General features: G+C 41.4%; 1 protein-coding gene across 1 annotated transcript; it reads left to right on the top strand.

The window, feature by feature from the left end:
• The first annotated feature begins 80,210 nt into the window (after positions 1–80,210).
• LOC136872045 (uncharacterized) lies at positions 80,211–281,099 on the top strand. Its single transcript, XM_067145872.2, has 5 exons — positions 80,211–81,577; positions 172,528–172,644; positions 232,619–232,729; positions 250,529–251,018; positions 280,912–281,099. The coding sequence occupies exons 1-5, from the start codon at positions 80,405–80,407 to the stop codon at positions 281,058–281,060; spliced, it is 2,040 nt and encodes a 679-aa protein (XP_067001973.2). The 5' UTR covers positions 80,211–80,404; the 3' UTR covers positions 281,061–281,099.
• The last annotated feature ends 7,259 nt before the right edge of the window (positions 281,100–288,358 follow it).

Genomic DNA, 288,358 nt, shown 5'->3' with positions numbered 1-288,358 from the left:
CAGCCCGCCTTCGCAGACATGTAAATGGCTTTATAACAAAGAAAATGTCTTTACAACCTTGATGCTTATGTTACACTTGTGGGGAGTCTATTTACAGGCCTATCACGTAACGCTATAAGGTGCCATCCTCGGGGGTCCAGGGTTCCATTACCGGTACTGCCAAAAAGTTAAGATTGATAGGAGGACCGGGAGAGACTATAAAAGGTAAAAACAACTTGCCTTCATAGTGAGAGGGGGTGGGGGCGCTGAAAAGAGCTGAACTATCTCCAAGACGAGAGGACTGGAGTTTACTTAGGCCTATTATCAGTACAGTGGAAGTCCGATTAAACGCGGTCCGATTCACCGCGGATTCGGATTGACCGCAGTACAAAGTATGTCTCTGAAAAAGTCATCAATAAAATTCTTTTCTTTAATGTAGTAAAGAACTGCATAGAGGGATTCTGCATTACCAATCATAACTTGCCAACTTCGCGCTAAACAGAACTTCAAGAGATAACTGGATGGAGTTTTAGAAACTGCGTGTCTATCTATTCACAGAAATAACGGGATGTGAACAATTCTTTTTTTAAATTTGCTTCACGTTGCACCGTTACAGATAGGCCTTACGGCGACGATGGATTAGGGAAGGCCAAGAAGTGGTAAGGAAGCGGCCGTGGCCTTAATTATGGTACTCCCCCAGCACATGACTCGTGTAAAAATGAGAAACCACGGAAAACCATCATCAGGGCTGCTTACAGTGGGGTTCGAACCCACTATCTCCCGAATGCAAGATCACAGCTGATCGCCCCTAACCGCTCGGCCAACTCGTCCGGTGACCAAGAAACAAATTGAAAATTACGATGACCTTTCAACATCCCCCTTAACAATCGAAACTTGTTTGTGTGTACGCGCGCTTTCAAAACAAGTGATGGTGTTAGTTTCTCCATACATACACACATCATCATTATAGACCGTTATGCCTTTCAGCGTCCAGTCTTCAAGGCTCTGTGAATTTACTAAATGTCGCCACAATCCTCTATTTGCAACTAGTGCTGTGGCCTCATTTAGGTCTATACCTCTTATCTTTAACTCGTTAGAAATTGAGTCTAACCATCCTCGTCTTGGTCTACCTTTACTTCTCTTACCCACTATAACAGAGTCCATTATTCTCCAAGGTAACCTATCCTCCTCCATTCGCCTCACATGACCCCACAACCGAAGCCGGTTTATGCGTACAGCTTCATCCAGCGAGTTCATTCCTAGCTTTGCATTTATATCCTCATTCCGAGTAGCCTCCTGCCATTGTTGCCACCTGTTTGTACCAGCAATCATTCTCGCTACTTTCATGTACCGGTATGTTACTTCTAACTTATGAATAAAACATCCTGAGTCCACCCAGCTTTCGCTCCCGTAAAACAAAGTTGGTCTGAAAAAAAAGAACGATGTAAACATAGTTTCGTCCGGGAGCTGACTTCCTTCTAACAGAATACTGTTGATCGCAACTGCGAGCTGACTGCATTAGTTTTTCTGCACTTTGATTCAATATCACTTACAATATTACCACCCAGGGAGAACACACATCTTAAATACTTGAAATTACACTAACTGAGCAAATGTCATGGGATAGTCCCCTAATAGCGCGTGGGGCCTCCTCTGGCCCTGCGAACTGCAGCGAGACACCGTAGAAGTGAGTCGACAAGTCCCTGGTAGTCCTCTGGACGCAGCTGACACCAAATCGTTTGCAGAGCGGCCGCCAATGCTGGTCTGTTCGTGGGTGCAGGATCCATTGCACGGAGCCTGCGTTCCATGACATCCCGGATATGTTCGATAGGGTTCATATCGGGGCTCCTGGCTGGCCATGGCAGTCGTTGGACCTCCGCTGCATGTTCCTTGAACCATTCCCGGGCGACATGGGAGCGATGTGGCGGCGCGTTATCATCTTGAAACACCGCAGAACCGTCTGGGCGCTGGAAGGACAAAAATGGGTGGAGATGGTCTCCGAGCAGCTCAACATACCGCGTACCACTCAAAGTCTCTTCCAGAACAACTAGGGGGCCCATTCCATATCAGGAAAATGCACCCCGGACCATTACAGAGACACCAGCGCCCTGGACCACATCTTCGAGGCAGGCGGGATCCATCGCTTCATGTGGTCTGCGCCATACACGGTGCCTCCCATCGGCATGGTGCAGTTGAAATCGTGATTCGTCCGACCATATCATGTTACGCCATTTTTTTCAGTGTCCATCCCTGGTGACTGGCGACAAGCGCGTCGTTGTGTCCAATGACGTTGGGTTAACAGTGGCACCCGTGTGCGGCGCCGGCTCCCATACCCCATAGAACCCATGCTCCTACGGATTGTCCATTGGGAGACGTGTCTAGCAGGCCTGTGTTGAATTGAGCCGTGATTTGTTACACGGTTGCCTGTCTGTCACTATTGACAATCCGTCTCAGATGTCGCCGGTCACGGTCATCGAGGGTGGCTGGACGGCCAGTCCTTCGTTTGTTGTGAACGGTGACACCCGCATTCAACCATTCACGATACACCCTGGACACGGTTGATCGTGTGAAGCCGAATTCCCGCACCACTTCCGAAATCGCACTTCCCATCCGTCGGGCACCGACCACCATACCCCGTTCGAATGGCGTCAGCTCACGACGACGTTCCATGTTACAGCTGACACATGCACAGCCACTGCTCACATGGTCTCCTATACAACTGCCGCTGGCACAGAGGGCGTGTAGTGCACAAACAACACACCAGCGCATCAGTGCTCCGCTATCCCATGACATTTGCTCAGTCAGTGTATCTACCTGTTCTAGCTTTGTATCACCAATCTGACATGCAATTCTGTTGAATTTCTTACCTACTGACACCAATTTAGTCTTCGAAAGGCTAATTTCCATACCATACTCATTGTACCTATTTTCAAGTTGCAAGATATTAGACTGCAGGCTTTCGGCACAATCTGCCATTAAGACCAAGTCATCAGCATAGTTCAGACTGCTTACTACATTTCCACCTAACTGAATCCCTCCCTGCCACTTTATACCTTTCAGCTGATGATCCATGTAAACTACGAACAACAAAGGTGAAAGATTACAGCCTTGTCTAACCCCTGTAAGTACCCTGAACCAAGAACGCATTCTACCATCAATTATCACTGAAGCCCAATTGTCAACATAAATGCCTTTGATTGATTTTAATAATCTACATTTAATTTCATAGTCCCCCAGTATGGCGAACATCTTTTCCCTCGGTACCCTGTCATATGCTTTCTCTAGATCTACGAAACATATACACAACTGTCTATTCCTCACGTAGCATTTTTCAATTACCTGGCGCATACTGAAAATCTGATCCTCACAGCCCCTCTGTGTAATATTAGAGCGATGTATATATGTCAGGAGCCTGTAGGTAGCACCACTTCCCTTTGGTGTGATGCACTTCTCTCTGGCGCTACCAGATGGCCTTCGGATGTCCCTTGGCAGCTCGGTGTGTGAGGGAGAGAGAGAGTGAGTGGAGGTAGCCATGGACATAATGGACGGAGATATTATGTTTTACTCGAGTGTTAGTGGCAGCGTAGCCCTGCATTGTGCAGCTTAGTCCTGCACCAGTGAATTAACTACCTATATGCCTACAGCATGTATTGATTGTTCACATGACAATGTTTAATATAGTTACTGAAGTTTACCGTTGTTTATATTATCCCTTCTTGCATCCTGTGAGAGAACCAGCCTCATGGCAATACAGTCCACTTCACAATACTAAAATAATTATTTCAAGTTTATTCATGGCCATCACGGGCCGGATGCATAGAAGGTGTACTTTAAAATTAACGGATTGTGCATACTGTGAACTAAATGTAGTTTCGAGAGTGTTGTGACTGTGATACAATATACGCTTGTGCATATCGGCCAGTCGTTCGAACGTGTGTTGGAAGCAGCCATCTTGCGGCGTGACGTCACATTCATTGCGCTAACACTGGATCCAGCACCATTGCGAGTTCATCAGCAGAATCAACAATTGGTAAGCTCAGTTCATATACTTCCTTTCATTTGTCAAATCCTTGCACACAATGGATCCCGATATTAGAAAGTCATTAATAAAGAAGCGTGGAATCGCGAAATCGAAGGTAACCAACATAAAGAAATATACCGATTCTTTAACTGGTCATATTGATAAATTCAGTGTTAAGGTTATACTTGATGCTTTACAACAAGCGTGGCAGGACTATACTGTCGTGGAAGATCAACTAGAAATAGAAGATGACGACTCCCAACATCATGAGAGGGATAGGGAACAATTCTCAGAGGTGTATTATGATCTGCAGGCTCATATGACGGGATTAATCGAAGATCAAGAGGGCAGTAATTTTCCACCAAGTTTACATTCTGTGGGCTCAGGCAGGGCTAATGTAAAACTGCCGCCTATAAAGGTGCCTGTGTTTAATAACAATATTATTGACTTCAGACATTTTTATGACACATTCAATTCCTTGGTGATCAATAATGACACTATAGATAAGATTCATAAATATTATTATTTATTGTCAGCAGTATCACGTGAAGCACATAAATTAATTGAGAACTTGCCGGTCACTGCTGACAATTTCGATATTGCCTGGAATCTGATCTGTGAGAGATATGACAATCCACGCTTAGTAGCCAGTACACATATAAAGGCATTGTTATCTCCGCCAGCAACAAATAAGGATTGCCCACATTCCCTGCGCATTTTATTAAGTCATTGTAAGGGTCATTTAAATGCCATTGAAGCACTAAAATTGTCAACTCCACTACATGAAGTAATTATTTCACAGCTGTATTTAGATAAGGTTGATGCCAATACTAGGAAGGACTGGGAACTCATGTTATCAGCAAAACAATCTCCATCACTCGACGAATTTCTACAATTCTTAGAGAAAAGGTGTCATGCCTTAGAATTAATTAAATCTAACATGCCTAGCATTATCCAACAAGAGAAAACAAAACCTAAATTAAACAGAGATACTAAACACAGCTACGTTTCAACTAACAATGCATGTGTAGCCTGTAAGCTCTCTCATCCTACCTATAAATGTGGAAGATTTAGGGACATTAGTGTTCAGGAAAGGTTAGACATTGTTAAGGAACAACAACTGTGTTTCAATAGCTTGGCTAGTGGGCACAATGCTGTTAATTGTCCATCAGGTAATGTGTGCCGTCAGTGTGGCAAGGCACATCACACACTTGTCCATCAGCACCATACACAGTCTGCCATGCCAGTAAGTGCCGAGAATAGTACGGAGTCGGATTCGTCACAAGACTCACACGAAGGATTCGGTTCCTATTGTTCCTTTAAACCTAAGGCTTCTGCTCATGTATTGTTTGCTACAGCCGTTGTCATGGTCCGTAATCAATTCTTCTAGACTCTGCATCACAAACTAATTTCATCACAGAATCCTTAGTTCAGAAGCTCCGGTTGAAGAAGTCTCGCATATCTTTTCCAATCCAAGGGATTAATGAGATAATGTCCGAGTCGAAACACTCAGTATCTCTGCATTTACAGTCTACTGCAAGCAATTACAAGGCAACAGTCACTTGCGCTGTACTACCACGTATTACGGGAGACATGCCATCTGTGAAGCTTTGCTATGATGATTGAAATCTCCCAGATGACATCCAACTCGCGGATCCTAACTTCCATCAGCCAAGATTTACTTCTAGGTGCTGAAATCTTTTTCGAAATTTTGCGTCGTGGGAAGATGACCAAACCAGGGAACTATCCAGTGTTGCAAGAAACAGAGCTTGGATGGATACTGTCCGGAACAATAAATGCATCGAGCACACCGTCTTCAACTGTACAGCCGCAACGCTCATTCTTCATCCGTGGAGAAACCTCATTGGATGACCAGCTTCAACGGTTCTGGGAACTAGAAGACCTCCCAAACAAACCTCGAACGATTGAAGAAATGAGATGTGAAGAACACTTCACTCACAACACAACGAGAGATTCTACAGGTCGCTACATTGTCCACCTTCCTCGTCGCTCAGAAGTGGGTCCGGTGGGAGACTCATACTCACACGCAAAACAGAGGTTGCTACAGTTAGAACGTCGTTTGCATAGACAACCAGATGTTCGGCGTGCCTACAATGAATTCATGTCGGAATATGAGCAACTAGGTCACATGACAGAAGTTCCAGACAATGACAGTTCCGAAAGAGAAGTGTTCTAATTGCCGCACCACCCCGTCTTCAAGGATACAAGTAGCACCACGAAAACCCGAGTAGTGTTCGACGGTTCTGCGCGATCTAGCAACGGACTTTCACTGAACGACACATTAATGGTGGGCCCCAACATACAACAGGATCTTTACTCCATTATTTTGTGTTTCCGGATGCAGCCTGTAGCATTTTCTGCTGACATTTGCAAAATGTACAGACATATTTACGTGCACCAGCTAGACTCTCCACTCCAGCGCATCCTCTGGAGATCACACCCAGATCAAAATATTAAAATCTATGAATTGACAACGGTAACGTACGGTACAAGTTGTGCACCATTTCTTGCAACACGTGTTCTACAACAACTAGCCGATGACGAAATGAAACAATATCCATTAGCATCTCAAATCCTGAAGAGGGACTTCTATGTCGATGACTTAATCACCGCGACTGGAACGGTTGAAGAAGCTGTACCACTACAAGATGATTTAATCGCCTTGCTCGAAAGGGGAGGGTTTGACCTTCGAAAGTTTTCAGCCAACCGTAGCGAGCTTCTGGAATGAATTCCACCCACCTGTAAGGAAACTCAAGATTTGATTTCACTCGATACACATGATAGTGTCAACACCCTCGGCTTACTTTGGAACCCGTCAACAGACCATTTCCTGATAAGAAGCATTTCAAGAACGATGGATAACAAGATCCCTTCAAGACACTTTATTACTAAGCGTGAGGTCGCGTCCATAGTTGCTTCTAAGTTTGATCCGTTGGGACTTATAAGCCCAGTTGTTATTACATATAAGGTGTTCTTGCAAGACTTATGGAGCTCTGGTTTGGGCTGGGATGATCCTTTCTCAGACGAATTGCAGGATAAGTGGCTCAGCCTAGTCAACCTTCTACAACACTTGAACTACATTAGAATTGAGCGGCTTGTGGTTCCTCACCTCGCTTCCAATATACAACTTCATGGATTTTGTGACGCTAGTGAAAGAGCATGTGGAGCTTGCCTCTACATTCGTGCCATGGATGTTCACGGCACAATCACAAGCAAACTATTATGCGCCAAATCAAGAGTGGCTCCAGTGAAACGGATCACTCTGCCCAGACTGGAACTCTGTGGAGCAACATTACTCGCAAGATTAATTGACAGGGTGGTTCCTGTTGTTGGACTCGACATCCATAGCATTCATTTTCTCACCGCTCACCACCCTCTAGGCACCCCGGTACCACCTAGGGGTGATGAGGTGAAAAACCTTATCCACCAGGGAGAGAGAAAAAGAGAGAGAGAAAAAAAAGGACGGAGAGAGAGAGAGAGAGAGAGAGAGAGAGAGAGAGAGGGAGAGAGATAGAGACCCTGGTGAGAAGGTTGTTAGCGTGTCCGCCCCAAAATGGGAGTAATAGCGAACACGAGGAAGAAGATGGGCACAAGAAGAAAAACACCGAAGTTCAAGCACAATTTAAAAACAAGAAATCATAGTAATAACTTACCGGGAGCAGCGAGGAAGACAACTAAAGGCCGTGGAAATTAATGCACAAGAAAATCAATGGCAGTGCTCCACCGAACGTGGCGAATGAAAACCAGCATTTACATGAAGTAAAAAAAAATTTAATGGAAGGGCAAATAGTAAGTAACAAACCAAGTTATTAAGATGATAAAGCCTAAGTTTATTTTTAAAACATAATGGCAAAATGTAAATAAAATCAACATAAGGTTGAAAAATGGAAAAGGAAATTAACAATAAGAAAAATAAATTAGAATATACCCAGGTGGGGTTTTAAAGAAAATTAATTCATTACTAAATAACAATTAATGAAAAATAAATACTCTTTAACAGATAATAAATGGGGAGCTTTATGAAAACAACAAAGAAGGAAAGGGGTGACCTCCGTACCAAATAAAATGTAATCAGAAAACAACGGAAAACCAATAGACTCTCTTACATAAGTACAACTTGAAATAAAATGTGATCGATCACGGATAGTTATTTAATAAAAACTAAGTTAACAATTATTCAATAAACTGGATCTTCAACGCGGTCGTTTCTAATAATTACCAGATTTGAAAACGTTCAGTTTACACCAAGGACAGTTTCCAAGGCAAACAGAATTTTACGTAAAAATACCTCCTCACGCGGGGCAAGGAAATGGTAACACAACATTTAAGGAGGAGAAAATAAATAAATTAATTTAAACAGTAAACGATACACTCAACCCCGAAATATATATAATTCAAGATCCACACAGGCTCAACACGCCAGACAACTCTTAACCCGACAACAATCCACACACGAACCGTCGCCAAGGTAACCACAAGAAACAAGCAAGGCCTCCTAAAACCCGGAGGAAAAACAGGCCAGAGAAAATAATTAAATTCACCCAAACCCCAGAAGGGGGGGGGGAGAAGAAAACCTACCAAACGAATTAGAAAACAAAACACAGGAAAGCAAACAGAAAGCCGAAAGAGGTAAGGTTCGGTACCTTGGAGACTGTACCTTGGTTTACAAAGAAAGTTACAATTTAAAATGCCAAAGTAGATCAGTAAAATTTTAAATTAATAATTCCAATTTAGTTCATGGTGAACCTTCCACATTACTGTGATTAGTTGCCGAAACAGTTTTCCAGATTTTCGATACCACACACGCAAATAGGAATAAATTTAACGGCGAAGTCCAAATATTTATTATTATTATTATTATTATTATTATTATTTTTCCAGAAATCTTCGAAAATATCAAAATCCTCTTCAGGACGACGTTTAAAGTGTGTCAAACACTGGTACGTACCTTAGGTGATGAAGAAATGAGAAGAATTTTTAACCTGACATTGTTGACGAAGAAATACAGTCAAGCCACCGGGATCCAGACCTCGTTGTGAAGTATCCAGACGAAAAATAAATCCAAAAAACGCTCAGAAGAAAAGGCAGGAGGTCTTCAACTAGTTTACCTGGGGAAAACCCCGTTAACATACAATTTACGGTGGTTTCTTGGTACTCCAACACTCCATGACGCCGGACACAAATACACACCAGCACAACATGGCTGCCTCAAGCGAACTGAGTGTCGCGTCGGCCAGCTGGAAGCAGGCCAGTTTTGCCTGGTAGTCGACCGGCGGGCGCATGCGCAGTAATGCGCAACCAATCACAAGACCAGACAATGGCCCGCTGACTACAGTAACTTTAAAAAAAGGTATACTGGCGTAAGCCGTTTGACACAAATTATTCTAGGCCGCAGGGCCAGTTCAAAATGGTTATAATGGGGAGGCTCACATTATTTAATATTGTCTCAGCCCTCCCGCCCCGAATCGACGACAAAATCACATGCATATGCCATCAATGATGTGGTGGTCACACATATACTAAATTTGGGCGAAGTTGTCCAACAGAAAACGACCACCAAGATTAACTAATTTTAGTTAGGAGTTCACATGACCAGGTTAATAGTCCAAGACACAGTTCCATATCACATAGTTTTTAGAAATAATTGGCGGGTGCGATCAACATCAGTGTCCAGAAATGTTAACCGAGCACTCGGAAAATCACCAGAGTAATGTTTGTCATCAAATAGAGAGCACAATGACCAGAGTTCACCAAAGTTTCAGGTTCACCTAATACACAAGTTTTCTATGCATCACACAATGATATAGTTTATGACACATGACGCAGTTCACCTTGAGGTTTGGCAACTCTCACACTAATCACAGATATACTGACCAAAATTAATCCAAAGCCACATGTTTATAAGTCCACGCATTCAGGTTATTTTCTCAAGCACGGTGGTAAATTAATTTTTAATGCATGAATACCTTTACAAGTCTCCTATGATATTAAGGGAATGCATGATCTCGAGTTGCAAAAGGGTGACAACAGGGGAAAGAAACGCACAACGGGACCAGGGGAGGACCAAAGGGAGCGCAATTGGTGAATGTAATCTCCAAAATAAGTGAACCGCAAATTTTAGATCAATACAGTTTTGTTACGCTTGATTGAGTCAGGGCCACGGTACACCACTCAAAACACAGCAGTAGGTAGTCAACGAGGTAAGCACCAGTTAGTACACGGAGTATCCATAATACCAGAATGGAACGAGCAACCACACCCATCACCATAGCCAAACAAGACCTCAAACTTCAACACTCGATTCGGTTAGCAATCAAATACCCAGGATAAAAATTACCGCAAAACAACAACCCAACAACAAGAGCATCAACCATAACATGAGGTGCCATAACCGCAGTGCCAAATAGCAATATTCCACAGAAGTTCAGATCAGAAGCTCTGAGTGAAACAACACCTAGCCCACAAGTACCATCACAACAGTACAACGGCTTAACACCACTAACTAAACATAAATAAATATGACATAGGTCAAGAAGGTTTTTCATCTAGACAAAGATCATTATACAGGCGTACACCAAAGAAAGCAAGTTAAGTCCAAGCTATTGAATTTAGTAGATACAGGGCTACGACACAGTGAAGAATCGACCACTAACAGATTCCAAGATCCACTGACAAGAGCATTAGGGCAAAAAAAAATTTCAAATACGGGTTCAACTTCCCACATCAAAATACACCACCTAGTTGAATAAAAGAGAGGACAAGAAACCAAAACGCAATAGATAAATCCAGCTTCAAGAAGTAAGAGTTAGGATATAAAATATGGAAAATCCAAGGCTTAAAAGGGTAAACATGTTTAGAGCAAGGGAAGGATTGACTGGACCAGTTGGAGACTTCTTAAGGTATCCAGATGGAGGGTTCGCGAATAGTCTGTCATCGACAACAAATCAGCCAAGCAACACCAAGCAACCGCACACATCATTAGTCACAAATAAGCAACCTGGAACTAACGGAACAGAAATAGGGATAGAAGAATCACAGGAGGGAACACAATCTGGAATCAGTAACCAACCTACTACACAGAACCTTAAATACAATTAATTTCACAATGGCCACCCAATCAAATTAAAAGGCAAAATACAACCTCAGATCGGAAAACCAAAATGGAAAATATCGAGCAATGACGCACACAACGTACACCACCGGATACCCAATAGGGTCTCGGCATTACCCGGTCTACAAATACGTGACTTTCCCATCACACTGTCCCAATACGGCCACAGGTACTTTCTCCTATCCACCAGGAGAGCAAGCAAATAAAACATAAGTGGCGGAATACGAGGCGAGTCCATGGAAAATGCTCACAGTAGCATGAAGAAGGCAGTACTCTACAAGAAGACCCCATAATCTACTCGCAGGAAGATTCCAGTACCGACCAAGGGAACACTACTCCGTCCCATACCAGAGTAGCAAACCCAGAGCACGGTAAGATGACAAACACCAATGTCAACAGACACTAGAGATCCACTGTGAACAATGAATCACCATAGAGTGGTAGGTAAAATTAAAATGAGCTTTACAGCAGAAGAAATTACAGACACGACATCAGATCAATAGGAAATGCATGGAGACAGGAAAAGAAAAACCCGAGCAAACCAAACAGACACATTACTAAAAATCCACAAGCTAATTCTGAGAGTAGCAGATTCATGTAGAAGAAATGGCCATATCCACAGAACACGGAGGTAAATTAAAGACAGACACGAACACTGCCCATACCAAGGTGCCAACATCCCCAAATCATACAATACAAAAGAATAACCCAACCATGACAAACCACACCGGACATGTGTCAGCTCCACAAAGGGATTAAAGGAACACAAACATCCTCAACAACATGCCGTGAAGTTCTCATGCCACCCCAAAATAAATCCCCAAAAATAATCCACGGTACCGTTACAACACAACCACCTTACATATGTCCAAAGCCATCCCAATGAAGGTTCAAAAGGGCATATACCACCCCTCAGGCAGAGGATCATCAACAACACAACACAAGACCCGACAAGTAGATATGGTAGGAATACTTGAACCCACAACTCAAAGGAATTAGATAAGTACCAAAAGGTTAACAAAATTTTGACAACACATATTCTAGGCCTATAATTACCACGGTAGTGCACGATACCAAAATGGAGAGAATAATCAGGCATAAGAAACACAAAATTACCAAATAACGTTTACAGCAGGATGAAATCCAAAGCAGTAGTTCAGAAGAGGTCAGTCAGATTAATTAATACACAGCAAGACAAGTTACGAGTAGCAAAACTTGAAGTGGCCCAGACACCAGATAAATGTGCTTGAACTAGTTGATAGGTTACACGAGGAAGATGGTTCACGACACACCAGAAATAGCTAAACGCAGTAAGAAGGTATTAAATTTAGAAGACAAATAAACGGTTAGCATGTACACCACCGAGGTACCATACAGGAAAAATGCTAGAAATGATAGTAACACCATTAAGTCTCGGAGCCCAAAGCAAGGCCAGAACAGGTAACACAACAAGGTGATCCCAGGACACACTATGTCACTCTCCAAAATCAACCGAGCAACCTTCACATAACATAATGATCAGAAAAGCTCTCCACGATTAAACCAGATTAATTCCCACCGAAATCGCAACCACAGTATGCAGGTAGGCAACAAAAATACAAGGTTGACAGCCAGTACAGATAATACAGGACATGTACCAAGCGGTAGTACACCAGTAGCCCTGAGTCAACCAAGTCATACTCCATTACAAGTTGTTCAATTATTACAACTTCCACCAACCCAGAATAATTAATTACATTGCAATCACTCACCAAATCCGCCGGGAAAAAGGAAGAAAAAAAGATTTACAGGTCACCACGAAACAGCAAGGCAGAAGCAGAATTCACAGCACAGGTACCCATAGGTTTTCAAAATCATAATCAGCAAGTAGGTAAGTCCATACAGCTCAGCATAAACACAGTTGAAAGCAACAAGGAACTCCAATACACAGGTACATGAAACAAATAACATAGGGAATTACACGAGATCCTTGCATTTCCTTTTACAATAGTTATTGACAACAACACTTTTGTTTCTTAAGTCTTTGATTTTCATTCACCAACATTCACTACAGCACTGCACCAAGCAAGGATAGAAAGGGAGGAAAATTAGGCTGCACAAGGCAGAACAACGGAGATTAGGCAGCAGAGCAACAACAGTGGAACAACAAACAACCACGCTCTGCTACCACTCTCACCGCTCACCACCCTCTAGGCACCCCGGTACCACCTAGGGGTGATGAGGTGAAAAACCTTATCCACCAGGGAGAGAGAAAAAGAGAGAGAGAAAAAAAAGGACGGAGAGAGAGAGAGAGAGAGAGAGAGAGAGAGAGAGAGAGAGAGAGGGAGAGAGATAGAGACCCTGGTGAGAAGGTTGTTAGCGTGTCCGCCCCAAAATGGGAGTAATAGCGAACACGAGGAAGAAGATGGGCACAAGAAGAAAAACACCGAAGTTCAAGCACAATTTAAAAACAAGAAATCATAGTAATAACTTACCGGGAGCAGCGAGGAAGACAACTAAAGGCCGTGGAAATTAATGCACAAGAAAATCAATGGCAGTGCTCCACCGAACGTGGCGAATGAAAACCAGCATTTACATGAAGTAAAAAAAAATTTAATGGAAGGGCAAATAGTAAGTAACAAACCAAGTTATTAAGATGATAAAGCCTAAGTTTATTTTTAAAACATAATGGCAAAATGTAAATAAAATCAACATAAGGTTGAAAAATGGAAAAGGAAATTAACAATAAGAAAAATAAATTAGAATATACCCAGGTGGGGTTTTAAAGAAAATTAATTCATTACTAAATAACAATTAATGAAAAATAAATACTCTTTAACAGATAATAAATGGGGAGCTTTATGAAAACAACAAAGAAGGAAAGGGGTGACCTCCGTACCAAATAAAATGTAATCAGAAAACAACGGAAAACCAATAGACTCTCTTACATAAGTACAACTTGAAATAAAATGTGATCGATCACGGATAGTTATTTAATAAAAAAACTAAGTTAACAATTATTCAATAAACTGGATCTTCAACGCGGTCGTTTCTAATAATTACCAGATTTGAAAACGTTCAGTTTACACCAAGGACAGTTTCCAAGGCAAACAGAATTTTACGTAAAAATACCTCCTCACGCGGGGCAAGGAAATGGTAACACAACATTTAAGGAGGAGAAAATAAATAAATTAATTTAAACAGTAAACGATACACTCAACCCCGAAATATATATAATTCAAGATCCACACAGGCTCAACACGCCAGACAACTCTTAACCCGACAACAATCCACACACGAACCGTCGCCAAGGTAACCACAAGAAACAAGCAAGGCCTCCTAAAACCCGGAGGAAAAACAGGCCAGAGAAAATAATTAAATTCACCCAAACCCCAGAAGGGGGGGGGGAGAAGAAAACCTACCAAACGAATTAGAAAACAAAACACAGGAAAGCAAACAGAAAGCCGAAAGAGGTAAGGTTCGGTACCTTGGAGACTGTACCTTGGTTTACAAAGAAAGTTACAATTTAAAATGCCAAAGTAGATCAGTAAAATTTTAAATTAATAATTCCAATTTAGTTCATGGTGAACCTTCCACATTACTGTGATTAGTTGCCGAAACAGTTTTCCAGATTTTCGATACCACACACGCAAATAGGAATAAATTTAACGGCGAAGTCCAAATATTTATTATTATTATTATTATTATTATTATTATTTTTCCAGAAATCTTCGAAAATATCAAAATCCTCTTCAGGACGACGTTTAAAGTGTGTCAAACACTGGTACGTACCTTAGGTGATGAAGAAATGAGAAGAATTTTTAACCTGACATTGTTGACGAAGAAATACAGTCAAGCCACCGGGATCCAGACCTCGTTGTGAAGTATCCAGACGAAAAATAAATCCAAAAAACGCTCAGAAGAAAAGGCAGGAGGTCTTCAACTAGTTTACCTGGGGAAAACCCCGTTAACATACAATTTACGGTGGTTTCTTGGTACTCCAACACTCCATGACGCCGGACACAAATACACACCAGCACAACATGGCTGCCTCAAGCGAACTGAGTGTCGCGTCGGCCAGCTGGAAGCAGGCCAGTTTTGCCTGGTAGTCGACCGGCGGGCGCATGCGCAGTAATGCGCAACCAATCACAAGACCAGACAATGGCCCGCTGACTACAGTAACTTTAAAAAAAGGTATACTGGCGTAAGCCGTTTGACACAAATTATTCTAGGCCGCAGGGCCAGTTCAAAATGGTTATAATGGGGAGGCTCACATTATTTAATATTGTCTCAATTTATACACTGATTCTATGATTGTGCTCGCCTGGATAATGGGCACACCCACCCGCTGGAATACCTTTGTAGCTAACAGAGTGTCTCAGGTTCAGCAGCAGACCAACATGGAATCCTGGAGACATGTATCCACGCACGACAATCCAGCAGATCTAATCTCTAGGGGCACAGATCCCGCAGCACTTCAGTCAACGCCATTGTGGTGGAAGGGCCCGAAGTGGCTCGAAGAACAGAATGAATTCTGGTTAAATTCAACTCCCAGAGACCTTCCTCAAGAGTTGCCCGAAGTACGACCAGTCACCTCACTGCTAACTACTACAGGAGCCTCCGAAGATGTAATCGAAAGATATTCCTCTTACAGTAAACTAGTCCGAATAGTTGCTTATTGCAAACGCTTCGTCCTAAACTGCCGCAACCCTCAACACAAACACATCACACCACTCTCTTCAACGGAGCTTGAAAAGGCAAGCCTGACCTGTATTAGACTGATTCAGCAGGTCAACTACCCACGTGAGATCGCAGCCTTAAGCAAGGGGCAGCCTATTTCCCATAAGAACAAGATTTTATGTCTAAGCCCTTTTCTGGATGAAATACAAATTCTGAGAGTTGGAGGAAGACTTGTCAACTCAGACCTAGACTACGATAGGAAGCATCAAATAATCCTCCCTCCTAATCACCATTTCACTCGTCTACTCATTCAATATGAGCACCACAGACTTCTCCACGCTGAGATTCAGCTACTGCTCACATCCTTACGATCTAGGTACTGGATTCCTAGAGCAAGACAAACCATTCGATCAGTCATCCACAAATGTATGCAGTGCTTTAGGCTTAAGGCAAAGAATGCAAGCCAACTCATGGGCCAACTACCAAAGGCTCGCATCCAGATGTCTCGTCCATTCCTGTCCTCAGGTGTTGACTTTGCAGGGCCAGTTGATGTTAAAATAGGATCCAGGAAGGGTAAATCGATCTACAAATGCTATGTTGCGATATTCGTTTGCTTCAGCACGAGAGCTGTACATATCGAACCTGTCACAGGTTTGACATCTCAGGCATTCATCGCAGCCCTCAGAAGATTCGTTTCCCGTCGTGGACATATTCAAGATCTCTACAGTGATAATTCAACAACATTCGTTGGGGCTAATAAGGAACTGCAGCAAATGCTGAAGGACGAACAATTCAACAAGGAAATGAGCAATCATGCTGCAGCATCAAAATTCAAATGGCACTTCATTCCGGCACGTTCACCACACTTTGGCGGAATATGGGAGTCCGCAGTGAAAGCGATGAAGTTCCACTTCCGTCGGGTTGTGGGTCAAACAGTTTTAACCTACGAAGAGTTGGTTACCTTACGCAAATTGAAGCTTGCCTCAATTCTAGACCATTGTGTGCATTATCCGATGACCCTAGCGATCCTTCTATCCTCACACCTGGTCACTTTCTCATTGGAGCTCCACTCATGCCCATTCCTGACCCTGATATGACTGAGTCTCATCCAAACAGACTGTCACGCTGGCAACACCTTCAGCAGATGCAGCAGCACTGGTGGCGTCTATCTTCACACTCTGCAACAGAGGAAGAAATGGTCCACGTCGCATCCGAATCTTCAAGCAGGCACTCTTGTTCTGCTGAAGGAAGATCATCTGCCACCTTTGCAGTGGAAGCTGGGCATTATTGAGCAGGTGTTTCCAGGAAGGGACAATTTAATAAGAGTTGCCGACGTCAGATGCAATTCCAATATCTTAAGGCGTGCTATCACGAAGCTGGTGCCTCTGCCTCCTCTGTGCATATTGTCATATAATTATGTTTTGAACAGGTTCAACGGGGCGGAGGATGTGTAATATTAGAGTGATGTACATATGTCAGGAGCCTGTAGGTAGCACCACTTCCCTTTGGTGTGATGCACTTCTCTCAGGCGCTACCAGATGGCCTTCGGATGTCCCTTGGCAGCTCGGTATGTGAGGGAGAGGGAGAGTGAGTGGAGGTAGCCCTGGACATAATGGACGGAGATATTATGTTTTACTCGAGTGTTAGTGGCAGCGTAGCCCTGCATTGTGCAGCTTAGTCCTGCACCAGTGTATTAACTACCTATAGGCCTACAGCATGTATTGATTGTTCACATGACAATGTTTAATATAGTTACTGAAGTTTACCGTTGTTTATATTATCCCTTTTTGCATCCTGTGAGAGAACCAGCCTCATGGCAATACAGTCCACTTCACAATACTAAAATAATTATTTCAAGTTTATTCACCCTCTGTGGTCTGAAACCACACTGGTTTTCATCCAACTTACTCTCAACTACTAATCTCACCCTCCCTTCCAAGATGCCAGTGAATACTTTGCCTGGTATATTAATCAATGAGATACCTCGATAGTTGTTGCAATCCTTCCTGTTACCTTGCTTATAGATGGGTGCAATTACCACTTTTGTCCAAGCCATTTCATCTCTGCCTTCCCACTATACTTCACCATTTCAGGTCTAATTTCATCTATCCCTACTGACTGACGATACTGGAGTTTATTTACCATCCTTTCCACATCCTCAAGCGTAACTTCACCAATATCATTTTCCTCCTCCCCATGAGCTCCGTTGATCGTGACACCACAATGAAGATTTCCTTTTACATTGAGAAGATTTTCAAAGTATTCCCTCCACTTGTCCTATGATTGCCTGGGATCTATTATGAGTTCACCTGAATTACCCAAAACACTGTTCATTTCTTTCTTCCCTCCTTTCCTAAGATTTTTTTTTTGCTGTCCAGAAATGTTTCTCTGCTGCGTGACCTAGCCTTTCCAGGTAATTACCAAAATATTCACACGACTTATTTTTGGATTCAACAACTATTTGTTTCGCTCTGTTTCTTTCATCTACGCACAATTCCCTGTCTGCATCAGCCCTTGTTTGAAGCCATTTTTGATAAGCTTTCTTTTTACTTTTACTACTGCTCTCAATTCACCATACCACCAAGATGTTTGCTTTCTCCCATCTTTACACACAGTTGTTGCTAGGCATTCCCTTGCTGTTGCTGCTACAGCATCCCTGTATATCACCATTCTCTTTCTATGTCCTGAACCTGCTTACTGTTCACTGTTCGGAACTTCTCACTAATTATATCCATGTACTTCTGTCTAATTTCCTCGTCCTGGAAATTTTCTACCCTTATTTGTTTACAGATAGATTTCACTTTCTCTATCCTAGGCTTAGAGATACTTAGTTCACTAAAGATCAGATAGTGGTCTGTATCATCGAAAAATCCCCGGAAAACTCGTACATTCCTAACAGACTTCCTGAATTCGAAGTCGGTTAAGATATACTCTACTATGGATCTGGTACCCCTAGCCTCCCATGTGTAGCGCTGAATAGCCTTATGCTTAAAGAATGTATTCGTAACTGCTAAACCCATACTAGCACAGAAGTCCAGTAGACGCTTCTCATTCCTATTAGCTTCCATATCTTCCCCACATTTACCAATCACCCTTTCGTATCCTTCAGTTCCGTTTCCAACTCTCACATTGAAATCACCCATTAGCACTATCCTATCCTTGCTGTTGACCCTGTCCACGATGTCACTCAATGCTTCATAAAACTTGTCAATTTCATCCTCATCTGCACCCTCACATGGTGAATACACTGAGACAATTCTCGTCCTAATTTTTCCAACTGCCAACTCTAGCCACAACATTCGCTCGTTTACGTGTCTAACAGAAACTATGTTGCGTACAATAGCATTCCTGATGAACAGCCCTACCCCAGACTCTGCCCTTCCCTTTTTAACACCCTCAAGGACACTTTATAATCTCTTCCTCGTTATCTCCCCTTTTCCGAATATCAGTTACTCGTAGCACATCCAGATGGATCCTCTTTGCTTACTCAGCCAGTTCTACTTTCTTTTATCCATAAACCCTATTAATATTGATAGCTCCCCATCGAATTCCATTTTGTTCGCCAAGTTGTTTCCAAGGAGTCCCTCGCCTGTCAAATGGGAGTGGAACTCCGTTACTCCCATAGGTCCGAGGCTTGCTTAAAATGTTCTGAGCTCGGTAAATTCATGAATCAGGATGCTACCCTACTTACACATTGTCCAAGTGAGGCTCTCCTCTCTAACGGGTTAGGGACCACCGGTGGATCGCCTGAGCACAAGGAAGGTCATGACTCAGAATATGTCCGAGAGAGATGCCCACTCCCATTCCGTAGCAAGTGGTATCCTGACACTCAGGACCACTTACTAGGCAACTCAGCCGTTGCCCATGGATTACGAACTAGGAAGTGACTACAGTAACCCACACCATGAACCAGTTTTTTTTAATTTTATTTTTTACAATTTGCTTAACGTCGCACCGACACAAATAGGTCTTATAGCGACTGTGGGATAGGAAAGGACAGGAATGGAAAGCACTTGCCTGGTGTGAAAATTGGAGACCACGGAAAACCATCGTCAGGGCTGCTGATAGTGGGGTTCTAACCCATTATCTCCCGGATGCTATCTCGCAGCTGCGCACCCCTAACCGCACGTCCAACTCGCCCGGTGCTTTTAGCTTTTGTCAATCTCCTAGTTTAAGTCTTGACCTCGGTGTAGATTCTGTGCTGTCACAAAACAAGAGATAAACGTAGTCTGTGAACGATAAATTGAACATAATCGACCGTGTGAAGAATGTGTGTATTTTAGATAGAGCGCCTGTCATAAAACTGTGTTCTCTTGTAGCCTACTATTTTGTCCCAATCTTCTGCCGCTCTGTAGGTCATTTCTCAATTACTGCAGTTAGCTACAACGCGGGGTAAAGCAAGAAGAGGGCGTGTAAGTCTCTGGTAAGATCACAGTAGAGTACTGTTCCAGTGTATGGGACTACTTGATGCGAGAACTGAGTGATTTCCGACAAAGAAGTAGCGTTACTAAAATGTTGCAAACTTTGAGTTGGGAAGACTTGGAAGTAAGGAAACGAGATGCTCGACTATGTGGTATGTATCGAGCTGTTAGTGGTGAGTAGAAGAATACGTTTTAGTGGAGCTTTTAAAAGTAGGAAAGGTCATAATATGAAGATAAAGTTGGAATTGAAGAAGACAGATTGGGGCAAATATTCATTTATAGGACGAGGAGGAAGGGATTGGAATAAATTATGAAGGAAAATGTTCGATAAATTTCCAAGTTCGTTGATAATATTTAAGAAAATGCTACGTACACATTTATAAATAAATGTAAATGTGAGGCAAACAATGAAGCCTCCGTGGCTCAGGCGGCAGCGCGCCGGCCTCTCACCGCTGGGTTCCGTGGTTCAAATCCCGGTCACTCCATGTAAGATTTGTGCTGGACAAAGCGGAGGCGGGACAGGCTTTCTCCGGGCACTCCGGTTTTCCCTGCCATCTTTCATCCAGCAACCCTCTCCAATCTCATTACATTTCATTAATCAATGCCCCAGAGTAGTGGAACAGGCCTCGCCAACCGGCACAATTCCCATCCTCACCGCTAGATGGGGCTTCATTCGTTCCATTCCTGATCCGGTCAAATGACTGGAAACAGGCTGTGGATTTTCATTTCACGAGGTAAAGAATTGATAGGGAGTCTGACACCTGGACGACAACCTTAAATGCAGATCACTGATTGATTGATTGATTGATTGATTGATTGATTGATTGATTGATTGATTGATTGATTTCACCCGACTACCGCGTTGAATCGAGCTCGTACTCTACTTATTATTGTTAGCTATTTGCTGGCGAGACCTAGTGTTTACAGTGCACTACGTCTTCTGCTGTAGACTACAATAAATTTCTTACTTTCATTGACCTGTCTCAGTCTCATCCTCAACTTTGACAGTATGAAAGTGACTGAGCTATGAGCGATGTTGGTAATGCCATTCCTTGTGAACTCAGTTATGAATGGTGTGAAAGGTCGCTCATATAATCGTGCTTGGCAGACTGACAGTTAATAGCAACTTCTGGCTCGGTAAAGAAAGCAGCGGGAAACTACTTCACTCCTCATTTCCATAGAATACCCCTTCAGTAACACACAGGCCATCTATGACAACTGATGGTGGAGCTGTTGATGATCCTTCGGGCTGAGGACTGAACATCACACATTATTATTATTATTATTATTATTATTATTATTATTATTATTATTATTATTATTATTATTATTATTATTATTATTATTATTATTATTATTATTGTACCGGGCGGTACACCTCCACGCCGTTAATTCAAAATTTGCGCCTGTTGAAACTCCTCTACTGGAGGAAGCTTGAACTTGAACAACCACATTAATTCTAAGATTTCTCAGAAGATGTCATTACTATAAATTTTGAAGAGTTCTGAACTGTGTCCTTTTCGATTTATTTTTGTTTTCTCTGTAGTAAGAAGTGTGAACATTCTCTTCTAGATGGCACTACTTAAGAACTACTATTGTGCACCCTAGTGCGAAGTGAAGGAACCTTTTTTTGAAGAAATTTAGTGTTTAGAAGTTTGTTTTTTATTAAATTTATTTCAGCTATTGTTTAAGTTGGCAATGTTAATCCTTTCTTTCCGCCAGTTTTGAAATTGACCAATCGCAAATTTCTGTAATTAATTTTCCACCAATCGTGGTTTTCTTCTCCAGTTTTGACATGTAATCTTTTGGCCGTCCAATAAAAGATTGTGGGCGGGTGTTATCATTCATGAAAGGTCTCGAATGTTCCGCGAGGGTATATAAACTGCTGATTTTCTGGTCTCCTCGCCACTTCAGTAACATCTATCATTGTGTAAATTATGTAGCTGGGGGCGGGAAGCGCCTCTTTCTTCGGGCAGCGGTTCATCAATAAGGTAATGACCTTTTAATAACTTATTTTCTTGCTAGCTGAGCAGTTTAACTCTCGGGGCTGGTTCGATACCTTTTACAATGTAACTTTCCTCTAAAATGTAAAAGACACTGGGTATAGATTCTATCTCTTTAAACTACATATTGGGATAGAGAGTGCTTAATCCTCTCGAGCTCCCACTCCTATTGCTTTGAGATGAACTTATTTTCACAACCGTTTCTTCCCTTCCTAATGTAATTTAAATCATTTTCTTATATATGTCACCTCTTTAGTATGGGATTAGCCCTTGCATAAGCGGCCTTGTGCCAAATAGGTTTTAAAGAAATGTATTAGGAGTGCAGTTTCGCCTCCTCTTAAGTTGGTATTTTGGAGGCCATGTAATTAACCTGCTTCTTTACAGAATAGGCCTCAGTAGGTTGGGTATTTTTACCCCTGTTTTCATGTGCTTGGAGGTCAGCTTGAAAGTCGAGTTTGGTGTGGCCTTTGATAGGCTTGAACTTTAAGAGCGGGTTGCTCTTTCTTAAAGTGTTGGTTTCTGTGTGCCTCGAGGAGGCTTTACTGAGTAATAGGGAGCAAGTGCTCCTGGGCATGATTGGGGTTTTCTGCCCCTTTGTCAAACCTGGTATTTGGCTAAAGTTGGGCTAATTGCTCAAGAATTGTGTGTCTGGGTCTCGGAGCCCAAATTCTGCAACAACTGTAATTGTACATTCTCGATTTGTTGCTAGGCTACTGAGTACCTGTTATATTTGTTATTTCTTGATCTTGAAAAGAAAATATAACCTTGATAAATTTTAAATTAACTTTAATTTCGTATATTGAGACCTATTCATCCCAGCACCTTCTTTCACCTCTGCTGATCCACCAAACCACGGTAACAATTATTATTATTATTATGTCCACCTCTGTGATGTAGTGGTTGGCGTGATTAGCTGCCACCCCCGGAGGCCCGGGTTCGATTCCCGACTCTGCCACGAAATTTGAAGAGTGGTATGAGGGCTTGAACGCGGTCCACTCAATCTCGAGAAGTCAACTGAGTAGAGAGGGTTCGATTCTCAACTCAGCCGTCCTCGAAGTGGTTTTCCGTGGTCTCCCACTTCCCCTCCAGTCAAATGTTGGGATAGTACCTTAACTTAAGGCCACGGCCGCTTCCTTCCCACATCCTTGTCTATCCCTTCCAAACTTCCCATCCCCCACAAGGACCCTGTTCAGCATAGCAGGTGAGACCGCCTGGGGAGGTACTGGTCCTCCTCCCCAGTTTTATCCACAACCCAAAGTCTCATGCTCCAGGACACTGCCCTTGAGGCGGTAGAGGTGGAATCCCCCGCTGAGTCCGAGGGAAATACCAACCCTGGAGGGTAAACAGATTAAACAATAAAGATTATTATTATTATTATTATTATTATTATTATTATTATTATTATTATTATTATTATTATTATTATTATTTCCGATTTCGCGTCGGTTGTAGGTTCGGATCCCACTGGTGTCCGGTTGGCCATTTTTGTTCTGTACTTAACATCTCTTCACCACGTACTGAATGTACGTAACCCGACTTAATATGTTGAAAGTCGGTTTCGATTATTATTATTATTATTATTATTATTATTATTATTATTATTATTATTATTATTATTATTATTATTATTATTATTTCATTCGTTAAGGTCATCTGTTGACCACGTCTACACAATCCACCATATCTCCTATGTCTCAAACTTATTCCCTTTTCTTTGCATTACTTCCAAACGTTCTTAAGTCTTTGACTTCTGCTTTGTTGCTCTTCAACCGAGATGTTGTCCTGCTCCATGGCTAAATGGTTAGCATTCTGGCTTTTGGTCACAGGGCTCCTGGGTTCGATTCCAGAGAGGTTCGGGGATTGGTTAATTCCGGTGGCACAGGGGCTGGGTGTATGTGTCGTCTTCATCATAATTTCATCCTCATCACGGACGCGCAGGTCGCCTACGTGCATCATTTCAAAAGACCTGCACCTGGCAAGCCGAACTTGTCCTCGGACACTCCCGGCACTAAAAGCCATACGCCATTTCATTTTTTTTTCAACCGAGTTGTTGCGTGGCTTGACGAGTTTCTCCGGTGCATCCCTCATTCCCGCGATTTTCTTCCTAAAGATTGTTCTTTCCTGTATATCTCTCTCCTGGATCTCCTCCTTAAGCCATAAAGGTTGTGCCTTTCCTTTTTCATATAGGCTAAGTATCCTTCGGGTTCATCCTATTAATGTGCCCATTATTATTATTATTATTATTATTATTATTATTATTATTATTATTATTATTATTATTATTATTATTATTATTATTACCTGTACATAATGTTGGTTGGAATATCTTGACAGAGATATTTACACAAAATATTGTACACATTATCACAGTTTTACGGCTAATTTTTTAATATTCGTATAGGCCTACCCTCAGCTACGATTTACAAATCGTCTAAGTTGTAACAATAATGACATTGGTTTAACGTCCCATTAACTACATTTACGGTTTCGGACACGCAGAGGTGCCGGAATTTTGTCCCGCGGGAGTTTTTTTACTGGCCGGTAAATCTACCGACACGGGGCAGTCGTATTTGAGCACCTTCAAATACCACTGCAATGAGTCAGAATCGAACCTGCCAACTTGGGCTCAGAAAGCCAGCTCCTTAACCGTCTGAATCACTCAGCCCATACTTCTCCATCGTGCCATCTACCTGACATACCTATCACTTTCCACATTCCGATGGTGCAGTTGCCTAACAATGAAAGAGGATTTTTACTGAGCTGGTCCTGTGGTTAAGTTAGTTTTGTCCACCAGAGATCTTGAACATCCCAGTATCAATATGGAGAGCTACGACTTTTTACCATCATTCAAATCATTGTAAATACCTAGGTCTTAATGTAAGGAAAGATCTTCATTGGGGTAATCACAAACATATGATTGTAAATAAAAGGTACAGATCTCTGCACATGGTTATGAGGGTATATAGGGGTTGTAGTAAGGTGTAAAGGAGAGGGCATGTAAGAGTCTTGTAAGACCCCAACTAGAGTATGGTTCCAGTGTATGGGACCCTCAGCAAGATTGCTTCATTCAAGAACTGGAAAAATCCAAAGAAAAGAAAGCTCGATTTGTTCTGGGCGATTTCCGACAAAAGAGCAGCGTTACAAAAATATTGCAAAGTTTGGGCTGGGAAGACTTCGGAGAAAGGAGACGAGCTGCTCGACTAAGTGGTATGTTCCGAGATGTCAGTGGAGAGATGGCGTCGGAGGACATCAGTAGGCGAATAAGTTTGAGTGGTGTTTTTAAAAGTAGGAAAGATCACAGTATAAAGGTAAAGTTGGAATTCAAGAGGACAAATTAGGGCAAATATTCGTTTATAGGAAGGGGAGTTAGGGATTGGAATAACTTACCAAGGAAGATGTTCAATAAATTTCCAATTTCTTTGCAATCGTTTAAGAAAAGTCTAGGAAGACAACAGATAGGGAATCTGCCACCTGGACGAATGCCCTAAATGCTGATTAGTAGTGATTTGATTTGATATCGACTACTTCAGTCGGAAATGTACCCGCTAACTTGGGAGCATGAGCCCGACATACTACCCCTGATCCACGGAGCCGGCTAAATTTATGGAATTAACTGATTTGTAATATATGAATAACTATTGATTGTTATTATCGTATAATCGCTTGTCAAATTGCTACCTAATAAAGTCCTTCCTATGCCTGCCCTCAGCTGATGCGAGGGTTATGATAGTATCATTAAGTATCACGCAGCAGACATTTCTAACTCACTTTACCGTGTCTGGGTATCATTTCCTTGTCGTAATTTGACACAATAATTTGAGGTTTAATATGTCAACTGCGATGTCATGGAATTCATAGCCTATGTCCAAGGCGGGCATAATTCGGCGCAATGAGCAGCACTCCAGCTCAGAGAGGTAAAGGAGCAGAGTTCGCGCTCTGACGGAAGCTACAGCCTAGCAGCTGCTTGCACGGCTCTCAGTTACAACTAGTGAAGGGGAGTGTTCATAAACACATTTAAACTTTTAACAGTTTTATTGCACCTAATTTCTCGTTCTGTTCATTGCATTAGATTATGGTGAGGAAACGAAATCAGTTCTTTTCTATACAAATGCCTTGTACTAAGTAAATACGTTTAATTATATTCATTCCGTTAGGTAATGGATAGTCCGCCTCTGGTGTAGTGGTTAGTGTGATTATCTGCCACCCTCCGGAGGCTCGGGTTCGATTGCCGGCTCTGTGAAACGTGGTACGAGGACTGGAACGGGATCCATTCAGCCACGGGAGGTCAACTGAGTAGAGGGGTGTTCGAATCCCACCTCAGTTATCCTCAAAGTGGTTTTTCCGTGTTTTTCCCCACTTCTTCTGCAGGCAAATGCCGGGATGGTACCTACCTGAATATCATGGCCGATTCCTTCCCTCTTCCTTGTCTCTCCCTTCCGATCTTCCCATCCTCCCCAAAGGCCCCTGTTCAACATAGCAGGTGAGGCTGCCTGGGTGAGGTACTGGTTCTTCTCCTCAGTTATATCCCCGAACCAAAGTCTCACGCTCCACGACACTGCCCTTGAGGCGGTAGAGGTGGGATCCCTCGCGGAGTCCGAGGGAAAAACCAACCATGGAGGGCAAACGGATTAAGAAAGATAGAGAAAGGTTATGCGTAAGACACAAAATTAATTATTTGGACATGTGATAACTAAATACTCTTTGGACTACTACAGATACTCATAGAAATATGCAGGCCAACATAAAAACTTGTTTAGGAATACAACATAAACAATGAACGGCAAACGAATTGTTCAGTTGTATTGTGTAAACATAATATACTCAGCCACGTACATTGCTGTGGCTTTGCTTACGCCTTGACTCCGCATATCGCCATCTAGTGTTTACAGCACGAACTATTAGAAGTCACCTGCTCTCGGCTCTTCCCGCACTCATGCCGTTAGCTCTCTCATTGCCTATGGCTAGAGTCCTGTACTGATGCGGATATCCGTGAAGTTAGTGTCTTGGCAGATGCAAACTGTATGATGGTGCGGATAATTTTGCTGATAATTTCTAAATAATGAAGTTTATTGATTTTCAGTCAGGTATATTTTTGCTTGTGGTTAAGTGAAACTTGACAGTGGTGTGGGTGAATGGTGATATATAAAGGGCCTCGAGACCATAAAGCCGTTAATATGACCTAAGCGTAACTGGCTCCTGTCCGCAATTAATGGAAGGAAGGAACAAAGGTCAATACGTCGTTAGGTGTCGCAAGAGGAAATCCCTCATAAAACTGCCACTTTAAGGGATCTGGTGCCAGGTGTCATGCATATTGCATTATGTTAACAGATCTATACGTTTCAATACCTTGGGTGCAATATACTGTACTTAAATATTTACAATATCCGCGGATAATTATTCGCGGATGAGAATGTGGGTGCGGATGCGGATAATCTATATATAAAATTGGATGTTGGTATGTTTGAAGCTAATAGGCTCAAAAACTACTGGACCGATTTCACGGAAATTTTCACAGTTTGTTCTTATTACATCTAAGAGGGATTATGAAGTGGTTTGAACGAACTCTGATTGGTGGTTCGGCACTAAGGGGTAAGAAATGAAATAGGGGAAGATAAGCAAACCGCAAGGCAAGTCCGTTCAGCGGGTTGCCTACCCAAACAGTATGCGAAGATTAGTTCGAACTATTCCTTAAAACTTATTTCTGCTTTTATCAAATAGTGTGGGGGCAGGACACCCTTCCTAGCCCAAGGGGAGAGGATGAAATGTAAAAGTAATCGAAGACGACCGATGTTAGTGTCGTATATGCTGAGGTAAGTAAATGTACACAGGCAGGACAACGTCTGTCGGGTTTTGCTAGTATTTTATATATCCGCGCAAGGCTCTACCTATATGGCTTATGAGATCCCGCTTTGATTAGATATCGCCGGCTCCTTCAGCTGATCGTGCACACGCTCCACAGTATTATGGAGTAGTTTCAGCCTTTAGAGATCCAAAGTTCGAACTCTGATACTGACAGAGTGCCCTGTTCAGATTTTCCAACCTTTCTCCATATTCACTCCAGGAAATACACTAAACAGTTTTCAAGATTTGGACACCGATAATAGAAGGACACATAATTACAGATTCCATAAGGGACCAAGCCATCAGATAATTATTTGAGATATTTTAATATAATTATGGCTACAATTCGTGACTAACATTTAGTGATCGTCCAAAGAATAGGGGATGCCTACAAAACTTATGTGCACTTCATAGGGACTCAAGAATGGCGCATCTAACCCTGCTATCCAATTATGAATACCTAAAAAACTAAAACTAAACCCCACGGCACTACAGGCCCGAAGGGCCATGGCCTACCAAGCGACCGCTGCTCAGTTCGAAAGCCTGCAGATTACGAGGTGCTGTGTGGTCAGCAAGACGAATCCTCTCGGCCATTATTCTTGGCTTCCTAGACAGGGGCCGCCATTTGACCGCCAGATAGCTCCTCAATTGTAATCACGTAGGCTGAGTGGACCTCGAACCAGCCCTCGGATCCAGGTAAGAATGCCTGACCTGGCCGGGGCCTCCGAGTAAGAGACAGGCACGCTACCCCTATTCCGCGGGGTCGGAATTTTAAATACCTAATCCGAGATAAATACAAGCATGAGTCAAAAATGTTATAAATTTTCCTTGGAGAAGATCAAATAACCATAAAAATGTCTTTCAATAAAATGTGTGACGTGATGTAACCTGTAACAGTATATTTCGTTACTCAAATTTTCGGATGAGCCTCAGCTATGACATATTGACGTCAAAATTGAAAGTGCACAGATAAAATAATAATATTCCTGGTAGCTCACTTTGAGCCACTGTATCAGGAAACCACAAGGTTGATTTCTTTGCTAGTGGTTTAACGTCGCACAAGCACTTAGAATGTTTTCGGCACCGAGCAAGTTGGCCGTGAGGTTAGGGGCGCGCAGCTGTAAGCTCGCAATCGGAAGATAGTGGGTTCGAACCCCATTGTCGACTGGCCTGAAGTTGGTTTTCCGTGGTTTCCCATTTTCACACCAGACAAATGTTGGGGTTGTTCCTTAAGTAAGACCACGGCCGCTTCTTTACCACTCCTAGCCCTTCCGTCCCATCGTCGCCCTATGTCGGTGCGACGAAAAGCAAATTGTAAAACGAAAGAAATGTTTTGGGCGACGCAAGAATGGGAAAGGGCTAGGAGTGGGAAGGAAGCGGCCGTGGCCTTAATTAAGGTATAGCCCCAGCATTTGCCTGGTGTGAAAATAGGAAACCACGGAAAACCATTTTCAGGGCTGCCGACAGTGGGGTTCGAACCCACTATCTCCCGCATGCAAGCTCACAGCTGCGCGCCCCTAACCGCACGGCCAACTCGCTCGGTAGTATGAAAACTGGAAGCCGCGGGAATCCTTCAGGGCTGCCGAAGGTAGGGTTCGAACCCACCACTCCCGAATTCAAGCTCACAGCGCAGGTAACTCGCTCGGTTGATTAGTGTTAACAGAGGATGGCTGCCCAGTAGTACTTCCTTTTAAAACAATAATCACCACCACTGCCAACATTCTCTGAGCTCCACCGCTTGTCTGGCACGTCAGAACATTCGAAAGTAGCACTAATTGTATTTCCTCGTTACATCCTGTGGCATTGTCTTCTTTGTTGACAACTGATCTTAGTTCCTCGACATTCGCTGGTCTGTTACGAAAGTAGATTCATGTTCAGTTGGTGAAACAAACTAATTACTGTTGACATGGAAGTACCGTGACTGAACCAGAAAGCGAAAGTCCGCGGTAGGTTACGTAGTGTGCTCATCAGATTATAAAACGCTCCTTTCTTTCTCCCTCCTCAGACTAGTATAGATTATTATTATTATTATTATTATTATTATTATTATTATTATTATTATTATTATTATTATTATTATTATTATTATTATTATTCACAATTTTATAATTGGGTTTATGAGCTTCTTCGGTACAATATACATGGAAGAAGTACTATTATTAGTACATACTTACATATGCTTCATACATATCGGTATATACTTACATTGTTGACAAATAAATTTGACAGATATTTATGAGATATTTACTATACATAAATGGTCAAAATTATTAGTGGACTATTTTCATTAGTCCTCTGTATATGGTGGATGGTTCATGCCAATAAACTTCCATACTATGTGGCAAGTGGCCGGGATTGCTGCTTTTTGTAATTCTCTGTAAGTGAAAGGGTGGAGATTAAGAGCTTCAATGCTCCTGTGTAGTGTCTTTGCTATAATACCATTACATCCAATCACTACTGGAATGATGATAACGTTGTTGAGTTTCGACATGGTTTTTATCTCTATGGCCAGATCTGTGTATTTGGAAATCTTCTCTGAGTGTGTTGATTGGAGATTGTGTGTATTAGGGCATGCTATGTCAATTGTGAAGCAGATTTTCTTGTTTTTATCTACAAAAGTCATATCCGGTCTATTGCAGGTAATAGTATTATCAGTGATTATACTTCTATCCCAGTAAAGTTTGAAATTTTCACTTTCCAAGACTGATTGGGGTTTGTATTTCCAATATGATGTGGTACAATGGATTAGGTTATTTTGTCGGGCTAATTTCTGGTGAATGATTTTTGCAATTTGGTCATGTCTGTACTTGTAGTCTGTGTTTGCCATTAATCGAGAACCTGAGGTTATGTGCTGGATGGTTTCTGGAGATGTATTACATCGTCGGCACAGATCTGAATAGACAGACGGATCATACAGTATATGCTTTATTATTATTATTATTATTATTATTATTATTATTATTATTATTATTATTATTATTATTTTCACACCGTTATGACCAACTGAGGAGCACGCTTGAACTTACTTAGCTGATGATTTTGCTTTCTTCTCTTCCCAAAATCTCTTCAACCTCTCACTGAAATTCTTCTTACGTTCTTCTGTCCAGGTTTTATTAGCTCCATCTTTTGGCTCCGTGAAATAATGGTTATTAATCAGTGTTCTGAAATCAGATCGGTTCTTTATAGTTTCCTGGTTGATATTGATTTCCTGTAGATCTGATTCTATTTCATTTAGCCAGTTTTTCTTGACTTTCAGTGTGAGGGCAAGATTTAGAATTCTTTTGGTCAGTCTATCATTGTTCATTCTGAGAATGTGACCAAATAATAATAATAATAATAATTTCTCAATCCGTTTACCCTCCGGGGACGGTTTTTCCCTCGGACTCAGCGAAGGATCCCACTTCTACCGCCTCAAAGGCAGTGTCCTGGAGCGTGAGACTTTTGGGTCTGTGGATACAACTGAAGATGGTGACCAGTACCTCGCCGAAGCGGCCTCACCTGCTATGCTGAATAGAGGCCTTTTGGGGGGGGGGAAGGGAAAATTTCAAAGGATAGACAAGGAATAGAGAAGGAAGCAGCCGTGGCCTTAAGTTACGTTCCATCCAGGCATTTGTCTGGAGGATAAGTGGGAAACCACGGAAAACCACTTCAAGGGTGGCTGAGGTGGGAATCGAGCTCCTCTATACTCAGTTGACCCCCCGAGGCTGAGTGCACCCCGTTCCAGCCCTTGTACCACTTTTCAAATTTCGTGGCAGAGCCGAGAATCGAACCCGGGACTCTGGAGGTGATAGCTAATCATGCTAAACACTGCACGACAGAGGAGGATGATATTATTATTATTATTATTATTATTATTATTATTATTATTATTATTATTATTGTTGTTGTTGTTGTTGTTGTTGTTGTTGTTGTTGTTGTTGTTGTTGTTGTTGTTGTTGTTGTTGTTGTTGTTGTACCGGGAGGTACACCTCTACGCCGCACATTTAAAACTTGCGCCTTAAAGAACTCCTCTACAAGAGAAACACTGAACTTGAAACTGGACCAACTTATAAATTTTCTCTGAAGATGACACCACTAAAATTTTGTTATTGTGAAGTTTCCAGTACTGTGTGAATTTCAACTTGTTTCGTTTTCCATTTATCAAGAAGTTTGGACATTCTCTCATAGATGTCACCGCTAAAAAAAAACTATGATCATGCACCTTGGTGCGAAGTGAAAGAACCTTTTTGAAGAAATTTTGTATTCATAAGTTTTTTCTTACTAAATTTTGTTCATTCATCTTTGGGTTGGCGATATTTATCTTTTCTTTCCGCCAGTTTTGAATTTAGCCAATCAAGAATTTCTGTTATTAATTGTCAACCAATCCCGTATTTCTTCTTCGATATTGAGTGTAAACTTTTCATCCACCAATAAAATTGTGAGGGTGTGGCTGTTTTATTCGTGAAAGGTCTCGAACTTTCCCCGAGGGTTTATAAACTGCATATTTTTCTCGTCTCTTGGCCATTTGATCAATATCTAACTAAGTGTGTGTGTGTGTGTGTGTGTGTGTGTGTGTGTGTGTGTGTGTGTGTGTGTGTGTGTGTGTGTGTGTGTGTGTGTGTGTGTGTGTGTGTGTGTCGAGCAGGGGGCGGGAGGAGCCTTTTTCATCAGGAAGCAGTACACCGACAAGGTATGGCCACTTAACATCTTCACTTTTGCTAACTCCGCAGTTTAACCCGAGGGAAAGGTTCGAAACTTTAATTATGTAACCAACTTTCTTAAAGTGTAATTCTCCGTTCGGCTAATATAAAATGTCATAAATCTTTAAATGTAATCCGGAGATAGAGAGTGATATACCATCTCGAGCTCCTCTTCATCTTGGTTTGAGGTACCGCATTTGTTTCTGCAATGTATTAAAGTGATTTCCATCCGCGCTACCTCAGTAGATTGGGATTAGCCCCTGTTTCGTTGGCCAAGTGCCCTACAGGTCTGTAAATTGTTTTGTGGAGCTCAATCTCCGATTCAATTCCTGTTGTACTCGGGCCGTTTATTGAACCTGTTCTTTTTTACTAAGGCCCCGTAGGTTGGGTATTAGATACCCCTGTGTAATAAGATGGCTATTTGTAAGTAGTGCCTTGTAAGGCTAGTGATTGTTAGGCTTTCACATGGTGTTGCCTTGAGTAGGCTGTGTATACTGAGAGCACGTCAGCTCTTTTCAAGTATTGTAAGAATGCCTCTAGGAGGCTTGATATTGTAAATTGGGAGCTAGAGCTCCATATATTAGGGGATTTCTCCCCTTGTAATCTTTGTAATGTTTACCTGAGAGCTCAGGTAATGTAAAGCGAGGGGCTGGAAGCCCTGGTTACTAAACAGTCACTAAAGTTTGGGTTTTCTTGCTTTGTCTAAACCTTGTCATGGTACCTGATATGTCATTGTTATCTCACTAAGTGGAGAAGTTGTTGAAGTTTTGTTATTTTTCGAAAAATATAACCTTTGTTAAAATTTTAAATTAACTTTGACTTTGTACTTAGACCCATTCATCCCGGCACCTTCTTTCAGCTCTGCTGGTCCACGGGTAACCCCGTAACAATTATTATTAATATTATTATTATCTGTATATTAAAAAAGTTAACTGAAAACAGCTTTTTCCACTCCATTCGTGCGTTCTACTGGACCGATCTGCTTCATTTTTGTGTTATTTTCTGGTGGTGGTGATTATTGTTTTAAGAGGAAGTACAACTAGGCAACCATCCTCTATATAACACTAATCAGAGGGAAAATATGGAAGGGGTCCGACACTTCGAAAAATGAAGGTATCGGTCAAAGAAAGACAAGGGCCACGAATGGCGTGAAAATGAAAGACTCCCTAGCCCTCGCAAACCTAATAGCGTCGGGGTCGGAAAAATACAAGAGTTGACCAAGGGAGTTCGGATAGGATAGATGAAAGTGAGGAGCCCGGCACAAGTAAGTGGAAGCAATGGCAGGACTCAGATGAGGGCCCCGTGGTCGCCAACCCACGCTCCAAAGTTCAGAGCCCCTGGGGCCCCTTTTAGCCGCCTCTTACGACAAGCAGGAGATACCGTGGGTGTTATTCTACCGCCCCCACCCACAGGGGGATGTTATTCTCTCCGGAATTACTTCCCGGTGAAGGACGGAGCATTCTTGGGTCTCGAAGTTCAGTCGACTTTGAGAAACCATCAAATCAAATTAAATTCACTCCAATAATTGAGTTGCCAAGATTCAAAGAGCCTTAAGTCCACAAAAAATTAAAACCACCATTTCCTTCTTCACATCATTTAGCATTGATTAAGATTAGCGTAGAGCTTCAAAATGCCTTGTACGTTGCTTATGGTGTAGGTTAAAAATCATGGACTGCTGCACAGAGCCGTATGTCCACTGCCAAGCTCGTGTCCAGTCACTAAAGAGAGATGCAAGTACCATTATGTCCACGTCCATAAGCCTCTATATACTAGTGGAAATGCAGCAAACACCATTATGTCCACGGAAGTTACTTTTGCTTCTGTTCTTGAAATAGAGAAATAGAGTTCAGTAGAGAGCAAGTACATACATACATACATACATACATACATACATACATACATACATACATACATACATACATACATATATACATCATTATAGAACGTTATGCCCAGCGTTCAGTCTGAAAGCCTCTGTGAATTCGTCGTCTTGGTCTCCTTCTACTTCTCTTACCCTCGACAACAGAGTCCATTATTCTCCTAGGTAACCTGTCTTCCTCCACTCGTCTCACATGACTCCACCACCGAAGCTGGGTTATGCGTACAGCTTCATCCATAGAGTTAATTCCTAACTTAGCCTTAATCCTCTCATTCCGAGTGCCCTCCTGCCATTGTTCCCACCACTTGTACCAGCAATCATTCTTGCTAATTTCATGTCTGTTACTTCTGACTTAAAAATAAGATATCCTGAGTCCACCCAGATTTCGCCACCGTAAAGCAAAGTTGATCTGAAAACAGACCGATTTAAAGATAGTTCATCTGGCAGTTGACTTCCTTCTTACAGAATACTGTTGATCACAACTGTAAGCTCACTGCATTAGCTTTATTGCACCCTGATTCAATCTCACTTATATATTACCATCCTAGGAAGAACACACATCACCGGGCAAGTTGGCCGTGCGGTTAGAGGCGCGCGCCTGTGTGCTTGCATCCGGGATATAGTGGTTTCGAATCCCACTGTCGGCAGCCCTGAAGATGGTTTTCCGTGGTTTCCCATCTTCACACCAGGCAAATGCTGGGGCTGTACCTTAATTAAGGCCACGGTCGCTTCCTTCCAACTCCTAGGCCCTTCCTATCCCATCGTCGCCATAAGACCTATCAGTGTCGGTGCGACGTAAAGCCACTAGCAAAAAAAAAGCACAAACATCCTAAATACTTCAAGTTATCTACCAGTTTCGGCTTTGTACCACCAATCTGACATTCAGTTCTCTTGGATTTCTTACCTACTGATATCAATTTAGTCTTCAAAAGGCTAATTTTCATACCACACTCATTTCTTCTATTTTCAAGTTCGGCACAATCTGCCATTAAGACCAAGTCGTCAGCATAGGCCAGGCTGCTTGCTACGTTTCCACCTAACTGAATCTCTCTCTGCCACTTTATTCCTTTCAGCAGATGATCCATGTAAACTATGAACAACAAATGTGAAAGATTACAACCTTGTCTAACCCCTGTAAGTACCCTGAACAATGAAATCATTCTACCATCAATTCTCACTGCAGCCCAATTGTCAACATAAATTCTTCTGATTGATTGTAATAATCTACACTTAATCCCCCCCTGTGAGTGGTGGCAGTAGAATAACACCCACGGTATCCCCTGTCTGTCGTAAGAGGCGACTAAAAGGGGCCCCACGGGCTCTGAACTTTGGAGTTGAGTTGGCGACCACGGGGCCCTTAGCTGAGTCCTGATATTGCTTCCACTTACTTGTGCCAGGCTCCTCACTTTCATCCATCCTATCTGACCTCTCTTGGTCAACTCTTGTTCTTTTCCGACCCCTACGCTATTAGGTTTGCGAGGGCTAGGGAGTCTTTCATTTTCACGCCCTTCGTGGCCCTTGTCTTCCTATGGCCGATATCTTTATTTTTCGAAGTGTCGGGTCCCTTCCATTTTTCTCCACTCCACAAATTCATCATTCATCAATCCATATTTCATTAATCATCCTTCCAGATCACATCTGGAATGGTAAACCCTGACTACGGTCAAAAACATCGATCATTGATCAGATAATCAGCCAAATATGATTAGTCTTCTCACGAATAAATCCACCGGTTTGGACATACAAAATCAGCAGATCCAAACAAAGACACCACTCGGATACGGTGGGGTGTCACGTAGAAGATCAAGGTGAGTCGGAGCGCCTGGAAGCCCAACAGATGACATGCAGACACATACGGTTAAGAAAAGACTGAAATTCAATAACCCAGGACAATTTTCATTTTTTGCAACATTAAATATCAATTCAATTATGAAAGTTGGCAAGTTAAAACATTTAACAGATGTATTGGACCAGCATAAGATAGTAATAACAGCTCTTCAAGAATTGCGCAATACAGATCAGGACCCATTAGAATCAGGAGGATATCGCCTTTACAAAGGTCCTCCAGGGAAAAGAGCGATGAAGAATGTTCCTCAATTTGGAGTAGGATTCTTGGTCCATAACAGCATATTAGATTCAATTGAAGCTTTTTCTTCGACTTCCCCAAGAATGGTACTCCTAACAGTTAAAGTAGAGAATAAAACATACACATTGATAAATGTTCATGCCCCAACGAATGACAAAAATAACAAAGAAAAGGAAGAAACAGAAAAATTTTGGGAAGAATTGGACCAGTTGATTTCAGGTATCTCTGATACACATATTAAAATTTTACTCGGTGACTTTAATGCTAAAATAGGAAAAGAAAAACGATTTAGTACAGTAGTGGGTAAATGGCCAGCGCATAAATTTACAAATAAAAATGGTCAAAGATTAATAGATCTTTGTATAGATCATGGATTAATTTTGGAATCTACAAGGTTTAAAAGAAGACCACACAAACTAATGACTTGGAAATGCCCTAATATTAAATTGGGGGAGTTCCAGATTGACCATGTGGCCATGGACAAGAATTATCACAAAGAAATTTATAATGTGAAAGTACTCCGTGAGGTAGACATACATTCAGATCACTATATTCCCAAGATTAAAATAAAATTAACGCCAAAAAAGAAGAACAAAATATCCAAATCCAATAGGAGGAAGAAGTATGACCCTAGTTATTTAATTAATAATAAACTGTATTTTGAAAGGTCTAAAACTCCTCTAAGCGACAATTTGGGGACGGTAATTAAAAAATTAAAAACCATAGCTGAAGAAATTGCTCCTGTTAAAAAACGAAAGAAACATGCTTGGTGGAATGTGGAGTGTGACACAGCAATTCAAAACAGGCACAAAGCATGGTTGAATGATCAACATTTTTTTTTTTTGCTAGGGGCTTTACGTCGCACCGACACATATAGGTCTTATGGCGACGATGCGATAGGAAAGGCCTAGGAGTTGGAAGGAAGCGGCCGTGGTCTTAATTAAGGTGCGAAAATGGGAAACCACGGAAAACTATCTTCAGGGCTGCCGATAGTGGGATTCGAACCTACTATCTCCCGGATGCAAGCTCACAGCCGCGCGCCTCTATGCGCACGGCCAACTCGCCCGGTGAATGATCAACAAAAGAGAACAGAAATGTCACGTGAAGAACTAAATAATGCTAGAAAACAAACAGCCAAAGAAATCAGAAGGGTCAAGAGAAATTATCACAAGGAATCATTAAACGCCATAGATGAAGCATTCATACAACATAAGACGAGGGATTTTTATAAAACGTTTCGACAATACCAATCAAACTATACTCCACCAACACTTGTGATGAGAAATACAAATGGAAAACTGGCACATAGTAACCAAGAGAATGCAGAAATTTTAGCTCAATACTTTCAAGAATTACTTAATAGCAAAGAACCAACACAATACCTAGAGTATGACCTTCATTCAAAAAATAAAACACCAATAGAAAATGTTATACCACCAGATTACAATGAAGTGTTGAAAGCCATCGATTCACTTAAAAATTACAAAGCTTCAAGGGAGAATCAACTAACTGCAGAAATATGGAAGAATGCTAATACACAAACCATTCAGAATTTACATAAATACCTCATAGACATTTGGAATACTAAAAAATGCCCGAAGAGTGGAATATGGCGATAATACACCCTTTACATAAAAAAGGTGATAGATCAGATCCCAACAATTATCGGGAGATATCATTGCTGGATATCACTTCAAAAAAATTTCAAAGTTATTATACATGAGAATTCAAGAACAACTTGACTGTGAACTTGGAGAATACCAAGGAGGCTTTCGTCCAGGGTGAGGTTGTCCAGATCAAATTATCAGTTTAAAGTGGATTATGAAGCATCATAGGGTTAGAAACAAAAGTTAGTTATCACTTTTGTTCATATTAAGAAGGCGTATAATAGTATCCATCGTGAGTCATTATTGAATATCCTAAAGGAATTTGGTTTACATCCAAAACTTATTCGCCTTATTGGAATTACCCTTAAGAACACTAAATCTAAAGTCAGATTTAGAAATGAACTCTCAAAGCCATTTGACATTAATACTGGACTTCGGCAGGGAGATGGACTCTCACCATTATTGTTTAATTGTGTGTTGGAAGAAATCATGCGGGAATGGAATAAGATGTGTCAACCTAACATCAAAATTGGCAGAAAAATAAGACTCAATTGTTTAGCATTCGCTGATGATCTTGTACTACTAGCTAATGATATGGAAGAAGCTAAATTTCAAATAGAAGAACTTGATAACATAGCAAAAAAAGTTGGATTGCAAATTTCATATGAAAAAACAGAAAAAATGCCAACCTTCCCTGTTACAGCACCAACCATTATCTTAGCCAATACCAAACAAATTAAAATTGTGAATAAGTTTAAATATCTTGGTGAAATTATAACTTGGAACACCAATGAAAAATCTTCAATAGAAATCAGAACATTTCAGTTAAGAAAAGCACAACGAATTACATGGCCAACGTACCAGAAAAGATCTCTTTCAATAAATGCTAAACTTCAACATTACTGTTCCGTCATTAAATCTGAAGCGACTTATGCTTGTGAAACACTAGTTAAATTGAACACCAAAGCAACAACTGATACACTGCAAAAGGTTGACAGAAGGATACTCAGAACAATCATTAATAAAAAAACATCAGGTGGATGGACAATGGAGATTATTGCCTAATGCAGTGGTTTACAGGGAAAGTGAATCTATAATAGATACGATGAGAAAAAGAAGAATTGCCTTTTTCTGTCATCTTTCTAGATTAAATGATAATAGGATAATAAAACAACTATTTAATTACTTTTGGAAAAGTAAAACAAAAAATAATTGGTTTAAAGAAGTTCAGAATGATTTAGAAGAGCTGAATATTACAATGAAGCAAATTGAAAATAGAGAAGAAAAAAGGATTCTCAAGAACAAACAAATAAGATTGTCATTAAAAACTGTACAACACAAACAATATGTCATATCTGATGAAGAAAGGGCAGCCAGGTCAGCCAGAATGAAGAGGTTTTGGGAAAGGAAGAAGATGATGCAAGCTAAATCTTCAGTTAATTCTTTGTTAACGTAAATGTATTTGGGTTTTATTTAGGTGCTCGAATGTGGGCGTAAACTATGTAAATAAATAATATACACTTAATCCCATAGTCCCCCAGTATGGTGAACATCTTTTCCCTCAGTGCCCTGTCATATACTTTTATACAGCCTGAAGAATGACAACTAGATCAGCTGAAACTTGACAGTTAAATTAATGTAAAGTACCGGCTGCCTTTTAAGTTAATATGTTGTGAAATATTGTTTTGTTTTTCTGTCACAAAATAACGGAAATGTAAGCAGAATAAAACAAATGGGAATAATATATAGTAATTAAATGATTTTTCAGTTTTCTTCATCCAGTCCACCTAGGTTTATGTTCCCAGTACTGTAGCATATGCCTTTAATTACATTAAGCTGTTAACTGTTGCAAATACCCTTATGTACAATGTAAGGAAGCAAAATGTCTTATGTCCAAACCAAACATTTAAATATCTAGAGAATCATAGAAATTTCATTTTTCTCGCGCATGAATTTTTTTTCTAATTTTATGCTGAAAGAATTGTGATCCTATCACTTGCACATAAAAATTACACGTTATTCCTTGTTTATGAAAAAAATAATGGACTTAAGGATCTGTGCATCTTGGCAACTCAATTACATGCAAAGGTGTTATCCCAGCCCGCGATACATATTTTACTTAGCGGGTTGCATACAGTTAAGGAGCAATATGTTTACATAAAGATATGTGCGAACGATTAAAAACGACGGCAAACCTGCAATTTCAACCAAACGTAGTACACACTGAACGTGGTACATCACAGGAGTAAGAGACTCTTAGCACCCCTACGGGTGGATTGGGGAGGGAGTGACATGAACAAATAATCAAAAACGACATATATTAGTGTTGAATCCATATAGTTTTCACGGTCACTGAGATGAATAGTGAGATTCCGGATGGCATTTAAAACCAAGTTCAGCCACCATCGGCATGAGGGATGAGGTGAAAAGTAAAATGTCCACATTGACCGAGATTATGTATTATGTATGTACACTCAGCTCTCGATTTACCGTAAACGGATCAACCGCGTTGGGGCTTAACCGCGATATAAAAAATACTAAAAATGCACGAGTGTTAGGAGTTACAGTAATACAGAATTACAAAGGGTCGGGATAATATTTCCGAATCGTAATAGTAGTAGGGGTGGCACGACCTTGAAGTTGTTTGTAGTTGGTGTGTCACCGGCCAGGATGATGCTCTCATCACTGAAAAACTTGTTTTGAGAAACTTGAGAAGTAAAATAAAGAAAAAGTGTTTCCCGGTACAAAAGCAGAAAACCATGACTGATTATTTTCAGTAAACAGTAAAGTTAGGTAGTCTGAATTTTTTTGCCTTATTAGTTTCAACTAAAAATGCTGTTTATATTTCCATTTATTAATTGTGCAATTAATTACTGCAATGTAATGGGCAAGTTAAAAAAAAACAATACAGCAGTTTAATTTATTATCATTCAACTGTACTTTCAGTACGCCTGTTCTATTTTTAACTTTTTGCGAGTTAACCGTGATTTTACTTATCCGGGAAGCCTTTACCCTACATTATCCCGGCTAGTGGAGAGTTGGGTGTATGTATGTCCAGCATAGCTCTCAAGCGAACTTGATGACTTACTCTCAGCAGCAAAATACTACGGGGATAAGACCCCCTAGCACCCCTTCGGTTGGGGGATGGGAGGGAGTGACATGTACAGATCATCGAAAACGAGCAATATTAGTGTCGAATACACACTTTTTGGGGTCACTGAGATGAATTGTGATATTCTAGATGCAGTTCACGTTCAGCCTCCAACGGCATGCGGGTCAGAAGGGGTGAGAAATAAAATGTCCAAAGCGACCGAGATTAGTGTTGAATTCACAGTTTTTGAGAGACAGTAGGAATCGTGTACATATCGCGACCTACAAATACAGTCGAACCTCGATATCTCGAACCTCAATTGCTCGAATTTTTTAGTATCTCGAAGAAAGTTAAATTTCCCGGCCATTTGTCTTATTGAAAATCCACACCCTGTTTCCAATCATTTAACCGGGTCAGGAATGGAATGAATGAAGCCCCCATCTAGCAGCGAGGATAGGAATTGTGCTGGCTGCCGAAGCATGTCGCACTCCCCTAGGGCAGTGATTAATGAATGACAGATGAAATGAAATGATATTGGAGAGTGTTGCTGGAATGAATTATGACAGGAAAAACCGGAGTACCCGGAGAAAAGCCTGTCCCCCCACCGCTTTGTCCAGCACAAATCTCACATGTAGTGACCGGGATTTGAACCACGGAACCCAGCGGTGAGAGGCCGGCGCGCTGCCGCCTGAGACACGGAGGCTGCGTTTGTCCTATTCCCGTTTATTTATTTCTCTATTACTCGAAATTCGGGTACAAGACAATCTCGATTTCTTTTCTTTTTTTTTTTTTTTTTTTTTTTTTTTTGCTAGTTGCTTTACGTCGCACCAACATAGATAGGTCTTATGGCGACGATGGGACAGGGAAGGGCTGGGAGTGGGAAGGAAGTGGCCGTGGCCTTAATTAAGGTACAGCCCCAGCATTTGCCTGGTGTGAAAATGGGAAACCACGGAAAACAATTTTCAGGGCTGCCGACAGTGGGGTTCGAACCTACTACCTCCCGAATACTGGATACTGGCCGCACTTAAGCGACTGCAGCTATCGAGCTCGGTAATCTCGATTTCTCGAAGCAAACATTTCCTCCCTAGAAGCAAAAAATACTCTGTGTACAACATTAACTGTGCAATTCGGCATTTGTGCTTTGTGAGGAATAGTTAACAAGTAAGGAGCTAGGAGCTAATATGACTGGAACAGAAAAACTAAAACTTCTAATGATCGGAAAATCGGCGAAGCCTCGCTATGTCTCGGATGTAAATTAATTACCGGTCACGTACGAAAGTAATCCCCGATGTCGCGGATGACAAGCTCCATTTACGAACCTTGGCTGCGTGGTATTGACGAGAAGTTTCAACGTGAAGGGAGGAAATGTTAACAGTAACAAACAGAACAGACTAAGGGATTTTTTCTAAAGGTGTGAACCGAGGTATGTTTCTTGTTTCACTTCTGTACGTACTGTATCCTGTCTTCTAAAATGTTACTATAATAAGGGTTATAATTAAAGTGATGCCGTAAAACAGTTTGTATATTTTTAAATACTGTTAAAAATATAATCGTGTAAGCCCGTAGATACTGTAACGGTTCAAATCCCGTTACAAGATAATATCTGTATTTTATTATTATTATTATTATTGCATCTGTGATATTATTATTATTATTATTATTATTATTATGTCCGTATTATTATTATTTTATCTGTGAGATTACTATTATTTTGTTATAATTATTATCCAATTCCATTATGCAATGTTTATCGCTTGCGTATTTGTAATTGAGTGTATGCATATATACGTATATGTAGATTAACATTAAATACCTGTACAGTGAGAGTTTCGATATATCAGATGTGGATGTGACGTTGTTATATTTTGCACTACTGGCGATTGTGCCAAGTCATCGCCACGTCATGGCTACGTCATCGTGCTCACTTAGCACTGAGCTCTGTTCTTTTGAGTTTCTTAGGGAGCCCCGGGGTATTTCACCATTACATGCAACAGTTTGAGGCGTTGTGGGAGTATGTCATTGTTATTTCTGGATATTGCGTAGGTGTGCCGTGCACGTCTATAAAAGGAGGCTGCATATTGTAGCGTCAGTCATTAGTTAAACGGAAGCTGAACAGTGAAGAAGTCTACGAGATGAAGAGGCCTCAGTCGGTCAGTCAACGAGTGTGAACGAGAGATGGAGAAGACTCAGTGAGCCATTAATTATTGGTCATTGAGAGAGTGAGGCCAAAGTTGGTCCGTCACTTAGTTGAAGACACGGACGCAAGGGCTTACCATGGAGTCAGAGAGGGATACCACCTGCTCTGAGGTAATACCAAATTGACTTACAAAGAAGTCAAATGATATGGAGAAGAAGCAGTCTCAAGGATGTATCACCAAGTTAGGCGTGACACATCTACAGTAAACACCAGATCAAAGGAATACGTCGTAATTACACTAAAAGTGTTGAAGGTACAGTCAAGTGAATCAGTGAGGGAAATATTTCGCATAAATTGTTAAATGTCCGGTCAAGAAGAATTCAAATTCATGCCTAGTTTCTTTCAGTTGCAATGTCATAATTTCACATTCTCATCTGTTTTATCGCAACAAGACTCACTATTTTTATATATTATTTAAAGAATATATTTTGTTCTATCAAACGAATTCATAGTTTTATTTCAATGACAGTAAAATATCTTAACCTCAAAATTAATGGGGAAACCGAACGCCAATCTCCTTTTCCCAGAACTTATATGGTATGTTGTCAGAAGTAAGGTTATTACCCCACACCCTAGAGATAGTCAAGATTCTCATTCTATCATTGCTGCACTGAGTGGCAGCTGGCGCCCTTCAAATAACGTATGTGTAAGTAAGCAGGTAACAAGTAAGTGTGAGTACAAGGTCCGGGTAGTGTGTATTTTATTTAATGAATATGAATTTTCATAATTTCCATTTTAAATGCAGATATTTCATATTTTTCAAGTTAAATGCAGTTTTATAATATTTGTAAAATTAGTCAGCGATTTAGGAAAGTCTCAATACATATGATTCAATTATGTGCTATACATGCTCAACAACGGCATTCTCTATATCTCGAAATTTCGATAACCCGAAATAAAATGTAGCTCCCGAGGTGATTCGAGATATCGAAGTTCCACTGTACTTATTTTTATTATTTATTTGAAAGGATCAGCTACCTCCCACACAATGCGGGCTGCCACAAGGCAAACTACCACGCGAAGCAAAGTAATCCAAAAATAAATTTTAAATTAAACACACGACGATAACTCCTAAACTAAAAAAATAGTTCGTATAATATCAGTCAATGTCACAATAAAGAAATCTACAAAATATCACATGATTTATAATTAAGGGGTAATACAGTTCCTAAAAGTAACCGTTCAAGAAAGTACCCAAGCAATGCATGGAGCAATTTTACAACCTGTGACAATAAAGTTCGGTGAATGAAGTCAGAATGGTCGATCCGGCAACACTGGCGTCACACAACGCTGCACCTGCGTAGCAGCAGGTTTTGCCCACCTGCTCCCAACGTTGTTCAGTTGAGCATCGTGTGTGTGTGCCGTATAAGACCTGTTTGACACAGAGCGTGTTTAGTGCGTAGGTTCTGAACTGCGAACAGGAACATGAACGACCAAAAGATCAATGCACAGTTGTGTTTTAAGCTTGGCAAGTCACCGAAGGAAACGCATGCGATGCTGGTACGTGTTTATGAAGATCAAGCACTGTCCTTGAAGTGTGTGTACGAGTGGTTAGCCCGTTTTCGAGGAGGCCGGGAAAGTATTTGTGACAACCCCCGTAGTGGAAGACCGGCGACCGCCGTCAGTGACGAAAACATGGAGAAGGTGAGGACATCAATCACGAACGATCGGCGATTAACTGTGCGCATGATAGCGGATGAACTGCAGATTAACCGTGAATCCGTGCGACAAATTGTTACCCAGAAGATAGGGAAGAGGAAAACGTGTTCTCGTCTTGTGCCATATCACTTGACTGACGATCTGAAGCAGGCACGTTTAGAGGCTTCACAGGATTTTGGCGACACCAAATTTCTTGAACTGTATTGTCACTGAGGATGAAACCTGGTGTCTCAGGTACGACCCTGAAACGAAACGGCAAAGCATGGAATGGCGTTCTCACGGAATCCCCTCGTCGGAAAAAAGTAAGAGCCGGAAAGTCACGCATCAAACTCGCTTTGAAAGGAAAGAGATTTGACGATATTCCTGACATCCAACGAAACGTGACGAGGCTTTTGAACACCATCCCAAAGGAAGCCTTCTTGCGAAGTTTCTAGGACATGTATCGCCAATCTCATCAGTGCATAGTTATGGGAGGGGACTATTTCGAATGACAGTAAGGTCACAGTCGTGCATTGTTCATCTATGTTGATCGTACAGGACTATTCACCGAACTTTATTGTCACAGGTTGTATATCAAAACGCGTGATCTGACCTATCATCAGCTTCGCCCACTTATGATCTCGGTTAACACTCGTCAGCCCTTCCGAATTTCCAGTACCCCTGACAGTGGTGAGTGGTTCTGATTATTGTTTTAAAAGGAAGTACAACCAGGCAACCATCCTCTATATAACACAAATCACAGAGGAAAATGGAAGGGACCGGACACTTGGAAAAATGAAGGTATCAGCCAGAGTAAACAAGGACCACGGAGGGTGCGAAAATGAAAGACTGTAGACCTCGAATGGTCTAATACCGCCGGGGTCGGAAAAGAATAAGAGTTGACCAAGGGAGGTCGGATAGTATAGGTGAAGGTGTGGAGCCTGGCTCAAGTGGAAGCAATGCCAGAACGCAGCTAAGGGGATCGTGGTCGCCAACCCATGCTCCCAAGTTGAGAGCACTTAGGGCCCCTTTTAATCTTCTCTTAGGGGATAGCGTGGGTGTTATTCTAACGCCCCTACCCACAGGGGGAGTATTCCTTAGATCCGTTGCAGAACTGAACAGACCAGAACTTCTTTCAGAAACTTGGAAAACCTTTGACAAACCGTGACCTTTCCATTAAACTACTGACACGACTTCTCCGGTGCTACGTTGAGTCATGGACACTAACCGAGACCATGTGTAAGAGACTGAAAGCGTTTGAAATGTGGACGTACCGAAGGATGCTGAAGATACCTTAGTCAGCTAAAAAAAAAGCAATATAGAAATTTTGTACCGTATGAACAAAGTACCAGAAATTCTCACTACCATCATGACAAGGAAGCTAGAATACTTTGGTCATATGATGCGAAACAGTAAATACCACAATCAACCAATCAATGAATCAATCGATCGCCACTGATTTGCATTTAGGACAGTCGCCCAGGTGGCAGGTTCCCTATCTGTTGTTTACCTAGCCTTTCCTTAAATAATTGCAAAGATTTGGAAATTTATCGGACATCACTCTTGCTAAATTATTCCAATTTCTAACTCCTCTTCTTATAAACAAAATTTGCCCCAATTTGTCGTCCTGAATTCCAATTTCATCTTCATATTATGTTCTTACCTACTTTCAAAAACACCACTCAAACCACTTAGTCAAACAGCTCGTCTCCTTTCTCCCAAGTCTTCCCAGCACAAACTTTGCAACATTTTCGAAACGCTACTCTTTTGTCGGAAATCACACAGAACAAATCGAGCTGTTTTTCTTTGGATTTTTTCCAGTTCTCGAATCAAGTAATCCTGGTGAGGGTCCCATACACTGGAACCATAGTCTAGTTGGGTGTCTTACCAGAGACTTATATACCCTCTACCCCTAAATACCTTGATAACCATGTGCAGACCTGTACCCTTTATTTACAAACCCATTTATGTAATGTATGTGATTATCCCAATGAAGACCTTTCCTTATATTAACACCTAGGTACTTACAATTATCCCTAAAAGGAACTTTCACCCCATCAACGCAGTAATTAAAACTGAGAGGACTTTTCCTGTCAGTGGAGACTCACAACCTGACTTTTAACTCCGTTTATCCTCATATCATTGCCTGCTGTCCATCTCACAACACTGAGGAGGTTGCTCACAATCTTGTAAGTTATTTATGACTCTATACAGTATAACATCATCCGCTAAAGCCTTACCTCTGATTCCACTTCTTTACTCATCCTTCTACAAATAATAATCCATGGGAAAATTAATGGTAAACTTGGTCCGGAACGAAGTAGAACATCGTGGCTCGGCAACTTGAACCAGTGGATTGGGGTGATGAAGCTTACCCTATTCAGAACAGCTGTCAACAAAGAGCAGATCATGTTACAGATCGCCAACGTTCTGCGAGCTCATACTGCATGAATAATAATAATAAGAAGAAGAAGAAGAATAAGAATCTTTGTGGAGAATGCTGATCTTTACCCTTCAGTTATTTTTTATTCTCACTCTTTCCAGAAGGTTCCTTATCCTGTCATAAACTTATTTCTTTTTTGGACCAGTGTTTCAGAGACACCGGTCAGATCCTGCTTCATTGAAGTTCGCTGTGGAGTGGTACATTTCCAAGTTATGAGAAGATCAAGATTTATTTTCTCTTTTTTTTACACAAATATCTCTTATGGCTTGTCATCTGAAACTAGCGATATCAAATCTGTGACGCGATGTTATGTAGCAAATGAGGAGGTTGTGATGTGAAGTATTGATGGATGGCCATGACTGAGAGAAATGTTATCAAAGAAGAGCGTTACAGTACAAATGGTCGAAATGATCTTGCAGGCTGTGATGTGCAGTATTGATGGATGGCCATGACTGAGAGACATCTTATCAAAGAAGAGCGGTAGAGTACAAATGGTCGAAGTGGGCTTGCAGGCTGTGATGTGCAGTATTGATGGATGACCATGACTGAGAGACATCTTAACAAAGAAGAGCGTTAGAGTACAAATGGTCGAAGTGGTCTTGTAGGCTGTGATGTGAAGTATTGATGGATGACCATGACTGAGAGACATCTTATCAAAGAAGAGCGTTAGAGTACAAATGGTCGAAGTGATCTTGCAGGCTGTGATACGAGGAGCTTATGACTGAGAGGCCTCATCTCATCATACTCCAGAGAATTGATTATTTTATTCGTGAGCCCTGAATCAGTTTTCCCCATTCGATGCTCTGAATTCTACACTTATCCAATCCAAATTCCATATACATGTCTTTCGAAAACGATTCGTGATATGCAAATAAATTCATCGTTATTGGTTTGAGTTTCGTATATTGAAAGACTTATTTAAGATCATTTGATTTTCCCAAGGGGAAAATTGACACCGTTAAAAAAATGGTTCACATCATAGACGCGCAGGTCACCTATACGGTGTCCACTCGTAAGATCTGCACCAGGCCTCTCCAGAGGCCACTTGTTAAAAAACTGACAAATGATGAGCCCTTGGGGTACTTAAAATTGAGTACAAGTAGAAGAACCGTGAATGTAAATTTACTTTTTGATGAAATATTGCTTTCGGGGAAATATAAATATACTGCACTGCAGTGAAGGATATTGAGAAAGAGACGATCATATCAGAATGCAAGACCGAAAGAGCATTATTTAATTCTGTGAAATCATTAACAAGATGATTACAGAAAAATTACAAATAAAGAAGCAAGAGGCATGGTTTAGTGGTTAATGGGTGTCTACAAGAATAAAGGACAAAGACAAAAAGATGACAAGAATAGTTGTGTGGAGAAATAGTGAAAAGGGGGACATCTATGAAGAGCCTGTAGGAACTGCATGGGGGTATGGAGCTCCCCACAATCGCCCCCAAAGTTTTATGAAAAATGAGTTTAAAATGTACAGTTTTATGTATGTCAACCCCTCAATGATCAATCAATAAATCAATCAATGATCTGCATTTTGGGCTGTCGCTCAAGTGGCAGATGCCCTATCAATTGCAACCTAGCGTTTTCTTAAACGTTTTCAAAGAACTTGGAAATTTATTGAACATTTCCCTTGATAAATTATTCCAGTCTCTTACTCCTCGTCCTATAAATGAATATTTGTCCCACTGTGTCCTCTTTAATTCCAACTTCATTATCATATTATGATCTCTCCTACTTTTAAATCCTCCACTTAATCTTATTCGACATATTCGTCTACTAATGTAATTCCACACCATCTCTCCACTGACAGCTCGGAACATACCACTTAATCGAGCATCTTATCTCCTTACTCCGAAGTCTTCCCAGTCCAAAGTTTGCAACATTTTTTACTCTTTATTCCCTTTTCCTGATACGGGGTCGGAGATGGGGTGATGTGAAGTAATATGGCATGTTTTGTACGGCCGGATGCACTTCCTGTCACGAACCTCAGTTGAGGAGCTAATGAAGATGAAGTGAATTATGGTGAATGGTATTGGGTGAGGAGATGGAAGGAATCAGCTGCTGAAGAGAAAGTTTAAATTCACATTCATTTCGGGAGAGATATAGCGTGCACAATGCTATGTATATTCTGGTATGGACTAGAACAACTTTGTTACTCTGGCTTTGTCAACATGAAAGTGACTGCCGTACGAGCAATGTTGGTAATGCTTGTACAGCCAGTCTCTGTTGTAAATGGTGTGAAAATGTTGCTCATAGGGTCGGTTAGTGTATTTTTTGTTGTTTTTTTACAATTTTACTTTACGTCGCACCGACGTATGGTGACGAGAGGATAGGAAAGGGTTAAAACTTGTAAGGAAGCCACCGTGGCCTTAATTAAGATACATTCTCAGCATTTACCTGATCGGTGTGTATATTTCAGTGGGAATGGCAAACTAATATGTAATGGCAAAAGTGAAGAAAACAACGGGAAACTACCTCATTCCTCTTTTCCCTAATACGCCCCTTGATGAAAGGTGGTGGTGGTGGGGGTGGTGGTGGTGGTGGTGATTATTATTTTAAAAGGAAGTAGGCCTACAACTAGGCATCCATTCTATATATAACACTAATCAGAGAGGAAGAATGGAACGGGTCCAACACTTCGAAAAATGAAGGTATCGGCCAAAGAAAGACAAGGGAGGTCGGATAGGACAGATGAAGTGAGAAGCCTGGCACAAGTAAGTAGAAGCAATGCCAGGATTCAGCTAAGTGATCCGTGGTCACCAATTCACGCTCCATTGGAACCTCTTTTAGTCGCCTCTTGCAACAGGCAGGGGATACCGTGGATGTTGTTCTACCGAGCTCCCCATCTTTATGAAAGCCGATGGTGGAGCTATTGAGGATCCTATCAGCCTTTTGACTGAGAACTAAACGTATCAATACAGAACTACTTGGTGATCCTTTTCTATTTCATTATAGGTACCTATAAATGGATTGTCGTTCTTCTCAGAGGCGGGCTGAGTGGCTCAGACGGTTGAGGCACTGGCCTTCTAACCCCAACTTCGCAGGTTCGATCCTGGCTCAGTTCGGTGGTATTTGAAGGTGCTCAAATATGTCAGCCTCGTGTCGGTAGATTTGTATGTATGTTCAGTCTTCAGCCCTAAGGCTGGTTGGATCTTCAACAGCTATGCCATTAGCTGTCACAGATGGCCTAGGCATCACTGAAGAGGCGTACTAGGGAAATGAGGAGTGAGGTAGTTCCCCGTTGCTTTCCTCACCGAGCCAGAAGTTGCTGTTACATATCAGTCTGCCAAGCCCACTGAAATGCATGCACCAATCCACCCTATGAGCAACATTTTCACACCATTCATAGCAGGGACTGGCTGCATGAGGAATGGCATTACTAGCATCGCTCATACATCAGAGACTTTCATATTGCCAAAGCCAAGGATACGACTGAGACAGGTCAATGAAAGTAACAACAGTTCTGTAGCCTATACCAGAAGATATAGTGCACTGTAAACACTAGGTGGTGGTGGTGGTGGTGATTATTGTTTTAAGAGGAAGTACAACTAGGCAACCATCCTCTATATAACACTAATCAGAGGGAAATGTGGAAGGGATCCGACACTTCGAAAAATGAAGATATCGGTCAAAGAAAGACAAAGGCCACGAAGGGCGTGAAAATGAAAGACTCCCTAGCCCTCGCAAACCTAATAGCGTCGGGGTCGGAAAAGAACAAGAGTTGACCAAGTGAGGTCAGATAGGGTAGATGAAAGTGAGGAGCCTGGCACAAGTAAGTGGAAGCAATGCCAGGACTCAGCTGAGGACCCCGTGGTCGCCAACCCACGCTCCATACTTCAGATCTCCTGGGGCCCCTTGTAGTCGCCTCTTACGACAGGCAGGGGATACCGTGGGTGTTATTCTACCACCCCCACCCACAGGGGGATGTAAGCACTAGGTCCCGCCAGCAAAGGCATTCGGTAGATTTACTGACACGTAAAAGAACTCCAGTGGGACAAAATTCTGGCATCTCGGTGTCTCCGAAAACGGTCAAAAAGTAGTTAGTGGGAAGTAAAAACAAGAACTGTATAGTATTCTTGTCAGAGTTCTTAGAGGAAATGAGATCACCAGCCGGTGTACTACAACTTTCTTCTGGAACGTCCAAAGTGTTCCACCATCTGCCATTCAGTCATTGTTTACCGTTGCTGAGCACTTTATAAAGTAGAACGTGCTTATCACCCACCTGGTGTTGGTAACTTTTACTGCAACTAGCACGTGATAATCGTGGAAAAGTACTAGAAGTCAGATTCGTTTAATAAAATTAGCTGTGTTTCACTTCGTGAATGATCTACCTTATTTGAACCTAAAATAACTTCTTGTTGCTCTTCAACCAGGTGTAATTACGAGACTAGAAATAGACAGCAGTGCAGCGTGATCTCGCCCACATGGGCCTCGGCACCGGAAATAAGATAGGATCAATTGTTGGTTAGAACCCTGCTGCACCCCTACTTTATACTCGAGTTTAAACACAACAGGCATCAGCTATTGTTGTTAGTTAGTATAAAAGGTATAATTATGTAGTCAACTTTGGAATCCTCCCTACAAACCAAGTCCTCTCGACCAAAAATTGCGAAGAGGAGATCTCCCGTGTTTTTAAAAACCGAGAGACTGAATTCCGTGTCGAGTTCTTCCAAGGTCAACTGAAGTTTCGTCGCCTACTTCCTGAACATCGCAAGGTGTATACACGTACTTATTTTGAGTTCTTCTTTTTCTCCTTGACCTCTTTTCAAGTGGCGTATGCTGGAATTAAGACAAGGGCTACCACTAGACTTTAGGTTACCTCTTTGCGATGGTTGGTTTAGTGAACGTAAAGCCTTCAGCTAACTGGCTGATGATGACACTTCAAATGTGTTGAAATCGGTCCCAAATGAACAGGTTGTAACTTCTATTTGGTTCAACTTAACAACGGAGTATTGAAAGTTGGATCCTTCCTTCTATTTAATATTGTATATTTCTCTATACAATACGGAACAATCATGAAGTTTTTAACTTTAAATGATAATGCTTATCAAGCAAAATCTAAAGCCTATAACTACCTAGGCTTTAAAATCAAGATTGCTAAGCTGGGCAAAAATATTAATTTTCTCAAACAGTGTATCGCACAAAATGTAACCCCTAATTTTCTTAAAACTACATATTTTAGACATCGCAGTTCTTCTGATTGTTCAAGAACACAAATAAAAGTCAACAACATTTGGTTAACCAACGAAATTAAATTCCTTTATAAGAATAAATCTTTCCTGAACAATCGTCTTTAGGAGTCTCACCTCGAAGCAACTCGCCTACTATCAAGCGCCCAATGGAACTTATTTCAAACCCATGTAGACGACATGTTATTCATTACACTTTCCAAAAAGCAATCAACTTTAGATAAAAAGCTCAACAATCTCAAAAACATCTCCATGACAAGAAAACCTTTTACTAAATCATCTAAACAACCGAAAAATCACGACGATATAATCAGTAAGTTCCATCCCCCTGTTGTCAACTTATCCAAAACAATCCTAGATGTTAATGACAATTTAATCCTATCGAAAGGCCCTAAACATAACTGGCCGAACTTAAATAAAAATAATACTGTACCGGTATTTAATATAATCACTGAATCTGAATTAGCTATCAATAAAATTAGAATTACAAGACGAAATTAAACTTGACGTGAAAAGAAAACTTAAGAAAATTTACACCCCTAACAATAATAGCAACACTATTTCATTCACTGAACGTAAAACATTCTTAACCTTAAAAAGAAAATTATCACAAAAGCTGACAAAGGTAACACTACAGTAATAATGGCTAAAGTTGTTTATATCGAAAAACCAAAAATTTCTTCAGTAATAATTTCTTTTCTATAATAAAGGAAGATCTTACTCAACAGATTCAACGACTCGTTAAACAAACCCTAAAGAACTCTTCTTTCTTATTTACTGAACATTAAAAACAAGATTAAGTATGAATACAAGCCCGCCAACCGCAAAATCTCTCCATAAAATTCATAAGACTTACGTCCCCATTCGACAATTATTAATTACAGACCCAGCCCACTTTACAAATTAGCACAATTCTTTCAAGAATTTGTTAAGAATAATTACAAATTCTTATCGATTATGTCTATAAAAACACCATAGTACTAGTTGAGAAATTAAATAACTTTAAAACCCAACCATAAAATTCTCTACAATCTTCCGATATTGTCAATATGTACCCCAGCATTAATATCAAAGTTATTTCCTATTGTTGAGAAGAATTTAAACACATATAGTTGCTTAAGCAAACTTGAAATTAATGATTTTATGACCATCTTAAAATTAGTAGCTAATAACAACTTCTTAATTTTCGACATTATAATTTATCAACAAGATGGTTTGGCTATGGGTTCTCCAGCCTCAAGGATCCTAGCGGAAATATACCTAGACTTTTTAGAACACAATTTCATTCAAAACAACGACGACTTTAAACACTTATTATTCTGAGCCAGATATGTAGATGACATATTTGTGATCCTAGATGATAGACTTATTAATGCAGTACCTACTCTTAATAGCCACAATAAAATTGATCCGCATATTAAATTCACTCTTGAAACAGAATCAAACAAATCAATTAATTACAATAAGCAGATTACCTTCCTCATTATCATATATGATTTATAGAAAACCCACACATACAGCTAATACCATAAAACAAGACTCTTTTCACCCACAGACACATAAACGCGCCTCGTACAACAGTACGGTTAACCGTGCCTTCAAAATTTCGCTATCAAAGGATAACTTAAATAACTAAATATCATCCGCTCCATTGCCAAATTTAATGGTTGTAATAGATATTTTATTGAACAAATTATTAACAAATTTAAACACCATCCTAACACGACAGTCTTAAGAGATAATCCTGAATCAGAGTATTGCTAATGTCTTCAAAAAACACAATACCGTGATTTCTTTTCGAATTAATAATAGAAACCTTTAATTATTACATAGCTCCAACTCCTTAAATAAAACAAATGTCTTTTCTAAGTCAGGCGTATACCGTTTTAAGTGCAACAACTGTAACTCTTCTTACATTAGTCAAACTGGTCGTAACTTCAAAATTAGATACTTTGAACACGTTAGTGCAATAAAATACAACATATTTTCGGCAGTGGGGCAACATATACATGACACAAAACATATTTTCACTACAATAGACCAGGATATTGAAATTCTCAGCTTTCTACATAAAGGCCCTCTGCTAGACATCACTGAAAACTGTTTTATAAACCTCGACAAGTTTTTCAATCCAAATCTTAAAACCTGAATGATATTTTTGAGAAGTCCAATGCCCTTTTCGATTTTCTCATCTCCATTTTAAATAACCAAGTCAACAAGCAAGCGATCAATCTTTCACAGTTTACACAATACCCTCCCATGCTACTTGCCCCGTGCGCAACACCCCCATGATACTCTTTAGACACCCCCCATTTTTTCTTTTCCCTCCCACCCTCTAATAAGCGCTCATTATTCCCCACCCTTTTCTCTGTTTATCATCTTCCATTCTTTTATCAATCACCACGGCAAGCTGTTTCGAGTTGAGCCTCACATTATAATTTCTTTTAAAATTTTCCTTTTAAAATTTCTTCCTATTTTTTATTTCATTTGGTTTTATTCTTTTTAACGATTTAAATTATTTTTAAAATTTATATATCCGCTTCGAATTGTTGGAATTAAGTCCTACACTGTTTTCCTAAGACTTCAATTACGTCACCTTTTACTTTTCGGTCGGAGAAACAAATGCCTACAAGACCTGCCTAGCAACAACTACACATGACTGCATATCACAAATTCAATTTCATAACGAGTTCTTTTTTAAGTTTTCATATTAGAACAAGTCCTTTAACTCCTTACCGATCTCAAATACAACATCTTCATACGTCTTCATACGTGAATGCGGCATAACAGGATTGTTCTAGACCTGCTTATGAACTTCAACTGGATTTGTTTCGGGACGAAGTAGTGGTGTTCTTTTTTACTCTTTTGACTATGATCATTGTGTTATGAACATCAACTGGAATTGCTTCGGCACAAAATAGGGTTATGTTTTTGTCCGTGACCATTGTGTTAGTTGTTTTAAATCTTTATGACTTAATTTTTGCACTGCTTTGCTAGTTGCCTGATGATGACACTTCAAATGTGTTGAAACCGGTCCCAAATGAACAGGCTGTAACTTCTGTTTGGTTCAACTTAACAACGGAGTATTGAAAGGTGGATCCTTCCTTCTATTTAATGTTGTATATTTCTCTATTCAATACGGAACAATCATGAAGTTGTTAACCTTAAAAAAAATAAACTGCAGCCAGTAAGCCAAAGGAGAAGCCTGCTGTGTTGTCAAGGCTGCTAAGCTGCTTCACAAGCTACTGCCCTGGCCTCTGCTACTGACAATGCTCAACCCCTCATCAGTGGAGATGGTATCCTAATGTTTAATAAATGAAAGTCCGACTTTGTGGCTAAATGAATAGAGCGTTTGCCTTTGGTCCGATGGCCCCGGTTCAAATTTCAGAATCACCCCCTCATACTGTCAATTCCCCTGGCTTGGGGACTGGGTGTTTATGGCTTCTCCGCCATTCATTTTATCCCCATTAGGTCAACACCAAGCGTATACAGGTTCCATGCCCCACTATTATTATTATTATTATTATTATTATGACTGTTCAATCGATACTGCTATACGGTTCGGAAATTTGGGCTGAATCGTTAAAAATTGCGAAATATCGGACAAGAATTGCGGCTGTACAACGGAGAGCAGCTTTACGAATTGCTTGCGCATATCGCACAGTATCAGAACCTGCGATTCTAGTAGTAGCAGCAGTAGCTCCTATTGACTTATTGGCCTTCAAAAGACAAGAAATTTGGCTCACACAAGAAGAGCTAGGAAGGAAAAGGGCAAAGGCTTTGGCTCTTAGTCGCAGAATGCAACGACGGCAAACAAGATGGGAAGATGACTCTAGAGGGAAATGGACGAAAAGATTGATACCTTCTCTGGGCGTATGGGTTGGCCGAAATCATGGTGAGGTCATGGATACTTCCGAAAATTTCTTCATAGGCTAGGGCTAGCAACCAGTCCGGTGTTCATATACTGCGGTGATATCGATGACGTATTACATACTTCCTTTGTGTGTGTTCATTGGCTGCCACAACGAAGATGCTTAGAAGTTATGCAGGGAGAATTGACGCCAGGAGGGATCGTGTCAGTAATGCTACGAAGTCAAGAATCTTGGGACCAGGTGGCAGTCTACGTACAAAATATTCTGCGTCAGAAGAAGAAGGACCTGGACGATTACGACAGACAGTAAAGCAGAAGAAGGAAGATGAAGCACAAGATGCATTAAGCACGACATCCGCCCTGAAGTAATGCGAGAGCGGTTTCCGGGACGGAGATAAACGTCGTGGGAAAAGGGAGTGTGGTTTTTAGTGGGTAAGAATCTCCACACACTTGTTGAGTGCGGACCCTCACAAGCGTCTTATGAAAGATTTTCCACACTCCCTCGCAAAAAAAAAAAAATATTATTATTATTATTAGAATTTTACAGCGGTCGTATCCATCGTTCACTTGTTAATTAGCTTCCTCGGGAGATCAGTGGTAGTGTCCGACCCAAGATCATGGGTTCGATTCCAACCAACAAAAGATAACACTAAACCTGAAAGAGACATTTCATTTTAGCAGTTCTGCCAATAAAAATAAAACTATATTGCTCCTATCACAGCAACACTCTCTTCTCAGTATCATATAAGTCAGAAGTGTGAGGTGAGGAAGTACTGTATATACGACGAGTAACGCATGGCTGATAGCAGTGGCGATCTGACGGAGCGAAGCCTAGCACACCTCATCTATCCTCCGCCTGACCCCGCTCCTATCCGATATACAGCAGCAAGCCGCGTGAGGCGGGTCGAGGAGGCTGGGGCAAGAGTCTGGGCTGCAATTTCAGTCTCCGATGCCTTGCTCTCAGAAATATGTGCGACGTTTTTTTCTCACTGCTTTCAAGTTTTTTAATGGAACAATGTTTCAAATGCTTACATTATAATGTGCTTTAGGTTTCCATCATTGTCAGTTGAGGTTTGGGCTTCACTGGTAGCCTTGGTAGCCCTCAGTATACGTCACTGCTCTTTTTCCAATTTACTGGAGTCGGTAATAGCTTACCGGTATGCTTCTTGCTTTTAAATCGATACAACTCGAGTGTTAAGTATACCGTATTACTAATAGCATTATCCACCGGGGAGGGGGGGGAGCAGGGCTCTAACAAATAATGTATCCCATCTTATTTCCGGTGACGAGGCCGATGTGAGTGAGATGCGCTGCCCTGTGAATCTGATTACTTCTTCTTTTCCTTTTTTGCCGTGGTTGGCAGGGTAGTATGTATGCAGTAGCGGCGATTGGGAATTAAAAGTGAGGGGGTAAAAAATATACACAGACAATAAACAGTAGACGTGTTTGTGGGATGTAGCGGACAGGGGTTTACAGTATTTAAATTAAAACTGGAAAAGAAACGCTAAAATAATATTTAGTTTTTTATGCTCTCTGAGCTAATTTTGACACAGAGGTAAAGGTTGACAGTTAACCAATTTAATTGCGGTAATAATAGAAGGGTTTTTTGAGATTTTGATTCAATACTATGCAATTAAGAATTTCACTTAGGAACAATATTACACAATTATTACAATTAAAAAGGAGTACGGTGTGATTATACAATTAAAATCATTTAGTATTTGACTATACACTAAAAGACTAACAGACACTAAACAGACTGCCAGACCGACGAATGCGCGCGGCAAGCGGGTGAACCATACCTCAGTGTCCATGACCTTGGCAAAACAAATATACCCCTTTTACCCTCCTTAACAACACATGCAAAGTCTCCACTACATGATGTGGCGCTATAGAAATCGATTTTGTGCGTATTGCCGCTAATAATTTTGTAAATAATTAAAGAAGTCCGCTTCCATGGTGTATTGGTTAGTGTGATTAGCTGCAGATCCCGGAGACCCGGGTTCGATTCCCGGCTCTGCCACCAAATTTGAAAAGTGGTACGAGGGCTGGAACGGGGTCGACTCAGCCTCGGGAGGTCAAATGAAGGGGGGTTCGATTCCTTCCTCAGCTATCCTGGAAGTGGTTTTCCGTCGTTTCCCACTTCTCCTCCAGGCAAATGCCGGGATGGTACCTAACTTAAGGCCACGGCCGCTTCCTTCCCTCTTCCTTGTCCATCCCTTCCAACCTTCCCATTCTCCCACAAGGCCCCTGTTCAGCATAGCAGGTGAGGCCGCCTGAGTAAGGTACTGATCATTCTTCCCAGTTGTATCCCCGACCCAATATCTCACGCTCCAGGACACTGTCCTTGAGGCGGTAGAGGTGGGATCCTTCGCTGAGTCCGCGGTAAAAACTAACCCTGGTAGGTAAACAGATTAAGAAAGAAAGAAAGAATAATTAAAGGAAATAAAGGAAAAATTACCTGATATGTGAACAGGGCTTGTACAAATTGCTTTTTTAATCATCCTTACAATTCAAAATTTCAGCCGGCTAAAATAGAATAAAAATGCAAAATTTTTAATCCATAAAGTGGGGAGGAGCAGAGGGGCCCCCTAATCACCGCTAGTGTATGTACTCGTAGATGAAGATAAGTGTGTTAAGAAGAACACAAAGACAGGCCAGAGGAATAAAGAACACTCAGTTTTAATCACCAGCCAGGCACAAGTTACGGCAATTCATTCAACCTGCAACATACGCTCTTGGAATTCCCTTCCGGCTATAACTAGAGATAGACATCGTAGCAAACAGTGCATAGACTAAAACATCAGTATATAATGTAGCCTTTCCTTGTAGTAACTGGCAGAATTGTATCTTTCGTTTATAACTATTCTCTAAGTTTAACTTCATAATATGGTTCATTGTGTGGGTTACTGTAGTCACGTCCTAGTTCGTGAACCATGGGCAAAGGATGAGTGACCTAGTAAGTGGTCCTGAGAGTCGGGATACCAGTTGCTATGGAATGGGAGTGGGCATCTCGGACATATTCTGAGTCATTGCCCTCCTTGTACTCAGGCGGCTAGGGCTATACAATCCACCGGTGGCCCATAACCCGTTAGAGGAGAGATCCTCACTTGGACTATGTGTAAGTAGGGTAGCAGCCTGCTTCATGAATTTATTGAGCACAGAACACATTAAGCAAGCCTCAGACCTATGGGAGTAACGGAGTCCCTCTCTCATTTGACAGGCGAGGGACTCCTTGGAAACAACTTGGCGAACGAAATGGAATTCGATGTGGAGCTATCAATATTAATGGGGCTTATGGAAGAAAGAAAGTAGAACTGGCTGAGTCAGCAAAGAGGATGCGTCTGGATGTGCTAGGAGTAAGTTATATTCGGGTGAGGGTAGATAACGAGGAGGAGATAGGAGATTATAAAGTGTACTTGAGGGGTGTTAAAAAGGGAAGGGCAGAGTATGGGGTTGGACTGGTTATCAGGAATACCATTGCACGCAACATAATTTCTGTTAGGCACGTCAATGACCGAATGATGTGGGTAGACTTGGCATTTGGAGGAATTAGGACGAGAATTGTCTCAGTGTATTCACCATGTGAGGGTGCAGATGAGGATGAAGTTGACAAGTTTTATGAAGCATTGAGTGACATCGTGGTCAGGGTCAACAGCAAGGATAGAATAGTGCTAACGAGCGATTTCAATGCGAGAGTTGGATATAAAACTGAAGGATACGAAAGAATGATTGGTAAATGTGGGGAAGATATGGAAGCTAATGGGAATGGGAGGCGTTTGCTGGACTTCTGTGCTAGTATGGGTTTAGCAGTTACGAATACATTTTTCAAGCATAAGGCTATTCACCGCTACATATGAGAGGCTGGGGGTACCAGATCCATAATAGAGTATATCTTAACCGACTTCGAATTCAGGAAATTTGTTAGGAATGTACGGGTTTTTCTGAGATTTTTCGATGATACGGACCACTATCTGATCTTTAGTGAACTAAGTATCTCTATGCCTAGGATAGAGAAAGTGAAATCTTTCTACAAACGAATAAGGGTAGAAAATCTCCAGGATGAGGAAACTAGACAGAAGTACATGGACATGATTAGTGAGAAGTTTCGAACAGTGGACAGTAAACAGGTTCAGGATATAGAAAGAGAATGGGTGGCATACAGGGATGCTGTAGTAGAAACAGCAAGGGAATGTCTAGGAACGACTGTGTGTAAAGATGGGAAAAGCGAACATCTTGGTGGAATGATGAAGTGAGAGCAACTTGTAAACGTAAAAGAAGGCTTATCAGAAATGGCTCCAAACAAGGGCCGATGCAGACAGGGAATTGTATTCAAATGAAAGAAACAGAGAAAAACAAATAGTTGTTGAATCCAAAAAGAAATCGTGGTAAGATTTTGGGAATAACCTAGAAAGGCTAGGCAGAGCAGCAGGAAAACATTTCTTGGCAGTAATAAAGAATCTTAGGAAGGGAGGGAAAAAGGAAATGAACGGTGTTTTTGGTATTTCATGTGAACTCATAACAGATGCCAGGGAATCACTGGACAGGTGGAGGGAATACTTCGAAAATCTTCTCAGCGTAAAAGGAAATCTCCCTGGTGGTGTCGCGAATATCCAAGCTCGTGGGGAGGAGGAAAATGATGTTGGTGAAATTACGCTTGTGGAAGTGGAAAGGATTTTAAATAAACTTCAATATCATAAAGCAGCAGGAATAGATGAAAAAAAGACCTGAAATGGTGAAGTATAGTGGGAAGGCAGAGATGGAGTGGTGGTAAGGTACCTTCGCTCACAGGACTTCCAGATGATATGTAACTTTGTCATTTAATATTTTGTATGTATCTTTGTTTGCCAAGAATGTATCTTTCATGTTTTTTCTCTGTACAGTTCTTGTTTCAAAGGCGTCTTGACGCCAGGATGTAACAGGCTTGCCCTGACTCACGTACATTTGTAATGTATATATTGTGACCGTATCATCACAATTAATAATTATTTTAAGTTATATGCTTGGGAAGGAAGCAGGCAGAAAGCTTTCTCTGTGTGGGTGTTGGGAGCAGCATCAGATTGCGCAATAGAACGCCCGTCAGAGCGGCGCCTTACACACCCAGTGGGTGGCTTAGGAAACCCCGAACTAGGCACACGTCATAGAAGAAGCAGCAGAAGAATACTATTTTAGTGACTCCATATTGAAAACAAATGCCAGCGTACAGCGATGCCAAAGCGATCGGGCCAATTTTAATGTATTTTCGGCTTAAATAAGGCTTGGTTAACAAAATTGCATCTGTCAGAGCAGTAGAAAGAATATTGGCTAAATTTTGAAATCAGGAGTTATGGTAGAAGAGATTCTCCAAGGTAAATGCGCTTAAAAACAGCTTACGTAACAGGCTTGGCGTACTGACGCTAAAGGTGAAGCCAGATGCCTTCGGGAATTCCCCATTTCCCCTCCGAGCTTATTAATTAATTCCTGCAAATCCGCCAATCATATTCAACTCCGCACGGCATAGCGCACTTGTGAATAACCGAGTCACACAATCTGGCGTATTGCTGAATTCCACAGACTGGTTGATCTAGGAGATGTGAAAATAAGGGAGGGGACGAGATCCGCCGGCCACCCCTACCCCTGGTTTGCCTATAAGTTTTTGCACTTCCCAGGGGACAGGAGCAGTCGTGAAGGAGCTTTCGACGTGAAAAGACGGCCGGTTCGCTATCGAATTTGCCGCTCCTTTGTATATGAAGTGAACAAAGCGGGAGTGAATTTTCAGTGTTTTTCTCTTCTATTTTGGTGATAGACAACGGAAGATTATGATAATGAGACGTACCTGATATATCAGCCGCGAGGTAGACTGTAAGTTCATGAAAGATGAAGTAGGTTTTATATAGAAAGTGATTACACGATAGTATGCAGAACTTTTGTCGAAGAACGCTCTTGTAAACTAATAATCAGTAGCTGTAAAAGAGAACAATTGATAGGGATAGAATCATGGTATTCGAAGACCTGTTCGAAAAAGGAAAGGTAGATGTCTGACGAAGAACTGTGTAAATTTACGCTAATTTATGAACAAAGCTTAGGGTGAGATTATTGCACTGATTATCAGGCGGAGAGAAGTGTTCCCGAACTAATAAACTAGATAGAAGATAGGGATAAATACAATTGACTAGCGTCACGACTTTATGTGGCGAAAATCTGAACCATGCGAATGCGGAGAATGTCCGTCTTAGCTGTGTCATAATTGAAGTAGACTAGCTGAAATTAGCCATTATCAACACGGAACCGTCGGTGGTTAAGGAACGAGGTAGCGGAAGTGAATGGTGAAGTGTGAATAAGAAGTCTGTAAATTTGTGTCAACTACAGTATATTTTCAGTGTAAATAGATTTTTATTATGTAATACGGGATTTAGTCCCATGGAATACTCGCATTGGGAGGGACATGGCTTGCTTTTGTAAATATTGAAGGGTTATTTTATTATGTTGTCATACTCGACAGTTTATGTTTGACCGGTGGATAGCACACAAATAAACCAACATAGCACACATCTAAACCAATGTGGCATTTCTGTAAACAATGTAGGACCCAGGTAATCCAATGGGATAAAATGTGAAAGTATGGAGAAGTAGTGTCATCCTCTCGGACATTCTTCGTTTCAGAGAGAGGCAGGTAACTATTAATGTATGTGTCAGAAAGGAAAATTTGTTGTATAAGAGACATTACCAGCGATCGTTGCCATCCACATAGATTTTCTGTGGAATGTGGAGGCAACTGCTAATGTCAATGGTAGCACGGATTTTTCCGCTGTTAAAATATATGTTTTGTAATGTCACTTGTATTATAGTTATCCAGGATGTCAGTAATTGTTGTAAATATTTCCCCGAGTGATTAGTAAATTGTTTGAAACTATGTGGGAAAGGTCCCTATATATATATATAAATTTCAATTTAATTTCAAAATAAATTACAGAGGGGGCCGCGAGAGAGGCAGCGAGGAGGGACTTTCCCAAGGTTCCCCCCCATTGTACTTTATTTTGAAATTTATATATATATACGATACAAATGTACGTGCGTCAGGGCAAGCCTGTTACAACCTGGCGTCAAGACGCCTTTGAAACAAAAACTGTATAGAGAAAAACATGAAAGGTACATTCTTGGCAAACAAAGATACATACAAAATATTAAATGACAAAGTTACATATCAAAAGCAGTAATTGCACCTATGTATAAGCAAGGGAACGGGAAGAATTGCAACAACTATCGAGGTATCTGCTTATTAAATCAGACTCCATAGCTAAATGGTTAGCGTGCTGGCCTTTGGTCACAGGGGTCACAGGTTCTATTCCCGACAAGGTCTGGAATTTTAACCATAATTGGTTAATTTCGCTGGCACGGGGGCTGGGTGTATGTGACGTCATCGTCATCATTTCATCCTCATCACGACAGTGTATAACTTTTATACCAGGTTTATACACCGATCTTGTGCAAGTTGGTACTAGTAAACCGTGTATAAGTCTCCTGTGTATACATCTGTTATAGTTATTCATCAGTGTTACCAGGTTTATACACCGTTTATGTGCAATCTGTTACTAATAAACCGTGTATAAGCCTCAGGTGTATACATCTGTTATAGTTATTCACTGACTTTCTTACACAGACCAGGACCCCGTTTTTGTGGTAATTAAAAATAAGCGTGAAAGAAAGGAACATATTAAAATAGGACTATTAGGCTGATGGTAACACGAGAAGAGGGCGACAACGGATGAGGTGGATTGATGGCATCAAGGAAGCCACGGCTCTCAATTTAGAAAGACTTCGGAAAATAGTTCATGACAGGAAGAAATGGCTCACTTTGGTCTATGGGGTCACGGAGAGTCGAAAGCGACTAAACGACTAACAACAATAACAACAACAACAACAACAGCATTAGGCAGTACCATATGGCTGATAAAACAGGCATGAGGGAGTTTTTAATAAGTAACTATGATCGGTGGAAAACGGTAAATAAAAATGTAAACAGACTCTGGGATTTTTTTTTGTTAGTTGCTTTACGTCGCACCGACACAGATAAGTTTTATGGCGATGGGATGGGTTTAAAGCAATTGTTGAGGAATGTGAAAATAGGTTTGTAGGTACCTTTAAAGGTGGTAAGGAATGGTAAAGATCCACTATATTATAACAGGGAAGTAAAGAGACTAAGAAGGAGGTGCAGGTTGGAAAGAAATAGAGTTAGAAATGGCTGTGGAAGTAAGGAGAAATTGAAGGAACTTAGTAGGAAATTGAATCTAGCAAAGAAGTCAGCTAAGGATAACATGATGGCAAGCATAATTGGTGGCCACACTAATTTCAGTGAAAAATGGAAGAGTATGTATAGGTACTTTAAGGCAGAAATAGGTTCCAAGAAGGACATTCCAGGAATCTTTAATGAACAAGGGGAGTGTGTATGCGAGGATTCTCAAAAGGCAGAAGTATTCAGTCAGCAGTATGTAAAGATTGTTGGTTACAAGGATAAAGTGCAGATAGACAAGATGAATGATACTAAAGAACTATTAAAATTTACCTATAACAGCAATGACGTTTACAGTAAGATACAAAAGTTGAAAACTAGAAAAGCAGCTGGAATTGATAAGGTTTCGGGGGATATACTAAAGGCAATGGCTTGGGATATACTACCATATCTGACATACTTGTTTGATTATTGTTTGCATGAAGGAACTTTACTGAATGAGTGGAGAGTTGCTATAGTAGCCCCTGTATATAAAGGAAAGGGTGAAAGACATAAAACTGAACATTACAAGCCAGTCAGTTTGACATGCATTACATGTAAGCTTTGAGAAAGCATTCTTTCTGATTATATAAGACATGTTTGCAAAATTAATAACTGGTTTGATAGAAGGCATGTGTTGAGGAAAGGTTATTCCACTAAAGCCCAACTTGTAGGATTCCAGCAAGATATAGCAGATATCCTGGATTCAGGAGGCCAGTTGGACTGTATCGCGATTGACCTGTCTAAGGCATTTGACAGAGTAGTTCATGGGAGACTCCTGGCAAAAATGAGTGCAATTGGATTTGGCAAAAGAGTGACTGAATGGATGGCTCTGTTTCTAGAAAATAAAACTCAGAGAATTAGAGTAGGTGAAGCTTTATCTGTCCCTGTAATAATTAAGAGGGGAGTTCCTCAAGGCAGTAGTAATGGAACTTTATGTTTTCTTATATATATATATTGTGACCGTATCGGCACAATTAATATTTATTTCAAGTGATATGCTTGGTAAGGAAGCAGGCTGCAAGCTCTCTTTGTGTGGATGTTGGGAGTATCATCAGGTTGTGCAATAGGACGCCCGCCAGAGAGGCGCCTTCACCCGCCCACTGGGTGGCTTAAAGAATCCCCGAACTAGGCACACGTCATAGAAGAAGCAGGAGAAGAACACTATTTAGCGACTCCATATTGGAAAACAAATGCCAGCGTACAGCGATGCCAAAGCGTTCGGGCTAAATTTAATGTATTTTCGGCATAAATAAGGCGTGATTAACAAAACTGCACCCGTCAGAGCAGTGTGCTGAATTTTGGTGGAATTATAAAGTCAGGAGTTCTGATAGAAAATACTCTCCAAGCGAAAGGCGTTGGTAAACAACTTATATAACTCCGTTAGCGTACGTACGCCTAGTGAAAAACCAGATGCCTTCGGGGACTCCCTACTTCCCCTCCAAGATGATTAATTAATTACTACAGATCCGCCGAACATATCCAATTCCGCATGGCACAGCGCACTTGTGCATAACCAAGTCACACAGTCTAGCGTATTGCTAATTTCGACAGGCTGATTTATCCAGGAGTAGTCGAAATAAGAGTGGGGATGAGCTCACTAAACCGCCCCTACCACCGGGGCTAGTATAAGTTTTTGCACTTCCAGGGAGCTTCAGCATTCGTTGAGGAGCTTTCGACGAGAAACGACGGCCAGTTCGCTATCGAATTACTGCGCCTTTGTGTACTATGTGAACAAAGCGGGAGTGAAATTTTTCAGTTTTTTCGCTTATAATTTGTGATAGGCAACAGACGATTACGGTAATGAGATGTACTTAAGATATCGGTTGCAAAATAGACTAAGACTGCGTGAAATATGAAGTAGGATTTTGTATAACAACTACTTGATAGTACGCAGAATTTCTGTAGGAGAACATAGAACTGTATAAATCCACGCTGTTTCCGAACAAAGCGCAAGTCAGATTATTAACTGATTAACAATCTAGTGAGGAGTGTTCCTGAACTATTAAACCATACAGAAGATAGGGATAGAGAGTTCTGCATCATACGGATGCTGGGAATGCCCGGCTTAACAGTGCAATTCGGGTAGACTAGCTGAAAGTAGCCGGTATATTCATCTCCATGTAACTGGCAGTGGGTAGCCAAAGAAGTAATAGGAGTGAATGGTAACACGTGTGCAAGAAATTGATAAATTGTGTAAACTACAATCTAATTTCAGTGATCCGTGTGCTACTAAAATGGATTACGCGAGACAAGATATGGAACTTCTGAACTCCAGGACTCCAGGATCCAACGCCATGGAGTAATCCAACATGGGTAGGCCTCCGGAGCTTTCGGAGGGGGCCGAAGACATCAACCGTTGAGTACAAAGTTATGTTTCTTTTCCAATGCTAGTATTTCCCTTTGTAAATAACAGTCATGAAGTATAGGGTTAAAAATAACATTATAAATAGGCTTAATCCGCCTGAGAATGGTCGGGAATCCTTTTATTCATTTTGGTTTTAATTAATTAGATATGGGAAGGGAGTGATCCTTTGTTTATGTATAGAATTTGGGACCCCTTTTAGTGGCTACATTTGCATGTTATCATATTTTGTTTATTTAGTGCTGAGAAGGAATTGAGGGGGAAAAGGAGTAGAATGCTATGTAGATTAATAATGTAGATCTCATCTGAGCTATTGCCTAAGTTACGCAGGGACTAGCGAGGTGACAGAGTCATCAACAAGTGCCCGTATCAAAGGAAAGGCTTGGGCTAGAATCAGCACTATGTTCGTAAAGATATAGTTTGTTGCATGATAATATAAGTTTTGGCTGTAACTGAAGATGCTCAAGGAATGACGTGCCGAGGTTTGAACCCATGTCCTCCACTACACTAGTGGGATTACATGTAGAAGGTCTGTTAGTGGTTTGGCAGGATTTAATAATGTTAATTAATTTTGATTTTTATCATTATTATTATTATTATTATTATTATTATTATTATTATTATTATTATTATTATTATTATTATTATTATTATTTTCTTAATGTAACTTGATCAATGTTTTGATACCAATACATTTCAAGCAAAAGGTTAGAGGATTATTATTATTATTATTATTATTATTATTATTATTATTATTATTTTACCGAAGGTATTTTGATTGATGATTTATACCGATAGATTTCGAGCAATAGGGTAGTATCTGATAGGTACACATTCTCGCCTCAGAGGCGGAGAAATAGGAATATTGCTGTGGTCAGTGGCTGACGGAGGGTGGACTTTTGGAAGGAGAGAAGATACGAGTCGAACTCCAGACCTCCAGAGATATGAGAGAATGAAATGTGAATTAACGGTCGAATTTGAGAAATGATTCTCGTGTACTGAACGTACGTGGGCTGGTCCGAGCATTGAATAAAATGTGCCAGTTTCTAATGAATTAATTTGATGGACACAGAGAGAAAAAGCCTAGCGGGAAGCAGGTTGAATGGTGTCTTTAGTCTCCGGACCGTGGGGACAAGTGTCAGTCATGAGTTATGGCTGAGAGGGGGAGCGTCTGGAACAGGGAGGAATAAATACAAGCAGAAAGGTTGGTCGGACCAACAATCTGTTTTCTTTTGAGAATACAGACAGCAAGTGCTTTAATTGCCACGCCGTAGACAATGACCCACAGAGCAATATAAACGTTTATTTATGTTATGACTGTTCTATACATGATTAGACTAATTAGGGCTTGATTACAGTACCCTGGATGGAGACGACCATAGTCTCAGGTTCAAACCTCGTGTGAGCACAGCAGGGATCAACAGCTCGCTAAGACAGCGGGTTACAACGGGTTAATTACAGCCATTGTCTTTATTGATACATGTGTTTGATATATTTTCTTTTTCAGGATGTGTTTTTGTTTACTTATAATCGATATCGATTTGAATCTAGACTTCGTGAAAGTCCACTGGTAGTGATTGCAAGTGATAGTTCGTTGTTCAAGTCTGTGTTTAATTTTATATGGAAGACTTGAGTCCATTTTTTTTTCTTCTCCGTGACTTAGTGACGGATTTCTGATATGGTCAGAATATTCGGATTAATTATGTTTTAATATTTACTTTAATGATTCCTAGAGTTAGCCGACCATTCAAAAAGCGGACATTTTTCTTTTGTGTAAATAGAGTCTAATGTGTAATACGGGATTCAGTCCCATGGAATACTCGCATTGGGGGAACATGGCTTGTTTTGTTTTTGTGAATATGGTAGGGTCATTTTATTGTGTATGTAGTACTCAGTGGTTTATGCTAAACCGGGTGATAGCACGCACAAAACAATCGCGATAATACACAAAACAATTTGTGTAGCATACATCCAAACTAATGTAATAGTTATGTAAGCAATATAGGACACAGGCAATTCAAAGTGACAGTATGTGAGATCATATTAACAACCTATCGGTTATTCTCTGTTTTGGTAGAGAGGGATATGGATATTAACGCCTGTGTCAAAAAGGAAAATTTATTGGATTAGAGAGTAACAGCTAACGTTGCCGTTCACATAGATTTTGTCTGTGGAATGTGGAGGTAACAGCGGATGTCAATGGCAGTACGGATTTTTCCGCTGCTGAAATAAGTGATTGCTTGTATCAATTGTGTAATAAGTATCAAGAGTGTATGTAAATTTTGTATATTTCACCGAGTGAATAGTAAATTGTTCCAAACGATTTTGCGCCTATCTATACCGAAAAACATGCATCCAGAATCCTCTTCCGTTCATTGTAGGCCTTTAAGATAGTTTATGTTTGATAGCCTCTATATGCCGCGAACAGTCTTCGGCCCTGAGGAGTCCGTGTTCAGACCTCAGGAACGGGAGAGTAGCTTTGATCTAGCTGAGTCGTATGGCCGATAACCTTTCATGTGAGTGGATTAAGTATACAATCCCAATGAGGGGAAATCGGCACAGACCAAAAAGATCCCTTGACTATCGACTTCCGTGGAGCATGGTCCCATGTGTTCGTGACCCGAAAGGGTTGGTTTGTTGTCACACGGTCCCATGAGTCATGGGGGACGGTGGGAAAGGTTCCAATATATATATATCAATTATATGAGTAAAGAAGTGGAATCAGAGATAAGGCTTTTTGCAATTGATGTTATTCTGTACAGAGTAATAAATAAGTTACAAGATTGTGAGCAATTGCAAAATGACCTCGATAATGTTGTGAGATTGACAGTAGGCAATGGTATGAAGATAAATGGGGATAAAAGTCAGGTTGTGATTTTTTTTGCTAGTTGTTTTACGTCGCACCGACACAGATAGGTCTTATGGCGACGATGGGACAGGAAAGGGCTAGGAGTGGGAAGGAAGCGGCCGTGGCCTTAATTAAGGTACAGCTCCAGCATTTACCTGGTGTGAAAATGGGAAACCACGGAAAACCATTTTCAGCGCTGCCGACAGTGGGGTTCGAACCTACTATCTCCCGAATACTGGATACTGGCCGCACTTAAGCGACTGCAGCTATCGAGCTCGGTGGTTGTGAGTTTCACAAATAGGAAAAGTTCTCTCAGTTTTAATTACTGCGTTGATGGGGTGAAAGTTCCCTTTGCGGATCATTGTAAATACCTAGGTATTAATATAAGGAAAGATCTTCATTGGGGTAATCACATAAATATGATTGTAAATAAAGGTTACAGATCTCTGCTCATGATTATGAGGGTATTTAGGGTTTGTAGTAAGGATGTAAAGGAGAGAGCATATTTGTCTCTGGTGAGACCGCAACTAGAGTATGGGACACTCACCAGGATTACTTGATTCAGGAACTGGAAAAATCCAAAGAAAAGCAGCCCGATTTGTTCTGGGCGATTTCCGACAAAAGAGTAGCGTTACAAAGTGTTGAAAAGTTTGGGCTGGGAAGACTTGGGAGAAAGGAGACAAGCTGCTCGACTAAGTGGTATGATCCGAGATGTCAGTGGAGAGATGGCGTGGGAGGACATCGGTACACGAATAAGTTTGAGTGGTGTCTTTAAAAGTAGGAAATAGCACAATATGAAGATAAAGTTGGAATTCAAGAGGACAAATTGGGGCAAATATTCGTTTATAGGAAGGGGAGTTAGGGATAGGAATAACTTACCAAGGGAGATGTTCAATAAATTTCAAATTTCTTTGCAATCATTTAAGAAAAGGCTAGGAAAACAACAGATAGGGAATCTACCGCCTGGACGACTGCCGAAAAGCAGATCAGTATTGATTGATTGATTGATTGATTGATTGATTGATTGATTGATTGATTGATTGATTGATTGATTGATTGATTGATTGATTGATTGATTGATTGATTGATTGATTGATTGATTGATTGATTGATTGATTGATTGATTGATTGATTGATTGATTGATTGATTGATTGATTGATTGATTGATTGATTGATTGATTGATTGAAAAGCATTGTATAGCAGCGAATTACGAAAGAGAAACGAGTGAGCAGGTTTTTTTTTGTGGTATTTACTGTCTGAAGTAATATAATCGTGGTGAAATATTCAACATACATTAAACACTCAGTGAAAGAATGGACAATAAGATTGATGACTTCCGCGATATTGTAAACACAGAAGACATAGACCATTTAGAGGTTATGGAGGCTAGAGACCTTTGTAAAATAAAATACGGGAGCCTACTTTAAGAGTTGGAATGACCCATTTCTCCTGGATGATGAAAGTTTTAAAATTAAATATCGATGTACGAAGGAGTATACTCGAATTGTTATTAACACAGTCAGAAATGACTTAGTGGCCCTATATCGTGCGAACTTCAAGTTCTCATAGCACTTCGTACATAGGCGCGAAATGAGTTTAGTAATTATTATAGTGACCTCATTATTACTAATGAGAATAATATACTGCTGAAATGTGTGCATTACTATTCTTGTTTATTCGAACATTGTATCGTATCTTTTCTCTCTTTCTTTGCCAAGAGATACAAGATGATTCGGCTGATCTTCACATCCTTTTCGATATGTTAAGTTTATTCGCGCTACCACGCGACTTTTCGGAAAGTTTTTGCCCGTGAATAACCAGCAAAAGCGATCATAAAAGCGGTGAACGTGCGAAATCCAACAGTGAACTGCAGGAAGAGGTTCCTGCGGCTTGGAACGAGTGTATACAATGCGTATACCACGTTTATTAGTAAGAAAAATATGCAACGCTTATACAGGGTTTATTCAATGTATAACTACACAACTGTTAAACGACTGTGTAAGGACTTTTTATTAGTAAGACGGTAAGATGGTGGTGGTGGTGATTATTGTTTTAAGAGGAAGTACAACTAGGCAACCATCCTCTATATAACACTAATCAGAGGGAAAAAATGGAAGGGATCCGACACTTCGAAAAATGAATATATCGGCCATAGGAAGACAAGGGCCACGAAGGGCGTGAAAAGGAAAGACTCCCTAGCCCTCGCAAACCTAATAGCGTCGGGGTCGGAAAAGAACAAGAGTTGACCAAGTGAGGTCGGATAGGATAGATGAAAGTGAGGAGCCTGGCACAAGTAAGTGGAAGCAATGCCAGGACTCAGCTGAGGGCCCCGTGGTCGCCAACCCACGCTCCAAAGTTCAGAGCCCCTGGGGCTAAGACGGTAAGAGTCCTGGGGGAATATCTGATGCGTTTCATAGAGTGGCAGTTTCAATTCAATCAATCAACAATGATCTGAATTTAAGGCTGTCGTCCAAGTTGCAGATTACGTATCAGTTGTTCACCAAGTGTTTTCTTAAATGATTTAAAAGAAGTTGGAAATATATCGAACTGGTGTAAATATAGTAGTAGGCACTCTTGGTAAATTATTCCAGTCCGAGATTATTTTTCCTATAAATCAATTCTTGTTTTAGAAAGACATTTATTTGAATGGCCTTTCTATTACCTTACGCTTTTAAATATGATAGCCTGCCTCATACAAGAAATGTATTAGAAACATAACTCGCCATAAGACCTATCTGTGTCGGTGCGACGTAAAGCAACTAGCAGAAACATAACTCTGTCACGAATTTCAATTCTCTCATAATGATTCTGATAATGATTCACCCAACTCTTATACTACACCTGTTTCACTTCAGATAATATTTCTCTCTCAATAGAAAAATCGATTTGAAGTTCTCTGTGGCATACGCATTTTCGTATAAAGCACATTAACACCCAAATCGTCGGCAACGGAAATACATACTGTAAGTGACAGTGTATCAGTTGATACCGTGTCCTTATAATTTAACAAAGAAAATATAATCATCATTCACAGATAAAATAAATAGCTTTATCACTTTTTATAACATCACTTTTAAAAATATCAAAAGATACATAATTGGGAAATGTACTAGGATAGGCAACAACACAGAGGTTTGGCCTTACCCGGAAAAAATAGCTCAAGTACACGAAAAACATCCTCTCTAATGACAAATTTATCCTTGAATGTTTTAATGCACCCTAATGAATTATTTATAACTAAGAAACCATCACGACGACTACACCTGATATGAATTACATCCAGGCACACAATACGATCGACACGTCCTAATATATCATATTAGCTTTAAAAGAAAATTACAATAAACACAACACTACACTAACGTTTCCTAATCAAATCAAATCAACAGAAAGAACTACAGTAAACTGATGCTTCGCACATGCTCATGTTTACATTTGAACAAACCGAACGCGGCTCCATTTCAGCTGATATCGATAGCTGCATTAAGGTCTGATATATTGTAGTTGGTCTTGGCCACACTGATAGTAAACCTAAGATGTTAGAAATTACCATAGCCTCGATTCGAACTTTTGGGCTTTAGCCTCCGAATCATCTCATCCAAGACACTCGCGTCGTACGAAATCTAGAAAATATGTCGAGCTTCTAATTGTCCGGCTTCTTGGCTGAATGGTCAGCCACGGGTTTGATTCCTGGCTGGGTCGGGGACTTAAACTGCATCTAATTAATTCCACTAGCTCAGTGACCTGGTCTTTATGTCCGTATAATGCACATCTTCATCTACACACAACAAACCACCATAGAAACACGCAACAGTGAATATATCCCTCGACATAGAGTTGGTGTCAGGAAGGGCATCCAGGTGGTGGTGGTGGTGGTGGTGTTTATTGTTTTAAGAGGAAGTACAACTAGGCAACCATCCTCTATATAACACTAATCAGAGGGAAAAATGGAAGGGGTCCGACATTTCGAAAAATGAAGGTATCGGCCAAAGTAAGACAAGGGCCACGAAGGGCATGAAAATGAAAGACTCCCTAGCCCTCGCAAACCTAATAGCGTCGGGGTCGAAAAAGAACAAGAGTTGACCAAGGGAGGTCGGATAGGATAGATGAAAGTGAGGAGCCTGGCACAAGTAAGTGGAAGCAATGCCAGGACTCAGCTGAGGGCCCCGTGGTCGCCAACCCACGCTGCAAAGTTCAGAACCCCTGGGGCGAAGGGCATCCAGTCATAAAACTGGACATAAGCTACGTATTGTACCGACCCCAAGTAGTTAGGAAAGAGCCAGGAAGAAAAAGAAGTAGAATAGATGTCAAGCTCTTGATTTCTGAATGCAGAGAACTAGATCAGTGCTCACCCCCACCAGCTACTATGTTTGTACACACATTTCCGTATACCTGTCAGAATTTCTCTTCTTTTATAGAAGATATCGCAATTATAATCATTATGTTCCTTTGTTACGTTTCTAACTTTCTCATCCGCAATGTTAAGTGCACGAAGTGGGCATTCTTACTTTCGATTGTTGTTTTATATTTTCACTACCTGCACTACCGTCGTTTACGGGTTCATGTCAGCGATGCTCATCGTTGATGGACACGCTAATTGAAGTAAAGTTCCTTGATAACTCCGTTATCATAGCTCATACGGTAAAAATGTGTGGGTATTCGGGAGAAAGTGGGTTCGAGTCTCACTGTCGCCAGCCCTGGGGATGGTTTTCCGTCGTTTCCCATTTTCACACCAGGCAATTGCTGGGGCTCCACCTTATTAAGGCCACAGCCGCTTCTTTCCTACTCCTAGCCCTTTCCTATGACCCAAAACGCACAGCCAATCACTCTATTATTATTATTATTATTATTATTATTATTATTATTATTATTATTATTATTATTATTATTATTATTATAACATCCATGTCTAGATAATAGGCTACATACCACAGTAAATATATACGTACAACCCGATAGCCCGATGTTAGCGGTTTGCTTTTAAGTTAAAATCTGGATCACTTCAATTGGAAGCCTTCACTTTGAAAATTGTTGGCTATCTTCTTTGCTTTTTAAAAATCTGAATTCACAACTTTGAGGTGTTATTTTCCTCCTCCTGGATTTGAGAAACAGCGAATCCTGGGGCTTTTCATTTTGCAGTATTATGTATTTATCGTATGCTGAAAGTAGAAATGTCAGCTATTTACAATATATATATATATATAAAAAAAATACACACACATACACACACTCTCAAGTTCATAAAAATATTCACAATGTCCAGATAGCTAATCCACTCAACGGGTTCTTGTGTTAGGTTGTGGAGATCTTTCATCGAGCCTCTAAACGCTCTGAGGGGACATTCGAGTACTATATGATCTATGGTTTGCTGCTCTTCACCACAGTCGCAATGAGGAGATGACTTCCATCCCCACATGTTCAGTATTGCTCCGCATCTTCCCTGGCCATTCCTTGTCCTATTCAGTACATACCTCTGCCGTCGAGGTGAATGAAAGCCTGCGGGCTGCTCCCAAGGAGTTTCATGAATTAATTTTTGATATTAAGTAATGATGTGTCAGGGAGGTTTGGTTTTGCCATTGATTGTTCCACTGTTACTCACGTCCGAAGAAATTACCTCCTCATTATTCTGCACGTGTCCCCCAGGCGGTACTAAGCGAGCAACAATAATCACGATGAGACCGAAATGTCATAATCGACCTCTCGGTCAAAGATTAAGGAGAAAAGGTACTCGAATATATCCTTCTCAGGGCCCTCAAGTTCGTAAGATTGGACCATCAATACAAATTTACCAACTCGACGTAGAGGGTACAGGCAGAGCAAAGTGTGAATATTTATCCAAAAGCTTGAAGAATCATCAAATTGGCATTATCTTACTCCAAGAAATTCTACAGTTAAAATGCACAATTCCAGCCCTCAAGCCCCCGGTCATTAAAATAACATTTCCATCTTGATATTTTAGTTCTCTTCTTTGAACGATGACTGTCGATGCAGTTCTCCACGCAGTTTTCAACAATAACGCAATGCGTGAAACTACACAATCGCTCTTGGTTAAAGGATTTAAACAAACCCCAAACCCCTTGGTGCAACAGCCCCGAAGGACCTTGGCCTATCAAGTGACTGCTGCTCAGCCCGAAGGCCTGCAGATTACGATGTGTCGTGTGGTCAGCGCGACGAATCCTCATGGTCGTTATTCTTGGTTATCTAGACCGCGTAAAGGATTTAAAGCTGAACTGAAATGGCAGCCGACTCTGAGAGAAAAATATCTTCTGGAACCGGCGGAAATCCACTACATTACACTACGAATTTTAATATTAGGGAAGGTTACGTAATTCGTTAATACTGAGCAAGTGGCCGCGCGGTTTGGGTCACGTAGCTATCAGCTTACATTCGGGAGATAGTGGGTTCGAACCCCACTGTCGGCAGTTCTGAAGATGGTTTTCCGAGGTTTCCCATTTTCACACCAGCTACCTTTCATTCAGACCACTGTCGCTTCCTTCCCACTCCTAGCCCTGCCCTATCCCATCGTCGCCATAAGACCTGTCTGTCTCGGTGCGACATTAAGCAAATTGTGAATAATAATAATAATAATAATAATAATAATAATAATAATAATAATAATAATAATAATAATAATGGGGAATATGGAAAACCTCCCAAGTAGATAAATTCAAATACCTAGGCAAAATTATACAACCGAACGGGATAAATCACTAAGCAAACAAAGAAAGAATTACAAAATTACAAAAAAGCGTACAAAATTGTCCGAAGCAGATACCACAAAAAAAACTATATTCCAAAACGCAAAATTACGGCACTACAACACAGTTGTCAAACCAGAAGCCCTTTATGCATCAAAAACTCTGGTAATTGGTGGCAGACCACAAATAAAAACATCGAAAAACAAGAAAGGAAAATTCTCAGGAAAATTCTAGCACCTAAATCCGAAAATGGTATTTGGATGAAAAGGAAATCACAGGAAATCTATCAAGTAACAGAAAAAATCACAGACACGATTAGGAAAAGAAGATTAAAATTCCATGGTCACCTGAAGAGGATGGATAACAATAGACTAACAAAAAAATACTAAAACTCGCAGTATCTCTAAGAAAATCACAACTGACTTACAGAAATAAACAAAGATCTTCAGGAAATTGGTATTAATGAAGAAATCTTGCAAGACAGAAAAAAATTCAGAAATCTCATAAACAAACACAAATTTGCTGATCAACCTAAAAGACAAGCTACAGGATGGACGGAAGAACGCAAAAAGAAGCAGAACGAAAAGATGAAGGAAGTTTGGGAAGACAAGAAGAAACGTTGCGCTAAATAAGTTCATAAGCACTCCATACTTGGGCATAACGAATCAAAAGAATAATAATAATTCTTTTATTAGATGAAGGATAGGAAAACCGGACATTTCCCGTCCTGTCGACATGTCTGACCCGACTTGTTAAGTTTGGCTTGAAACCTGAACTGTCAGGTCGAAAACCGGACAGTTGGCGACCCTAATAGACAGACAGACATTTACTGAGCCACTTTCCAAGTTTGTATACAATCATGTGAAAAAGTATTCGTACACCTTAAACGTTAAGCAATGTTGTCGTTTGTAGTTGACGCATTGTCCATAGACCGCTAGAAATTTCAGTACTTTTCTATACTTTGGTATTTTGCGAAACATGAATATGAATACGTACCGGAAACAACAATAGTACTTTAGAAATGTTTGTTTTAACAAACGTATCATCCAATAAGTTCAAAGTATAGATGCATAAAAAGTATTCGTACAGGCGGTTTATCTTCACATCAAAGTCCTTGATGATATCCCTTGTAACGCAGGTAAGCAGGAAAGGTCACGTCTTGTACCAAGTCAGTTGTGCTTCAGCCGTTCTAAACAACAAGTGATAACAGTCAATCTGTAAGATGGGCCGCACAATGAAAGAAACGACACAAGAAAAGTGAAGAATTATAATCCGGGCTCACAATTCTGTAAATCGCTCTCGGAAATATCGAAACTTGTGAAGAGACCAAGATCTATAATTCAGGGAATTATTGACTGGTATGGCGAGAGAAAATCTTTTAAAAATACACGTAGATGTGGATGTCCATGCAAACTAGACGATCGAACTAAAAGACTAATCCTCAGGAAAGTTAAGAAAAATCCTAGAATCAGTGCTGCAAAACTGAAGTTTGAACTAGGGAATGATTTAAAACTTAATATCTGTGCTTCCACAATTCAAAAGATTTTATATACGAATAGGTATCATTGTAGAAATCATCATCATCATCATCATCATCATCTGTTTACCCTCCAGGTTCGGCTTTTCCCTCGGACTCAGTGAGGGATCCCACCTCTACCGCCTCAAGGGCAGTGTCCTGGAGCTGCAGACTCTTGGTTGGGGGATACAACTGGGGAGAATGACCAGTACCTCGCCCAGGCGGCCTCACCTGCTATGCTGAACAGGGGCCTTGTGGAGGGATGGGAAGATTGGAAGGGACAGACAAGGAAGAGGGAAGGAAGCGGCCGTGGCCTTCAGTTAGGTACCATCCCGGCATTCGCCTGGAGGAGAAGTGGGAAACCACGGAAAACCACTTCGAGGATGGCTGAAGTGGGAATCGAACCCACCTCTACTCAGTTGACCTCCCGAGGCTGAGTAGACCCCGTTCCAGCCCTCGTACCACTTTTCAAGTTTTCGTGGCAGAGCCGGGAATCGAACCCGGGCCTCTGGGGGTGGCAGCTAATCACGCGAACCACTACACCAATCATTGTAGAAATACCAGGTGAAAACCTCTGATCACTGCAGCAAACAGGAAGAAAATACTACAATATGCTACAGACTATAAACATGCTTCTCTAGCATTCTGGGATCGAGTTATGTTTACGGGTGAAAGAAAATTCACTATTTTCAAGAACATGGCAAAAAGGTGTGGAAGAAAAAGAAGACAGAACTCGCAGAAAACATCTTCTTCCTTCAGTGAAGCATGGTGGAGGTTGTTTAATGGTTTGGGGGTGCATGAGCTCAGCTGGAGTAGGTTCTTTAGAATTAATAGACGGAATACTGTATTGACATTTTGAAGAAACATCTATCATCTACTGCCGAAAAAATGGGACTTCTGAGTAATTATGTTCATGTAGGATAATGACCCAAAGAATACGGCCCTTTATTCATCATTGTGGATTTTATATAATACACCCAAATATATGGTAACACTCCCCTCTCCCTCAATCCCCGTATCTGAATCCGATTGAACATGTGTGGGCTTATCTTAAACAGAGATTGAGCACAAGGAAAATGTCATCAAAGCCAGCTTTGAAAATGGCTCCTCTGGAAGAATGGGGCACGATTGAGCTCACTTTCACCTGCAAGCTACTGTAGTTCATTCAATGCATAGGCGGCTTGAAGCCATTGTAAAATCAAAAGGATTGCCAACAAAATATTAAATGTGCACTAAAATCAGTGAGGAATGAAAATAAAACTGGACTGTACGAATAATTTTTATGTATGAAATCATAGTATTTTCATTTATTTATGCATTAATGACAGAGACGTTTATTAATTTTATCTTTCATGATGTGTATATCTTTGCATAGTGTACAGAAAGCTAACCTATGTTATACAACGTACGTGAAAATATGTATACTAAATCATGTATTTTTGTTTCAGTATTAAGTGTACGAATACTTTTTACTATGATTGTACCTCATATAAGATAGAAGCGAAGTACAGAATAAAGTATATTCTTATTTATAAATATAGTTGCCTTCTTAATTTTCTTTCCGAAACAACAGCAGTAAGGTATAACATTAATTGTTCAACCGTGATTATTATGGGCGATCATTACTGATGCCTAAGAATAGTACTACCGGTAGTTTTTAGTTGTCGATCACCCGTTCAGTTGGTTACGTGCACTGCGGGCCTGACTCCGCCTTCCCTACCGTGACGTCACTGTGGATGTCGTAGCAGCTCGCTCAGGTAACAAGCGAGCGTCGAGCACAACAGTTGCCAAGAGACCGCAGTGGCGCGCGTGAGGGACGCAGATGTCCCGCCAACCGTATTAAAGTTCCTAGTGAGTGCAACATTTCAGTAGAGCTCAATGGAAGATTTCTGAAATAACACATTTAAGATCGCAATCTACGAATTACTTTTTATTACTTTAAAGAATACTAGTGATTTTTTTAACTTGTAGCCGAATAATAACCGAATGAAGTGTGACACGACGCTTGTATTGCCGCAAATTTTTACAGACACCAATGAACATCGGGCGAAAGCTTATTTTAATGTTTGCTTAAATTCAATTAGTCCTAAATCAATGTCGCTAGGAATTCACGTCGGTACTAAGAAGAGTGGCAGAAACTCTGCAACATGGCCTAAGATGAAGAAGATCGTAGCAAGTGAACCGGAGGACCCGGACCGGTACCATCCGAGACCGCAGACAGCCACACTGGAGAGGCCACGGATCTTGAACATCGCACTACTCGGGAAGATCGATATGTCATTAACGAGGAAGGGGCTGCTGACTATCTCCAACCTGTGTCTAACACCAATACAGAAACCAGATCCCAGAGACGCAAAAAGAAACGGGAGTTCAATTCAGAATGGCCGAGGAGGGAAAACAAGGAAGTATAATTTAACTCGGAAAGTGGTAAGTGATACGGAAAGTTCCAGGACGAGTAAAGGACAGTCCAAGAAACTCAGTGATAAACGAGATGATCGATGGGAAGACGAAGACAGCAGTGTCTCAGATGTTCCAAGATCTAAAAGGACCTCGAAATCAAATTCTCCTAAAGTTCCTGCCGTGGTAAAACAACTCGCTAAAGACAAACGTTCCCCAGTCCCTGTTAATAACAACAATAACAGTGACGTGGAGGATAACAGTAAGTCATGTAGCCGGCCAGTGATCATCAAGAAAGGCCGAGGGGTTAAGAAGGTGGACGAGGTGTTTGGCGGACCTAAGACAGCTCTAGATGTTCCAGCACCGTGCACCACCTGCGGTCGGCCTGAGCAGCCGGAGAGGTTACACAGCCACCCCGCTCCCTCAGGAAGTAGGCCTAGCACAATGCGGGGTGACTCGACGGAAGTAGCGTCTCCAAAGAACACCAACAGATCAGCCCTTGTTAAGAGCTCTGTGCGCAAGCCCGTACCGATGAAGTTCCGTAGCGGGAAGTCAAACCGGAAAGCTGCGGAGGAGGAGGTGAAGGTCGCGGCGGAGACTCCGCGAGTTAAGTCAGCGACAGACAAGATGCCTGACGTGAAGTCACCTCAGCCTGCGAAGGTGACAGGAGGACGATCAGGGCCAAGGGTCGTCGTCTGCTACCTGTGCGGGCGGGAATTCGGGACTGCATCCTTACCGCTGCATGAGCCGCACTGCCTGCAGGTAAGTCCTCTGACTATAAGCACTACAACTGAATTTGTTTTGATCTTTATTATTATTATTTACCATAGTAAACTCTTGTCCTCGTCCTGAGGTGGTGCAGCTCTTTTCAGACACACCCCCAACGGAGATGAGCTGCATGTATCATTTTATTCGCTTACCAGCCCTCCTGAATTCTTAAATATGTGGTAGTACTGGGAATCGAACCCGGGCCACCGACAACGGCAATCAATAGTTACGTTACGGGGGCGAACTGTAGTATAGTGTATGTGTGTGTATTTAGTTAAATGAATAACAGATGATCTTAACGTCATTATTTTTCAGTTAATTCCATTGTTGCACATTGTTCTGACATTGGTTTCATATTTAAATGATTGAGAAACTTTAGTGAAAATGTACCCGTTGAGAACGTAATATGAAAAGAAGCATTTAATACCGATTTTTGAAATGATTGAAATCAAAGTGCGTTATAGTATGTTATCATTCCTAGGTACGTAAGAAATCTCTGCTTTACAATCTAATTCGTCCTCTGTTTTTCACACGATACCACTTAGCAGGTCTACATACAGTGGGTATCTTGAACACTAAAACACCATTTCCTTCTTTCCTAAACACGTTTCAAAAGCACTGTTCTGGGCGAGTTGGCCGTGCGGTTAGGGGCGCGCAGCTGTGAGCTTGTAACTGGGAGATATTGGGTTCGAATCCCACTGTCGGCAGCCCTGAAGATGTTTTCCGTGGTTTCCCATGTTCACACCAGGCTGTACCCTAATTAAGGCCACGGTCGCTTCCTTCCCACTCCTAGGCCTTTCCTATCCCATCGTCACCATAAGACCTATCTGTGTCGGTGCGACGTAAAGCAAAATTATAAATTTTAAAAAATACTGTAGGCCTAAGTGCCTTTATCCTAAAAAGGACCCACAACAATATATATCTGTGAAACAAAACTGCAGACTTGAATGTTCATAGTTCTCGCTTATTGCACTGATTCTGGTGATCAAATGGATTATACTGAAGATCGTCAATTCGACCCTGTGCGAGGTTGATGGATTTTAGAACACGCCATGTCGTTCATTACATCACTAATCATGGGGAACAGTACAAATTAGATTTCACTCCGCAATATTTCACTCGCAAATCTGTCTGCTGTATTAGGATTGTGGATTCGATATAAGGATCGCTGACTATCGTAAAGAATAAACGTACGATGATGGGCAGTTCGGAAATGAGGACGTAAGTCGTCCAGGTGGTGTGAGCTCAAAGACGTGCCTTCATAAACCAATTCCAACCAAATAATAATAATAGTAATAGTAGTAGTAATAATAATAATAATAATAATAATAATAATAATAATAATAATAATAATAATAATAATAATAATAATAATAATAATAATAATCATATCCAGTTGTGTACTAGGCATTTTGGCCTTGCACTCTGAATTCGATTCCAAGCGCAGTCACACAACACTGTCTTTCATTGTACTACCGCAATTTCCCATTAAGGCAATTCCCACCCACCCTTGTCGAAAGGGTTGTCTTACAATAATAATAGACACATAAAATAATACATAATAAATTAGCATTCCGTAAACAACCTACATGTAGTTTCCATTTTCTACTAATAATGTAAACAGCTGAATACGGTAGTTGTGTTTCTGTGGCCCACTCGAAGATTACGGGAATGGATATCGGCTCAGTAGATTGACAATGAAGCGTATGTGAGGCGAAAGACAGTAGATTTCTTAGTACGTTATGGAAACATTTATTATTATTATTATTATTATTATTATTATTATTATTATTATTATTATTAACGTGCGAGTTGGCCGTGCGGTTAGGGTCGTGCAGCTATGAGCTTGCATTCGGGATGTAGTTGGTTCGAATTCCACCGTCGGCAGCCCTGAAGATATTTTTCCGTTGTTTCCCATTTTCACACCAGGCAAATGCTAGGTTTCTACCTTAAGGCCATGGCCGCTACCTTCCAAATCCTAGACATTTCTTCATGTGTTACTGCGATGTTAAACAAGTAGCCAAAAACTATATTATTATTATTATTATTATTATTAACATGGATATGTTTTTGGGCTGGGGTCTACTTGGAATTAGAGTCATTGATTCGCGACACCACGGTAACCATGGCAACCAGTATTCCTCATCTATGTACACTAGATCAGTAGCGTCATTTACATTGCTATGAGAACGTAAACTCTATAAGATAGAGTTTGAGGGATGTTCTTTCCACTCGCTTGGAGTCATCATCAGTTCTTGTTGAATATCAAATCGAGGGGAATCTGATAACTATTATCATTAGGGTTGCCTACATACAGCTCGATTGGTTGACATAATACATCATAATAAAAAGTGCGTGCATAAAGGCGATTGCCTGAAAACACATTGATGCGTTGCAGAACATTACCTTGAAATGTAACGTACACATGGTAAGCAATACTGGAACATAAAAAGTTCATAACCTACGAACGTAAACTCTTACGTAACCCGCTCTCTCATCTTCTAAGTCCAAAAACATATCCTTGATTCTATGCTTTTCGGTGTAGCGGAGACAAATGTACAAGTGTTCCTTTTATTTTATTTTCTTGTTGTTGTTTTTGTTGTTGTTGTTCAGCACCTTTTTTATTTCTCTCTCACACCGTATCTTTGTTCTTTGTGAGCTTCGTTTCTAAGTATGTTGGTGACTATATTCCACAAGTGACTGAAAACGTTAGGAAGGAATACAAATCTGACCCTTCATGTCATTTTTTTTTTTTTTTTTTTTGAATTGTCGAAGACCTCTGGTGGCATCCTTTGCCTATCTCTGACAGAATTAACTTATTTTAGGAGCTGTTCAGTAGATTCACGTTTCACTGTTAGATAGCAACAGATAGAATGACGCCATATAATAATAATAATAATAATAATAATAATAATAATAATAATAATAGACTAACTAAAAGAATTATCAACCTGGCCCTTTCATCTAAAACGAAGAACAGTTGTCTTCGTGAAAGAGATCTCCAGGAAATCAACATCTTGGAAGACATTATACAGGACAGATGTAAATTCAGAACCAAATTCGATAATCACAAACACAATACCAGAGCCACTATAACTTGGACAGAAGACCGAAAGAAGAAGCTCAGCGAGAGGATGAAGAGATTTTCGGAGGAGAAGAAGGCCAACACATCAGCTAAGTCGCTTCAATCGATCAGAAGAAGAAGAAGAGGAAGAACCAAGTCAGTTGTCCGTGTGGTTAGGGACGCGCAGCTACAAGCTTGCATCCGGGAGATACTGGGTTCGAACCCCAATGTCGGCAGTCCTGAAGATGGTTTTCCGTGGTTTCCCATTTTCACACCAAACAAATGCTGGGGATGCACCTTAAGGCAACGGCCGCTTCCTTCCCATTCCTAGGCCTTTCCTATGCCACCGTCGCCATAAGACCTATCTGTGACGGTGCGACGTAAAGCAAATAATAATAATAATAATAATAATAATAATAATAATAATAATAATAATAATAATAATAATAATAATAATAATAATAATAGGGTCTAATAATGCTCGCCTTTCTGGTGTAGTGGTTAGCGTTATTAGCTGCCACCTCCGGAGGCGCGGGTTCGATTCACGGCTCTGCCACGATGGCTGGAACGGGCTCCACTCAGCCTCGTGAGGTCAGCTGAGTAGAGAGGGTTCGATTCCCACCTCAGCCATCCTCGAAGTGGTTTCCCACTTCTCCTCCATGCAAATGCCGGTATGGTATCTAACTTAAAGCCACTGCCGCTTCCTTCCCTCTTCCTTGTCTATCCCTTCCGATCTTGCCCACTCTCTCACAAGGGCCCTGTTCGCACAGCAGGTGAGGTCGCTTGGGCGAAGTACTTACTGGTCCTCCTTCACGGCTGTATCGTCCGACTTAAAATTTCCCGCACCATGACACTGGCCTTGAGGCGGTAGAGGTGGGATCCCTCGCTGTGTCGTGGGGAAAAACCAACCTGGTGTGTAAACGGATAAAGGAAAGAAAGAAATAAAGAAAGGAAGAAAGATTATTATTATTATTATTATTATTATCTCTCTCTTTTTTTTCCTCAGCCCGAAGGCTGGTTGGATCCTCAACAGTTCCGCCATCAGCTGTCATAGATGGCCTAGGCATCACTGAAGAGGCGTACTAGGGAAATGAGGAGTGAGGTAGTTTCCCGTTGCTTTCCTCACCGAGCCAGAAGTTGCTATTACACATCAGTCTGCCAAGCCCACTGAAATGCATGCACCAACTGGCCCTATGAGCAATATTTTCACACCATTCACAGCAGGGACTGGCTGCAGAAGGAATGGCATTACTAGCATTACTCATACCTCAGTCACTTTCATTTTGTCAAAGCTAAGGATAAAGCTGAGACAGATCAATGAAAGTAACAAAATTGCTGTAGCCCATACCAGAAGACATAGTGCACTGTAAACACTAGGTCCTGCCAGCAAAGGCACATTAGTATTATTATTATTATTATTATTATTATTATTATTATTATTATTATTATTATTATTATTATTATTTCCGGGTCCATGGCTAAATGGTTAGCATGCTGGCCTTTGGTCCAAGGGATCTCGGGTTCTATTCTCGGTAGAGTCGGCGATTTTAACCTTAATTGGTTAATTCTGATGGCTCCGAGGCTGGGTGTGCGTGTTGTCTTAAGCATTAGAAATGATCCTAGATAGGGCCGCATCCTCACAAATGCGCAGGTCGCCTATACGGCGTCATATTCGAAAGACGTACACCAGGCCTCTTCGAAGGCCACATGACATAATTTTATTATATAATAATAATAATAATAATAATAATAATAATAATAACAATAGGGTCTAATAATGATCATTTAGCGCTGTCTCCAGGTGGCAGATTCCCTACCAGTTGTTTACTCAGCTTTTTTCTTTAAACATTTCCAAAGAAGTGGAAATTTATCGAACATTTGCCTTGATAATTTAATCCAATCCCTTACTCCTCGTCCTATAAAGGAATATTTGCCCCAATCTGTCCTCTTGAAATCCAACTTTATATTGTGATTTTTCCTACGGTTAAAAGCTCCACTCAAGCTCATACGTCTACTGATGTCATTCCACGTCATCTCCACTGATAGCTCGGAACATACCACTTTGTCGAGCAGGTCGTTTCCTTACTTCCAAGGCTTTCCATCCCAAAAGTAGCAACATTTTCGTTACACTACTCTTTTGTCGGAAATCACAGAGAACAAATCGCGCTGCTTTCCTTTGGATCTTTTCCATTTCGCGTATCAAGTAATCATGGCGAGGGTCCCATACTCTAATTAATTTAATGTGCATTATATAGTAGCTCTAAAATTAAGATGTCTTATGAGTGACAGGCCTAATGGGGATACTTTTTTAGTTTCAAAATTTATTTTGTAATCAATAGCACTCCCATAATATTTATTAGAACCACAATTTAATATGCAATTATTTCAGTTTCTTGAAATAACAATATGTTATAGTCTCGTTAGAGAGCCACCATATGCTTTTACGGTTTCTCTCTAAGTGGACAACTTTTGGAGGTGCTATTTCAGAATCCCACCAACCTCCAGGCTGATGACCCAACAGTCAACTCTATATTTTGTGCCATAATGGCGTCCGCTTCTGTGGTGTAGTGGTTAGTGTGATTAGCTGACACCCCGGAGGCCCGAGTTCGATTCCCGGCTCTGCCACAAAATTTGAAAAGTGGTACGAGGGCTGGAACGGGGTCCACTCAGCCTCGGGAGGTCAACTGAGTAGTGGTGGGTTCGATTCCCACCTCAGCCATCTTGGAATTGGTTTTCCGTGGTTTCCCACTTCTCCTCCAGGCAAATGCCGGGATGGTACCCAACTTACGGCCACGGCCGCTTCCTTCCCCTCTTTCTTGTCTATCCCTTCCAATCTTCCCATCCCCCACCAAAGCCCCTGTTCAGCATAGCAGGTGAGGCCACCTGGATGAGGTACCGGTCATCCTCCCCAGTTGTATCCCCCAACCCAATGTCTCACGCTCCAGGACACTGCCCTTGAGGCGGTAGAGGTGGCATCCCTCGCTGAGTCCGAGGTAAAAACCAACCCTGGTGGGTAAGCAGATTAAGAGAGAAAGTGAATCAATGGCACGGGATTCGATTTAGTTTTTTCCTACTCCACGTTGTTTTCTGTTCTCCCGACGAATTATATAACAGTAAGATCTCACCTTCCAATGCAGTTGCTTTAACTGGTGATTTTTTCTTTAAATCAAATGTTCATTTGCCATGCGCGCTGCAATGAATTTGGAAACAGCAAACCTCGTTCAAGTTTGTTTTCGTCGTATTTGGCATCACGTTATTTGCCTTTACGTGTTAAAAGCTCGTTTTTGTGACGTGCGTTACAAGTCATTCATAGTGCTGCAGAGATCACGCGGTCTGTACTTATGCGATGGTGGTGATTATTGCTTTAAGGTAAAGTACTAAAAATCAGAAGAGAAAACGGAAGGTGCCTGACTTTTTATATATATATCTAGTGGTTTAACGTCGCACCAGATGGTTTTCGGCGACGTAAAGATTGGAAAGGTAACGGCTGTGACCTAATTAAAGTACAGCAGCAACATTTGCGGTGGTGGTGGTGGTGGTGATTATTGTTTTAGGAGGAAATACAACTGGGTAAGCATCCTCTACTAACACTAATCAGAGGGAAAAGTGGAAGGGGTCCAACACTTCCAAAAATTAAGGTATCAGCCAAAAGAAATGCAAGGGCCACGAAGGGCGTGAACATAATAAACTCCCTAGGCCTCAGATGCTCTAATACCGTCAAGGTCGGAAAAGAACAAGAATTGACCAAGGGAGATCAGATAGGATAGATGAAAGTGAGGAGCCTGGCACAAGTAAGTGGAAGCAACACCAGGACTCAGGTAAGGACCACGTGGTCGCCAACCCATGCTGCCAAGTTAAGAACACCTGGGGCAGCTTTTAGCCGCTTCTTACGACAGGCAGGGAATACCGTGATTGTTATTCTACAGAGGGGTCATCAGAATTTTCCTGGGAAAAACCTCATGTTCTCGTCTCGGGTGATCTTAGGCGCAGTCTCAATAGAAGTATGTAACTTTTTAACCACATACGAGCCATCCTGCCAGTCTTACATTTCTGGCAGTATCGGAAGTCGAACCCGGGTCTCCGAGGATGGCAGCTATGGCTCTAACCGTTACGCTACAGAGGCGGACATTTATCTGATGTGAAAATGGGAAACCATAGAAAAATCATTTTCAGGGCTGCCGATTGTAGGTTTCGAACGCACCATCTCCCGAATGCAAACTCTCATCTTCATGACGCAAACCACGTAGTCACCACGTAACCAACTCGCTCGGTAATGAAAGTGTCAGGCAATGAAAGGAAAGGGCCACAAATACATACCTAACAGAGGCATAATTTTTTCGCATTAAAGATAGGCGCGACAAAAATATTTTGAAGCGATTTTGAGATATCTCAACGAATCATATGATTCTATTTAAGAAATTAGTGATTTTGTTTTCGCGAATCACAGCGAATTAAAGCGACAAGGCCAGTTTAAAGCGAAATTTACTTATTTTGTGATAAGTACGAAAATACAGCGAAATTAATGGAAAATAACGATCTTGAAATTGTATTCCAATATCACGTATGTGAAGGGAAACAGAGAACAGAATAAGGATTTCTCATTTCGACAGAAGTATTTCTTATATTAACATTCTATGGAATCCCTTAATGGTATGGCCATGTAGTGTGAAAGGGTAATTTGTTATGTAATCTTGATTAGGGCTATATTATAGTTCTAATCAAGATTACATACGGAATAATGATTGATTGCAAATATTGTATCACAAATCTCACGAATTAAACTTTTTTATGAATAACTTTATTAAAGGATTAAAGCGAAATTAAAGCGATAGGGTCACCCCTATTTCGCAAAATAACGCAAAATGGAACATAAATTAATGCGAAAAAAATCATGTCTCTACTAATAGTATATCTGAGTTGGAAGAGAACAAGAGGTGACAAAGAGTGATCAAGTATGAAAGATAATGTAAGGAGTTTAGTAAAAGTAGGAAGTAATGTTAGACTCAGCTACAGACCCCGTCGTTTCCAATCCACTTGTCGAAGTTGTGAGACCCTCAAGGTCCACCTTTCAGTCGTCTCTTACGACACATAGGAGGTCTGAACTCCCTGTTTCTTGCTGAAGCTTCATTTCAAGACATGGCCTCATCAGATAGCGTATGAATAATATCTGCTCTACTGTGCGACCGCCTGTGAATCCCACTTAGTTGGGCCCACGAGAGTTGAAGTCTGGCATTTGAGCGGCGAAAGCAGTAACTACGAAGTAGGCTGCGTTGTCATGGTTACCTCAGTCTGTGGCAAATCACCATTTCATACAGGCTGAATATTTAATAAACTATGTTGGCCTAATGCAATTCAATAAACTTTGACCCGTTCCTAAGCTCGTGCTAATAATTCCGACATTTAAGACAGATTACGTCTTTGCCGATGAATGAGAGATTTCATATTCACTAAACTGACAATAACCTCAACAAATGCACATGTCAAATAGAGAATAGAACTGTACAACTAGCCATTGATTAACGAAAAAATAAACTAACAATGAAAATAGTATTCAGGAAACAAACACTTAAATTATTACATAAACCAGCAACAACTAACACAGCTAACACCATACTACTCCGAATAATATCACAAAAGCGACTGACAGCAAGCCAACCCACGTGGCGATAACATTCTTAAATGTGGCATCTCTGTTATCGTGGCCATTGCAACAGACCACTTTCGAGCAGCGTTAGTCAACTTTTTCTCGCAGGTAGCGCTAAACGTCAGACTCAACTCTCGTGGGCCCAACTATAGGCACTAAGGTTTGGAAGGCTTCCTGACCACGTTTGAAGTACTGTAATTTTATGTTGCGTATAAATGCATATTTCGGTAATTTTTATTGTTTTGGTTATATTTTGCTCATTTTAGTAATTCTGTAAGAAGGAAGTCAGCTCCCAGATGAAACTGTCTTTACATCGGTCTGTTTTCAGACCAACTTTGCTTTACGGGAACGAAAGCTGGGTGGACTCAGGATATCTTATTCATAAGTTAGAAGTAACAGACATGAAAGTAGCGAGAATGGTTGCTGGTACAAACAGGTGGGAACAATGGCAGGAGGCTACTCGGAATGAGGAGATAAAGTCTAATTTAGGAATGAACTCGGTGGATGAAGCTGTACGCATAAACCGGCTTCGGTGGTGGGGTCATGTGAGGCGAATGGAGGAGGATAGGTTGCCTAGGAGAATAATGGACTCTGTTATGGAGGGTAAGAGAAGTAGAGGGAGACCAAGACAACGATGGTTAGACTCGGTTTCTAACGATTTAAATATAAGAAGTATAGAACTAAATGAGGCCACAGCACTAGTTGCAAATAGAGGATTGTGACGATGTTTAGTCAATTCACAGAGGCTTACAGACTGAACGCTGAAAGGCATAACAGTCTATAATGATAATGTATGTATGCATGTTAGTGATATAAGGTCATATTTGATTATATTTTGACCTTTTTTATCCCAGTTCTCCAGATATCTTCAAAAAGCTTGACTAGTACATATAGAGTTTCATCATTCGCCAGCTTCAGTAGTTCTGCCACTATCGAATCTTCACACTAGCTGCCTTATTATTCTTTAAGCCGTTTATTTAAATTGAGCCGTCGTTTTTAACAAGGTGCATATTATCTGCGTCGATTTTCAAACACAGGATTTCAAACTACCGTCGTAGATGCATTTTTCTTTCTTTTACCGAAAGAGACGGGTACCAGGTTTAGAGTACATGATTCCGAGAGAGAGACAGAGAGAGAGAGAGAGAGTGAGAGAGAGAGAGAGAGAGAGAGAGAGGGAGATGCTGTACGAACTGACGCCTACAGATACAAAAAACCATGGTAATACATATATTTTTTTTACGAAAACAGAATAAGAACTGCTATGATGTTCATGTATAAGTCCACTTATTGCTTAGACCTGGAATGGGTTACATAACTTGTACAATTATTTATATATATATATTTTTTTTTTTTGCTAGGGGCTTTACGTCGCACCGACACAGATAGGTCTTATGGCGACGATGGGATAGGAAAGGCCTAGGAGTTGGAAGGAAGCGGCCGTGGCCTTAATTAAGGTACAGCCCCAGCATTTGCCTGGTGTGAAAATGGGAAACCACGGAAAACCATTTTCAGGGCTGCCGATAGTGGGATTCGAACCTACTATCTCCCGGATGCAAGCTCACAGCCGCACGCCTCTACACGCACGGCCAACTCGCCCGGTCAATTATTTATATAAAAATGTGGCTATATTGCTACCTATTTCAAGGCTAGAAGTTTTGTTTCCACTACTCACTAACTGAAATAAAATTCATAACATGTTTATTTTAGTTTACAAATGCTGCTGTACAAGCCGCGGCGCGTTAGTCTGCGTACATTCGGAAGCTATGAGGATCTTCAAAAGACAGAAGTATTCAGTCAGCAGTATGTAAAGATTGTTGGTTACAAGGATAATGTCGAGATAGAGGAAGAGACTAAGGCCAAAGAAGTAATAACATTTACATATGATAACAATGACATTTACAATAAGATACAAAAGTTGAAAACTAGAAAAGCGGCTGGAATTGATCAGATTTCTGGGGATATACTAAAGACAATGGGTTGGGATATAGTACCATATCTGAAGTACTTATTTGATTATTGTTTGGCCGAGGGAGCTATACCAGATGAATGGAGAGTTGCTATAGTAGCTCCTGCGTATAAAGGAAAGGGTGATAGACATAAAGCTGAAAATTACAGGCCAGTAAGTTTGACATGCATTGTATGTAAGCTTTGGGAAGGCATTCTTTCTGATTATATTAGACATGTTTGTGAAATTAATAACTGGTTCGATAGAAGGCAATTCGGTTTTAGGAAAGGTTATTCCACTGAAGCTCAACTTGTAGGATTCCAGCAAGATATAGCAGATATCTTGGATTCTGGAGGTCAAATGGACTGTATCGCGATTGACATGTCTAAAGCATTTGATAGGGTGGATCATGGGAGACTACTGGCAAAAATGAGTGCAATTGGACTAGACAAAAGAGTGACTGAATGGGTTGCTATATTTCTAGAAAATAGATCTCAGAGAGTTAGAGTAGGTGAAGCTTTGTCTGACCCTGTAATAGTTGAGAGGGGAGTTCCTCAGGGCAGTGTCATTGGACCTTTATGTTTTCTTATATATATAAATGATATGAGTAAAGGAGTGGAATCGGAGGTAAGGCTTTTTGCGGATGATGTTATTCTCTATAGAGTGATAAATAAGTTACAAGATTGTGAGCAACTGCAACGTGACCTCGAAAATATTGTGAGATGGACAGCAGGCAATGGTATGTTGATAAACGGGGCTAAAAGTCAGGTTGTGAGTTTCACAAATAGGAAAAGTCCTCTCAGTTTTAATTACTGCGTTGATGGGGTGAAAGTTCCTTTTGGGGATCATTGTAAGTATCTAGGTGTTAATATAAGGAAAGATCTTCACTGGGGTAATCACATAAATGGGATTGTAAATAAAGGGTACCGATCTCTGCACATGGTTATGAGGGTGTTTAGGGGTTGTAGTAAGGATGTAAAGGAGAGTGCATATAAATCTCTGGTAAGACCCCAACTAGAGTATGGTTCCAGTGTATGGGACCCTCACCAGGATTACCTGATTCAAGAACTGGAAAAAATCCAAAGAAAAGCAGCTCGATTTGTTCTGGGTGATTTCCGACAAAAGAGTAGCGTTACAAAAATGTTGCAATGTTTGGGTTGGGAAGAATTGAGAGAAAGAAGAAGAGCTGCTCGACTAAGTGGTATGTTCCGAGCTGTCAGCGGAGAGATGGCGTGGAATGACATTAGTAGACGAATAGGTTTGAATGGCGTCTATAAAAGTAGGAAAGATCACAATATGAAGATAAAGTTGGAATTCAAGAGGACAAACTGGGGCAAATATTCATTTATAGGAAGGGGAGTTAGGGATTGGAATAACTTACCAAGGGAGATGTTCAATAAATTTCCAATTTCTTTGAAATCATTTCGGAAAAGGCTAGGAAAGCAACAGATAGGGAATCTGCCACCTGGGCGACTGCCCTAAATGCAGATCAGTATTGATTGATTGATTGATTGATTATATCAAACAACTTATTCCATGACTTTCCCCACCCTTGTCTAGGAAAACAACTTAGAAAACGGTCGGACATTTACGAAATAATTTTTCGCCGGGCTGAGTGGCTCAGACGGTTGAGGCGCTGACCTTCTGAGTCCGTCTTGGCAGGTTCGATCCTGGCTCAGTCCGGTAGTATTTGAAGGTGCTCAAAATACGTCAGCCTCGTGTCGGTAGATTTACTGGCACCTAAAAGAACTCTGCGAGACTATATTCCGGCACCTCGGCGTTTTCGAAAAGCCGTAAAAGTAGTTGGTGGAACGTGAAGCAAATAACATTAGGTATTAATAAAAAAATTTCAGGGGACATTTCATCCTTGCTAATTTAAAATATAATACATTAGAAACAATGCAGCAAAAAAATCAAAATTACATCACAGTTGGTTATTGTCAAACATTTCACAATTTTCGCTTAATTAAAAAACTATAAGATTTTCTAGAAAGAGTAAGCATATTCATAGAAGTACCTAATTTGGCCAAAAAATACTAGATTCCCAATGTTAATATTAACAGTTAAAAGCTTTGTTATACCACCTAATAATGAAACTATGAATGTCGCCTAAATTCACATCGTAGTGTGTCCCAAAAATTTCTGGCAAAAGTGTGTATATATATGTCACAATACGATCTGTTAATTAAAGCATGACGTTTGCGACAGGAAGAGCATCCGGCCGTAAAACCATCCTATATAATTCATCTCCGATCCCGTATCAGCAAACGGGACTAAGAGATGAACATACATAACCTGTTAACGAAGCATTTAATTTACTGTTGAAGAGAACCTCCTCAAGGCAGTAATTTATGGCTACGGCTGGGCTTCACGTGGGTTTCACAATGTTGCAGTATGTCAGAAATTAACCTGCTGATGTAATGTCTTTGCTCGACTGAGATGATGTCACTTAGCACCCAGCGTGAGCCCACATAAGGTATCCCCTTCATTCGTCCTTCCTGGGATGTAACTCGTTGATTTACATCGCGTGGTCTCTGAAGTGACCTAGTGCAGGCCTGTCTAGTTGACCAGCGCGTTTGAGTGTCATAATACTGATGAGTAGAGCCCGGAACTTTGGGCATTTATTTTTGCTAAAATAGGCAGGCAAATAAGCACTTAACATTTAGGAAATATGCCGCAAAATAATTAAAATGGCAGTGGTGGCGATAAGGACCACGCAGACCCCGCGGGGCGGGGGGGGGGGGGGTTGGCATGATTTGTGAGGGGACCATGACTGTTTCTTAATTCAGTAGCTAAAGGGTGATTTTACATATTGATAAAGCTATAGCACACAACACAGTACCGGTATTATTTGTTTTCTTCCAGACTTAGGCCGTGGTAGTGCAGAGCTTCTTTCGTCAATAGGAGTACGGTAGTTATTTCTGAAAGAATGTGGGTTTCTCAACCTGTTCCAATAATAACCATCCCTTGCTGCCCCTCACAACAATCAACAAGGCTTTCGAAGTAAGCCAGTTCTGAGAACCCAGTAGTCAGCCAAGACGCGATAACAAAGACATCTTCCTTTTCTAAATTCTAAATACTGAAGTTTCGAGCCTGTTTATAACTCTCGGCAGTCAGTGTAGTGTAAGTAGGCCTACGATGGACGGTTCAGTTGTAAATTATTTGGTCCTAGGAACGAGATTATTTGTCAATATGGTGACGGTCAGCGTGTTTTGGTTACTATAATTTGGAAAATGAATTTCTTGTTTTGTGTGTGTGTGTGTGTGTGTGTGTTCGTACACTACATGTGTATTATTTTTATTCATTCGGATTTGGACACTAAATGGTGTAAATAATAATAATAATAATAATAATAATAATAATATTTCTTTCTTAAGCAGCTTACCCTCCAGGGTCGGTTTTTCTCTCGGACTCGGCGAGGGATCCCACCTCTGCCGCCTCAAGGGCAGTGTCCTGGAGCTTCAGAGTCTGGGTCGGGGATACAACTGGGGAGGATGACCAGTACCTCGCCCAGGCGGCCTCACCTGCTATGATGAACAGGGACCTTGCGGGGGGATGGGAAGATTGGAAGGGATAGACAAGGAAGAGGGAAGGTAGCGGACATGGCCTTAAGTTAGGTACTATCCCGGCATTTGCCTGGAGGAGAAGTGGGAAATCACGGAAAACCACTTCGATAATGGCTGAGGTGGGAATCGAACCCACTTCTACTCAGTTGACTCCCGAGGCTGAGTGGACCCCGTTCCAGCCCTCGTAACAATTTTCAAATTTCGTGGCAGAGCCGGGAATCGAACCCGGGCCTCCGGGAGTGGCAGCTAATCACACTAACCACTACACTAATCATTTATTATTATTATTATTATTATTATTATTATTATTATTATTATTATTATTATTTAATTTACGTCGAACCGATACAGATAGATCTTATGGAGACGATGGGACAGGAAAGGCCTAAGAATGGGAAGGAAGCGGCCGTGGCCTTAATTAAGGTACAGCCCCAGCATTTGCCTGGTGTGAAAATGGGAAACCACGGAAAAGCAGGGCTGCCGACAGTGGGGTTCGAACTCACTATCTCCTGGATGCGAGCTCACAACTGCGCGCCCCTAACCGCACGGCCAACTCGCCCGGTATTATTATTCGTTGGGTATTATTATTATTATTATTATTATTATTATTATTATTATTATTATTATTATTATTATTATTATTATTATTATTATTATTATCGTTGCTGTTCACTGTAATAATATACAACCTTGTGCTACGAAATAAACTTGTAACTTTCCGTATCAGGAAACGTGGGACCCGTTTTCAATTATTGTGGGGGGAGGGGGGCGACGTTCTTAGCGCTGCTACTGTAAAAATAGGCATATACAGTAAAATGACAAAACATGAGTACTAAAATAATAAAGATGCCCTAATGTAAGCCACGTAGCACACGTCTGCATAACATTTTAATACCTAATCGTACATCCCCCTGTGTGCGGGGATGATAGAATAACGTCAACGGCATCCCTTGTCTGTTGTAAGAGGTGACTAAAAGGGGGACCAGGGCCTCTCAACTTGGGAGTGTGGGTTGGCGACCACGGTTTCCCTAGTTGAGTCTGGCGTTGCTTCCACTTACTTATGTCAGGTTCCTCGCTCTTACCTTTCCTGTCCGACTTCTCTTGGTCAACTCTTGTTCTTTTCCAAACCCGACGGTATTAGGTTTGCAAAGGGAGTCGTGGTCCTTGTCTTTCTTTTCCCGATACCTCCATAATACGAAGTGCCGGACCTCTTCCATTTTCCTTATGATCAATGTTAACAGAGGATGTTTGCCCAATTGCAATTCATCTTAAAACAATAATCACAAACAGCACCATCACCAATACTGTGATGCGATAGATGCCCGTTACAAGTGTAACGAAACACCTACTAGAAATGTTCAAGCAATGCGAAGGCGGTGACTTCTGTTTCAAGGAGTCAACTAAAAAAATCCACGGCGCAACAGCCCTGAAGGGTCATGACCTACCAAGGGACCGCTGTTCAGCCCGAAGGCCTGCAGATTACGAGGTGTCGTGTGGTCAGCACGATATTCCTCTCGGCCGTTCTTCTTGGCATTCTAGACGGGACCGCCATCTTACCGTCAGATTGCTCCTCAAGGCTGAGTGGACCTCGAATCAGCCCTCAGATCCAGGTAAAAATCCCAGACCTGGCCGGAAATCGAACCCGTGGCCTCCGGGTAAGAGGCAGGCACACTACCTCACACCGCGGGGCCAGCTTCAAGAGGTCAAAAGGTCAACTAGCCGAGAATATTACCACCCGCCCATGATGTTGTGTATGAAACACTCACATATTGATTGTGCCGAGGCCTCAGAGAAAAACTCTTTGAAAAGGCTGGGAAGCCATTTATTTATTTATTTATTTATTTATTTATTTATTTATTTATTTATTTATTTATTTATTGCACAAATTTGTAGTGGGTTATCCACTGATATTACAAAACAGATTATCCATGAAGGAACGGATGAAGGAACGGATGAATGAATGAATGAATGAATGAATGAATCAATCAATCAATCAATCAATCAATCAATGAATTCCTTCATGAATGAATGAAAAACTCTTCCCTCCCAGTCACGGATAACAACCAACTGGGGAGAGAGTATCAATTATTCAGCGAATGAATGAATGAATGAATTAATTAATTAATTAATTAATTAATTAATTAATTAATGGTGGTGGTGGTGGTGATTATTGTTTTAAGAGGAAGTACAACTAGGCAACCATCCTCTATATAACACTAATCAGAGGGGAAAATGGAAGGGGTCCGACACTTCGAAAAATGAAGATATCGGCCAAAGGAAGACAAGGGCCACGAAGGGCGTGAAAATGAAAGACTCCCTAGCCCTCGCAAACCTAATAGCGTCGGGGTCGGAAAAGAACAAGTGTTGACCAAGAGAGGTCGGATAGGATAGATGAAAGTGAGGAGTCTGGCACAAGTAAGTGGAAGCAATGCCAGCACTCAGCTGAGGGCCTCGTGGTCGCCAACCCACGCTCCAAAGTTTAGAGCCCCTGAGGCCCCTTTTAGTCGCCTCTTACGACAGGCAGGGGATACCGTGGGTGTTATTCTACTGCCCCCACCCACAGGGGAGAATGAATGAATGAATGCTGTCAGCTTACACATTAGGAAGTCCAGCATCTGAAACGCTCCATTATGAATGAAGGGAAGCTAGTAATGAATACTTCGATCCAGAATCACAGCGCCTTTCATTACTAGGCTACCCTTAGTGCATTTTCCTAAAGTATTATTCTCTTCATTGTCTCTTGGAAAATGGTGGAGTAATTCAAAACTTGTAGCTATTCGGGAAAAAAGTGGCATCGCAGTGTCATGTATAAATCAGATGCCAAGGCCAAAATGAATGGAATATCTGCTATTAGTTCACGCTACAGAATTCTTAAGAAACTTACCTAAGAATAGCCCATCATATACCATGAAGGAAAAGAAGTCGAGTTAAATTATTATCGTTTTGTTGTCAGTTGACAATTATTACTTTAAGGGGAAGTTCAACAAGACAGACATTCTATATTAATTAAAACCACAAAAGAAAAAAATTAGTCGTCTTCGAAGAATGAAGAATAAAAAGAATAAAAAATGCACACTATTAAATATCACTACTTTTTACAGGTATTTTATAGTGTTATATTTTATACTGAACTTGTGTGTTTGACAGAGTGAAAAACTTTTAGGTTACAAGTTACTTATACCTTTAGAGTTAGAAGAGAACAAGTGTTGACTAAGGAAGGTCGGATATGAATTCTCTTTAATGGCTTTGTATTTCCACCGTGAAAATTGGGCTGACACGGTACGGTAAGGTGTTTTTTTTTCTGCTAGGGGCTTTACGTCGCACCGACACAGATAGGTCTTATGGCGACGATGGGATAGGGAAGACCTAGGAGTTGGAAGGAAGCGGCCGTGGCCTTAATTAAGGTACAGCCCCAGCATTTGGCTGGTGTGAAAATGGGGAACCACGGAAAACCATCTTCAGGGCTGCCGATAGTGGGATTCGAACCTACTATCTCCCGGATGCAAGCTCACAGCCACGCGTCTCTACGCGCACGGCCAACTCGCCCGGTGGTAATGTTCTTTGACTGGTGTTTGTTATTAATACATTATCTGTATCATGGACAAAATGTACTGGAGAAAGAAAGGAGCGTTCATTATCGGCGGGAAAGTGACACTCCCTGGCCTTGGAAACGGAAAAGAACTAGAGCTAAGCAAGGAGCAGAAAGGAAAGTTAAAAGGGAGGATGCAGTCTCAGGATATGGAAGCAACATCAGTTCGGAGCATATGGTCATCGCCCTCACAATCTGGCAGCGCTTGAAGTACCACTCTGTGTGTTAAAAGGGCGTTTCCTTCGCGACAGGTGTTCCCAGCATGCAACTCTGATTTCAGAATCAGTCACTCACTGATACGAGCTAGAAATCTTCGATAACAGACTGCGTGTTGTACGTTGACGTGAATCGACCGACCACGTGTTAAGAGTTGCTGTGTTCTAAAGTTACAGGAAGTATTAACTGTGGCAAAACAAAGCAAAGCAAAGCAAGGTCTTCTCCGTACAAGCTATGAAGGCCCTTGGAGGGATGGAAGGTAAAGGCTTCCACTATCCGTAGCCTCAGAAGTTGGTGGGGGTAGAATGGTTAGCACTACGCCCGGCCGCCTTTGCCCCCACGAATTAACCTGGTACTCTTTTTTGGTGTAGGCTAAGTGAACCTCAGAACCACATGCACCTCCGAAAGTGGGAATCTCGTTTCTAAAATTCTTCGACTTGACGGGGAATCGAAGCCACGTCCTTTAAGCACTCCTTTACCGCCTCGGCCAGGCAGCCCCAATTAACTATGGCGATTTCATAAAATTGCAGCCAAGTCAAATTTTACCACAATTATTAATATTGTATTATTACATCATTAATACAACCCGCGTAGTGTAGGGATAGCGTGACTGCCTGTTACCCGGAGACCTCGGGTTCGATTCCTGGCCAGGTCAGAAGGCCTTCGAGCTGAGCAAAGGTCGCTTGTTAGGGCAAGGCCCACCAGAGCTGTTGCGCCATGAAGTTTGTTTATCTTCTATTAATCCTCTGGAATGATTAATTGCGCAATGATTGCAGTTGAAAATGTTATCAGAAATTTATTTTATCTTTTTTTAAAGTAAGATTTTCTATTATTTCTCTTTCGATTATAGAGTTCGGCTCTTTGGCGAAATTGTCTGGCCTTCGGTTCAGAGGACCGCGGGTTTGATTTCCGACCGGATCGAGGATTTTAACTGCGTGTAGTTAATTCCTCTGGTTCGGAGACTGGGTGTATGTTTTTTTTTCTTTACACATCTTTGTCTACGTACAGCACATCACACTACAAACAAACCACCATAGAAACCATCCTCTGTTAACACTAATTAGAAGGAAAATGGAAGAGATCCGTCACTTCGAAAGATGAAGGTATCGGCAAAAGAAAGGGTAGGTCCAAGAAGGGCGTAAAAATAACTCCCTTGGCTTCACAAATCTAACACCATCGGGGTCAAAAAAGACCAAGAGTACCCAGCAAGTGGCTGTGCGGTTTGGGTCACAAGGCTGTCAGCTTGCATTTGGGAATTCGGGAAATAGTGGGTTCGAACCCCACTGTCCGCAGCCCTGAAGATGGTTTCCCGTGGGTTTCCATTTTCACACAAGGCAAATGCTTGGGTTGTACCTTAATTAATGCCACGGTCGATTCCTTCCCACTCCTAGCCATTTCCTATCCGATAGTCGCCATTAAGATCTGCCTGTATGGGGTGCGACGTAAAGAAAATATATATATCAAGAGTTGACCAAGGGAGGTTGAATAGCAAGTATGTTGAAGCATTGCCAGACTGAGCGAGGGGATCTTTGGTCTTCAGCACAAGCTCCCAAAATGAAAGCCCCTGGGCCTCCTTTTAGTCGCCTTTTACGACATAAAGTGGGAATGCCGTGGATGTATTCTACCGCCCCCACCCACAGGGAGAGATGCGCTATGCACAGGTTTGGTCTAATTATACACACTTCCTGGCGCAGGAAGAGATCCTTTGATAATTTTCTAAGTCCCCGAGTGTAAAAACGACCGAAGTAAGGTGCATATTATCACACAGTAGCGATAGATGTATTTGGCCTGTTAATATCACGGCGTTTAACTCCACTTTGCCCTTGAAAGTGAAAACTGATAACGTTCGCCTTAAACGCTGCTACTTTAAACGGTTTTCGGAGACGCCAATGTGCCGGAATTTCGCCCCGCAGGAGTTCTTTCGCATGCTAGTAAATCTACCGACATGACGCTGACGTATTTGAGCACCTTCAAATATCACCGGACTGAGTAATAATCGAACCTGCCAATTTGCCAATAATTAGTCAGGTCCACCTCTGTAGTGTACTGTGATTAGCTGCCATTCACGGAGGTTGTGGTTCGATTCCCGACTCTGTCACGAAATTTGAAACGTGATACGAGGACTGGAACGGGGTCGATTCAGCCATCGTCGAAGTGGATTTCAGTGGTTTCCCACTTCTCTGGGCAAATGCCGGGATGGTGCCTAACTTAAGGCCACGGCCGCTTCCTTCCCTCGTCCTTGTCTACCCCTTCCGATCTTCCCCCCTACAAGGCCCCTATTCAACATAGCAAATGAGGCCGTTCTTCCCAGTTGTATCCCCGACCCAAAGTCTCACGCTCCTGGACATTGCCCATGATGCGGTAAAGGCGGGATCCCACGCTGAGTCCGAGGATAAAACCAACCCTGAAAGGTAAACGGATTATGAAAGAAAGAAAGACAGGAAGAAAGAAAGAAAGAAAGAAAGAAAGAAAGAAAGAAAGAAAGTAATTAGAGTTTACAAAGTAACATAGTCCTTCTAATAGTGGTGGTGGTGGTGGTGGTGGTGATTATTGTTTTAAGAGGAAGTACAACTAGGCAACCATCCTCTATATAACACTAATCAGAGGGAAGAAATGGAAGGGAACCGACACTTCGAAAAATGAAGATATCGGCCAAAGGAAGACAAGGGCCACGAAGGGCGTGAAAATGAAAGACTCCCTAGCCCTCGCAAACCTAATAGCGTCGGGGTCGGAAAAGAGCAAGATTTGACCAAGGGTGGTCGGATAGGATAGATGAAAGTGAGGAGCCTGGCACAAGTAAGTGGAAGCAATGCCAGACTCAGCTGAGGGCCCCGTGGCCGCCAACCCACGCTCCAAAGTTCAGAGCCCCTGGGACCCCTTTTAGTCGCCTCTTACGACAGGCAGGGGATACCGTGGGTGTTATTATACCGCCCCCACCCACAGGGGGAGTCCTTCTAATAATTTTCATTGCTAGGCTCGTATATCCCCATGGCACTCGTAGCACCACTACAGCATGATTCTTATATTCCTCATAGGGAATCGAACCCGGGGCTTCACGGTGACAGAGGTCAAGTTCAGTGCAGAGTATGGACACTTGACCTTCCCACCACTTATGATGCCTGGGCTCATAGAACAATAAACTGAAGCGTCGCATAATGAATCAATAAACACCTGTTAAAAACACGATGATAGCAAGAAAAAACTAGCTTTGTTATTACAGTTGCCATGGTTAGTGTTTATCCAAAACAATAGCGGATGTGCTCAATACGTAAGTAAGTACAAAGTCCTCACATGTATTTAGAATTATGTTATAGTCCTCACCGAGAAGGCTGATTCGACCTCCAACATTTTACCATTTTAGAGAAAAACTGGGCTTCTCTGAAATCTCCAATTGTGAAATGAGGAGTGGTGTGGTTTTCCGTTACTTTACTCACCATTATTACATGTCAACTTACTAAAATAAATGAAGTGTTCGTAAAAATCAATTCTAAATGCTTCACTGTACGCTGTTTACCACAGAGACTCGCTGCATAAAGAATGACATGACTAACCTCTGCCTCTTTCAGATTCGAACCCCAAGTCTCACCTTCCCCTCCTCCCACTCCCGCCCCTCCCCCACGTCATACTTTAAACCATAAGAGAATGACCTATTATTTTTATCGGTGAGAAAATATTTTAGAAGGTGAATTTTGGGTTGCCAAGTGCCGAATGGTTAATTCATGTGGGGAAAAGTATTTATTTATTTATTTATTTATTTATTTATTTATTTATTTATTTATTTATTTATTGTGAGAACGTAAGAGATCAATTTTCAGGACATTTACTGGTTACATGTAAAATAATGTAATGTCTTCTTCAATCACATATCAGTTGTTTAACAAATTTAAACACGACTTTAAAAATAGACTTGAACAATAAGGTGAAAATTATTTAAACTCCAATATCACATCACAATACAAAGTGCTATTTCATCGTTATAAGAAAAGCTAAGATAAAATAAAAATATTAGAAAAGGATACCAGAGGATCTTGTCGAGTGATATGATTTGAAAATTCTGGATTATTTTCAATTTCATGGCCACGATTAAATTGTGTTAAAAAGTGCAGAGTTACAGAATTACAGAAGAAATAAACATAACTCTTGTCATACTAAAATATCGTCCACTTTCGGTTATCTATTATTCTCAGAGGTACAGGTTTGTCTGGGGGTGTGGGTGGACAGAGCAGCATCACCTCGAGGAATATGAGGACCTGAGTTTTCTAAAATACGAACTTACAGATCAATACCACTGTATAATTAGGGAGTTTTATGAATTTCAGATTTAGCCTTTGAATTATTATTGATTTTTATTATGTGTGCAAAGAGATTGACCTCAACATATTTGAATAATCCGCTTTGTAATTAATTATTTCGTCGAAGAAATTCGAATCTGTACAGTTTTCTCTCTGCTGTAAGCTATTTACACTAGGTTCCTTCAGCACAAGTAAATAAGTTGTTAATGTTCGGTACTTACCTGTAGTTTTATAAGTCACGAATTTTACAAACTTTTTCCCAACTCTCTCGATGACATAGACATTCTTTGTGGTCATAGGGTTCCAAATAATTAAGTCGTACTCCAATATGGTTCTCACCCATGAATTAAATAGTCATGAGAGTGGTAGTGGTGATTAGTGTTTTAAGGGGAAGTACAATTGGGCAAATGGAAGAGGTCCGACACTTCAAAGAATGAAGGTACCGGCTAAAGCAAGGGAAGCGGCACGAGAGCGTAAACATGAAATACTCCCTGTGCCTCGTAAACATAATACCGTCGGGGTCGAAAAATAACAGGAGTTGAACAGGGAAGACCAGACAGGAAAGTCGAAAGCGAGGAGCCTAGCGTTCTCTTTCTTTTGTCAGTTCCAGTGACCGCTTTCCTCGTTTTCTGACCCGAACTTCAGCTGAACGAATATCTTGCTCTGGAGTAGTTCCTGATAAACGAGTAACACGCTTTCTAAAACCGATCCATCAATATACGATCTCTTCCACAAACTAGGATAGCTTTAGTATACCACGTTTTTTGTTTGTTTGTTTGTTTGTTTTTGTTTGTTTGTTTGTTTGTTTGTTTGTTTGTTTGTTTGCCATTTCGTTTCGTAACGGTTTCCTTTGCTGGTTGTAGATATACCTGTAATAGAAAATGGTTTCATTTTATTTGTCAAAAACAAAAACATATTTCATAGATAAAAAACCCCATGATGCAACAGCCCCGAAGAGCCGTGGCCTACCAAGCGACCGCTGCTCACCCCGAAGGTCTGAAGATTATGAGGTGCCTTGTGGTCAGTACGACGTATCCTCTCAGCCGTTATTCTTGGCTTTCTAGACTGGACCGCTGTCTCACCGTCAGATAGCTCCTCAATTGTAATCACGTGGGCTGTGTGGACCTCGAACCAGCCCTCAGATCCAGGTAAAAATCCCTGACCTGGCTGGGAATCGAACCCAGGGCCTTCGGATAAGAGGCAGGCACGGTATCTGTACACCGCGGGGCCGGCATTTCGTACATAAAACCTTATTTCACAAGAGTTATACTTCCGAAAGCTCGGATTTCTGTTGTGTGCTTCCAAAGTTGCAAAAGCAATTGGGTAAATTCTGCAATCAGTTACATTTGGATGTTGATGGGCTTCTTCATAAACAATGGAAACTGAAGGTAAGCTGAAAATTCTTGTGAAATATTTCTTCAGATTTAAACGGTTATAAATATGAATTACATGTTCATCAAAGTGTAGGGCCTATACATATCCAGTGCATAATGTGATCTACTTGAGATGTATTCCCAAATTCGAATGTGAGGTATATTAACTGGCTTAGATGGAGGTGATTATTGTTTTAAGAGGAAGTACAACTAGGCAACCATCCTCTATATAACATTAATCAGAGGGAAAAATGGAAGGGGTCCGACACTTCGAAAAATGAATGTATTGGCCAAAGGAAGGGAGGGGCCACGAAGGGCGTGAAAATGAAAGACTCCCTAGCCCTCGCAAACCTAATAGCGTCGGGGTCGGAAAAGAACAAGAGTTGACCAAGGAAGGTCGTGGTGGTGGTGGTGATTATTGTTTTAATAGGAAGTACAACTAGGCAACCATCCTCTATATGTAACACTAATCAGAGAGAAGAAATGGAAGGGATCCGACACTTCGAAAAATGAAGGTATCGGCCAAAGGAAGACAAGGGCCGCGAAGGGCATGAAAATGAAAGACTCCCTAGCCCTCGCAAACCTAATAGCGTCGGGGTCGGAAAAGAACAAGTGTTGACCAAGGGAGGTCGGATAGGATAGATGAAAGAGAGGAGCCTGCCACAAGTTAGTGGAAGCAATGTCAGGACTCAGCTGAGGGCCTCGTGGTCGCCAACCCACGCTCCAAAGTTCAGAGCCCCTGGGGCCCCTTTTAGTCGCCTCTTACGACAGGCAGGAGATACCGTGGGTGTTATTCTACCGCCCCCACCCACAGGGGGATAACTGGCTTAACAAATCCCAAAGCATTATTGATAAGTACACTTTGCTGCCTGATGTCTGTAGACTGCACATGGCTAATAGGTCATTAAAGGTGTTATTCACTGCATAAATAATCCACTCTCATCAGTTCATCAAGCAGTATACTGTATCATCCACTTCAGAAAGCAAGTACAGTATGTGCGTAGCTAGTGGACAAGATAATGAACTGACTGTACAAAAGCTCATTCTACTGACTTTAAGACATCAGTAGCCTATTAATAAGTAACGAAATGCTATCAAAATTGTAAAAGATAAGTATTACAGCTATGAACTCAATTTAAGTGTCAATATCCTCTTCAAAACAATGTAGCTTAGCGAATGAAAAATTTCAGTTATGAATTTAATCGACGTCTGTAAGGCAAGGGGAATGAATACTGCAATGTCCAAAGCTGCTCGCTTCAGCCGCCTGGTAGGGATGAGTGCTCGAATTAGCTGTAGAGTCAAGAAGTGTAAGACGGCGGAACAAGGCGCCTGCGTGTAAGCGAGATAAAGTTAGCGGAAGTTAAAAGACAGCAATTATTCCGATGTTTTTCTTATTATTTGATTTGAATAATTTCCGTCGAACCTTCGGCAGTTTTAGTATTTTTGAGAAAAACTTCAAGGCAGAGGGAATTAGTACCCAAAGTCTGAACTTCCTAGCTTATCGGAAAGTCAGTAGAATATCCTCGGATAGACCCACAGCTAGACAGAAAGCGTGACGGAATTTACATACAGATTATTATTAGTTATTATTGTTATTATTATTATCTAACAAGTTACTTTTCCTGATGACATAGTTATTGTTACTATCTGGTGGTGCATGGAACATGTGGAGAAGTGCAGATAGTAGTGAAGCACCTCACCGATTCTCCTCAAACGAAATGTTTGTGGTCGGTTTGTGGCGATCGATGGCCACACATACAACTAGGGTACGGAGATATCGACCTGCTGCTAGCCGTGGCAGGCTGTGCCAGCCCGATATCAAACAGGTGTGGGCATAGAAACACCTCTCTCCACAGTACGTCATTTCAGTAATCTGTTTCACACACTTCACTCAATAAATCAGAATACTTCACTTCAAACGTCGACTTTCCCTTTCAAATCCTATAGGATTGATCTTTTTACTACCCAAGGGGTTCATAAATTGCCATATCTGAAGTTAGAGCTACGGACATCATTTCTTAATCGTATTTCTTCTTATTTACTCATTACAGCTTTTGCATAGCCCATGTTACCCTATCCTGCTTTCTACCCCAATCGCATTTCCTTATTGTACGGCGTGGTGGTGATTATTGTTTTAAGAGGAAGTACAACTAAACAACCATCCTCTACATAACACTATCAGAGGGAAAAACGGAAGGGATCCGACACTTCGAAAAATGAAGATATCGGTCAAAGAAAGACAAGGGCCACGAAGGGCGTGAAAATGAAAGACTCCCTAGCCCTCGCAAACCTAATAGCGTCGGGGTCGGAAAAGAACAAGAGTTGACCAAGTGAGGTCGGAGAGGATAGATGAAAGTGAGGAGCCTGGCACAAGTAAGTAGAAGCAATGCCAGGACTCAGCTAAGGGCCCCGTGGTCGCCAACCCACGCTCCAATGTTCAGAGCCCCTGGGGCCCCTTTCAGTCGCCTCTTACGACAGGCAGGAGATACCGTGGGTGTTATTCTACCGCCCCCACCCACAGGGGGATTATTGTACGGCAATCCACACCATTTTTTTTTAAATCATAACAAACAAAAACAGCCCTGATGGACCTTGCCTACCAAGCGACCGTTGCTCAACCCGAAGGTCTAGAGGATTACGAGGTGACGTATGGTCACTGCGAGGAATCCTCTCGGCCGTTATTCATGGCTTGCTAGACCAGGGACTCTCGTGGTGGTGGTGGTGATTATTGTTTTAATAGGAAGTACAACTAGGCAACCATCATCTATATAACACTAATCAGAGAGAAAAAATGGAAGGGGTCCGACACTTCGAAAAATGAAGGTATCGGCCAAAGTAAGACAAGGGCCACGAAGGGCATGAAAATGAAAGACTCCTTAGGCCTCCATACGTAATACCGTCGGGGTCTGCAAAGAACAAGAATTGACCAAGTGAGGTCTGATAGGATAGATGAAAGTGAGGAGCCTGGCACAAGTAAGTGGAAGCAATGCCGGGACCCAGCTGAGGGCCCCGTGGTCGCCAACCCACGCTCCAATGTTCAGAGCCCCTGAGGCCCCTTTTCGTCGCCTCTTACGACAGCCAGGAGATACCGTGGGTGTTATTCTACTGCCCCCACCCACAGGGGGGCAGGGACTCTCGCCGTCAGATACCTCCTCAATTGTATTCACGTAGGCTGAGTGGACTTCGAGCCAGCCCTCAGATCCAGGTAAACATTTCTGGCCTGGTCGGGAATCGGATCCGAGGCCTCTGTTTACGTTATTCAAAACAACGTGGAAAGTGGAGCTTTACAATACTGCAGTTACCGCATTCAACATGTGTTTTTACAAGTTCTTTTGCGTCGCACCGACACGTCTTATGGCGACGATGGGATAGAAAAGGGCTAAGAGTGCAAAGGAAGCGGCCGTGGCGTTAATTAAGGTACAAACCCAGCATTTGCCTGGTGTAAAACAGGGAAACCACAGAAAACCATCTTCAGGACTGCTGACAGTGGTGTTCGAACCCACTATCTAGCGAATGCAAGCTCAAAGTTGCGCGCTCCTATCCACGCAGCCAACTCGCTCGGTGCACTCAACGTCTTCTTCTTCTTCTTCTTCTTCTTCTTCTTCTTCTTCTTCTTCTTTTTCCCACACTTGTGGGATCGCAAGTGCGAACCGTTTTGGAAGGCTGTAATCACTATTGCGTGTTTCTGTGAGTGTTGGTAGTGTGGCGTTTTGTCTGAATGTGAAGAGGAGAGTGTTGGGACAAACCCAGTCCGCGAGGCAGAAGGATTTAATCAGACTCGATCAAAATCCCCGACCCGGCCTGGAATCGAACCCGGGACCCTCTGAACCGAAGCGCTCAATTCTGACCATTCAGCCAAGGAGAGGGACTTTACCTCACTCTACTTCTATCAGCGTAAAAACATGCCTTCAGAAACCTTTTTCAAGCTATGTAAAACAGTTACTTAAATAGGCCTATCTACCAGATGGCTACACTGTGCCATGTGGGTGAGTCAGTGTAATTATCTATATACTGATTATTGAATGATATCGATTCTTTCTGGATGAGGTCGACTCTTTGAGTGGTGGGCCCTGAACTGAGCATAATGCGTCTACTTAAATAAAAATAAAGACATGTTACAGATCTTCTTCTCCTTCTTCTTTTACCGAGCAGTGGCCATAAGGTTTGTGAGCTGTGAGCTTATATTAGGGAGATAGTAAGTTCGAACCCCACTATCGGCAGTCCTGATTTACCGCGGTTTCCCATTTTCACACCAGGCAAATATCGGGGCTGTACCTTAATTAAAACCACGGCCGCTTCCTTCCCACCCCTAACCCTTTCCTATCCCATCTTTGCCATAAGACCTATCTGTGTCGGTGCGACGTAAAGCAAATTGTGGTGTAGTGGTTAGTGTTATTAGCTGCCACACCCGGAGGCGCGGATTCGATACCCGGCTCTGCCACGAAATTTGAAAAGTGGTACGAGGGCTGGAACGGGGTCCATTCAGTCTCGTGAGGTCCACTGAGTAGAGGGGGGTTCGATTCCCTCCTCAGACATCCTGGAAGTGGTTTTCCGTGGTTTCCCACTTCTCCTCCAGGCAAATACCGCGATGGTACCTAACATAAGGCCACGGCCGCTTCCTTCCCTCTTCCTTGTCTATCCCTTCCAATTTCCCCATCCCCCCTGCAAAGCCCCTGTTCAGCATAGCAGGTGAGACCCGGCTGAGCAAGGTGATGGCCCTTCTCCCCAGTTGTATCTTCGACCCAAAATCTCACGCTCCAGGACACTGCCCTTATTGGGAATGTATCTTCGAACACCTTATTTATTAACATTCAACTGTTTGATATATGTACCAACACACATATTTACCAAAAAAAAAAGTAAAAATTTCCCAAACATACGGGCCACCAAAAGGCACTGGCCTTTTAAGAAGGGAAGAAGAAAGATAATTAACTTCAGGAATAAACACATAACACAGATAGTCAGGGAGTTCATGAAGGTATAAATCACATCACTGTGTAACTCGAAACTTTTAGTATTCTTTCTCATTCTCAGGCAAAACACACAACTTCTTGATGGGTCGTTTTATGATACCGGAGTCGCCATTGTCGCTATAGATATTTGATGGACATTCTCTGCGTGACGTGAAACGTCGCAGTGTGGCCATGAATGCATCCGTTGTAAGGTCTGAGACAACTTCCAAATGTACAGCTCGTGTGGCAAGGCAAGTGAAGATGACGACGTAGGCCTTGCCCGTTCGTTTGCTTCACAGTGTTCCAATTCTTATAGAAAATGGACCAGCATAGTCTACCCCCACGTTCAGGAATGGTCTTGCAGGGGTGAGTCTTTCTTTCGGAAGATTTCCCATCTTCTGTTAATTTGTTGTTAATTTTAATTTGTAGCATGGCAAGCATGAATGAATGCACCCTTTAACGACTTTTCGAATTCTTGGAATCCAATATCTCCCACGTAATGATGATATCAGGAGTTGGGGTCCAGCGTGGAGTAATCTTTGAAGTTCACTTAAAATAATAAGTTTCGTGAGGTGATGCTTGGGAGGTAATATAAGTTGATGTTTAGCTTCGTAAGAGATGGATGGTGCATTGTACAGTCTTCCACCAACACGAAGATAGCCATGTTGGTCCAGAGTCGGGCTTAAATTCCTAATTTTGCTAGCTGAGTGAATGTTCTTTCCTTGCTCGAGGCAACGAATTTCTTCATGATAGGATATTGCTTGAACAATCTTGATACATACATTGAGGGCATTACTTATTTCTTGAGGCCTTAATGGGGACATGCCACGTTCATCGTGGTTTCTCCTGCAGTTTGAAGCAAATCAGAGGCAATAGCTAATCGTCCTGAGTAGTCGGTTTAACGAAGAGAATGTGTTTAGAAATGAGTCGTTATGTTGCACAATAACAAGTGTAGTTAATATTCTTTTGTCTGGTATCTTGTTACGGTCGGAGATAGTTTCTCTTTCGGCCAAGCTGAGGGATCTAAGCGTAGCCAGGCTGGACCGTGCCACCACAGCATGTTGTTCTTCATGTCTGTTGGTTCAATGCCTCGCGAGACGAGATCTGCTGGGTTATCCTGTGATTTAACATGAGACCAGTGATTCGAGGGAGCAATTTCTTGAATATCTGCAACCCTATTTGCTAAGAACGTCTTCCATTTAGTGGGGCACGCATTTAACCATGCTAGTACAATCATCGAGTCAGTCCAAAGCTGTATCTTAGTGAATGGCAGTTGTAGAGAGGCAAGTGTTTTCTTCAGGAGATGGGAGAGCAGTAAGGCACCATACAATTCTAGTCGGGGAACTGAGACTTGCTTTAAAGGCGCGACTCTCGATTTTGCGCATAACAATCTGATAAGAACGTCACCTTTGTTGTTCACAGACCTCACGTAAATACAGGCGCCATAAGCGTGATGTGAAGCATCGCAGAAACCATGGATGTGTATGGACTTGATTTTCCCTTCAGCGAGAACACACCTTGGGACCTTGATGCTATTAAGCGTGGGGATCTGATCATATAATTTCAACCACATTTCAAGTAAGTTTACTGGTAAAGGGTCATCCCATCTTGACCTTTCCTGCCAAAGACGTTGCATGAAAACCTTGAAGCTGATTACTACAGGACCCAAGTGGGTCGAAAAGTGAGGATATCGTTGAGAGCACCATTCTCTTTGTGAACGTCGTATCACCCATTAACTCTTGAAAATCTGCGTTACAGTTTATTTGAAACTTGTCCGTGGATGTATGCCAAGTTAACCCTAAGGTCTTTACCATGTCACTAACGTTGTCAGTTAACGAGTGCTTAGTTTCTCGTAAGCTTTCTGGGATGGAGGTCAGTAATTCAGGGCTATTGGAACACCATTTTCGCAAATGAAACCCTGCACGACTGAGAAGCTGTTGTAACTCGATTCGCAGCTCCAGGGCTTCTTCTAAGGTATCTGCTCCAGAAAAACAGTCATCAACATAGAAGTCACGCTTGAGGATCGCGGCCGCTCTCGGGAATTCGGACGCTTCTTCGAGTGCTAATTGCTGGAGACAGCTTGTGGACAGAAACGATGCTGCAGACGTTCCGTATGTGATGGTGGTGGTGGTGATTATGTTTTAAGAGGAAGTACAACTGGGCAACCATCCTCTATATAACACTAATCAGAGATTAAAAAAATGGAAGGGGCCGAAAACTTCGAAAAATTAAGGTATCGGCCAAAGGAAGACAAGGGCCACGAAGGGCGTGAAGATGAAAGACTCCCTAGCCCTCGCAAACCTAATAACGTCGGGGTCGGAAAAAACAAGAGTTGACCAAGGGAGGTCGGATAGGATAGATGAAAGTGAGGAGCCTGGCACAAGTAAGTGGAAGCAATGACAGGACTCAGCTAGTAAAGTAAACTCGTGTCCTCATCCCGAGGTGGTGCAGCTCTTTTCAGGCACACCCCCATTGGAGGTGAGCTGCATGTACCATTTGAACCACATACCAGCCCTCCTGCCATTCTTAAATTTCTGGCAGTACCGGGAATCGAACCCGGGCCACCGAGGACGGCAGCTAATAACACTAACCGTTACGCTACGGAGGCGGACCCCGTGGTCGCCATCCCACGCTCCAACGTTCAGAGCCCCTGAGGCCCCTTTTAGTCTCCTCTTACGACAGGCGGGGGACACCGTGGGTGTTATTCTACCGCCCCCACCCACAGGGGGTAGACCGTATGTGACAGTGTTAAGAGCATAAGATTTTAGATTATATTGAGGATGTTCCCTCCATAGGATGCACTGTAAGTGTCGATGTTTACGATGAACCATTATCTAGCGGTACATCTTTTCAATATCAGCGGTGAAGGCAATGTTGTGAGTGCGGAATCTCATAACTATTGAGCAAAGATCTTCTTGAATTGTAGGTCCTACCATTAAGATATCGTTTAAGGCAGCACCGTTGTCAGTCCTTGCTGATCCATCAAATACGACTCTTGTTTTAGTAGTGCTGCTAGAATGCTTGACAACAGCGTGATGAGGCATATAATAGCCTATCTTTCTCCTTCAACGGGTTCTGACTGAAGTTCCTTCATGTGTCCACGGGTCTGTCTCTCATGAAGGTGATGTAATTTTGACGAAGGTCGTCTTGAGTTTGTAGTTTCCGTTCTAAGAGATGAAAACGTCGGCTGGCAGTCTTATTGAATTTCCAAGTTTCAACTTTCCCTTAAGGGGTAGCTCTACGATGAATCTCCCAGTTTCATCTCTTCTTGTGGTGTCCTTGAAATGGGCTTCACATTCCTTCTCTTCAGGTGAGTGTGTAACTTGGTTCACTTCCTCGAGGCTCCAGAACTTCCGAATTTGTATTTCTAAGTTGAGGTCAGACCTGATAAAGAGCGATTTGGTTGGTGTCTCGTCTTCCCTTTCTCGATTTAGTTGTGAATATTCTCCGCTAAGAATCCATCCTAGCTGTGTGTTCTGTAGGCATGGGTACCCTAATCGGCTTTTTCTTCCGGGTTTCAGGAGCTGTAAGAAAAACTGTGCGCCAATCAGTAAATTGGTAGCCTGAGGGATGTGAAAGTCAGGATCAGCGAGTGTGATGTCTTGTGGAATGCTGCAGTCCTTGCAATTGATATGTGAGACAGGTATATTGCCAGTTATTCTGGGAAGAACAATACATTCCATGTTGAAGTGATAATCGTTGATTGTTGAGTGAACCTCAATATTCACTGCTGTGTTTGCTTGGGATGTGAGTTCACCAAAGGCTTGCAGTGTTATGGCGCTGGTCTTCTTCTTTTTCAGTCTCAGTTGTTGCACCATGTGTTCGGATATAAAGTTACTCTGCGAACCATTGTCGAGTATGGCACGAACTAAATGGAATCTTCCCTGACCGTCCTTGATCCTTACTAAAGCCGTACTCAGAAGTATCTGATTCTTGGATGTGCTTCTTAGAGAATGATAAGATGATTGTTGTGGATTGTTGTTTTGATTTTCAGAAGATGATATATGGTCAGTCTCATGATGCAACAACGTGTGGTGATATTTGTTACATAATCTACATGATGTTTTTGATGAACATGCCTTCCAAGTGTGGGATGAGCTCAGGCAATTTCTGCATAGATTTTTATCCTTTACTACTTTGAACCTTTCATCACAATCTAATTTAAGAAAATCTGGGCACCTATAAAGCTGATGTTCATCTGAACAGATGCAACATTGTCTTGACGTTGTAATGTATGACTGTTGAGCTGCGATTTTTGACCTTGAACTTGTCTGATGGTTTTGCGATAGACTGGGAGAGGGGTTGGAGGCACAAAGTTGCAATGTCTAACAACGTCTCTCCAAGAACTTAACAAGTTCTTTAAACTCTACAGCTTCGAGATGAGAATGTTTATTTTCGAATTCTAGTCTCAATGTCTTATCCACTCGCGATAGTAAGAGCTCGTTTAGGAGAAGATCTAGAATGCTTATCTTAGTATCTAGTGCGTTTAGCGCATCAATGCTACCTCGGAATTTATTTACGAGTTGGCGTATCTCTGTTTCGGTTGAACATATTTTACCCGGTGATTCTAGGATCTGTTTAATATATTCAGCAGCTATTAATTTTGGCGAGTGATACATGCTCACGAGAAGGTTTAAGCTACAGTAAAATTGGAGTCTGAAATGCCAATATTCTTAATAGCATCCTTGGCTTCTCTTTTAAGCGAGGTTAACATATAATGAAACTTCTCAACATTTGACAGATCATTGTTATTAACTATCAGGTTCTGAAAGGTGTCCCTGAAGTGAAGCCAAGTTGTTAATATACCGTCAAATGTAGGGAGCTTGATTTCTGGCAGTTTTATTTGCCTTCCTACAGCATTGGTTGAAAGAGAATGTACTTCGTCAGCTAAATGTGAAGTCTGGGAAATGATAGCCTTTCTAAGCTTAGCTTCCAGAAGATCGTTATTATTTTCGAATTCCTTGTGGTAATCGATATGTGAATCGATATTTTCGTCATCATTTAGCTCGAGTTCAGTTTGAATTTGTTTGAAATCTTCCTTAACAGAAAGTAACCTATTCAGTTTTATTTCGATTAAAGTTGTCTCTGCCGTATAGAGTTCAGAGATCACAAAGCTTTGTATGCGTGTTAAACGGCCTTTAAGAACGGATCTTTTCTTCATTAGAGTTCTCTTTGTACCGGGATCCATGTTGCATTTGTAGAGATTAATACGAATGACTGGTGTCGACTTTACGTATCAATTCCCTCTAATTTCCGCCTTCTAAATCATGCGGCACGAATGTAACCGTGTTAGAATTTCCGTGCCATGGATATTAGTTCTCATATGTCACACTAGATGACGCTACTTGTCATTATAACGATGTGCGATCCGTTGTCTTGTACAGGTCACTTATTCTCTTTGGTACAGGTTAGTTTATAAACACTGCGGTAGATGTCATAATCGAAATGTCCAAGGCAATGCATTGAAAACACATAAAAATCAACATGTTTCACGAAATTGATGCAGTAAGTAACAGTATTTCATTAGAATATATCCTTTGATACCTTGTAAATACCAAAACTTGCCAGATTCATGCAGTTTGCCGTTGAAATCCATATCCAGGCCGGAGGACCAATATTGGGAATGTATCTTCGAACACCATATTTATTAACATTCAGCTGTTTGATATATGTACCAACACACATATTTACAAGAAAAAGTAAAAATTTCCCAAACAGCCCTTGAAGCAGTAGAGGTGGGATCCCTCGCTGAGTCCGAGGGAAAATCCAACTCTGGAGGGTAAATGGATTAAGAAAGAAAGAAAGAAAGAAAGAAAGGAAATAAAATAAGCACTAACGAAAATAATGAAGGTTAGGATACACGTTGTCCTGGAATATACCAATCAGGACAAAATGAGAAAAGTGTGATAATGCGTAGAATGGATACGTCCACTATTCGGTTTAAGTATAACATTTAATAAAGTAACAGACAAATGATTTAAACAAGGATAATTTAATGCATGTATCAGATACGTATATGGACTGCAATAAATGAATGTTCTCTCCCGAGTTTTAGATGATCCGGAACTAAGGGATGGGAGTAATATATTATATTCTAGTAAGCCAAACCCCGTGGCGTAATAGTCCGTGTAGGGCCTTGGCCTACTGAGCGACCGCTGCTCAGCCCAAAGGTCTGCAGATTACGAGGTGATGCATGATCAGTACGACGAATCCTCTCGGCCGTTATTCATAGCTTTTTAGACCGGCGATTCTCATCGTCAAGTAGCTGCTCAGTTGTAATCACGAAGGCTGAATGGACCTCATCCAGCCCTCAGATCTAGGTAAAAATCCCTGGCCTCGCCGAAAATCGAACCCGGGGCCTCCGAGTAGAGGCAGGCACGGTACCCCTACACCGCAGGCCAGGCATTCTAGTAAGCAACTGCTATAATAAATCAGTGTGTAATGCCTTCATTTCGAAAGGACTGATGCTGACTGACATCCACTTAGCTATGTAAGCTTTCTTTACTTGGCTTTTATCCCCATCAGCCATACAGCCAGCAAACCAATAAACATTTTTAAGTCGCACAGCAATGTATATATGTACATATGACAAATACCTGAAAGTAATGGCAGAAATGGCAGACAGAAGTATCACTTGAGGCAGTCTCTTTCAAAATACACACTCCCTGGATCCTCCGACATTCACAGTCCATGGTTTGCACTTTTTTCGTGTAAGAAAATACAGATTTTTTTTATTAAATACCCAAACCAAACTCCATGGCACAACAGTCCCGAAGGCCCGTGGTCAACCAAGCGACCGTAGCTCAGCCCGAAGGTCTGCAGATTATGAGGTGGTCTGTGGTCAGCATGACGAATCCTCTCGGCCGTAATTCTTGGCCTTCTAGACCGGGACCGCTATCTCATTGTCAGATAGCTCCTCAGTTCTAATTCGAACCCGATGCCTTCGGGTAAGAGGCAGGCACGCTACCCCTACACCGCAAGGCCGGCTTCCTTATTAAATAAGACAATTAAAATTTAAAAAACAACTCAAATTATATAAAGCACTATTTTTTAGAAATTCGGCTAAAATCGCATACGGTACGCTCTCTCGTTGACGGGAGATACTAGAGATGGCGCGCTTGTCGGAAATGGAGTTCAAATTTTGATCAGTTTTGAGATCATCACAGATAGTGCTGCACAGTAGTTTGAACAAACACATAAAACATGGTTTAAATCTGCGACCCACGGGGGTAACACCAACACTTTAATATGGTAGAGATGGTTGGCATAATATCCGTGTCCAAGTGTCATGTGTATTAGTGATGTAAGGTGACGTTTAGCGAGTTTGATGATTTCGAACCATGCTTGCTGAGGAATATTAGCTTGAAGTACAACATAATATCGTCCTTTCTGCAGATCCTTTGTAGCCCATTCCGTTGACCACTTTCTTTGAGCTTTCATAAGGATACTGGGGAGAAAGTCTGTGTAAGGAAGTGGTATTGCTCAGAAGTGAGCTCCAGATATACTTTGTTTGGGGAGGAGTAGAGGTGTGACAAACGGTTATTTTTGTGTAACTGCTACAACTATCACTGCTACAATAAAGTAACTGTGAAAAGTAACACTTAAAAATAACGCCCAACGTTACCTTTTATTGGTTACAGCTTGATCACGGCTTCAAGCTTGTCTCCTTACAGCTCATTCACTCGCACATGCGCGCACGCATCACTACGCTGTTGAAAGTCGGTGCAGAAAAACACGCATTCCTATTTGCTATAAAGTTAACGAGAGGCAGACAATGGATCAAATGAGAAGACAACATAGCCTGAGCAGTTGAATATGTCGAACAGTTTACACTTTAGTTACCAGGTGACAGCTGCAACTTCAACAAATACACTATAGTGTATTTGACTTAAAACAATCTCCTACGAAAGCGCTCTCACTTGGTAGACATGCGTAGCCTACTATCTGAACTCTGAAGGTCACATTCTGTGTCCGTAAGCTGCTACTGCTGGCAGTTCCCAATTCCCAATTACTGCTTTCACTAGTACGTTATTCTCTTGTCGTTACTCGGCAACCTGTTATTTTTTGTCCTCGTTACATTTGTAACAGTGACAGGCATGTAACTGCGACAAAGTATTTTTCAGCCATCTCTAGCGAGGAGGTCTACAGTTTCATGCACAATATGTAAGCTTCATGAAGTCATCCGTCCTACGCACTGCACTTCTGGAGGCTGGAGATCCGCCTTGCTCTGTAACGGGTCTAACCGTTAAGTTACTCGTCCATGATGCAATTTAAATTGCATGTAGCTTTTTATTTCATTTTTAAGTAACAATTTTGATTTATGTCGCACCGACACATATAGGTCTTATCGCGACGATGGGATAGGAAAGGTCTAGGAGTGGGAAAGAAGTGACGGTGGCCTTAATTAAGGTACAGCCCCAGCATTTGCCTGGTGTGAAATTGGCTCCGTCTTCACGGCTGCCGGCAGTAGGGTTCGAACCCACTATCTCCGAATGTAAGCTGACAGCTACGTGCAGCTTTTCTATCTCGCAACAGTGACACGTAATAATTACACACACAGCACGGAAGTTCACGTTTTCTCTTGTTGTGCCACTCGAAAAATGACACGCACGAAGACATATTGCATTGAGCGTTTACAGTACATCCGTTTCGAGGCTCAATTTCACGCACATGCAACTTTTCTGGTCAGCTGTTGATTTTATGTACTAGTGCCTTGTTCAGTGGCGAAGTTAGGGCTGTAGGCCCTCTCTCAAACTTAAGCACATTTCGTTTTCAATCTAGAATTCTAAGCAGTCAAAATAGTTAAAATGAAATAAATTAAAATAATTAAAAATAAATTTAGTCTGCCTCTGCGGTACCAATATAAATGGTCCGTTATTGGACATTATAAATTTTTCAGCTAACTAATTTCTGGTTGCCAGCGTTTCGCCCCCGTGTGCTAGGTTGGGCTCGTCAGTTGGTACCTAGCACACTTACCAAGACGCATTGCTAGTGCATACCTTGGAGGCCACTGCGTAGGCTACTTGAAGCCACCGGCAGTGCCAATGCACTATGAGAGACTTTGTCTCAATCCACGGTATGCACTAACCATGCCTCTTGGTAGGTGTGCTAGGTACCAACTGACGAGCCCAACCCAGCACACGGGGGTGAAACGCTGGCAATCAGGAATGAGTTAGCTGGAAAATGTATAATGTCCAATAACGGACCATTTATATTGGTATTATAAATTTACTCATTCGGGACAAATATTTCAGATTACCTATGGGAATCAACATCTACATCATGCCTCTGTGGTGTTGTGGTTAGTGTGATTATTTTTACCCCGAAGGTCCAGGTTCGATTCTGGCTCTTCTACGAAATTTGAAAATTGATACGAGGATTGGAACGAGGTCAACTCAGCCTCGGAAGGTCAGCTGAGTAGAGGTGATTCGATTCCCCCCTCAGCCATTCTCGAAGTGGCTTTCCGTGGTTTCCCAGTTCTTTTCCAAGCAAATGCCGGGACCACGGCCGCTTCCTTCCATCTTCCTTGCGTATCCCTTCCAATCTTCCCATCCTCCACAAGGCCCCTGTTCAGCACAGCACGTGAGGCTGTCTGAGTAAGGTACTGGTTCCCCTCTCCAGTTTCATCCCCGACCAAATATCTCACACTCCAGGACACTGCCCTTGAGGCGGCAGAGGTGGGATCCCTCGCTGAGTCCGGGGAAAAACCAACCCTGGAGGGTAAAGGGATTAATAAAATAAATTAATTTAAAATAACAACAAACTAAATTAGTATTAAAAACTGGCATAATTTAAGTTAAATTTAAGACTTAAAGGGAATAGCAAATACTTAAGACCATCAAAGTTGAGAAATAGTGAAAAAATAAAATACAATTAGAACATCATTTAAAAGCAAGTATAAACACAATGATGTAACTAAACACTACAATAAATCAGAATATGCAGTGCATGACCCTAATAAATTCAAAAATGAAATAAAATCAAAACATAATTAAGAATTTATAATTTTAAAATAATATGTTTTTCTTACAGCTGTAAATAAACATTACTCCTTAAGTCCTATTACATGCACTTAAAACAACCTGCGTAACTAATCCTCAAGCCTACACTCATTCATACTTCAACCATTCATTCAGCTGTCCTCAGCAGGTAGTCTTGACAGGCGACCTTAAATCCTAATAACGAGCTAGTTTCTCTGACCTGAGCTGCCAGGGAATTTCCTACAAGAGTTGTACGTGGACGATGAAGTTATCTATAGAAATGTTCTGCGAATGTCAGCAAGTGAATTTGGTATTTGTTCTACATTTAACATCTCTTTGGCATGTACAGGGCGAGTGCTCCAAGGGTTGTCACGTCCTCCCTGCATCCCGCGCGTCGGTAAACGAGAGCGCGGTCTCCTTTCACCGTTCACGTAACCCCATAGAATACTCATCAACTTCGATGAGTGGATAATCAGATAGAAAAACAATAAAACTGACCTCTTAACAGAAAGTGTTCAAGATGGTCCCCGTCGGCCCTCCCCCTGTGAGTGGGGGCGGTACAATTACATCCACGGTATTCCCTTCCTGTCATAAAAAGCGACTAAAAGAGACCGCAAGGGCTCTTAACTTGGGAGCGTGGGTTGGCCACCACGGGGCACTTATCTGAGCCGTGGTATTGCTTCCACTTACTCGTGCCAGGTTCCTAACTTTCATCTATCCTATCTGACCTCCCTTGGTCAACTGTTGCTCATTTTCGACCCCATCGGTAATAGAGCATTCGAGGCCTAGAGAGTCTTTCATTTTCACTCTCTTCGTGATTCTGTCTTTCGTTTGCCGATACCTTCATGTTTTGAAGTGTCAGACCCATTTGACTTTTCCCTCTGAATAGTGTTAATAGAGGATGGTTACCCAGTTGTACTTTCTCTTAAAACTTTAACCACCAGTACCACAATCCCTCAGCCTGTAGACAAGCGTTGTAGCGCGTGATGTAATTTCTGTTCACTCTCTGCAATTCAGTCTCATGAATCTTCAATAATAATAGTAATAATAATAATAATAATAATAATAATAATAATAATAATTGTTCCGAGGTATCTGTGGAACAGCAGAGGTGAAAGAAGGTGCTGGGATGAATAGGTCTCAACTTACGAAATTAAAGTTAATTTAAAATTTAACAAAGGTTATATTTTCTTTCCGAGATCAAGAAATAACAAGTACAACAGGAACTCAGTTATATATCAACAAGTTAAGACAGTACAATTACAGTTTATTAATGGATTTTGGGCTTCGAGCCCCAGATTCACAATCACTGAGCAATGAGCCCAACTTTACTTATACACAAGGTTCAACAAAGGGGCAGAAAACCCCAATCATGCCAAGGAGCATATGCTCCCAATTACCCAGTTAAGCCTGCCCGAGGCACACAGAAATCAATTTTAAGAAAGAGCAACCCGCTCTCAAGTTCAAGTCAATTCAAAGGCCACACCAAACTCCACATTCAAGCTACCCTCCAGGCACACAATAACAGGGGTAAAAATACCCAACCTACTGAGGCCTATTCACTAAAGAAACAGGACAATTACATGGCCCCAAAATACCAACTTGAGTGGAGGCGTAACTTGCACTCCAAATACACCTTTTTAAAACCTATTTGGCTCTTAGGCCGCTTATGCAAGGGCTAATCCCATACTACGGAGGTGACACGATAGGAAAATTTATTACATTACAAAGAGAAGGGAAACTGTTATGAAAACGTAGTCACCTCAAGACACTATGAGTGGGAGCTCGAGAGGGTTAGGCACTCTTTATCCCAATTTGTAGTTAAAGAGACAGAATTTTATACCAAGTGTCTTTTACATTTTAAAGGAAAGTTACATGATAAAAGTTTCGAACCTGCCCCGAGGGTTAAACTGCTGAGCTAGCGAGCAAAGAAGTTATTAAAAGGCCATTACCTGATGGATGAACTGCTGCCCGAAGAAAGAGGCGCTTCCCGCCCCCTGCTACATAATCACACTAGGAAAGATGTTACTGAAGTGGCCAGGAGACAAGAAAATCAGCAGTTTATATACCCTCGCGGAAAATTCGAGACGTTTCATGAATGATTACCCACACCCCCCTCAATTTTATTGGCTAGGATCAAGCAACATATCCACATCGGAGAAGACATACGTTATTGGTCAAAAATTAATTAGAGAAATTCGGGATTGGCTAAATTCAAAACAGGCGGAAAGAGAAGGGTTATACTGCCAACCCCAAAAATGACTGAAAGAAATTTAACAAAGAACTTATGAACACAAAATTTCTCAAAAAACAGTTCCTTCACTTCGCACCAGGGTGCACAATTGTAGTTCTTCGGTAGTGCCATCTAGAAGAGAATGTTCACACTTCTCACTACAGAGAAAACAAATATAAATCGAAAAAGACACAGTTCAGAACTCTTCAAAATTTGTAATAGCGACATCTTCTGAGAAACTTTAGAATTAACATGGTTGTTAAAGTTCAGGTTTCCTCCAGTAGAGGAGTTTCAACTGGCGCAATGTTTGAATTAGCGGCGTGGAGGTGAACCGCCCGGTACAACAACAACAATAATAATAATAATAATAATAATAATAATAATAATAATAATAATAATAATAATAATAATAATAATAATAACTTCAACTGCATCCTTGAAAAATGATACAAGAATGTCGCTAACAGAAATTAGTCTCAAAATTCACCAACCAATCACTTTAGACGGAGGAAAATTAGCGATAGATTGCCTAGCATTTGCAGACGACCTAGCAATCTTAACCCGAGACATTTCAACAGCCCAAAATCTGAATGAATTCCTCAAATAAACTGTGGAAAAAGTCGCTCTTCAGATATCTTTTGAAAAGACAGAATACATGACCTACAACAAATAAACACCAAAATTCATGGTGACAAAATATGGCAAAATTAAAGGAGCATCAGAATGTAAGTATCTTGGTGAAACAATTCAGGAAAAGACAATGAAATTAGATGCCAAAATATGGAAACTGCGTACCGACTAACCCAAAATATCTACAACAGAAAACATATCTCCAAGCACAGAAAACTAGGCTCCTTTTATACTTACATGCCACATCCTTGAAGCCAGGCATGTGGCGTTCACCCTTGGAAAGGACCCTTTTATAGTTCCGTATCAGTCGAGCAGGTACAGTGGCAGAGTTTACAACTAAAGTATTCGGAGCTGCATACCTCTGCGAGATAATGGCGAGAAGAAAGAACGGGAAAAGGCATTTCACTGTTCATCCTCTGAACATTCAAAGATATAAGATAGGAGCTTTCAAAACCCTCTACACTGACCTACGAGAAGACGAAACAACGTTTTTAATTCTTTTAGGATGACCCCAAAATCATTTGATGAATTATTTGGAAAAATAGAATGTCAGTTCCATATTATAAGAAAACACTTCATGCCCATTCGTCCAATGGAGCGGCTCTTTGTAACTCTGAAGTATGTATATTTTTCATTCGGCATACACAGTAGAACTAAATTCTACAATCTACAGATTTATTACACACAAAGAACATTATATAAAATACCATGTAAACAACTAAATGTAAATTATTTCTAACATTATGTTCGTAACTTTAGCTTTGAGTAAAGTTCATAGTCCTTTCTCGATTCATCTAATTTGCTGACTAGTCACTTCACATTTAAAACTATTCGGTACTTATTGATTCCCAAGAATGTGTAGATTCATCTAGGCAAATAGATGATGACCGGTAATATAATAATAATTTCGTGTGGCTATTACTAGCCGATTGCAGCCCTTGTAAGGCATACCCTCCGATGAGGGTGGGCGGCATCTGCCATGTGTAGGTAACTGCGTGTTATTGTGGTGGAGGATAGCCCCCGGGCCATTGGAATTAACCAATTAAGGTTAAAATCCCCGACCCGGCCGGGAATCGAACCCGGGACCCTCTGAACCGAAGGCCAGTACGTTGACCATTCAGCCAACGAGTCGGACATGATGACCGGTGTTGATGTGGATGATTATAGTTAATTTGGGTTTGACCTGGATCAGACAAAGATGTAGAAGGTTGGTTTGGGGGGACATAACTCAGTTGGGACTGACCCGAATCGGTTTGCTTTCGAGCGTGTGCATTATATGAATCTTTCTTCTTCATACGTAGGGATGATAACTCTGCAGATTTGCTCCCATAACTTATTCCGAAGTTCTCAGTTTATATAGTCTTCGCTAATAATAATAATAATAATAATAATAATAATAATAATAATAATAATAATAATAATAATAATAATAATAATAATTGTACCGGTTGGTACACCTATACGCCGCATATTTAAATGTTCCGCCTTAAATTACTTCTACTGGAGAAACTCTGAACTTTAACAACTGAATTAATTCAACAGTTCCCCAGAAGATGCCACTGTGTGTATTTCGATTTTTTTTTTTTTTTTGACCAAGAAGTGTGGATCTTCTCTGACAGATGTCTCTACTAAAAACTATGATTATGCACTCTGGTGCGAAGGGAAGGAACTTTTTGAAGAAATTTTGTATTCGAAAGTTTGGCTTTACTAAATTTTGTTCTTTCATTGTGTGGGTTGGCAAGATTAATCTTTCTTTCCACCAATTTTGAACTCAGCCAGTCCCAAATTTCTTTAATTAATTTTTGACCAATAGTGTCTTTCTTCTTCGATGTTGATGTACAACTTTAGTTACCCAATAAAGTTGAGTGGGTGTGTCTTAATTATTCATGAAAGGTCTCGAAGCTTCCACGAGGGTTTAAAAACTGCTGATTTTCTCGGCTCTTCGCCACTTCAATAACATCTAGCTTTGCGTGTGGATATGTAGCAGGGGGCGGGAAGCGCCTCTTTCTTCGGGCAACAGATCTTCAACAAGGTAATGGCCATCTAACATCTTTTCATTGCTAGCTCAGCAGTTTAACTCGCGGGGAAGGTTCGAAACCTTTAATATGTAATTCATCTCTTTAAAATGTAAATCCCTTTTCAGTCTAGGTAAAACTACAAATTTCTTCAACTGTAAATCGGGGATAGAGAGTGCTTTACCCTCTCGAGCCCCCCTTCATTTTTGAATTTGAGGTGACTATGTTTTCGTAACCGTTTTTCTCTTCCTTCTTAATGTGTTAAATTGATTTTGTATACAAGTCACCTCCATAGATTGGGATTAGCCCCTGTGCAATAGACCTAGTGCCTCTTAGGTTTTAAAAGATGTATGTAGGAGTGCAAGTACTCGCCTCCATTCAATCTTCTATTTTGGGCCATTAATTTAACCCGTTTTTGTTTTCCTTCCTGAGAAGGCCCAGTAGATTGGGTACGAGGTACCCCTGTGCCATTATAAGTGGTGCCTTGATGGCAGTTAAGTGTAATAAGCTGTTATTGCCTTTAATAGGCTTGAACGATTGAGAGCGGGTCAGCTCTTTCTGGTATTTTGAAAGGTGCCTCTAGGAGGCTTGACATTACGAGATGGGAGCAAATGCTCCATGTAATTAAGGGTTTTCTGCCCTTTGGTAATTTGTGGTTATGAGCTGAGGGCTCAGGAATTGTAACTTGGGGCACGAAGCCCAGAACTTGTTAATACCCGAAACTCTTGTTTTCGTTTGTAAAATCATTATTGTACCTGAATTTTCATTGTTATTTCACTTAGTGAAAATTGTTGAATGATTGTTATCTGTTGAAAATATAACCTTTATTTAAGTTTTAATTTCATCTTTATGACTTGTAGTTAGACCCATTCCAGCCCGCACCTTCTTTCACCTCTGCCTTTCACGGATAACTCCGTAACAATAATAATAATAATAATAATAATAATAATAATAATAATAATAATAATAATAATAATAATAATAATAATAATAACAATGGCGTATGGCCTCCGGAGAGACCTGGTGCGGGTCTTTCTCTCGTAGACGGCCTATTAGGCGACCTGCATGTCTGTGAATATCAGGCCTAGGATTATTTCTAATGCTGAATACGCCACACATACCCAGCCCCAGAGCCATTGGAATTAACCAATTTAGGTTAAAATCCCCGACCCGGGACACTCTGGACCAAAGGCCAGCCCGCTAACTATTTAGCCATGGGGCCGAGCACTTCCGTATCTAACCCAGCATCCATTGTCCTGGTTAGCACACGACTAGAGCACAAACTATACTGAACCGCCCAGCATGATACGTCAACTACAAACATTCTCATAAAGCTTAGGTCCGACCCGCGTGGCGTAACATGTCAGGCGTGGCGGCCACCTGCTCTTCCCGACCCGCCTCAGTCACATGCCTGACGGGAAGGGACCGCGAGACGCGAGCGGGTAAGTATAAAATGATCCCAGTAAAACAATGTCAATTCACATGCTTGTCATGTGGCGTGTAGCATGTGGCATGTAACTATAAAAGGAGCTTTTTAAGACTTTACAATACAGTCATTAAACTAGAATGTCTTTATGGGTCAGAAACACTAATTTTGAACAGGAAACCAGACATTGAAAATGTTGCGGAAAAGGAATGCAAAATCATAAGAAACATTCTAGGCCCAAAACTCGCCGACGGACAATACCGACTCATAGGCAGACAGGAAATCAAACAATACACATAGATTCACAGCGGCATTATAAAACGCAGGTTAAGATTCTATGGACATATTAAAAGTTTGCATCCAGACAGACCTACGAAACAAATAGTCGAATTCTGCTAAAACAGGAGTAAAGCTAAAACAGACACGATGAAACGGACTGACGAAATCAAAACTGATTTTAAACAAACAGAAATTACACCAGCAGATGTTCAAAACACGGTAATCTTCAGATCCAAAATTCACAAATGGCAGGTTGACCAAGAAAAAAGACCAAACAAGAAGACTTGAACAACCTGTTCTGAAGATAGAAAGGAAGCCCACAGTAAAAGAATGAAGGATATATGGGCAAAAAAGGAAGGCAAATGCACGCCTCTAAGTACTTTGCGAAGTCTTAATAGACTTATTCGCATATAATAATAATAATAATAATAATAATAATAATAATAATAATAATAATAATAATAATAATAGTAATAAAGGATGAAAGCCTGGTGGGCCCGCAAGAAGACAAACAGTTGAGGTATCGCGGTCCCTAGTGACCCTAACGAATAATAATAATAATAATAATAATAATAATAATAATAATAATAATAATAATAATAATAATAATAATCTTCTTTCTTCTTCATCTGTTTACCCTCCAGGGTCGGTTTTTCCCTCAGACTCAGCGAGGGATCCCACTTCTACCGCCTCAAGGGCAGTGTCCTGGAGTTTCAGACTCTGTGTCGGGGATACAACTGGGGAGGATGACCAGTACCTCGCCCAGGTGGCCTCACCTGCTATGCTGAACAGGAGCCTTGCGGGGGAATGGGAAGATTAGAAAGGATAGACAAAGAAGAGGGAAGGAAGGAAGTGGCCGTTGCTTTAAGTTACGTACCATCCCGGTATTTGCCTGGAAGAGAAGTGGGAAACCACGGAAAACCACTTCCAGGATGGCTGAGGTGGGAATCGAACCCATCTCTACTCAGTTGACCTCCCTATGCTGAGTTTGACTCCGTTCCAGCCCTCGTACCACTTTTAAAATTTCGTGGCAGAGCCAGGAATCGAACCCGGGCCGTATAGGCGACCTGCGCGTCTGTGAGGATGGGGCCATATCGAATATGAAGTCTAGCTATTTTCTTTACGTCGCACCGACACAGATATGTCTTATGGCGACGATGGGAATGAAGCGGCCGTGGCCTTAATTAAGGTACAGCCCCAGCATTTGCCTGGTGTGAAAATGGGACACCACGGAAAACCATCTTCAGGGCTGCCGACAGTGGGATTAGAACCCACTATCTCCCGGATGCGAACTCACAGCTGCGCGCCTCTAACCTCTAACCGTACGGCCAACTCGCCCGGTAAAATGAAATCTAATCTGGAAGACGTGAACATGCAGGAGAACCGAGTGTTCACGTGCTAATGTGCTCTTGAGAGTTCACCGCCACTGAGTGGAACCTTTACAGGTAGGGAAAAGCGTAATTATGAAAATAAAGTTGGAATTAGAGGAATTAGAGATCGGAATAATTTATCAAGGGAAATGTTCGATAAATTTCCAAGTTCTTAGAAATCACTTAAGAAAATACTAGGAATACAATTGATAGGGAATCTGCTACCTGGGCGACTGCCCTAAATACAGATCAGTAGTGATTGATTGATTGATTGATTGATTGATTGATTGATTGATTGATTGATTGATTGATTGATTGATTGATTGATTGATTGATTGAAGAGGATCCTGAGCGGCATCCCTTTTCTTTACTCACTGAACATGCTCATCATAATAGGCCTAAGTCAACTCGTGAGAATGAAAGGTCTTGACCTTCCTTAAAGTTGCAAGTACCCGAACGAAAATTCACATCTGTCATAACATGATCAGTTCAGAGAATAAGTGGATGCCCTTGACGTAAGCTAAAGGTGACTTAAGAAATCATTAATATGTCATATAGACTGTGACTATATGATAGAGAACAAGAGTAAAATTATTTCGATCACTAAAAGTGAATGTTTTATTTACTGCTAGATAAATCAAAAGTATTGTCATGGCGACTTCACCCGCCCTGCTAGTACAATACGCACGCGAGGACCTCGTTACGATGATGGTTAATGTCTGGCAAACATCAGTAGCTCTCTGGTGTTACATGCCGAACTTACCATTCTGTTTCTTCCCACGCTCTATAGATACCTCTCTGTATCTCCATGTCTCCTTTTCTTCTTTTTTTTTCTTTGTTCACAGTGGTTTATCTATAGCCGATATTTTACAAGCATGCGACCAAGGTTACTAACAGCCTAGGTTTCAGTTCTAAATCATCATGGTTTCATTCTCTGTGTAGTGAAATGGCTGATGATGTAACCAAATTTGCCTACAGTTAACTCAGTCCTACGGCAATCTCACTGTCTTACTGAAACTCGTTTTGCGACATTGGTTATGGTGGTAATTATTGTTTCAAGGGGTAGTTTAACCAGGCAGTCATCCCCTCTTGTCTAATTAGGAAAGAAAACAATATTCATATTTTCTTTTCGGAAAATCAAATTATAGTAAAAGTTGTCTTTCAATAAACTCAAATCGATAACGATTAATTTATTTGCATCAAACGAGTCGTTTTTAAAAACATCTGAATGGAATTTGGAGTTGACAAGTGTAGAATTCAGTTCATCGAAGGAGGGACCCTGGCTTAAGGTCTATGTAACTACCACGAATGAGGTAATCAGTTCTCTAGAATATGATGAGATAAAGAGCCTTCTATATGTCTCTCGGTCACAGTTCACATCACAGCCTGCACGGTTGCTAGGTAACATCGTGTATCGCTAACTTCGTGACGCAGATTTTCAGATAAGACGTAGACATATTTATGCCAAAAGAGTTCCGATCCACCGAGAGAGTTGAACATGCGGTTCGAAGGTTAAAGCTGTAAGTTTGATTCGAACTCAAAAGATAGTTTTCCGTGCTTTCCCCATTTTCACACCAGGCAAACGGCGAGGCTGCACCATAATTAAGTCTTTGAAGAATGAGGGTGTCGATTAAAAATGGGGAGGCCCACGAAGGGTGTGAAAGTAAAGGTCTCTCTAAGTCTCGCGAACCTAATATCGTCGAGGCCGGAAGAGATCAGGAGTTGAACAAGGGAGATCAAATAGTTTTGATTACTGCGTTGATGGGGTGAAAGGTCCTTATGGGAATCACTATAAGTACTTAGGTGTTAATATAAGGAAATATCTTCATTGGGGGTAATCACATAAATGCCATTGTAAATAAAGGGTACAGGGCACATGGTTTTGAGAGTATTTAGGTGTTGTAGTAAGGATGTAAAGGAGAGGGCATATAGGTCTCTGGTAAGACCTCAACTAGAGTATGGTTCCAGTGTATGGGACGCCCACCAGAATTTCCTGATTCGTGAACTGGAAAAAATCTAAAGAAAAGCAGCTCGATTTGTTCTGGATGATTTCCGACAAAACAGTAGCGTTACGAAAATGTTGCAAAGTTTGTGCTGGGAAGACTTGGGAGAAGGAAACGAGCTACTCGAATAAGGTGTATGTTCCGAGCTGTCGGGTGAGAGATGGCGTGGAATTACATTAGTTGACGATTAAGTTTGATTGGTCGTTTTTAAAAGCAGGAAAGATCACAATATGAAGATAAAGTTGGAATTCGAGAGGACGAATTGGGGCAAATATTCGTTTATAGGAAGGGGAGTTAGGGATTGGAATGACTTACCAAGGGAGATGTTTAATAAATTTCCAAATTCTTTCCAATTATTTAAGAAAGACTAGGTAAATAAGAGATAAGGAATCTGCCACCTGGGTGACTGCCCTAAATGCAGATCAGTGTTGATTGATTGATTGATTGATTGATTGATTGATTGATTGATTGATTGATTGATTGATTGATTGATTGATTGATTGATTGATTGATTGATTGATTGATTGATTGATTGATTGATTGATTGATTGATTGATTGATTGATTGATTGATTGATTGTACCCGAGGCAGTAAGACAAATAAAATTTAAGGTGGCTAAAATAGCAAAGGAGGGAATGGAAATGGAGAAGAAAGAACACAAGGACCTCTCAGGAACAGGCAACTCGGGAAACACTTCGTTAGTCTAGCTTTACTTTGATGCCAGTCGGGCTGAAATCAACGAGTACAGAAGCCTCCACACCGACTTTAAGATCTTAGTGCCTTCAGATGGAGGTTTCACGACGGTCTATTGACAGTTAACTCATGTCATGTTTTCATTCTTCGAGAGGTCAGACCTCTTTCTAGTATGATAAGTATGAGAACAAGAGCTGAGGAAAGGAAGTCAGATCGGAAAGATGAAACTGAGGAGTATAGTACAAGTAATCAGAAGTAATGCCAGACTCAGCTGGGTCAACATAGTTCACAAGACGTGAGTTCCTGGGGCGCGCCTCTACCGTATCGCCCAGACGGCCTCATCATAGTCACAGTCATTGAGCAACACCCTTGTGCCACAAATGGTTTCTGGTGTGGTCTTTGTCTCATATCCACGGAGCGGATGAATTTTTGGGTTCAGTTATTGTTAGTTTGCAATGTTTGCGACGACACAGACAGGTCTTATGGCGACGATGGGACAGGAGAGGGTTAGGAGTGTGAGAAGGAAGCGGCAGTTGCCTTAATTAAGGTACAGCTCCAGCATTTGCCTGGTGTGATAATGGAAAAGCACGGAAAACCATCTTCAGGGCTACCGACAGTGAGGTTCGAACGTACTATCTCCCGTATACTGGATACTGGCCGCACTTAAGCGACTGCAGCTATCGAGCTCGGTGAACCGTGTTTCCGCTGCTTCCTGGGTAATATTGGGAACAATAACTAGAGAGGGGTTATTGTAGACTTGTTGAAATACTGTATGGTTGTGGCCAGGTTGAGGTGCAGTTAAGTGCTGGACGAGGTTTGGTTGAGGGATTTGTTCTGGCTCGCGGGGGAGGAGGATGCTAGTGATTATGGGCATGCAGTATATAGGGGGAGGGAGAACTTGATTGTTGGGATCTTAGAAATTTCGTGCGTAAAGTTATAAGGATTGACTGGGGGAGGTTTTGATTGGGATGTGGCGGAGACAGCAAGAGATTTGGTAGCTGGGCGGGGTTTAGAGTGGGGTTATGTAAACGAATCCGATCCACTAAATGTCACTGTAATATTTACCCCAAATGGAAGATAATGATTGCTTTCACTCAAATAAAGTGTAAAATCTGCGGTAAATTAACGAATACCGTCGTTACTAGATAAATATCTATACGTACTTACGGGCTGTAGACAGGACTCCCTTATGTTGCATTCCGCTGTTCGTGCCGTCTTTTGTTTCTTTCTTGAAGTCGAGGGCTAGCACCAACGAATGGGAGTGCTATGTCTGTGAATTCTCATTATCTTTGTTCATATGACTAGCGCAGGCAGTTCAAACAGGAAAATAGCATGATCCCTGGACCAATAATAATGAATGAATTAGGGCACAAAACGAATGAGCAACATGAAAAACACGACACCTAATTAATTCAAATTCAGTGAGCAAAGACATCACACACGAAAGTGTTAGACAAGCAAAAATACATACGGAAGCGCTGCGAAGTAGCGGAAAAAATAGTTGTAATGTAGTAAAGTATGTATCCATATTATTCTCTACAAGTAATTTATTTCGTACTTTTTCTTAATTTACCGCAGATTTTACACTTTCTTTGAGTAAAAGCAGTTATTATCTTCCATTTGGGACAAATAATATAATGGCATTTCGTGGATCGAATTCGTTCACATAACCTAGAGTGGGACTAGTGTAGAGGCTTAGTTGGGAGGGGGATGTGAGCGGTGGCATAGACGTGGTTGTGTGTATTGGCACTGATACTGGGCTACAGTTGCCTTCTTAACTGAAGGGCATCCAGGGGACGAAGCAGCATGGTTACCGCGACAGTTATCACACTTCGTCTGCTCCCGAGACACCCTGCAGAGAGTGTGTGGGTGATTTCTCCCATATCTGTTGCAGGAAGCTGCTGAATGATGTAGTTTTATGCAAATGTAGCACTGGATGGTAAGAATCGCTCTGGCGCAGTGTGTTTATAGCTGGAGATGAGGTGTGTGAGTGGGCTGAGGCAGGTTGTGTGTCTCTGCTCTTAGATTTGCTATGTTGAATGCGGGAGGTAATGATTATTGTCTTAAGAGGAAGTGCAAATGGACAACCATCCTCTATTAACACTGATCAGTGGGGAAAGAATAGAAGGGGTCCGACACTTCGAAAAATGAAGGTATCGGCCAAAAAAAGACAAGGTCACGAAGGGCGAGAAAATGGAAAGCTCTCTAGGATTCGAAAATCTAATACCGTCGGGGTCGGAAAATGACAAGAGTTGGCCAAGAGAGGTCGGACCGGATAGATGAAAGTGTAGAGTCTGGCTCAAGTAAGAGGAAGCAATGCCAGGACTCAGGTAATGACCCCATGGTCGCCAACCCACGCTCCCAAGTTAAGAGGGTAAGTGTGGGAGGCCTGTGGGTTTGTGGTCCCATCTGCCGTATGTGTGGAGATGTCGTTTGGGGAACCCTAGTGTGGAATACATTGGGCATCCCCAGCCGTCGTATGATTTGTCTGCGTGCGTTTGAAATTAGTGATTGGTGGGGCGGGGTGGGGGGCTTTGACAGTTTGTGTTTCTTTTGTTTCTTGTTGGGAATTGGTGGTTTGCAAGTATTTAGGAAGGAGTCTTGAGTCTGATTGTCTCTGTTGGAGGTAGAATTACTGTATTAAATATTTATAAAGTGTAAAAAGAAAACAGTGAGCAGTTTGCCAGTTGGATGATGGATCAGCTTTCGGCATCAATATGGATATCTCCTTGGCAGGCCAGTAATGAGAAGCACTACATAACGTAACCTTGTTTATGGGATATTCATTACATAAAGTAAGATAACATTCATGGTGCTAATCTTATTACCTTCTTGGGTCGATATTAAGGTCCCACTACTCACATTATCACATATGTTTCGGCTTCCATAGAAAGCGTGTTTTATCAGACTATCCATCGACAAGTATGTATTTGGCAGCCGATAACCCTTTTACCTTCTCCTGTAGGGAAAATAATATGGCCTTAACTCCCATGTTGCAGACATTTCTATTTGACACCATCTAGGATACTTGCATATCAATTTTGTCGTTGCATTTTATTCTTCCAGATGACATAGAAACCGTAGCTCTGTTGGGCGACCTACGGCTGAGATTTTAGTTAGACTTTTCATGTCAACACCAAATCTATGATCACAGATCTTACGCATGCCATCATGGAGAGCCAAGTGGACTTTCCTTCACCCTTCAAAAATCCGACTAATTCTGTAGGATTTTAAGCCTTGATCTTGGGATCCGGTAGTTAACACTATATCACTGTACAACTGATACCTGCCCATTTAGCACTAATCTTACCAGAAAATGAGAATCCACAGTCTGTTTCCAGTCCTTCGACCGGATCAGGAATGGAATGATTTATTATTTAGCATATGGCATTTACATGACACGTAGTGATATATGGGCCCGATGACCCTCGATATTAGGCCCCTTAAAACAACAAGCATCATCATCATCGTAGTGATATAAAAGTGAATAAATACGTACAGAAAACAAATTTTAGGTCAGCACAATTATGCGAATAATGTTCAAATTTGTACATCAAGTTCGTTGATCCATATAACGACCTCAAGAGTAGCCGTGATGACATCCTTCCAATCACCAGTCCAAGCTCGCCACTCACATTCATGAGCAATGTGAACAATGGTCTGATGGGGGCACCGCAGTCACATTCAAATCTAGTCACTTTCATCCACTTAAACAAGGAGTCCCTACATCTACCATGGTTTGTCCTTAGTCGGTTCAATGTTATCCAAGTTTGACGAGGTAAGTTGAACCCTGCAACTATTTGCCCATGGGGGAAGAAACAACGTAGCGGATGTTCTCTCTGTGATTCCCAACGTTGTTTCCAAGCTGTCATGTAACGGAAGTTGCTTCCCAGCATGCTTTGAACATCTCGTACAGGTGGATGACGAGACTTTAGCCGATTTCTGTTGATAGATGGAATATCTTGATGGACTTGAAGTTGTAGATTTTGCTCAATTTTCTGGACTCTCGTACAAGGGCACATGAGCGACGTAAATCTGGTGGTGCAATTCCAGCCAGTACATGGAACCGATTTATTGGGGTAGATCTAATAGTGCCAGTTATCATACGCATAGCGGTGTTAAGCTGCGAGTCAATGAGTATCGTGTAGGGGCTATTAAGCCAGACAGGAGCGGAGTATTCTGCACACGAATAAACCAAACCCGGAGATGAACGGCGTAGGATGTCTGCCGATGCTTCCCATGTAGATCCACACAATTTACGTATGATGTTTAGTTTTAAGCTTGTTCGCAACATTTGAGAGATGTTTCTTAAAAGGCAATGTACGATCAAAGATGACTCCTAGATATTTGGGAAACCGATTGAATCTGAGAGCTCTGATGCAGAAGATGACATTAAGCTTTGTATGTGCCAGTTTGTTGCTCAAGTGAAAGGATGAAACTTCAGTTTTGTTGGCACTTGGAGAAAGCCGTCATTGTTTAAAGTACTTTTCCAGGGTGTTTAGATCGCTTTCCAAGCTTTCCTCAACATGGTGTAGTTCACTGTGTTGAGTTACTATTGAAATATCATCAGCATAGCAGAACTTTCTACAAATGCTGTCTGGAAGATCACTGATGTAGAGATTGAATAATAGTGGAGAACGAATGGAGCCCTGAGGTAAACCGTATTTTAGTTTCCTTACAGTGCTCATTTCATCTCCCATAGTGACCGGAATTTTTCTGTCGCTTAACATGTTGTTAATGATGTGAGCTGTTGTTCTACATGGAGTGATCTTCAGAAGTTTGTATATAAGACCCTCTCTCCAAACAGTATCAACGGCTGCAGTAAGATCAATAAAAACTGCACCGGTTTTCATTTGCCTTTGAAAGCCTGCTTTAATGTATGTTGCTAGCGATAGAACTTGATCACCACAGCCTCTATTTGGTCTCAAATCGGCCTGGTCTGATGGAATTTGATCGAAAGGTGGTGGTGGTGGTGATTATTGTTTTAAGAGGAAGTACAACTAGGCAACCATCCTCTACATAACACTAATCAGAGGGAAAAAATGGAAGGAATACGACACTTCGAAAAATGAAGATATCGGCCAAAGAAAGACAAGGGCCACGAAGGGCGTGAAAGTGAAAGACTCCCTAGCCCTCGCAAACCTAATAGCGTCGGGGTCGGAAAAGAACAAAGAGTTGACCAAGGGAGGTCGGATAGGATAGATGAAAGTGAGAAGCCTGGCACAAGTAAGTGGAAGCAATGCCAGGACTCAGCTGAGGACCCAGTGGTCGCTAACCCACGCTCCAAAGTTCAGAGTCCCTGGGGCTTTTGATCGAAAATGGCAGAGCTGATCCCCCATTTAGCGGCGAGGATGTCGAAGCCTGTCGCACTTCTCTGGGGCAATGATTAATGGCTGACAGATGAAATGATATTGGAGAGTATTGCTGGAATGAAAGGTGACAGGAGTATTCGGAGAAAAATCCGTTCCGCCTCCGCTTTGTCCAGCACAAATCTCGCATGGAGTGACCGGGATTTGAACCACGGAACCCAGTGGTGAGATGACGGTGGTGGTGGTGATTATTCTTTTAAGAGGATGTACAAGAGGCCGGCGCCCTGCCACCTGAGTCACGGAGGCTTGATCTATTCTTACTAGAGATCAGAATACTTAAAAGGTTGAAAGTTTTAGCTAATGTATGAAGGTCGAAGGTAACTAGAATCGACTGAGGGAAGTCAGAGAGATGAAAATGACGAGCTTGGTCTTGGAAATATAAGCCAAATCTCGTAGTGGAAGCAATGTCATACTCAGTCTAGGGGCCGGTCGTCACCAATCCACGCTCCCAATTTGAACGCTCTTAGCCGTGTCTTATGACAAGCAGGTGTTACCGTTGAGGTATTATTTTCCCCATGGGCAGGGCAGGGCCTGCAATGCAGGCGGGCCCGAGCCTTTCAGAGGGCCAGCAGATCCCTCGCAAAAAAATTAATATACATCCATGTCCATAAAAACCAGAACACCTTGAAAGACTAGAGTAGGAAGTTCATATTCACAGACATGTGCATTAGTATGTTCTGAAGAAATGATTAGCATTTGAACCATGTCGGCCCTCGGGTTCAAGTCCCCCTGTGGGTGGGGGCGGTAGAATAACACCCACGGTATCCCCTGCCTGTCGTAAGAGGCGACTAAAAGGGGCCCCAGGGGCTCTGAACTTTGGCGCTGGGTTGGCGACCATGGGGCCCTTAACTGAGTCCTGGCATTACTTCCACTTACTTGTGCCAGGCTCCTCACCTTCATCTATCCTATCTGACCTCTCTTGGTCAACTTTTATTCTTTTCTGACCCCGACGCTATTAGGTTTGCGAGGGCTAGGGAGTCTTTCATTTTCATGCCCTTCGTGGCCCTTGTCATTCTTTGACCGATAACTTCACTTTTCGAAGTGTCGGATCCATTCCATTTTTCTCTCTGATTAGTGTTATATAGAGGATGGTTGCCCAGTTGTACTTCCTCTTAAAACAATAATCAAAACCACCACCACCACCTCCGGTTCAAGTTCCACATCGATATCTCGGCGCACCACCAACGACTGGTAAAATGTGCCTGCGCCTATCGTTGTCGCTATAAACCGAAGGTAATGGATCAGTATGACTCGAGCATACGTGCAGGATGCCTCGCAGACGTATGCGAAGACCGTACCCTCAAATGAGTTTCACCTATGTGAATGATATCCTGCGACCCATAGCACCCGTGTCACAAGTTGTCAGACTGTTGCCCTGGCCCACCCGATCACCAGACTTGTCGCCAATCGAGAATGTGTGGGATATGGTGAAACGACGGGTGCGGCGCTGTGACCCAATGCCAACCCCCAAAGATGAACTGCGGACCCAGGTGAATGCAGCATGCATGGCTATACCCCAGGTCGCCATTCGTGCCTTATGCGCGCCGATGCCATCACAAGTTAGGCCTATCAGTGCCCATGGAGGAGCCAGTGCCTGTTAGGCAACAGGACACATGCTGAACCTAGGTGACTGAAATGCTATTCGTTTCTGCAGAACATACTAATGAACATGTACTGTGAATATGAACTTCCTATCTCTAGTCTTTCAAGGAGTCCTGTTTTTATGAACATGAGTGTATTATTATTTTTATTATTTGTTTTGTTTTGTACGTAGAGGAATTGTCACTTGGTTGCATCTAGCAGCAGTTTATTGTGTTTTTGAACACAGCACAGCTGATGCCGTCTCTCACAACACCGAACACGCTCCTTACAAAAGACCTGCACCAACATATTTTAAAATATTTATTGCAATAAAAATTGATACCAAAATATCATATTTTAACCAGAAAATGATATGATACTTTCTTCATGTGTAGTGCCACTGAGATCATATTATGCACACATTTTTCTGAACACTTAACTTTTGTCACACACATTCGCCGGGCTGAGTGGCTCAGATGGTTTAGGCGCTGGCCTTCTGACCCCAACTTGGCAGGTTCGATCCTGGCTCAGTCCGGTGATTTTTGAAGGTGCTCAAGTACGTCAGCCTCATGTCGGTAGATTTACTGGCACGTAAAACAATTCCTACGGGGCAAATTTCGGCACCTCGGCGTATCCGAAAACCGTAAAAGAGTAGTTAGTGGAACGTTAAGCCAGTAATATCATTATTATTATTATTATTTATGATGTATATTTTGGGCTTATGCTGTGTAATTAATTATAAACACACACTACGCATTTCAAAAGGAACCTTGCCTTTATTCATCAAGAGACAACAGAGAAATGAAACGACGCGTTAAAGTTTGCTAGGAGAAAGCAACAAGGAACTTAAAGTGGTGCCCTAAGATGTAAAAGGGACGCCATTTTAGCCCCATGCTAGAGACAACGAATGGCAACAGTAATGCATCATTCTCTAATGGTTCTGATAATAGGTGGCTATGATTCACTGAGGTTGTAGCCTGTATCGCGGTTGAAATTATCTGGGTGTTTACGTATTTCAACCGCCTCCCTGATAATTCTTGGGCGATATTGCTTTATACGGGCAGACTTCGAGATTCGACCGGGATTCGAATTTCAGACTTCTGGGTGGAAAACTATCAGCTAAGCCACTGACTTAATTACGCCCCCTCCCCAAAGTTCTTTGTTGCTTTCTCCTAGCAAACTTTAACGTGTCGTTTCTTCTCTGTTGTCTCCTGATGAAGAAAGGCAAGGTTCCTTTTGAAACGCGTAGAATGTGTTTATAATTAATTACACGCCATAAGCCCAAAATATACTTCATGAATAGTTATACAGGCCGTGTAAGTCTAAATGATATTATTATTATTATTATTATTATTATTATTATTATTATTATTATTATTATTATTATTATTCGACAACAGTTTATAATGAAAACTCAGTTTCGAACCAATTCGCTTTGCGTGAAGTTAATAATAGGCTTATCGGTTGTGCAGTTTGATTTTTTCAAACTTTATTTGAACAGTCCTATTTAATTTTGTATATTTTTCTATGTTGTAACTAAACTTTCCTCAGCTTATCCCCTTTATTTCTGGGGTCGCTGGAGCCACCTAGGCTCAGTTTGGTTTTGGCCGGGTGTTTAAGACCGGATGCCCTTCCTGTCGTCACGTGATTCTGGAGATGAAAATCTCGACCCAGAATTGACCGGGATTCGAACTTCAGCCTTCTGGGTGGGAAACCATCAGCTAAGCCACTGACTTAATCACGACCCCCTCCCCAATATATTTCTGTGTTGTATTTGAATTAATTATAACCGAGACTTCGGAATCGGTTGCAGAGTATAGTTCTGTAGTTGCTGCCTCTTTATGTTTTATTTTTACAATTGGCTTTATGTCGCACCGACGGAGATACGTCTTACGGCGAGGATGGGATAGGAAAGGGCTAGGAGTAGGAAGGAAGCGGTCGTGGACTTACTGTAATTAAGGCACAGTCCCAGCTTTTGCCTAATATGAAAATGGGAAACCACGTAAAACCATCTTCAGAACTGCCAACAGCGGGGTTTGAACCCACTACCTCCCAAATGCAAGCGCATAGCTGCGTGCCCCTAACCCCACGGCCCATGGTTGGCATTTCTGCAGTTTAGTTGTTAAACCACGGAGACAGGCAAATAAAACCTATTAAACATTATGTTTTAATAATCCTACAATGAATAATCCCTTTGTTCATTTAACTTGACAATATATTGCATTACTTCTATCTTCTGTAATAAAATTTATATTAAGTTATTCATAGGTTTTGCATTTTATTTGAAGGGCCCCGAATATTTATTTTGGAAGTCGGGCCCGTGTCAGATCCATTACACCCCTGCTTTGCACCCTTCTAGTGGAAGCAGTACCGGACTCCGTGTTCACCATATCAATGTCTAACATGTCGGGTATCGGTACCCCTAAAGAACTCCTCGCCTACTACTGAATGTTACATCGTAATTGATGTGAAGTTCCAATACGAAGGCGGCTATGAGATCATTTCAAAGAAAGATCTGGGTTGTAGTTGCTGTTCTACTCTGAAGGTCGTACCATCACGAGCCTACACACATCATAAGGTCAAGGGTCCTCACACCTTATCGATCATTGCTGCCAGCGTTCACCACTCCCAGCTTGTCACGGAATATAAATATAACATGCGAACAATGTGAAAAACTCGTTTCGCCGTGCAAAGCTACCGTCGGAAACATCACAAAGCTAGATGTTTTTACAGACGTGCACGCTCCTCTTTGCAATTAGTACTAACGTAAGACTCTTCCCTATACAATGTGGACCAAAAGTAGATTTGCACTTATTACATTGCAGTACAGTACATCTGTTTAATACAATTAATACAGTTGCATCAGAGAAAACTGGTCTAACAACACCTTTGCTGGACAATGCACCCCACACTGTGATGCCAGGCTGGTGCTCAAATTGACCTCCTTCAACCTTCCAACATTCTTCATATCTGTCCATAGCACTGTACAGACAGTACGACACAAAACCTTACCTGCATAATTTTCAGTGAATGCTCCTGATATGCTCTCTTTTAATTATCCACTGTGTGGAGATTTCTCTTGTAAATCTTATTCTTTACGACACCCTAAAAAAACAAATCTATTGGTGTTAGGTCAGGTGACCGTGGTGGCCATTCAATGCTGTCACTTCTTCCGGTCTAACACCGTGGAGGGATTTGTCTAAGGTAGTTCCTTACTGTCAAAGCATAATGGGGAGATGTTCCTTCCCGTTGAAAGAACAGTTCGGGGAAGTTGGCTCTGGTTCTGTGTTGTGGCACTACAACGCCACGAAGGATTTCTAGGTAATTCGCCGCATCCACAGTTCCATCAAAGAAAACTGGTCTGACAACACTTTCGCTTGACATTGCACCCCACACTGTGATGCCAGGCTGGTTCATTTGAGAACTGATGGTAACACGAAGATTGTCGTCTGCCCAGTATACGCAATTATGTTTGTTAATGTGACCTGACAATTTGAAGAACCGAGCGAGTTGGCCATCTGCGAGCTTGCATTCGGGAGATAGTGGGCTCGAATCCCACTGTCGGCAGCCCTGAAAATGTTTTTCAGTGGTTTCCCATTTTCTCACCAGATAAATGTTGGGTCTACTTCCTTCCCACTCCTAGCCCTTTCCTATCCGATCTTCGTCATAAGACCTAACTTATCTGTGTCGGTGCGGCATAATGCAAAATTGTAAATATATATAGGCTATATTGAAGCAAGCCTCAGATGATCTTATCCAGAAGGTCTGACTCAAAAACCGATTTGGCAACGCATCAGTTCGCAGAACAGCAATAAGCGATCGGGGTCGTCCTCCAAATGACCATGCACCAGTCGTGACTGTCGTGATCAGGTGTCGGATGATTTTATTATATTTTAGTTGGGGGGGGGGGGCTCTTATCACCACTCGTAAAGTTTTGTTTTGGAAAATTTGTAATTTGGAAAGTAGAGTTTTGGGAATATAGCACTAGGACTAGGTGCGGCCACGCAGAACGCTACGTACGCCATGGTCGCTATGCGATCAGACAAATAGCTTCCTTTGTTGATAATGTGACTGGCCAGAGTTCCATGCGCTACGTTCGTTCTATTCGCTACGATTTTATTCTTTATTTTTCATCTTTATTCTGATGTTTTCTTATTTTTCTCATGCATTACTTGTTTTTCCTTTTATTGACTACTTAAGAACAACATACACACCCAGTCCACGAGGCAGTTAACCATTTAGCCATGGAACCGATGTTAGCAGGCTCGCGGGGTGTATGATGCTCGGCTATTTGGAAAACGTCGCGCTGTGTGGGCATGTGCACTGGACCATATAGCTGCAAGGTGTCATTGCGCGTCTATTCCTCGTCAGTCATTTTCCACCTTACAACTCGTGTTATTACCTCTCATTCAGCGCAGTATTCGCTTATTTAAAGATTACTCTTTAAACAATTCTTTAAATGTAACTTAACCGGGCGAGTTGGCCGTGCGGTTAGAGGCGCGCGGCTGTGAGCTTACATCCGGGAGATAGTGGGTTCGAATCCCACTGACGGCAGTCCTAAAGATGGTTTTCCGTGGTTTCCCATTTTTACACCAGGCAAATGCTGGGACTGTAACTTAATTAAGGCCACGGCCGCTTCCTTCCAACTCCTAGACCTTTCCTTTCCCATCGTCGCCATAAGACCTACCTGTCTCCGTGCGACGAAACACCACTACCAAAACTAAATTTAACTTGACAATTACGTAACTGCTTTATCAAATTATGAAATTCGCCAAACTTTGTTTTCTGTGCGTTCACGTCATGCATCCACTGCCTTTATGCTTATATACGGAAAGTAAGAACAATAACTCATCGTCGGAGTCATCACCGCTCGCCCACGGTACACTATCAGCCAACATCTCAGCCAAGACTGAGCAGTCTCGTAAAAAACATACTGTAGCATTTTGTGTGGCCACTGGGGTAGCGAACGTAGCATACCTCTCATGCGTAGCGAACATAGCGTAGCAGCCACAATTATTCTCATCGGTGCCGGGAAGTCTCGGTACCAGTGAGGAATTTTAGCTCGTTGACCCAGTTTGGGCCTTGAGTACTATTTTTTAATATTTCTATAACAATGCATTTCTGTTTGTTGTTTGGCCTGCGCTTTAACGTTCCCGCGCGGCTTCGATGTTCCTTGACTTATGCTGCACCAATGACAGCTTCAGTACACGGGGGGAGGGGGGGATATATTTTGACTCAAACCGTACCAGTCAGGGCCCGACAGTATCCACTGAAAACCTGAGAATGCTGGTTGACAGTTTCTTGTCTAGTCCACGTGGAGTGACGCGCTGTGTTGCGACATCTTGTTGTCTTGTTTCACACTGTGTTAGATAACATTGGCGGTGTCATTATTAGCTGCACCGAAGAGAAAAACTGACAATTCCGCTTCTTCTTCTTCTTCTTCTTCTTCTTCTTCTTTCCATACCACTCGTTTCTAAGCAGTCCTTTGAGGTGCTGGTTTTTAACCTACAGAGAAGCTCAATGATATAAGCGTAAATTTTGCGAGGCACGTGACGCGACAAAATAGTCTGATGTGACATCAACCATCAGTACGTATTTGAAGTTAACAAGTTAACATGTTCACTTAATTGACCATTCTTTAAAAAGTCCAGTAAAAGCTTGTGTCATGAGCGCGAATACAAAATTTGTATTTTTTTACGTATGGAATAATAACAAAGCTCTGTTTGAAAAAAGCGCCACTTTCTCCCTCCATCCTGACAGTTGCCACCCCCGACCGTCGCCATGGCCTATGTTGCCCCACGCGTAAATATAGCCCTGAGTGAGACAGCGGCCTCGATTTTTCACCCTATCACCCAAATTGCCTTAGGCGATAGGGTGGAGTATAGAAAACATGATGATAATGATGATGATGATGATGATGATGATGATGCTTGTTGTTTAAAGGGGCCTAACATCTAAGGTCATCGGCCCCGTGTAGAAAACAAGAATAATGTCCAACTAGATTCCTTGCGCTGACCACGCCCTATTCTAAACTGTGGGCTACACAGCGGTCACTTGATAGGCTAAGGTCAATCAAGGATGTGCCACCATAGAGTTTGGTGTGAGATGGGGGTGGCGACCACGGTCCCCTTAGCTAAGTAAGGCATTGCTTACACTTTCTTGTGTCCGACTCCGTGGCTAAATGTTTGGCGTGCTGTTCTTTGGTCCAGAGGGATTTTAAACCTTCATTGGTTAATTCCGATGGCTGTGTGGCTGGTTGGTGTGCCGTCTTCATCATTAGAATTCATCATAGGTAGGGCTCCATCCTCATAACGCGTAGGTCGCCAATACATCAGCTCGAAAGTCCTGCACCAGGCCTCTTCGGAGGCCACTCGCCATTATGATGATCATGATGATTATGATGATGATGATGATTATTATTACTATTATTATTATTATTATTATTATTATTATTATTATTATTATTATTATTATTTACACTTTCTTGTGCCAGGCTCCTCGCCTTCCTCCCTTGGTCAACTCTTGTTCTCTTCCGACTCCGACTGTATTAGGTTTGCGAGGCCTAGGGAGTCTCGTATTTCCACGCCCTGCGTGGCCCTTCCATTTATTTTGCCGATACCTTCATCCTTCGTACCCATCCATCGTAACAGCGTCTGGTCTCGTTACGAAGGTGGATCATCCTTACACACTGCTACTTAAAAGGTGGCATGGTAAACTATGGAACACGAAGAGAGAGTGCAAATGAATCGTCCTGCAAAGCAATATCGAGAATATTTCTTGAAGGAATATATGTGTATTCAAATGTGATTGACTTCCTTGACCAACATAAATACTGTACACTACTGTACATTGGAGAATGTTGGCATCCTGAAGCTGTTCGTGGTGAATGGGGCTGGAATTGTCCGCTACCTAGCGATCGAACGGCAGTCGCTGGTGCTGGAATTATACTATCGATCTTCAGTATTTAAATATTTATGATATGGTAATAACTCCCGTAGCTTAGAATTCTGAGTGGCTTTCCTTAAAATAACCCGAGAACTTCGGTATATACGACAAATGCACAAAAGCGGTACGCGTGGCAGAAGTTGAAATGATATCCATTGTTGTTACTATTGCCTGACGTCATGAGTTTACAGGTCAGCACAGACATCCCCCTGTGGGTAGGGGCGTTAGAATACCTCCACGATATTCCTTACTAGTCGTAAAAGGCAACTAAAAGGGGGATCAGGGACTCTCGGCGTGGGAGCATGAGCATGGGTTGGCGAACACGGCCCCTTAGCTAAGGCGTTTCTTTTTTTTTTCTTTTTCTTTTTTACAATTTGTTTTACATTGCACCGGTACAGATAGGTCTTATGGGAACGATGGGATAGAGAAGGCCTAGGAGTGGGAAGGAAGCGACCGTGGCCTTAATTAAGGTACAGCCCCAGCGTTTTCCTGGTGTAGAAATAGGAAACCACGGAAAACCATCTTCAGGGCTACCGAAAGTGGGGTTCGAACCCACTATCTCCCGGATGCAAGCTGACAGCTGAGCGCCCCTAACCGCACGGCCAGCTCGCCCATCCTTAGCTAAGTAAAGCATTGCTTCCACTTTCTTTTGCCAGGCTTCTCATCTTCATCTCTCTTATCTGGCCTCCCCTGCTCCCTCTTCCGACCCGGACGGTATCAGGTTTGCGAGGTCTAGGGAGTATTTTATTTCCACGTCCTTCGTGGCCCTTCCCTTTCTATTGCCGATACCTTCAAGACTCTTCCCTTTTTCCCTCTGATTAGTATTGAGAGAATGGTTGCCTAGCTGAACTTCCTCTTAAAATAGGAATCACCACCAACACCAAATATAAAATATACTGTTGCTACTCTGAGTAAAGATCTAGATTAAGTAGAGGTGTTTGTAAATCATAAGATTATTAACTTATTAATTACTACAGAATCATCTAATACAATTAAAACAATACGAGTTAAGTACAGGTATTCTTGTACAGTTGGAGACAAAATACGAATTATATTTTAATAGTAATTGTTACCGTGATTTCCGTGGAGCAGAGAGGAAAAGAAGAGTGAAGGGTGAATGGATGGACGAAGCATAAACCGAAGTTCAAATATTGCTGACAAAATCTATAACAAATTGTATTTTCTTTCTTTTCTTATGACTTGATATTTCCAAAAACAACAACAACAAAGGGAGTAGCTTGAAAATTTACAACAGGGGAGCTCGAAAGATCAGAAAACTTTACAATAGTGGACATAGTAAGCTCAGAAACTTCACAGTATTGGGGAGGAGAACTCCCATCTCGAACCAGTTAGTCATAGATTCCGACGCGTAGGTATCATAAATTTACACTTTGGAAAAAAAAAAAAAAAAGGAAAAAACTAAGCCTAGCCTGTACATATCTTGGAAAGGTAGAGTGAATACAGATCTGAGAAAGAAGCCGTAGCTTCTAGAACACATTTACATCAGACGGGTCTCGAACCCTGGAGTTCAGTTTACAATTATTTTCACAAAACGCCCTTTATTGGACCAGTAGATTACGTCAATGTTAAACGTCTAACACCAACACGCTTGAAGCAGGAAAAGTATGTTGCTTTCAAAATCTAATTAATTACCTTCGCTACCCTTATCTCATGGAGGAGCCACTCTCAAAAAGGGGTCGAAGGATCCCGAAATAATCAGAGGCGGAAGCCCGCACTACACCGCCGGAACAGAAAAAAAGAGAAAGGCTACATAAGAAAGGCCGAGAACAAAATGAGAATGAAGGCTGAAAAACACTCCAAAAATTAAAATTCAGAAAAACACGTACTTAGGCATAAGGCTCGATGACTCAGCGGCTGTCATACTACAACTCAAGGTGACTAAGGGGAGAAAATTTTAAAGTCCGAGAACAGGAAGAGAAATTTAGAGAAAACAAAAAATTAGTCACCCAAGTTTAACATTTGAGGAAGGAATGCGAGGGTAAACACGCGTGCGTCCTTATATTTTATCTAATCCCCATTACGGAATGTATTCTAAAGTCAAAAGACTACTTAGAGAAATCTGCATTTAATTAAAATGAAATAGAAAAGGCCACATTAAAATAAAAGAAAGCGACGGATGACCTAACCGTTACATACCAACACTCGATAATACACTGCAACAAGACGACTTGCTCAAAACGTTTCAGCGTTTATAGAGGGCCGACAGATAGGTCTAGATCAAAAAATGTGATATAAATGTTGATTGATTGATACGATTTTGGTATCCAGCCTGTTGATAAGCAGATTAATTTAATCACAGTGATGATAACTCCAAAATACTAAGTAAACAATTGAATGTTGATTAAGTTACCCAATTTCCAAATACAAACATTCTCGCTAATAATTAGTTGTAGTCTCTCAACACAAGGTAGTATGAGAAAATTGATGTTAGGGACATCTGGTCCCACAAGGTAAAATTTCTCCAATATAAGATAGTTTAGTCAGCTTTGAGTAGATAACAGAAAGTCGGAAATACGGCGGCAGTTTTAACAGACGGGGAGGCCTAACTCATTTGTCACAGTGATGATTTTATACAACAGATCTGTTAGTTTAGATTGATGATGTCAATGCCCGTAATTGTAAACAGGACGATAAGCTTTTGGGCTTTTGCCGTGTCAAGAAAACAAGGTGAAATTCTTTACGTTTCGCAGAGAACTTTGCTTCTAGTCTTCAGAAGAAAATCTCGACTGTCCACGAGGAAGACTTCTCCAGTAATGAAGGTTTGAATTAAGAATGCTTTACACGGGCGACTGGATCACTCTCTGCGTTGCTCTAGCTAGCTCCTTATCGGCTTTGACAATTGGATCCACGCACTGTAATCGGAGTAGTTTCATAGCTCGACACATGGCGCTGGCGGCTTAAGATTTTGTGGTAGAAATGCCTACTCCTCTATGGAAAAGATATTGAATTTGATTGCCGATTTATAGTAATTTAGAGCTATGGAGATGGTTACATAGGTTAATACTGTTAAAATGAGTAATCGTAAAGACAACTTTCGTTGATATTCGCCAAAATAATGTCGTGAAATGAAACTACGGAGAGGTGGTGTACAGTCCACCTGACGATCTGATATTGACTTTGATTGATAATTTATCTCAATTTAGAGGAATGAAGGAGTATGCCACTTTGACTAATACTGTTAAAATGATTAATCCAAAAGGCTACCTTCGTTAATATTTGCCCAAATAACGTCGTGAAATGAAACTGCGGAGAGATGGAGTAGTTCAACTGACGTTCCTTAACTGTAAGGAATAATAGTAATTACTTTTATTATCCCTAGCATTTAGATACATAGCAAAATTTACCACAATACTTTTGTCTTCTGATGTTAATCTCGAGAGTAAAAGTCATTGTTCAATTAGAGTTTTAAAATTCTTCTCAAGTGCTGCTGTTAGGAAAGAGGTGTGGTCAAAACATAAAAGTCTTATTTTTCCACTTAAATATTCGGTGGATGGATAACATAAATATTTTGACCCAAACACGTTTAAATTTTAATTTAAATATACATAGTTTCAGATTACATTTCATTCATACCTTGCACCAGAATTTCCAATAAAAATTCAGTGAGAGAATAATGGTTCCTACTGGTCAGTATTTAAATGTTAAAGTTCAGGTTATCTTGAAAAAAAATGTGTTGTGTTGCTGTCATGTGGAGAATATGACTCCACCTAAAGGATTATTCAATGAAATAAATTGTAGGGGTTATAAATACCCGAAAATAGAAACGGAAAACTAAGATGAAAGTGCTAATTCAAGGGTGGTTGTAGTGTGCTGTAATACAAACATAGATGTTTCAGTCATCCTTGTGCTTGTAATGTCATTTCTCCTCCAGGCATATCTCCAGTTTATGCTAGTTGTTCTACAGTGAAACTGACACTTGAAAATGAATGTGTAAGTAAATCTCAAAAATATCAGAATTCATCAGATTATTTTTTCATAGATTCAACGTAGTGTTCTCAGTTTTGTGTCAGCTTGTTAGTTGTAGTTGGAGGCAATAAATGATTTCTGAAAAATGCAAAAATTTTGAAGTGATTTCCCGAAATGAAGGCTACAGACAACAGAAGAAGCAGAATTGGTGTTAGGGACAAAGTTATCGCGATAAATTGCTTTGAGCCACTCCTTAGCTTTGTCCTGATCTACAGGGAATTCGTGAAATGATAAGTGACAATTTGTTCTTTTTCCTGTTCGAAGTACAAAAAGGCACACAGCCATACATGTTACAATATTTCCAAACACAGTTAAAGAAAAACAAATCACTAAAGCATGACTTTTAACACACATCTGGTGATGAGGAGAGTACGATTTGGAAAACACCGAAACGAAATAACATTAGTGAAAAGGCAGGGGTCTGCCTCTGTGGTGTACTGGTTAGCATGATTAGCTGCCACCTCCGGAGGCACGGGTTCGATTCCCGGCCCTGCCACGAAATTTGAAAAGTGGTACGAGGGCTGGAACGGGGTCCACTCAGCCTCGGGAAGTCAACTGAGTAGAGGGGCGTTCGATTCCCGTCTCAGCCACCCTCGAAGTGGTTTTCCGTGGTTTCCTACTGCTCCTCCAGGAAAATGCTGGGATGGTACCTAACTTAAGGCCACGTACTCTTCCTTCCGTTTTCCTTGTCTATCCCTTACACTCTTGCCAACCCCACAAGCCCCCTGTTCAGCATAGTAGGTGAGGCCGCCTGGGTGAGGTACTTGGTTCCCACGCTCATCCCGCTCAAATCAAATTAAGAAAGGCAATTAATATTAGCACATCAGATCAGATCAGAACACTCAGTAAATTATAATAAAATTTTCTGTTATTTTAATTTCTTCGAATTCCGTACACAGGAGTAGTTATCGTCCTATTTTCATACCTCTCCAGGCCTGCTTTATGACGCGTTTCTTCTTATAAGGGAGGTGTATATGAATTCCCAGACAGTATTCGAGTCGCTCTATCTTTTTCTCTGACTTCCTTGCTCTCTCACTCATCTTGCCACGCTCGTTCTGGCTTGCTTTGCCCCCCCACCCTTTCGAGCTGCAAGCTACCTTTCGCTCCTTTCCAATTTCGGCTCCCGGTACAATGTTCCTGACGCGTTAAATATTATCTCTTTCACCATGAAACGATATGGCTCAATATATAGTAATAGACTGTTGCCTAATTGCACTTCCTGATAAAATAATAATCACTACCACCTAGTGTCGTACCTCTACCATTTTCCATCTGAGATCTCTTCACATGTTTCTGTGAGGGTATTTGCGGGCAGTTAGTAAGGATGTAAAGGAGAGAACATATACGTCTCTGGTAAGACCACAATTCAAGTATGGTTCCATTATCTTGGACCCTCATTAGGATTACTTGTTTGGAGAAGGGTATGATGCGCAAAGGTATCACCCAAATATCACTATAAAATTTGTCACAAATGGAACATAATAATTGCTTTTACACATATCAAGTGAAAAATCCCTGGCAAATTAAGAAATACCGTCGTTATTTGAGAAATATGAAAACATACTTAAGGCTTGTAGACAGGACTGGTTTATGTCGTACTACGCTGCTGGTGCCGTCTTTTGTTACTTTCTTCAGGTCCAGGGCTAGCACCGTGGAATGGGAGTGCTATGTCTGTAGATTCTCATTATCTTTGTCCATTCGCTGCTGGTGCCGTCTTTTGTTACTCTATTCAGGTCCAGGGCTAGCACCGTGGAATGGGAGTGCTATGTCTGTAGATTCTCATTATCTTTGGCCAGTACAAACAGCAAAATGGAGGTCAAAAGAAAAATAGCATGATCCCTGGACCAATAAATATTTTTATTTCTGTTCGAACGAAATCACTAGTCCACTGAGTTTTTCTTATGTACATTGGCCATATCATTTTGTCGCCTATTAAATATTGCATATCGCGATACAATTCATGAAATGATGTCATTGACAAGTGAAGAATGAAACAAAAGCAAAGAACTTCAGTGAACACAGATATCACATACGAAATTGTTCAAAGTGTAAGACAAAAGACATACGTGTGTCACTGTGAGCGCAACACCAAATGTACTTGTAAAGTAGTAAAGTACGTATTCATATTCTCCAAAAAACATATATTTCTTAATTTGCCAGGGATTTTTCACTTGATATGTTCCATTTGTGACAAATTTTATAGTGATATTTAGGTGATACCAATGCGCACTATACCCCTGTGAGGGTATTTGCGGGCAGTTAGTAAGGATGTAAAGGAGAGAACATATACGTCTCTGGTAAGACCACAATTCAAGTATGGTTTCATTATCTTGGACCCTCATTAGGATTACTTGTTTGGAGAACTGGAAAAGTTCCAAAGAAAAGAAGCTCGATTTGTTCTGGGTGATTTCCGACTAAAGATTAGCGTTAAGAAAATATTGCGAAGTTTGGGCTGGGAAGATTTAGGTGAAAAGAGACGAGCTGCTCGCCTAAGCGGTATGTTCCGAGCTGTCAGTAGAGAGATGGCGTGCAATGACATTAGTAGACGAATAAGTTTGAGTGGTGTTTTTAAAAGTAGGAAAGATCACAATATGAAGAAACGTTGTTATTAAAGATGGGGAAAATTTTATAGGACGAGGAGTTAGAGATTGGAATAATTTTTCCAAGGAATATGTCCAAAAGTCCGTCTCTGTGGTATAGTGGTTAGCGTGATTAGCTGCCACACCCGGAGGGCTAGAACGGAGTCCACTCAGCCTCGGGAGGTCAACTGAATAAAGGTGGGTTCGATCCCCTCCTCAGCCATCCTCGAAGTGGTTTTCCATGGCTTCCCAATTCTCCTAAACTTAAGGCCACGGTCGTTTCCTTCCCTCTTCCTTGTCTGTCCCTTCCACTCTTCCCAACCCCACCACAAGGCTCCTGTTCAGCACAGCAGGTGAGGAAGCCTGGGCGAGGTGCTGGTCCTCCTCCCCAGTTGTATCCCAGACCCAAAGTCTCCGCTCCAGGACACTGCCTTGAGGCGGTAGAGGTGGGATCCCTCGCTAAGTCCGAGGAAAATAACAACCCTGGAGGGTAAACGGATTAAGAAAAAGAAGCTATGTTCAATAAATTTCCTAATTATTTTAAGTTATTTAATAAAAGATTAGGTAAACAATTGGTAGGGAATTTGCCATGCAGGCAATTGCCCTAAATCCAAATCAGTGGTGATCGACTAATTGATGGCGGATGGGTTCCCAGTTGTATTTCCTCCTAAAATCATAATCAACATCACCTGACTGGGTCACTAGTGTCCCGATTTGGATGAGGCATTTGGTTTATTGTTAATTGGTTGCATAGAGATGGAACACCTTCACCTTCTGTACGTAGTCTATACTGAGTGCATATTCAATACGAAAGAGCAATAACTTGCAGCACAAGTACAGTATGGTATGGTTTTGAATAGTTTAATTTTATAATTCCATTGATATCACATTGAAAAATAACTATGAATTGAATATTCACTCATTGGATGCTACAAAATGACTGATGCCGAACATTAAAACTCAAAGGTCAGTATGTGTTATTGATATTCAGGTCGTTTTTATCTGCATTCTTGATCACTCTCCTATGCGTTGTAGTCTCCTCGCACTTCTTGAGCATGAAGTGATAAACATAGGAGCACAGTGGGAGAAACCACGAAAAAACCCTTCTCATAGGTCAAGAAAGAGATTTTGAGTCCTTAAACGGTGTGTGGATTTTTATACCATGAAACTGTACGCCCCTACTTTTTATATTGGTTTTACGTCGCACTGTCATAGACAGGTCTTAGGACGACGGTGGGATAGGACAGGACATTGAGCTAGGAAAGGAAGCGGCCGCGGCTTTAATCAGGGTAGAAACCCAGCATTTGTCTAGTGTAAAAAGGAGGAAGCATGGAAACCTTCAGAGATGCCGACAGTTAGAGCTCGAACACACCATCTCCCAGTGCAAGCTCGCAGCTATGTGACCAAAATCGCGTAGTCTACTCGTTAGATCATATCCCCAACCAATTCCTCTGTTTGTCTTTGATCGTACCTGTACCTGTCTGGCAGTTCAAGATCAATGCATGCACACGGCGACCGCATTGTAGGGTTACATGTGCACAGCTGTCCCCCAACACTCCGGAGTCTTTCTGTTCAGTTACTATCTTGCCGAAATGCGTTTACGAATTACAAACCTCCTGCGTGTATGTACGTGTCTTGAATTTGGACGTGAAATATACAGTAGATCATACATACTATTGAAGTATAAAACATTTGTCACGGTATGCCCCACTGGCGTACTAAGTGTCCGACTGAATGTACCAGGCCAGACTCAATCAACTTCCTAACTTGTGACGTCAGCGCATTTTGACTGCTCGGGAGAAACAAAACCGAGCAATGAATGGTTGGGTTGGTTACGAAAATACTGTAAACTTTGGGTTGGGAAGACTTGGAAGTAAGGAGGCGAGCTGCTCGGATAAGCGGTATTTTCCGAACTGTCAGTGGAAGGATGGCGTGAAATGACATTAGGACACGAGTAAACTTCAATGGAGTTTTCAAAAGTAGGAAAAATCATAATGTGGAGATACGGCTGGAATTCAAGTGAACTAGTTGGGCAAAGATTCATTAATAGGATGAGGAATTAGGGATTGAAATAATTTATCAAGGGAAATATTCGATTCATTTCCAAGTTCTTTGAAATATTTAGTAAAAGAGTAGGTACACGACTGATAGGGAATCTGCCATCTGGGTGACAACACTAAATACAGATCAAAGATGATTTATTTATTGATTGAAAGGGCGAAGAGAAGTAACTATCTGCGCCCTCAGTGTCGTGTTGATCGTGAACAGTGATGTGCTTAGTACTGTCACAGTGTGAAAAGCCACCTACACATAATTTTTATCTACATGGGTAAATTTGTATTTATTTATTTATTAGAAAGCTGATACAAGAAGAAAAGACTTCAAAAATCACAAATACCGGGCGAGTTGGCCGTGCGCGTAGAGGCGCGCGGCTGTGAGCTTGCATCCGGCGGATAGTAGGTTCGAATCCCACTATCGGCAGCCCTGAAGATGGTTTTCCGTGGTTTCCCATTTTCACACCAGGCAAATGCTGGGGCTGTACCTTAATTAAGGCCACGGCCGCTTCCGTCCAACTCCTAGGCCTTTCCCATCCCATCGTCGCCATAAGACCTATCTGTGTCGGTGCGACGTAAAGCCCCTAGCAAAAAAAAAATCACAAAGAACAAACAGCGTCTGTTTTATTATTTTATACTAGCTGATGTACCCGTGCTTCGCTACGGAATTCTACATTGCATACAGAATTCTAGGTTAGGTACTGTACACGTTGTGAGCAAGATTGTATTAAATTGCAAAGGTTTTAACGTTACCCTAGAAACGCGACGGGGAAGTCACCGAACGTCTTTTCTTATATGAAGACTGGGTTAGGGAATTTCCATTGTAATGGTAGTCCCGCTTGCCTACCATCAATCACAAACAGGTTGGGGAGTTTTCATTATAATGACAGACACTCACTCTCCACCTGCCTTTTTACATCCTCAGAAAGACTGTCTTAGTGGTTTTCCCAACTAAAATGAACCTAGGTCATTACAACGACGTCAGCAGGAATGGTGCGATTAAAAGCAATTCTTTCATATAAAGTACTCAATCAAAAGAAAAAACACACTTTTTCTCACTTTTAACGAACAGTACTCGCTGCCGATCTAACAGTCTAAAGAGCTGGAATGACCAAGCCGCAGACAGCCGTGATCCGTGAACACTCTTCGTCTTTTTTCGGCGGGGGTGGGGGGGAAAGGATGATAAACATGATGGTAAAGAGTCGAATACTGGAGAGTCCCAGGGCACAAACCATGCCCTTTTACTAATCTGTTTCCTAGGAGTACCCGATGAGTCGGAAAATCTCAATTCACTACACTGGCGGCGGAAAAATCCATCTGACTTGGAGGCAAATTTTTCCTCCGAGCCAGAGGAACAACCCCCTATTCACTGCTAATTTGGAATAAAATGAATGTACAATTTGATAAAAGTGAAGAGGAAGAAGCTTTTCTTAAGAAACGGCTCTTTTCAGAGTTGAATTTTGAGTTATTTAGTGAATTGTGGTGCTATAATTTAGAATGGGCCTAAATTGTAATTCTAGACCAGGTCATACTACTAATACTACTACTACTAAGTGAGCCTCTGCCTTAGGCCTGAGTATGCACAAATAAGTAGAGACAACACGCGACACTTCCGGATTTAGCCTTGTTAAACTGGGAGACAAGTCGCAAGTGGCGCTCCTAGTGGCTTGACCTGAAAATTTGCGCTAAATTCAAATATCAGTGGAAATGTATATACAGAAATGGATAAATAAAATACGACTAGAAAGAAAGTGTTACTAAGATATTAACTTCAAAGTTGCTAAAGCAATGCTGGATAAATGAATGAAGAATTACTTAACAGGTTATTATTTAAAGATTGAAATTAGACATATAATCAAGATGTGAAATGGACTGTTGTGAAAGGGCTTGATCTTTCATTTATGCATTACTTTCTTAGCTTTAGAATTCCTGCCTGAACGTTCACGGCTAGATTTTTCTTTTTTTCTCATTTAAAAGCATTGTGTCTTCATATTAAAACACTTGTCAACAAAAATATCGGCACATTCCTTACACACATGATTCAATGAATTTACATTTAAGAGTTGGACAATTTTCCTTTTAACTTGAAGCCTACTAACAGAAAGTATATATACATAAAGAAAAGCATTTATTTCTGATTCCCCCATTTGTAGGCTGCGAAAAAGACAAAGCTTACATAAAAATTTTGATTAGTAATTGCAAGGGCCGTTTAAAATGTGTCTATAAATAGGTATACTACAGTAAAGCCTAAAGCCTAAATTTAGCCTCAAAAACATTCAAACTTTCCCTATAAGCAATACTTGCCATAATGCCATTACATTAGTGTAAAGCAAATTTGCATCAGCATATTGTTTCAACAAAATATGTACATTTCTTAAATCACCCATATTTTCTTCAGTGCTTGGCTACGCATTACGGCATTCCAAATGGGGTAACTTGGAACATAACCAGCCACACTCATATGCATTTGTATTTTCCTGAATTAAATCAAACCCACAGACCACACCTACAACAACACATCGGTAATGAAGGTTAACTGCTGCACTATACAATAAAATATGCGTATTATATTTTAAGCCAGTTAAAATATGGGTCGAGCTGGTCAGAAGATTATGAAGTACTATAAAACTCTCTTTGTCACTTGAATAATGTATATGCAAACCCAATATTTTTTACATTTTCTTGTCACGAGGGAAACTGAAGAAAGACCGCGCAATCTTCTCTACTTCATAGTTACTGCAGCCAAACACAGCACATACCTTTCTCCTCGTGTTGAGAGGAGATATCAAGGAATGACACACGCTACTATTTAAGTATGTCAACTCACTGAAAACGCATAAATAACACCAAAAACTTCACACACAAATACACGTGCTCTTATGACAGAATCAGTAGTTCTCAGGTCAATCCGCTAGAGAGAGCTCTAATAGCTGTCCCTCGATATCTCGCTGAGTGTCGCGTATTGTCTCTACTGTATTTGGTATGCACACTACTCATTCAAAACAGCGCGTCAGAGTAGCGATCGAATAGCTGGAATTCTATGATAAACTAGTGTGTTACGTACCAGCAGTATCAGAAAATATATGAATCAGAGGAACGGTATGCTAAAGAAGAAAGTTTTCTAACTCCCCAGTTATTTCCCGCCAATATTCAGTCAGCCTGTTAAACTCGATACGCAGCAGTAACCCCATCTATCGGAGTTGAGTGGCAGAATAAGAGACAAAGAACGTCAAAATAAACTATAGTCAATGTAATGATATTGTTGATCAATGTTATGCACTTTCGATATTGTAAACCTTCACATTTAGTTTTCTTCCGACTCTGAAATACCACTCTCATCATAGTCAGTACGGTAAAACTGAATAGCCTAACACATAGGTCTAATTGAGTTGAAATTGTATTCTCTATAACTTTAGTTATGTAGCACTTTTCGATAGGACCAATAAATAACATAGGTATTTAAAAATTTAATTTTAGGCGCCTTCCCCTAAACTACAATTTCATCCAGCGTGAATAAAATTGTTTATAGCTTAGACTGTAGTTTCTTATTCCCCGGTTCTACATACCGATTTTCATTAAATTCTGCTGACACATTTTTTCGTGGCTTGGCGTTCATATGGACTTGGCAACAAATATACAAATTCATGAATATCTGTGTCATCATAGCCGGTACGGTAAAAATGTATAAGATATAAATGATCGGAAATTTAATTCTATATAACTTTAGTTATGCAGTATTTATCGATAGGACCGCTAATAATATACATATTTGAGAATTACATTTTAGGCTTTCCCCTAAACTACCATTTCACTCAGGGTTATTAAAATGATTTATAGCCTAGATTGTAGTGGCTCATCCCCGACTTTACATACCGATTTCCAATAAATTCTCTTCAGCCGTTTTCTCGTGATGCGTGTACATACATACATACAGACAGAAGTTACGGAAAAGTAAAACTGCATTTCCTTGTTACTATGGACATGATCGATACAGAAATACCATTCTTTTCAAATTCTGAGCAAAGTACAGACAAAACTCTTATTATATATATTTATTTATTTCCGGATGACCCAATAAATGCACACACACACACACATATGCATATACACACAATTCTATCCAAACATGAACGGCCACACATACTATTGCTGTCTATTTACAAGTCTCTCACAGCAGGATTCCAGCCGGACAGTCTTTACCTGAAGGAAGCTCTATTCTTATTTGACAACCCCCCCCCCCCCTGTGGGTGAGGGTCGTAGAATAACACCCACGGTATCACTGCCTGTGGTAAGAGGCGACTAATAAAGCCCCAGGGGCTCTCAACTTGGGAGTGTGGGTTGGTGACCATGGGGCCCTTAGCTGAGTCCTGGCATATTTCTTCCATTTACTTGTGCCAAGCTCTTCACTTTCATCTATCCTATGCGACCTCTCTTGGTCAACTCTTGTTCATTTCCGACCACGACGATATTAGGTGCCAAGTCCTAGGGAGTATTTCATTTTCACGTCCGGCTCCATGGCTAAATGGTTAGCGTGCTGGCCTTTGGTCACGGGGGTCCCGGGTTCGATTCCCGACAGGGTCTGGAATTGTAGCCATGAGTGGTCAGTTCCGCTGGCACGGGGGCTGGGTGTATGTGTCGTCTTCATCATCATTTCAACCTTACATGACGCGCAGGTCGCCTACGGAATCAAAGCAAAAGACCTGCACCTAGCGAGCCTAAGTCCTCGGACATCTCCCAGGACTAAAAGCCATACGCCATTTCATTTCATTTTCACTCCCTTCCTGGTCCTTGTCTTTCTTTGGCCGATATCTTCTTTTTTCGAAGTGTCGGATCCTCTCCAATTTTCTTCTCTGATTAGTATTATATAGAGGATGATTGCCTAGTTGTACTTTAAAACAATAACCACCACTACCACTACCTCCACCACCACCACCACCACCACTCCCCCTGTGGGTGGGAGCGGTAGAACAACACCCACGGCATTCCCTGCCTGTCGTCGGAGGTGACTAAAAGGGGCTCCAAGGCCTCTTAACTTGAGACCGTGGGTTGGCGACCACGGGGCCCGTAGCTGAGTCCCGGCATTGTTTTCACTTGTGCCACGCCCCTCACTTTCTTGTATCATATACGACCTCCCTTTGTCAACTCTCGTTTTTTCCCCACCCCGACGGTATTAGGTGCGGGGCCTAGGAGTCTTTCATTTTCACGCCCTTCGTGGTCCTTGTCTTTCTTTGACCGATATCTTCATTTTTCGAAGTGTCCGATCCCTTCCATTTTCTCTCTCTGATTAGCGATAATAGAGAATGGTTGCCTAGGTGTACTTCCTCTTAAAACAATAATCACCACCACCCCGGCCTAAAGAGCTAAGAATAACGGCCGAGGAGTCATCGTTCCGTCCACAGGCCTTAAGGAAAAAAATAAAATAAGAAAGTAGCATAGATGGTATTGTATAGTGTCGGCTTGGTAGGCTAATGCTCTTCGGGGCTGTTGCGCCATGAGATTGATTTGGTTTGGTATATCTTCAAAGCCATACGCTACATAAATAACAATGACAGCTGGCCCAACGAATATACAATTCCTACACAAATGTATATTCCTTAAGCTTAAAAGGCTGCAATAATTTAAAACGAGGAAGTGCCCTCTAGTGATTTCCGGCAACATCCTGAAGTGTGCGTCAATATTTTAAACAGACAATCCCCTCACCGCTCACCGCCCCGCTCCCGCCTATGAGTTGTTACATCCAAGTGCTCAACTAGCGAGAGGCGGTTAAAAGAGGCACCAGGGACTCTGAACATGCGAGCGTGGGTTGGTGACCACGATTCCCCTAGCTGAGTCTGACATTGCTTCCACTTACTTGCGCCAGGCTCCTAACTTTAATCTGACCTATTTGACCTCCCTTGGTTAACACTTGTTCTTTTTCAACCCCGACTGTATTAGGCCTACGTGTTGAGGGCTAGGGAATCCTTTGCCCCTGTGGGTGGGGGCAGTAGAATAACACCCACTGTAACCCCTGCCTGTCGTAAGAGACGACTAAAAGGGTCACCAGGGGCTCTCAACTTGGGAGAGTGGGTTGGCGACCATGGCCCCCCTGTGGGTGGGGGCGGTAGAATAACACCCACGGTATCCCCTACCTGTCGTAAGAGGCGACTAAAAGGGGCCTCAGGGGCTCTGAACTTTGGAGCGTGGGTTGGCGACCACGGGGCCCTCAGCTAAGTCCTGGCATTGTTTCCACTTACTTGTGCCAGGCTCCTCACTTTCATCTGTCCTATCCGACCTCTCTTGGTAAACTCTTGCCCTTTTCAGACCCCGACGGTATTACGTTAGGAAGCCTAGTAAGTCTTTCATTTTCACGCCCTTCGTGGCCCTTGTCTTCCTTTGGCCAATACCTTCATTTTTCGAAGTGTCGGACCCCTTCCATTTTTTCTCTCTGATTAGTGTTATATAGATGATGGTTGCCTAGTTGTACTTCATCTTAAAACAATAATCACCACCACCACCACCGCCGACTATGGGGCCCTTAGCTGAGTCCTGGCATTGCTTCCACTTGTGCCAGACTCCTCACTTTCATCTATCCTGTCCGATCTCCCTTGGTCACCGCTTGTTCTTTTCTGACCCCGATGGTATAAGGTATCGAGACCTAGGGAGTTTTTCATGTTCACGCCCTTCGTGGCCCTTGGCTTTCTTTGGCTGATACCTTCATTTTTCGAAGTGTCGGATCCCCTCCATTTTTTCTCTGATTAGTGTTAATAAGAGATGGTTCCCTAGTTGTACTTTCTCTAATGCATAGTGATGCAGATCTACATCATTATATTTCAAAGCACGTATAGCTCATAGCCGACTGTGTACCTGTGTTGTCTTCTCTTAGAAAAATCGATAGTTTCTTTCGAAATCGATTTCTGAAACATTCAATCATGTTTCATCGCTCTTTTGTTTTAAATTGGCGGTTTAGAGGTTGTATGCGTGCTATGCGGTTATGTGTTGTATTGTGCTGTTTTAGAAGGAATGTTTCCCTTAATTTACGAGAGTTAGCTTTACATAAATATTTATTCTCAAGATAGTAAAGGTATGTACTTCATTCTATATGCGTATATTTAAAATATTAGCTCAATTACTCATTGAAATTTGAATTATTTGTGTGATGTAGAAATACATCACCATGCACTGTGGGTACTATCCTTTGTATATTTTTGTCGGATGGCTCGTTCATTACGAGAAAAGGTATAGAGCGGTTACTTGCTGATCTGGAAGGCGGGTATATTTCTGAAGACGGATTGGATGATGATGATACACAAAACGATTTCTACGTGACTGATAATCAACTGATAGAAGATTTACAGGACGATCAGAGCAGTTCGGACGAAGAACCGGAAGTTGAAGAGCAGCCCACAAATTCATCTTGCCAACCACCAGTATGTACTGAAGAGTTCAATAAGAAAGAGTTGATTTGGAAGAAGGCGAATTTAGTTTTTAGTGACGCTGAAATTACATTCTAAGGCACTACTGTAATGAACCCTGACATTACAAATCTAGATACTCCATACAGGTGCTTCCTTCACTTTTTCACCCATGATTTCATTCAAAGAATTACTGATGAAACCAATCTGTATTCTACCCAGAAGAATCCCTCAAATTCATTTGTTGTGACAGCAGGAGATATAAATAAGTTTCTGGGAATACTGATATTTATATCAGTTCAGAACTTCTCAAGTGTGAGATCATTTTGGTCCACCAAATACGGCTATGATCCAGTGAAAACAGTCATGCCAGTAAATCATTTTGAAAAAAATTCGTAACATACTTCATTTCGATAATAATGACCACCGCCTACCTAAGGAGCATCCAGACCATGACAGACTCCATACATTGAGACCTGTTATTAAGCACCTGAACAGAAGATTTTCTACTATCCTTCTTGACCAGAGGATTTCACTTGACGAACAGATGTGTGCGACCAAAAAGTCCCATTTTCTAAAACAATACCTGGCTAATAAGCCTCACAAGTGGGGTACTCTGTAGTTTGAAAGGTTATGCACATAAATTTGAAATTTATTCCGGTCAGGAGAACAAGACAGAGAGGTCTGTAAATGAGCCTGATTTAGGAGCAACAAACAATGTCCTCCGTCTAGCAAGAGTAATACCAAGAAATGTAAATCATATTATTTATTTTGATAACTATTACATCTCTTTACCCTTGGTTCATCACTTAGCTAAAGAGGGAATTCACTGTGTTGGGACAGTACAGCAAAATAGATTGCCTACTTGTGATTTGCCCGGTAAAAGCTCTTTGATGAAGAAGAATATTCCTAGAGGAACATATGAAGAACGGGTTGCTGAATGTGATGGGGTTACTTTATCAGCAACAGTGTGGAAAGATAATAAGGTAGTCACTTTTTTATCTACCTATGTGGGAGCTGAACCTGCTACCAAGGTTCGTCGGTATGACAAAAAGTTGGGAAAAAAAGGTAGAAATTCCGTGCCCGCAAGTAGTACCGGAATACAATATGCATATGTGTGGAGTAGACCTGATGAACAGCTTTTTGGGACGATATCACATACCTGTAAAGAGTCGGAAATGGTACTTGCGTTTATTTTATTACCTAGTAGATCTTGCGGTGATAAATTCTTGGGTTCTGTATAAAATGAATTGTGATGCTAACAATGTTGCCACAAAACAGCAACTAAGTCTGGGTCAGTTTAGAAATGAAGTGGCCTATTCACTGTGCAATGTAGGTAGTAACCAAGAGGTCAAAAGAGGGAGACCAAGTAATGGTTCGCTTGAAAAGTAAATACAGGCAAAGAAAAGAAGGGGTCCTGCACATCCCTTGCCTTCCAAAGACATTCGGACTGACAATGTTTCCCATTGGCCAGTGCTTTCCAACCGTTTGCGTTGTAAAATGCCGGAGTGTACTGGAACTACTCAGTGGTCGTGTGAAAAGCGTAATGTTCCACTTTGTTTGAACCAAAAGAACAGCTGCTTCAAAGCATTTCATACATCGTAAACAGAGAATGTGAAAAGTATGGCCCTTCTTGTAGTATATGCTAATGTTACTGAAGCTATGTCTGTTTTGCATAGTGATGTAGTTAATGTAGTTAGTGGTTAATTCCGCTGGCTCGGGGGCTGGGTATGTGTGCCGTTTTCATCACTAGAATTCATCCTAGGCAGTGTCCCATCCTCACAGGCACGCAGGTCGCCTATACGGTGTCAGCTCGAAAGACCTGCACCAGACCTCTTCGGAGGCCGTACGCCATCATACACATTTTAGTAAATAACAATGATTTTATGGAACTTAGAATTTTTAAATTATTTTTCCTTGATTCTGACGTATTATTTGCTTTCAATTAATTAATTTTATGAACATTAAAAAATCATGCATTTAAGGGTTAAAACAATAAGCACAACAACCAACATCATCTTTCCAACTAGCGAGTTGGGTGTGCGGTTTGGATCATGTAACTTTTAGCTTGTATTTGGTAGATGATGCGTTTGAATCCTTCTGTCGGCAGCCCTGAAGACTGATGTCATCTCCATGGCTAAATGGTTAGCGTGCTCTCCTCTGGTCCAGAGGGTCCCGGGTTCGATTCCCGACTGGGTCGCGGATTTTAACCTTCGCTGGTTAATTCCGCTGGCTCGGGGGCTGGGTATGTGTGCCGTTTTCATCACTAGAATTCATCCTCACAGGCACGCAGGTCGCCTATACGGTGTCAGCTCGAAAGACCTGCACCAAACCTCTTCGGAGGCCGTACGCCATTATACCAGGCTGATCCTTAATGAAGACTTCCTAATCCTAGACCTGTCCTATCCTATCATCGGTATAAGACCTGCTTGTGTCGGCGCGACTAAGACAAATAGCATTGGCTTCTCAACAAGGCGGCTATGGTTCAGATTCCGGCATATTCATGTGTTTTTAAAATGTAAAGTCACATTCCATGTAATGACGGAGGTCCCGTGACTATTATCAAGATATCCGCAGTCGCGGAAAACTACGAGCTTGCTTTTGCTATTTTGTTTCTGAGTTTACTGTCTCGTGTATCTGCTATCGACATCAACAGAGGTCAGTGTGCCGGACTTTAGTGTGCCAGAAGCCAATGACTGCGAGTTGTCCCAGTTCAAAACCTTCAAATGCCACCGACCTCTTGGAAACAGAAGGCTAAACTAACTGGCTGCACCACCGAGCTCGGGATTATTATCATTATTGTTTTATTATTATTATTATTATTTATTTATTTATTTATTTATTTATTTATTTATTTATTTATTACTTCGTTATGCCCATTCAAAGAGCGCGTTTGAACTTGTTCGTTGGCCTCACGGTTTTCGCCTTTTTATCCTCTCAAAATCTCTTCGTGAATGCACTGAGTTGCATCTTGCGTTCTGTGCACAACTTCTTAACAGTGTTCCTTTTTAGGTTTCTCCACGAATTTGTGCTTGGCTATTATTGTACTAAAGGTTCCACGATCTTCTATGATGTCGTACGTGATGTTCATTTTTTGGAGGCCCACCTTAGTTTCTTCTATCAGTTTAATTTGACCTTATTTTAGTTGATTACTTTAAATATTCTTTTATTGAGCCTGTCACTGTCCATTGTATAGATATGGCCATAGAATTTCAGGCGTCACTTGCGTACGGCGTCAGTGAACATGTCAGTTAACGAGTAGAGGTCGGCTGTTCTCCTCTTAATCCACATTCCATTTTCTCTCGTGGGACCATACATTTTCCGTAGAATTTTCCTTTCTTGCTTTTCAGTTTCTATAATTTTCGAGTGACCTCCAAGGGATATGGTTTCTGAGGCGGCAAAACAACTGTCTTGTAATGTCGTAATGTTGCATTACGCTATATGACTCTCTTATTGCAGTAATTATTCCCCCTGTGAGTGGGAGCGGTAGAATTAACACCCACGGTATCCCTTGCCTGTCGTAAGAGGCGACTAAAAGGGGTCCCAGGGGCTCTGAACTTTGGAGCGTGGGTGGTGACCATGGGACCCTTAGCTGAGTCCTGACATTGCTTCCACTTACTTGTGTCAGGCTCCTCACTTTCATCTATCCTATCCGGCCTCCCTTGATCAACTCTTGTTCTTTTCCGACCCCAACGATATTACAACACTCGAGGAGGAGTCTTTCATTTTCACGCTCTTCGTGGCCCTTGTCTTTCTTTGGCCAGAATCCTATTTTTGATGTGTCGGATCCCTTCCATTTTTTCTCTCAGATTAGTGTTACATAGAGGATGGTTGCCTAGTTGCACTTCCTCTTAAAACAGTAACCACCACCAGCACCACCTTAGAAACTAATGACAAAAGTTCACTGATGCTGATCCACACATAGGTATAATACTCTACTAGTGCTTATACATTCCAAGTTCCTTGGCGGCACTCAAAATAAACAGTGGTGACATACAGTTTTGCCAGAAAGTTTAGGGACGCTATAATTTTAACATAGGGGACCCTGTCGCTATATTATTTGATTAAATGACAATATTTTAAACTGTTAACTATCAATGGGACACGAGTATTTGTTTCGCGCAAACAAGGCGTTTCCACGACGATGGGTACTCCTAGAATATTTTATAGATTTTTGAGCAAGCGAAAAATTTTGACTTTTTTGGCAATTAAATGCAAAATTACTGAATAACTAATTGTGATGTAATTTTGATTTATTGCTGGATTGTTTCTGACACTCTATATTTTAAATTAGCATGGATAAAATATGCCTTGGAAAATTATTTTGCAAATGGCCAAGCATTTTCTGAGTTTTGTTTTTTCTAGGCAAAAGTGGGGGAAATCATGGTATACGTTGTTTAATATAACATTTGAATGGAATAATCTAGCACACTGCGGTTTGTACAGTAGCATTCCATGGGATACGCTCTGTAGGAGAGACATGTTCCGCATGTGCTAGGTGCTTCCATTCGAAAGTTATATCAAACAACGTGTACCATGATTTCCCCCAGTCTTGTCTAAACAAACACAGAACTCACAAAAATTCGTGGGCCATTTACGAAATGATTTTCAAAGGCATATTTCACCCTTACTAATTTAAAATAGAGTGTTAGAATAAATCCAGTAATAAATGAAGCTTGTATCACAATTAGTTATTCAGTAATTTTGCATTCTATTGACAAAAAAGTCAATATTTTTTGCTTGCTTAAAAATCTATAACATTTTCTGGAAGGAGTACCCACCGTCGTGGAAATGTCTTGTTTGGGCAAAACAATACTCGTGTCCCATTGTTAGTTAACAGCTAAAAATATTGTTATTTAACCTAACAATATAGCGACAGGGTCCCCTGCCTTCAAATTATAGCGTGTCCCTAAACTTTCTGGCAAAATTGTATCTTAATCAAGTAGAAAATTAAGGCATTTCATAAAGTTCTGCCTGTTTCCGAGAGACTACACTGCCTCCAGGAGTTAAGAAGTATTGCCTACCAATAGGGAGAGGTATTATTATTATTATTATTATTATTATTATTATTATTATTATTATTATTATTATTATTATTATTATTATTATTATAACTAAAATGTGTTGTCATTAATTCGTCATTCTAGCGAAATGAATGCCTTTTCGACATGCAAGACTTCTTAAGGATGAGAAAGAGAGGAATGATGAAAGGGAATAAATTATGAAGACGGCCAAACTACAGACTACGCCTATTAGAAGAAATCAGGTATATACTTCCGGTGAAAAATAGGACTGAAGTAGTAATTAGTAGATATATTCACGTTTATATTATTATTATTATTATTATTATTATTATTATTATTATTATAGGACCGGGAAGGTAGCGACCGTGGCCTTCACAGCACCACACCACCCCCTGTGGGTGGGGGCGGTATAATAACACCCCGGTATCCCCTGCCTGTCGTAAGAGGCGACTAAAAGGGGCCCCAAGGGCTCTGAACTTTGGAGCGTGAGTTGGTGACCACGGGGCACTCAGCTGAGTCCTGGCATTGCTTCCACTTACTTGTGCCAGGCTCCTCACTTTCATCTATCCTGTCTGAACTCTCTTGGTCAACTCTTGTTCTTTTCCGACTTAGGTTTGCGGGGGCTAGGGAGTCTTTCATTTTCACGCCCTTCGTGGCGCTTGTCTTTCTTTAACCGATATCTTAATTTTTCGAAGTGTCGAATCCCTTCCATTTTCCCCTCTTATTAGTGTTATATAGAGGATGGTTGCCTAGTTGTACTTCCTCTTAAAACAATAATCACCACCACCACCACCTTCACAGCACCAGCATTTGCCTGACGTGGAAATGAGAAACCACCGAAAATCATCTTCAGGGTTGCCGGCGGTGTCAAGATAATATCATTGTCGAAATGTCTGGTGTCAGAACGTCCACTAATTAAATACTCAGTGTAGTCCGTACTGTCGAAAATAAAAATCAACCAAGCTAGTTGGCCGTGCAGTCAGAGGCTCGTGGCTGTGAGGTTGCATTCGGGAGATGGTGGGTTTGAGTCCCACCGTCGGCAGCCCTGAAGTTGGTTTTCCGTGGTTTCCCATTTTCACGCCAGGCAAATACCGGGGCTGTACCTTAATTAAGACCACGGCCGCTACCTTCCCAATCCTAGCCATCTCCCATCCTTGCGTCGCGGAAAACCTTCGGTGTGTTACTGCGAATTTAAACAAGTAGCAAAATGAAAATAATCACTGCTCTCCATTTGAATTATAGTTGTAATATAATATTACATGCTCCTGCAACTGCCAGCCGTCTGGAAGCCACCTTCGATATTTCCCGGAAGGGGTGAGTGGGTCAGGCTGGGAAGCTCTTAATCGGCCTGAGGGCATGTAACGGCCTCTGCTTGTATTTTGCTTTCGTCTGGTGTCTCTGTGGATTTTCTAGAAGACAAGACTAGGACGTTGCTATTCTGGCTACAACCCGAAGATGCGAGAACTTCATTATCAAGTATATACGAGGGTTGGAACATTAATAATGGCGCCTATTTAATTGCAACTGATACAAAAGAGATACAATTTGCAGAGTTTTACCGTCCTTCGAAGTAGTCACCAGCATTGTGTACAACCCGTCATAGGATACCTTCAGCAGCGCCTGTTGTGTTGATAGTTCGAATGGAGCGTTCTACTGCCGGACGAATCTCCGGAACAGTTCTGAAGCGAATGCCACGAAGTCAATGCCAAGGAATCAAGTCAAAGTCACAAGGGCTTAATTCGGGGGACAACGGTGGATGGTACAGCAGTTCGCAGCCCTATGGATCATCGAACAATTCACCCACAGCTTGCGCTGTATGCGGCCGAGCGTTGTCGTGAAAAATGATGGGTGGGTTCTGCAGAGAAAGTCGCCGCTTCTTTCTCAAAGCTGTTCGCAGGTTGTGTTCCGAAAATGAACAGTAATACTGCCCATTGACGATCTACTGTGCAGGAACACAACGAGTTAGGATAACACCATCACAGTCATACACGAGAATAACTATAAGTTTCACATTGCTAGGGTTCTGACGAACTTTAGAGCTTCATGGTGACTCCCAATGACGCCATTCGTTCCATTGGCGTTTCAGTTGTGACTCGTACGATTTGGTCCATGTCTCATCCATTTCCCCCTGTGGGTGGGGGTAGTAGAATAACCCACGGTATCCCCTGCCTGTCGTAAGAGGCGACTAAGGGGGCCCCAGGGGCTCTGAACTCTGGAGCGTGGGTTGGCGACCACGAGGCCCTTAGCTGAGTCCTGGCATTGCTTCCACTTGTGTCAGGCTCCTCACTTTCATCTATTCTATCCGACCTTCCTTGGACAACTCTTGTTCTTTCCTGACCCCGACGCTATTAGGTTTCCGAGGGCTAGGGAGTCTTTCATTTTCACGCCCCTCGTGGCCCTTGCCTTTCTTTAACCGATACCTTCATTTTTCGAAGTGTCGGACCCCTTCCATTTTTTCTCTCGCCTCTTAAAACAATAATCACCACCACCACCTGTCTCATCCAGCGTAATGATAGAGCGTAAGAAAGCCTCTCCACGCTCACAGCGCTCCAAGTGGTTACGAACAGCGTCGTATCGTAACCATTTCTGCATTACCGTCAAATCAAGCGGAACCATCGTGATGCAATTTTTCTCATGCCCAGGCGTTTCTTCCGAATGTGAAGCACAGTCATATGCGCTAACCCGGTGTCTCGGGCCAGTATCTCCTGTGGGTGGGGGCGGTAGAATAACACCCACGGTCTTCCCTGCCTGTCGTAAGAAGCGACTAAAAGGGCTCCAGGGGCGTTCAACTTGGGAGCATGAGCTGGCATCCACGGGGCCCTTAGCTGAGTCCTGGCATTGTTTCCACTTACTTGTGCCAGGCTCCTCGTTTTCATCTATCCTATCCGACCTTCCTTGGTCAACTCTTGTTCTTTTCCGACTCCGACGGTATTAGGCACCGAGGCCTAGGGAGTCTTTCATTTTCTCCCCTTATGGGTGGGGGCGGTAGAAAAACACACACGATATCCCCTGCTCGACCCCCTGTGGGTGGGGGTGGTAGAATAACCCACGGCGTCCCCTGCCTGTCGTAAGAGGCGACTAAAAGGGGCCCCAGGAGCTCTGAACTTCGGAGCACGCGTTGGCAACTATAGGGCCCTTAGCTGAGTCCTGTCCCCCTGTGGGCGGGGGCGGTTGAATAACACCCACGGTATCCCCTGCCTGTCGTAAGAGGCGACTAATAGGGGTCCTAGGGGCTCTGAACTTTTGGAGCATGGGCTGGCGACCACGGGGCTCTTAGCTGAGTCCTGGCGTGTCTTCCACTTGTGCGAAGATCCTCACTTTCATCTATCCTATCCGACCTACCTTGATCAACTCTTGTTCTTTTCCGATCCCGACGCTATTAGGTTTGCGAGGCCTAGGGAGTCTTTCATTTTCACATCCTTCGTGGCTTTTGTCTGTCTTTCGCCGATACCTTCGTTTTTCGAAGTGTCGGATCCCTTCCATTTTTTCCCCCTGATTAGTGTTATATAGACGATGGTTGCCTAGTTGTACTTCGTCTTGAAACAATAATCACCACCAGCATTCTGGTGGTATGCAACATGCAGTGCAAAAATATATGAGTGAAATACTACTTCTTTCAGACATATATTTTTACATTAAGATAATTTAAAGAAAAGAATTCCGTACTTGTTAAAAAAAAAGTACTTGCGGAGTTTAGAATGAAATGCTTTTTCCACCTAAAATGAATTCAGGGAACCCGCAATGGACATCCTGGAGAAAGAAATTGAAATTAGTATTAGCCTACTGCAGTCATATTTGGCTCAACCACACTAGGGTTACAGAAACTGGAATGCGGAAACCTTACCTCAGTTGGCTTTGTAGTGTATCACAATAGTCATCTCCAGGTTCTTAGGTCTAAAGGATCGTCGGTTTTCGGACAGCACTTTGCGTAACATCGATAAACTTCTTTCCACATCAACAGATGTTAAGGTTCATACATGAAGCAAGTGAGATCTTCCTCTTCAAAAACACTCACATCAACATTTTCTCCTTTCAATATTTCACTTAGCTTGCACATAATTTGATACTCCTGGATTTTTTTAAGCATTATTTTCATCTTTTCATTTCAGTTTCATTTCATTTTCTTTTCATTTCATTTTCTCTCTTACTAGAGAAAAGGTGTTTAGAAGGTGATGGATGAACTAATGATAATTCGAATTGAGAATGAGCTGTACACATTCAAAAGAAGGTGAAGCTGGGGAAAAAATGCCTTTAAGACCTATAAAAAAGCTAAAAAGTACATATAAGCCAAAAAACCGACGAAAAGAGTAGAAAAGTGCAAATAAAACCCACCGTCCACTGGCCTACAATTACCCAGAATGAACATTTAAGTTATTAGGTTCGGCCTCGTCTTCGGACACTCCAGAAATTAAAAAAAGGACTTTTCCTCAACTTCGCAACTCTACTGATTAGTTTTAATAGAGGGTGGTTTGCCTAGGTGTATTTCCTCTTCAAACAATGATCACCAACACCACCTCTCGGAACTTCCCGTATCACTGATTGTTGATCCACCTTAATACCAACCATACAGGTCTACCAGTATTGTAATGTGCTGTCACTATATAGTCTTCGTAAAAAAGCTTCAGCTATTATGTTGTATAAATTAAAAAATGGACGACCTCATTCCAACACACTTTGCAACTTGAATTCTGTTACACATTCATACAGTACAAGAGAATCTGCTAAAATTCACTGTAAATCATCAAAGTCTACTAAGTATGGCACTAATTCTCTATGCCACTCTGCAAAGTTTTTCAATAGCCTTCCTGAGCATATTCGAGAAGTTACTAAATTACCAATCTTTAAAACCAAGCTTGTTAATTTCCTAAAAGTAAAGATGTCAAGCATATAGAGTACCAGTTTAGTATACTACATCACTGATGTTCATATTTGGTTTCTATCACAATGATACCTTCATATTATAATTCATTGTAGGCCTACAGTGTATTATATTTTTGTCCTAGAAGCTGATGTTCTCAAATCTCATCTCTGTTGCCAAATGTTATTAACTGTGTTGCACCATTATGAGCCTTGGCTCAGGTGCCTCTTTTGAAATACACTGACTGACAGAGCAAATGCAACACCAAGAAGGAGTGGTCAGAACTTTATGCCAATTGCAGGGTAGACTGACGTCACTGAGGTATGCTCATGATGTGAAATGCGCCGCTGTGCTGCGCACGTAGCGAACGATAAATGGGACACGGCGTTGGCGAATGGCCAACTTCGTACCGTGATTTCTCAGCCGACAGTCATTGTAGAACGTGTTGTCGTGTGCCACAGGACACGTGGATAGCTAAGAATGCCAGGCCGCCGTCAACGGAGGCATTTCCAGCAGACAGACGACTTTACGAGGGGTATGGTGATCGGGCTGAGAAGGGCAGGTTGGTCGCTTCGTCAAATCGCAGCCGATACCCATAGGGATGTGTCCACGGTGCAGCGCCTGTGGCGAAGATGGTTGGCGCAGGGACATGTGGCACGTGCGAGGGGTCCAGGCGCAGCCCGAGTGACGTCAGCACGCGAGGATCGGCGCATCCGCCGCCAAGCGGTGGCAGCCCCGCACGCCACGTCAACCGCTATTCTTCAGCATGTGCAAGACACCCTGGCTGTTCCAATATCGACCAGAACAATTTCCCGTCGATTGGTTGAAGGAGGCCTGCACTCCCGGCGTCCGCTCAGAAGACTACCATTGACTCCACAGCATAGACGTGCACGCCTGGCATGGTGCCGGGCTACAGCGACTTGGATGAGGGAATGGCGGAACGTCGTGTTCTCCGATGAGTCACGCTTCTGTTCTGTCAGTGATAGTCACCACAGACGAGTGTGGCGTCGGCGTGGAGAAAGGTCAAATCCGGCAGTAACTGTGGAGCGCCCCACCGCTAGACAACGCGGCATCATGGTTTGGGGCGCTATTGCGTATGATTCCACGTCACCTCTAGTGCGTATTCAAGGCACGTTAAATGCCCACCGCTACGTGCAGCATGTGCTGCGGCCGGTGGCACTCCCGTACCTTCAGGGGCTGCCCAATGCTCTGTTTCAGCAGGATAATGCCCGCCCACACACTGCTCGCATCTCCCAACAGGCTCTACGAGGTGTACAGATGCTTCCGTGGCCAGCGTACTCTCCGGATCTCTCACCAATCGAACACGTGTGGGATCTCATTGGACGCCGTTTGCAAACTCTGCCCCAGCCTCGTACGGACGACCAACTGTGGCAAATGGTTGACAGAGAATGGAGAACCATCCCCCAGGACACCATCCGCACTCTTATTGACCCTGTACCTCGACGTGTTTCTGCGTGCATCGCCGCTCGCGGTGGTCCTACATCCTACTGAGTCGATGCCGTGCGCATTGTGTAACCTGCATATCGGTTTGAAATAAACATCAATTATTCTTCCGTGCCGACTCTGTTTTTCCCCCAACTTTCATCCCTTTCGAACCACTCCTCCTTGGTGTTGCATTGTCACTGTCAGTCAGTGTAAATAAATAAATAAATAAATAAATAAATAAATAAATAAATAAATAAATAAATAAATAAATAAATAAATAAATAAATAAATAAAAATAAAAAGTATTTGTGAGCTCGACCTCATACGAAATTTGAAGTGTACAGACAAAATAATTATTTTATTTGTGTAGATAGTATTGAGGGAGAAGGAATACAATTACTGTATTGTCTTTCTCATAAGTTTGTTTCTCCTGTTTCCAGAGATGGCAGCGAGAAAATTCACAGCTGCCTACTCACCTGCAGAGGCCTTTGCCGCAGAAACCAGAGAAGCCTCTTTCCATGGAGGAATGGAACAAATTCGCGTGGGAAGCATCACAGGTAGGAAAGATTTGCCTTTTATTGCTGCAGCCTATTCTCGAAACTACACTCTTCAACAAAGTGAAAAATTATCGTCAGGAAAATTAAAACATATCCGTTGTGATCGTGTTACGAATAATACAAATGTTGTGTTATTTATTTGATATAGTAATCTGACCATGCCTCTCATTGTTGGGTTTCGTGGTTGAAATCCCAGTCACTCCGTGTCAGATTTGTGTTGGAGAGGTGCAGTCTCAAAATATCCGAATTCGAAATTGATAGAAAACAGTATCAAAATATCCGCAAGAAAAATTCAGCTAAAATAAATAAGGTAATGAGTCTCAAAATATCCGAGAAATTTAAGTAGCTGCTTAGAAGAAAGGGACTAAAACACACCATTTTTAAGTTTCCTAGCTGAGTGCCCGTATGTCGCTACACTGAGGATGAATTTGTATTTATATTCGTTTTGTTTGAAAAAGTATCAGATCACTTCGACAACCAGTAGCTAGACAATCCACCAATGCCAATTGAGCTGTGGAATTGTCATGGAAAACGACACAAAACAAACAATGCTGTTGAAGGTTGGATTTCTAAGGTCAACCGTCCGATAAAAAAGACCTCATCCCCGCTTCAAGGGGTTGGTATCTTGTTTGAAAAAAAGAAGCTAGAACATCTGATTTTCTTATAACCAGGGTGGATATGAATCTCGAAGGTTCGAAGAGAAGAAATAAATATTGCAAGTTTTTAGACGAAGGAATCAGAAGTTCTACTGCTAAATATGAGGAAATTGGAGACATCGATTCTCTTTGAGAACCAATCTCTTACGCCATCAAGCTGACATTCTGACGAAAAAGAGCTGCCTCTGTGGATCCGTGGTAGAGTGTCGGCCTCCGAATCCCAAGATAGCGGGTTCAAACCCGGCAGAGGTAGTCGGATTTTTGAAAGGCAGAAAAAAGTCCATTCGACACTCCATGTCGTACGATGTCGGCATGTAAAAGATCTCTGGTGATACATTTGGTATTTACCCGACAAAAGTAATTAAATCTCAGCCATAGACGCCCAAGAGAGATCCGGTTTACTCTGTCTGCCATCTAGCGGACCTAGAGTAAAAACGGAACGTCGAAATTGACGAGCAGACAGCCAGATGGCGTCAAATCGAAATGTCTGCACACGGTACCTGAGGCCATTCGATTATTATTATTATTCTGACGAAAAAAATGTAAATGTTTTCAAAGTAAAATTTGTAGATGATCAACTTTCTAGGCTGCAGGATTGTACATGTACGACAAAGCAATGGCCACATATATGAAGATGGAACTAGGCCTGACTGCGCGGGTTCATGGCATCCGTGGGTCTACTGCTCCCCTGTCGTATGTGCTTGTAGGAGGCTATACGGCAGGCTCACCTCGAGACTGAGGCACCACTTTTAGAAAAGTGCACGCAGTCCCGGTGCTATGAACCTTTTGTGTTTTTGTAACAAAAAAATATTGAATACTTGCAGGGTGTTTTAAAACCATTGAAAATTCGGATATTTTGAGACTCCCCTTCCAGTATCAAACTGCCTTATTAAACCGTCCTCTGGAAGTCGGATTTTCTGAGACTCGGATATTGAGGCGACACTGTTGAACAAAGCGGAGGCAGGACAGGTTTTCCTCCGGTTACTCCGTTTTTTACTGTCATCTTTTATTCCAGCAACATCCTACAATATCATTTCACCTGTTAGTCAATAATCATTCGACAGCCGGCACTGTTCCTACCCTCGCTTCATTCATTCCATTCCTGACCCGGTCGAATGACTGGAAACAGGCTGTGGATAATCACTTTCATCTTGCCATTAAGACACAGAATAACAAATTTTGGCTTCAGTTCATGAAAGGATAGTTTCAGATTTAACTTGTGCCGTAAACGTTATGTCTAAGAATAGCAACAGACTGCTTTAAAATAGTGATATTGATAATTGAGGTCCTGATTGCAAGATTCAGGTAATGACCAAAATTAAACTTTAGAGGGAAAACTTTTTACGTCATTTGAATCATTAAAACCATGACATACTTTTACATAGTATGAATGTAGGGTTTAGTTTGTGCCATTTTGCAGATTTCCAGACTACTAATGGCTTGTAGAGAAATATCAGTGAATTTTAAAATGAAATGTTGGATATATCTGTTTCTTCCACTCAGCATATTTTTGAAAAAATCCGAAATTATTCTGTGAAAATAGCTAGGATTTATTACAAATTTCTGTCGTACATTCATATTTATGGTATATTATGATTACAATTTGAAAGAGAAAGTCGTTTCAATCAGAATATGACACGTCCCTGTCTTGTTGTTGTTGTTGTTGTTCATTCAGGAATGCTTCTAGAATGTTCCCTTTTACTTATTTGGAGAACTGTGATGTGCGTTTTCTCTTACGTGAACAATCCGGGGCTGCGGTCCTTGCTGGAATATATTTTCCAGATCTTGAAAGATACGCCTCACCACGTAAAATACTTATTTTTATAATATTTCTTTCCTATTTTTCTTCATCTATTGTTATTACATTTTTTTTTTTTTACAATTTGCTTTACGTCGCACCGACACAGACAGGTTTCATGGCGAAGATGGGATAGGAAAGACCTAGGAGTGGTAAGAAAGCGGACGTGACCTAAATTAAGGTACAGCCCCAGAATTTACCTGGTGTGAAAGTGGTGATGATGATGATGATGCCTGTTGTTTAAAGGGGCCTAACATCTAGGTCATCGGCCCCTAATGGTACGAAATGACACGAAATGTAATAACAAATTAAAAGTCCAAAATCCTCCACTGACCAGAATTCAAAACGCGAGGACGAAGAATGAATGGATGGATATGAATTTAAAGCAATCAGTGGATCTGACCCGCAATGCCCCACATTCCCAGAAACGCGTCAAACAACAGTATTACTGAGGAAGGGACTGCTTGTAAAGCACAATACTGAATCGATGATTTTACAGTCTAAAGGGGTCCAAAATCCAAGTCATCGGCCCCTCATAATGGTACTTATCGCTAGGAAAGTAGAACCATGGTATTTGTCATGTTGCGGTACTAATCAAAAGCAGCGTAGACACGCGGTATTCCACACATTGTGATACTACTCACAGGGGAAATTCGCACATCTAATACAGACCCATGGTGTTTGGCACATTGCGGCGCCATTTACAGGCAATGCAAACCTATGGTGTTCCTCACATAGTTTCATGGTTCTAATACAATCATCCCTTGGTTGCCCCTTGTAGTCGTCTCTTACGACAGGCAGGGGATACCCTTGGGTGTTTCTTCGTCTGCGTCCCCCACCCACAGGGGGTTGTGTGTTTGGTCCGCGAGAGGTATTTTATTTCCCTCAAGTCCGCCGCCAAGCCGGTTAGGACCCCCTATCCGCCACCTGGGACGCACCACGTGGAAGTATCACCTCTCCCCTTGCTACGCCAGCGTAGTAGGTTCGTGGTGTGAAAATGGGAAATCACGGTAAACCATCTTCAGGGCTACCGACAGTGGGGTTCGAACCCACTATCTCCCGAATGCAAGCTGACAGCTGCGCGCGCCTAACCGCACGGCCAAGTCGCTCGGTCTTTTAATACCTTTAACAGGTTAAGTTCCAATAATTGTTCCCTATATTGAAAAAAAATAAATTCATAAGAACAAAAGCCTACACATTTTATAAAGAACTGTAAGGTATAAACGACTACTGTACGACTACTACTACTACACAGTTTTGATTCCGTCTGTGAAGGGGTCGGCGGGTCTCCTAGACGATAACGCAGTCTCTCAGGCCAGGAGATTTGTGTCGGTGAAAAAGATGTGCTGAGAAAATGAGAAGGTTGGCGGCCGTGACCTATACTAGGAACTGTGCCGGCATTCGCCTTAGTGTAGGAGAATGGAAAACCACGGAAAAGCATTCTCAGGACAGCCGACGGTGCGGACCAGCCGCTCTCCGTCTCCCAAATACGGAGGCGTGGAGCCACGGTAGAGTTGTGGCCACCCCTCCTCTGCTCGGTTGGTCGGACGGAGTGCAGAGCTGTCGGATCACGGACCAGCCGTGGCCACCTGTGGGCCGAGGCCCACTCTCCAACGCCGGCCTTATAAAGGAGGATCAAAATACATAGGTTACTAGTTGCTAAAAAAAAGAAGACTTATTTTCATAACAGTACACTAAAATAAGTAACTTATATGAACACAATTACAACGTTAACTGTATCAATATCTAAAGTAGACACAGCCACAGTCCCTTCTTGCCTCCCTGCTATCTTGCTCAAAACTGAGTGTAAGAAATTGATAATTCCGGTAATGAAATGGAGTATGGCTTTTAGTGCCGGGAGTGCCCGAGGACAAGTTCGGGTCGCCAGGTGCAGGTCTTTTGAATTGACTCCCGTAGGCGACCTGCGCGCCGTGATGAGGATGAAATGATGATGAAGACAACACATACACCCAGCCCCCGTGCCAGCGAAATTAACCAATGATGGTTAAAATTCCCGACCCTGCCGGGAATCGAACCCGGGAACCCTGTGACCAAAGGCCAGCACGCCAACCATTTGGCCATGGAGCCGGACATAATTCCTGTTATTACCTATGTCTTCCTCTCAAAATTATTAAAATGAACGTATAATTCCTTCTAGTGCCAAAATAAGAACTAATCATTTATGGCTATATACTATGTATTAGCGGTACTGAAAACTCATTTTCTCAAAAAATGATAATTTTGTGTTTCTTGCAATCAGTTCTTCATTTGCCCTGTAGGCCAGATCATGTAAGTGGGCTGTTCCCCCGTACTTGGCCCAGAGTAGCCCCAGACTCTCAGTTCTGAGAGCGAGCCCCGAAAGAGAGAGGGAGAGTCGGAAAGAGACAGGCGGGAGTGAAGTGTATGTACCGCACATTTTGTGAAGTACAGAAAGAATTCAAGAATTACAAAAATCAGCCTTTAAAAAATAATCCAACAAAATAAAAATGTCCTTTCTTCACTTAGAACGCCTCGTGACATTTCACCAACTTAGAGGTTGCAGGTTGACGCCTTAAGGCTACTTGCGCGTCTGTAAGAATGGGACTCTATCTATAATGAATTATAATGCTAAAGACGGCACACACACACCGAGGTCCCGAGTCATCGGAGTGAATCAGTGAAGGTTAAAATCCCTGACCCGGCCGGGAGTCGAACCCGGCACCCCTTGGACCAGCAAGCGTGGAGCCGCGCAACTTAGTGATGCCACGGAAGACTGTTTGAGTAGCACAGTTTTACTCTGTAGCATGACTATGTTCGCAAAAGTATGTAGAGCCAAACATAGCAACTAATTTCCATGCCAATCTGTGGATTTGTTCCAAGTGACCTGTAGTAGTTTCAATAATGTAGTCTAAAAGAAAACAAACCAAAAATATAATGACATTGCAAAAACTACGTGATTTATAGCCACAAATGCTTGGAGTTTTGTTCATAGATTTGAATTAAAGGTTAACATTACACAAATTTTAACAATTTCCTCCTTCATTGCTTCCCAGTAAAACACCATAACTGAATGAACTTTATAAACTTGACGGCGACCTGCGATTATCATAATTTAAAAAACAACAAATGAAATAGGCCTATTCCATATTATAAACAGCGAGCCTTCGCCCCTCCCAGCTTTGTAGCGGACGAAATTAAAGATTAGTAATGCGCATGCGCGGTTTATGATATATCAGCTGATTTCATGATACAATTCCCAGCGGTGTCGTATATAAACAAAGTCTTCTCCTTGCATTTTAAATGTTTCGGGGTCTCGACCTAGAATGCGTACCGTGTGATGGGTATCTAGTAGATGAAACGAAAATCCACATCCTGTTTCCAGTCATTCGACCGGGTCAGGAATGGAATGAATGAAGCCCCCATCTAGCGGCGAGGATAGCTCAAATCTCACATGGAGTGACCGGGATTTGAACCACGGAACCCAGCGGTGAGAGACCGGCGTGCTGCCGCCTGAGCCATGGAGGCTCATTATCTAGTCGATGAAAATGAAAACCTACAACCTGTTTTCCAGTCTTTGACCGGGTCAGGGAGGTAATGAATGACGCGGATATAGGCTGTTAGTACGATGGGGTCGCCACTCCCAAAGTGATTTATTAATGAATGATAGATGCTATGAAATGATACTGGAGAGTGTTGCTGGAATGAAAGATGACAGGGAAAACCGGAGTACCCGGAGAAAAACCTGTCCCACCTCCGCTTTGTCCAGCACAAATCTCACATGGAGTGACCGGGATTTGAACCACGGTATCCAGCGGTGAGAGGCCGACGCGCTGCCGTCTGAGCCACGGAGGCTCTTATCTAGTCGATATGGGTTTGAAAGATTTCCGCCACTGGTGTAGTAGATGCGCTCGGCTGTAGTTCCAACAGCGTGGGCGCCATAACTCAGGCAGCTTTCACACTGGAGGCGGAACGGAGCGTGTCCGAACTGCGCGAAACCGACCGAGGCCGAGCATAGGGAGTGAGTATTCCCCACAAGCCGTGTCGATCGGTCGGTCAAAACAGTTCGTGTCCAAGAGATATGTGCTGGACAAATTGGAAGCGGGACAGTTTTCTCTCCGGGTTCTCCTGTTTTTCCTATCATCTTTCATTCCAGCAACACTCTCCAGTATAATTTCATTTCATCTGTCAGTCGTTAATCATTGCCCCAGAGGAGTGCAACAATGTTCGGCAGCCGGCACTATTTCTATCCTCGCCTCTAGACGGGGGCTTCATTCATTCCATTCCTGACCCGGTTGAATGACTGGAAACAGGCTGTGGATTTTCATTCTCCACAATCTTGTGTTTGTGACTAGCTCTGTGGCCTCGTCTAGTTCCATGATAACCGAGCTCGATAGCTGCAGTCCTTAAGTGCGGCCAGTGTCCAGTACTCGGGAGATAGTGGGTTCGAACCCCACTGTCGGCAGCCCTGAAGATGGTTTTCCGTGGTTTCCCATTTTCACACCAGGCAAATGCTGGGGCTGTACCTTAATTAAGGCCACGGCCCCCTTCCTTCCCACCCCACTCCTAGCCCCTTCCTGTCCCATCGTCGCCATAAGACCTATCTGTGTCAGTGCGACGTAAAGCAACTTGCAAAAAAAAAAGAAAAAAAGAAAAAAAAGTTCCATGATACACAAACCTAAAATTAATAAACAGGTACGTGTAGAAATATTTGAAGTGGAAGATGATTAGTTAATAATTTTTTCAGGTGAATGCTCTCACTGAATTGTGTTAAAGAACGTGTCCGCTTCTTAGCGTGCAGATTCTTCTGTTGCGTGACCGGACAGTGTTGTTTACTGTGGAGCGACAGTAGGCCCTCTGATCAATGTAGATATTCACTTCCAATGAAGGTCGGGATGTGTAAATTTATTCTCGATGTTTGTATGAAGTACAGCTACAGTATAACATGCAGGGTTTTAGATAGGAGTCATAAAGTGATAACTGATAACTACCTCTCCACAGTGCGTTGCGTGCCTCAAGGTCGTCATACTTGAATAATCTAATGCACTCTGCTTTATAGTGTAAGCTGATTTGTCAACAGAATGTGCAGCATGCATTTCCTTGCATTGTATTACGCAGGTTAAGTTTGAGTGAGAATACAGGGTGTTTGGGAGATAAGTAAAAATAATCTTATGGAAGGTGGGGCACCTCCTACTGACATTAGTTCTCAGCTACGTTGAACCATCTTGGCGTCCTGGAAATCAGAGTGGCTTCCCCCTGTGGGTGGGGGGGTGTAGAATAACATCCACGGTATCCCCTGCCTGTCGTAAGAGGCGAATAAAAGGGGCCCCAGAGGCTCTCAATTTGGGGGCGTTATTTGGTGACCATGAGGCTCTTAGCTGTGTCGTGGATTTTGTTCCACTTACTTGCGCCAGGCCTCTCACCTTTCATCTGTCCTTTCTGACCTCCCTTGGTCAACTCTTGTTCTTTTCCGATCCAGACGGTATTAGGTTGCGAGGCATAGGAGTCTTTAATGTTCACGCCCTTAATGGCCCTTGTCTTTCTTTGGCCGATACCTTCATTCTTTGAAGTGTCGGATCCTTTCAATTGCTTTTTCTGATTAGTGTTAGGGCCTATATAGATGATGGTTGAGTATTTGCGCTTCCTCTTAAAACAGTAATCACCACCACCTTACCACCTGAGACTGGTAAGTAATATATGGTATGTTCCGAGCTCTCAGTGGAGAGGTGGCGTGGAATGACATTAGTGTACGAATAAGCTTGTGCGGCGATTTTAAAAGTAGGAAGAATCATAATATAAAAAAAGTTCGAATTCAAGAGACAAATTGGGGAAAACATTCATGTATACGACGAGGAGTAAGGGATTAGAATCATTTATCAAGGGAAATATTCGATAAATTTTCAGGTTCTTTGAAAATGTTTAAGAAAAATCTAGGTAAACAATTGATTGAGAATTTGCCACGTGGGCGACACTCGTATATGGAGTTCATTGACCAGTGATTTGATTGATTACTTAGAGCTCGATTTATTCGCGACTGCGTGACGACTGGCTAAGAGATACAGTACCAGTCCGGCCCCATTGTGTAGGGGGCAACGCGCCCGCCTGTCACCCGACGGCCCCGGGTTCAATTCCCGGCTGGGTCAGGGGTTTTTAATTAATCTTCCTTTCCTCACACACAACATTCCACACTACCGCCATTCCAAATACACGCAAGTTCATAACAATATGGTGCCAGTAGGGGCATGGGTCGACGCCCCGAAAAATAGCAACAAAAAAAAAAAGAAAGAAAAGAAAAACCATAATAAAAATTCTGATACCACAACACTTTGAGTTCTGTATTACTAAGACCGGGCGAGTTGGCCGTGCGGTTAAGGGCACGAAGCTGTGAGCTCGCATCCGGGATAGTGGGTTCGAATCCCACTGTCGGCAGCCCTGAAGATGGTTTTCCGTGGTTTCCCATTTTCACACCAGGCAAATGGTGGGATTGTACCTTAATTAAGGCCACGGCCGCTTCCTTCCCATTCCTAGGCCTTTCCTGTCCCTTTCCTGTCCCATCGTCGCCGTAAGACCTATCTGTGTCGGTGCGACGTAAAGCAAATAGCAAGACAAAAAAAATGTATTATTAAAAGAAATAAGAGAACAGGGGCGTCCTAAGGAGCTGGATTCGCCGTTACTTTAAAACGACCACGATGGGCATGTAAGTCTCTGGTAAGAGTGTAGTTCTAATGTATGGAACCCTCACCAGGATTACGTGTTTCTAGAATAGGAAAAATCCAAAGAAAAGCAGCTCGATTTGTTCTGGGTGATTTCCGGCCAAACAGCAGCGTTACGAAAATGTTGCGAAGTTTGAGCTGGGTAGACTTGGTAGAAAGGACACGGACTGTCAGTGGAGAGATGGCGTGGAATGTCATTCGTGATGATAATACTTGTTGTTTAAAGGGGCCTAACATCTAGGTCATCGGCCCCTACTAGTACGAGGTGGAACGAATGACAAGATAGTTAAAATTTTAAAACGTAACCACTAACCACAATTTAAAACGAATGATGATGAAAAATTAATATGAATTTAAAATATTCAGGGGATCTAATTTGCAATGCCTTATTTTCTGATAAACTTATAGAAAATACAGATTACGATAGAATAAGGCAGTAATATATATCATTCAAATGCTTTCTTTCATTCTTAGTCCGTTTAACCTCCTGGGTTGGTCTTTCCCTCGGACTCAGCGAGTGATCCCACCTATACCACCTCAAGGGCAGTGTCCTGGAGCTTGAGACTTTGGATCGGGGAATACAACTGGGGAGGAGGACCAGTACCTCACCCAGGCGGCCTCACCTGCTTTGCTGAACAGGGGCCTTGTGAGGGGATGGGTAGACTGGAAGGGATAGACAAGGAAGAGGGAAGGAAGCGGCCGTGGCCTTAAGTTAGGTACTATCCCGGCATTTTCCTGGAGGAGAAATGGGAAACCACTGAAAACCACTTCCAGGATGGCTGAGGAGGGAATCGAACCCCCCTCTACTCAGTTGACCTCCTGAGGCTGAGTGGACCCCGTTCCAGCCGTCGTCCCACTTTTCAAATTTCGTGGCAGAGCCGGGAATCGAACCCGGGCCTCTGGGGGTGGCAGCTAATCACACTAACCACTACATCGCAAAGGTGGACATCATTCAAATTAATATTTTTAAAAACACAGTAAAGTATACAAACACAAACTGAGTCAATAGAACGAATGATATTACAGGCGAATAAGTTTGAGTGGTGTTTTAAAAAGTAGGAAATATCACAACATGAAGATAAAGTTCGAATGCAAGAGGACAAATTGGGGCAAATATTAATTTATGGGAAGAGGAGTTAGGGACTGGAATAATTTACCAAGGGAGATGTTCAATAAACTTCCACATTCTTTGCAATTATTTAAGAAAAGACTACGTAAGCAACAAACAGCAATGCAGATCAGTGTTCATTGATTAATTGATCACCATTGCCAGTACTCGAGGACATTGCTCGCTGCTTTATACTCAACCTTACCTTCGAGCGGTCTCTGACACACATTGCTATATGTAGACATGATGAATGAACAATCGAGCAGAACACTCAGGCTATTTACCCGCGATTAAAGGGATAAAGGGATGTCATATCCAGAGACGACAATCTTATAGTGACGTCACGTTTTGCGTGACATCATTGGCAATGACCTCGGCAGTTTAACAGGACAAAAGACATCCGACAGCGCACTGTAATATTGATTTTGTCATTTGGAATATTACGGAGGTGTAATGTGAATAGGCTATGTCTGGTAGTGTGCGTCATGATGGCAGACTGGTTCGTCCTACGCTGCAGCTCTATAAGGAAGTATAGCAAGGTCCACCTCGCTGGAATTGGAATACCGGGACTGACCGACCATAAAATGCACATGGCGTAGTAAAAGTTTCTCTATATTAAGACGTGAACTCAGCCGGTCCTTGAGGCTGTGTTGTCCTCTTGTGGAAATATTACGTATATATGGTGCGGACTGAGGGACTTGCTTGTTGAACAGACACATCTACAGTACAGAGATTTTTGTGTCTTGTGGGTGGGAGCACTAGAGTACAACATAGGTACCCCTGCGTGTCGCGTGGGTTCGAACCCCACTGTCGGCAGCCCTAAAAGTGGTTTTCCGCGGTTTCCCGTTTTCACACCAGGCAAATGCAGGGGCTGTACTTTAATTAAAGCCACGACCGCGTCCTTCCCACTCCTAACCCTTTCCTGTACCATCATCGCCACAAGGCCTATCTGTGTCGGTGCGACGTAAAGCCAATTGTAATTGCGCAAGTGGGGCCTCAGGGGCTCTGAGCTGGGGAGCGAGGGTTGGCGATCACAGGACCGCTATCTGAGTCTAGTATAGCGTCCACTTGTACCAACCTGTTGACTGTTACCCTGTGGGTGGGGCTAATAGAATAACATCCACGGTATCTCCTGCCTGTCGTAAGAGGCGACTAAAAGGGGCCTCAGGCGCTCTCAACTTGGGAGCGTGGGTTGGTGACCACAGGGCCCTTACCTGAGTCGTGGCATTACTTCCACTTACTTGTGCCAGGCTCCTCACTTCCATCTCTCCTATCCGACCACCCTTGGTCAACTCTTGTTTTTTTTTCGACCGCGACGGTATTAGAGCACTCGAGGCCTAGGGAGTCTTTCATTTTCACTCCCTTCATGGCGTTTGTCTTTCTTTGGCCGATACCTTCATTTTTCGAAGAATCAGCACACTCTACTTTTTCCCTTCCGATTAGTGTTAATAGAGGATGGCTATCCCGCTGTACTTCCTCTTAAAACAATAATCACCCCACCATCCTCCATTAATATTCATAAACAAGGACTTATTTTATTTAATCTGTAGGAAGGGGACGGCCATGATCAGCGCGAGGCTTAACTGCTGGCTTTCCACTCAGACGATCGAGATTTATTTATTTATTTATTTATTTATTTATTTATTTATTTATTTATTTATTCCTAAGTGGCAAAGAAAAGACTCTTGGACTTCCCTTAAATTCATCTATATACAACTTGTGAAATGTTTACAATATAATTTTAAATATCATGGTAATCTTCTTCTTCTAATTCTCCTTACTGGCCTTTTCCCTACTACTTGGGATCGACATTATACTCTATATACACTGACTGACAGAGCAAATGCAACACCAAGAAGGAGTGGTCCGAACTTTATGCCAATTGCAGGGTAGACTGACGTCACTGAGGTATGCTCATGATGTGAAATGCGCCGCTGTGCTGCGCACGTAGCGAACGATAAATGGGACACGGCGTTGGCGAATGGCCCTCTTCGTACCGTGATTTCTCAGCCGACAGTCATTGTAGAACGTGTTGTCTTGTGCCACAGGACACGTGTATAGCTAAGAATGCCAGGCCGCCGTCAACGGAGGCATTTCCAGCAGACAGACGACTTTACGAGGGGTATGGTGATCGGGCTGAGAAGGGCAGGTTGGTCGCTTCGTCAAATCGCAGCCGATACCCATAGGGATGTGTCCACGGTGCAGCGCATGTGGCGAAGATGGTTGGCGCAGGGACATGTGGCACGTGCGAGGGGTCCAGGCGCAGCCCGAGTGACGTCAGCACGCGAGGATCGGCCCATCCGCCGCCAAGCGGTGGCAGCCCCGGACGCCACGTCAACCGCCATTCTTCAGCATGTGCAAGACACCCTGGCTGTTCCAATATCAACCAGAACAATTTCCCGTCGATTGGTTGAAGGAGGCCTGCACTCCCGGCGTCCGCTCAGAAGACTACCATTGACTCCACAGCATAGACGTGCACGCCTGGCATGGTGCCGGGCTAGAGCGACTTGGATGAGGGAATGGCGGAACGTCGTGTTCTCCGATGAGTCACGCTTCTGTTCTGTCAGTGATAGTCACCGCAGACGAGGGTGGCGTCGGCGTGGAGAAAGGTCAAATCCGGCAGTAACTGTGGAGCACCCTACCGCTAGACAACGCGGCAGCATGGTTTGGGGCGCTATTGCGTATGATTCCACGTCACCTCTAGTGCGTATTCAAGGCACGTTAAATGCCCACCGCTACGTGCAGCATGTGCTGCGGCCGGTGGCACTCCCGTACCTTCAGGGGCTGCCCAATGCTCTGTTTCAGCAGGATAATGCCCGCCCACACACTGCTCGCATCTCCCAACAGGCTCTACGAGGTGTACAGATGCTTCCGTGGCCAGCGTACTCTCCGGATCTCTCACCAATCGAACACGTGTGGGATCTCATTGGACGCCGTTTGCAAACTCTGAACCAGCCTCGTACGGACGACCAACTGTGGCAAATGGTTGACAGAGAATGGAGAACCATCCCTCAGGACACCATCCGCACTCTCATTGACTCTGTACCTCGACGTGTTTCTGCGTGCATCGCCGCTCGCGGTGGTCCTACATCCTACTGAGTCGATGCCGTGCGCATTGTGTAACCTGCATATCGGTTTGAAATAAATATCAATTATTCGTCCGTGCCGCCTCTGTTTTTTCCCCAACTTTTACCCCTTTCGAACCACTCCTCCTTGGTGTTGCATTTGCTCTGTCAGTTCAGATTAGAGGAACGGTACGAATTTGTATAAGGAACGGACAGAGAGACATACTGCTTTATATAGATAGATAGATAGATAGATAGATAGATAGATAGATAGATAGATAGATAGATAGATATATCAGTTCACTTTGTCCTGTAAATTCAGGAAGATGATGGTTCCACAATAATAAATCATCCTTCCCTAACAACATATGTTTCTAGACAGATGTCCCCATAACTGATGATTAAAGCTCCAACATTAACCTTCAACGACGACGACGACAACAACAACAACAACAACAACAGCAACATGTAAACTAGTACAGGAAGTGAACTGAGACCAAATAGCAAAATAGTGCGGCCCTGAGCAGTATTTATCAGCACAAATTGAGTGTGATTGAAATTCGCCCCTATTATATCCAGGTTTCGTTCTTTTCGTGCATTGATCTGGACACAAGACCTCTAATATTCACCTCTGGCCCACATTTCCGTTCATTAATCTTCCACAGCAAACTTACATTAGTGTTTGAAATTCCTGAATAAAAGCTATGCAGTGCTACTGGAACCTCCTGGCACTGAAAGAAGTTAGTTTATTTTTCGTAAAGTTATTATTCGTCTTGACGAGGCTGACATCGGTCAATAAAAGGACCTTCCTAGAGATCGTAATTACTCCTGGCGTCGACGAAAGTGTAAAAGTTAACACGAATAGGTTTTCAAAAAGAAAATATATACCCACCGAGCGAGTTGGCCGTGCGATTAGAGTCGCGCAGCAGTCAACTTGCATTCGGGAGATAGTAGATACGAATCCCACCGTCGGCAACACTGAAGATGATTTTTCCGTGATTTCCCATTTTCACACCAGGAAAGTGCTGTAGCTGTACCCTAATTAAGCCCAAGGTACTACCTTCCCAATCCAAACCCCATGGCGCAAGAGCCCCGAAGGGCCTTGGTCTACCAAGCGACCGCTGCTCAACCCGCAGACCTGCAGATTATGAGGTGTCGTGTGGTCAGCACGACGAATCCTCTCAGTCGTTATTCTTGGCTTTCTTGACCGGGTCCGCCATCTCACCGTCAGACAGCTCTTCAATTGTAATCACGTAGGCTGAGTGGACCTCGAACCAGCCCTAAGGTGCAGTAAAAATCCCTGACGTGGCCGGGAATCGAACCCGGGACCTCCGAGTAAGAGACAGGACTACCTTCTCAATCCTTTTCCATACACCCATCACCGCAAACCTCCAGTGTGCTAGAGGGACGTTAAACAAGTAGCAAAAAGAAATGCCCACTGCATATACAGCCATTAAGGGTTTTGTCCTGTCAAGACGGCTGTTGTCCTGGTAGAAGTCCTGCGGATAGTGGAGTGCCACGTCACCAGCCATATTACGTAGCTCTCGTGCCGGAACGCTGCATCTCTTATCACACAGTTCCTCAGTTGGTCTCACGAAACCATGTGAAATCTGCTCCAGCCCAAAGTCCTGAATTAAAATCCCTGGACTGGACGGGAATAGATCAGATTAATCATTACAGGACCAGATAGTACTTTAGCTAGTCAAAGCATTATAGGCCTACTAGGTGAAGTGTAATCTGATCGTGTAATGATTAAGAGGGGAGTTCCTCCCGGCAGTATTTTAGGGCCTTTAGGTTTCCATGTGTAAATGATATGAGTAAAGAACTGGAATTAGAGAAAAGGCTTTTCGTGGATGATGTTTTACTGTATAGAGTAGTAAATAAGTCACAGGATTTTGAGCTACTGGAAAAGCACCTCGACAATGTTGTGAGACAGACAGAAGAAAGTTATATGATCGTGAGCGGGGTTAAACGTCAGATTGTGAGTCTCATCAAGAGGCAAAGCACTCTCGGTTTGAATTAATAAGTTGAAGGGGCGAAAGTCCCTCATGGGTATCACTGTAAATACCTAGGTGTTAATATAAGGAAAGATCTTCATTGGCGTAATCACATAAACAGGATTGTAAATAAAGGTTACAGATCTCCTCATATGGATATGAGGGTATTTAGTGGTTATAGTAAGGAAGTAAGGGAGAGGGCATATAGGTCACTGATAAGACCACAGTTAGAGTATGATTCCAAATACTTGATCCGAGAACTGGAAAAAATCGAAGAAAAAGCAGCGCAATTTTGTTCTGGGTGATTTCCAACAAAAGAGTAGTTTTATAAAAATGTTGAAAACTTTGGGTTGAGAATACTTTGGGAGTAAGGAGACGAGCTTCTCGACTAAGTGGTATGTTCCGAACTGTCAGTGGAGAGATGGCGTGGAATGACATTAGTAGAGGAATAAGGTTGAGTGGTGGTTTGAAAGTAGGAATGAATATAAGGTACGAATCTAAATTTGGAATTCGGGAGGACAAATTGGGGTTAATATTCGTTTATAGGAAGATGAATTAATGATTAGAATAATTTACCAAGGAAGTTATTCGATATAAATGTCCAACTTTTTTGAAATTATTTAAGAAAAGACTAGATAGACAACTGATAAGGAATCTGTCGTTTCGGTGACTGCCTGCAAATCAGTGGCGACTGATTTATTTATTTATTTATTTATTTATTTATTTATTTATTTATTTATTTATTTATTTATTTATTTATTTATTTATTCTTCTTACTTCGATGTTGGCCAACTTTGGACCACGGTAAACAATTGACTTGCTGGTTAGTCCTTTTTTTTCTTTTCCTAGAACGTATTCATCATTTCGCTGTAGTTTCTGTTCCTCTCCTGTGACCACATGTTCTTGGACTTTTCATTTTGTTTTACCTGGAACCCCTTGATTTTATAAATTTTAGCTCGAAACATATCTCTATTAAAGGTGTCTATTGGATTAATGCCAACTTCCTCCATGTATTTTATTTATTTATTTATTTATTTATTTATTTATTTATTTATTTATTTATTTATTTATTTATTGAATAGACCTCGCGTAAGAGGCAGGCATGCTACCTCTATACCACAGGGGTGGCTATATTCACTCACCGAATTAATAAAGATGGGTTACTGGTGCCTCTTGATAAAAGATTGTGAGACTACACATGTCTGAGAACTGGTGAATTCCGAAAAGTGTTTCCTGATCTTAGCACGCGCACTTACCGAAGGCTTGTTGCATACAATCTTTGGAATCACGCTGCTTTTTTTTTAGCGTCAATCATCCACTCGAATACTGTCTCCCCCTGTGGCTGGGGGAGGTAGAATAACACGCACGGTATCCCCTGCCTGTCGTAAGAGGCGACTAAATGGAGCCCAAGGGGATCTGAACTTTGGAGCGTGGGTTGGCGACCACAGGGCCCTTGGCTGAGTCCTGGAATTGCTTCCACTTACTTGTGCCAGGCTCCTCACTTTGATCTATCGTATCCGACCTCCCTTGGTCAACTGTTGTTCTTTTCCGACCCCGACGGTACTACGTATGGAGGCCTAGGGAGTCTTTCATTTTCACGCCCTTCGTGGCCGATGTCTTCATTTTTCGAAGTGTCGGATTCCTTCCATTTTTTCTCTCTGAATAGTGTTATATAGAGGATGGTTGCCTAGTTGTAATTCCTCTTAAAACAATAATCACCACCACCACTTAATTCCCCTATCTCGGGGACTGAGTGCATGTGCAGTCTTCATCATCATTGCATCCTCATCACGGCGTGCAGGTCGCCTACGGACGTGATTACGCTGGACTTGGAGACCACTTGAACAAGATACTGTGGTTTTAGCTTGCGAAACGTCTAGGCCTTTTAAGACACTATGTCGCTCCGGTAACTTCGTCACGTTACCGTGGATGTGATCAATGTGGACCATAGCGGATACGTTCTGAACTAGCAACCACCGGCATGTTTACTGTGTCTAAACGGACTGCTATTACGATACTGTATGATGTTAGATAAGGTTGGTTGAGTGAAACATCAAATTGTTCTAACTTGCAACGTAACTGACATTGGCGCATAAGCTTGGTGGCCGATTAATGTGAAAAACACACTGGTATTTATTTATTTATTTATTTATTTATTTATTTATTTATTTATTTATTTATTTATTTATTTATTTATTTATTTATTTATTTATTTATTTATTTATTTATTTATTTGCTATTTGCTTTACGTCGCACCAACACAGATAGGTCTTATGGCGACGATGGGATAGGAGGGGCCTAGGAAGAGGAAGGAAGCGGCCGTGACCTTCATTAAGGTGTCATATCCTAAGGATATGGCAAGCTGGGGACTGGAAAGGGATCTAAAATGCACTTAAAACTCTATAATAAGAACACCAAGTTAAGGTGGCTTAATGCCAAAAATCACTATATTGAATTCCCCAAAAATGTGCACTGTACAAGAATATACAGTTATTTACAGCTCTTGAACGTTGAAGAATTGATCTTGAATTTAGGGAACTTCCTACTCTACACAATTTCTTGTCTAGCTAATGAGTCTTTGGTTCCCTAGTTAGTACTGTTGTTACTAGATAATACTTACCTTCTGAGAGGAGGAAGTCTTCCACGACGTCTTCTTTCTTGAAGCTTAATTTCACTTTCACAAGTTAACACACGCTGGTTCACTGGTTCCCTTCACTAGTACCCAAGAGATGCAGTTCTGTTACTTCAATGTGCTACTGTCTTTGTGAATCTCTTGGTGCTGACCTCACAGGATACACTGGAATCTGCCGTTCCGTGGTTACCTCTTTCCAACTATCCGGTCCAATCTCGTACAGTTCTTACCCCTGCTCCACTATGTGGTAGGATACTCTGAGCCTTTAAATGATGCCCTCGCTAGAGTTTCCTCCGTGCATTTTAGCGAATATTAAGTGGGCTCCTCCAGAGACCTTCACTTGTAATAAATGAACAGTCAAAGTCTTTCACTGCTCTCCCTTGAATTAAGTCTGTGCTGACCGTATAGATTACGAGCTTCAATTCCTTATCTAGATACTTGTACGTTTCCCTGGTCGCGTAATATTTCTTAAGGACTTCCCGTTTTATACTTGTGGTTTTACTAGTCCGCTACTGCGTTCCCTTTTACCTAAACACTCTATTATCTGAGTGTCTAAAGCTGCCTGGCACAATGCCTAAGCATACTTATTACCAATTGCTGGTAATTCTGTTTTCGAGCTCTACTCGTATACTGATCGCGACCTGACCGGCTTATTGTCCCACCGGACTTCCAGCCTAACTTCCCAACTACTTCTTCTGACTGTGAGCTATTAACTAACTAACCACCTCACTGTGTTCTCCCTTAAGTTAATTTCCTATTTTCGCTGTTACTATGCTCTGCCGAACTTTGGACCCTGCGTACTTCTGATTTGTCGTATTCTCATTGGCTAGTAGTATCCCTTCCCTGAGGAAATTCTAAAGCTTCTCCAAATTTCTAGAAGGACGAACATCGGAAATTTCCTTGGGCTACGTGCGCTTTAAGCTGTGCCCTGTCATCCTTTTGACCATGTACATACTGTGATAAGGAACTACAAATATCCTGTGTTTGTTCAAATATTTCACCATTGCCCGAACGGCTTCTACTGCTCAGAACACCGAGCTCGATAGCTGCAGTCGCTTAAGTGCGGCCAGTATCCAGTATTCGGGAGATAGTAGGTTCGAACCCCACTGTCGGCAGCCCTGAAAATGGTTTTCCGTGGTTTCCCATTTTCACACCAGGCAAATACTGGGGCTGTACCTTAATTAAGTCCACGGCCGCTTCCTTCCCACTCCTAGCCCTTCCCTGTCCCATCGTCGCCACAAGACCTACCTGTGTCGGTGCGACGTAAAGCAAGTAGCAAAAACTGCTCAGAACTGCATCTCCTTAATAATTCCCAATGTATATTTCAGTTTCATTTTCTTATACATATAATTATTTTACCTTGACACCTTGAAGTTGTATTTCATTTTCTGACTCGAAAATTCTTATGTTTACTTTTACTCCTGCATTGTGAGGTCGCTCGCTCACGAATTATGAATTGCGGGCGGTGCCAGATCAGCGATACGACAAAGGTACAGCCCCAGCATTTGCCTGGTGTGAAAATGGGAAACCACGGAAATCATCTTCAGGGCTGCCGACAGTGGGGTTCGAACCCACTATCTCCCGGATGCAAGCTCACAGCTGCTCCCCCCTAACCGAACGGTCAACTTGCCCGGTACTGGTAGTTCTACAGACTCGCACGTTCACGCGGGATCCATAACAAAGACATCGTTTTAAGAAGATTTGTTCCATCACACAGAAGTGTCAAGTTTAAATGTACATCCTATACAGTAAGGAAAACCTTCTGCCATAACACCCACCAAAGGGCCGCCTACGGGTCATCGCCGGTTCTGTAGTGCAGCTAACCCACATCCTCGCACTGTACGAATGTGATGTGTGGGAGAAACAATGCAAAGGAGGTACAGTGGGTGGGTGATGCACTTGCATCCATGTTCTAGGTATTTAATGCAGAAACAAGGATATCTAATCGCGAGAAAGCATTTGCAGATGACTGTGGCTACACCTAACTGAATACAGAATGCTGTCAAACGAGTGCCATTTGGTTAAATAGAATGCACATGGTAGTGAGGGAACCCCCCTGTGGGTGGGAACGGTGGAATAACACTTACGGTAATCCCTGTCTGTCGTAAGAGGCGGGTAAAAGGGGCCCTAGGGGCTCTTAACTTGGGAGCGTGGGTTGGTGACCAAGGGGCCCTTAATTGAGTCCTATCATTGCTTCATCTTACTTGTTCCAGGCTCCTCACTTTCATCTATCCAATCCGATCTCCCTTAGTGAACAATTGTTCTTTCTCAAACCTGACGGTATTAGAGCATCCGAGGCCTAGGGATTCTTTCATTTTCTCGCCCTTCATGGCCCTTGTCTTTCTTTGGCCGATACCTTTATTTCTAGAGTTGTTGGAACCCTTTCATTTTTTCCCTCTGATAAGTGTTAGTGCAGGATGATTGTGTAGTTGCACTTCCTCTTAAAACAATAATCATCATCACCATAGTGACGTAAAATGCCCCTGTGGATGGGGACGGTAAAATGCATCCACGATATTCCCTGTTTATCGTAAAAGGCCACTAAAGGGGGAAACTGGTACTCTGAAGTTTGGAGCTTAGGTTTCCACTTGCTTATGCCGAGCTTCTCACTTTCATCTTTACTCTCCGGCCTCCCTTGGTCAACTTTTGTTCTTTTCAGACCCCGACTGTATTAGGTGTTGAGGCTTAGGGAGTCTTTCACTTCGCCCCTGGTGATCTTTGTTTGGTCCATACCTTCATTTTTAGAAGCGTCAAACTTCTCGTTCTTCCTTCGTTTAAGTGTTAATAGAGGATGGTTGCCGAGTTGTACTTCCACTAAAAATAATAATCACCCACCACCGCCGTAGTGGCGGAAGAATCTGTTGAAGGATATTCATTAATTTCTCCTCTCTACTGATATAACTTATGTGACAACATAACAAAATAAAATGTAATTACAAGACTCAGGTAAGACAGTAATCTTTCACTCTTTCTGTTAAGAGTTTTCCACGGCGGTCTAAAGTCGGCGGTAGTACACACGTGCACAGTACTCCGCTCTGTACTCGACGCTACCCTGACTCCGGTGGGGCACAGACGACAACTAGCATTTCTGCCGTCAAGCTCCAGTCACTCACTCCACGTCAGTACACAGTCAGTACTCCAACACGACGCTGGCCACTTCTGATACCACAACCACAACTCCTCGTTCAGACTACATGGCACATATGGCACGCTGGTGAGTACCGGGACTTCTGTCGCTCCAGTCAGACGACTGAACTCTCAACACTGACTTCCTGTTTGCAGCTCGCCTCTCGCCTCCTCTTTATAGCTCGGATGTGGCTAGAGACGGAAAATTCCCGTTGCATTTTCCATAAGGCGGACGGGCAACCAGATGAAGAGAACAATACAGTGTGAGCCGGCCATGCCCTCAGGACGGGAGCATCCATTTGACTCACTGGTTCCTTCCAGGAAATACCGTAAAGGGCTACGACAGGGCTAGCACGTAACAATATGATCGTCCGGAATGACTTTTACCACACCGAAGGATGGAATGAAATTTTTTGATCAATAGGGTTCGGAAGTTTATGGCCTAGAAACGTAAAAATAAGCAAGCAAATATGCCCTAAAACTTGGCTAGGTATGACCTAAAAGCAGGTAATGTATGGCTTAAGTATTTTAAGGATAGTTAGCAAGTATCAGAGTGTTACTAACATTAAACGTGTCAAAAAGTGATAAGCCAGTATTCCGGAGATAGTAGGTTCGAACCCCACTGTCGGCAGCCTTGAAAATTGTTTTCCGTGGTTTCCCATTTTCACACCAGGCGAATGCTGGGGCTGTACCTTAATTAAGGCCACGGCCGCTTCCTTCCCACTCCTAGCCCTTCCCTGTCCCATTGTCGCCATAAGACCTGTCTGTGTCGGTGCGACGTAAAATAACTAAAACAAAAGTGATAAGCAGACACATTTAATCATGCGAACTGGCAGAGCTAGAGTAGGTAAAATAAAACTGAATACATTCATTCAGTATCATAACCCTGAAGAGTAACTCATTCTATTTTCCTAACAAGTAACAAAAAATGAAGTATTAATATGCTTTTCTTGGAGTAAATTTCGGCGTACATTCGTAAAGCATCTCTTTATCGGAATCTTGTCTTCTAAACCTGCTACCTATCTGTTTCGGCAAAAAGAAAGAAAAAATACATCTACTAGAGTATTTTGAAATACTGTGTTTCAAAACTGACGCAGGTAACATGTACCTTGTTAAATCGACGCCTCGATTTAAATAAAAATGCTCAAAATACACCGAAATATATGACCTTATATTATTAAAATTAGCAAAATATGACCAAAGTAATAACAAAGGTTGAAATATGCATTTATATGCAACATAAAATTGCTTTAAACGGGGTCAAGGACCCTCACAGTTATTTTTTATCTTTCGGGTAAAATGAGCTCAGGAATGAAATATGACTTTTCCTTAATATCCGAACCTTAATGGCCACTGCAGTGGCTCGTTCTTCATTCGCCTCTCATGGTGCAATTTTATAGTTTTTTATGAGTTGTTTTACGTCGCACCGACACAGACAGGTCTTATGGCGACGATGGGACAGGAAAGGGCTAAGCGTGGGAAGGAAGCTGTCGTGGCCTTAATTAAGGTACAGCCCTAGCATTTGCCTGGTGTGAAACTGGAAAGCTATGGAAACCATCTTCAGGGGAGCCGACAGTGGGGTTCGAACCACTATTCCCGAATACTGGATACTGGCCGCACTTAAGCAACGGCAAATATCGAGCTCGGTCAATTTTATAGTCATAATGGCTGTGATTATCGTCTTAACTTGCAACTAAGACACGTGATAATACAGGGCGATCGGAAACAAAGCGAACCGGATATATTAGCGTTAGAGGGTTGGTCATACTGATAAAGAATTTGAAAAAATCGATATCTCCCGCAGTTGTCATTTTATCGGCTGCTGAAGTCAGCCAATTAGATCGCTTCGCAGGCGATTTCAAGTGGGCTTTGCGCGGCGGTGTTACTAAATCTGTACGTGGCTTCAGATCGATTTGAGAGCACCAATCGAATAAACAACGCTTCGCCATGGGAGGGATTTGAACACGGACCTCCGAGCTGACAGGATGGCGCCTTAGCTGAAACCCACGCTGTGTTTGCGTTTGATGCTGATTTCTCAGCGTGGCTCTCAGTCTAAGCCACCTGCAGATTCAGTAACGCGGACGCGCAAAGCTCATTTGAATTCGCCCGCGAAACGACCTGATTGACTATCTTCAGCACCTGATAAAATGGCAACAGAGCGAGATATCGAATTCCTTTTTCAAATTATTTACCAGTATGACCAACCTTCTATCGTGATTAGCTGCCATCCCCGGAGGCCCGGGTTCGATTCCCGGCTCTGCCACAAAATTTGAAAAGTGGTACGAGGTCCACTTAGACTCGGGAGGTCAACTGAGTAGAGGTGGGGTTCGATTCCCTCTTCAGTCATCCTCGAAGTAGTTTTCTGTGGCTTTCCACTTCTCCTCCAGGCAAATGCCGGGATGGTACCTAACTTAAGGCCACGGCTGCTTCCTTCCCTCTTCCTTGTTTATCGCTTCCAACCTTCCCATTCCTAGCAAATGAGGCCACCTGGGTGACGTGCTGGTCCTCCTCTCCAGTTGTATCCCCCGACCCCAAGGTTCCCGTTCCAGGACACTGCTCTAGAGGCGGTAGAGGTGGGATCTCTCGCTGAGTCCGAGGGAAAAACCAACCCTGGGAGGTAAACAGATTAAGAAAGGAAGATCACGACCCTTCGAGCGCTCACATACCCGGTTCACGTTGTTTCCAACCACTCTGTATACACTGAAGATACACATGGGTGAAAGGGACTCGTTTCCAAGTTGTAATGTTGGAAATGAAATCAGACACTTCTGTCTCTTAATTTAATACTTCATTTAACCTACCGTAGATGTATTCTACCCCCACCCAGGGCCCCAGGAGTAAGGAAATGCAACCTATCGCAAAGTAATTAATGAATTTACATTTCAATGTTACTGATCATTCTGGAAGAACGTGAGGGTAATCTAGATTGACTCATGAAATGCACATCCCTGTAAACATCAAAGTTTGATAAAGACATATAGCAGTTTTGTATATCTGTACTGGTGGAGGCACACGACGGATAGAAACCACATCAAAGCTAAGGAATCTCAACTCTGACTGCACGATATGAACGCTGCCATCCTCTATCGAGTCTCATATTATCGATCTTCACTAAAAATAACAGAAGTGAATAAATACATTGTTAGTGGTGCACTCCACAGCAACTTGCCCCAGTTTTAACTGCAGTGGACTGTAAAATGGAGGCCGTCAGCTGCGACAAAGAGTGCGCTTGTTTTAGTTGCAAGTCACCTTCCTCTACCACCACGGCGTAGAAACTGATTAAATCTCTTCTTAACACTCAGTTCCGTAATAATAATAATAATAATAATAATAATAATAATAATAATAATAATAATAAAAGAAAAAAGAAAAAAAGAAAAGAAAGAGCGCAGAGGGGGAAGATGGACTGAAGAGAGAAGAGCGCAACATTCTGAAAGAATGAAGGCACTGTGGAGAAAGAGGAAGGAAGAAGGGATGATAAGAAGGAAGTGAAGTGGTATTGGCGTGGTCCTAAGTTTGGCCAGTTCGCAAGAAAGAAATAATAACGTGGACTCAGAATACTCTTCGAAAAGACAGAAATCGTGTTAACTGACCAACCACTCGTAAATAAAGTCAGAATAGATAAACGCCTCAGCAGGGTGAGGCCTCATCAACACCATCAAGTATGCAGATGACCTGGTAGTTCTAGCCAAAAAGCAAAGCCAGCTGCTACACATGATGAACCGGTTGGTGGAAACTGGAAGGAAATATGGCATGGAAATCAAAATTGAAAAATCAAAAGTGATGAGGATATCAAAACGAGAGAAACCTTTGCAGATAGACTAACTTTTGACTATCGAGAACTGGAGAATGTGAAGCAGTTCAAGTACCTGGGAAGATGCCCACTCCACAAATGAAATTCGAGGAAGAATCGCCGTAGCCAAAGTCGCATTCAATAAGAAGAGGACTCTGTTGACGAGCAAGTTGAGCTTGGAACTAAGGAAGAAACTGGTGAAGTGCTACATCTGGAGTATTGCACTGTACGGAGCAGAGACGTGGACCATGAGAAAGAGGGACAAAAATACCTGGAAATTTTTGATATATGCTGTTTGAGGAGAATAGAGAAGATCAAGTGGACAGATCGGGTGATAAACGATACTGAGAATAGTAAGGGAGAAGAAAACTATTCTGAATACAATTCTTCAGAGGAAGGCCAACTAGATCGGACACATACTTAGACATGAGGGGTTCCTACATGACGTCATCGAAGGGAAGATCAAAGAAACTGCAGGACGAGGAAGAAGAAGAATTCAACATGTAGATGACTTGAAAGATGAGAGGAGATACAACAGACTGAAGGAAAAAGCTGAAAACAGGGAACATTGGCGTCAGAAATTCTCCGTACGAAGACACGGGCCTGCCACTAGACAGAATACCATACAAAATAGATTAACGGGAAATCATAATCGTTGACACATTTAAATATTTAGGAGATATATATATATTGCTAGTTGCTTTACATCGCACCGACACAGATAGGTCTTATGGCGACGAAGGGACAGGAAAGGTCTAGGAGTGGGAAGGAAGCGGCCGTGGCCTTAATTAAGGTACAGCCCCAGCATTTTCCTGGTGTGAAAATGGGAAACCACGGAAAACCATCTTCAGGGCTGCCGACAGTGGGCTTCGAACCTACTATCTCCCGAATACTGGATACTGGCCGCACTTAAGCGATTAGGAGAAATAGAGTGAAACCTGTTCAAGAGGGAAATGGTCGGGTTCTAACATTTTTTTCCAATTTGGACAGGTTTCCGTATTATGCAGGTGAATCAAATACAGTATTTAATGTGACATTGTTTGTTATACACTATCATTATCTGAAAAGTCTTAAAAGTGAAAGGCATGCTATACATTGTGTGAAAACTTTCACCCTAGGCAACTGCACAAACGTTACAGAAATCCTCCAGTGTCTTGTCCATCACTGAGTCTTAATGTAATGTAATGTAATTCCAATGCACGGCACAAATTTTGTAAACACTAACAACCACATTAAATTAGAAATGAATACTCTAAGGCTACTGCCGAAACTATTTGTCAATACGCACGAATTTATTTCTTGCTGCTGGGGTTCCAAAAGTCAATAATCTTGACCTGCTTGGTGTTGCGCTGGATTGAACATTTCTCGACGGATTCTTTAACCCGGCATAAATACTGGTATAGTTCAGGCAAATTCCGTTTGGGAGCGAATTTTTGTAGACCCCTTTCGTGCGCGAGAGCTTCATGAAAGAAATTTCTGGAGAGTCGTCACCAACATCTCGAGGAAGAATCGCCGTAGCCAAAGTCGCATTCAATAAGAAGAGGACTCTGTTGACGAGCAAGTTGAGCTTGGAACTAAGGAAGAAACTGGTGAAGTGCTACATCTGGAGTATTGCACTGTACGGAGCAGAGACGTGGACCATGAGAAAGAGGGACATGGAAATTTTTTATATATGCTGTTTGAGGAGAATAGAGAAGATCAAGTGGACAGATCCAGTTCCAGTGTATGGGACCCTCACCAATTTACTTGATTCAAGAACTGGAAAAAATCCAAAGAAAAGCAGCTCGATTTGTTCTGGGTGATTTTCGACAAAAGAGTATCGTTACAAAAATGTTGCAAAGTTTGGGCTGGGAAGACTTGGGAGAAAGGAGACGAGCTGCTCGACTAAGTGGTATGTTCCGAGCTGTCAGTGGGGAGAAGGCGTGGGAGGACATCAGTAGACGAATAAGTTTGAGTGGTGTCTTTAAAAGTAGGAACGATCACAATGTGAAGATAAAGTTGGAATTCAAGAGGACAAATTGGGGCAAATATTCGTTTATAGGAAGGTGAGTTAGGGATTGGAATAACTTATAAAGGGAAATGTTCAATAATTTTCCTATTTCTTTGCGATCATTTAAGAAAATGCTAGGAAAACAACAGATAGGGAATCTGCCACCTGGGCGACTGCCCTAAATGCAGATCAGGATTGATTGATTGATTGATTGATTGATTGATTGATTGATTGATTGATTGATTGATTGATTGATTGATTGATTGATTGATTGATTGATTGTAAGCTGTTTAACGTGATTGTAAATTGTGTGAACATTAGGAATGAGACATACAGTTCTACGGGGTTCCGAACCACGAGATCGTGACGTTTCATATCGTAAATTTCATAGATGTATATAATGGGAAACAGTTAAAGTAAATAAGGGGACGTAAGGCTGTTTGAATATCGGCTCGTTAATGACCCTTGCTCCCCTAATGGGGCGAGATTCATTGTCAATCAATAAGCAGACAGATTATTGTTTATGGTGGTCGCTATAGCGATACGGGTATCGGCGTCATTATCGCTCTGGCCTTCACGCCGCCACAGCCTACGTCATCCATCACGCAGCGTGCCTCCCAACTTGTTAAGTATCCTACGCATAACACTCAAGAAAAGAAAGCTCAGAACTGCTGAACTGAATCTTTATTACATCATTTTATATTATCCCCCTGTGGACGGGGGCGGCAGAATAACACCCATCGGTATCCCCAGCCTGTCGTACGAGGTGACTAAAAGGGACCCCAGGGGCTCTCTCAACTTGCGAGCGTGCGTTGGCGACCACAGTGCCCTTAACTGAGTCCTGGCATTCCTTCCACTTACTTGTGCCAGGCTTCTCACTTTCATCTATCCTATCCGACCTCCCTTGGTAAACTCTTGTTCTTTTCCGACGCCGACTGTATTAGAGCACTCGAGGCCTAGGAAGTCCTTCATTTTCTTGCCCTTCGTGGCCCTTGTCTTTCTTTGGCTGATACCTTCATATTTCGAAGTATCGGAAACCTTCCATTTTTTCTCTTGATTAGTGTTATATAGAAGATGGTTGCCTAGTTGTCTTTCCTCTTAAAACAATAATCACCACCACCACTATACCCAGCCTGTTGTAAGAGGTGACTAAAAGGGGCCCCACGGGCTCTGAACTTGGGAGTATGCGTTGGCGACCACGGAGCTCTTAGCTGAGTCCTGACATTGCTTCCGCTTACTTGTGCCAGGCTCCTCACTTTCATCTATCCTATCCGATCTCCCTTGGTCAACTCTTGTTCTTTTCCGACGCTGACTGTATTAGAGCACTCGAGGCCTAGGAAGTCCTTCATTTTCTCGGCCTTCGTGGCCCTTGTCTTTCTTTGGCTGATAGCTTCATTTTTCGATGTGTCGGTTGTCTTCCATTTTTCTCTCTCTGATTAGTGTTATATGGAAGATGGTTGCCTAGTTTTACTTCCTCTTAAAACAATAATCACTACCACCGGTGTTTCGCTACGGAATTCTATACTGTATACAAAAGTCTAGGTGAACTGCACATGTTGTAAATACGATTTTATTAAATCGCATGGCGTTACCCGAGAAACATAACGGCGAGGTCGCCATACGTCGTTTCTCTTTTTTTTCTGCAAGTTGCTTTACGTCGCACTGACACAGATAGGTCTTATGGCGACGATGGGATAGGAAGAGGCTAGGAGCGGGAAGGGAGTGTCCGTGGCCTTAACCAAGTTCCAGCCCCAACATTTGCCTGGTGTGAAAATGGTAAACCGCGGAAAACCATCTTCAGGGCTGCCGACAGTGGGATTCGAACCCACTATCTCCCGATTATACGTCGTTTCTCATGTGAAGTCCGGGTTGGGGAGTATTCATTGTAATGGCAGACCACTTGCCTACTGCCAGTTACAGTCCAGTTGGGAAGTTTTCATTATAATGGCAGACATTCACCCTGCACCTGCCTTTTTGCTTTCTTGTTGTTTAAAGAGGCTTAACATCAAGGTCATCGGCCACATGGCTTTTTAGATATTCAGAAAAACTGTTTCTGTGGTTTTCCCAAAGTCTTAAAAAATCTGCCAATTGTCATGTTAACATGACAGCAATATTCACGCAAGAAAACAGTTGTTTTATATACCGGTACGTATCTGCGTGAGAACAAATTCAAAGGAAAAACTGTTTATGATTAATATTAATGTTTTATTATTGGAACACCGGTATAGCCTCCGTGGCTCAAGCGGCAGCGCGCCGGCGTCTCATCGCTGGGTTCCCGGTCACTCCATGTGAGAGTTGGGCTGGACAAAGCGGAGGTGGGACAGGTTTTTCTCCGGGTAATCCAGTTTTCCTTGCCATCTTTCATTCCAGCAACACTGTCCAATATCATTTCATTTCATGTCAATCATGAATCACTGCCCCAGAGGAGTGCACATGTCGCCAACTTCGGCAGCCGGCACAGTTCCTATCCTCGCCGTTAGATCGGGCTTCATTCACGCCATTCCTGACCCGGTTGAACTGAAACAGACTGTGGATTTTCATTTTCATTATTGGAATACATCGTCGTTGCGCCAGCGAAAACCGCTAAGTGATAATTAGGGAAAGGATTTTTAGGTGCAAATAGGTTAGAATGTATTTGAACAAGGCGCTCTACAGTTACGTCGGCGAGTGGCATAAATTTTAGGGGTTCTGACAGTTCAGATCGCTAATGTTTATGCAAATCTCACTGTAGGACTGTTGCGCGGATTAGATTCACCCTTCAATTGAAGGCGATATCTCGGTACCTTCTTGAAATTCATGTATTTTTGAAACTTTCTTTTCAGTAATAGATCTAGTACTTAGTGTGATTAGCTGCCACCTCCGGAGGTCCGAGTTCCATTCCCGGCTCTGCCACGAAATGTGAGAAGTGGTACGAGGGCTGGTACGGGGTCCACCCAGCCTCGGTAGGTCAACTGAGTAGAGGTGGGTTCGATTCCCTCCTTAGCCATGCTCGAAGTGGTTTTCCGCGGTTTCCCACTTCTCCTCCAGGAAAATGACGGGATGGTACCTAACTTAAGGCTATGGCCCTTGTATATTCCTCCCGATCTTCCTCTCCTCACGCAAGGCCTCTGTTCAGAATAGCGGGTGAGGCAGCCTGGGCGAGGTACTGGTCCTCCTCCCCAGTTTCATCCCTCCGACCTAAAGTCTCATGCTCCAGGACACTGCCCTTTAGGCTGTAGAGATGGGATCCCTCGCTGAGTCCGAGAGAAAAACCAACCCTGGAGGGTAAATGGATTAAGAAAGAAACAAAGAAGGAAAGATATTTTAATGTACTTTTTTTTTGCTATTTCCTTTACGTCGCACCGACACAGATATGTCTTATGGCGACGATGGGATAGGAAAGACTTAGGAATGGGAAGGAAGCGGCCGTGGCCTTAATTAAAGGTACAGCCCCAGCATTTGTCTGGTGTGAAAATGGGAAACTTCGGAAAACCATCTTCAGGGCTGCCGACAGTGGGGCTCGAACCCACTGTCTCCCGATTACTGGATACTGGCCGCACTTAAGCGACCGCAGCTATCGAGCTCGGTAAATGTACTTTAAGTACGATGTGTATTGTATAGATATGATCTGATTTTTATGTGTGATATGATCCTTCCTTAATATCACTACGTTTGATTATTTTATTATATTAATACTATTATTATTAATATTGTTTTCATATTATTGTCATCAGAAGTTATTATTAACAATGTTCTAGGTCAGAGTCTCTCAGGGTGCATGCGCCCGTGCACTGCACGGTGCAAGGTGCAGGAGACGACTTCACCAGTTTGACCAGAGTGCAAACCCCCACTCCACTTCCGCTACACCTGTCTCACCCGTTCGGTGGAGACCTTCCCCGTTCATTCTCCCCTCACTGCGAAATGTTTATGTGCGGTGAGCGGTGACACTGTTGTATGGGACAATGATACCGGTGTTAAGACACTCTTCTTTCAGTTTGGTTTGAGCAGACAATTTATCTTCTCTAGCTCCTCTTTCCCTTTATCTTTGCAATGATGCCCGGAGCAAGGGACCAGCTGACAGCAATTCTGAGAGCCTTCTTTAAATTACAATCAGAAATAGGCCTACTCGCACGCAATCTAGTTTTCGTACAACTTAAAACAGGAAAAAATACCTTTCACATATGCATGTGGAACCAAACATAGAAATAATCTTAGCTGTTTCTCGATGGAGCTTAGGAAAATCTTCCTTCGACAAATTCTCGTAGAATTTGAGCAAAGCCTTCGACAAATTCTCGTAGAATTTGAGCAAAGCCTTTGTATTGGAAAAATAGATCTTTTTGATTAACTTATCACATAATTATTGTCCCACGGATTATGCATTTGGCTTTATCGTCACGACTGACAAAAAAATACGAAAGTTCCCAGTTCGATTTAAATGGACTTTCGGAAGTCTTTGCTTTCGTCGAAACAGGTTGGTCGATTATTATGTTGTTGTCTTGCGCTTATCTACTTCACTGATAAACAAGCCGTCTATCACCGAACGCTTCATCGCTCGCAGCACACTACATCCGATTCAAGCCGAGTTGAGCCGAGTCGGACCGATGCGCAGTGCACGGAGTCTCTGCGCCTCGATTTGCACGCGTGAGATTTTGGACGTTTGAGAGGCCCTGTTATAGGTTATTAAGACTGGTTAAGTGTAAGAAAGGGGGTACATCCATAACTTTGCGAGAATAAATAAAGCATACTATTATTATTATTATTATTATTATTATTATTATTATTATTATTATTATTATTATTATTATTATTATTATTTCTCCGTTAAGGTCTTCTAGGGACCACGAGACAATTTCAATGCTTCATCTTTTGTTGTTCCTTCCTCCTCCTCCAATACTCCTTCATCTGATCACCATGCCTCATTTTCCTCTCCTCAAACCATTTGAGCCTGTTTTCTTTCCCTCGCGATCTTGGAATCCTTCCATTTTTAATGCTTTCTTTCTAAAACTCTCTCTCTCTCTGTTGTTTCTTCTTCCCTAATGCTGTTTCGTTCCAAATCTTTCTTGATTTCATGAATCTAGATTGTTGTTGACGTCTTGTTCCAAAGATATTTGAATAGGCCTATTTGTTTGGTTAACCTGTTGTCGTCCATTCTATACAAATGTCCAAAAAATATGAATCGCCCCTTCCGCATTTTATCTGTTATGTTTTCTATGTTCTGGGGTACGATAAATCAACTTTCGTTACTTTTCTTTGCATGTGACTTTCTTCGTTTCCAAACTTTCTTCATTTTTTTTCTTAGAATGTTGTTCCTTTTCCTCTTGAGTCCATTTTCTTCCAGTTGTTAATTTATTTCTCTCATGAAATCCTGCCTTTCGTGTTACTTCTCTGAAACGTGTTCTGCTTTCTATCGTATCTATTTTAATTCCAGCATTTTACATAACTTTTTCAATTTCAATGAACCACGTTGGCTTGGATTTGTAACTGTTCAATAAGTTAAGATTTGTTTAGTTAGTCTATTGTTATTCATTCTATGAATGTGTTCAAAACTGAGTCTTCTTTTCCTCATTACAGTTGTCAGTTTTTCAACTTTAAAATATAGCTCTCTGTTTGATCGTAGTATAAATTCGGTATCGTTGTTTCTTATAGGTCCCAGTATTTTTCTCAAAATTCTTCTTTCAACATTTTCTAATTAAGAGTTTCTGCTGCATATAAAATTTCTGGCCGGGCCACTGTTTAATAATGTCTTAATTTCAAGTTCCAGGACAGAGATTTCTTATTGTGTATAGCTTTTGACATTTGAAACATCCTTTCCACTTTGTTTACTCTTATATCAATAGCTGCCTTTCTTCTTGTGTTGTTTGTTATCCATTCTCCCAGGTATTTAAAGCAATCTGTCCGAGATGTTATGTTATTGTTAACTGCGATATTTTGAGGGGCATTAATTATGTTAGTCATGGCTTTGTTTTTTCAAATTATATTTACAATCCTATTTTGGCCGCTTGTTTCTGTAATTCTCATATTTGTTCTTGAGCATTATCTAATGAGTCTGCAATTAGCGCCATGTCATCTGCGAAAGCTAAACAATCTATAATGATTTTATTTGGATTTCTTCCTAGTTGAGAACACCTTTAGTATTGATGGCTTTCCTCCATTATTATTATTATTATTATTATTATTATTATTATTATTATTATTATTATTTCGTAGGCGTGACGACGATATATGGGTTACTTAAAAATAAAAACTTCTGCAGTAGTAGCAATTCTACCAGGCAACGCGGGTCATCAGCTGAAAAGTTCCGCCCAGCCTTAATGTGCGGACCGTCAGTAGTTCCAAGCTTGCGGTTAATGTTCAGTGGTAGTAAATATACCTCCGAAGTTATGACTGGCATATAACATACTGTGATGGGAGACTGGAATGCAGTGGTAGGCCAAGGAAGAGAAAATAATGCAGTAGGAGAATTCGGACTGGGACGAAGGAACGAAAGAGGAAGTCGGCTGGTTGAATTCTGCACTGATCATAATTTAGTCCTTGCCAATACTTGGTTCAAACACCACAAATGATGGCTGTATGCGTGAACGAGATCTGGAGACACTGGAAGGTATCAAATATACTTCATTACGATTAGGCAGAGATTCAGAAACCAGGTGTTGGATTGCAAAACTTTCCCATGAGCAGAAGTGGACTCTGACCACAACTTGTTGGTCATGAAATGCCATCTGAAGTTGAAGAAATTGAAGAAAGGAAGGAATGCAAGGAGATGAGATCTAGACAAGTTAAATGAAAAGAGTGTGAGGAGTTGTTTCAAAGAAAATATTGCACAAGGACTAAGTGAAAAGGCTGAAGGAAACACAATAGAGGAAGAGTGGATAGTCATGAAAAATTACGTCAGAAGGGCTGCTGAAGAAATGTTAGGAAGGTAGAAAAGATCAGCTAAGAATCGACGGATAACTCAGGAGATACTAGACCTAATTGATGAAAGACGAAAATACAAGAATGCTAGAAATGAAGAGAGCAGAAAAGAATACAGGCGATTAAAGAAGATAGAAAATGAAAGGTAGCTAAGGAAGAATTGCTGAAGGAGAAGTGCAAGGATGTCGAAGGTTGTATGGTCCTAGGAAAGGTAGATGCTGCATACAAGAAAATCAAGGAAAACTTTGGAAAAAGGAAATCTAGGTGTATGAACATTAAGAGCTCAGATGGAAAGCCACTTCTAAGGAAAGAGACAAAGCAGAAAGATGGCTTAAACATATCCAACAGTTGTATCAAAATGTAGATGATTTGGTACTGGAACAAGACGAGGTTGTTGATACTAATGAAATGGGAGAACCAGTTTTGAGGTCAGAGTTTGATAGCGTTGTGAGACACCTAAATAGGAACAAGGCACCTGGAATTGATGACATTCCCTCGGAATTACTGTCTGCCTAGGAGAAACCAGCATGGCAAGGTTATTCAGTTTAGTGTGTAAGATGTATGAAACAGGAGAAGTCCCATCCGATTTTGGTCTGAATGTTGTTATACCTATTCCCAAGAAAGCCGGTGCTGGCAAATGTGAAAATTACCGCACCATTAGTTTAGTATCTCATGCTTGCAAAATTTTAACACGTATTATTTACAGAAGAACGGAAAGACAAGTTGAAGCTGAGTTGTGAGAAGATCAATTTGGCTTCAGAAGAAATGTAGGAACACCTGAAGTAATCTTGACTTTTCGTCTGATCTTACAGGATCGAATTAAGAAGGACAAGCCGACGTACATGGCGTTCGTTGATCTAGAAAAGGCATTCGATAATGTTGATTGGACCAAGCTATTTAAGATTCTGAAGGTGATTGGGACCAGATACCGAGAACGAAGAATTATCTACTATCTGTATAAAAATAAGTCTGCATTGATAAGAATCGAGGGCTTTGAAACAGAAGCAGCAATCCAGAAAGGAGTGAGGCAAGGCTGCAGTTTGTCCCCCTCCTTTTCAGTGTTTACATAGAACAGGGAGTAAAGGAAATCAAAGAGGAATTTGGAAAGAGAATCACAATCCAAGGAGGGGAAATCAAAACCTTGAGATATGCCGATGATATTGTTATTTTATCTGAGACTGTAGAAGATCTCGAGAAGTTGCTGAATGGTATGGACGAAGTCTTGGGTAAGGAGTACAAGATGAAAATAAATAAGTCCAAAACAAAAGTAATGGGGTGCAGTCGAACGAAGGCAGGCGATGCAAGAAATATTAGATTAAGAAATGAAGTCTTAAAGTAAGTAGGTGAATATTTATACTTGGGTAGTAAAATAACAAACGATGGCAGAAGTAAGGAGGACATAAAATGCAGATTAGCACGAGCAAGGAAGAGCTTTATTAAGAAAAGAAATTTGCTCTCTTCAAACATTGATATAGGAATTAGAAAGATGCTTCTGAAGACTTTCGTCTGTGGCATTGTATGGAAGTGAAACATGGACGATAACTAGCTCAGAAAAAAAGAGAATCGAAGCTTTTAAAATGTGGTGTTATAGAAGAATGCTGAAGGTGAGATGGATAGATCGAATCACATATGAAGAGATACTGAATCGAATTGGTGAGAGGAGATCGATTTGGCTAAATTTGACGAGAAGAAGAGATAGAATGATAGGACACATTTTAAGACACCCAGGACTTGTTCAGTTGGTTTCTGAAGGAAGTGTAGGCTCTACGAACGGTAGGGGTAGACCAAGGTATGAATATGACAAGCAGATTAGGGCAGATGTAGGATGCAATAGTTACGTAGAAATGAAAAGGTTAGCACAGAATAGGATGGCATGGAGCGCTGCATCAAACCAGTCTATGAACTGATGGCTCAAACAACAACATAACATACTTATTTGGCAACTAAAATTTCCTTATCTGCACTCTTGACATGCTGTCGGCTTTCAGCGAACATTTCTTATTAACTGTTTTCCACTGAAATAGCCTGGTAGGGACATAAGTTATTAATATCAAACCTGTAAACTGATTGATGACAATAATAATAATAATAATAATAATAATAATAATAATAATAATAATAATAATAATAGGGCCGATGACCTTAGATGTTAGGCCCCTTTAAACTACAAGCATCATCATATCAATGATAATAATAATAATAATAATAATAATAATAATAATAATAATGTTTTTCCTTTGGGCGAAGGGATTTGGGAAGCTCCGATACATTCCCGCATGATGTTCTCGGTCCCCCAGAATCCGATGACCGAGGAAACCTAGTATGAATACTAGGGCCTGGGGTAGTAGTATCATTAACTGACGTTGCCATCATGCTAGTAAGTTGAAGATAATGGGGAGATTGATCTTTGTCAATCTCATAGTTACAACTAAGGTATTGAGCCTCAGAAGTTGCCTCAAGATGTTTTCTGACTGTCTGACTGGTGTCCGACAGGAAGATGGACTATCCCCACTACTATTCAATTTAGTTTTGGAAAAAGTGATTCGTGAATGGAGAAACGAAACTAAAGGTGTAAACATTGGCAGACTTTTTAAAGACAAAATTCACCTTGATTGCTTAGCTTTCGCAGATGGCCTTGCGATCCTTTCGAACAACAGACAAGAAGCAATCCACTGCAAAAACCGGACTTCAAATTTCATTTGAAAAGACGCATTTTATGGAAGGAACTAAATCAAGATTCGACAATCAACCATTAATCACCAAATGTGGAATAATTTCCACAGTAGACAAATTCAAGTATCTAGGTGAAATTATTCAGCCAGCAGGCTTAAACCAGGAAGCTAACAAAGAAAGAACTGCTAAACTCCAAAGGGCTTACAAAATCACATGAAACAGATACAACAAAAGATGTATATCAAAACATGCAAAATTACGACACTACAATACAGTCATCAAACCAGAGGCACTTTATGCATCTGAAACACTGATCATTGGCGGCAGGTCACAAATGAAAAGCATTGAGAAACAAGAGAGGAAAACTCTCAGAAAAATCCTAGGACCAAAGTTCGAAAATGGAATTTGGATGAAAAAGAAACCACACGAAATTTTTCAATTCACAGAAAAAATCACAGATACCATCAGAAAGAGACGACTAAAATGCTACGGACACCTACACAGAATGGATAACAACAGGCTGACAAAGAAAATTCTAAATCTAGCTCTAACTCTGAAAATCCGCAACAATTGGTTAGCAGAAATTCTTTAAGATCTACACGAAATGGGTATTGAGGACGAAACCATTCAAGATAGAATGAAATTTAGAAGCTTAGTAAACAAACATAAATTTGCAGAGAAACCAACAAGAAAAAATACAGGCTGGACAGAAAAACACGCAGAAAGGAACACAGTGAAAAAATGAAGAGAGATTGGGAAGAAAAGAAGAAGAAACATTGTGCAAAATAAGTTCAAACGCGCTCCACAGTTGGGCACAACGAAACAAAATAATAATAATAATAATAATAATAATAATAATAATAATAATAATAATAATAATAATAATAATAATAATAATAATAGTGGTTCGAGTCCAGGCAATGCATGTGGGATTTTTGAAAAGAAGGCAAAGTGCGACATGATCGTGCGAGTTATCTGTGCGGTGTGGCTATAATCCTACAGTCGTGTATGCACTGTGCGTGAGGGCGGTAGAATACATCCACGGTATCCCTTGGATGTCCCAAGAGGACAACCTCCAAGGGGTCTAAATTTCGCAGCATGGACTGGCGATTACAGGGCCCCTGGCTGAGTCGGCATTGGTGGTTCCACTTACTTGTGCCTGGCTGCCATCTTTTCTATCTGACGCTCGTTTTCTTCCGACCCCAATGGTATTAGGGTTTTTTCCTCTGAATAGTATTAATAGAGGATGGTTGCCCAGTGTACACTCTCTTATAAAACAACAATGACTACCACCAGCATAACGGTGCAGCGATTCTCTTTGCGGATTTCATGGAGAGAAGTCTTAGTTTAATATAATAATAATAATAATAATAATAATAATAATAATAATAATAATAATAATAATAATAATAATAATAATAACGTTATTGGTTTTACGTCCCACTAACTACGCCGGGGTACCGGAATTTATTCCCGTAGGAGTTCTTTTAAGTACCATTAAATCTACTGACACGCGGCTGACGTATTTGAGCACCCTCAAATACCAGTGGACTGAGCCAGGATCGGACCTGCCAAGTTGGGGTCAGAAGGCCATAGCCTCAACCATCTGAGCCACTCAGCCCGGCGTAGTTCAATCCAGGTGATGTAGTAACTAACAGAGGAACAAAATATCGAAGGAACCACTTTTGACTTTCGTACGCCTACTGTATTTCGAGAGAAAACTAAAGTATAAGTTAAAAACTTGAAGCTTATAGATTATTGTTATTATTATTATTATTATTATTATTATTATTATTATTATTATTATTATTATTATTATTATTATTAACACTTTGAAGTTTGTTGAGAAATATAGCACTTAAATAATTGAAGGGATTTTTTTTTTTAAAGAGCCACTTCTTTTCGGATTTGAAGCTGAATTTGCAAAAGTATTCCCACAATAGAACTTTATCATGTGCCACACGTCCTATATCCTGGCGCGCACACATCACATGACGGCTTACCGGTTGTGGCGGGACTCTGCTCTTTCGCTCGTGATTTTACTCTGTGCAAACACGCCCTGATGAAATGAGGCTGGAAATGCTGTAAAACTGTTTAAAAAATGTATTTTGAAAGTTGAAATGTCAAGTGTTTCCCCCGAAAATTTGCGTGTTTAAAAATACGAGATATGTTACTCGAGACAATCATCTTTACAGTACCGGTATGTTTGTTTCCAGTCATATGTTAGGTTTTGCTTTTTTTTCGCATTGTAGGCATTTTTATTTTCTATGTAATGGTTCAAATCCCGTTACAAGATGATATCTGTATTTTTATTATTTTATTATTTTATCTGTATTATTATTATTATTATTATTATTATTATTATTATTATTATTATTATTATGTCCGTATTATTATGTTATCTGTGATATTGTTACTATTATTGTAATTATCCGTTTTATTCAATTCGATTTTGCAATTGCCTGTTGCTTGCAAGATTGTACTTAGATGTATGCATATATACGTATGTGTAGAATAACACTCAATACCTGTACAGTGAGAATTGTTGTATATATCAGAGATTGGAAGTGACGTTGTTATATTGCTATACCACTGGCGATTCTGCCAAGTCATCGCCACTCCATGGCTACGTCATCGTATTTATTTAGATATGCGCTCAGAGAGTCGGCCGCCCCGGGCTATTTCACAACTGTATGTAATATTTGCCGCGTTGTGGGAGTATGTCATTGTTATTTCTGGAGATTACGTAGCTGTGTCAACCAACGTCTATATAAGGTGGATGCACATTGTAGCGTCAGTCATTAGTTATACGGATGCAGTACAGTGATGAAGTCTACTAGATCAAGAGGCCTTAGTTGGTCAGTCAACGAGTGTGAACGAGAGATGGAGAAGACTCAGTGAGCCATTAATTATTGGTCATTGAGAGAGTGAGACCAAAAGGTTGGTCCGTCACTTAGTGGAAGACACGGACGCAAGGCTTACCATGGAGTCAGAGAGGGCAACCCTGGACCTGCCAAGAGGTAATACCATATTGACTTACAAAGAAGTCAGATGATATGGAGAAGAAGCAGTCACAAGGATGTATCACCAAGTTAGGCGTGACACATCTACAGTAAACACCAGATCAAAGGAATACGTCGTAATTACACTAAAAGTGTTGAAGGTACAGTCAAGTGAATCAGTGAGGGAAATATTTCGTATAAAGTGTTAAATGTCCGGTCAAGAAGAATTCAAATTCATGCCTAGTTTCTTTCAGTTGCAATGTCATAATTTCATATTCTCATCTGTTTTATCGCAACAAGACTCACTATTTTTTGATATATTATTTAAAGAATATATATTGTTCTATCAAACGAATTCATAGTTTCATTTCATTGACAGTAAAATATCTTAACCTCAAAATTAATGGGGAAACCGAACGCCAATCTCCTTTTCCCAGAACTTATATGGTATGTTGTCAAAAGTAAGCTTATTACCCCACACCCTAGAGATAGTCAAGAGTCTCATTCTATTATTGCTGCACTGAGTGGCAGCTGGCGCCCTTCAAATAACGTATGTGTAAGTAAGCAGGTAACAAGTAAGTGTGAGTACAAGGTCCGACGAGTGTGTATTTTATTTAATGAATGTTAATTTTCATAATTTCCATTTTAATGCAGATATTTCATATTTTTCAAGTAAAATGCAGATTTATAATATTTGTAAAATTAGTCACCAAGTTAGGAAGTTCACATCTATTCATAACAAATACATTCTGAAAATCTTAAATTGTGAATTAATACAGCATTTGTGAAGTATTTGATTAAATATATAATTTAAAAGCTTGAGCACCTACAAAATAACCTAGCCTACACCGTTCTGCATAATTCACATTTCGAGCCTGTCTTTAGTTCCAAAGTGATGTAAATCCAAGACACTCCCTCCCAGACGCGGCTTCATAATACTGTTACGTGCCAGCCCCGAGGTAGATCCTTTCGGTACTTCCAGGAAGGGGATGGTGACTCAGACAACGTGGAATCTTCCAGCCGGCCTGGGGGCGGTAGAATAACACCCACGGTATCCCCTGCCTGTCGTAAGAGGTGACTAAAAGGAGCCTCAAGGGCTCTGAACTTTGGAGAGTGGGTTGGCGGGCACGGGGCCCTCAGCTAAGTCCTGGTATTGCTTCCACTTACTTGTGCCAGGCTCCTCACTCTCATGTATCCTATTCGACCTCCCTTGGTCAAACTTGTTCATTTCAGACCCCAATGATATTACGTATGGAGGCCTAGGGAGTCTTTCATTTTCACGCCCTTCGTGGCCCTTGTCTTCCTTTAGCCGATACCTTCATTTTTCGAAGTGTCGGCCCCTTCCATTGTTTCTCTCTGATTAGTGTTATATAGAGGATGGTTGCCTAGTTGTACTTCATCTTAAAACAATAATCACCACCACCACCACCATCACCACCACCACCATCACCACCACCACCACCACCTGTGGGGTGGGGTCGGCCTTTGCGTGTATTGTTCTCGGCGGCCGGCTGAGTTTCTCTGAGATTCAACGGGAATGTTTTGCCTGTAGTGACATCGTGAAATTTCTGGATCAAATCACGCGAGCTATAAAAAGAGAGGCTAGCCGCGAACAGTAAGTCAGAGTTGAACTCCGTGTGGAAGCCAGTGTGACACTGAGCGAGTTGGGGTTCGGTAGCTGGGCTGAGGGCGACAGAGGTGTTGGCTGTCGCTAGTGTCCTACCGAGGTTTGAAACAGGAGTTGTTGTTGTGGTGTCGGAGAGACCAGTGAATGTGCAACTGGAGGCGACAGAACGAAAGACTGCTCTGTGTTATTCTGTGGACTGAGGATCGCCGTGAGCCAGCGAGGAAACGCGCTATCGCGAGTGTGAGGACAAATGGACCTGTGTTAATGTTCGCTGCCGTGAGTATCGTCCTGCTGTTGAATCTTGTTGAGCTGTTTCGTTGCTCACTGCATGTGACTGTGTGAAGTATAAGTGGAGTCGAACCAAAGAAATGTCGTCGTGTGTTGTATAGCCAGTGTTCAAATCCAGCTGTCTACTTACGGCGCCCATAGGAGGTGACTGGACTTTGGAAAAGTGAAAGTAAGGATTAGCGTCCCAGGTAAAGGAACGGGCTAGACCCTTGCTGCGCCATAAGGTAGAGGGATTTGTAAATAGACTGGTAATTAGTAGTGTGGCCATTCATAACTGGTTAGAATTGTTTGTGTTTAAATATGTGTGTGTGTGTGTGTGTGTGTGTGTGTGTGTGTGCATTTATTAGACCATCCTGAAATAAATTAGAGTAATGAAACAGATGGAGTTTTATTCGTAACAATACGATCTGCAGAGCTACTGAACCACCAGAATGAAAGATATAATATACAGTGATGAGCGCTCCCATCCTCAATATTGTCTATTGTTACTGGTGATTTGGCCAAGACCTATAGAGTCGTCCATAAGTTTCTGTATGATCTGCTCGCCTTGCAGTACGGGTGGCCTATTCGTGTGTATTGGAGTAGCCGTGTCGCTGAGACGTCCCAATCCTTGGAATCGTTGTCACTTCCTCCACAAACGCGGCTTTAAATCACACCTTCTTCTCTCTTGGATTGGGACGACCTAGTCTTACAGGATGTGAAAGGAAAGAAAGACCTTTAAACCTCGATTCATGATTTGTGTTGAAAAGTCATTGCTCTGGATTGGCATCTTGCTCTTAGATCGCGCTGTAGTGAATAATTATTATTTCAGAGGTTTAAACTGACATTCTTTCGTGGTCTTTCATTCTAAACGTCCGTTCGTCAATATCAGAATGAACATTCTACACGTAATCATGAAGATGTTTATCCGGTAATGGTACACATGAAGACGAATTCTTCGAAGTTAGGTAGTCATTAAAAATAGGAATGTTAGTATCATCGGATGATGATTTCCCTCTCCATTAAGACAGCCGGCTCCGAAGGTTGTATACAGGTCGCGGAACTTCTGTAAATATGACTGTTTCGTTACTGGATCAAAATTATTTTCGGTAAGAAGACGAAACACTTCGTTTTTAACCTTTTTTGTACAAGTCGGTTGTTTATGTTGTTGAAGTCACTCGAAATTAGAAATTCTTTCAAATTGAGACGTATATTTTTTTCTGTACATTTTCGGGAACTTCAGAGCTGATAGAACATGGAGGGAGAGAGTGGGGGGGGGGGCACATTAGGCGTTTCCGCGGGGTTGGAGGACGTATGCACACGAGCTCATTTATCACTTGAGGTATGCAATGCGAATTTAGATTTGTCTATTACATTTACAGCAATGGACTAGGCGTCACAGTGCAGAATCACCAACATAATGATTCAGCACGAGCCGCCACTGCTCTCTCCCCATTTCCATGATATTCTTTGCACTAGGATTTTAGCCACCATACCACGACAAGCAGAAATTGTTTGAAGTGATGTGGCTACATAGAAAAAAAAATAGTTATATCTTATTAGGAAATCAACTTGGCAGGTTCGATCGTGGCTCAGTCCGGTGGTATTTGAAGGTGCTCAAATACGTCAGCCTCGTGTCAGTAGATTTACTGGCACGTAAAACTCTCTTGCGGAACTAAATGTCGGTACCTCGGCGTCTCCGAAAACCATAAAAGTAGTTAGCGGGACATAAGGCCAATATTATTATTATTATTATTATTATTATTATTATTATTATTATTATTATTATTATTATTATTATTATTATTATTATTATATACATGCGTTTGGCCCTCTAAGGAGGACGTAGAACCATTATTTATAATTGGTATTCTTGATCTTCTTATTCTTCTTCTCTTCCCAAAACTTCCTCATACTTTCACTATGGGCCTGTCGCTTTCTTGTGTCTACGCGTTTCTTATTTTCAAATTTCTTGCCCTCGGTTTCTTGGGCGCAAACTTGTGGGTGTTTATCTTTTGTCTATATGAAGTCCTTGTGGTTTCCAGTGGGTCAATGGCGACTTCTGCGAGATTGTTTTGGGTGTCTACTAGCCAGCGCACTTTGGTTTGTCGTGTTCCATTGATAACGAAAAATATTTGCTTAGTCAATCGTGAGTCGTGAGTCATTCATTCGTGCTAAATGCCCGTAGAATTTCATACGTCTTTTGCGTGCAAGTGAAGTGAATCGATCAGTCAATGAATAGAGTTCCTCCGAGCTTTTTCGCATCCAAATGCCATCTTCAAACTTGGGTCCGAATAGTTTCCTCATTATCTCTCGTTCCATTTTATCATTGTCTTTAATGTTCATGTTTAATGATGATGTTTCAATTGCGTAGAGTGCCTCTGGGAGAACAAAAGTGTTGTAGTGTCGGAGTTTGGCCTTGGTGGAAAATGATTTCTTGTTATAAATGTTCCAAGTGATTGTGTAGGCTTTACGTAATTTTTCAGCGCGGTTTTTGTTAGCTTCTCTTTCATAGCCAGTGCTCCCGATAACTTCACCTAAGTACTTAAACTGTTTTACTTGTGTGACACTGCCGTATTTGGTCACGAGTGGGTTCATGAATTTAGTGAAGAACGAATTACTTTCGAAGAATTCTATCGTTTGTACAGAGATACAAGATTTTATCGCGATAAATTTTATGATTACTTAATTAAGAATGATCCCGGTCTCGAGAGCCAAGAATAACGGCGGAGAGGATTCGTCGTGCTGACCACACGACACCTCGTAACCTGCAGGCCTTCGGCCTGAGCAACGGTCGCTTAGTAGACCAAGGCCCTTCAAGGGCTGAGTGCGATGTTCTTTGTTTTTTACTTAAGAATGACAAAAAATACCTTTGACTTTCCAAACCCTACAACTGAAATGTGGCGACAAGTAGCAGAGAAGTATTGGGAGAAATTGAATTTTCCCAATTGTCTAGGAGCACCGGGCAGCAAACACGTGGAAATTCAATGCCCGGATAAATCACGCTCTTTAATAAATATTATTTTTCAATATTTTAACAAGCTCTTGTTGATGCAGATCGCAAGCTGCTGACTGCTGGCTGCTGATATTGGGGAAGATGGATGTCAAAGTGATAGAGGAAATTTTAGATTTAGCTCGTTACAAAAATTATTGTAAAATAGTACACTAAATATTCCACTAGTACGAGAACTCCCACAAATTTAGGATATCGCTTCTTTTGTCATCTGCTATTTGTGTAATGGCACTGAATGTGTAGCTTGGCAGAATAATTACACTTAGCACAAACAATTCATAACCGTAACAAAAGAGGCCTATTCTTCATGTTTACCATCCTCCGTTGGCAAAATTACAAAAATGATGAGACAGAATCTGGGAGATTCAATGCACTTTGTCAAGAAGTGCCCGGCTCCAAGGCTAAATTGTTAGCGTAGTGCCTTTTGGTCACAGGAGTCCCGGGTTCGATTCCCGGCAGAGTCGGGAATTTTAACCGTAATCAGTAAATTCTGCTGGCACGGGGGCTAGGTGTATGTGTCGTCTTCATAATCATTTCAACCTCATCACGACGCAGGTCACCTTCGGGTGTCAATTCAAAAGACCTGCATCTGACAAGCCGAAATTCTCCTCGAACACTCCGACACTAAAAACCATACGCAATTTCATCCTGTCACAAAGTTAAGCCCAGTAAAGTGTGACAATAGAAGTAATATTACTGTAAATGCTTACTGTAGGAATGTGATAAAACTGTTGTATATACTTTTATTTTGCAAAACAGTTACATTTTTATCGTTTTTGTGACTTCGGTTCCATATTTCTTCTCTTCGAAACACTGCATGAATAATTTCTTCTCCCATAGCTTCAGAAACAGCTAAGTACTGTAAGGCTAAGCAATTAACCAACACTGCTCGTTATTTGGCGCTTCGCTTCGCTTTAAGGTAGGCGTAGTGCGAAGCAGAGCGCGGATGGTCTGAACACCTGGCTTCGGAACAAAGCACTGGTTACGCTTAGCGTTGAGCAACACGCGACACACTATGCGAAGCGCGGTCGGTGTACACGCAGCCTTAGCGTTGAGCAACACGCTACACACTATGCGAAGGGCACTCGGTGTGCACGCAGCCTTAGCGTTGAGCAACACGCGACACACTATGCGAAACGCGCTCGGTGTGCACGCAGCCTTAAAGTTGAGCAACATGCGACACACTATGCGAAGCGCGCTCGGTGTGCACGCAGCCTTAACGTTGAGCAACACGCTACACACTATGCGAAGCGCGCTCGGTGTGCACGCAGCCTTAAAGTTGAGCAACATGCGACACACTATGCGAAGCGCGCTCGGTGTGCACGCAGCCTTAAAGTTGAGCAACATGCGACACACTATGCGAAGCGCGCTCGGTGTGCACGCAGCCTTAACGTTGAGCAACACGCTACACACTATGCGAAGCACGCTCGGTGTGCACGCAGCCTTAAAGTTGAGCAACATGCGACACACTATGCGAAGCGCGCTCGGTGTGCACGCAGCCTTAAAGTTGAGGAACATGCGACACACTATGCGAAGCGCGCTCGGTGTGCACGCAGCCTTAACGTTGAGCAACACGCTACACACTATGCGAAGCGCGCTCGGTGTGCACGCAGCCTTGCGTTGAGCAACACGCGACACACTATGCGAAGCGCGCTCGGTGTGCACGCGGCCTAAGACTGCGAAGGAAGTGGCAGTGGCCTTAATTAAGGTCAGCAGACCCCGCATTTGACTGATGTGAAAATGGGAACCACAGAAAACCATGTATCAGGGCTACCGACAGTGGGATTCGAACTGACTATATCCCGAATGCAAGCTAAGAGCTATATACCGCGAACCACGTAGCCAACTCACCCAGTAGTAGTGGTGATATAGAACTGAAAGTCCTCATATTACTCCGTATCGTTAGCAGAGGGAATGAGGAGATTAGGAAATTCAAAACATTATAGGTATGCCGTTGGACAGCAAGCGTCTCGTATCATCGTTGTTCTATATATTTATTTTCAAAATGCCGGGGAGCTGTGCTCTGTAGGATGCAATTTAATAACAAATAGTGTTATTGGTTTTTCATCCTTCTAACTACTTTGTACGGTTTTCGGAGGAGCTGAGATGCCAGAGTTTTGTCCCACCGGAGTTCGTCTACGGGCCGGTAAATCTACTGACACAGAGGTGACGTATTTCAGCACCTTCAAATACCAGATATGCCAAATTGATGCATCCTTTGAGTTTTCTCAACAATGTGTGCATAATGTATCCAGTTAATGTATTCCATTTAATATAGTTAAAGTAGCGCACTGTAAACGGATATGGATGGGGCTAAAACTATGGCGTCGCTATTTCGCCTTAGCTCCACCCAGAGCGCTGTAGCAGCCATGTTAGCCACTCTTAAGTCCTCTTTCTAGCTTGTTGTTTCTCCATTACCTAAAGGTCTGAAAACTAATTCCATTGTTATATTTATACATTCTGCTGATAATAATGAATTCTCTACTGATCCTATCAAAATTAATTACATTTTTGTATTCATACTCCACTTCAGTTCTATTTTGATTTCTTTTTTCAGTCACCATTGATCTTCATTTTGGGCAGTCGCCAAGGTGGCAGATACCTTATCTGCTGTGTACCTAGTCCTTTCATAAACACATGCAAAGAATCTGGAAATTTATTGAACATCTTCCGTGGTAAATTATTCCAATCCCTAACTCCTCCCATAAACGAATATTTGCCCCAACTTGTTCTCTTGAATTCCAACTTTATCTTCATATAATGATCTCTCCTACTTTCAAAAAACACCACTCAAACTTATTTGTATACTAATGCCATTCCACGCCATTTCTCCATTGACAGCTCGGAACATACAGTAGGTACCTCTTTATTTTAGTCGAGCAACTCGTCTGCTTTCTCCCAAGTCTTCCCAGCCTTGAATTTCGAACAATCGAAGTAAAGGAGATGGGACGTTAATTAAGTTACCTATCTAACTTCAAACAGAAGCTAACATAAGGTATTTTCAACTTTTCGCAGGGAACATGTCAACATGTCTCTAATTATTTCCCCTTTAGAATATATTTATTTTGTAGCCCTTGTGGAACCCTCCTGGTCTTGTGGTCTTGGAGGAAGTGTTTTCATTGTGTATATAGAGAAAACCCGCATCTACAAGTCCTACTGAACAACCTGTACATAGCTGATATACCTGAAACTAGCTCTAGGAAATTCGGATATGCTGATGATTGGGCTCTGGCAGAACAAGATAAATTCATGGAAAACACTGAAGAAACACTGACGGCTGATCTTACCACCTTGGGACAGTACTTTCGCAAATGGAGATTACAACTGAATCCAAATAAAAGTGAAGTTACATGTTTTCACCTTAGCAACAAAATGGCCAATAGTGAACTGAAGGTTCAGTTTGAGAACACTTGTCTTGCCCACAACAGATATCCACAATATCTAGGGATTACTCTTGACAGAACTCCGTCCTTCAAGAAACATCTTCAGAATACGGCTGCTAAGTTACGATCAAGAAACAACATCTTACAGAAGCTGTGTGGAACCACCTGGGGTTCATTAGCATCTACCCTACGGTCTTCAGCTCTTGGTCTTGTATACTCTGCTGCAGAATACTGCTCATCAATATGGCTGAACAGCAGTCACACGAAATTAATTGACATTCAGCTGAATCACACTATGCGTATGATATCAGGGACAATTAGATCTACTCCCACTTTCTGGCTACCTGTTCTATCCCATATTCCACCACCTCACCTCCGCCGAGAAAATGCTCTCCTACGAGATTATAAGAAAATAACTAACAACAGTCAGTTGCCAATTCATGGCGACATGAATGATGTTCTTATTAACAGGCTAAAATCAAGACGCCCACCTGTTAGAACAGCCAGAAACCTAGCAGACGCTAACTTTAATCTGCTTCAGGCCTGGAAGCAAGTATGGATATCCAGTGCTCCATCAGAATATCACTATCTACCATGGCTGAAAAACAAACCAGAGGGTTTTGATCTTCCACGGAAGACCTGGACAACTATCAACAGGATTCGCACTGGCCATGGCAGATGTGGCGACTCCCTCCATAAATGGGGAATACTTAATTCGGCAGCGTGCAGTTGTGGTGCTGTGAAGCAAACAGTTCGGCACATTGTGGAGCAGTGTCCTCTCACTGCCTACCAGGGAAACCCAAGAGACTTTTTTCTGCTCTCACCCTTGTGTGTTGAATATGTAAATAATTTGAACCTGTAAATACTTCAAATTGTAAATATTATTTATTATTATTGTATCTATAATGTGATGTGTTAGCCATACGCTAAATAAATAAACTGAACAAGCGCATGTGCTCCTTAAAACATTTCGTTTGCCATCAGTCTCAGAAAATTAATTGAATACTCAGCTTAGAACAAACATTTAGTGGCGAAGGAAGAAAATATGATATTATGAGAAATTTAAAGAACTTGCATCAAGCGATAGTGTAACAGAGGTTTCCCATATTACTTGTGCAGTGATTAATCAACACTTCTGTCACATGGTTTACATGACCACCTATACGGAGTTTTCAGCTTTTGAAATTTCACTTTCTGTCAAATTTCTGCTCTTGTTGGCTGCCACTAACTCTCTCCCCTATTTAATTGCAGATCAAGCCACGCAGCAACGCCACCAGTACGATTTCCTGTTGCGCGCACGGTGGCTATAGCAACAGCCGTCATTAACACAACCAGCTCTGTGCGATTGTTTACCTGTTTCCACGTTCCCGTAACAATTATCACGTTACCACGTTACTCAGCAAGATGTAGGGACTCGTATGATCTACTTCTTCGAAAAACTGCCGGTTCTGGTACTAAAAGAAACAGGTATTTTCTTATCTCTGGGAGGTGTATTGTCTACTGTATATTTTGTTAACAATATGAATCTACAAGATATACCGTTTTTTTTCTGTGCCGCTACCAGCCTACATAGTAAATTATGTCTAGGCCTGAGGTGAGTGCATATTCGGAGATTTCCATCGTTGTTGGACACGATTTCTCTCCACTATTACCCGGCCCCGTAGCTGGGCCTGCCGTGTAGGGGTAGCGTGCCTGCCTCTTACCCGAAGGCTCCGGGTCAGAGAGTTTTACCTGGATATGAGGGCTGATTCGAGGTCCATTCAGCCGACGTAATTACAACTGACGAACTATCTGACGGTGAGATAGCGGGCCCGGTCTAGAAAGCCAAGAATAACCGCCGAGAGGAGTCGTCGTGCTTACTGCACAACCCGCTTGGTAACTCAAGACCCTTCGGGGCTATTGCGTCAATGGAGGGTGGGAAAGGGGAGGGGGGATTATTAATCGCAATGATATGTTAAGGGAAAGCGTGAGGACTTAAGAGAATTCTCGTCTGTAGCCACCAACCGTCACACTGTACATAATAGTTTTCTTTTACTGATATCTGAATTTAAGTAGTTTAGTCACAGTTGTACGCACGAAGCCACGTTTGGTGGCAGTATTATGCTGACTGATTAGCGTAATTTAATACAAGTACATAGCTACTCTCAGTAACTAAGTCCTTTCAAATAATGTCCCCATCCGTTATGTACATAAGCCTTGGTTCTGCCACTCCTCATTTGCATCTATCCTATCTGAACTTCCGTGGTCAGTTCTTGTTCTCTTTATACCTCGGCGGTGTTAGATTTAGGAGTCTGTCATGTCCATGCTCATCGTTGGCTTTCTCTTCATTTTGCCGATATCCTTGTTCTTCGAAATGTCGGCACACTTTCATTCCTTTGTCTTCTACGTCTTCCTGTGCTTGGAGGTGGTAGAATTAACACCCACAGTATCCCCTGTCCATCGTAAGCGGCGGAGACCAGGGGCTATCAACTTGGGAGTGTGGGATGGCGACCACGGAGCCCTCAGCTGAGTCCTGGCATTGCTTCAACTTATTTGTGAGAGACTTCTCACTTTTCTCTATCCTATCCTACCTCCCTTGGTTAACTCTTGTTCATTTCAAATCCCGACGTCATTAGGTCACGAGGCCTTGAGAGTCTTTCACTTTCACGCCATTCGTCCCCCTGTGGGTGGGGGCGGTAGAATAACACCCACGGTATCCCCTGCCTGTCGTAAGGGGCGACTAAAAGGGGTCTCAGGGGCTCTGAATTTTGGAACGTAGGATGGCGACCACGGGGCCCTCAGCTGAGTCCTGGCATTGCTTCCACTTACTTGTGCCAGGCTCCTCACTTTCATCTATCTTATCCGACCTCCCTTCGTCGACTCTTGTTCTTTTGAGACCTCGACGGTATTACGTATGGAGGCCTAGGGGTCTTTCATTTTCACGCCCTTCGTGGTCCTTATCTTCCTTTGGCCGATACCTTCATTTTTCGAAGTGTCGGACCCCTTCCATTTTTTCTCTCTGATTAGTGTTATATAGAGGATGGTTGCCTAGTTGTACTTCCTCTTAAAACAATAATCACCACCATCACCTCACGCCATTCGTGGCCTTTGTCTTTCTTTGGCTATACCTTCAGGTCTTATGACGACAATGGGAAAACACGAAAAACCATTTTCAGGGCTGGCGACAGTAAACCCACTATCTCCCGGATGCAAGCTCATAGCTGCTCGCCCCTAACCGCACGGCCAACTCGCCCGGTCCAAATAATATTAACTATAACTACACTCATGCTCAGAAATTATGGATAATGCTGATACATGGTGAAACAACGCTATGGTGGGCGGTTTGCGGTTTTAAATCACCTCGCGGTATGACCATGTGGTGCATTTGACCTGCGGTCGTCGCACGGTGGCGCTGGCAGCAGTCCAAATACGCAGAGGTGTGTTGGTGCATGTCAGAGTACGGTGCAGCGAGTAAGTGTGCAGATGTTTTCAGACGTGCTAATGGTGACTGTGTGGTGAAAATGGCTCAACGAACACATAATGATGACGTTATGAGGGGTAGAATAATACGGTGAGTGGAGGCTGGTCAAACACAGCAGGTCGTAGCACGGGCCCTCCGTGTTCCACAAAGTGTGATCTCAAGATTATGGCAACGATTCCAGCAGACAGGAAACGTGTCCAGGCGCTACAGTACGTGACGTCCGCAGTGTACAACACCACAAGAAGACCGATATCTCACCATCAGTGCCCGCAGACGGCCACGGAGTACTGCAGGTAGCCTTGCTCGGGACCTTGCCACAGCCACTGTAACACTTGTCTCCAGACACACAGTCTACAGACGATTGAACAGACATGGTTTATTCGCCCGGAGACCTGCAAGGTGCATTCCACTGACCCCTGTTCATAGGAGAGCCCGTAAAGCCTGGTGTCAAGAACACAGTACATGGTCATCGGAATAGTGGTCCCAGGTTATGTTCACGGACGAGTCCAGGTATAGTCTGAACAGTGATTCTCGCCGGGTTCTCATCTGGCGTGAACCAGGAACCAGATACCAACCCCGTAATGTCCTTGAAAGGGACCTGTATGGAGGTAGTGGTTTGATGGTGTGGGGTGGGATTATGATTGGTGCACGTACACCCCTGCATGTCTTTGACAGAGGAACTGTAACAGGTCAGGTGTATCGGGACGTCATTTTGCACCAGTATGTCCGCCTTTTCAGAGGTGCAGTGGGTCCCACCTTCCACCTGATGGATGATAACACACGGCCCCACCGAGCTGCCATCGTGGAGGAGTACCGTGAAACAGAAGATATCCGACAAATGGAGTGTCCTGCCTGTTCTCCAGACCTAAACCCCATACAACACGTCTGGGATGCCCTCGGTCGACGTATCGCTGCACGTCTTCAAACCCCTAGGACACTTCAGGAGCTCCGACAGGCACTGGTGCAAGAATGGGAGGCTATATCCCAGCAGCTGCTCAACCACCTGATCCAGAATATGCCAACCCGTTGTGTGGCCTGTGTACGTGTGCATGGTGATCATATCCCATATTGATGTCGGGTTACATGCGCAGGAAACAGTGACGTTTTGTAGCACATGTGTTTTGGGACGATTTTCTCAACTTATCACCAATACCGTGGACTTACAGATATGTTTCGTTTGTGTCCACTATGTGCCTATGCTATTAGCGCCAGTTTTGTGTAGTGCCTCGCTTGCTCAGGATCCCTCCACGCACTGAGGCATGAAAGAGTTGCGGCCGCGGATGTAAGGTCGCATGCCCTTCCTGACACCACGGGATTTTCAAGTGAAAATCTTACCCCAGCAACAGCAGGAATCAAACGACGGTCGCCGGGATGACAGGCAAGCAGCTAAGCCGCTATACCACCCTGTTCCCCAATAAGAACAGTAGTGTGCTGTATATATATAATCGCTGGGCAAAGGAAACCTCATAACTCCTTGTGAGTCAAGTTTACAGGAGAAGTCCAAAACTGAGCGTCAGTAATGGCCGGAGAATTGTTCCAGTGCTTAATGATAGCCCATTTATTCGACTTGTAGACTTCCGTTCCATTCTCAGGCAATGCAGCAAGTCTTCACAAGACAGATGGAGAAACGTGGTTTTCTCGTGAGTGGAATTACGATGTTTTCATTGCCTAGCAACGATATACAGTATATGAGTATTATTAATGCAACAGTCCGCCTCAGTCCTCAGCCCAAAGGCTGGTTGGATCCTCAACAGCTCCGCCATCAGCTGTCATAGATGGCGTAGGCATTACCGAAGAGGTGTACTAGGGAAATGAGGAGTAAAGTAGTTTCCCATTGCTTTCCTCTTGGATACCACTGATCTAGGATATACGCTATGAGTGAGTAACAATAATTAATTCAGATATTTTATTAGTTTCAATGGTTTAATTTTAGTTTACGAAAACTTATGCAGCATGCAAGTTCACACGCGTTTGAAGTTGGCCCCTTACACTATTAGGAAACGAAATTTCAATTATCTAATTCATATCACTTCTACTTTTTCAAGTAGGCTACAATTTAACTTGAAATGAGTCGTAAATTCACGATTTCACGTTCGTCCAATATGGATTTCACTATCAAGATCAGTGAAAAGGATAAAATGATAATTGTGTTTGGTGGATACAAGTTCGGATTTCACTAGACTGTATAAACTCAGTCCGTCAAATACCATGATAGAAGTGGGTCGTGCAGTAATTACGAGGGCTGTGACGCTTCAGTTTTAAATTGGTAGAATTTTTGCAACTTTGCTGAACATAAATCTCGCGATCAGTATCTGAGCGTCCTTCAAAAATTAATCGTCGAGAAATATACGAAAGTCATGATTGAAAACCTACAACCTGTTTTCCAGTCAGTGACCGGGTCAGGGATGGAATGAATGAAGCCCCATCTTGCGGCGAAGATAGGAATTGTGCCGGCTGCCGAAGCCTGTCGCACTCCTCTGGGGCAATGATTAATGACTGAGAGATGAAATGATAGCGGAGAGTGTTACTGGAATTAAAGATGACAGGGAAAACCGGAGTACTCGGAGAAAAACGTGTCCCGCTTCCGCTTTGTCCAGCACAAATCTCACATGGCGTGACCACGGAACCCAGCGGTGAGAGGCCGACGCGCTGCCGCCTGAACCACGGAGGCTACAGGAATGTCTTGATTGTCATACCTTAACTACCGAAGTCATTACTAACGTGTCGTTTAACTGGTCGAATGCAGAAGCAGTAGACGCACACACTTCAATCTATTTACTGGGGAAGTAAAGGCGGCCATACACGAGTGGGATTTCGTCAAGGTTCGGCCTGAACAGTCCAATCATTGAGGAATCATGTGAAATCCAAAAATTCCGAATAAAATTCAATTCTTTTCCGCCTTGAGGCCAAGCAGGCCGGATTTCCCCAGTCTCTTGCTGCGTGTATGTGTTGACGGCAGTAGGCCTTGAGGATTTGTGAAGTGAAGTGAAGTGAAGTGAAGTGAAGTGATTGTCGGGAGTGTCCTGTATCGACATGTCTCGAGAACTTTTAACAGAATTTATACAAATATACCAGAATAAACCTTGCTTGTGGCAAGTGAGTTCAAAAAATTACCATGATGAAAACTATTTGCAACACCACGTGAACAACAAACCACCACCAGCCAACAGAACTGTTGTTTTGACCTGGAGTTGAACCTTGAGAAAATCCCCAACGCCTTTTCCTTGAGGATTTCCGTGTGTGGGTGAGGGTTCGGTTGAGGAAATCCCCAAGGAAATCCCGGAGGATTTTTCCTTGTGGATTTCCTGCACGTGTATGGCGCTAGCTTAACTCCTATACTGACCTTCAAAAAACTTTGGGAACCAGCTTGAGTGTCCCCTGAAAAATGGTTGGGAACCAACTGCAGTCCAGTCATTATTCCTGCGGTGCAGACCTTCAGTTCTGTGGAACTCAAACACCCAACTACTGACTTTCGTTCTCTCACTGCTTTAATCTTCAGATTGCATGACCAGGCCGTACACAACACCTGACAAGAAAAGTTGGCTTCACTTCCACAGTTCCTCGTTCTGAAAATTACTCTTATTGTCTGATGTTCGCTGCACAAAGTGATTTGAAAGTACTATTTGTCTGCCATTAAGGCTATTATCCGCTTTAGGAGAAATGAGAGAAAAACAGATCTACATAGGCCCTATTGAAAGTAAAGGTCAACACTATCATGTTGCCATTAGTCTCCCCGTAGATTACTTACCATTCCTGATTTGTGCATACAAATCACCTTCACCTCGTCCACCTCCGTAGCATAACGGTTAGTACTATTAGCTGCCGTCCTCGGGGGTCCGGTTTCGATTCCCGGTGCTGCCAGAAATTTAAGAATGATAATAGGGCTTGTATGTAGTGGGAGTGTGCCTGAAAAGAGCTGCACGGCCTCAGGATGAGGACGCGAGTTCACTTTTACTTTACCTCCACCTCGGAACATCGACCCAGTCGCACACAAATATCATTTCTTGTATTTTTTCGGGGAGGTGGAGGAGTGATGGTTAATGATGATGATGATGATGATGATGATGATGATGATGATGTTTGTTTTAGGAGGAAGTACAACTGGGCAACCACCATACTCTGTTAACACGAATAGGTACTGGCAAATAAAAGACTACGGCCATGAAAGGCGTGAAAATGAAAGACTCCCTAGGCCTCGTAGACCTAACGCCATCGGGCTCGGAAAAGAACAAAAGTTGGCCAAGGGAGGTCGAATAGGACAGATGAAAGTGAGGAGCCTGGCACAGGTAAGTGGAAGCAATGTCAGACTCAGCTAAGGGACCCGCGATCGGCCAACCCACGCTTCCAGGTTACGAGTCCATAGGGCGGCGGGAGGGGGACCGCACTCCCCGTATGGCGGTCTTCGCGGTCTACACAGGACCAAGACTAACAATTGATTTTGGAATGTTACTGGAATTCGAGGGGAAAGAAAAGCATGTCGCTGAAGAAAACGTACCCTTCTACGCTTCAGACATCACAACTGTCACATGAAATCGGAGAGAGAGAGAGAGAGAGAGAGTGTGTGTGTGTGTGTGTGTGCGCGCGCGCGCGTGTGTGTGTGTGTGTGTGTGTGTGTGTGTGTGTGTGTGTGTGTGTGTGTGTGTGTGTGTGTGTGTGTGTGTGTGTGTGTGTGTGTGTGTGTTTTTTCGTCTACTCATATTTTTAGCCACGTGCATTCGGTGTTAGCAACGTTCTCCGTGGAGAAAATCTTCATCACATACATTTCAAATTTCAACCAGAAAGTTATCGGTAAGTGCTCAAAACAAATAACTTAGAGTTATCTCCCTTCTCAAGTAGGATTACGTGATTTCAAGAAAGATGTTGAATGAGTATTCACTTTTATTTGGTATTTTATTGGTACCAGTACCGAGGTGAATGGCTCAGACGGTTGAGGCGCTGGCCTTCTGCATTGATGGGGTGAAAGTTCCTTTTGTGGATCGTTGTAAGTATCTAGGTGTTAATATAAGGAAAGATCTGCATTGGGGTAATCACATAAATAGGATTGTAAATATCGGGTACAGATCTCTGCACATGGTTATGAGAGTGTTTAGGGTTTGTAGTAAGGATGTAAAGGAGAGGGCATATAAGTCTCTGGTAAGACCCCAACTAGAGTATGGTTCCAGTGTTATGGGACCCTCACCAGGATTACCTGATTCAAGAACTGGAAAAAATCCAAAGAAAAGCAGCTCAATTTGTTCTGGGTGATTTCCAACAAAAGAGTAGCGTTACAAAAATGTTGCAAAGTTTGGGCTGGGAAGAAATGGGAGAAAGAAGCTGCTCGACTAAGTGGTATGTTCCGAGCTGTCAGCGGAGAGATGGCGTGGGAGGACATTAGTAGACGAATAAGTTTGAGTGGCGTCTTTAAAAGTAGGAAAGATCACAATATGAAGGTAAAGTTGGAATTCAAGAGGACAAATTGGGACAAATATTCATTTGTAGGAAGAGGAGTTAGGGATTGTAATAACTTACCAAGGAAGATGTTCAATAAATTTCGAATTTCTTTGAAAACATGTAAGAAAAGGCTAGGAAAACAACAGATAGGGAATCTGCCACCTGGGTGACTGCCCTAAATGCAGATCAGGATTGATTGATTGATTGATTGATTGATTGATTGATTGATTGATTGATTGATTGATTGATTGATTGATTGATTGATTGATTGATTGATTCTGACCCCAACTTGGCAGGTTCGATCCTGGCTCAGTACGGTGGTATTTAAAAGTGCTCAAATACGTCAGCCTCGTGTCAGTAAATTTCCTGGCGCGTAAAAGAACTCCTGCGGGACTAAATTTGGCACCTCGGCGTCTTCAAAAAACTCTAAACGTAATTAGTGGGACGTAAAGCAAATAACATTATTATTTTATTTGTATTTAATAATCTGCTACTTTTTAAAAGAAACTTACGTTGATCTTATAGCCGAGTGGAGACTACTGAAAAAATGAGGGCAGTTGGTCTAGACAAAAGAGTCAGTGTATTGGTGGATACATGTCTAGAAAATAGGACTCACAGTATGTGAATCATTATATGTCCGCCTCTATGGTGTAGTGGTTAGTGTGATTAGCTGCCACCCTCGGAGGCCCGGATTCGATTCCCGGCTCTGCCACGAAATTTGAAAAGTGGTACGAGAGCTGGGACGGGGTGCACTTAGCCTCGGGAGGTCAACTGAGTAGAGGTGGGTTCTATTCCCATCTTAGCCATCCTGGAAGTGGTTTTTTTGTGGTTTCCCACTTCTCCTGCAGGCAAATGCCTGGATGGAACCTAACTTAAGGCCACGGCCGCTTCCTTCCCTTTTCCTTGTCTATCCCTTCCAATATTCCCATCGCCCACTAAGGCCCCTGTTCAGCATAGCAGGTGAGGCTGCATGGGCGAGGTACTGGTCATTCTCCCCAGTTGTATCCCCCGACTCAAAGTCTCACGCTCCAGGACACTGCCCTTGACGTAGGATCCCTCGTTGAGTTCGAGGGAAAAACCGACCCTGGAGGGTAAACAGATTAAGAAGAAGAAGAAGAAGAATTATCTAATCTAGTAATGATTAAGAGGGGAGTTCCTCAAGGCAGTAAGTTATTAATGAACCTTTATGGTCTCTTACATTTATAAATTACATGAGTAAAGAACTGGAATCGGAGATAAGGCTATTTGCGGTTGATGTTATACTGTATAGTGTAATTATTAAATTCCAGGTTTCGACGTCGACAATGTTGTGAGATGAACAGCAAAGAATGGTATGATGGTAAATGGGATTGGAAGTCGGGTTCTAAGTTTCACCAGACGAGAAGTTCTCTGAGTTTTAATTGTTGTGCTGATGGGGTGATAGTACCTTATGGGGATCTCTGTAAGTACCCAAGCCTTCAGTGGGGTAATTAATTAACGAGATTGTAAATAAAGGTTACAGATCTCTCCGCATGGTTATGTGGGTATTGTAGTAAGGATAGAAAGGAGAAGATATATGAGTCACTGGTTTGAGTGCTCCTGTAGAATAAATCATTTTTATTTTATTTTCATACTTTTATTTCCATTTGAAATGGTGTAGGGCTTTTAGTGCCGGGAGTGTCCGAGGACAAGTTTGACGCGCCAGATGCAGGTTTTTTGATTTGACGCCTGTAGGCGACCTGCGCGTCGTGATGAGGATGAAATTATGATGAAGACGGCACATACACCCAGTACCTGTGTCAGCGAAATTAACCAATTATGGTTAAAATTCCCGACCCCGCCGGGCCAAAAGCCAGCACGCTAACCATTTAGCCATGGAGCCGGAGTATTTCCATTTAATTTGTTCAGAGAGGATGATTACCTAGTTATACTTCCTCTTAAAACAAACATCACCACTACCACTCTCTGGGACCCTCACTAGGATTACTTGATCTGAGAACTGGTCCACACGCAAAAAAGCAGCACAATGTGCTCTGGATGATTTCTGACAGAAGATTACAGTTACGAAGATGTTGAAAACTTTGGGCTAGGAAGACTTGGGAATAAGGAGAAGAACTGCTTGACAAAGCGGTATGATCTTGGCATCTTGGGAATCGGAGTGGCTAGCTATCCGAACTCCCAACAAGCTGGCCCCAGGGGCTGTCAACTTGAGAGCATGGGTTGGCGACCACGGGGCCCTTAGCTGAGTCCTGGTATTGCTTCCACTTACTTGTGCCAGGCTCCTCACTTTCATCTATCCTGTCCTACCTTCCTTGGTCAGCTCTTGTTCTTTTCTGACCCCAGCGCTATTAGGTTTCCAAGGGCTAGGGAGCCTTTAATTTTCATGCCCTTCATGGCCCTTGTCTTTCTTCGGACAGCACTTTCATTTTTCAAATTGTTGGGTCCCTTCCATTTTTTCTCTCTGATTAGTGTTATATAGAAGATGGTTGCCCAGTTGTACTTTCTCTTAAAACAATAATCACCACCACCACCACCACTGAGAGCAATTAAGAAGACAACTACCGTGTGCTGGGCCTCTTTCCGGCCTTCATGAAGAGAGGGCATATTATTGTGTAGGCTGAGGATAGGTCACAGACGATCTACGCTTTCCTATCTCCTGAAGAGGGAAGACTCCCTTGTGTATTCTTGTGGTACCGACTTCACCGTGGCCCACATCCTCACAGAATGCGCCGATCTCTCTGACCTAAGATGCAGCCTCGGCTTGCAGGAAACACTTGAACATTTACTAGCCGATGACGCAACTACTGCTGATCGCATCATCTGCTTTATGTGCGACAGTGGATTAATCAAGGGTATGTAAATTGCAAGTGTTCTGTTACTCAAGGAACTCACGTTCCCTTTTGATTCGTTAGGATTTTTTTGGCTTAATTCTAAATTTTTTGTTTTATTTTGTACTTTGTTTCCAAATTCCTTTGTTGAATAAATAATTTTGTTTAAAATTTCTTTTTCACTTAATTTGGTCAGAGAGGATGATTAAAACAAAAATTACCACCACCATCACCACAAGACAGACTCTCCATTGAGGGAAGTTATTGTGTTGGAGGATGTGTTGTGTATGGTGAGTGAGTTAATGCATCTAGTCAAAGAAACACTTTCCTCACATTTTGTTACTTCTTGATTTCTACTGGAATTAAATCCATGTATTTGAAGGTCATTTACAGAATGTCACATTTATAGAAGTTAATGGTAGGCACCTGTGAATTATATTACTACAGTAGTCCGAGTTAACATTATTGATGGTTGGTCTCTGGCTCCTCTTGCTCACTCAACTCACCTAGCTGAATGAATGTGTTGCTGAAATACGACCAGAATTAACAACTTGTTTTTTGTTCCAGTCCATTCTGGTGCCATGCAATAACTGTGGTAGAACATTCAACCCGGACCGGCTGGAAGTTCATCAGCGGAGCTGCAGGCCTGGAGCTCGTCGAGTCAACTTTCCTAACCAGGTTAAAATAAAATAAAATAAATAAATAAATAAATAAATAATTAGCCTTAAATCCCCTAAGGGCCTCCTGTAATATACTGCAATAACCCATGTACTTATCTTTTTTTAAGTGTAGAGCAACCTATAATTCTGAGGAACCAAAACATTGCTTATGTTCTACATTCCAATATTTCATATAAAATTTTCTTTGTTTACCGAGCAAGTTGGTTATGCAGCTCAGTTCATATAGCAGTATGCCCACAGTATCCCCTGCCTGTCATAAGAGGTAACTAAAAGGGCCACCAGGACTCTCAACGTGGGAGTGTGGGTTGGCGACCAAAGGGTCCTCACCTGAGACCTGGCATTGCTTCCGCTTACTTGTGCCAGGCTCCTCACTTTCATCTACCCTATCCAACCTGCCTTGATCCCGATGGTATTAGGTTTGCAAATCCTAGAGAGTCTTTCATTTTCATGCCCATGTGGCCCTTGTCTTCCTTTGACTAATATCTTCATTTTTTGAAGTGTCGGATCCCTTCCATTTTTTCTCTCTGATATGTGTTAATAGAGGACAGTTGCCTAGATGTACTTTCTCTTAAGACATTAATCACCAACACCACCACATCAGCCCTATCGTCGGCAGCCCTTACAAGGTCCTGAACATGGGAACGTCTTTAAACCTAAATCACTTCAAAGTGAATAGTACATTTTCCTTCACAATATGCTTTTCGCCGCATTGATACAGACAGATCTTATGGCGACGATGGGATAGGAAGCAGATGGGCGGGGAGCAGCCATGGTCTTAGTTAAGGAACAGTCCCGGCATTTGCCTGGTGTAAAATGGGAAACCACAGAGAATCATCTTCAAGGATGCCGACAGCCGGGTTCAAACACCTATCTCCCAAATGCAGGCTGACAGCTACATAATCCAAACTGTGCAGCTACTTGCTTGGTTGGACTGTATGTCGAGTCATTCAAAGACTGTTTGATTTCCCAATAGCTCTACTATCAGCTGTCTCAAGAAGCCTATGTTTTTCAGAAGAGGAGTAGTCGGGAACTGGGGAGTGAGGTGGTTTCCTGTGATTTTCCTATTATCTACCATGCCTATTGAAACATGCACACCAACTGACCCTATGAACAAAACTTCCACACCATTCATCATAAAGAATTATTGCACATGGAATGGTATTACTAACATCACTCTTTCCTCAGACACTCTCAAGTTGTCAGAGCAAAGAATGAAACTGAGACAGATCTATGAAAGCAAAAAGTTATTCTAGCCCACACCAGGAGATACAGTGCATTTTAAACACTATATCAAAACCAGAAATGTACCAATTACATCAATTCAAATGAAAACATTCCTCCTATTAAATACGGTACTTCATAATATATTACATCTATAACGATGATATATCTACATTATCCTTGATAACTGAGTTCACATGAATTGATGTAATTGAAAAACTGTCAGTATAGAAGGAAATTAATACTGTGCAACAAGAAATGTACATCAAAAGATATTTCACATGATTTTCATGAAATTTGGCACACTTATTACTAAATTTTTTATAATATTTGTATTAATTATAAAATATCCTTGACATTTATCCTCTTCAGTCCCGAGCCTGTTGAAGCATTCAATGCATTATATTTTGCTCAAATATTTTTAAAAAATTCACCATAGAAAAAAAGTGTGTTTCACTAAGTTGTTTTATTCGTGTAGCATATATGCTATATCAGGACTCAGAGTTGACTTTCCTACCATTATTACTTTTTTCCTTAAATTATTTTGTTTTATTGTATGTAGACAAAACCACATGTAGAGCATATGCTACATACAGACTGAGGAGGATAGACAACTGAACATTTTTAGATCAAGAAATGTTTATATTTTTTTTGACACTTTCAGATTATGGAAGCAATTTTAAGGACCTACATATTTTACAGAAAGCATTTCATAAAGCAGTCCCAAATTTCACAATTTGTGTTTCATATGCATATAATTTAGTGTGAACAAACATCCTGGAAAACCAGGATTGTCCCAGTTTTTCATCATAACCTACAGCGGTATCCCGAAAAATAATTTATTTTGAGCGGTACTATGGCTGGAGAGTACTTGTATTGTTGCAGGGGCATAGCCAAGGGGGGGTTACTGGGGTGTTAGAAGACCCCCATGGAAATTTTACGTAAAGATAAACAGAAGCTGACAATAAACTAAATACACGTTCAGAGACACAATTATAGAACCAACAGATCTGTTGAATCTATTTTGTAAGAAGCCTTGAAAGTTGGATTTTAGATGTTAATCTGAACATAATATTTGCTGTCAAACTGTTGACCTTGATCGTATTGTCCTTGTTCTGTATTTTATTGTAAGATTTTGTAATGTACTGCAATCTGAATATCAACATAATTCACTTGTATCAGGAGAGAGAGAGAGAGACAGACAGACAGACACACAGACACACAGGCACACACACATGCACACACACCTCTTCTTCATTGTGTTCTATCATCATTTTATAACTATAACCACCCCTTCGGCCGATCCTCGCTACGCTACTACATTGTTGTAATAGTTCCAGGCACTGCATCTTAAGAAGAATTATGAAAATTGGCCAATTGCCATGCCCCTTACCACTGTCATTGCCCCCTGTGGGTGGGGGAGGTAGAATAACACCCACGGTATCCCTTGCCTGCCGTAAGAGGTGACTAAAAGAGGCTTCAGGGGCTCCGAACTTTGGAGTGTGGGTTGGTTACCATGGTGCCCTTAGCTTAAGTCCTGGCATTGCTTCCACTTACTTGTGCCAGGCTCCTCACTTTTGTCTATCCTGTCCGACCTCTCTCGGTCAACTCTTATTCTTTTCTGACCCCGATGCTATTAGGCTTGCAAGGGCTAGGGAGTCTTTCATTTTCACGCCTTTCAATGCCCTTGTCTTCCTTTGGCGGATATCTTTATTTTTCGAAGTGTTGGATCCCTTCCATTTTTTCCCTCTGATTAGTGTATATAGAGGACGGTTGCCTAGTTGTACTTCCTCTTGAAACAATAATCACCACAACCACCACCACTACCACCACTGTCTTTGTCAGAATAGTGTAGTTGTTGATGTTATGTCAGACAAGCTGTACCAGTAGCTTCTCTTATTAGTCATATTGTTACCATTGAGTTGCAAAACACAATGCTAAAACGTGCCTGCAAATTCCGTGACAGTTATTGTAAAGAGTGGAATTTCATCAAGAAAGGTTGATTTGATTACAAAGTGGAGTTTTTGGTATGTAACTGTTTTATTAGTATCAGTGTCACTTAGGCTATCTATGACAGCTGTTGATGGAGCTGTAGAGGATCAAACCAGCCTTTGGGCTGAATATCCAACATACAACATACAGTAATGGTGTACGTTCTGACATAGTTGATCACCTGGCCATCAGATGATATAGATGTTGATTCCCATAGAAAACCTGAAATATTTGTCCCGAATTAGTAAATTTATAATACCAATGTCCAATAACAGACCAACTATATTGGTATTATAGTTGATCACATCGAGTCAAAGAAAAACATTAAGAAATTTATTGCACTGAGCTGTTGAAAAACTCTACAAAATTATTTCATAAGACCTCAATCAACTGAAGACACAAAAGTTTGAGCGGCTGAGCTTACACTAGCCTACAATAGAGGGAAATTTGATTTATCCCCTTTTTTTCAATACATAATATCTTGTTAATATAATCACAACATATTATGTATTGAAAAAAAGGTGGATCAATCAAATTTCCCTCTATTGTATGTTATCTCCTTTCAATACGGAACAGATATAAAGTTTTTAATGTTGAATTACACCAGCCTACCACCCGGTAAAACCTCACCAAACCTTTAGATCTAGTTTAGTTAAGCAAGAACTAAAGTATCAGCCTTAGTAAAAGTTGCTTTACGTCGCACCAATATAGATAGGTCTTATGGCAATGATGGCATAAGAAAGGGCTAGGAGTGGGAAGGAAGTACCTGTGGCCTTAATTAAGGTACAGCCCCAGCATTTGGCTGGTGTGAAAATGAGAAAGCATGGAAAACCCTCTTCAGGGCTGCCGACAGTGGGGTTCCAACGCACTATCTCCCGAATGCAAGGTCATAGCTGCGCAACCCCTAACCGCGCGGCCAACTCGCTCGGTGGCTAACTAACCGAACTCCTAGCATGCTTGCGGACCTCAAATAAATGTTTGATGTGTGTCACCCTTTCGCCTGCCTACACTTAACCTCATACGATCTCATTATCTACTGTATCTATATCCATTATTGTTGTTAAGGTACTCTTTGTCCAGCAGCTGTTGCAGGAAGATTGTATAATAAATAATAAATTAACAAATATTTCCAGTTACTCTGAGGTGCTCGGTAACCAGTGTATCTACCTTGCTCTCCCTTCCCATCATACCCAGCATCAATGTTGTTATTGCTGATATAACTTAGGCCTACATAAACCTTGATGAATTCCAAGGTTCTAGACTCATTTTTTGATTTATAGATTTATCTCCATTTCAATGATTTAATAAATGTTAATTAAAATAACACTGCTCAAAATAATCTTTTGAAAAATCATCATAAATAACATTTCTTTATTTCTTATCATCTCTAGATCACACTTTTATCTTCTCTGCTATTAATATCATCTCACATAAATCTTAAATCACATTGTAATTATATTCAGATCTTTCTAACAAGCTTCCTTTCTTTTTGTATACATCCCTCTTCATCTCCTAACCTCATCCCCTTCTTCTTCTTTTTCTTGCTTTTGTTTAGGACATTGCTTGTGTCCTCTGTCCACTCACAGATTTTTAGCATAGGGAATATAAAACTTAAGGGGAAATACTTTTATATAAAGATCTCCTAACCTCTTACAATCCACATGTCTTGTTCAAGATCTTAATACCACAAACATCATCATGACAACACATTTAAATTATTTCTTTCAACTGTCATAAAATTGAATAATATTAAATAAACATAAAACACATATGTAATATCCATGATAACACCAATGCCTTACAACTATATTACTACAGCACATAGAATCTTAAACCAAAATATATGTACGGTACCGGTATATTGTACCAGTAAATGACACACACTCATGGACACATGTAATGGAACATGAGGGTTTCGCAGGGCGTGTGCGGTCTTATGTTAGGAGATTGTAAAAGATTGTATAGACTGGCCATATAAACTTTATTAAAATCAATCAAAGTAAACAAACGGCCTATCATTTCCTTGAATATTTGTCATATTAATCAATAAATTGATAATAGGTTGTGTCAAACTTATTAGCGACAATTTAATAAAATCTCTTCTTGATATAATTAATTAACTTGGATAAAGAAAGTTCATTCTTGAAGTTTATAAATGACAGAATCTCTCTTCTAATGGGTTAGGAACAACCAATGGATTGTATTGTCCTAGCCACCTGAGCACAAGGAGAACCATGACTTAGAATATGTTTGAGATGCCCACTCCCATTCCATAGTAAATGGTACCAGGACTCTCAGGACCAATTACTAGGTCACTCAGCCATTAGCCATGGTTCACGAACTAGCACATGACTACAGTAACTCAACCGCACCATATCATTTTATGGTACGTTTGCCTTTTCTGATGTCTTCACATTCCTAGCGAACTCTTGTATCTATGAACTATTACTCATTCCCATCATGTGTTGTTACCACTATGTAATCTTTCCTTAATCCGGTAGATGGCATCTCATACGTTAGCATAGGTCAAAGCATTTCTGTTCTGCTCCGTCTTGGTGGGTCATCTTTCTGGTTGGTTGGGTGTGGAGATTTTTGACTTGAGAAGATGGAATGATTTTATTTCCAAGTCGCCTTTGTGGTATATAAAAGATATTTTAACAGATTCAAGATGTCTGTACATATCTCGGCCTTTTGAGAATGTTAATTGCTTATGTAATCGAGGTATTTATTTCTTTAATCTTCTCTTGGTTTTATTATTGCTTCGTTCTGTGCTCACCATGGTTTGGTTAGAAAGGCTTCCCTCATTACATGTGTTTCTAATTTATTTGTGTGTTAACTTTACTTTTACACGCTTCTTTCGGTATTTTCATTTACCGATCCACTATGTTTATTTTGAGAACAGAAGGTGACATGGATTCATGTGTGTATGTATGAGATTGTTTGCTGTGTGTGGCCAAGACCTTTTACTCATGTCGCTTCATTAACATTCCGCTTGAGCTCATGTTGTATTATTTTATCGCGTGTTTTGTATAATTCATGTCCACTTCATAGACTTGGTATGAATTCAAGCTAACTACACGATTTGCCTGCTTCTGTGTGTTTTGGTGTTCAAGACATTCCGTCTCTTTAAGATGGACCACTTTCTGGTTCATACTGTCTGAGCTCGAGAAAGGTTGTTTATTTTGTTATGTGCTGTGTGTTGACGTTCTTATACGTCCCTCTATTCGGCGACCTAACCTCTCGGTCTATGTGTGAGCATGGGTGGTTCTGACGTTTGAGTCTGTGAAACCTTTTGTGTCTAATTTACTTATTTATTGTTCGTTTCACATTGCCGTCATTGGCTTTCTTTACCTGTTTTCTACTTTAATTTGTTTTATTCTTTGCTGGGTGCCTTCTGTGTTATTTTAGTTGTTTTGTGTGAAACCATGGTAACTGCCCCTTTTCCTTTTTTCTCTCTGCTTGAATTTTATGAGCTCGGTGCACCCTTCCCTCTTCTCCCATTTTAAGCTCTTTTACTTAATGATATTGTATTCTCGGGGGACGAGATTTTTTATTATTGAGAGTTTTATGTCTTATCTGGGGAATTGTAAGGGAGAATGTTATGATTAAATGCTGTTACTCCCTAAACTTATGACTGTTTAGACCCGATGTGCTAAAAGAAATGTTTTGTACCCACCTGAATTCATATTCTTCAATTAATTAATATAGATGCCAAGTCCTTATTCCAAACCTTTCATCACAGCTTTTATGAAGGTAAGCATGTGTGAAGGTGCTGTAGTCAATGAGTCTGGTGTATTTTGATTATGGGCCACATATTATTAATATTAGCTATTTGATTTTTGGCCCCCTTGTCTTACCTATGCAACTTTTTTTCTATTTCCTCTCCATAATAAATTTAAGTTCTTGCCCTTATTACTGTTATTTTTTATTTCTTTGCGTCTCTTATATGTTTGTTGTCTGTAAGAGGCCCGGGCCCAGTTCCTGGCAGTTTTTTGCTAGTTTTGACCAAATTCACCGCACTGGGTCTTCGTCGTGTTCCTAGTGTCAGTTCATAACCCACACCTAGTTGTACTTTCTCTTCAAACAAATATCACCACCGCCACTCTTCACCACCTGATGATAGAGTAGAAGCTCTGAAATGAATTGTGCAATACAAATTAATAAATATTGTGATTGGTAACAGTTTTAATTATTTAATAAGGAATTAATTCTCAGTCGCAGAGAAGACCTTCATTAAAAGGTGGTTATGTTTAAGATTAGCCTACTCTATTTCTGCTTCTTCACACTCCATCACTTGTTCACTCCCATCTTCCTTATTCGAATCTTGGAGAAATGTGGCCATTTGTAGTGGCACTGACACAGATAGGTCTTATGGCGGCGATGGGATAGGAAAGGCCCAGGGGTGGGAAGGAAACTGCCATGACCTTAATTAAGGTACATCCCCAGCATTTGCCTGGTGTGAAAATGGGAAACCATGAAAAACCATCTTCAGGCTGCCAACAGTGTGACTTGAACCTGCTATCTCCCGGATGCATGTATGTTATATTCTTCTGCTTCTACCACTTTTCCAACACCTGTAAGGTCACAGGTGCGTACTGTGTCACACTTGTGAATTTGGCCATGTTTTACGGCCGGACGACCTTCCTGACGCCAACCTTATACGGAAGGATGTAATCACCATTACGTGTTTTTGTGGTGGTTGGTAGTGTAGTGTGTTGTCTGAATGTGAAGAGGAAAGTATTGGATCAAACACAAACACCCAGTCCCCGAGCCTGAAGAATTAATCAAACACAATTAAAATCCCCGACCCGGCCAGAAATCAAACCTGGGACCTTCTGAACTGAAGGTCTCAACACTGACCATTCAGCCAATATGTATGTATGTCATGTACCTAACAAAAGGTTTTTAGATCACCAGTGAAAATCAGTTAATGAACTCCTGGTTCTTCATTGATTATACGAATTGGTCTGCAAAATATTTGGTGCGTTATTCTTGTTGAAAGATCAAATGAAATTTAAGAGTTATAATTTTTCAACTATTTTGAGAACCTAAAACAATTCCCCACTTTTGGGTGTAAAGACCATCCTGCTCACTAAAGCACAGAAGGACCAGTGGCCTATGATGGGATCAAGACGTGGGCTACCACTAGACTTAGGTTACCCCTTTTCGATGGTTGGTTTAGTGAACGTCAAGCCTTCAGCGTTTTAAGCTGCAGCCAGTAGCCAATGAAGAAGCCTGCTGTGTTGTCAAGGCTGCTTCACAAGCTACTGCCCTGGCCTATGTGTCTGCCAATGCTCAATCCCTGATCAGTGGAGAGGGTATCCTAAGGTTTAGCAAATTAAAGTCCGGCTTTGTGGCTAAATGGATAGAATGCTTGCCTTTGATCCGATGGCCCTGGTTCAGTTTTTAGAGTCAACCCCCTCATATTGTTAATTCTCCTGGCTTGGAGACTGGGTCTTTATGACGTCTTCACCATTCATTTTATCCTCATTAGGTCACCACCAAGTCTATACAAAGTAGAGATGTCATGCACCATTATTATTTTTATTATTATTGTTATTATCATCATCATCATCATTAAATAAAAAAGTTGAATTTTACAGCAGTCATACCCATTGTTCACTGATTAATTGGCTTCCTCAGGAGATCAGTGGTGGTGTCTGACCCATGATCATGGGTTTGATTCCAACCAACAAAAGAGATCACTAAACCTAAAAGAGTGCATTTCATTTTAGCAGATTTACCTAGGCCTATAAAAATAAAACTATGTTGCTCCTATAACAGCAGCCCTGCAGTGTCTTCCTACAAGAATGTAGAAGTAAATGGGGTTGAAATACCAGCACTCTGTTATCTATATAATTAAGTCAGAAGGATGAGATGAGGAAGTATATATGATGAGTAGAGCCCGGATTTCCATGCACTATCAATTCTCAAAATATGCATGCATTCATGCACTATCATATGGCAAAACATGCACAATAAACTGGAAAATATGCACTATCAAAATTCAGTTCCTTTTGAAACATGAACAAAAACTACCCTAATTTCTCCAAATTGTCTTGATTTAAGCTCATCCGTTTATCATTCAGCACATACTTAAGCACAGAAAATTATCTTTTTACGTCACGAGAAGTGATAGATGCATAATTCAATTAAGACATTCGGACAAAGTGAGGTCAAATTGTACATCTTTTGCATTTTCACCACAATACGTCTTTTATAAGCTTGACGAATTCAAAATCAGGATTTGAACTAATTAGTTTGTTCAACTTATCTCTATCTGCGGCAGCTGCTTCTCCATGCGATGATTGCAGACACATTTGAATGTCCTCAATAAGTGGTAACGATTGCTTGCTGCGATAACACAGACGTGTGACGATTGAGAGTTCCGGGTAGGACATTCCAGGATAACAACGGTAGAGGGTTCAATGAAAAACCAGAATTTGTAAGCTGCTATCCCAATAACGCGGCGCCACAGAAGTGCGATACAAGGTTTATTTTGTTCGTCTAACAGACGAAAAATGAGCCGTCAATGATTAATGCACAATTTACGGTTCAATTTATAGCAATGTACAACTGTAAAACTGGGACACCTTATTCCTAAGAATTAGATTTCGACGTGGGGCCTTGCGACTTACGTCCCCCTGTGGGTGGGGGCAGTAGAAGAACACCCACGGTATCCCCTGCCTGTTGTAAGAGGCGACTTAAAGGGGCCTCAGGGGCTCTGAACTTTGGAGCGTGGGTTGGCGACCACGGGATCCTCAGCTGAGTCCTGGCATTGCTTCCACTTACTTGTGCCAGGCTCCTCACTTTCATCTATCCTATCCGACCTCCCTTGGTCAACTATTGTTCTTTTCTGACCCCGACACTATTAGGTTTGCGAGGGCTAGGGAGTCTTTCATTTTCACGCCCTTCGTGGCCCTTGTCTTTCTTTGACCGATATCTTCATTTTTCGAAGGGTCGGTCGGATCCCTTCTATTTTTCCCTCTGATTAGTGTTATATAGAGGATGGTTGCCTAGTTGTACTTCCTCTTAAAACAATAATCACCACCACCACACCCACCTTGCGACTTACGTCATTGTTTACTCAAGCAACAGATAAGAAAGTGTTTGGCTAATTGCATTATACTGCAGGACCTGCACCGTATGTAGGCTACTAACTATGGTTGTCACATAGGATACCAAGAATACATTCTCTCCGTCTCTCAGTAATAGACATACTGTAGCCTACAACGTGAAAAATTGTCCCAAATTCTGCAAACTAACATTCAGAAAATGCACTATGATGCAAGTTAACAATATATATGCGTCAAAGTCAGAATAAAAGTCATATTATGCAATATTAAACGTCCAAATATGTGCTATTAAATCCAAAATCTTCCAAATATGCATTATGCATGAATTTTCTCCGAAAAATGCCAAAACATGCAAATATGCACGGAAAAAGAACAGTTATTTGGAATTGTTAAGCCGTAAAACGAATATTTGCAAAGTTTGAGAAGTGTAGCTAGCTTATTTAAAAGCATGCATTTGCATGGAAATCCGGACTCTAATGATGAGTAATGTATGGTTGATAGCAGTGGCAAACTGGTGGACCGAAGCCTAGCACACCTATCCTCCCCGGTCCCCCCCCCCCCCCCCCAAATGAGGCATATAGCAGCAAGCTGGGTGCGGTGAGTCAAGGGGAGAGGGACGAGAGCCTGGGCTGCAGTATCAGTCTCCGAAGCCTTATTCTCAGAAATACCTGCAGCGTTTTTTCTCATTGCTTTCAAGTTTTGTAAATGGAACAATGTGTCGGATGCTTACATTATAATATGCTTTAGATTTCTATGGTTTACATTTGAGGTTTGGGCTTCACTGATAGCCTTGGTAGCCCTCAGTATATGCCACTGAGAAGGGCTACTTAATGTTTTTCTAAATAACTATCCAACAGACTGTATATTGGCACAAAAGCCAAAAACAAGATGGGGTCATTTCCTCTGGAAATATTGTTCTTGAAATTATCGCTGACTGGCATCTTATCTTTGAGGTTACAGTCACTGTCCTAGCTGGGATGTGAGTTTCGTGAAAAATGCAGAAAAAATTACCCTGTGACACTTTCGTCTTTCGGATTTTACAAAAATATATACAGTAGAACCTCGATAATTCGAAATCGGTTAATTCAAAATCCCGCCTAATTCGAAGCAGCTCTCGTTCCCGGAAACATGAGACACAGTTTTGCATGTTATTTCAATTGTTTAATTCGAAATACGGATAATTCGTAATTCGAAGTACAATGTCGGCCCCATTACCGAAATTCAGACTTTTAATTCGAAACTGCCTTTACATTTAAAAACAATAGTATGTTACAGAGTAATTTCAACTCGAAATTTATCCGCGTCATAATAGAACGCGCGTTCCGGAACGTGGAGGGGTAGTTTTCCGCACTTACACTCACTTCGGTGGGCCTACAGTGCGCTTCATGATTGCTAAGTTGAATGAAATCGGAATTCTTTTGTATTTAACCTTTTAAGGAACGCCGTAATATCACGCAACATGCAGTGTGCGGGAAAACAGAATCCGCGAACACTGGCGATGCCGACAGTTGACGAAAAACGTGGCTCGTATAATAAATTCGTAGGCACCGAACAATATTGTCATTGCCTGTGAAACTGCATTGCTTTATTTTCATGCGTGCCCAAACGGTCTTGTGGTTTTAAAGGAGAAATTGCCAGCCGGGAAATCGTACAGTGTGAGGGATGGGGGTCATAGTAGTGCGTTGCAATGCACATGGAAGCGAGATACTTTATCCCCTCGTCATAGGAAAGTTCGATAAGCTACAATGTTTTAAGGGCGTCGGGCACTTTCCATGCCAGTACAAAGCATCTAAAAATGCAAACAGTACAGAAATCCAAAAAATAATGTATTTGCACAGAGGAACCGGCATAATTTATCCTCGTCCTTGAATTGTGCGATTTTTTCTTTCGTTGCGTGAGGTTATGTTTGTCAGTGATTTATCCAATTGCATTATTTGAACATTGTAAATGCACCTTGTTGGATACATTTCCGAAATAGTTTTTTCCATGGCATTTGAAAGGTTTAAACTGTGAATCGAGGTGATTGCATGTATTAATGGGTCTTAGAATACTTTGTGACGCGACAAGTGTTTACGTTTCTGAAGTACGAGTGAAGTGCTATAGACCTCGTGCGCATGATGGGTGCTACGCTCTGGTGGCAAGTCACTTAAACAATCAGGGGGAGTCGCAGTCGAGTGCCTGTGCCTGTGTTGGGCTTGTTTATACTGTTCGTACTGTTCTCGAAACAGTAGAAAAAATGTTCTGTGGTTGATTGCAACTTCACGTATATTAACTGTCCTCCTGGCACAATTTTTTTTGTTTCCAAATAAAAAGCAGCATGAAATTAGAAGAAATGCCTGGATTGCGGCACTGAAACAAGGGACTGGTGATGGTAAACCATGGGAATCCATGGATAACTCGCGTGTTTGTAGTCGGCATTTTGTGAATGGAAGGCCTTCGAGAGATCCCGACAGTCCTGGTTATGTGCCGAGATGGGTTATAAAACCGCTTGTTTCGATTGAACGTCAGCACCGAGTGACGACTAGATACATGAGGCGAAAACGCTGAAACTAGTACCACGGAAGATTTTCAAATTCATACAGTGATTCAAGCACGCAGACTGAAGTAATGACCACCAATGGTAACAAAACCAGTTTGAACGTGTTATTTTCAGCTCTGAAAAATAATTGTGAAGTGGAAGTTCAACAAATTTTCCAATTCCTCTAGTGAATATACAGACGACGACTGACACTTATTTTAAGAGAGATTGTGGTGTTCACGTGGACTTCGTGGACACCAAATATACATTTCATGGATACAGACCAGTGAAAGACAAAGAACAGCATCATCTTGAAATAGCAGGTTGCTAAGTTTGCAGTGTTTCGTATTCTCTTATCCTTGTTACCCTCTGTTCATCAGAACTGTACATTTACCGAAGAAAACATGCTGCTTCTACTGCTAATGAAATGTAAACTCGGTATTAGTTTCGCCACTCTAGGCACAATTTTTAAATGTCATACGACTACAGTATCTGATATTTTTAAATTCGCTCTCCATCATATTTTTGAGAAAACAAAGGAGTGGATTTTCTGGCCACAATGATCCACTATCAAAAGCACAATGTCTAATGCTCTTGAAAAACACTTGAAAATTGCACGTGCATTATAGATTGCAGTGATGTGTCCTGTGAAAGGCCTAACAGTGCTCATCAAAGAATTTTAATGTTTTCTCATTATAGGAATTAATTTACAGTCAAATTTCTGGTGTACATTCTGGCTGGCCGAAATGCTTAACTTCCTTTGCTGGAACCAGGAAGGACATAAAGATTGTTCCCCTGTCTCAACTGCAATTGCACGCTTCTGTCAATTTGTTACTTAATTTTCACAACAAAATTTAAATATATTATTTGGAAACATGCACTGTTTTGTGGAAGCTAGCGATATGTTACCTCCAGGCAAATTATTCACAAGATAACATCTTAATAGATTATTAACTGTTTGTTTGCCCAACTGGTTAAGACACTGAAATAAGAAGTCCATTAGCTCTACGACGCTTTCAACAATGTTTTGAACTATGCAAGTAGAGGTACAGAAAGATTCACCTTCACACTCTGCTTTCAAGATTTTCGAGAAAGCACAGTCTATGACCTTAACTTTTACTTAAGGATTCAACATTTTCACTTTCCGACGCGTAATAAATTGGCCGCTTATTTGATGGTCCGTTTAGTATTTCTTCTGCATTTCCTCCTTTAAAATACCCCGCAATATTGTTTTAAGGTTCCTTCCATTGTTGCAGAGAGGAAGTCCGGGAAGAATCTCTCTCAGTATTGATATAAATACACAATGCAGCATATGTTTACAGCATTGTGAAGGTCCGGCTTTGCAATCGCACTCATCTGATTTAACCTTTCTGCCGCAATCAATTTGTAAAAAGATTAATCTTGCGTAAATAAATTGTAAAAACAATTAAAACTGCAATAGATACAAATACTGTGCTACGTTATTATATAGAAAAAGAAGACATATGCTTACTTTAATTTTAACAGCATAAGGCGGCTGATGGATGTTTGTCTCTCTCAAACACAAGCAGGTCATTTCTTCTCCCTACGCTTCCGTTGCTTGTAGTATGCGATGACTGTCACAGTTTTTTTTTTTTTTTTTTTTGCACCCTTCTTTAAAGTAGCTCTAAAATACCTTGCATCCCACTGAACTTAAAGAAATTCTACACAAATATCTAGAGACATCTAAACATTCAATTCTTCTCTGCGTTTATAGTTGCACAAGCTACTACCGTCCCCCTGAAAGACTACACAAGTCACCGCTACGAGCGCCAGCAACTAAAATCACATGATGCGCACGAGCTCTATGGCGGGAAATCGTACAAGGATAGTCATAGGAAAGTTCGATTTTAAGGGCATCGGGTACTTTTTCTGTAAATACAAGGCATCTAAAATGCATACAGCATAGTAATCCAATTAATAAAAAACTTGCACATGGGAGCCAGCATAGATTTATCCTCGTCTTCGAGTCGTGCTTTTTTTCTTTCTTTCTTTGCGTGAGGTTATGTTTACCAGTGAGATATCCGAGTGCATTATTTGAATACTGTAAATGCACCTTCTTGGATACATTTTGGAAATAGTTCTTTTTTCATGGCATTTGAAAGGTATAAACTGTGAAGCAAGGTTAACTGAAACGGGCCTTAGAATATTTTGTAACGCGGCAAGGGTTGGTACTTCTGAATTGCGAATTGGCGGTTAATTCGAAATCACGTAATTCGAAGTCCGATTTTTGAGTCCCAACGACTTCGAATTAACGAGGTTTTACTGTACTATTGAATACGTAGCCTATTTAGGAAAAAGGTAGCCATAATACCTGCTGTAGTTTAGTTTAGTTAACAGAATAGCCTTTACACCCAAAAGTGGGGTACTTTTATTACGCTCTCAAAATGTTTCAAAAATTGTAACTCAAACGTCATTCAGTATTTCAATTAGTTTTTTTTTTCATAAGTTGTCTATCAACACGAATAGCCCACCAGATGGCCGTGATCGTTAAGGCATTGAAGGCTAAATAGTTTGACACCTTGCTTAGCCAGTTTGAGTCCTGTTGGTCAAAAAAAATTTCACCATCAGAATGTTAGCCAGCAGGGTAGGGGAGGTGGTAGTATACAATTTGTAATCACTAGATTGCATGTCAATGCATGTCAAAAGCCTGGATTAACTGGGCGAGTTGGCTGTACGGTCAGGGGCATGCGGCTGTGAGCTTGCATCCTGAAGACAGTGGGTTCGAATTCCACTGTCGGAAGCCCTGAAGATGGTTTTTTGTTGTTTCTCATTTTCACACCAGGCAAATGCTGGGGCTGTACCTTAATTAAGGCCATGGCTGCTTCCTTCCAACTCCTAGACCTTTCCTATCCTGTCGTCGCCATAAGACCTATCTGTGTCGGTGCGACGTAAAGCAACTAGCCAAAAAAAAAAGCCTGGATTAAATTCCAAAGCTCTCCACAATGCTCATATGGAGTGAGCACATATACCCTGTTGATGGCAATTCGTCCATCGGATGCAGACGTTAAGCCTTGAGCAGACCACTTGGTGCTATTCGACAGGAGTATGTTATGTACTGGTACCAGGTTTCACCCTCTCCCTTGTACTATCATATATCACGTCATTCATTTTCATCTCGTTAACTCCTCTGATGAGGTTGACTCAGGGAAGGCATCCAGTCATAAAACCCACCACGACAGATTCATCTCATCTCATACCTGTCCCCGCAGAGAAACGGGACAAGGGCTGAACAAATATATATCAACACAAATAAGGCAAAAAATATTTGCAAACCAAATGGGACCATAAATGTAGTTCATTACCTGATTTTCGCTGTAGTCATAAACTTTTGTTACGAACTGTAAGTATGTATGTATGTATGTATGTATGTATGTATGTATGCATGTATGTATGTATGTATGTATGTATGTATGCACCGAACTCCCTTTGAAGCTATCTACTATCTTCAAGAGACCCCAAGTTACTTAATTTTCACCTTGACGTTATAAATTTATTTTATTCCTCTCTCATTAAACACGTCCAAGAAACCAGAAACTTTTTCAGTAATGTTTGCAATCCAAAAATAGAAGGATTTGAATATCAAATGAGAAACCTATCACTCGTGGTTTGTTGAAATCCCTTAACAGTGCATGAAGAACTCGCCATGCACTGTTCATTAGGCTCCTTTATGCTGTTTTGTTATTTTTATCGTGGTATGGAAACATTGTGCTCATAAGTGAAAATCTAGATGAGCTAAAAAGCATGATCCAAGAATTAAAAACTGCCTCTGCTAAGATTGGTTTGGAAATGAACATCAATAAAACGAAAATACTAAGCCCAGACAGTCAAGCACTTAAAATGGGAAACCAATATATAGAAGCTGTCAATGAGTACATCTATCTTGGACACAAGATAAAACTTGGAAAAGACAACCAATGTGCAGAAATTCTTCGCAGAATAGGTATGAGTTGGATAGCATTACGAAAACTAAGATTCATCCTGACCAACAAGGATGTTCCAATTAACCTGAAGACCAAGGTTTATAATACGTGTGTGCTGCCAGTTACTTGTTACGGTCTGAAAACTATGACTCTGATGAAGGAAAGTGCTCGCAAGCTTCAGCAAACACAATGAGCCATGGAGTGACAGATGCTAGAGATCAGCCTTAGGGATAAGATCCGTTCAGAGGACATCAGGAGAAGAACGAATGTAACAGACATCCTAGAGAAAGTAGCAAGACTAAAATGGCAATAGTTAGGACATGTAGCTCGACAATACTACAACAGGTGGACCTCTAGGATTGTTCACTGGAGACCATGGGAACATAAGAGAGGCATTGGAAGACCCCAGAAGAGATGGCTTGATGACATAAAGCTGTTGGCTGGAACACTCTGGTTCCAAGTGGCTCAAGACCGAAGACAATGGAAGGATATGGAAGAGGCCTATATCCAGCAGTGGATTGAAATAGGCTAGAAAAGAAAAAGAAGATGGAAACAGACAACTCTGAATTAATGAACACTTTTCATCGATTCACTTTGCTTCAGGTAGGTTGGGAGTTTTTTATTATCTTTTCAACAATGTTCAGTGTTCTACAGCAGAAGAAGCCAGTCACTATGAGTCATTCACTTATCACCCTAAGTAAAAAAAAAAGTATCCAATGTAGCAACAAGTTATTATGCCAAAATTGTAACAGAAAAAATTTATCGATTTTCAAATTTTTGCTTTTAAAGTAAAGATACTTTTCACAGTGGTACCCAACTTCTTGGACATGGTTTAATCGACTGTTATGCCTAGTGAACATTCAGCCTGCAACTCTCTGTGAATTAACTAAGCTTCATCATCTGACCTGGAACTTAAATAAGTTTATTACTGTTGTTGTTGTTGTTGTTGTTATTATTATTATTATTATTATTATTATTATTATTATTATTATTATTATTATTATTATTATTATTATTATTATTATTATTATTATTTGGTTGTGTTTCAGAGGGCAACGTCAGATGGTACTCCCTGTAACAGCGTCAAGTCTGGAGAAGCTCAGGATCGACCAGCCAGCGGCAGTAGCAGTAAAGGAGTGAAATACCCTCCCACTGTATACTGTTACATCTGTGGTCGGAAGTTCGGCACAGCATCTATTGGGATACATGAACCCCAGTGTTTGGAGAAATGGCGTATAGAGAACAGCAAACTTCCTGTGGACAAACAGCGTCCTGAACCCATCAAGCCCTCAGGTCAGTCCTGCACCACAACCACCCCCACCCCGCCTGCACCATCACAACCACCATCAGCACCGCCCTCGGCTGCCAAAGGCCCCCGACAGCGAGCCGTGCACTGCTACCTGTGTGGCCGCCAGTTTGGTACCGCCTCAATCAACATCCACGAGAAGCAGTGTCTCAAGAAGTGGCGCATGGAGAACGAAAAGTTGCCCCCCAACAAGCGGATGCCAGAGCCGGAGAAACCAGACATTGTGTACACAGGTGATGCTCTGATGTCTTTTTACTATCAATACAGATACTAGAACCAACCTTATTGATCCATAATCACTTGATCTAGTCACAGTTTGATTTTTAAGGGATTAATACATCGTAATCCCCACCACCATATATTTACTATGTGTATGTGTCTGTTGGGTCATTGGCCCACCTGTTGGCCATTATTGTTAAGGCATCAAGTCTATATGGTCTGACACTGTGGTTAGCTGGTTTGAGTCCCATTGGTGGAAAAATAAATTTACCGTTAGAATGTTGGTTGGCAGGGTAGGAGAGGCAGTGGTATACAATTTCTGTTCTCTAGAATGTGTGCCAAAAGCCTGGATTCAGTTCCAAAACTCTCTGCATTGTTCATATGGAGTTAGGGCAGATGATATTGTTGATGGTGATTCATCTGTCCGATGGAGACCCGTTGGTGTTATTCTATAGGAGTAGGCTATGTGCCCACTCCGGGTTTCATATGATAGAATGAATATATCTACAACACCTTTAATAAATGTAATAGGCCTACAGAATCATTTTCTAATTAGTAAGAGAAAACAATCAAAACTCACTCTTATACTATTAAAGGAAGACAGTGGTTAGCTTTCCAAAATAACTGTTCACAACTGCATCTTGAAACAGGCTATGAAGCTGCAACACATCATGAACAAGATTTCCAATTCCAGAGGTGCACATAGTCCTGAGGTTCACTCAACCTGCACCTAAAATGAGTACCAGGTTAATTCCTGGGAGCAATGGTGGCCGGGCATAGAGCTAACCACTTTACCCTATCAAGGTTAAGGATAGTGGAAGCCTTTACCTTCCACCAAGGGCCTTCATGGCCTGTATGGTGATGGCTTTGCTTTTTTGTTTTTACATCAAGGGTTTTTCACCTGTGATTAGAACTTAAGTGTTGGGCTGTATCCTTTAAATCCCCTCCTGGGTATGTCAACTCAAGGCATATGTTGTATTTCATGGACTATTTGCTGCCATTTTCAATTGCAGGTGGTTTTAATAATGTAACTTATCGGTGTAATTACAGTTACATGCAGTAGAACAGACATCATCACCAGTGATGAAACTGGAGGTTCAGAGACCCTTGGAAAACTTTTAAGATAGGCTCCAGGTTCAGATCTGTACCTATAGCAGATTCCTCACTTTTATCTATCCTATGATACAGATGTCGATTCCCATAGGGAACCTGTCCAACCTTCTATCCAACCTCCTTTGGTCAACTCTTGTTCTTTTCTGACCCCGCTGATATTACGATTGCGAGGCGTAGGTAGTCTTTCAGTTTCATGCTCTTCATGGCCCTTGTATTTCTTCTGCCAGTACCTTCATGTTCCAAAGTGTCGGACCTCTTTCAATCCAATCAATCAATCAATCAATCAATCAATCAATCAATCAATCAATCAATCAATCAATCAATTTTCCCTCTACTTAGTGTTAACAGAGGATGGTTGCCTGGTTGTACTTCCCGTTAAAACAATAATTACCACCAACCATCATCACAGCTTCATAACCTGTGCAGCCAACTTGTTCGATAATGTTCATATGATTTCTACAAAGGGTGATGATTGCTGAAAGCTCTATTGTCGCTAGCTTCTCACCAAGGCAGCCACTGTTCAAATCCAAGTCAATGCATGTGAGATCTTTTTTAAAATGAAAAATCATGTCCCTGCAGTACAAATTTAACTTAAAACTGGAGCACCTGTTGATATCATCACAACATTAACTGTTACTTAAAACTATGGTTTCTACGATTTTGATACTGTTCTAGAGTCAGAATACCAGGGAATGAAATGTGCTAACAGGCAAGGCCTACCATATTCCTATGTGACAATTTCTACATAAAATGCATTAGAAATACATAATAATTATGCACTGTGTTTTTTTTTTAATAAGTTGCTATGACGTCGCACTTACACAGATGGCCTCACTTAAGCTACAGCCCCAGCATTTGCCTTGTGTGAAAATGGGAAACCACGGAAAACCATCCTCAGCGCTGCCAATAGTTGTGGTCGAACCCATTATCTCCCGAATGCAAGCACACAGCTGTGCACCCCTAACTGCACGGCCAACTTGCTTGGTGGTTATTTTATTTATTTATTTAGTTATTTCGCTTATGTCTTGAGTGTCCAAGGACTTGTTTGGCTCGCTTAGTGCAGGCCTTTCTAGTTGACTCTTATGGGAGACCTGCACGTCTTGGTGTGAGATAATTATAACGAGGTAGAGAGAGGTGGAAACTGGTGCTGGCACATAGGCTACTTCTGTTGCATAGCACCAAGGGGTCCGCTCAAGCTTAACATCTCCATCCGACGGATGAATATCACCATCAACAGCATCAAATGCTCTCCCTCATATGAACATTGTGGAAAGGTTTGGGATTGAATCCAGGCTTTGAGCACACAATCTAATGTATACCACCACCTCTCCTACCCTGCCAGCCAACATTCTGATGGTGAAATTTTATTCCATCAACGGGACTTGAGCTGGCTCAACACGGTGTCAGACCACATAGACTTGACACCTTAACAATCATGGCTATCAGGTAGGCTTGAACTGAGGTCAGTATTCGTGGCTCAATTTCGTGACAAGGGTGTAGAATTGGCAACAAGAAGTGAAGAAAATTAGGAAATGAATAGTGTTGATCTAAAGAATCCATGTAATGCACTAAAATAACCTTTAAAACAGGACAAAACATGTTGCATGATAAATATGTAATATGTATTATAGTGAAATCTTGATACAATGATACCACATGGAAATAAAAAAAAATTGTGGTAGAGAAAGTTATCATTATAGAAATGGATTTAGAATAACGGGTTCTCATCTCAATTGGTGAACACTGTAACATCTGAAAATTGAATTGAATTGCATTAACTACCTGCCATATCACATTATTTAATTAATGAGGTTTGTCACAACAGAAACACAAAAGTATACAAAATGATAATACGTTACCTATGTCCAGCAGAGTACACATTCAAATTGATCATGTAATTTCAGTTTCTCACTCATTATTGTTGTCCACACTATGCAGCAGCACTCCACTACTGTAAAATACTGTAGTTAAAGAAATATGAAATAACAGCCTGTTTCACATTCCTCTTCAATCAATCAATCAATCAATCAATCAATCAATCAATCAATCAATCAATCAATCAATCAATCAATCAATCAATCAATCAATCAATCAATCAGTCACTACTGATCTGCATTTAGGGCAGTTGCCCAGGTGGCAGATTCTCTATCTGTTGTTTTCCTAGCCTTTTCTTAAATGATTGCAAAGAAACTGGAAATTTACTGAACATTTCCCTTGGTAGTTAATTTCAATCCCTAACTCCCCTTCCTATAAACGAATATTTGCCCCAATTTGTCCTCTGGAATTCCAACTTCATCATCATAGCCTATTGTGATCTTTCCTACTTTTAAAGACACCACCAAAACTTATTCTTTTACTGATGTCCTCCCACGCCATCTCTCCACTGACAGCTCGGAACATACCACTTACAAGTGACTATTCTCATTTTGGTTCTGTATTGAAGTTGACGTATGTCTCAAGTATTATTACAATATTATAAGTCCACCTGTTCAATACAATACAATATGATCCACTATTTCATATGGTCAAATGATTTTTTATACATAATACATAAAAGTCAAAGGTACATGTTTCACCCTCCTTAGGGGCATCATCAGCCTATATCAATCTTAAAAAATAATAATAATACATATACTTATAAATTATAGGTTAAAATGTTGAAGAATGGTTTCGTAAAACATTATACAATAATATCTAAAACAACGATAATGCACCAAAGTATGTTAAAAGAGAGTGAAATTAACAGTTTGAAGATTAAAACGTGATTAAACATGAGATTTTGAGAGTCTAAAACTAAAATGGATCCATATTTTTATAATATCATTAAGACTGTGAAAGCCTTGAGTATAAAAACAATCATCAAAGGGGGATGTTTCTTCAATTCCCAAGTTGAATCCAAGGTGGTAAAATCACTTTCAGTTATTTAAAACGGAAGTGTGAATGGAATAAACAAGTTTAAAATGTATATGATTGGGATATCTGAAAGTCAAGAAGAAAATGGAACTTCTGTAGAGGCGATGCTTGTGATAAAACGTATGTCAAAGCTAGCGGAGTTCGGAAATTATGGGAGTCGAATGGATCTAAAAGATAGTCTAGTTGATATATAATTCCGTTGAAACATGTGTTGGAAGAAATGTTCAGGATTTTTCATACGGAGCGTATTAAGTACGTCAGGTTGTTACAGCAACGCTAGCTTGACATTGACAATCAAAAGCCTTACCTACATCTCACATGTGTGAATATTTCTTTCTTAATTTCATTTTTGTACAAAAAATTATTTAAAACATTAACTGGTGATTAGCTTCCTCTGTGGATTAGTGATAGAGTGTCGGCCTCCATATCCCAAGACTGCAGGTTCAAACCCGCAGATTGAGTTAGATTTTGGGGCATTCAATACTCCATGAGGTATGATGTCAGCATGAAGAAGAATTCTGGTGACACATTCAGCATTTACTCGATAAAAGTAATTAAAACTCAACAATAGGTTGCCCAAATAGAGAACTGGTTTCTGTGCCACCTGGAAGAGTAAAATGGGATGACAAAATTGATGTACAGGCAGCTTAAATGGCATCAAATCAAAATACATGCACATGGTCACTGAAACCATGTTGCTGTTGATATTCTTCTTCTTTCTTTGTTATGACCATCCAAAGAGCATGTTTGAACTTGTTTGTTGGCCTGATGGTTTTTGCCTTCCTATCCTCCCGAAATCTCTTCGTGAATGTACTGTTTTGCATCTGTTGTTGTTATTATTATTATTATTATTATTATTATTATTATTATTATTATTATTATTATTATTACCCCAATTTTACTTGTATATAACTATATTGTGACTTAGTTGGCTACTTATTGGAAACAAAACCTTACAAAACTGAGTAACAATCGCATATTAAGTTACTTTTGAAAGGTTTAGGATGATTGACACTGGGCTGTAACTATCACACATCTACCTGTCACCTCTTTTATACATTGGAATAACACTACAGATCTTCAAAGTAGCCTGCTACATGACATTCATTTATACAGCTGAACAGTAGAACCATGATATCTATGAGTGTCTCTACTTTGTTATTAGTCAAACCATAATAGCCTTACAACTGGAATGTCTCATATTTTCTACAATATGTATTTTTTCCTCCCAAGTAGTTGATCTTTTTCCACTTAAAATTGATGTTGCCTGTTGTAGGATTGATTCTGAAATTTCCTAGCTTTTCAGTGGTGAATTGGATGAGTTGTGGCATTATTATACAAATGTTTTAAATGGAATTCCTCTGTTTGAAGCAGTTTTTCTTGTCTTTTCACCTTTGATTGCGACAAACGTTTAATTAATGCCTGTTTAATAGCACCAAACTGATCGGTAACTGGCGGTGATGATAAAATGTCTCGCACCTCTGTAGCTAATTTCTCTGACAAGCTGGCTACTACATGGCTGTACTTCATGTCATCTCTGATTACTTTTGCAAGATTAAATTGGCTTTTGAAGGCACAGGGTTTTCTGACCAAAACTGATTATGATGATGACGTTTCTTGTTTAAAGGGGCCTAGCAGTTAGGTCATCGGTCCCTAGACCAAAATGGTGGCGGTTTTACAGAGATATGACTTACCGCCTGTTAATTTTCGGTTGCCATTTGATTAAACGTGCCCCAATATGCTGGGTAAAGTGAAAATATGATAACGTGTGTTGTGTACATGTAACAATTCACACATGGAAGAAAATAATTAATTAATTTGTACTCACAGGGATCATGTTGGGGTCACCAATTTGTAGTCTCCTGTACGGAATAATGTGTATTTCTTTGTCAGTTTACATTAATACTACATATTATTTAGACAATGAAGCTGAATAATTGTTTATCATAATCTAGGAAAAGAATAATAACAAGATAGTTCGTAATTGACTAGATAGTGCTGGATGGCACTGTGAACATTAGGTCACCATGTTAAACACCACAAAACCAATACTGTCCTGGTTATTATTCTTGGAGACATTCCAACTTTTATTCAAGGGTTGGAAGATTCCACATTGGAGATTTTGTTTTATTCTTATATAAAATACTGTAACCTCTTATTGCCATACTTATCAAATGGAATGAATTAAAAGTTCTGTTTGTCCTCTCGATGATAGAGATATAAGGTAAGCTGTGTGTGTCACTTGTTTGCATGGCTGATGCTTTTTCTTTTGCACAAAGAGTGTAAGAGTGTGCAACCAGCATGAACTGCCGTGTGCGTTTGCTTTTGTGATGGTCTTTAGTATGTGTCATCATCATCAGACAGCTGTTTTGTTCAAGTGCCAATGCATTGGGCATGCCACGACTGTACAGTCACTTTGTGTGTCACAAAAATATCTCATTATTCTATTCTCAACAAACTCAATATCTTTGGACAGTTCAACTTCTCTCAAAGAAATTATCGAGACATAGGCACCACCACTACATAGAAGGAGGCATACTACAACAAGTAACTTATCACTGGGGGTCATTGCCCCTTACCAAAGGAACTTGTCAATGGGGATAATTGTCTGTGTATTGTAAATGTGTTTGTCTAGATTAAACACATAAAGCTAAACTAGCTAAGGAGAATACATTATATAGCGCAATCATTTCATGTTATAGTGTTGCTTGTATTATTATTACTAATGAGCAACAGTATCAAAGAAGCCACTGTGACAATTTTGTTTGACAATATAACACCCAGTGTGTGTCACAGATATCATGTTCCATTCTTTATATTTATGACTACAACCACAGGAAATAATCCACATGCAAATGCAGATGTGTAAATAAATACATGCACTAGAGTGGATAACAAAAAACAGATTACTTTGTCAGAATAAGAGTAACATATTCACAACTGCTATATTACAAATTTATAAGCTGAGTTTTGGAATCATTGAATGAATTTGATTTTCTATATCAGAAAAAATTGTTGCTTCATGCATTACTAGTTATTGCCACATCAGCTGCTTAATCGAAGAGTCACATTCCATATAAGAAAATATAAAGGTCCAATAACACTGCCTTGCAGGATCCACCTCTTAACCGTTACAGGATCAGATAATGTTTCGCCTTCTATAATTCTCCGAGTTTAATTTTATATTTCCACCCATTCAACCATTCTTTTGCCTAGTCCAATATCCTTCATTTATATAGTAGTCTCGCATGATCTACCGTACCAAAAGCCTTGAACAGATCAGTCACAATACAGTCCATTTGAACTCCCGAATCTAAAATATCTGCTATATCTTGCTGGAATTCTACAAGCTGAGCCCCATTTTTTGATCCCCCTGTGGGTGGGTGGTGGTAGAATAACACCCACGGTTACCCCTGCCTGTCGTAAGAGGTGACTAAAAGGGCCCCAGAGACTCTTAACTTGGAAGCATAGTTTAGCGAACACGGGGTTCTAACCCGAGTCCTGGGATTGTTTCCACTTACTTGTGCCAGGCCCAATTTCATCTATCCTGTCTGACCTCACTTGGTCGACTCTTGTTCTTTTCTGACACCGACGGTATTAGAGCATTTGAGGGCTACGGAGTCTTTCATTTTCATGCCCTTCGTAGCCCTTGTCTTTCTTTGACCGATACCTTCATTTTGTGAAGTGTTGAACCCCTTCCATATTTCCCCTCTGATTAGTGTTAATAGAAGATGGTTACCTAGTTGTACTTCAAAACAATAATCACCACCACCTCACTTTTCAAAACCCGAACGACCTTCTATCAAAGCAGTTAGCGATTCCGCAAATGTGTCTAACATAATCAGAAAGAATGCTTTCCTAGAGCTTACAAGTAACATATCAAGCTGACTTGTCTGTCATTAGCTGCCTTATTATCAAAGGGTAGAGAAGGGTCCACCTATTCCATACCATTAGCTTTTATAATGCCCTATATAATTGGGTATGCCTTTGCTGGCAGGACCTAGTGTTTACAGTGCACTATGTCTTCTAGTATAGGCTAGAGCAATTTTGTTACTTTCATTGATCTGTCTCCGTCTTATCCTTGGCTTTGACAATATGAAAGTGACTGAGGTATGAGCGATGCTAGTAATGCCATTCCTTCTGCAGCCAGTCCCTGCTATGAATGGTGTGAAAATGTTGCTCATAGGGTCAGTTGGTGCATGCATTTCAATGGGCTTGGCAGACTGATATGTAAAAGCAGCTTCTGGCTCGGTGAGGAAAGCAACGGGAAACTACCCGACTCCTCATTTCCCTAGTATGCCTCTTCAGTGATGCCTAGGCCATCTATGACAGCTGATGGCAGAGCTGTTGAGGATCCAACCAGCCTTAGGCCTGAAGACTGAACATACATACACACATATAATTGGGACTAGTTTCGACCCCATATACACTGGGTCATCTTCAGCCACGATCCAATTTGGAAAATATACCTTTATATTACGACCAATAATAAAGTAAACAATCTGGTATGTCTCAATGTACAATCCAAATTTAAAACATTGATGAAGTCTGAATAGCACATCCAAAATAGAAATCAAATGACACATCAAAACTGGTGCGGTTGGTGCTGAACTATGTCGTCACTCCTACAGCAACCAAATGTGCCTGAGTTCATTTGGGAGTTGGCATTCCCCATCTGTATAGACGAGCCACTTGGTTTATAAATTATATTTTGTACAATAGTAATACAGATAATGGTTTGTTGAAGGGGAACATTCATAACTTGAATAAGTATTCCTTTTCATCAGATGTAGTGATCTATTGTTTAAATTGGCTTGAAGTAAATTGTGTGAGCTTGGTACCAAAGAGAATGATTGTGGACACCAACACCAGTGGTGGATTGTGGCTGAAGATGACCCAGTGTATATGGGGTTGAAACAAGTCTCAATTACATAGGACATTATACAAGCTAATGGTACTGAATAGATGGACGCTTCTTTACCATTTTGATAGTGATCAATTGTCAATACGGACCATAATGAAATTCATAACCTATGATTATCTGCCTTACATATATCACCCTTTCCCTCGTATACTGGGAATACTATAGCAAATCTCCATTTATTTGTGTTAGCTCCTCCATACAAACAGTAATAAAATGAATATTTCAATTATGGCACTATATCCAAACCAACAGCCTTTAGTAATATCCCTGCCAAAGAAAGCTCTGAATCAATCGAGCGGTCCTTGATGTTGTGGAGTAGTGGTTCAACCAGCATCTTTTATTGTGGAAGGTACAGAGAAACTTGTTCAGCACTGGGAGAGGTACCTGAAGAGTGGAGGTGATTATCTGTAGACTCTCTCAAAGTATTATCAGTATACCAATATATACTGCATTTTGTCCAATATATATAGTGTAAGTTTCTAGACACCAGTAGCTCTGTGGTGTAGGGGTAGCATGCCTGCCTCTTACCCAGAGGCCCCAGGTTCAGTTCCCAGGTAGGTCAGGGATTTTTACCTGGACCTGGGGGCTGGTTCAAGGTCTAATCAATCTACATGATTACAATTGAGGAGCTATCTGATGGTGAGGTAGTGGCCCTGGTCTAGAAAGCTAAGAAAAAACAGCCAAGCGGATTTGTTGTGCCAACCACGCGACACCTCATAATCTGCTGGCCTTCAGTATGAGCAGTGGCCGCTTGATAGGCCAAGGTCCTTCAGGGCTGTTAGCCATAGGGTTTGGTTTGTTTCTAGACAATAGTTCGTATTTCAATTGAACTACCCTTATAGAAACCTGACTTCAGGTTTTTCTAGTCCAGGTTGTTTGGTCTTTTGTAACTTTATAGACCTTTCAATCTTTGCAGTCAATGATGTGTAAGCTAATTCAGTTGTCAAGTAATATATCATACCAGTTATAGTTTCTCCACTCACTTCTGTGATCAGAGCCTCTAAATACGATAATTACTATTGTGTAGTCTAAACATCTTCACTATTGGGAACTGTCAACTTCATGCAAGATGGTCAATTCCTTCCTTCCTTCCTTCCTTCCTTCCTTCCTTCCTTCCTTCCTTCCTTCCTTCCTTCCTTCCTTCCTAATGAAAAAATGCAACGCACAAGTTGTTACCAAGAGAGTTGGCCATACAGTTGGGAGCATGCAGCTGTGAGCTTGCATTCATGAGATAGTGGGTTCGAACCTCACTGTCGACAGTTCTGAAGATGGTTTTCCTTGACTTCCCATTTTCACACCAGGCAAATACTGGGGCTGTACCTTCATTAAACCCATGGCCACTTTCTTTCCACTCCTAGCCTTTTCCTGTCCCATCGTCACCATAAGACCTATCTGTGTCAGTGTGACGTAAAGCAACTTCCCAATTTATAAATTTCACTTTGGTATTTCTTATTGGTGTTAAATTCAACTTTGGTTTTAAGAGATTATTTCCACCTTCCAATACTTTTTAATGGCTAATCTATGATTACATAAACTTAGCTTATCGGCTAATTTTGGACTTTGCTTAACATCTAATTAGTACATGTTTCATCCCTATTTGTGGGACAACTTCAGCTAAACAAACAAACAATATAAAAACTGATACAGACAATAAAACATTAATAAAACATTAGGTGATTTAAAATTGTTTAAAATATGTTTGGTAGCCGCAGACTTAATTGTGGCTAGTATCCAATATTCGGGAGATAGTGGGTTCAAACCCCACTGTCAGCAGCTCTGAAGGTAGCTTTCCATGTTTTTTCCCATTTTCATAGCAGGCAAATACTTGGCCTCTACCTTAGTTAAGGCCACGGCCACTTCCTTCCCACTCCTAGCCCTTTCCTGTGCCATCATCGCCATAAGATCTATCTGTGATGGTGCAAAGTAAAGCAACTTATTAAAAAAAAATGTTCAGCACTGGTAAAATGTTTGGTGACATTTAAGAAAGCATGGTAATATTCCAATCTATGAAGAATGATACACACTAATGAAAAAGTTTTGCTGAGTGTTGTCTTCTTTTCTGCCTCCTCTAGGGGCTAGTTGTTATTGTCATTAACACTGTGTTGTACTTTGATGAATATTTATGGTTGGTGGAATATATAAATGTGAAATTAGTGCTGTTTACTTAAGTTCTTGTGGATTTTTAGTTTCTGTTTCAATAGGCAGAAACTCCTTTAAATTGTAGTTGAAGTTTCGTAAGAATGTGGAGTTAGGAGTCTGAAATGAAAAAGTATTGGAAGGTGGAAATCACCTCTTAAAACCAAAATTGAATAAAGCAATGTGTATTAAAATAAAAACAGTTGTTCTATAATAATCAAAATACCATTGTACTTGGGCGAAGTGGTGCTAGCGTTTGTTGATCACAGTGGATAGGGGGTCCGGCTCCTTGGCTGAATGGTTAGCATAGCGGTCTTTAGTTGAGAGGGCCCAAGCTTTGATTCTCAGCTGGGTCAATGATTTTAATCTTAAATGCTTATTTCCCTTGACCTGGGGACTTGGTGATTGTGCAGTTCCCAACATCCCTGCAACTCATACAACACGCACAATATCCTCTACCATAACAACACACAGCTTCCTATAAACAGCAGATACCCTCGTCAGGTGTCTGCCTTAAAAGCACTGGACAAGGCTAGCAACAGCCACATGAACTTTTTATAGTAGATAGAGGAATGAAAGATGAGCAATACACACATCAGTCATATCATGAGTTGTACATTATCAACAGGACAAGATCACTTTTCCCCATCAGAGTGGACAACACTTCATCACCCCCTGTGGATGAGGGCAGTAGAATAATATCCACATTATCCTTTACATGTCATGAGAAGCGATTATAGTGGCTCTCAACTTGGGAGCATGGGTTGGCGCCCACAGTTCCCATAGTTGAGTCTGGCATTGCTTCCACTTACTTATACCAAGTGATGGAGGTGGTGATTATTGTTTTAAGAGGAAGTGCAACTGGGCAACCATCCTCTATTAACGCTTACCAGAGACGAATGGAAGGGATCTGACACTTCAAAAAATGAAGGTATTGGCCAAAAAAGAAAAAGATGAGGCCCATGAAGGGCATGAAAATGAAAGACTAATACCATTGGGGTTGAAAAAGAACAAGAGTTGACCAAGAGAGTTTGGATAGGATAGATGAAAGTGAGGAGTCTGGTACAAGTAAGTGGAAACAATACCAAGAGTCAGCTAAGGGCCTTGTGGTCACCAACCCACACTCCCCAAGTTAAGAGACCCTTTTAATCACCTCTTATGACAGGCAGAGGATACCATAGGTGTTATTATACTTCCCCCACCCACAGGGGGTAGTTGTACCAGGCTCCTTACTTTTGTCTTTCCTATACCATCCTTCCCTGGTCTAATACCTAGTTGGTCCGTTATTGGACATTCTAAATTTTCAGCTAACTCATTCCTGGTTGCCAGCATTTCGCCCCATTGTGCTAAATTGGGCTCATCAGTTGGCAAACAGCACACCCACCAAGATGCATGGTTAGTGCGTACCGTGTTGATTTAAATTTACTCATTCGGGATAAACATTTCAGGTTCCATCTTCCCTGGTATACCGTCGTTCTTTTCTAACCCCAATGGTATTAGGATGACGAGCCCCAGAGATTTTTCATTTTCACGCCCTTCGTACCCTTGTCTTTCTTTGGTCGATATCTTCATTTTTTGAAGTGTCAGGCACCTTCCATTTTTTCCCTCACACAATACTGTTCTGGACCATAATAACATGCACCTGCTACTAGATAGATAATTTATCCTACCCTGCCTTACACTTAAGTAGTAACAGAATTAGATCAATAAATAACTATATTAACTAAAAATATTAACCATTCATAAATCCTGACCTGGTCGAATGACTGGAAACAGGCTGTAGATGTTCATGTTCAACCATTCATAAACTTACACTATGTAGAACTGCTGAAATACAGCTAACAGTAACTAGTTATACATTAAAAATTTATAAAAGTCAGGGAGAAAGAGCACAATATTTCAGAAACTTAGTACAGTTTTAAAGAGATATATAGACACTACATTTGTAAAAGAAGAGAATTATGAAACAAATCTGACTTTAGGTAGAAGTTAAAATAATTTTTATGAAAGTATAAATGACTGCATATAGTCAGGGTAACAGTGAAGGGCACAGTGACTTGGAGCTGCTTGAATACAAAGGTCATCACATCATCAATTATTTTTATTGTCATCATCATAATCATCATTTCCCTTTATCCAGCTGTAGCCGGGTAGGGGCAAATATGGTTCCTGTCCACTTTCTTCGGTCTTTCCACCACTCCTCCTCCAACACTGTGTCCCAGTCCAGGTTTCTTTCTATAATGCTGTGTTGGATGGTATCCTTCCATCTCAATCGTGGTCGTCCACGGCCTCTCCTTCCTTGGATTTGCATTTCCATCACCTTTTTTGGCATTCTTTCGTCGCTCATTCGCTTTATGTGCCCAAACCATCTTAGTCGGCTCTTCTCTATTCTATCATTCATTTTTTCCACTCCAATTTCTTCCCGGATTTTCTCATTCCTTATTTTGTCTCTTCTACTCTTCTGTATCATACTCCTCAAGAACTTCATTTCGGCTGCCTATATTCGACTCTCATCCTTCTTTGTCATTGTCCAAGTTTCTGCTCCGTAAGTTGTTATGGGTACGTAATACATCTTGTACATAGTATCCTTTGCTTCCGTTGGCACATCTTTGTCCCATAACATGTTTCTTACACTATGATAGAAACAACTTCCAGCTTGAATCCTTTTACTAATCTCAGCATCCAGTCAAGCATTCTCCATTAATTCACTCCCCAGGTATTTAAACGTTTCCACTACTTCCAGGGGCTTGTCTGCAAGTCTAATCTGACCTTTCCCTTCTTTCTCCCCTCTAGTCATAACAAGAGTTTTACTCTTTTCTACACTTATTTTTAATCCACATTCTTCAATCTTCCCATTCACCACATTCAACTGTTCTTGAACCTTCCTGTCGTCTTCTCCTCAAATCACAATATCATCTGCATCTCTTCCTCCATATGCTGCTTTTGCTGTTCTCATGATGTCATCCATTACTATTGTAAACAGGATTGGTGGTAGAACACTTCCCTGTCTCAGCCCACTAGTTATTTTGAACCAACTTGTCCTGCCAACTTATTTTTATTGTGTCATAAAGAATTAAGTTGTACAGAGAAAGATATTGTGGTAGCCAACGGACGCGTGTTCGAACCTGACTATGTGGAACTGCTGTGTGAAGTGAAGTGAAAGGACATGTTCATGTCTTTTATGCATCTGGGGATGTCCGGGAAGGTTTCCTAAATTGTTGAGGTACCATCTTAAATTTGAATTTTAAAACACATACATCCATACTAGGATAAATATCTTTTTTGTTATATAGATGGAGAAGTTGATGTTACTGAAATGTTTACAACAACCTCTGGTATCATACCAGTTTAAAACACTGAATAGATCACTTGAATGATTTCTCTGGAATCTATGTGTGTGATGTTGTTACTTGTAGGTACTTTCTTACTTACAAAAACTTCTCTCAGTTGAAGGTTGACACAATGGACAAAGCATAACAAGACCACGCAATGTATAACTGGCTAACTGTGATAATTTTGTTGATTATGTTATTCTTATAATGTTGTTCAAATACAAGAGTTATATCATATAGCAATGATTTCTAAGCAATCAAGTTGAACCTTGTAAAGCAGACAAAGAAGTAGTTAGCAGTTCTGAAACGTATAAGTTAAACTGCCATCTGTTGTTCTGCATACATACTATGCCTGTAGAACTTCCACATGACACATTTCCGTTTGTGATCCGTACACATATCTACAAGAAAGAAAATAGTTGCCATGACTTTTGCCCTTATCCTCATAGATCAGCTTCTTTTCCCTATCAACATCTTCTGGCTGGTCTGTGGAGATTTCAAAATGAACTGTGGAGTCTATTATGTTTGTATTATTACATTCAGTATATTTTTACACCATATGACATATTATTGGTGTCCTAGTTTGTCATAGTTTTCTGTCTTGAGAGGTCTTCAGTTCTGGAAATTCCATCTGGTAACCGATAATAATACATAAGTTACGATTTATCATTTTTATTGGAATAGTTTCCTTGCTGTCTTGAGTAACAGTTATCTTTTGAACTCTACTCTGTCAATAATTATTTATACAGGCTGTTTCAAAAATTAACAGCAAAATCACAGGTTCATATTTCTCATATGCAGTGCAGGCAGAAAGGTTACATAAACATAGATCTGAAAATTCATACTTTCTGACATATCTTGACTGTCGAGTATCATAAGCTCGAATGTTATTTGCTAGAATTTAATGGTTCAACACTAATTAATGTACAGTTCAAGTAGCTAATCCAGTGATCAGTGATTACTGGATAGATAGGGGGGACCAATTGCTCGGCCTGCACACTTGTCTAATCTAAATCTGTTTTGACTTCTTTGTGTGTGGGTACTTAAATTTGTTGTTGTGTGTGACTGCAGTGGAAGATAAAGCAACACTTCATTGAAGAATTGCTCAGGCTCATCAAATGATATGTACAACACCAAGCATTTTTGAGTGTGTTCATAATGCGATAAGACGACAAGCAAAAGCCTGCAATATGGCAAGGGATGGGCATTTTTAATATATTTTGTAAGGCAATCAACTCCGTGCATCATTACAGACTATTCAAATTAAATTCTAGCAAACAATTTTCCAGCTTAGGTTATTTAAGGGCTTAATTTCGCAGTAATTACGAATTGGATCCCACATTTATACCCATACTAGCTGATGTACCTGTGCTTCGCTACGGAATTCTACATTGTATACAGAATTCTATGTTAAGCAGTGTACATCTTGTGAGCAAGATTGTATTATATTGCATAGCAACGTTACCCTAGAAACGCGACGGGGAAGTCACCAAACGTCTTTTCCCATATGAAGACTGGGTTAGGGAATTTTCATTATGATGGTAGGTCTGCTTGCCTAATCTGTCACAATCAGGTTGGGGAGTTTTCATTATAATGGCAGACACTCACTCTCTACCTACTTTTTTACATTCTCAGAAAGATTGCCTTAGTGGTTTCCCAAGTGAAATGAACATAGGTCATTACAATGACGCCGGTAGGAATGGCACGATTAAAAGCAATATGAAATACTCGATCAAATGAAAAACAACACATTTTCTCACTTTTAACGAACAGTACTACGCTGCCGATCCAACACTCCAAAGTTCCAGAGCTAGAATGGCCAAGCCGCACCGCCTTGATCCGTGAACACTCTTCGTCTTTTATCGTTCGGGGGGGCGGGGGGGGTCGAATAGCGAGGTGTCCCAGGAGGACAAATCTATGCCCTTTTACTAATCTCTTTCCTAGGAGTACCCGATGAGTCGGAAAATCTCATTTCACTACACTGGTGGCGGAAAAATCTAAGGCAAATTTTTCCTCCAAGCCAGAGGAGAAACCCCTTTTCACTGCTAATTTCGAACAAAATGAATGTAGAATTTAATAAAAGTGAAGAGGAAGATGCTTTTCTTAAGTAACATCTCTTTTCAGGGTTGAATTTTGAATTATTAATGAACTGTAGTGCTGTAATTTGGAATAGGCTTAAACTGTAATTCTAGACCAGGTCATACTACTACAGTCGAACCTCCCTTCTGTGGACACCATCGGTTCCGAGGAAAAATATCCGTTATGAGAGGTGTCCGCTAAAATAAGTTTGTAAAAATAATCAAAAATTTTAACGGCAAAGAACATCCACCTTAAATATAAGCATACATATCTTTATTTTTATTATTCTAAGTCATTTCTGTGTTAGTATTTCATAGAGAGTTTTTATAAGTGATTTTACATCATTTACAAACATTACAGCTTCGTGAAGTAATTGTGAAGCTTCGTCTGTGTAAATTTAGCACATGTTTTCTTAACTGCGATATTCTCGAAAACAGAATAAAGTCTGTTAAATGGTTCCATAGTGTTCTCACCGTACTCGCGGTCCAGCGTGATACACAAATTCTTTATCTACCGCCTCACCATCATCGTCACTTTTCGTTCCTGATTCGGGTTCTGTAAAACAATAAAAAGTTTTATTCAAAATGGTCCTTTTGGACGACTAATGTTTGCTGCTATGGACAGCTAGAAATATTTGCAAAGTACAGTGAATTAAATGAAAACTGAAAATTTAGCTTAAAAGAATTAAAAGCTGTCTATCACAAGAAGAAAATGAATGAGGAGTTGAGGTGCAAACAAACATGGACCTTACAATACGTGCAACACACAATTACTGTATAACTTGATAACACAGAAAGCTTACCGTAAAGTGCGTCCTGGAGTCGGGACTGCCAGTTGCCCTCGAGATCATCACAGCAAGGAATATTCTCTTCTTCAGCTACAATATCATACGTCAATCCAGCTGTCGCTGCTAAAGTCTGAAGTTCATCATATTCATTTTGAACCTCTACCTCTGCTTGTTCTTCAACTGTAGAATTAACGATACCGCATTTTGCAAAGCATTTCCTGATTGTGGTTTCGCTGACTGCATTCCAGGCTGCCTTTGTCCACGAAACTGCATCGCCAACATTGATCTTCTTCATCAAATCAAAAACTGAGTCTGCTTCATCCATGTGTGCCACTAACGACCGTAAAACCCTCTTACGATAGTCTAATTTGAATGCTTGAATGATTCCCTGATCCAATGGCTGAAGATGAGAAGTGGTATTGGGTGGAAGGAACAAGAGTTTTACATTTGAAAGCCATATTTCTGGATGGCACGCAGCATTATCTAGCAATAAGATCACATTACGGTTTCTGGCCTTCATCTTGGAATCCAAAGCTAGGAGCCAATTCTCGAATATTGCTGACGTCATCCATGCCTTTTTATTCGCATGCCATTCGACACCAAGACAATTTAAGTCCATGTTTTTAAAGCACCTGGGTCTCAAGGATTTACCGATTATTAGAGGATTTTCCTTTTCACCGAGTGCGTTACAACAAAACATGATGGTGATTCTTTCTTTTGACATTTTCCCACCCTTGCAACTTTCATTTGGCAAAGTCAGCGACTTCTTCGAGATCGTCCTAAAGAACAGACCAGTTTCATCAACATTCAAAATGTCTTTCAGTTCGTAACTATTCAAAATGTCTGGCAACCTATCTTTCCAATCCGCTACTTCAGTCGCAGACACATCAGCACCTTCTCCACAGACTGTTTTGAAACTAACGTTATGACGTTTTCTAAAACAATCTAACCAACCATTGCTAGCTACAAAATTCTCAACTTTCAGATTATTTGCGATTTCTCGAGCTTTTTTCTTGTAACATTGGTCCACTCACACACAGTTTCTTCACTTGAGCACACTTGAACCACTCATATACCGCAACGTTCACTTCTGAAAAAACTGACTCCCGCTTTCTTTTCACTCCTCGATTCCTCTTTTCCTCCCACTCCTTTAAAATTTCAGTTCTATTCTTCACAATAGTGTTTATTTGAGTTTTCCCGCAGTTGAATTTTTCGGCAAGCTTTCTCACTGAAAGTCCCTTGTCACTTTCTATAATTATATTTCTTCTTGCCTCGAGATCTAAACACGATCGTCCCTTGTTACTCATGTTTAACAGACAACTGAACTGTTACAGTATTTCTGTCTCACTAATTAGCACCCGTATTGTCTTTTCCTTTTCAAGTTGACTACCTGAGCTCTACCTTATCAGCAACAATCCGAGTTATGAGTAGAATGATTGCAAGAAGGGGCGAAAATCCCCAGGTAACTTGTGAGTCAGCAGTCTCCGACAGCATTTCTGGGCAATTAGAATTCTCGGAATAGGCCTATACACCACTAGGTAGAACTGCATTCCGATGTACCTTCTCTCCCCTTGCACTCGAAATAGTACAAACATTCAAAAGAGATTTCCTTATGACTAAAGAATGGTTTTAAAAGAAAGAATGACATGTAGGCCGGCATAATAAATTGTCCTGCAACGTGTAAAGTGTCCGCTTAAGTCAAGTGGATGGGACAAATGGCGATGTCCGCTGTCCGTAGTTCAAGGTGTCCGCTTAAATGAGGCCAATTTAACACTTGTTGATATGTTTTACGGGTGTTAATTGAAAGCGTGTTTTTACAAAACGAGCAGATCGTGATTTTTTATTACGTCTCGTGAACATACAATACAATAATCTACTGTCAACTGTTTCGTCATTATCTATATCAACTGTCAACATACAAAAGTAAAATTCTCTAATTTGTACATGGTCATAATCTTCAACATCCTCCCCACCCTGGTCGGTCGATTTCTAAGGGAACGACCAGCTGCACTGGTCTTGTGACCATTGAGCGATCCGGGAGCTGAAGAATGACTGTTCGGATTCTGTCATCTCGTCCTCGGTGCAGTTCACAAATTCGGCCTCGTTTCCACGCCAGTCTAGGCTTCAGATCCTCTTGTAAAAGTACTACATCACCTATCCGTAGTTCGGTTTCTTTTTTGATCTGCTTCACTTCGTGGTAACTCCTTAATTGAAGGAGGTATTCCCTTTTCCATCTTTGCTCAAAGTGTAAGATTAGCTTTTGTCTCTGTCTGTACACCTTAGTCAAATCTTGATAGATGGAAGTATCTGCTGTACTTGGAAGAGATATCAGCCTTTCTCCTATGAGGAAGTGTGAAGGTGTCAGGATATCAGAGTTACTGTCATCTACGGTAATAGGGCGCGAGTTTAGAGTGGCCTCGATCCCCATCAAAATAGTATTTAGCCCTTCCTCGTCTACTTGAGCTCGTCCGAGTATCTTCTTGAGGCACATCTTAGTGGACCCTACCATCCTTTCCCAGAAGCCTCCCCACCATGCGGCTCTTGGTACTATAAATTTCCATGTAACATGGTGGTGTGACAAGTGAGTTTGTACTCTTGAATTTTCTAATAATTCCTGGAGTTCGGATATTTCTTTGTTGGCGGCGTGAAACGTTCGAGCATTGTCTGAATACATGGTGTTCGGAAGTCCACGTCTTCCTACGAAGTACTGAAAGGCAAGTAGGAATTTATCAGTTGACAAGTCAGTTGTAAGCTCGAGATGAATGGCTCTTGTCGTTGCGCAGGTAAACAACACGATGTAGCATCTCTTCTCTGCAGCTCCAGCCTTCACGAACAACGGGCCTGCAAAATCTACACCACAAACGGTGAATGGCCGTTGAAACTTAACACGGTCCATTGGCAAAGGAGCTTCTATCTGTTCACATCTCTTGGCGTGTGTTATTTTGCAGGGAAGGCATGAGTAAATGACCTTCTTGATTACTTGCCTAGCTTTCAAAATCCAGAATTCACGACGCAATTCTGATAACACAAAACGAACTCCCATGTGATGAAGTCTTACGTGCGTTTCTTTTATCAATAATTTAGTGAAATGATGAGAGCCATCAAGAAGTAGGGGGTTTCGCTCATTCTCGGAAAGATCTGCAAACTGGAGCCTACCACCAAGTCGAATCAGATTGTCTTCTAGAAGTGGATGGAATCGTGCAATCTTGGATGTAGCCGGTACCGGTTCCTTTCGTGTCAGGGCAGTAAACTCTGTACAGAAACATTCCTCCTGAACTCGGCGTATCCAGTAGAGCCTTGCAGCTTCTAATTCTGTGGTTGTCAAATGGCGTGGATACTCCACTCTTCTCCGTGTCACCTCCACGAAACGTAAAATCCAACAGGTGATATGTATTACCTTCCAATACGAACTATATCGTAAAATATCTATCAGTGATTCATTGGCACTGATTACAAGGACTTGAGGGTTTGCCTCCTTGGATTCGGGTAGTGATACCTTCTGACGTGAGATTTCCTGTGGCCAAGAAGTGGGAGCCTCAGCAAGCCATTGTGGTCCATTCCACCATAATGAAGAGGAATTTAGATCTGTCGCTAACATTCCACGCGTCAGAAGGTCTGCGGGGTTGTCTTCACTGGGACAATATTGACACTGAACCGGCGACAGATAGTCTTGAATTTCTGTCACGCGGTTGCATACGAATGTCTTCCAGCGATTTGGGTCACTCCGTATCCAACCGAGGGCCACCATAGAGTCCGACCATAGGGTAGCTCGCGTGCTGTCAAATCCTGTTGACTGGCAAAAATATTTCAAGAGGCGGGAACCTATCAAGGTAGCCAGAAGTTCTAGTCGTGGGAGTGTAATCCTTTTAACTGGAGACAATCTGCTTTTACTGCAGGCCAAGTGTATTGATATATTATCGTCTGTTACCGTTCTAGTGTACAATGCGGCTCCATATGCTCTCTCAGAAGCGTCACAAAACACATGGATATGCGTAGCGTTTGGCATCTGTTTACACATTCCAGTCCACCTCGGGACGTTTATAAGTGACAGCTGTTTGATGCTCGAGATCCAAAGTTGCCATTTTAAGGCTATATCCTGTGGAAGAATCTCATCCCACTCTATGCCTCGACACCAAGTATCTTGGAAGATTAACTTTCCAACAATTGAGACGGGTGAGAATAACCCCAGCGGATCGTAAAATCTTGCTGTTCCTTGTAAGAGCTGACGTTTCGTGGTAGGAATGTGAGCTAGCTTTTCAGTAATTTCTCGATGATCGAAAAGGATACAGTCCAATTCTGTGTTCCACCTGATACCTAATACTCCAGTTTCTTGTTTGATATCTCGTCTCTCAGACTGCCATACGCTCTTGAGTGTTTCTGAGTTCGTTGCCCATTTATCCATTGGTAGTCGTATGTGCCTGAGCATGGAGCTTACTTCGTAATATAAGCTTATGACCCCATTGTCGTCGTCAGCACCAGCAACGAAGTCGTCCATAAATGTGCTCTGATCTAAGAGTTCTGCTGCTGTGGGGTATGTGTTACTGCACCTTGAAGCCAGTTCACGTAGAGTCGCAGATAGAAGGAAAGGACTGCACGTAAGACCAAACGGTAGCCGCGTGAACCTGTACGTGACAATTTCATCTGCTGTTTGCCAGTTACCATCTTCCCCCTTCTGGACGTGATACCAGAAAAATCTGGTTAAGTCTCTGTCTTTTTCATCTAGGTACAGTTGCAAAAAGGCTTGAGTTCCATCTCCGACTATTGCTTTTCGATATGTACGAAAGCGGATTAGCGTTGACAGAATTTCAGGAAGGAGGTTTGGTCCTGCTTCCAGAGCGTCGTTAAGAGATGGCGAGTCTCTCTCGTGTGACGAAGCGTCGAAAACAATCCTCCATTTGATAGCTCCATTCCTCTCTTTCTTGACAGCGTGGTGTGGTAGGTAGAAAACATCGCTTAGATTATCTTCTGCAGCAGTCATTTCAACATGACCCTTCTCAATATAGTCAGTCATTTGTGAACAGTACATTTCTCGAAACTCAGCATTGTCGTGAAGTTTCCTTTCAAGTGATCTAAAGCGATTCTTGGCGTTGACGCGGTTTGATGGCAAGATAACTTCCTGTTTTCTGGGTAGAGACACTATTCTCCGCCCCTCTTTCATACGAAATGAATCGTGAAACTGTTGAAGAATGGTAGCGTCCTTCCTAGAAAGTGTTCTACCTTGCTGCTCTCTTATTCCCATGGTCTCTAAATCCCAGAATTGTCGCATGCTGTCATCTTTAGGTTCAAATTCTTGACTTGTATGAACATGATTTATAGCGACATGATGGACTGTGATTCCTGACTTGTTTCCGCTAAGAACCCAACCCAAGTTAGACGGGAGAAGTACTATGGACTCAGAAAGGCGTATTGGTTGGCCATCTCGGATCACCTTCCAGTAGTGATCACCACCTATGAGAAGTTCAATAGGGAGGTCGCTTTCATTGTCCTTGGGGTCTGCTAATTGCAACGTTCCGGCGCATGATAAAGAATAGACATCGTGTGGAACAGCAGGATGCGGGGAATACTTGTTTTCGCTCTCGAAAGCTGTTATCATTATATTAGTTTTCGACCACACGCCACTGATGTTAAACTGGACAACCCTACGTGTTGTAACCGTGTGTCGATCACACTCAAATGCCGTAACAGACAGTTTCCTTTTTTCGACAACAGTAAGCTTGAGCTGATCCACGAGGCTTTTCTCGATAAAACTGGACTGACTTCCAGCATCTAAAATACACCGTGTAAGTTTGGTCAGTCCAGTCGGGCCAGTTATCCAAACCCGAGCAGTTTGAAGATACGTGAAGTTGGAGGGCGTGTTTACATCTATCTTGCCCACCGCTACAGCTTCTCTCTCATCTCCTCCACAAATTGACACGTGGTGTGTCTTCTTGCATATGGAACATGATACCTTATTCTTCTTCGCACAGTCTTTAGAGTGATGGCCTCGTCTAAGACAAAGGAAGCATCTGTTCGCTTTCTTCAGTTTTTCAGTTCTCTCCTGGTTGTTCGTTATTGTTTGACAATCTTGACCCCAATGACCTCGATTCTCACAAAAAACGCAATACGGTTCTGTGACTTGTTGGATATTCTTTCTCTTCGGCTTGTTAGGTCTGGTGTTAACATGGAGAGCCGCTGCCGTCGGAGTATAAGTAGTCGAAAATGGCCGCTCGCAACGTATCTTCTGCGTAGTCAAGGCACACTCCACCTCTTCGTTCAAAAACTGCATTAGACGCGATATACTGCTTTCCGGTATTTCCAACCTCTTGGCGTTAAGTAGCCATCGGCGACAAAGATCGTCAGGAAATGCGCGAAGAATTTTAGGGGCTAGCAGTTTTCCATAGACGTCTACATCTTCACCTAGTGCTGTCAGCGCTTGAATCCGTCGGTGGCACTCAATATACGTGGCATTGAGAATCTCAGGACTGTCTGAATGTGCAGGTTGCAGATGCTCCAAAAAATCCAGGTGGGATTGAATAATTCTGTTTTTATCCCCATAACGGGACTCCAGAATCTTCTTCACCTGTTCGTAAGTATCGGCCGTTACTGATATTCCATCCACCAGATGTTTGGGTTCACCGTCGAGATATCCTCGAAGGAATACATGTTTGTTTATCACCGATACCGCTGAGTTCTTGTCCACCGAAGCCTGAAATTGCTCCCAGAACCGTGGCCATGATTCTATGTCTCCTGAAAAGGTCTCTATTCTAATAGTAGGAAGCTTAACTTCGGAAGTAGCTATGGGTGACGTAGTAGTAGCTGAGCAAGCATGTGCGTCTTGTGAATTCTTTGCCTTTATAAGTTTATTAGCCTTCCGCATTGCACGTTTAGCACTGTCTATGTAATTTTCACAGACTTGTATATCCTCGTCATAGTCGTCGTTCTCAATCAGATCGTGTATAGCATCATCTAGAACGATTAAGCTCTCAAAAGTGTCTTTAAGGCGTTCCAAGCAGTGTTCTACATCGTCCAGCGCCGCAGTATCGCTGAAATCATTTATCTGTTTAGTAAAACGTGTAACGTTGGAACGCTGAGTAGTGCGTTTCCTTTTTAGCTTGTCAAGCGAGGACTGAGACATTCTTTCTTGTTAGTCGGTTAGTGTAATAATGTTCCGTGAATTTTCTCGTGACGTGTGTGACAATGTGTTTTCTTTTGTAGTTACAGAAATGCTCAGGAGATAGCGCTAGTTGTCACCCTGTCGTTGTTAGATTCTCCTAGAGATTATGACCTCTTTGCAGGTTATATGATAACAACATGGCGGCTAAAATATATTGCAATCAAATATAGTATTTTGAGATGATTGAAAATCAAGGAGCACTCAACCGTGTAAAAAACCAAATTTTTAGTGCTCTAACAACATTCAAAATAGTATTAAAACCGTGTAAGTACTTATCTGTTCCCTTGTCGTAGTGAAACGTAGGTTGACGAAGGGGCCGATAGGTACAGTTTCACAAGTTTTTCAATCAACACCTTATTACGTATTACACAAGATTAAAGATTGTTGTATGTTATTTTCTCCTGTATTCCGTATTCCCGGGGTTTCGGCACCATGATATGTTTTACGGGTGTTAATTGAAAGCGTGTTTTTACAAAACGAGCAGATCGTGATTTTTTATTACGTCTCGTGAACATACAATACAATAATCTACTGTCAACTGTTTCGTCATTATCTATATCAACTGTCAACATACAAAAGTAAAATTCTCTAATTTGTACATGGTCATAATCTTCAACACTTGTCTTATATAAAATAAAATCTGTTCCGAGGAAAATTGTCCGTATAGGGAGGTGTCCACCGAATAAGGGTGTCCGTTAGGACAGGTTCGACTGTATTACTAAGTGAGCCTCTGCCAAATCTGCACACTGCTCTTTCAAAACAGCTCGTCAGAGTAGGGAGTGAATAGCTGGAATACTGATGAACCAGTGTATTACGTTCCAGCAGTATCAGACAATGTATGAACCAGAGGTATGGCATGCTAAAGAAAACAGTTTTTTAACTCCCCAGCTCTTTCTTGCCAATATTGAGTCAGGCCGTTATACTCGGTACGCAACAGTAATCCCATCTATCAGAGTTGAGGGCACAATAAGAGGCAAAGAACATCACAACAAACAATGGTCAATGTAATGTTATTGTTGATCAATGTTATGCGCTTTCCATATTGTAGACCTTCGCATTTAGTTTTCTTCCGCCTCTGAAATACTACTCTTATCACAGTTGGTACAGTAAAACTGAATAAAACATAAATGATCGGAAATTGTATTCTCTATAACTTCTGTTATGTAGTACTTTTCTACAGGAGCAATAACGAAGGTATTTAAAAATTAAATTTTAGGCGCCTACCCCTAAACTACCATTTCACCCAGGTTCAGTAAAATTGTTTATAGCTTAGACTACAGTTCTTTCTTCCCTGACTCTATATACCGATTTTCATTAAATTCTGTTCACCCATTTTCTCGTGGCTCGGTGTTGATGTGGACTTAGCAACAAAAATCAAAATTCATGAATATCAGTGTTATCATAGCCGGTATGGTAAAATTGTATAAGACATAAATGATTGGAAATTTAATTCTATGTAACTTTAGTTATGTAGTATTTATCGGCTGGACCACTTAAAATATAAATATTTGAGAATTGAATTTTAGCCCTTCCCCTAAACTACCATTTCACTCAGCGTGAATAAAATGATTTATAGCCTAGATTGTACTGGCTCATCTCCCGACTTTACGTACCGATTTTCATTAAATTATCTTCAGCCGTTTTCAAGTGATGCGTGTACATACATACAGACAGACGGACAGACAGACAGACAGACAGAAATTACAGAAAAGAAAAAAGTGCGTTCCCTTGTTGCTGTGGACATGAACGATACAAAAATGCCTTTTTTTTTATTTTTTATTATTATTCTGAGCAATGTACAGGCAAAACTCTTATTTTATATATATATACATAACAGTTTTGTCTCTTTTACACATGAGGAGTCCAATCCTGCAATTTTACCATGTATTTTTGAAACACTCTTTACTCTGACTAAGTCAGAAAAATAGTATATAACATATAGCGCTGCCATAAAAATCAAGGGTGACTGTGCGGGACTAATTCTTTAAAATCACGTTTTAGTGCTCTCCTTGTTTTTTGCTTCTCAGGATTGTGATTATTTTATTTAGGTAGTATTATAAGTAATGTCATCATTTTGGAAATGCCCGCTAGTCATTACACCCTGTATTGGTTTAAACTACCTGTGTGGGATGTCACTATGCCACAATTTTAGTATTATTGCCTCATGTTTTGATACTTTACAACTTTGATGCTGCCTTTTGGTACAAAAACTGACCAGGGAAAAGCAGCAGTTGTATTCAAATCCATGCCCAGAAAGTGAATACATACTGTGAAACTTGCAGTGTGTCCATGTGCCTCAAGTGTTGCCAGAGTGAACATATTGTAACCGTACAACAGGGTTACAGATTTCATTCAGCATTTATTATTATTATCATCATCATTAATTGACCTGATTCATTAGATTTTATATTCTGACTTTCATCACTTAGACTGTAATATAATTAGGTATCATGCATATTATGTCATAATCATAGAATAAGGAATTTTGTTTTAATTATTCTATACATTAATAAGTGAGATTTGTTGATTTGAAATGATCATATTGTGACTTGTAACTGTGGGTAGGTGAGCTGGCATAATATCTTGCAACCGAGGCTATGTTTAACCGAGGCTGTATTAGGCAAGTAAATTTTCTGCTGACACATGCTATATAGTCATCATTTATACACGTGAGGAAGCTAGTTAGACACATGATTACTTTTGTGTAGTGCGTAGCCACGTGGTTTTGATAGTGTGTCCATATTCGCTAGCTACCGTGTGTCGATGTGGAAGCAATGTCCAGATAGTAGAGAGATGAGTGGTCTGAGTGGTCATCACGAGTTTATAAAAGTTGAGATAAGAATAGTTGGCATGTCTAAGAGTGGTAGACAGAGCTAAGAAGTGGTCTAAGTGTTCTAAGCAGTGCTAAGAGGTGTTAGAAGAGATGGTATACGAATTGTCGAAGAGGTGTAAGAGTGGTGGCCTGATCTGAGTAGAGACTGGTACTGGGCTGATACTGAAGCAGCAGCATCTACTTGTGAGGTAGAACTTTGCAATGTAAATTTATTTCAGTAGATTTACCCGAGATTTAGTGCCATAGTCTGCAGAGGTATAGGAAATATATATATCAAATTTATGCAGTTAACAGTCGTCATGGTACTTCGAATTCTTTATTGAATTCTACTATGCAATTCGCAAACTTTGTTTGAGTATTGAATCTAACATAGATACATCTAACATCGCATAAAACTGTTGTATTCATTTCAACAGTCCCTATATTAGCTATCAGGACACGTGAAACTAGATAGTATGCCTGGATATTACAGGTTCTTTCAGTAAAGTTTTTCCAATTTCTAACAATAAATACTGAGTGGACGTAACTGCATTGGAGCTTACTACACCCGGACAGGGAATGTAGGTCAACTCCAGGTTACATCTATATATATAAAATAAGAGTTTTGTCTGTACATTGCTCAGAATTTGAAAATAATGGTATTTCTGTATCGGTCATGTCCATAGTAACAAGAAAATGCACTTTTTACTTTTCCGTAATGTCTGTCTGTCTGTCTGTCTGTCTGTCTGTCTGTCTGTCTGTCTGTCTGTCTGTCTGTCTGTCTGTCTGTCTGTCTGTCTGTCTGTCTGTCTGTCTGTCTGTCTGTCTGTCTGTCTGTCTGTCTGTCTGTCTGTATGTATGTACACGCATCACGAGAAAACGGTTGAAGAGAATTTAATGAAAATCGGTATGTGAAGTCAGGGGATGAGCCTCTACAATCTAGGCTATAACTCATTTTACTCACGCTGAGTGAAATGGTAGTTTAGGGGAAGGCCTAAAATTGAATTCTCAACTATTTATGTTATTAGTGGTCTAATGAAAATCGGTATGTGAAGTCGGGGGATGAGCCGCTACAATCTAGGCTATAAATCATTTTACTCACGCTGAGTGAAATGGTAGTACGGCAATGCTAGCTCATTGTGACGTAAAGTATAGTCATAAATTCAGTTTTCTTTTGATAATAATAATAAGTTATTCTATTTCCAAGTACAATCCTCAATTGTGGAAATGCAACCGTAATTTACAATTGCCCTTATTACAGCAACTGGCGCTCAACCAATTTATAGTATGTTGTGTAAAGGAAAGTAATAGTAGTGGTAGGAGTAGTTACAATATAGCTCGGTTAACTTGTTAACTTGTAATTCCTAACAACTGAAAAAGAATTCCTACAACTTTTTACATTATTCACATTTCTGAAATTGCTTTCCAAATTTTTGTACTAACTGTGCTTACTACACAAAGCAAGTGAGGTATTAGAATGACTTGATTGTTATAAAAGTGATGAGACCTGTACTGTATAATTAGCAGTATGTTTTTTTAATAAGCAAATATCATGCAGGCTTTGGAATATGGGATTAATTATTGACATAGTAAATAAAATCAAGGTGGTGGTGTGTGTGTGTTGTTTTTTTTAACCTAAAACCTCCTGATGACCTGACCCAAGTTCAGTACTTCTGAACAAAGGGATGGCAGAGTCCACTGCTTTAGGCAGAATGCGTGGGAAACATGACCACAGGTGGCCACGTGGCGCTAATGTTATGTGTACGTGGTCCCACGTTAACGAATCAATGTGCCTACTGGTGGGTCACATGGCGCTAGATGTGTTAAGCTTCATTTACTTTGAGTGATCTGTACTGAAAATGCCTACAGTACCTCAAAAGTGGTATTTTCAATACACAATATAGGCATTAACATCTTTATGTTGTATATACCATTGCTGATTTCTACCAGTGTTTCCCCATATTTGGATCTCACTTCTTTCTAAAGGATCCAGAAAAGGGTTGATATGATGTTATGAAAAATATGTATTCTAGCTGCAACTACTAGCAGTGGAACATACCAAACTAAACTTATCATAGCAAGTACCGGTAATGTCCAAGGAGCATTAAGGCCTATTAAAAGTTTCATATTAGTTCCATATTAAAATCACTAAACATATACAATTGTTAAGGATCCACCAATTCAGTACACTATTTATTTGAATTGAATTGTCTTAGAAGTGTATTGAATTGGTGGATCCTTAACAATTCTATATGAACATTAAGGCTTCGATTCTCAGATGGCTGCTATATTATGGTAGCCACCTACATCCGTTTAGTCTACTATATTCCATAACTCTCATCTCATTAAAAATATATTACTGTTTACTTTGGTAACTGATAATTTTGATAACGTTTACTGACCCGAGATGAAATGTCAAAGTCTATTTCATTTTGGCTAAATTGACTGTTTTGTTTTGATTAATTTCCTACAAGGATCAGTGTATATACACCAAGTTTCACCAGGTCTTAGCACTTGTCACTCAATGCACCTTTCTTCATAAGACTGGCAAACTGAAATTCTTGACATGAAAATCTGTCTTGTACATTTAATTTGAAAACAGAATATACCAATGATAACTGTGCACATTTTCTAAGATTATAATTTTATTTGTTCCAGACACTGGTGAGATTGACTACGAAGGAACATTTGAAGCCATTTGGCAGTCTCATTTGGATCAACTAGTACCATGTTCTCACTGTGGACGTACTTTTAATCCAGATCGCTTAGAAGTGCATGAGCGTTCCTGCAAGGGCCCAAAGCGATGAACTATGTAAAATATGAACATTAAATTGATTTAACACTTAGTCATGTGTCACTGATCTTGAAATATTGTAGTCCCATCCCTTGATGAACACAATAGCTTCTTCCTTACTCCTCAGTGTCCTCAGAGGGGGGATGGTTGCCTAGTTATACTTCCTGTTAAAGTTTCCTCTATGAATCAGTAGTAGAATGTCAGCCTCAAGATCCAAAAATAGTGGATTCAAACAGGGCAGAGGTAGTTGGATTTTTGAAGGATGGAAAAAGTCCATTCGACACAACATGTCATATGGTGTCAGCATGTAAAAGAACTCTGGTGACTCATTTCATGTTTACTCAACAAAATTTACTAAAAACTCTACTACAGACTATCCAAGAGAGATCTGGTTTAATCTGATATCCGACAGAGTAAAAACAGAACATCAAAACTTATGCCCAGACAGTAGATGGCCTAAATGTTGGTCGGTACCGGTAACCAAGAAAGTAGAGCACTAATTACACATTATAGAAATGTGTAAGCTGCTATGGTCAATGGGCATTTCATGCCTTGAATAAATTCTGACTCCTGTCATCAAACGGAAAATTAGCATTGTCCCAGTTAATGAGAAAATGTGCAAGAAACATCTCTAGTGATATGACCATGTCCTATGTTCTACACTAAATATTTTACCTAATGGTGGTGCTTATCATCTAAAGGTTGACGGACATCATCCAAAAGGCAAATCCGAATAGCAATGGCAGGACATCATTAATGCTGACATCAGGCTTCTGCATTTGAAATCAGATGGCACATTTGATCAACTAAAATGGCGTTCCAAGATCCAAAAAGCGGACTCTGCACCAGCAGGGCAAATGCTTGGATGAAGAAAGAGAGGAAGATTTATATGTTAAGAAATGCACTATTTTGATAAAATTCTCAGGTGTAAACAATGACCATAACATACCATGGGAGAAGATACTTTCAAAATTCTTGATAATTTCATTAGGATTAAATTGGTTGTGGGGTCTGGAAGTGTGTTCACAGATGGAGCTGTGAAAAGCAATCTCATTGCTTGTATTTTCAAAATTAACCCCAAAATAATTTGGCAACATTACACTACACAGAGAAAACTTGGTCTTGGAAATGAAACTCCTGATTTTCACAAAATGCTGACGCCCTTTGTGGCCCGTCCCTTTATTTTGCCAATACCTTCACTTTTCGAAATGTCGGACCTCCTCCATTTTTCCTTCTGATCAGTGTTAATAGGCGAAGGTTGCCCAGTTGTACTTCCTCTTAAAGCAATAATCACCACCAGCACCACCTTGGCCACGTAGCAGACGATTGTCTACATCTCAACCACTAACCACGACAACCTCCAAGTAAATGAACGAGTGCACATCATATCCTGAAATTATGCCCTTGGCATAATGCAAGTGCTGGAGTTCCAAAGTTTTCAAGCTCTCAATGTGATGTATATCAATTACTAGAATGTAACAGTAACTAAAATGTAACAATTACATTTTTATTTTCAGAAATAAATAATGAGTAAAAATTACATTCTGTTAAAAGTAATGATTATGAGTCAAAATTACTAAAGAAGTAATCATTATAAAGGTGCAGAATTTGATGACCTAAAAAATCCTAAAAATATTGTACAAATTACCCCCAAAAATTTTAGAAAATGAACTACAGTTTTAAAAATGACCAAAATCTTTTTTTAAATGACTAAAACAATGTCATGTTTAAAAAATTGAAAAACCCTACATTAAAATAAATTAACAGCTATCCTCTCCATTGCAGTAATTGACCATGTACATTCAAAGATTCTCAAATGTGAAGGAACGGCGGTTGTCTGTGAGGACGTTGTAGATTGAGAAGCTTCTTTCCACTTCCACAGAAACTATAGGAGGGAACAGTGGCAAGCAGGGCCGAATTTAATTACTGCAACACCTCTGGGCCCAAATAATTTTGTGCCCGCTTCCTTAAACTTGATAAGATAAAATTGTAATTACTATTATTTTTATATATTGAATAAAGCAATATATATCAAACATTAATAATAATAATAATAATAATAATAATAATAATAATAATAATAATAATAATAATAATGAAAATCCACAGCCTGTTTCCTGTCATTTGACCAGGTCAGGAATGGATTGAATGAATGAAGGCCCAATCTAGTGGCGAGGATAAGGCTTGTGCCAGCTGCTGAAGCCTGTAACACTCCTCTGGGGCAATGATAAATGACTGACAGATGAATTGTTAATGGAGAGTGTTGCTGGAATCAAAGAAAGCAGGAAAAACTGGAGTACCTGGAGAAAAACCTGTTCCGCTTCTGCTTTGTCCAGCACAAATCTCACATGGAGTGACCGGAATTTAAAACGCGGCATCCAGTGGTGAGAGGCCAGCGTGCTGCCACCTGAGCCATGGAGGCTAATAATAATAATAATAATAATAATAATAATAATAATAATAATAATAATAATAATAATAATAATAATAATAATAATAATAACAATAATAACAATGGTGCAACGTGAAGCAAATAGCAAAAAAAAAATAATAATAATAATTCCAAATAAGACAGAAGACAGCTACCCCATCTTTTAAACATTACCACATAATCACGATGAGAGTGGAAATTCTCACGTTCCATTAAACCCTGTTTTCCGGGCTTCCACAATCATTGAAACCAGTTGTTGCAAATTGGGATGTTCCTCCAAAAAATTTACAATGAGCAAAAAACAGATGGTTGGCTGCAGGAATAAACCAAGATATTCACATTTCATAATGTCTCCATTCTTTCAAACAGCACTTTTGTCAGAAACCGCTAATTGTCTGGATTCATCCGCATAGAATTACAGGAATTGTCCTGATTTATTTCACTCCACTTTTAGCATAGTCTTCTTCTTCATCCATTCCCTTTTCCAGACTCCCTCTGGGTAGGGTAGTGTACCAAAATCTTCCACCTTACTCGATCTTTCCACTACTTCTAGTACTTTATTGCTATCGACTCAATTTGCAATACAGTCCACAACAGAGCTCCTCCATCTCATTCTAGGCTGTCCCCTAGGCCTCTTTGCAGTCTCTGTATCCATGAATGTTCTCTTTGGTATTCTCTGTCCTGGCATTCTCATCATGTGTCCAAACCATTTCAGCTTTGCTGTATCAATCTCTTCTTGAAGTTTACACACTCCCACGCTTCTCCTTATTTCCTCATTTCATATTTTATCTTGTCTTTTGCTGTTTGCCTCTCTAGAACCTCATTTCAGCTGCTTGTATCTTACTTTGGTTCCACCTAGTCAATGTCTAGGCTGCTGAAGCATAGGTCAGTATAGGTTTATAATAGGGCAAGTAGTATAAAACCTTCTTGTACTTCATTGGCATATCTATGTTTCATAGAATGTCTCTCACACACTGGAAGAAACTTGCAGACTGCTGTATTCTTAAATCAATTTCTCCATCAAAATTTCCATTTGTGACATCATACTGCCCAAATATTCACAATTTTTTGCTACTTCAAGAGGTTCATTTCCTATTTTTATCACTCCCCTGGTTTTTCTGTAATCTCTCGTCATAATCAAAGTCTTGCTTTTTGCACGACTAATCTTCATTCCAAAATTTCTTATCTCCTCATTCCATAAATCAACTAGTGTCTGTACCTCCTCTTCATTATCTCCCCAAACTACAACGTCATCAGCAAAGTGTATAGACTTGCTCGCCCATCATTCTCTCTTTGATAGTATGTAGAATTCTATCCATGATGAAAATGAAGAGTAAGGGAGACAATACACTTCCCTGTCTTAAGCCTGTCTCAACTTTGAACCATTCAGTTTGACCCACTTTGGTTCTAACACAGCTTTCACAATTTCGATACAATGCTATTACCATCTGCATTGTTTCATTCCCAGTAGTAGCCTCTAATAACATTATTCATTAGGCAAAAGTAAGAGTAACTATTTAGTTTAAAAATACCTTCTCTTGGTACTAGATCATCTTCATGATTTTCATTTACAATTCCAACAGCAGACCAACGGAAATGCAACTAAATGTGGGTGTACTCATCAAAGTTTTCTGTGCCAGTACTAACATTTTTATTTTCCTCATTGCATGTGAGGAAGTTGTTTTGAGAGATCAATTCACTTTCCATCTTCTTTTCTTCTGTTAATCTGCGATAACTTGTGCCACTTACCGTAATCACATTCGACCATCCATGCTGTGTATATAACACGAAAAAGACTTAATAAAACTCTCATAAAATGAATAGAAATGGCTTTCAGTTTCACGGATGTCTCTGGAACTCTTGGTGTTAAGGGGAATTAGTGGCTTTCTCAATTCACTTAACACCTCACAGTTGTCTCTAGGTGGCGTTGATTCCCTGCCCGCTTGACTAAGCTGCAGCCAAAAGTCATATTGATAACCATCCGCAGAGTCGAGGGGGTTGTGTTTCAACATTTTGGTGGTATTTATAATATTATTACCAACAGCCTTCACATAAGTGGAACAAAAATTCTATTACTCATATCGGGAGCTTTTGCTTTTGAATACTACAAAAGTGTGCACATCCTAAAAACTCGTTTTCAAACTATTAGACCTTTTTATTTTTGCCACCCCATAAATTTACCACCTTGGTCCCAGACCCATGAGGCCTATTCCTAAATACAACTCTGGTGACAAGACATTGGTCATCAATTCCTCTTGTATCTCCACAGTTTCAAAACTATCCCCTGAAAGAGCTCTATTGTGCAAAACGTTTTGTATCCTGGATTTTTATCTAATAAGTTTCTAAATTTCTTAAAGAATTTCTCACCAATATCACCAGTCATGTTATTTAATATAGCTTCAACTTTCTTATCCAGAGTTACAGCATTTTCCAGTGCACTGTCCCTCCTCTATTTCATTATTGTTAAATTCCTGCTGGGCTACTTCAATTGCTCTAGCTTCTTGTGCATCAAGGGTGTTTACAAAGGATTTTTGCTGTTTGAAAATGCTCACAAAAATGAAAACAGTCTTCTAGCCTAGAGCCCAAACACACCAGGAAAACAGTATTTGAAATTTTCTTTGTTTGAGGGTGAATTGATGAATATCTTTTTAGTATTTGAAATAAGTGAATCCAGTTATGGAAAATGTTACATCACTTCTTCCACCACTCTATGCAAACCATGCACCAAACAGGTTGCATGTATCATTCGTGGATAAAAGTCCTTGATTGATTTAATCGCTTTAACCATATATGGGGTGGCATCAGTGATAAAAGACAGCATGTTCTCATGCTGGATCCTAACAGGCCACAGCAATGACATGGAGTTGGCAAACAAAGTACATATAGCTGAATGATTTACTTTCTGTAGAACTTATGAAGCTAACAAAAATATTTTGCCTGTTACATCAAGCTTGTATGTCCCTACTATTACATTGGCTATGTACCAACCTTCAGTGTCGGTGCTTTCATCAATGGAAACGTAGATTTTCTTTCCTGTAATGTACTCTCTAATATTTCACATAGTTTCATCATAGAACAAAGTAATAGAATTCTTTCTTAAAATTGACTCGTCTGGTAAAGAACGTCCTGTATAATTTTCAAGAAATCTTTTCAGCTTTTTGGGTGTTAAACTTTTCTAATGGAATATTTACAGACACTAATATGTTGCACATCTCCTTGCAAAACTTGGATGATGTATCCACTTTTTTCACTATACTCTGAGAAAGTAGCATTTGCGACTTTTTTCGTTTGTTGGAATTTTCAACAGCCAGCTTATGTTTCTCGTGCCTGAAATGCTGTTGCAGGTTGAATCATTTCTCAGCCGCTACCTTAATTTCACACAGCTTACAGAATAATACAAAACCATCGGTTGAAAAAACTTCCTTGCCAAACTCACCAACTATGTTTTTCAAACTAGTAGCAGCGCCAGGCTTCACTTTCAGCATTACTGTAGGCAGTAAGGAATTCATTAACTAAAATAGGAAACAAACATGCACTACCGGATGCATTGAGATTGACCAGTTCACTGAACAGAAGTGAGAATACGTAGATATGACACAAGCCAAGTCCCTTATACAGAGAGAAATGGAATTCCCCTATGATGTCATGCAATCGAGAGACCAAGTATGATGTACTTTACTGAGCTACGAGTCAAATGTAAAAGGAAGACCTAAAATTTTTGTAAAATGTAAAGAATGTAAACAAGTCCAGCTCCATGGCTAAATGATTAGCATGCTGGCCTTTGGTCACAGGGGTCCCGGGTTCGATTCCTGGCCAGATTGGAGATTTTAATAACGTTTGATTAATTCTTCTGGCTCAGGGACTGGTTGTTTGTGTTTGTCCCAACATTCTCCTCTTCAAATTGAGACAACACACCACACTACCAACCACCACACAAACACGCAATAGTAATTACATTCCTCCACATAGGGTTGGTGTCAGGAAGAGCATCTGGCCGTAAAACAGGGCCAAATCTGCATATGTGTGATGCAGATCACACCTGCGACCCCACATGTGTAGGAAAAGTGGTGGAAGAAGAAGAAGAAGTAGAACGTAAAATGACAAATGTTAAAAAATTACCTAAAACTTTGCATTTCTGTAATAAGAAACTTATATATGGGATTTGTACCTTAGTGGCCATTGCATAGGACACACAGACAAATAGATAACATGTCATCAAAATTCACGCCCTGGTTATAAATAATTCAGTACAGTAATTACAATACTTTTACTCAATTACTTCCCAACTCTGACTATAATTATCTGACTGATATTAAGTATGATTTATTGCAAGAATCTTACAGCTTCACCTAATCACCTTCTCTGTCTATACAGTGCTGCAGATGGACATCCACAAAATGAGTTACCTTCAACACACTTTTCACTTGAGAAGAAAAACAAAAAACAGGGAGCCATATATGGTAAGCGTGGGGGATATTTGAGAACTGGAATACATTTATCAGCCAAATACTTGTATACATAAAGGGCTTTATGAGCTTGTGGGTTGTCCTGATGCAAGGACCAACTTTGAATACACTTTTCTCTTGTTCAATCTGTCACACAAAATTTATCTTAAAATATCTTTACTTATCTGTTATTGTCTTGATAATCGGCCATTGATCTGCATGAAAAGCATTACTAATTTCCTGAATGTTTTCACAGTTTTTGATGTGATCGGACAATCTGGATTCTCATTGTCTTCCTCCTCGTCCTCCCGACCCTCACTAAACCTATGTGCCACTCAGAAATATGTGTTTATCACTGGCGTAGCCAAGGGGGGGGCCCAGTGGGGCCAGGCCCCCCCCAAAATGTTTCCTGAAACTAGAGCGAGGATCAGCCGT

Source organism: Anabrus simplex, chromosome 4, assembly GCF_040414725.1.
Source record: "Anabrus simplex isolate iqAnaSimp1 chromosome 4, ASM4041472v1, whole genome shotgun sequence".
In the NCBI taxonomy this organism is placed as follows: Eukaryota; Metazoa; Arthropoda; class Insecta; order Orthoptera; family Tettigoniidae; genus Anabrus; species Anabrus simplex.
Note: the sequence above shows the minus strand (reverse complement) of the source record. Positions and strands in the feature narration are given on the sequence as shown.

Bases quoted from the DNA above. Each gene is read 5' to 3' on its own strand.
- LOC136872045 (XM_067145872.2), top strand. From the start codon at position 80,405: ATGAAGTGTGACACGACGCTTGTATTGCCGCAAATTTTTACAGACACC. The intron at 81,578-172,527 runs GTAAGTCCTCTG...TCCTGTTTCCAG, and splicing joins ATGAGCCGCACTGCCTGCAG to AGATGGCAGCGAGAAAATTC. The intron at 232,730-250,528 runs GTTAAAATAAAA...GTTGTGTTTCAG, and splicing joins GAGTCAACTTTCCTAACCAG to AGGGCAACGTCAGATGGTAC.